This window comes from Chionomys nivalis, chromosome 6, assembly GCF_950005125.1.
Source record: "Chionomys nivalis chromosome 6, mChiNiv1.1, whole genome shotgun sequence".
In the NCBI taxonomy this organism is placed as follows: Eukaryota; Metazoa; Chordata; class Mammalia; order Rodentia; family Cricetidae; genus Chionomys; species Chionomys nivalis.
In genome coordinates this window covers 34189025-34476556 of record NC_080091.1, presented here as the reverse complement: position 1 = coordinate 34476556, position 287532 = coordinate 34189025, and the positions used below count along the sequence as shown (strand labels likewise).

The 287532-nt window shown below is 46.7% G+C and overlaps 4 protein-coding genes across 4 annotated transcripts; 2 read left to right on the top strand and 2 right to left on the bottom strand.

The window, feature by feature from the left end:
- Positions 1-91208: 91208 nt before the first annotated feature.
- Positions 91209-205365, top strand: Adcy1 (adenylate cyclase 1). Its single transcript, XM_057771389.1, has 20 exons — positions 91209-91862; positions 105908-106057; positions 122796-122914; positions 132242-132353; positions 150340-150467; positions 157740-157898; positions 158741-158882; positions 159970-160125; positions 166979-167173; positions 167308-167405; positions 168883-168967; positions 175769-175858; positions 176197-176450; positions 176915-177041; positions 186337-186453; positions 186939-187085; positions 187614-187712; positions 191546-191660; positions 194446-194570; positions 199376-205365. The coding sequence occupies exons 1-20, from the start codon at positions 91227-91229 to the stop codon at positions 199676-199678; spliced, it is 3357 nt and encodes a 1118-aa protein (XP_057627372.1). The 5' UTR covers positions 91209-91226; the 3' UTR covers positions 199679-205365.
- Positions 205366-212297: 6932 nt separating this feature from the next.
- On the bottom strand, positions 212298-217811 carry Ccdc201 (coiled-coil domain containing 201). Its single transcript, XM_057771390.1, has 4 exons — positions 217540-217811; positions 215089-215526; positions 213585-213797; positions 212298-212381 (listed from the first exon to the last, which is right to left on the bottom strand). The coding sequence occupies exons 1-3, from the start codon at positions 217558-217560 to the stop codon at positions 213621-213623; spliced, it is 636 nt and encodes a 211-aa protein (XP_057627373.1). The 5' UTR covers positions 217561-217811; the 3' UTR covers positions 212298-212381; positions 213585-213620.
- An 8715-nt stretch (positions 217812-226526) lies between these two features.
- On the top strand, positions 226527-231994 carry Igfbp1 (insulin like growth factor binding protein 1). Its single transcript, XM_057772687.1, has 4 exons — positions 226527-227794; positions 229094-229278; positions 230197-230325; positions 231396-231994. Exons 1-4 carry the CDS (start codon positions 227416-227418, stop codon positions 231525-231527), a joined length of 825 nt encoding a protein of 274 aa, XP_057628670.1. The 5' UTR covers positions 226527-227415; the 3' UTR covers positions 231528-231994.
- Positions 231995-234571: 2577 nt separating this feature from the next.
- Igfbp3 (insulin like growth factor binding protein 3) lies at positions 234572-242086 on the bottom strand. The gene is made up of 5 exons (XM_057772135.1): positions 241564-242086; positions 238311-238537; positions 237746-237865; positions 236713-236853; positions 234572-235935 (listed from the first exon to the last, which is right to left on the bottom strand). The coding sequence occupies exons 1-4, from the start codon at positions 241967-241969 to the stop codon at positions 236728-236730; spliced, it is 879 nt and encodes a 292-aa protein (XP_057628118.1). The 5' UTR covers positions 241970-242086; the 3' UTR covers positions 234572-235935; positions 236713-236727.
- Positions 242087-287532: the final 45446 nt, after the last annotated feature.

The window sequence follows — 287532 nt, the reverse complement described above, 5'->3', positions numbered from 1 at the left end:
GACTGCAGCATTTCACTGTGTTGCTCCTTGCAGGAAACACAGGAAAACAGTACAGCACAGAATCCAGAACCGAAGACTCGGGCTCATTAATTACTGTCTTCGTTGCTGTGAGAGAAGCTGAATGCAGTTGCTGAATGGTGAAGTTATAAATTCTTGCTTAGCTTCAGCAGACTCTTGACTTTCATAAATACCCTGGGAGGCATTCAGCCATCAATCCACTGAATACTTAGGACTTCCAGGGTGATGATGGGTCTTCTGACCCTGGGCTCCTGTAGACTCAGCTCTAGACTACTCGGGTTTCTTTGGACTTACTGGACCTCTTTCTGTCCAGTCTCAGCTATGGGGAGGGTGCATCACCTCACAGACAGAACATCTCAGTGGGAGAGGTTGCCTCTACCTGCACAGGAAGGAAGATGCTGTTGGGAAGTGGGAGTGGTGGTTTTCAGGGTTTATGGACTTGAGTAGAGATGAGGAGAGTTGAAAACACGTGGGAGTGGGATTCTAAATGGTGATGTAGAGGAGAATTAAGTTTTCCCTGTGGTCAGAATTTAGAAATTGGAGCATTTGGCTCACCATCCTGCCTTCAGTAGGAAAGGCTGGGCTGGCAGTGCCCTCCTAAAAGGTTGGGAGTCTTTCAGTTCTGCTTACTGTAATGGTTGGAGCAGTAGAAGCAGGAGGAGACTCCTTGACCCCAACCTGGGAGACAGAGAAGAGGACTGTCCCTCTATATTAGGAGTTGGCAGGATCCAACTTGCATGCTGCATCAGGGTCCACAAGCTATGCGAGAGTCTGCTGAGGGGAGTTGTGCAGAAACACTCGCAGTGCGAGCGATGCATCCCACCAGCTAAAGCTCCTGCTCTGGAGAGCCTGTGCTCGCAAGGTTCCATGAGGCTGGAGAATGAGGGGGAGATTCTGGCAGTGGGAAGCTTTAACGACTCATCATTGCAGTCCCCGCAGGATCTACAGTAGGGAAACCTCCTCTTAGCTGGAGCAGAGAATGAACTCAGCCATGTGACGGCTGAGCAGCTACACACCCCTGCTCGGCTCTCACTGTGACCTGCACCAGAGAAGACCCTTCCTACGATGGACAGTGTGCTGGTGACTTGTGGCTGATCTCTGTTATTTTTTTATGGTTGTGACAAAGCACCATGACCAAGGTGACTTGGAAAAGAAAGCATTTAGTCCAAGACCATCACGGGGAGCATGGTGGCAGCCGGGCAGCCGTGGTGCTAGGGCAGTCACTGAGAACTTACTTACATCTCATCCCCAAGCAGGAGGTTAGGAGACAGAGATAACTGGTAATAGTGTGGGCTTTTGAAACCTCAAAGCCCACCCCAATGCACACCTTCCCCAATAAGGTCACACTTCCTGACCCTTCCCAAGCAGTTCCACCACCTGAGCATCAAGCACTAAAACATAGGAGCCTATGGCGGCCATTCTCATTCAAACCACCACAGACTCTGTGTGTGTGTGTGTGTGTGTGTGTGTGTGTGTGTGTGTGTGTGAGAGAGAGAGAGAGAGAGAGAGAGAGAGAGAGAGAGAGAGAGAGATTTATGTTTAAGATGGAGCTGGAGTTTTGAGGGGTTGAGAGTCTTAAAAGTGTCTGCAAGCATATGCAATCAACATAAAGCTGTTTTAGGGTTAAATTCATCATCTTTGACCCACATGCACAGCGCTGGGAGAAGCAGCCAGAAGCAGGGGTGAGGGTAGACTTTAGTAAGCACAATGTAAGGTCTCGGGTTCTTTCCTGGCCCCAGCACTGTGGCTGTAACACAGCTATTAGATCACAGGTCTAGCTGCCACTTTTTCCCAGAAATCAGGCCAAGTCCCCTGTAGATCTCTGGGACAACACAAGAAAGTATCTGTGTTATGATCTCAGAACGCCTCCTCTTTGCAGCTACAAGTTAAGTTTATGGTCCTGCTGAGGGCCTGCCTCTAAGCCAGGAGGCATGTAGGCTGGGCTAGGAACTTATACAAATAGAAATCTCCTTGTTTTGGAAACTTTCCTTCAGGCTTCCTGTGTGAGAAATTTTTTTTTCAAAAGTAACTAAGCTTTTTTTCTTCATTTTTAATCAAAAATTGCTATCTAGGCAAGGATATACATTTCTTGAACCTTCCACTCTGCATTGTTTGGCCAATTGCATCAGATTATGAAGTTGCCATCCCACTAGTGGGAAGAGACACAGTCACAGATACACCAGAAACAAAAGATAGGCGCCAATTTGGACTTGGTGCGCTTGCTATCTTGGCTTGGGTTTGGGGGCACACTTTTACCAAACCAGTTGCCTTCTGTGGTGTCATTGGTTTGTGTGTTCCTTTGTGTGACACTGAGATTATTCTTTGCTTGTGTCTAGCACCTGTCAGGTTATACATGGAAGTTACCTCTCCTCATTCAGCTTTTTTCCTGGGATTTGAATGGAAGATGCTCTCTCTGTTTCTGTCTCTGTCTCTGTGTCTCTGTCTCTGTCTCTGTCTCTCTCTCTCTCTCTCATCTCATTATGTTGTCTCTGGGACTATGATTTTATATAACCTAATCACTCCCCTAATTGAAGGCCTGTCATGTCCCTCACCCATTTGTAAGATCGTTTTTTAATTTAGCTTATTCTGAAGGATCATTTCATGTCAGATTCCCCTGGAGTCTGCATTGCGCTGTAACACCTATCTATAGAGTTAGACTCCCTTAAATGGAAATTTCCTTAATTACAAGTAATACAAAAATATATTTCTTAAATTGGAGGGTTTTGTTCCCTCTGGTTAGACCTGGTCTCGGCATGAGGTCTACAGGAGCAATATTAAAAGTGCAGTCTGTGCCACACCAAACATCTTAGCTGAGGATCACAGTGCGCTTTTGTTTAATTCACAAACAGACTGCCAGCTAGATTTGGTTTTAGAACAGAAATAGGAACAGCTCCAGGGACTCAGTATGGTACAGTCCTTCTGGCATGTGAGCACATAGGTTGTACACTCCTGGACCTTGGCTAGACCAGCTCTCTGGCAGGCAGACAAGGAAGGACCGGCATCTTTGCTGGTCCCTAATGCCAAGTGTCAAGCTGTTCCTTTGCAGTTGCCAAGGTACCCGTAGCTAGGACATGCTCCCTGCCATGTGATGCCAGGAGGCCACTTTGCCAGCTTCTCCTCAGCTCTGATCCTGTTTAGGCCATCTTCCTCCCGTGCAGCCAATGTCTAATCCATGTGCAACTAGTTACCACCCCATCTGAAGCCATTCCCAGCACAGTTCAGTTACCTCCCCAGTTCCATCACTCCTACGTTTTTTTGTTTACCTAGTTACATAGAGCTGAGAGGTTGTGGACAGTGTGGGCTAGGGAGGCATATTCCTAGTTATTCTGGCATCTGGATCCCAATTTCCTCATCCCATTACTCGGTTTGAAGAGTATTGAGGATTTTTCCTGACTTTGACCTCCAATATCTGTTTTGGATAAACCTTTCTAATGATCTCTTTTTTATTCCCATGAGCAGGAATCCTTGTGGCTACATGTTCTGTGTCCCCAAAGGCCCAGCTCTGTCCTTAGAGTAGAAGGAAGCCACAGACTCCATAGACACGAATACATGACACTCACTGAAAGTTAAGCAGTAAGATCCTGCTTGCTCAGCTCTCACCAGGAAGATCTCTTTGGCATGCTCACTAATCCAGCGTCCTGGGGGCAGCTCTGTCTCCATGGATGGCATGCAACCAAACTCAGTGTGTCCCTTGTGAATGGCTATTTCCATGGCTCAGACAATATTATGGGATTCCTCCAGTTTTACATGCCATCCCTCACTTCCCTAGAGCAGTGTGGGACAGTTTCTGAGAGAGGTATGTCCTCAGGACAGGCTGTGCTCCACGGTGAGATGTCACATTGTGAACCTGCAAAGTTCTAGCGTCACCATCCTGACTCCACTTTGAAAGGCTATTTTCCCTCTGTAACGTACTAATTTTTGGAGGCAGGTTCCAACACATAGTCTAGGCTGTTCTGGAATGCACTGTGTAGCTCAGCTGGCCTTGGACTTTTGGAAGTTCTAAAGATTGCAGCTGTGAGGTGCTTTGGTCCCGCTTCCGACAAGACCTCTGGAAGCAAAAGAGGTAGTTATGTAGATTTTTCAGTCTTAAACTTAAAAATGTTATCATTATTGTGTATGTGTGTGTGTGTGTGTGTGTGGTGTATGTGCACTATGTATGCATATGGAGGGCAGAGGACAACTTTGTGGAGCTGTTTCTCTCTTTCCACCTGTATCTGGGTCCCAGAGATACCACTTGGGTCTTCAGGTCTTGAAGCAAGTGCTCCCTGTACCCTGGCTGGCTCAGTTTTACTTTGTTCATAGGCAGGGCTTCACTATGCAGCCTAGGCTGGCCTAGAACTCATAGCTCTCCTTTCCCAGCCTTACAGACCCACATCACCACGTCTCACATGGTAGGCTCTGCTAAACCATATAAGATGGAAAATGCAGATTTTTGTGTTTGTTTGTTTTCTTTCAAAATGCAAATTAATTTTCATTACACAATAATGCCAGCATGACCCATAGACAACAACAGGATCTGGGGAAGGCGTCCATATTATCCAATCATAATTTTCACTCACTGTCATAACAACTGTTTATTCATTCCATAAATGTTGATTAAACATCTACTTTGCAGCTGCCTAAATCTCTTCCAGGTACAATGCTGAAAAAGTGAGTAATTTACTAAAGACTCCATGGTGATTAGGATAGGCTCTGATATTGCTTGCATAATCAAATCAGTATTTAAAACTCTTTGTCTGTGACCTTGACTAAGACAAGATCTCCGTGCTTATTTCAACTTAAGCCCAGCCGTTTTTCCTTTTGCTTCTCAAGCTTGGTTCTGCCCTAGGCCACTTTCACTAGCTCTTCCCTACCCTGATATGTTCTTTCTGTAAACCTCACGGTTTTTTTTCTCAACCTTCAGATCTTGGGTCATAGAGTGACCCTACAAAGAAGTCTCCATCTCCAATACCCTGTAGGCCTCTCTCTAACTGCTATCATTTAATACTGATTTATATTTGCTCTAAAAGATTTAAATTAGAACTTATTTGAGTGAATATTTATTGCTTTTGAAACTGTTGATGATCTTCTTGATTTGATGACTGCAATAAACACAGGCATCCTGCCATATGGTTTAACTATAGGACCTTGCCTTATCTTTCTGGACTTACATGGTAGCTAGCATCCAGTGCTCTCCAGACTGTAGAGATTTTACATTTGACTGGTTTCTAGCATTAATATGTAAGCTATTGTAAATATTTCAGTTTATAGATATAGTACTTGAACCAATACACAGAATATAGTAGTTATTCAAAAATAAGTATTGGGCAAACTATTGAATTCACTAAATTCAAAGTTTGTACAAGGTTGGCCACCATCTTTCTGACTATTTCTCGTGACTAAGGGAGAAGAGACATGTTATTTTATTTTTAAATTAATCTATTTAGTTTACATCCTAGCCACAGACTCCCCCATCCTTCCCTCCAAGTCCCTCTTCCCCATCCCCCCCAACCCCCTCCTCTTCTAGGAAAGGGCCGATCTCCTATGGGCATCAACAAAACACAGCATATCAAGTTGCAGTAAGACTAAGCACCACCTCATATATTAAGGCTGGGAAAGGCAACCCAGTATGAGGAGTAGGGTCCCACAATTCAGTAAAAGAGTCAGTTACAGCCCCTGTTACCACAAGAGGACCAAGATAAACAACTGTGTAGTCGGAGGCTGCTTATTTGTTCCTGGCCATTCAAACCTGAAACTATATTATTTGCAATACTGTTTGGCCAACAGCTTAAGCATATTTTTATCTAGCTCTTATATCTTAAATTAACCCATTTTTATTATTTTATGTTTTACCATGAAACTCGTGGTTTACCAGCAACGTTTCAGAGTGCCTGTCTCCTGCAGCAGCTACATGGTGTCTCTTTGACTCTGCCTACTTTCTTCTCCTCTATTTCTTGGAATTCCCGTCTTTTCCTATTCTGCACTGCAATAGGCCCAAAGCATTTTTTTTTTATTAACCAACGGTATTCACAGCATACAGAGGAAAAACCCATATTACCTCCCATTTTTTTGTCTAAATGGAAAGGAAGGTTTTAACTTTAACAGCATAATTATATACAACAAAACAGTTATCAACCAAGAATAACAGTTAACAATATTTAGTCCATTTACATTTGGCAAACTAAAGAAAATAGTCTATTGTTTATTTTATCTTTGTGAGTCTAAAGTTTTATATCTAATATATTTTATTATAACTAAGGAAAACTATAACTATTTATTTTTTAACTCCATTAAAGACCCCAGAGAATATAATATTACCTAAGTGAACAGGAAATTTATTGTAAGCAACTTGCAAAACTCTAGAATTGACAGAGAAATTTCTCTACCTGGACAGTCACCCTAAGTTTTTTTTGTAATATTGGGGTACCCATCTTCAGTCTACAGGCCCATAGTATCTGGCAGACTTTTTCATAAAGCAGGAGATTTTTTTTAACCTGTGTCCAAACAATTTTTTATTGTATTTTTAATCCATTACAGTGTGCTGACTATCCATATTGTTTTTCTCATATATTCTTTTTTTTATTGATTTTATTGAGCTCTACATTTTTCTTGGCTTTCCTTCCTGCCTCTTCCCTCACCTTCAACCCTCTCCCATGGTCCCCATGCTCCCAATTTACTCAGGAGATGTTGTCTTTTTCTACTTCCCAGGTAGATTAGATCCAAGTATGTCTCTCTTAGGGTCCTCATTATTGTCTAGGTTCTCTGGGATTGTGATTTGTAGGCTGGTTTTCTTTGCTTTATGTTTAAAAAAACCAGTTATGAGTGAGTACATATGATAATTGTCTTTCTGGGTCTGGGTTGCCTCACTCAATATGATGTTTTCTAGCTCCATTCATGTGCCTGAAAGTTTCAAGATGTCATTATTTTTTTTCTTCTGTGTAGTACTCCATTGTGTAAATGTACCACATTTTCCTTATCCATTCTTCGATCAAGGGGCATTTAGGTTGTTTCCAGGTTCTGGTATGGCAAACAATGCTGCTATGAACATAGTTGAGCACATGTCCTTGTGGCATGGTTGAGTATCCTTTGGTTATATACCCAAAAGCGGTATTACTGGGTCTTGAGGAAGGTTGTTTCCTAATTTTCTGAGAAATTGCCACACTAACATCCAAAGGGGCTGTACCAGCTTGCACTCCCACCAGCAATGCACGAATGTTCCCTTTACCTCACAACCTCTCCAGCATAAGTTGTCATCAGCGTTTTGATTTTGGCCATTCTTACAGGTGTAAGATGGAATCTCAGAGTTGTTTTGATTTGCATTTCTCTGATGACTAAGGATGTTGAGCATTTCCTTAAGTGTCTTTCAGCCATTTTAGATTCCTCTGTCGAGAGTTCTCTGTCTAGGTCTGTACTCCATTTTCTTATTGGATTATTTGTTCTTTTGACAACCAATTTCTTGAGCTCTTTGTATATTTTGGAGATCTGTCCTCTGTCCAATGTGGGGTTGGTGAAGATTTTTCCCATTCTGTAGGCTGTCATTTTGTCTTGTTGACTGTGTCCTTTGCTTTACAAAAGCTTTTCAGTTTCAGGAGGTTCTATTTATTAATTGTTTCTCCCAGTGTCTGTGCTACTGGGGTTATATTTAGGAAGTGGTCTCTTATGCCAATGAGTTCAAGTGTACTTCCCACTTTCTCTTCTAAGAGGTTCAGTGTGGCTGGCTTTCTGATGAGGTCTTTGATCCATTTGGACTTGAGTTTTGTGCATGGTGATAGATATGGATCTATTTTCATTCTTCTACATGTTGATATTCAGTTATGCCAGCACCATTTGCTTAATAAAAGCAGGAAATTTTAGAGGCAGTTTCATCTATGTTGGCAGTTTGTCAGTAATTTTCGTCTGTGTCCTGTAGAATGTCTGGCAGACTCTTTTACGAAGCAGGAACTCTGAAGAACTGCCTCACCTTCTTTAAGCAACTTTGGGAGTCATTTTTCTGTGGGATCTTCATGTCTAGTTTATACAGTATACCATTAAGCAGTCTAGGTAATAGCAGTTTCTTGCCCAAATGGCTAGCAAACTCCATAAAGAGCCTTTTTGATGCCCATCCTCTTGAAATTATTGGTGTTGCCAGAAGCAGATATGTCTCACTGTCAAGAAAAGTCTGAGTTTTTAAAACATTTTATATGCCAAATTCTGTAGGTCTCTAAAGTGTTTAAGATTATCTATCTAATTGAAATAAATCTCTGTATATTTAGAAAAACTAATATGATTACAAGCTTGACTATTATAAGAGACTATTTATTAATCTATAATTTTTATATAATTACATTTTAAAATGAGTTGGGTAAACGTAGTACCTTAAGCAATAACAGAAATACATATACACAGTGTAACAAAATTGACCTTAAATCTGTATCAATACCAATGCAAAGTATTCATCTCTATATAATATCCCCCTTTAAACGAAAACGAACAGTTAAAAACAACCATTTTGGGAGTTTGGGTATTGTTTTCTCCAAACTGCTTCTTGCTCTTTGTTGGGCAAAGTATTTTTAGGGGTCATGGAGACTTTTCAGGGGCTCTTGTTCCATCAAACCATATTAGCCTGGAAGGAATCCACAGGTTCCCATCCTCTGTGGAAACAAAAACAGAAAACTCTTTTTTAAAGCAACATTTCCTTAGACTCAAATTTTAAAGTCATTATACATTTAATATATATTATATTAATTATATTGGTTTAACTTATTATTACCCAGAATCAAATCTCTCTGCAGTCAAAAAATAAAGAAAATACAATAGTATGTATAATCCAAAGTTTTGTGTATAGTTCATCTCTACATGGCTTTTTTTTTATTCTACTACTTTTTTTTACAAGTTTAATATTTATTTTATTTTCTTTACATTTTAATTTATGACTGTACTCTATCTCTTTAAAGGCTTTAATTTTTATATTTTTTTCTTTCTTAAACCTATGTACATTTTAAAAACACACTGTGACCCGTTTAGAGGTTTATTTTTGTCTGAATCCATATTTGTTGCATATCTGTAATTATTGTTTGACCAGGAGTGCTTTAAAATGGTAAGCAGTGTGGTTGCGGAAGCCCTGGAGGCTGGCTCCACTTCTCTCAGACTTTCAATATGGCGGTGGTACCTTACTGCCAGATTTGGGACCACTGGGTGGGAACTGTGCTCGCCACATCAACTCTGGTAAGCAGTCGGCCCATACTGCCACCAAGTCACTTGCAACGTGCTGCCCACAAACCCCACTCAAGTGCTCAGCCTCCTGAAAGAGCCAGAATTCATGCTGCCAGCATGAACCAGGTAGCCACCATTTCTTACACTGAGTCAGTAAGTCTACTCTTGAAGGAGCCCCTGCTCACCTCCAGCAAACAGAGCAAAAAAAGAAAAAAATTGCTGGGTATCAAGAAGCCGAACTTAACTCTGCTCTTTTGTGTCTAGAATTCCTTTCCAAGCTTTCTCAGGTTTTATGTGGATATAGTCAGCCCTGTGTTGGGTGCCTATCTGTGGTCAGAGGCTGCTTGTTCATACCCAGGTGCCCAGACCTGAAATAAATTGCACAGAAACTATATTATTTGCAATGCTGTTTGGCATTGTAGTTCATAGTTTTACTAATCCAAGTCCTGTGTCCTAAGCATGTACGTGGCATCTTCAGCAATAGGGGCTTACCTTCAACCTCTGAGAGCAACCCAGGCCAACAGCCATAGTCTATATTATATTGAGAGACTCTGATACTACCCTGAACATACATTCTAAAGGAGATTTTGCGTACCTGGTGTTAATATTATTGTTAGTCTATGGTTCTTGTGTTAACACCAGGTACAATATTTAACCTGAAAGCCTTATTCCTGTTGTCCAGCTTCATGGTACCAGAAAATACTATACAAACTTTTAAGAGCAGTATGCAATTAATAGCCTTACCCAACTGAAACACCTATGAACTCCAATAATGCCTAGCATAACAAGTTATCCTAAAGATAGAGTAAGAGGCACTCATATGTTGGTAGTAACAATCACTGTATAATTAGACTTGGGGTAGACCAACTGGAGGGAAACATGGTACCATGCCTGGTCCTAGAAACCTAGACAATGTCCAGCAGCTGGGAAGACCACAGGTCTTAGAAAAGAATCTACTATCACTACTTTGCTAGATTTGCATAATTCCTAACTACATTCCAAATCTCATCCTCATGCCCACAGACAAATGACATTACCACCCCCATCAACGAAGCCTCTGTTGATAACAAAAGGAGACCACCCCAGAAAATCAAACATGAACACAGTGCAGAGATAAGTGGATCATGAGGAGTCCGGCCTATGGCTCCGGGAATATCAAGGAAGATATATATATATATATCGTTACACACATAATATACATGTTATAATTATATGTACTTATACTGTATAATAAGTATATATGCATTTATATACTTATATAGTATATACTATACTTATATAATACACATTATATATTATATAAACTTATAAAACTTATAATATTATATATATATATATATATATATAATGAGATGTATATGGTTTTCAAATTATAAACGTAGAAAAGAGAAGGACAGAATCTGGGGCGTAAAATTTAATTCTCAGCAGGGTGCTTACCCAGAGACAAACATAATTGCCATTGTGTGTTTTCAGCGTTTTTTTTTTTTCTTTTTCCTTTTTTAAATTAATGTAATGGGGCTAGAGAGATGGTTTGGCAGTTAAGAGGACTTTCTGTTCTTATACAGCACCTGAGTTTGGTTCCCAGCACCCATATCTGACAACTTACAGACACCTGTAACTCCAGCTCCAGAGATCTGATGCCCTCTTTTGGACTTTAAGACCACCTGCACTAACACATGCACATGTGCACACGCGTGCGCACACACACACACCATAAAATGATTTAACGTAACAATATAAGAATCTCCACACATGGGACTTTGTCTCTGGCCCAGTCTTTGTGTGTGTCATGTGCCACCGTGGCTCTCAGTCAGTCTCCGTCGCTGGACACTTAAAATTATTCTGACTTTTGTCATTGTGTCTCACACAAGGGATACACACTTGTGAAAACCTTTTCCTGTGCTTTTACTATTTCCTCAGATGGATTCCTGAGAGAGGATTACTGGTTGAAGTCTATAATTGTGTTAAAGCTTTCTGTATGTGTCGTCAAATTGCTTTCCAAGAAGGAATCCCAGATGGTGTCTCCACACAGGCGTGGAGAGACCCATCAGCCAGGACTGTTGAATATGCCTGAGTGTTTAATTTTGGTAAAGAATGGTAGGGAGGAAAGGGAGAAGGCCTCAAGTCCTCCAGAGTCTGCTGAACGTATCATTATTTTTATAATATCCACATATCTAAAAATAACCTGTTCTTTCTCTCATCACCTTATCAAACCAAGATAATCGCTACAGCTATTAATGACAATGATATAATAGATTGGGACTGAGGCACTCAACACACAGCCCACGGTTCAGCTTCCTTGCTCTTGAGTGTTGATGGGAACAGCACTGGTTAGGATGCTTCAGGACTGTTCCTCATCCTCCAACCTCGGCTAGTGGGGGGATCAGGGCCACCCCTCCCTGACTTTCTTCCTTCAGTGGTTTGGTCAGGCATGGGCATTTAGAGATTTAGTCCCTATTTGGTGGCGATTTGGGAAGAATTAGGAGGAGCGGCTTGTTTGAGGAAGTGTGTCCATGGGGCTGAGTTTTCTGTGTCATGAGACTCATGCTGTCCCATCATCAGTGGGCCTGTCTGCCTCCTGCTTTCAGATTAAGATGTGAGCGCTCAACTGACCCGCCACCATGCATTTGCCCCCCCATCATGGGCTCTAACCCTCTGAAACCATCTGCCCAACTAAATGATTTTGTATGGTTTTATCCCAACAGTGGGAAAGTAACTGAGACACTACCTTTGGTACCTGAGTTAATGTGTGCATATCTTTTCTTTTTTGTTTTTGTTTCTTTGATACAGGGTTTCTGTGTAAAGCTCTGATTGTTCTGGAACTAGCTCTTTAAGGCCAGGCTGGCCTCAAACTCACAGAGTTCTGTCTGCCTCTGTCTCCCAAGCTGGAATTAAAGGCATTTGTCACCATTGCTTTGTACTTTAACTTTTTGTTTAAACAAAAAGAAAAAAACCCAAAATGAAACAGACTCAGATGCAGAAAACATAATATAGTGTCCACACCTCTCTGTGTTCAGGAAGATAATACCTCTCATATCAGCTACTGGGTTCTTGGCTTCCAGGGCTCCAGACCCGGCAGGCAGAGCTCTGGCTGGGGCTGATCTCCCTCTGAACTGTTTTGGAGGACTGAGCCAGACTCTCAGGGATTATGGGCAGGGGTTCAGCCATGACAGTGCCACCTGGGGAACCAAGCTGTTACCAGATCCATGGGCCTGAGTAGACAGACTATCTTGGAGGTCAGAGCTGTAAGATTCCAACTGGGCCTGGTGGAGATAGGAAAGGAAGAGAGGAGAGACAGAGACAGAGACAGAGAGAGAGAGAGAGAGAGCGCAAAAAGCCTGCACATCCAAAGGCCAGCAAAAATAGAGAGACCACTCCTCTTGCTGAGTAGATGGTAGCTGCTCTCTTCCCATAGGGGAAAGGAGAAACTGAGATGACTATGCTAAATCCATACATTACATAACAATAATCTATTATTCCACAAATCTTAGTGTGCTGTATACCTTAAACATATACCAAGATATTTACTGTAAACAAAAGCCAAGTGGCGTCCATCCACCTGACCCTTAGGAGCCCTTTCTCCACACTCTGGATCCCGGAAGGGGGTTGCTTCAGTCACTTCCACCCATTCACCCACACTTCTCTCTCTTTGCACTGGGGCTCTTGACTCATCTCTAGGCTTGGGGGACCCTCCCCCCTTTTCCTTCTTGCTGCTGTGAGTTTGTGCTCTTGTTTCTGCAGGAGCACAGAAATGTGTTTTAAGGCAGATCAAACCAAACACAATGCCAACTTTTATATTATTTCTAAAAGTATGAACGACAAAAGGCATCTCTTTATTTTACGTTCCCTTGCTTTCCTAGGGAAATTTACTTTTCTTCACATACACACTGCTGTGATTTTAAAATGTGGCACAAGAGAAAAATGCCAAGCAACAGAGCTCACGTAGAGGGGTCGTTTATTGAGGGAAAGGAACAGGGGAGAGACTGACCTCTGGAGACAGGAGTGGCAGAGAAAGAGAGAGAGGAGAGAGAGAAACAGAGAAGGAGAGAGAGAGGGAGAGAGAGAGAGAGAGAGAGAGAGAGAGAGAGAGAGAGAGAGAGAGAGAGAGGAGATAGGCAGGACCCTTTTAAAGGGGAACATAGTGAATGTGCACAAGAGGCGCTCTTAGTGGCTGCAGCTGAAGTTGTACCCTGTCAGGACCCCAAGGGCAGGCCAGTACAGATGCCTGAAATCTAATACTCCTCTCAGGACCCCAAGGGCAGGCCAGTACAGATGCCTGAAAACTAACAGACACTAGTCGTTTGTGTTTTCTTTGGGACTTGACTTTCCATGTAGACCCTGTGACAACTTAAATATATAGGTCTATTTTAGTTAGCAACTGGCATAAGATTTTTATAAAGTGAAAGTTGCCTGTCTTGGTCATAATGATAACTGCATTTTTTTCAATGTTTACTTCAGGCATTCTGGATTTGGGGCCTAGAGAGACAACTCAACGATTAAGGGCAACTTACTGTTCTTGCACAGGACTTGAATTGGATTCCTAGCATCTATGATAGGTAGCTTACAATCACCTGTAACTCCAGTTTAAGGGGAATCCAATGCCTCTGATCTGTAGGTAATCATGTTATCATGTACACACAAACAATATATATGTATATGTGTATATATATATATATATATATATATATATATATATATATATATATATATATATCTCACTAGATTTCTCCGAAGAAGAGCAAATCTGGGAACACAAACATGACTCAGATATTCATGGCCTTCTGTTCACTTTGACTAGTTCTATGGCATGAATGTTTGTGCAGTTGAGGGCCCATGCAGTCCCTTCCTCTTCTTTTGCTCCTCTGCCCTGTGAGGACACAAGGGCCATCTATGGGGAATCAGCCCTCACCCCTTCCTGAATCCACTCATGCCTGTCTTGGACTTCCTAAGCCTCTAGAATCAATGAGAAATTTCCACTAAATTTGTTATCCAATCCATGGTATTTTTGTTACAGCAGCCAGATGGATCAAGACAGCTGGACTCCCAAGGCTGCTCAGAGGCCCCCCGAATTCAGCACAGAGTGCTCCAGCATCTCACTGAAAGCCTCACTCCATCTCTTTCTGATTTGGCTGAGCAGTACAGAAACCAGATTAAACGTGGGTAGTCTGAGTCGCCCAGAGAGAATATCATGTGCTCCTTTTAATGACTTGTTACTTAACAACTCGATCTATTTATGTTTATAAGAATCAGGTGGTGCCAATCTGGTTCATGAAAAAGCCACTTGATGGAGTTCCATGTAATTGCACATGGCTAATTACATAAATCAGTTATTTGTGTTCCAAATTGACCTTTGAAAGCTGTGCTAACTCCTCCAATTGTTCCCCCATACGCAAATAGAATTAGACCCAGAGAATACAAACTGCCTGAAACAGTCAAGGGGCCACCACCTTGTTGTTAAAGCCTGGCTTTCTTCCAGAAGCGCCCATACCCAAGCCTGAACTATCTCACTCTTTAAAGATGGGGAATGGCTACCTCCCACTCAGAATCCTTGGTGAGTTCAATGTGAACCCACTTGCTGCTAAGACCACAGTAAATAGCCACAGACTGGGGGTTTAACCCACAGAAATGTTTTCTCGGTTGTGGAAGTTGGAGGCTCCTAGGTCAAGATGTGGGTGGGGGTTGTCCTTTCCCTGGTTTGTAGATAGCATTACTGCTCATGTCCTCCTGTGATTGTCTCCGTGAGAGTGTCTGCATCCTGGCCAGGTTGGATTAGGGCCTACCATAATGACCTCATTTTGACTTAGTTGTCTTTTAAGAGACTCTATCGTCACACACAGCCATTGCTGTGACCTGAATGTGAATGCCTCCCATAGGCTCATGTTGAATCCTGGACCAACCAGCAGCTGGCCGTGCTGTCTGGAGAGGCAACAAAAACTTTGGGAGGTGGGGCCTAGGTAAATGAATTAGGTCACTGAGAGTTTAACTTTGAAGGGCCTACCTGGTCGCAATCCCTTTTCTACCTCACTAGATATAAAGATGATTAGCAGATGTAGACTAAATGATGCATCTATAAAATAAACAGGGAGCATGGAATCGTAACCCACTGTCTCAGCCCCTCAGCTTGTGGCAGGCATGTGCATTTGGCCTTTGTTGTGAGAAATGCATGATGGGTAATCTTCAGTCAACTTGACTGCATTTAGAAACACCTAAAAGATGTAAGTCTAGACGTGTCTGTCAGAGAATTAATGGAGGAAAGAAGCTACATTCTGGAGTTGCCGCCCCATTCCATGGGTTTGGGGCCCAGACTCAAGACAGAAGTGGGAAAATGAGACAGTAAAACAAACTGGTGTTCCCCTTTCTCTGCTTCTTGGTTGGCACCAGGGACCTAGCTGTTCCTGTCACCAAGTCTTCCCCACCTGATGAAGTTCACTGTTCTCAATGGAGATGAGCTCTTTCCTCCCTTAGGATATTTTTAAATCAGTTATCTTGTTCCACAATGAGAAACATGACCAAGATGCATGTCAGATGGGCATCCACATGCCTGTGTGAAGTGTGGCTTCTGATCTTGAGTCTTCCTGCTAACTACCACCTGATCTGTGGGACTCTTCTTTCCCGGTGTGAACTGCGGGGCTCCTATCTGGAGGAAAGGGATGTTGGCCTTTTGGTTGGGAATCGTCCTCTTGAGAGAATGGGTCTTCTTTCAAATGTCCTGACCAACACTGACTTTCTTCTACTTCTACCCTTCGATCCCAGCAAGCACAAGTGGGCCAGGGCAGCAATAGTCCCAAGCTGGAAATGGGACCTGAGACCACCTTCCTCTTCAAGCTATTAGGAATAGGCAGCCCTTGTGGGGAAAGGGAAACTTGAACTCTTTGGGAATTCTGTTTGTGTAAATGCCTTAGCTTTCCTGGCTTTATTTAGTGGTAAGGAAATGCTTCTCTTGACTTTAGAGGAGTCACCCTTTCCAGCCCACACATGCGACATCCACATGTCTCTTATAAAAGTGACATATCTATTCTACTCTTGAAATCCTAAGCTTCAAGCTGATACGATCGTGATGGAGTTGAAGAGCCATGGCCCATGGTGTGGTTGAAGTAGTAGATTCTTGGAACAAACCCAGTGTGAAGTTCCATGATACGGAGGTCTAATGAACAAGTGTATGATAGGTTTCTCTGATCAGGAAAGAACCACGAAGGTCTCTGTGAACCACGTGGGTTCTTTCTGAAGTGTGACCTCAGCAGAAAAGACCTGCAATAACTAAGGTAGGGTGAAGCCACTGTCATTGCAGAGAGGAAGGTCATGTGTGGGCTTGGTGGTAGATTCTGCTAACACACAGCGTCTGACATTGCCGTAGTAGTTGCTGAGAGCCCCAACTGCAAGCAGCAGAAACCAACTCCAAGTTCCATGAATGACCCCACACCCTGGGATAACCAGCCATCTACCTGTTGGCAGCGTGTTGTGTCCGGCTGCTTCCATCATGGGAAAGGGAAGCATTTTGTTCTTACTGGAATAAACACCCAGGGCACGAGTTTGCCTTTCCTGCATGCAATGCTTCTGCCAAAACCACCATCTGTGGACTTGCAGAACGCCTTATGTGTGGCGATGGTGTTCTGTACAACAGCGATCTGATCAAGAAGTTCACCCCAGAGCAAAGAAGTGAAGCAGTGGGCTCATATTCATTAAATTCACTGATCTCACCATGCTCCCTAGGATCCTGAAGTAGTTGGCTTGGTAGAATGGGAGTGGCCTTAAAGGTACAGTAACAGTTAGGGGGTTAAACCTTGCAGTGCAGGGACAAAGTTCTCCAAGAAGCTGCATAAGCTCTCAGTCAGCATCCAGTACAGGATGTGTTTCCTCTCACAGACAGGATTTGTGGGCTCAGGAATTAAGGGGTAATCATATAATTAGTATCACCCATTATTACACCTAGTAATTCACTAACAAATTCCTGCCTCGGGCCTCCAAAACGTGATCTTTTGGCCCGGGGAACTTAGTTTTGGAGGAAAGAATGATTCCTCCAGGAGGTTCAAGAATGACTCCACTTAACTTGAAGTTAAGTCTGTTACCCACCTTCTTTGTGTTCTTCATGCCTCCGAATTAATAAGAAAGATGCCCCTGAGTTGGTGGAAGTGACTGATTCAGATTCCAAGGGGAAGCTGGATGATTACTCTGCAGGGGATGTGAGGAAGCCTAGGTTTAGAATAAGGAGATCACTTAGGGTATCTCTGAGTACTGCCGTGTCTTGTGAGTAACAATAGTGAAACTTGTTAGAGCCTAATTAAGGACTAGAAAAGACCCAAGATCTCTTTCTCTCTCTCTCTCTCTCTCGACTTTCTGGGGGTTTTATGAGACAGAATTTCTCTGTGTAGCCTTGACTGTCCAGGAACTCATTCTGTAGATCAGGCTGGTCTTGAGCTTGAACTCACAGAGATCAGCCCATCTCCATCTTCTGAGTGCTGGGATTAAAAGCATGTGCCACCACTGCCTGGCAGTTTTCTTATTATTCTTATTTGGAGCTTAGGTATGAGCTAAGATGTCTGTTGGTGCCAATTTTTATATGTAAACTCGGTGAGGCTATAATGCTTCATTGTTTGGTTCTATTAAATGTTGTTCTAATTGGTACCTTCAACTCATAAACTTTAAGTGAATTAAATCACTTTCTGCATTTTGTGGACAGGCCACATCTAATCAGTTGAAAATTTTATAAGCAAACATAGTGGCCTTCACAAGATGAGATTCTGCCATACGACTCTAATATTGACATCTGTGATGGTTAGCTCTAATTGTCAACTTGGCACAACTTAAATCACCTCAGAAGAGTCTCCCACAAGATTTTCTACCCTGGGCTGACCTGTGCCTGTGTCTGGGGGAGCTTATATTGATTAAGTTCAATAATGTAGGAAGGCTCATCCCACTCCGAGCAGTGCCATTCCCTAGGCCGAGGCTCTTGAATTGTCTAAGAGTGTAGAAATTGAGACGAGAACAGCAAACAACCAAATGAACATAAACACATTCGTTTATCTCTGCCCTTGTGGGTGTAATGTGACTCTTTGCAGTTCTTGGTTTGACTTTGTCACAGCGATGGACTCTGGCCTGGAATTGTGAGCAAAAATAGACCTTTTCTTCCCTATAAAAACTGGTACCAAGAAAGTGGGGTTACTGCTGTGATAAAAACTGACCATTTGTCTTTTAAGCCTCTGAACTACTTTTGTAGGAAGAATGTGTAAGTGTTTGGTAAATTGATCTAGAAAAGCCACTGAAGACTGGAAGCAGAGACTAAAGGACCATTTAACGGAAGCTTGGAAGATGAGACTGAAAGATATGTAGGCAGTTGAGGCCTGGCGTATGGGGTTTTAGAAAGAACTTAAGCCTCTGTTGGGAACAAGATAGGGGTTTTAGGTGATGGTTTGGCTCAGAATCTGTCTGCTGGTCGAGATCAGTGTCACTGAAGGGCTTCGCTGGGACAACAGGAAAATGTCTTCGCAAGTCATTCCCAAGGGGTTGGCTATGTCTTCACAATACGGACATCATCCATGTAGTACCAGTTTGGAAGGCACGGAAGATGTGAGACTGAGGAAGTTATGGAGGGCAGCTGAGGCCTGGCCCTGTATGGCAGGACTGGAGTTCACATTGTGTGAAGTTACAGATGAAGCTTCAGTCACAGCGGAGACCCCGGGACACTGGAGAGGACAGGACCTCGGTGCCCATCAAGGAGAGCTGCAGTTGTAGAGTGGAGCTTCAAGTCAAGGAAGACGCTGAGTGTACAGTAGGAGCAAGAGCCAGAGGGGCAGGGCTACCCAAGCCTTGGGGGCCCAGATCAACCCCAGACTCTGCACATCAATCTGTAGGATTATTTTCCCTGCTGGATCGTGGGTGGGTTGAGAAGCTGACTTATGTATGATCTAGGCCCCTGCATCTTTTTGGCCGCCAAGTAAACTTGTGCTGTTGGTACTCAGCTTCAGTTCTGAATTTGTCTTTGCTATTCTGAAGAGAAAAAAAAAAATACCATTCTGGAGGAGGTTCTCTGTCTCTTGAGAGAGGTGATTCATACACCTGCATCCTTCCGCACATTCTTTTCATCTGTATCCTCTGCAGTATTCTGTATAGCAAGTAGGGAGATAGGGAGGTGTCCCCGAGGTGTGTGAGTGGCTCCAATGAAGGGAATTAACTGAATCCAAGGAGGGTCTTGCAGGAATCTGGAGTGAGTAGTATCCATTTGTTCAGAAGCACAGGTGAGACAACTGATGGGGGACCTTGTGCTTGGCATCTGAAGTAGGAGGAGGAGCAGCTTTGGGACCAAACCCTCCCTCAGACCCTGTTGTCTGTGCTACTCCTTGGCAGAGCGCACAGGAACTGCCGTGTTGGAGGACACCAGCAGGAGCTGGGGGGCGGGGACAGCTATAGGACTGGTTGCTTGGTGGGCATGGAAGATCTTTCTATGCCTGGAGTCCGAAATCTGTTGTGAGAGTGTCGGAGGATTCTCTTCTATAGAGGATGGATTTCCTTATTCCATCACTGTTGTGAAATTGGCTGACTTTATTGGGCTGCCTGGGCCTGGCTTGAACCTGGAGCCCTGGAAAGGCTTCACACATGCCTTCTTGTTTCCCTCCATCTGCAGAGGGAAGAGGAGGGGTGCTCCTTGGTTGGTTCCAGCAGGGACTAATTGTTTTCCCATCTCACCTTGGAGAATTCCTACGAGGTCCTGGAGTTGTAGAAATGGAATGGGTTCTGGGTAACTATGGTGGTTGTTCTTTCCAGCGCTCTCATTTCCCTCCATAGGATTGAGCAAGGCCTCTTTTCTGGCACACAGAGGAAACTATGCTATAGCACTGGGGGTTTGCAGGAAAGGAAAAGCTTTAGTGTGTAGGAAACCGGCAGGGGGCCAGGGGCTGAAAGCAGGGCTAAATCTGTCTCCTTGGTGAGTTGGTGGTAGCAGCTAGTGGGCATTAGCGGGCATAGAGGGCATGGATCTCATAAGTAGATCTTTAAAACCAAAGACTGGAACTCCAATTGCTTGCCAGAAGAATGGGTCTTGCATCCTAGCTCAGGCACTGGGAGGAGACCTGATATCCCCCTCGCACAGAAGATCATTACTAGACAATTGTCTCAGTCCAGCTCCAGTAGCCCTGAGCTGCATAGGAGTTATCAGGAGGTTTTCAGATAAATTGATTCTAATGGGTCAGTCAGCCACTTGCACAGGACAAGGTCCCGGAGGAGAAACTGCTTGTTCAGGAGCTTTAGAAATAATATATGAATTGCCTAAAATGTGCATTGGCAATCAGTCCCTTCAGCCATTCTCACCCCTTGAGAGCTTGCTCTACTTTGCAATAAACTCTGTGTGACTGTGTGTCTGAATTCTTCCTACAGAGATCACAGAGATCAGGAGAGTGAGAGACGTTCAGCCAGAGATTACCAGGGAAATTCACAAGAAGAAAAAGAAGCCAAGCTTCTTGCTGGTTGGATGCTGAGAGTGTGGAGCTTAGGGTCCTCTGTGCAGAACACAGTGATCATCACACCTCATCACAGGTGGGTCTTGGAGTTTCTCTATGCTCAGTTAAACGGGTTCATCGTGGGGTGAGGGAGTGAGGAGTGAGGGATGGGGGATGGGGTGCTTAACACCTGACACCAGAAGATCATTGCTTCCTCTGCATTTGCCCATTCTTTTAAAAACATTCTAAGTGTTAGTACGTGGAATGGACAAGTGAATGAGACTCACTTAGACATTTCAGGTCATGTGAGTAGCATCCATGGTCTATACTCCATGTTTGAAGAGTCAGTTTCAAACTTGCATGTCTATACATGGATTCTGGAAAGTTTTGCTGAAAGACAAACTAAGAAGTTTGTTAACTTAAGGAGTTTATGACCCAATGTCTAGGCTTTAGCCTGTTTCATATCGATAAGTGAGCCAAGCCTGGAGAACTACCTTCAGTCCTTTCCTGACACTCAGTAGCTGTGCTGTTGGAAGATTTTTCAGAAGCAACTGCAAGATACCCTTATTGCAGATGAGTTCTCCTTCTCAGACTGCTAAGGAGTTATCTGGGATCATAGTTATTATCTACCCTATCTAACCAGCCCCTCCCCTTAAGCAGAGATTCCTTGTTCATTTCCCGGCTTCTCAGACCCAAAATAATTACACAAAACTATATTAATTGCAATATTGTTTGGCCAATAGCTTAAAGCATATTTCTAGATAGCTCTTCCATCTTAAATTAACCCATTTCTATTATTTTCTATTTTACCATGAGACTTGTGGTTTATTACTTTTTGCTTCTTGGGCAACTACATGGCATCTCTCTGACTCTGTCTACTTTCTCTCTACATCTCTGTTCTCTTTACTCTGTTAAGCCATTGGCTAAAAGCAACTTTTTTAAATTAACCAATGGCAATAAAACATATTCACAGCATACAGAAGGGAATCCCACATCACCTCCACTTTTCTGTCTAAAAAAAGGGAAGGTTTAACTTTAACATAGTAAAATTACATATAACAAAACAGGTATCAAGCAAGAATTACAGTTACAATATTTATATCTACTTTATCTTTTATCATAAATAAAGAAAACTATAATTATAGCTAACTATTCTTCAACTCTATCAAAGACCCCAGAAGGATATAATATTACCTATGTTAACAGAAGTACATGTAAGTAACTTCCAAAACTCTAGAATTGACAGAGACATCTTTCTACCTGGACAGTCACCCAAAGTTCTGTAACATTGGGGCATCCATCTTCAGCCTACAGACCCATAGTACCCAGCACACTCTTCCATAAAGCAGAAAAATTGAAGATCTATTCTACCTATATTGGAAGTTTGTCAGTAATTTTCTTCTGTCCTGAAGAATGTCTGGGCAGTTTCTTCTATGAAGCAGGAATCCTGAAGGATCATCCTGTCTTTTGGAATGTTCAGCAGTAATTTTTCTGTGAGTCCTGCACATCTAGTTCATACAGCATAGCATCAAGCAGTCCAGGCAAGAGCAGTTTCTTGTCCAAATGGCTAACGAACTCCACAAGGAGCCTCTTTGATGTCCATCTTCCTCTTGAAGTAGATTGGTGCTGCCAGGAACAGATATGACTCATTGTCATGAAAAGTCCTAAGTTTTAAAACATTTTAAATGCCATATTCTGTTAGTCTCTGAAAGGTTTGTAGAATACCTATCTATCTGAAATATATCTGTACATCTATAAAACCTAACTGACATGACTACAAGCTTGACTATTATAGATGACTATCTAGTAACCTGTATTTCTTAATTATACATTATATTTTTAAATGAGATGCACAAACACAATACCTTAATCAAGAACAGAAATATAGAAAAAAAATTGATTTTAAATTTCTATCAATAAGCCAAGATCCATACCAATGCAAAGTATGCATCTCTATAGCATATCCCCCTTTAAATGTAAATAAACATTTATAAACAATAAATTTGGGAATTTTGGCATAGTTCTCTCCAAACTGCTTCCTGCTTTTGTTGGGTGAAGCAATTTTGGAGTTTGTGGAGACCTTTCAGGGGGGGTCTTGGTCCATCAAACCATATTAGTTTGGGAGGAATCCACAGGTTCTCATCCTCTGTGGAAGCTAAAGCAAAATCTCTCTTCCAAAGCAACATATCCTTAAACCGAAATTTTCAAGTCAATATGCCTTTAAAGTGTATATACTGGTTTAGCTTAACAGCCCATACAATGAAATGTCTCTCTGTACTTAGTTCCTTCACAGTCAAAAAGTTCAAAGAAAACACAACAATATACATAATCCAGACCCTCTGTGTATTTTCCATCTTTGTTTATTTTTGTTACTCCTTTAATCTGTGACTGTCTGTACTCTGTCTCTTTAAAGAGTTTTTTTTTTTTTATTTTTTTCTATCGCTTCTCGGCCTTTAGGCTAAGATCAAGTGTATTTTTTTCTGTACTCTTTTTCTTCCCTCTCTTTAGCCTACATACATTTATCCAAAACTGTGACCCATTCAAAGGTCTTTTTTTTTTTTATCTGAATCTCTCTTTATTGTGTATCTTTAATTAGTTTTTGACCAGGAGCACTTTTTTTTTTTAAAAATGCTAAGCAGTTGTGGCTAGAATCAACTCCACATGTTGACAAAAGTTTTTCTGTCCCACCCAATTCCACAGTCTTTCAGTCTTAAAGAAACACACAGTGTTCTATATTAATTATAAACTGGTTGGCCTAGTAGCTCAGGCTTCTTATTAACTCTTATAACTTATATTAACCCATAAGTCTTGTCTGTGTTAGCCACATGGCTTGGTACCATTTTTGGCGAGACAGTCACACCTTGCTTCCGCTGTGTCTGAATGATGACTGCAGGCTGACATTTCCTCTTCCCACATTCCTCCTGTTCTACTTTCCCTGCCTCTACTTCCTGCCTGCTCGCCCCACCTATACTTCCTGCCTGGCTACTGGTCATTCAGCATTTTATTAAACAAGTACAAGAAACAAATCTTTACAGGGTAAAACCATTGTCCAACAGCACCCACTGTCCTGCCTGTTGGCTTCACCATGGAGGAGGCATGTTTGCTGCCTCTGAGAGTCATGCACACTGTCCCAGCTCCAGGGTTGCAGTGGGTCTGTGTCACCATTAAGTAATTTGTAACATACTGCTCACAGACCCCATTTAAGTACTTGGCCTCCTGACAGAGCCAGAGCTGTTCCTTCAACTAGCAAGAACCAGGTCTGTGGAATTGTTTTTCTCTTTTTTCTCTTTTCTTTCTTTCTTTCTTTCTTTCTTTCTTTCTTTCTTTCTTTCTTTCTTTCTTTCTCTTTCTTTATTTCTTTCTTTCTTTCTTTTTTTTTTCTGCTAATGCTGAGTTAGGAAGACCTCTCTTAAAGGAGTAGCGATGCTCCTGCTCACCACCAGCAGACAGAGTCCATCTGGAAAATAATCTGAAAAAAATGCCCACTACCAAGAAGCCATGCTTAACTCTGTTCTTTTGTGTCTATAATTCATTTCCAAGCTTTCTCAGGTTTTATGTGAATGTATTCAGCCCTACATTGGTGTGCCAATTTGTTGACAGAGGATGCTTATTTGTTCCCATCTTCCCAGACCCGAAATAATTACACAGAACCTATATTAATTGCAATATTATTTGGCCAATAGCTTAAGTGTATTTCTAGCTAGCTCTTACATCTTAAATTAACCCACTTCTACTATTTTATATTTTACCACGAGGCTCATGGTTTCTTACCTCTTACTTCTTTAGCAGCTATATGGTGTCTCTCTGACTCTGCCTTCTTTCTCTCTATATCTCTGTTCTGAGCTTCTGCCTGACTTTACTCTGTTAAGCCATTGGCCGAAAGCAGCTTCTTTATTAACCAATGACAATAAAGCATATTCACAGCATACTAAGGGTAATTACCTATCAATCCCCCATTCCTCCACTACCACACTGGTCACCTGCAAGCTCTTTTTCAATCTCAGGAGCCCAGGGCATGCCCAGGAACTGGAGTCTGCGAGGGAGCTGCAGCACCCATACGTGCTGAGAGCTTTCTAATAAGGAGCCATGTCGTGGTGAATGTGCTTCTGTGAGAAAAACAGGAATTACCAGGGGGGGAAGGGGGCAGGCCTCTTATAGCTGTAGGTACTGCTGAGTGTCAGCTTCCTGGCCTTAGGCTGATACCTGATCCTTCCTACCATCACTGACTCTTACAACAAAACACATCAGCATCTCATCACTGGAAGGGAGTTAGAGCCAGAAGCATGGCTGTCCTGCATGGCCCCGCACGGCCAGAGCCCACACAGCTAACCAACAAGGCTGGTGAGGACAAGAGAACAGGCAGAAAGTGTCTCTCCACACCTTCATAGAAAACTACCCAGAGCTGCTATGGAAGATAAACAGGATTCCTGTCAGCCTTAGGGCTCCATATCTGAGGTGTTACTACACACCACAGCCCACAACCTCATTGACTCAGACATTTGTGAAGAAATCACTCAGTCTCCAAATGCTTGGCACAGTAACACAGGACTCAAGGGCTCTTCCTCTACCGATGCCCAGGGTCTGCCTGCAGCATGTTCCGATTTCTGTTTTCATGCTTCTTCTTATTACAATGGTTATTAGTTCCTGACTCCTGGTGCAAGCTGGGAGGAGCGCCCCTAATTACAGATTGTAGAACAACATTTTCCCTCTTACAGCCTGAATGGGTCTCACAAAAAGAACTGGGAAGTTTGTTATTTTGCTTGATGTACCAAAATATGCCCATTAAAATCCAGCAGATTGATAGGCGAAAACACCCACACTGACCCAGGCAGTGAAGATAAACATCACAGTGTCTGTCCGCCAGAGCACAGCCTGAAGCACTGAACGCTTGCCTCTCCAGACCCAGCTACACAGCAGCCATGCAGCCTTTATTTATTTTTTATTTTTAGTGTCACATCAACTCAAGATTTTTAAACTGAACACAATGTGTTTTCAAAAATATTTGAAAACATTACTGCCAGTTCCATTCAAGACTAAGTATATGCTTTTTTAAAATTTGAAAGGTTGTAAGGCTGGAGACATGGCTCAGTGGTTAGGAACACTTACTGCTCTTGCAGAGGACCTGGGCTAGATTCCCAACACTCACGTCAGGCAGCTTATAACCACTCGAAAGTCTAGTTCCAGGAGATCCAACACCCTCTCTAGCCTCTATAGGCACCTTCACATATGTGCACATACATACATGCAGACACACATACACATAAAATAAATCTGGCATACGGATAAATATAGCTTGCTCTACCCCATTTAAAGAAACTTCTCTTTTTACAAGAAGAAAACTATTGCAGAAAGTCACACCCAACCCCAGTGAATATGTCCACAACGTAACTTCTGCACTTACAGCTCAGAGAACATCAAAGAGGAGAAGGCAGGAGGGGTGGAAGAGCCAGAGGGCCTGAAAATCTCCTATGAGATTGTATCTTTTAGGAATCCAAGGGAACTTGACCCATGATACCTCAACCACATGGCCGTTTAAACAAGACCTGAACAAGTGCACTGGCCACAGACATACTAGCGTAGAAGAGAAAATCTCACAGGGCCCACCACCAAACAAAGAACTGCATGCAGCTAGTGACTGCTGAGAAGAGGATTAGCTTTCCTTAGGATAAACTCCTTAGGTGGTTATCCCAATCCCAAGTGGTCAGTCCCCAAAGGGAGTGGCACTATTAGGAGGTGTGGCTTTGTTGGAGTAGGTGTGGCCTTGTTGGAAGAATTGTGTCACTGTAGAGGCGGGCTTTGAGGTCTCTTTTGCTCATGCTTCCTTCCTTGTGACACTCAGTCCATTTCCTGTAGCCTTCTGATCAAGTTGTAGCCAATACCATATCTGCCTATGTTCCACCACGCTCCCTGCCATAATGATAATGGACTACACCTCTGAAACTGTAAGCTGTCACCTCGATTAAATGTTTTCCTTTATAAGAGTTACCGTGTTCATAGTGTCTCTTTATAGCAATTGAAACCCTAAGACAATAAGCATAAATATTTAGAAGGCAGTTTGACAATATGTATATTTAGCAAGATAATAGTCATGGCTCCTCCCTAGGACCTATGACTTATCTACTATGTTGGACTTTTGCCCAGATTTACAGTACCAGGCATTGCATTTCCTCTTGTTATACAGGACTCCAATTGAACCCCAGAGTGTTTGGTTTCTTCTATAACCTTCACGTCATTGCACCATCGGGAGCGACTTGCCTGGTTGTTTGGAATTTTAGCAAGCAGTTTGCCGGATAATGTCATTGATGACTTTCCTCCCTCAGTGGTCTAAGTAGCAGCTTCCTGCGCCATGGAAGCCAGTCAACAGAGAGGGAGTTTTCAGGTCAGTTTCAGTCTGTGTCCTGCACACCAGGTGCTGTGTCTCCAGTTACTATCTAGCTGTGGAGGGCAGCTGAGAACAACGGCAGGAGCCCACGTCTCGTCAGCTTCTTCTTTTGCAAATTCATTTAGCAACTTCCCTGCAGATAAATCTCATTTTCCATTTCTTTGGTAAGGGGTCTTGGCAGTCCAACCGGCTTCTTTCATTTTGCTTTTGTCTGCTGACCATGTGCCGAGGAGAAAACACCCTCAACATCAGGGCTGCGAGCTGGCACACACGCACCAAGGTATCAAGCCTGAGAATCGGGTTTGATGGGTTGGGAAGTGGGATGCCAAGCTTCTATGAGAGATGCCAGCCTTCCACCCTGAGATTTCATTATATTTCTCATTTATGGACATTTTGTTGGCCACCACCAATAAAAAAAAATCACACTTGACTTTGACTCTCCTCGCTTTTACTACACGATTGCTCTGTTTGTTCATGGGTAGGAAAATATTTAGACAGTTTTGTGAAAGAAAATAATTCCTAAAGGGATGAAATGCATTCCAGAGATCGTCATGGCAAGCACTGTAATTAACCACTCGAGCCAGAATTTCCTTTGCTACTCATAATTAATGTTGCTCTTTTAAAGAACAGCTTTGACACTTAAAGGCATAAATATTTCTTCAATGGTGTCTTTAGTGAAGTCAGGCTCCTTTAAGCGCTGGATGCTTCACTGTCGCTGTGTACTCTCTTGCCGGGCTGCATAATCCTATTGCTATGGGGATATTGAAAACCCCAAATAAACAGGCTTCGGTCTGTAAATTATTTATGAAGTCAACAGGAAATCTGGGGACCTTTTTCTTCAAAACGAAAATATGTGCTTCCAATAAACCGAGGGTTCTCTCACTGGAATCTGTGAAAGAGGGGGGTACTGAACGTCTGTGAGTGAACTGACAGTGTTGCCCAGAGAGTCACCCAAGTCCTGGAGCAGAATAAATGTTGAAGAGGAGTATAGTTTCGTGTCAGTTTCTTTGATGTCAGTAGAAACAACAGCCAGATGCTGCCAGGGCGCTTTGTGGAGAAAAAGGGCAGGGCAGCCACCCTGTCCTCTGTCCTCGGAGCCATCCATTATCCCACTTTGAATAAACTCCGTCCTCCCACCTGACTCAGACGTCCACTAACAAAGCCATTGCGTCATCTCCATGAAAAAACGTGCATTGTTTTCATTAATTACTAAGTCCACCAGAGAGTCTCTGCCAGACGACTTCGCATTTTTAAAATTGATGTCTGCTCTAGAAGAGGTAGTGCTTGGGATAGCCTTGGAAGGAAGCCCCTTCCAGGAGAAAAGGACTACGCAAACACAGGGACGCTTTCTCTTCTGCACTGTGGTCACGTGCATTGTGCACTTGGTAGGGCAGGGAGAGCTCTGACTTCCTGTGACAGTGGATGAAGGGCTACATTATTTAATGGCAGGAGACTTAAACTTGACAGTACGCTGGCAGCGGCTGAACTGGAAAGCACTCTTGGCAGCGCCGGGTCAAGACAGTCATTTAAGCTGAAAGATTGAGGGTCATACACCATCTGGAGGGATTCACTTCTGCTGAGATTCTTTCAGCAGCCTCATAGGAATTCTTGTAAAGCAAAACCATTATTGCTTCCTTCAGTTTTGGTTAAGGAGTGCACGCATCCCTGGGGTTGGCTGCTAGCTGTTGCTGTTGTAGCAAGCATCACCATTTTGACATCAAATGAGCAATCACGACTTAGTCTGGGAGCTTTATTGTATTTTGTTGCTTTTTAGTGAATGACCACTGGTCAAAAAAAAAAATTCATCACAAGATTTACACTTATATTTTGGCATTCGGGGCTCTAATAAAAATAAAATATAGGTGACAAGGACCACAGAGCAAACAAAAAGAGATTGAACTTGATCTCACAGCTGCCCGGGCATATCTGTCCCTCAGAAGTCCGAACTGATAAGTGAAACAGGCAGGCGTCTGAACAGATGAAAAGATACAGGACTGACGAACGAGGTAAGTTCAAGTCAAAGTTAACTGCAAAGTCACGGGAGTTTTCTGTCTGCCTATCGGTCATAGCTGTGTTTCTAGGGCTCCTGTCACCCACCAAAGCAGTGATGACCAGCCTTTGGGAGTGTCCTGGGCTTAATGTAGGTGACTTTGAGAAGTAGGAGTCGTCTGCGTTCTCAGAGGCCTGGGGCATCGGTGCTCTGCTCCTTTTGCGGTATGTCCTCACCTGCTGTGGCCTGCTGTCAGCGCACATTAGCTGTAAGTACCATTAATAACTCAGTCATGACATAGGACTTTGGCCAGACATCAATCAGTCTTTGCCTTTCTGGGATTTGCAGAAGAAAATACCATTAATTTTCAGCCTTCTTCATCATTGCGCACCCGGCCCCTGAGGGTCAAGACACCACGGTTCTTGGACCTTATCTACAGAGGTCAGGGGCTATTGGTGGTACCATTTGCAACTCGGGGCCAACATTCAAGCTGCAAATTAGCCTGTCAAATTTTTGTAATTTATTAAAAAAAAAAAAAGAACTGAATCCAGGACATTCAGGGCATCGTAGCAAAGCAGGACAGATGCTGAGCCAGGATGCTGAATGCGGGCCACGCTCTGTGTCTGCGGAACGGAGGCCAGCAGAGCTGCTGAATACGGGCAGTGCCGACACTGCCACCCTGATTCGGGAACTGCAGACCGAAGTGGGTCACAGCTTTTCCCCTTCTTCTTGGGATCATTTGAAGATAAATGTGAGCTTAGCCACGGGAGAGGCTCTGCTATGGGCACTTAAGCTTGGTGCGAGACACGTGTGGTGGCTCGGGAGGCCAGACAGCACAAAGGACCTCCCTGAACAGGCTGCTGGAGCAGGAGCGTAGCCATGCTGCAGGGCTGGCTGTGGGTCCTCTTACATCCAGCTGCCCGTCTTTGACCTCAGCCACATTCTCGAGGCAGTGTTACTGTGACCCCCCTCCTCCAGCCTGACAAGGCGGCATCTCTCTTTCCTCCTGGGCTCAATTTGTTTTGCAGAGCCTCAGGTGGGTACCCTGCAGCTTTAATCAGAGGATTCCTTGGGAATGGGCAAGTGTTTCTTGGAGTTTCTACAAAAACAGACTGTGGAGAATGGAGAATATGTGAATTCTGGCAAACACATGAACCACACGGAATCCATTTTTCCAGAAACCCCTGTCAGAAAGACGTGGCCCACACGGCATCCATTTTCCCGGTTGCCCCTTTGAGGGAGACATTTAATAAGCTGTTCACTTGGGAAGGAAACAAAAAAAGAAAACAATGTGTGTAGAAATGGTACCAATGAGAGCCACGGTAGCAACACGGCACCCGTAGATATGCTGGGACGAACCAGAAACAGAGTAGAGGGATACGGGTCAGGGTCAGGGACAAGAGAATGATGATAGCGAATATTCCAATGTTCCCGAGTTCATCTGTGGGTGCAACGCAAACACAGCTCTTTAAAGGCGGTACAGGAAATAAGACATTTGAAGGAAAGATAATGGGAAGACGTGTGGGCAAGGTTACAGCGGACCCTGAAACAGAGCACGGTGGCGGGGCAAGCACTCCGGACTAGTGCTCTGTGCATCCAGATTGGCTCAGGCTCGGGCACGCTAGGACACAACGTTTTCAAATAACTGTGCTTAAGCCTTTTTTTTTTTTTTTCTTCAGGGAAAACTGCCAGGATCCATCTAAAGATATTTTGAAATCAGCTTTTCAAGAATGGATATGAGGGGCTAAAGAGATGGCTCTATGGTTAAGAGGACTTTTTGCTCTTGCAGAGGACCTAGGTATTGAAAATGACCCAGATTCAGTTCCAAGAATCCACACATCAGCTCACCGTCATCCATTAGCTCCAGTTCCAGGGGTGTCCACACCCTCTTCTGATCTTCACAGGAGTCAGGCACTAGCACTGCGCACAAACATACATGAATGCAAAAACACTGCTACACATGAACAAATATAAAAAATATTTGTAAAAGAACAGATGTTTAAGAAAGAAGCCAGTTTGACTTCTCAATAATCTTTTGATGCCTGAGCTAAAAAACTCAAAAACAAAAACAAAACAAAACAAAAGAAACACCCCAGTAGGCCTTCCTCCCCTGAAGAGGAGCTGCCCCAGGAGGCCTGATGACCGTCTACACTTGTGTAAACACTAAGACTCCCCTTGTAGCCATATGCCCAGCAAGTAGCTTCAGCCCTCTCTTTGACTACAGGTCTCCTTGTTACTGACCACTGGAAGAAGCAGCGCCAAGCTTTGACTTCTGTCTCTTGGTCATCTTCACAAGCTCTCTCTCTCTCTCTCTCTCTCTCTCTCTCTCTCTCTCTCTCTCTCTCTCTGTTGCTTTTATGCATGCTGGGCTGCCAGCCCTCGCTCAATAATGCATGAAAGAGTAAGAGGCAGAAGTCTGAAAACATGGAGGACTAGGAAAGAGTGGAGTCCCAGAGACAGCCGGAGCCTGCAGGAGTAAGTTTGTAAGAGATGAATGGAGGCAGGAATTATGCCGAGCATGTCCTTGGAATAACTGGGTTACGTTAGTGATAGGAGGATGTGTGGGACGTGGGCCCAGTGTGCAATGGCTGACGGTCATAGGCAGCATGGGAGAGTCACATGCAGGGGTGTTGTATGACCTATGGTCCCTGAGTGCCGTAAGCTTGGTGCCAGAGAGGGGCCGACAGTATTCTGATTCTCAGACTGTTTGGTGGTCAAATGAGATCAACAGTCTTGCCAATGTTATTGTAAGGACTTCAGTAGAGACTGCAGGCTCAGCCCAGAAGCCAACAGCCCTCCTGGAAATAGAGAAAACGAGATGAGGCAGGGGCGTGAGTGCCTGGGCATGCCGTTGGAACGATGGCAGGTGCAGTTCTAGATGCACTGACTGCAGATGGATTTGGTGACTCAGACTGTCCCTTGTCCACCAACAAAGGCCTGCCCGGGCAGATTGGGCAGCGTCAAGGCTTTTGCTTTGCCCTGGGTTAGTCCCTTTGTTCAGCTGAGCTAAAGGAGGAAATGCAACAAAATGTGAGCAGAAGAGATATTTCGGGGTTCTTTGCTAAAGAAGGGAGAAGAATTGCTGATCTTATGAGGAAACTTTGCTCTTTGAAGATTTTAATGCTAATTTTGCGAATTTGAAAATCTTAGTTGGCTAGGCAAAATTCTGACGGAAGTCCAAAGTTCTGGGACAGAACTAAATCCCAGCCAGCCATGCCTCAGGATCTCCCAGCCCAGCCTCTTGCAGGGCAGATCTCAGGTGCCTAGGAGGCTGCTGGTGAGGTGCTGTGTGCATCATAAACAAGTAACCAGAGACTTACAGGAACACGATGGCCTCTGAGGCTACAATAGTAGAAACTTGAGAGCTATTTTTGGAACCCACACCCCTGAAATACAGTGAATAACTAAACCAAAGAAACAAAACTCACCAACCAACCAATCAATGAACCCACCCACTAACCAACCAGCTAACCAAAAGCCCGGAGGAAGAAGCACGCGTATACACACACACACACACACACACAAACACACACGACACACGCACTCAGAGGGAACACATGTTGCTCGATCTTTTTGCTGAATGCCGCAAATGTGACTGGACCAAAGCTGAATCCGTCCTCTCTCTAGAGGCTGTATGTCTGAGCTATGAACGCAGAAGGACTTTGGAAGCTTGGTCCTCAGCTCTTTGGAGGAGGTAGACTCTAACAACTGCAGTGGTGTGAGTAGACAATGCTTCACAAAATTCAGCTTCTCCCTGTCAGGATGAGCGAGCAATTTGGATGCACAAATGGGGATTTTCAAATAAAGGCTAGTGTGAGTCTAACAGAAAAGACAGCAATGTAGTGTCCGTTTTCCTGGCAAGGACAAAGCCATGTGTGCTGTTCATAAGGAAAGTCAGGGACAAGAGAGCTAAACAGGGGTCAAAGTAAACACATAGAGATGACAACGAGGACAAAAAGTGCAAGAGGGACCATGAGGAAATGGATTATAAATAGCAGGCCGAAAGTTCATTGATGGAGTGAAGTGTACACACACACACACTCACACACACATTCACACACACTCACACACACACACATACACACACACATACATTCACACTACAGAGGAGAAAAACAGAGCCGCATAAATAAAGTCTGGGGGGCATTTCCGGATGCTGAACCCACAAGAAAGGATAAAGGGATGAAGCAGAGAGACTGAAATAACCCAAAGAACAAAACCTAAATACTCAGTATTTAAAGACAGCCAGGAAAACAGTCCTGTAACTCAAAATGCAAGGAGACACACAGCTGCTCTGGGAGTGGCCACAGGTGGCCTTGGGCTTCAAATCTGGGGCTTGGCTCCCTTCCACGTGGAGACAGATGACAGGCTGAGGAAGGAGGATGTTCAGTATCATTGATAGAGTTAGGAGGAATGAATGATGTAAGCCATGGATGGGGCAGCGCTGAGCCCGGGGTGCTACCAAGCAGGCAGGTTATTATCATTATCATTCTGTCTGCACCTCTGCCAGGTACTGTCCAGTGACTTGGAGAAGCCAGTTCTGTGAAAATCACATCCCTTTGACCCTTTGACCCGGACACTGCTGCCTAGTCCCCTTATGTCTAGCCCCATAAGGCCATGCATCACCCCTCTAGGGGCAGCAGCTGTGCTATCTTGGGGCAAGTATCAACTTATCTCTTATCTAAGCAGCCAAGCTCTGTAAAGACCATGTTTTTCTGTAAGGAAGGGAGAGACACTGGGTGAAGAGCAGTCGTAGTTATTATCCCCACCTTGTGACCATGTGGACACAGGTTACGCTCACGTTCGCTGGTGTAGACATTTCAGGGATGAATCTCCAGAATCATCTTCTTCTTCTTCTTCTTCTTCTTCTTCTTCTTCTTCTTCTTCTTCTTCTTCTTCTTCTTCTTCTTCTTCTTCTTCTTCTTCTTCTTCTTCTTCTTCTTCTTCTTCTTCTTCTTCTTCTCTCTTCCTCTTCCTCTTCCTCTTCCTCCCTTCCTCCTCCTCCTCCTCCTCCTCCTCCTCCTCCTTCTCCTTCTTCTGTCCTGGGATCCCTGGCCACTGTGGTCTCAGCGGCAGCCTCACTCAGGTACTGTAGACCAAGGAAGGAGCAGGCGGAAGGCCTCTTACCCAAGTTCTAAATGTGTAATGTACTGTTGAAGCTACAGCACTGTTAGGTGAAGTCAGCTTCTTCCTAATGACATTGGGAAATATGTAGAGGAACCTCAGAGATCTTGTTGTTCATCTCTTTCCACTGTTGATACTCTAGGCACAGGCCCGGACCACAGTGAGAGCAGCTGGCCATGTGGTTACTATGATTATAGCAGATTAGCCTCAGGTAGCTGAAGAAGTCTACTGACATAAGAATCCACCAAGCTTTTGGGAGAACAACTGGTTTTCATGTTAAAAATCAGTTTTCCAATGATTTCAGAAAACCTGTTAGATGCCACCTCTGGTTCTCAAACTTCTATCTATCATTTTGACATTTTGGCTCAATGCCAGATCTGAATGCTTGCTCTCCCTGGACACCTGTGTTAGGGCCAGCTTCAATGAAGCCAGTAGGGCAACCTGGTCACAGTGACCAGAATGAAAGCTGCAGGCACAACATGGTGTTCACAGTCTTGTTCCTTGGTGTGCTCCTCTCAGGAGGCTGAGAGGGGACTATATACATAGGGTACTTTGTTGGTAGCCCTTGTGCTGTGGAGTAATCCTCTTGCATGCTGTAAAGACTTGTCACTCAAATTAGTTTAATAAAATGCTCATTGGCCAGTAGCCAAGCCAGAGGTATAGGCGAGATGACCAAACTAAAGATGATGGGAAAAAGAAGGGTGAAGCCAGGAGTCACCCACAGATGCTGAGAGCAAGATAAACATGCTGTACTGAGAAAAGGTACCAAGTCACATGGAAAAGCATAATTTAAGTGTAAGAGTTAGCTAGTAACAAGCCTGAGCTATTGACTGAGAATTTATAAGTAATATTAAGTCTCTGTGTCAGTTATCTGGGAACTGGTGAAGGGACAGAAATTTCTGCCAACAACCTTGTCTGGTAGAGCAGTGACATTGGTTGGATTTAGGCCGTGGCTACTGAGCCTGAAGAGTCTTTTCTAGGGATGCAGTTCCTGAACCCAGTGAAAATGAACCTGGACTTGCTGCTCTCAAGACTGTGTCATTTCTGGAGCCTCATGGTTCTTGGGGGACTACTGGCCTAATACCTCCTTTTTATAGCCAGAAAGTAGAGGCAGCTACAGTGAGAGACTTGGAAAGATATTGAGACGCTGGCGAGAGAGGTGGTGTCAGCACACAGCCTTTGGTCTTCTGGAGATACATGTCCTATCTGAGGAAGCACTAGAGAGACAGAATGCTGTCCAGGGCCAGCAAAGACCTTGGGGTCAGGGTAGAAAGCAGATGACTTGATTAATCCTCACCAGAAAAGGTTCTAGTAAGAATGGAGGGAGAATTCCATCATCTTCTGCGTGGTGAGAAGCCAGATCCGGCGTTAGGGCCAGCTGGGCTCCCAGCACTCAGAGATGGGGAAATCTTGCTCAGCTGTCTACAGGGAAAGCAGCACCTTTGCATGTTGTTTCTGGCAGAGGTAGATAGACTCCAGGGTAGCCTAGGGAAAGTCTGCCTTAGGTAGCAGAGTGGAAACTTAAGGTTGAATGTACTCAGACCTCCCCCGTCTTCCACCCGTCCCCCACTGCCCCGGCAGAGCCGCTGAACCTCTGGCACCATTGCCTCGCTTCCAGCAGCTCCAACTTCTCTTATCTCTGCCAAGAGAGAAGGCATTCAAGGTAAGGGGCACAGAGATGGTCTGAGGGGTGCCATGGGAGAAGAACAAGGGTACCGGTAAGAAAACTGACCAGATGGAGGTGTGAGCTGAGGGTGGAGGAAAATCTGCAGCCCGGGATGCTTCGTGTTGTGCAGCCGACACAGGGTTCATGAAATAGTCTCTAACAAGAATGTGAGAGTTTTGCTTTTTCAGTGCTGGCTAGCTACCCTGTGCTGCCTGGCAACTGCGTAAACACATGAACCTTACTGTCTTCAGAGCTTGACGACTAGTGGTGCCTATTAAAACAAAGTGAAGAAAAATACACAGTCCATCCCTGGCTAAGAATGGTTTGGCTTGAAATATTCCATTTTGTGACTGTTCAAAGTAATATGCATTTGGTGGGAGCTGTACTTTAGGGTCTGACTTTGGGTCTGCTCCTGATCCTCCCTCATGATTCTGGATGAAGACAGCTTTGAGGCCATGGGGGAACACACGCATGCAACCCTTGACAGTCCTACGGCACTATGCTGTGATGTTGGAAGGTAAAGTGTGGTAGACGCATTTCCCAATTAACGGCATTTCAAATTAGAATGGGTTTCTTGGGGGCACAGCCTCAAGGTCAGTAAAGGAGAATCAGACATGTAAAGGAGGGAGGGTTATGGAAGTACCATCTTCGGAGGTGGAGAAGAAATGTCCTTCCCCCGTGGCTCTGGCTCTTTCTGGGCCAAGACCCAGGGTTTGCCAGTTCCCTCCGAGTCTGTTTTGCTCCAAGCTGAGTCTGTGTTTCCAAATGATAGAGGGACGCAAGAGAAATATACTTAGAACTCACCACTGTTCCGGACAGAGAAGGGCTGGCAGCCTACTTGGCCCAACCACGCTCTGCTTGCCACTATGTGAGGGCTAGTCCTTTCAACTTGACATGAACTGGGAAGTTCCTTGGGAGGAAGGAACCTCCATTGAGGAACTGCCTCCATTAGACTGGTCTGCGGAGGATTTCTGGTTATTGACTGATGTGGGAGTGTCCTTTCCACTGTATTTGGTGCAATCCCTGGGCAGGTGGGCCTGGATTATATAAGAAAAGTAGCTGATAAAAGCTAGGAGAAGCTAGCCAGTAAACCATGTCCTTCCATGGTTCTCTATTCCTGCTTCCTGCCCTGACTTCCCTCAGTGATGGGGTGTGACCTGGGATTTGTAAGATGACTTCAACCCTTTCCTCCCACAAGTTGGTTTTGCTTAATGTTTTATCCCAGCAACAGAGAAGCAAACTAACATACCCTACCCAAGAGAGACCTGGTGAATTTTCATCAAATTGGGTTAGGCCTGGCAGGGATTCTATTGAAACCCCAACAAACTTGTCTCTGAAAACTCATTGCCTCTCAGATCCTGGGAGACAACTATTTTTAGGGAGTGTTTTGTTTTCAAAGGCGCATTGCTGTTGTGAAGCCAGCTGGGGGCTCATCTAATCAAGACGCACTTGGGAGTGTTTATGCTAATCCCCGAAACCAGCCTCCTCTATTCGGAATTGACTCCCACTTTCTCCTCCCAGCCTTTTTGGCTGTGGGAGAAGCAGGTGCCTTGCACACAGGGCCACCATATTCACGGTTGTCTTCACTGTCTCATGCCTTTGGTGTCCTTAAGATGAGCCTGTCATAGGGCTTAGCAGTGAAAGTCTCCAAGAGAGGCTCACTCATACCAGCCACACATTTTACATGCTTTAACATGCGTGTGGAGTATTGAGTTTGATACTTAGACACACACACATACACAAAGAGAGAGAGAGAGATATCTTTCACATTATTCTATGCTTCTAATACCACATCCACCCAAGAAATCTTTACTGTGACAGACTTTGCTTAGCTGTATTTTAGATAGACTCCTCTGTCCCCTTTGCATTAAGCCTTGACCTTATCCCCCATCTACCAAGTCTAGTTTTAGCACATATATTTTTGTCAGCTTGACACAAGGCAGTCATCTGACAAGAGGAACCTCAGTTGAGAAAATGATTCCCATAAGATACACTTGTAGGAGACTATGGTACGTTTTCTCCATCAGTGATAGATGTGGGAGGGCCCAGACCACTGTGTGGTACCGCCCCTGGCAGGTCGTCCTGAGTTGTATAAGCAAGCAGGCTGAGCACATCACGGAGAGCAAGCCCATCAGTATACAGAACTCCTCCATTGCCTCTGCATCCGTTCTGCCTCCAGGCTCCTGCTTTGAGCTCTTTCCTTGGCTTCCCTTGATAACAGACAGTGAGCATGGACAAGCTTGATAAACCCTTTCCCCACTAAGCTGCTTTGGCCATGGCCTTTGTCACAGTCATAGAAAGCCAACTAGGACAGCTGCTTTTCTTGATGTTGTGACCAAGTCCCTGGCAAGAAGCAACCTAAAGGAGGAAAATTTCATTTTTGCTTAAAGGGGTTTAAGAAGAGACATTTGGCAGGGGGTGTGGCCGCAGAGGAAGAGGCTCCTGATGATGACACATGGGGAGCAAACAGGAAGTGGAGATTGCATATAAACCTCAAGACCCACCTCCAGTGACCCATGTCTTTGCGTAAGGCTCCACCTCCCTAAGGGTCCACAAGCCCCGAAGCTACCAGCTGGGGGCCAAGTGTCCATAGAAGATGGGTCACACTCGATCGCAGCAGCTTGAACCCTGCTCAGGCCATTTAGAGAGGCCCGTTCTCAAGATCTGAGCAGCTTTCTCATCCTCCAGAACTTCCCACATGATGTCCAACCACCCAGCCTCTAGTCTGCAGGACTCCTGCCAGGCCAGATTAACCAGTATCCCCTACCCTCATGTCTATGCTTGCTCATTTTCTTTCTGTCTGCTGGTTCCCACCCCTCACTTTGTTTTTCTAATTTTGTATGTTTGGAACTGAGCGGAGCTTTACGCTGAGGTCTCTTCCCCTAGTGCAATGGTTTCTGAATAAAATCCGTTTGTATCCCTTAAGCTACCATTTGATTCAGTTTCTCTTCAGCAACTGTGAGACAGACATTGTCTCCCCTGGGCAACTGCTATACCTTTGAGATTGAAACCACGTGATACCTGGGTATTCCAACACTGAGTCTTTGGGTGTCTTACAGCTCAATTAAAATCTGATCCAGCAACAGATTAAAGGGCAACATCCCAGCTTCAGATGCCGGTCACAAGTGAAGTCCCTACCTCCTTCCTGCTGCGTCTCAGGGTCACAAATTCACTAAAATTACTTACAGAGTCCAAGAGCACCCTGCATTATGATGGCCATACTCTTACAAAGAATGCAGAGGAGTGCCCAGTGGAAGGCCTTAGGGCTAAGTCTAGGAGGTCCTTAGCACAGGACCCTCAGAACTGGAGTGTTCTAGTCCCACTGACTTGATCACTGTAAGGCAAGCTGTAGAGGAGAGAGGAAAGGTTCCAGAGGTTTCTACCCACTGTGGCAGTATGGCCCAGCAGCGTCCCCTGCCATGAACAGGAAGCAGAGTGGAGAACAATCTCCCACTGACCTGCCTTCTCCACCTAGACCCTACCTCCCGCATTTCCACCACTTTCCAACAGTCTCTTTTGATTTTGATTCTGTCATTGGATGAACCCATTCTTTAGGCCATACAGGATCTAATTATCTCTGGAAATGCCTTCGCAGACGCATGGTAGGTGTGCTTTACTAATCTCCGAGGCATTGTCAGTCTGATCAAGTTAGCCAAGGTTAACCACCACGGTGAGCCACTGACTCCATCCAGAGCTACAAGGAGTCACATCAGTGACACACCAAGATCCTTATAGTCATCGCTGGGAAATTCTAGGGCACTTCAAGGTCTGTTTCAAGCATCAGGAACAAAGACCAGGTATCTTCTTTAATTTGACCATGGCTTGAGAAAGAGGCAAGGTGTACAGAAACTACTTATTTTCTGTCTTCCTTGATTTTTATTTTTTAAAAAATTTGAGTGGGTCTGTGTGTGTGATTGTGGAGTGGGGAGTGCATATATACACACAAGCCACAGGCCAGTGCTGGGTGTCTTCTTTTTTATGCCTACCGTATGTTTAAGGCAGGGTCTTTCACTGAGCCTGAAGCTCACTGATTTGCCCAGGCCATGGAAACTCCCAGGATCTCCTGTCTCCACTGCCCAATGCTGTGAAGACAGGTGCATGCTTGTCTTGTTTAATTCTATGTCAACTTGACACACACTAGGGTCATCTGGGAAGAGGGAACCTCAATCAAGGAAACACGTGCAGGGCTGGAGAGATGGCTCAGTGGTTAAGAGCATTGCCTGCTTTTCCAAAGGTCCTGAGTTCAATTCCTGGCAACCACATGGTGGCTCACAACCATCTGTAATGATGTCTGGTGCCCTCTTCTGGCCTGCAGACATACACACAGACAGAATATTGTATACAAAATAAATAAATAAATATTTTTAAAAAAAAGGAAACACGTGCATGGGATTGAGTTGTAGGCAGGCCTATAAAGTATATTTTTTAAATTAGCGATGGAAGAGGGAGGACCCAGAGAGCCCAGCACACTATGGGTGGGGCCATCCCTGGGCTCCTGGCCCTGGGTTCTATAAGAAAGCAGGCTGAGCCAGCCATGATGAGCAAGCCAGTAAGCCAGTAATCTGCTCCCCTCCATGGCCTCTGCATCAGTTCCTGCCTCCAGGTTCCTGCCTTGCTTGAGTTCCTGTCCTGATGTCCTTTGATGATGAACAGTGATTTGGAAGTGTAAGCCAAATAAACCCTTTCCATCCCAATTACGCTTTGGTCATGGTGTTTCATTGCGGCCATAGAAACACATAGAAGCACAATGCTGCTGTGCCTGGCTCTTGACCTGGGTGCTTGAGGCCCAAGCTCAGGTCCTCCAGCTTGAGGGCAAGCACTTCACTCAATAAGCCATCTTCCCAACCCCATCCATCTGTGTTTTATTTCTTTCCTCCTTTTCTTCTTTACTTTCTACTCAATACTTATTTTTTAAAAAATTAGTTGTCCCTGGCCTTGAGAGATAGTTCTGTGGTTAAGAAAACTGGCAGCTCTTGCAGAGGACCTGGGTTCAATTCCCAACACCGACATGGTAGCTCATGACCTTCAGGAATATCTGATGCTCTCTTCTGACCTCTGTGGGCACTAGGTACACACGTGATATACAACCATACATGCAGACAAATACTCAAAAATATCAAATAAAAGCAGTAAATGTTCTATTAAACTTAGCTGTCTCAGTTCTAGGGATGGGAAAGATGGCCTCACATTGACTCACTGAAGAAGATTTAGTGGGGCATTGGTTTATTTGTTACTACAAGAAATAGTTTGTAAAAATTTAAATTACTTTCCTAAAAGAAAAGGCTCTAAGAACTTGGGACCACAACCAAACCAAACCAAACCAAATCAAACAGCAGCAACAATAAAAACCTAGTCTGAAAAACAGTGGATCTATGGTAGAAAGGTCTTGCATTTGTGTTCAGGGTTCCAGAGGTAAAGGAAAAAGAGTGGCACCAAAGCTATATTTGAGGGTACAATGGCTGCAGATATATCATGTAACCCACAGATTTCTATAATATACCATCAGTAGTTGAACACACAGAAACCCAGCAGAGACATACATAGGGGTCCAGAGAAGGCTTGAGTGCAGATTTTAGAAGATGATGCAGCAGTAACAATGGAAAAAACAGATCAGATATTGTGGGTTGTCCTCAGAACATGGAGACCAGGAAGAAATATAAAAATATGGAAATTACTTTTTATTGAAAGAAAATTTTTATACAATATATTCTGACCACACTTACCCCAGCCTAGATCACACACACACACACACACACCATATCCTTTTTCTCATTCTAAAAAACAACTAACCAAACAAGCAACAATAAAAAAAACAAGAAACTCACATGCATACACAGCCCACAAATATGGAAACCAAAATATATAAGCAGAAAACCAATAAGGAAAAAATTGTCCAAAGAGAGCAGCCTGAGACAAGAATATCATTGAGTTTGTTTTGTGTTCTACTGTTGATCATGGGGCCTATCCCAAGTGTGATTAATATACCCAGTGAGGACCTACGGGAGATAACTCCTTTTTCCTTTGCATTGAGTGATTGCATATAGTTTTTTGGTTGGGGTGGGAATCTGTGTCTACTTCTCCTTCATTGCACTGGGACCCTATCTGACTTGTACCTGTGCAGCCCTGTGCATGCTGCCACAGTCTCTGGGAGTTCACATGCACCTCAGTCCCACTGTGTCTGGAAATCTCTGTGTGGAGTCAACTGTCTCCACTGGCTTTTTATAGTCTTTCCTCCTGTTCTTCTGCATAGATTCCTGCGCCCTGAGAGGAGGGTTTGATGAAGACATCCCATTTATGATTGAGTACTCCAAAATTTCTCACTCTTTGCATATATTTTTTTAAAAAACATAAAAACTGTCAATTCATGACTTTACACCCAGGGAGAAAACATCCTTAAGAAATGAAAGTAATGTAAAGATGTCTCAAATGGTGCGATGCTGAGATAACCGAACGTGAAGGTCTGCTCCACCGTGATGATGAGGAAAGTTACTTAGAGAGGAAAGAAGCATTATTGGAGGAATATGGTGTGTCCAGGATGGAGCGGCCACCAAAACCATCAGAATCTAGGGAAACAGATTCTTTTTTCTTTAACCCATTAAACTCCTTAACTATGATAGCATTGCCCACTAGGATGGCCAACATACATACATAGATGCGATTTATTATCCACTGTGTATGTACACATATGTGGAGGTCAGGGGACAGCCCCAAGTGTTCTTCCTTGGGTACCACTCATCCACCCATCTACTTGCCAACTGGTGTTTTTGTTTTGTTTTTCATTTTTGCTTTGAGACAGGTTCTCTCACAGGTCTGTTTCTTGCCAAACTGACTAAGCCGGCCTGGCCACCGAGTCCTGGGCATCTGCCATCTTTGCTTCCCGTAGTACTCAAGTTACAAGCATGGGGGCACAGTGCCTGACTTTTTTTTTTCTTAATTCAGGTCTTCATGCTTGCCATGGAAACTTTAAGCAGCTGAGCTGTCTTCGGAGCCTCATTACAAAACAACGGTACAGGCTGGGGAGGATAAGGACTCTCTGTGTTCACAGTCATTCTATAGTCCTGTTGAGGTGGTAAAACTTGGATTCTAAGTGAAATGTTAAGAATGCATCTTATGATCATGAAGCAATTGCTACAAAAATATAAAGAAATCCAAACAAAACCAAACGCATAAAGTGAGTGATCAAATGATATTAGTGCAAGGAGGGAAAACAGCAGAAAAGTAAAAATGGCATATTTAAACCCAAACCTAGTAATAATTATTTTACATATAAATGGCCTGAGCTACCTTCTTCATACTTACTATACATTCCTGTGACCTTCCTGTGTGTATGTGTGGTGTGGTCTGGCTGCAAGCACCTCCCTCCTATCCTGTAACAGGTCCCCTATCTCCTCCATCTCCATCCCCTCCTTCCTTCTGTCCCCCCCCCACACACATGAGAGAAAACATGTGGTGTTATTCTTTCTCAGTCTGGTTTATTTCATACCATGTGCTGACCTCCCTGCCATCGTTTTCCTGCAGAGAGAGGCTCTCTCACTCTTTATGGGGAGTAAAACTCAACGGTGAGCACGTGCCATGCTTTACCTGTTTATCCACTGATGGTCACCTCTGCTGATTCCACACGTGGTGTGCAGGTGTCTCTGCTGTATTGCTGACTTTGGGTTCTTCAGGCATGTGGTGTAGCTGGATTATTTGGTGGTTCTATTTACAGAAACTTCCCTTGCGTTTTCTATAATGTTTGTAGATGTTTATATTCCTGTAAGCAACATACAGGTGTTCTCATTAGGGTTTTCCAAAGGAACAGAGCTGGTGGAATGAGTGTGTGTGCGTGTGCACGCATGTGTGTATAATTTATTGGAATGGTTTACAGGCTGCAGTCCTGATGGAAAGGCACAGGATGAGGTAGTTGTTCCAGTCCACCAGGTTAGATGTTTCAACAGTCCCAGTCTGGTGCTAGAGTCCCAGGGATTCCTAGAGAGCTGCTGGTTTTCATTCTATGTTGGAATCCCAAAGAAGTGGATTCCAACACAGGTGAAGAAATGCCTCCACAACAGGGTAGACACCTTGACAACAACAGTGAGGACAAGCAAGCAAAAAGCAAAATCTTCTTTCTTCCATGTCCTTCTATATGGGCTGCCTCCACCAGTAGGTGTGAACCAGTCTTAGGGTGGCTCTTCCAACCTCAATGATTCTGTCAAGAAAATCCCTCACAGGTGTGCCCAGATGGATTGTGGTTGGAGTCAAGCTGACAACCGAGACTAACCATCACATCAGGGTCCCTTTTACTTAGCATCCTCACCAGCTGCCCTCCCTCCTTCCCTCCCTCCCTCCCTCCCTTCCTCCCTCCTTCCCTCTCTTCCTCCTTCCCTCCCTTCATTTTAGATAATAGCCATTCTGGCTGGGGTGAAGGACTCTTTCTTCCTTTTCTGTAGGGTTTCTCTATGTAGCTCAGGTTGCTATAGAACCATTATCCTTTTGTTTCTGCTTTCAAGGGTCAGGACCACAGGTGTGCACACCGTGACATCCAACTGAAGTATAATTTTAATGTGTGTTTCTCTGGTGGCTGCAGGTATTGAGGGTTTTTTCCCCCAGACACTTCCCAGCCATTTGTATAACTTCTTTTGAGAACTGTCTGCTCCCATCATTTGCCGTTGATTGACTGATTGGATTATCTGTCCTCTTGTTGATGGTCTATTTGGGGTTCTTTGTATAATTTGGAATTAATGATGAATAGTTGGAAAATCTTCTTTTCATTCTGCAGGCTCTCGCTCAACTCTGTTGACTGCTTCCTCTGCTGTGCAGAAGCTTTTAAATTTGATCCAGCTTGTTTGTCAATTCTAGCTTTTATTTCCTGAGTGATTGGAGTCCTATCCAGAAGTCATTGCCTGGTAAGCACACCAATTAAATGACAGAACTGTATTGATAGATTTTTTTTTTTTAAAAGAACTGGCTCAAATCTCCGCTATTTGGAAGGAACTTACTTCAAATGCCATGATGCAGCAAAGCTGAAAGTAGAAGGCCAGAAAATTCTATAGTGTGAGAACTGATTAGGAAATACAGAATTCTTCTATGATTATCAGGCAAAGTGGACTTCAGAGCAAGGAATATTGCTGTAATAAAGAGCCATACTACTTTAGTTAAAAAGGGTCAAGAGAACATGACCTGAGTGTGGACTCATTTAAAATTAAAGAAATTAAGACAGTGTGGGAACAAATTAAAACTAGACAACCCTAAAATCATAGATGGATATTTCAACACTTCTCTCAGTGACTTACAAAGCAGACAAAAAAGTCAGGGGAAGACAGAAAAATTAAACTCTACAACCAATCGCATCTAATTGGCTTAGAAAAGATCACAGCACAAAGCAGGAACAGTTTTTGCCAATAAACATTAACTATCCACTCTAATAGATACACTGAACCAAAATTAAATGCTAACATATTTGGGAAAATTGAAATTGTACAGAGCATTCTAGATATAATGGAATTGAAACAGAAATCAGATGCAGAGGAAAAGGAAGAAAGTCTCCAAACACTTGGAAATTAAACTACATCTTCTTAAGGCTCTGTAAGACCCAGGGAAAGTCTCAGGGGAACAGGGAAATAGTCTAAACTGAATAAGAAGAAAAATACTTAGACACATGTAGGATGCAGCTATCCTAGTAACTGGAGGAAATTTTATTCCATTAAATGCTTATATTAAAAAAGAAGATGAGGCTGGGGAGATGGATTAGTGGTTGAGAGCATTGGCTGCTCTTGTGGAGGACCTGGGTTGGGTTCTCAATGGTCCCTCACAACCTTCTGTAGCATCTGGTGCTCCTTTCTGGCCTCCATGTAGTGCACAAACATCCATGCAGACAAAACAGACATACGAAATAAATAAATCTTAAAAAAGGAAGAACTCAAGTTTATACTCAACCTTTCATATTAGGAAACCAGGAAAGGGTGAGAAAAAGCCAAGCATTTTCCAAATTGATATTTGCATCATCTGCAGCATTCTGGCCTTGCCACCCCTGTATAGATGTCTACACTCTTGCTACAGTGGTTCCAGGACAACCTCAGAATTTATTAATAAGTACAGGAAAAATGTAAACGGCATTAGCGATTGTAGTTGGACTTTTCTTAGGGCCACCAGCTCACAAGTAATGATATGGAGACTTCTTATTAATTATGAAAGCTTGGCTTTTAGCTTAGATTTGTCCCCATCTAGATCTTATAACTTAGTCTGTTTTTATTAATCTGTGATCTGCCACGTGGCTTGGCTCTCTCCCCTCTGTACTATATGTCCGACCTCTTTGATGTCTCCTTGGTGTCTCTTGAGCACCCAGATTCTAATCTCGAGTTCTTCTCTTTCCCTGGAAGTCCCACTCCGTCTCTCTTCCTTTGCAATTGGCCATTTAACTCTTTATTAAACCAATCACAGGCACCTTAGGCAGAGACACATCTTTATAGTGTATAAAAAGATTATCCCACAACAAGTGATTCTCATGTTACATTTTTACAGAGATGCCTGTTGTGGTGCCATAATGTGTTAGGAGGCATTTGGAATGGATGGCTCCTTTAAGTTAATCAGTGCTTTTTTTTCTAATTATTAGTTTAAGAAAAACTTCAAAAACTAAGATTGGCATCATATTTACAAATAGGATACAGTTAGCTGTGGGCTACAGGATAAGTCCAATCCTCTTCTTCGAAAGACAAAGATATAGAAGAGGAGAAAAAGGAGGATTGAGTAAATGGGCACAGAAAATCATGGCTATATTCACAGATGAAATGTTTCAAAAATGTTCTGATAAATTTTGTAGTTAGCAAGAGGACATAGAGAATAATTTTTAAAAGTCACATTTTCTTTAGAGAAATTTCAAAACCAAAGGAATAAAATATATAACAATCTGCCCAGAAACTAAAGTATCCTTTTACAAAAATAACCCCCATATCATCAACAATATCTACATAGTCCAGATATTTCAAAAGATAATAGTAGACATTATCTCAACTTATTTCTCTTTCGTCTATTTTTTTGTAGTAAATAAAGTCAGACATGTTTTCAAAACAACTCAAAAAAATCGTAAGAAATGAAAAACCTGGTGTCGGCAATGGCTGACAGTTTGTATGGACTCTGGTCATGGATCAGAAATGAGTCACATCCCTCTCAGCATACTGATGTCTGCAGCTCAGAGGTCCAGGGATACATGGGATGCTCCCTGCAGCAAGGAGAATCAAGCTGTCACAGCCAGAGTGTAGATGGACTGCATAGCTCCCCCTGAGCCTTCCAGAAAGATCCTCTGGGTGGCTCACACATTGACCTCTCTCAGGTCTCCAGAGCGAAAGTTCAATGCCAAGTTGGAGAAAGAGTGAACACACTTCCCGGCATGCACACTCACTTCTTGCTGTGTCTTCACATGAAGGAGAAGGAAATCTGTTCAGTGTTCTTGTCTTAAGAGGTCACTAACCTCATTGCGAGGAACCCATCCTTATGACTGCGTGTCCTCACTTACCTTGAGTGGGTATTGGAGCATCAATATATGGATGGATAGGAGAGGGGTGCGATGGCCATGGAACACAGACTCGGGCATTTTATGACAATTATTGATATGAAAGTTTATGCACTAGCTAGGGCTGCCATGCAAACTCACCACCAACCTGGGGCCACAAAGGAGTGGTTCATTCCTTCATAAATCCATAATCATTGTCTGGCTATAGATGATATTCTCTTACCCCATTCAATGTCTATGGTTCTGCAATGGCCATCTTATCATGGCTTTGCAGCCTGTGACTAGGGACAGCAGGCCACTCTGATGGAGAGAGTTACCTTGTGGTCAGTATGCAGGCTGAGGAAAGAATCTGTGAGCATTGAAGCAGCAGAGCTGGGGGGAGTTTTGCTCTTGGGTCCAGAAAGGGGATGGTGCTGTCTTGTCCAGTAAAAGGCTGCACTGAGTCTTGGAGCTCTAACTGCAATACCAGGAACACAACAGCTAGAAAGCAGGCCAAGCTGACACTCAAGGCTAGTTGTTGCAAGAGATTTGCTTTGCACAGACGGGAGTTTGAGGGGGTGAGCAGGACAAATAATGAGATAGCATGTGTCAGAAGGTGTGACCTGAGCATATATGCGGGGATTTGTAGGACGGGAGGGAAAGGGACGTGAAGACATGGGGTGGTGGAGGCCAGTAGGCAGGAGACAGTCTGGGCAGGAACCCAGGGAAGTTGTGGTATAGAATCCCAGGGAAGTTGATCTGCTTTCCCAGTCACTCACTGAGGCCTGGGAATGCTGGCCCTCATGGTTGTCTTTTTCTGCCAGCTCCAAACTTCTCATGACTGCCAGTGTGAATGTGAGAACCTGCCCCCCACCTTAGAGGAGACCTCTGGGGGGCATGGGTTTTAGTTGATGCTCAGATTTCCCCTGTGGGGTGGCATCAACCCCATGGCTGCATTGGTCCTTGGCCTCTTCCTACCTCCTTCTTCTCCCTGATGATTCCCCCACCCCCAGCAAGCTTCCTGCATTCCGGTCCCCACTGCAGGGGCAGAGATTACACCAGGAGTCACTCCACCAGCCCCAGAGTCTTTTAGGACAGTGCCTTTCCTGAACATTGTGAGGATGAATTCAGGATGGGTTCGTAGGATACACAATTGCCTGTTCAGGTGCCTACGGGTGGGCGCTTTAGTGTGGGCAGGTGACTATTCCGAGGGACTGGGAAACAAGGCGGACTGTCCAGGTGGACATACAGATGTCTCTTCAGTAGCCAAGGGAACACTGAGGGCCCATTGCTTCATATCCCAGGTGGCAAAGAACACAGAGCCGAGAGTTTCCTTTGTTCTCAGAAGGTTAGAGAGGTCAGGCGGGGCAGGCAGGCGACAGTGCTGGAGCATGCAGAGTGCAGGGGAGGCCAGAATTAGAATGCAGGTGGCCGCAGAACGGAGGCCGAACGCAACACGGGGACGTTAAAAAAGACACACTTAATTGCTACCGAAAGTGCTAGAGAATCGGAACTATATTTGGATTGGAACGGCTTATTGGCAAAATATTGCGGCAGATGCTGGAAGGACGCTTAATTGGAGGAGGCTGCCTGCTCAGAGCCCAGAGATTCTGCAATTGTCGGATGCAATCTCAGTTTTGCAAAATATAGCATCTTTTAAAAGGTTGAGGGCGACCATAGAAGCCATTTATAGTCACGAGAGGGACCTTTTTCTTCTCAAAATAATTTGTAATTCTCTTTAATGACCGAAAGGGAAAGCAATGGTTTCTTGCCGGGGGTGTGTGAAGGCAAAGCATTCTAAGCTATGTCATGCTCCATGCCATGATTTCCCATACCCTTCACAACCCTGGAAATTAAATAATTTTCCTCTCCCACTCAATATCAACTAGGCATCCCAGAGACCCAGCGAGGAGAATCGATTCCATCATTCCTAATGAGGATGCCATGCCGAACTTGAGTCTCAGCGTCTTCACAGCACGGCAGCTTGCCGCCATCTTGGACATTGCCGTCTGCCCACTCCTCTTCCCTGAGAGTCGCCTCATCACCCCCATGGACTGACTCCAGAGATTTTCTTCTGGACCACGGTCCCAGCTCCAGCTGGTCGGACAACTGGAAGGTCACCTGTTTGTAAGCTGCCTTCTGTCTTTTCCTGGGGATATAGACGGCGGAGACAGATGCCAGCGTCGTCTTGACAGAGCGGGACGAAAGCTGTGGGCTGAGTGGTCCTCTCCAGCCTTCCACGTATCCCGAGGAACACATTAAAATCCAGGCTGCCGAGAGGAAAAGCCTCGAAAACATGTACACAGCAGGAGCCAAGAAGCACAGAGGGCCATTCCTCTGGTTCATGTTGGCAGTTCTTGCCAGACACAATCCGTTCCTAGGACACCGCTGAATGTCTGCTCTGGGGTTCTTTGGAAAACAAAAACAAACACACGCACGCCTCACTTCTTTAAATAATTGCTCCTAAGTTTGTTTATGTTGTGTTCTGGAATTTTCCAAAGAAATTATTAACGAAGCCAGACCTCTCTCAGAAATGGGGTACAGTCAAAGACTTATGAAGAGGTGTCGAGATAAGCCACTCCACTTAGGAACCCCAAGCTGCCTTTCCTCAAAATGTGTTTGCTCCTGTAGCAGTCTTGGGGAAAATAAAACGGAGGATATAATTGCAAGATGGAGGGATAGGAGAGAACAGCAGGGCCTCCTCACGTCCAAATAAAAAATTATGCCCAATGAACCACCACGCCCAGACTTCCCGTGTGTCCCTGAAAGCGACCACACTGGATCCTGAGCTGTGGTCATAGATGCTGGCTGCCTCTGCCTGTTTGCAACCATAGTGGGGGTTCCCTCTCTACAGGAATATAACACAGCTTTTGAGTTAAGAGCAGCCAGAAAGATGATCAGTACAGGAGAGCCCGGGAGCAAGGCATCATTCCAGCAGAGGATGGTGTCAGCCGATCGCCTCTGCTCAGGCCTGGGAGAGGAGTTCCAGAAAGGGGCGTGGAAGAAAGGGGACTGTTCCTCATGAGATCTGAAGCCCACAAAGCAGGACCAGGCTTTCCTCCTAAGTGAATGAACGGAAACTTTTCCTAAAGTTGTTTGTTTCTGCCTACATACGCCTCTATAATGAAGTCCACAGGGAAAGCCGAAGCACTTTGGATTTATTACGACCGGCCCCTGTTTCTTCCTGCTTCAGCATCTCTCCTCTCCCCAACCAGGGAAGCCATAGGATGGTCTATGTTCCTACCCTGCAGTGGTGACGCCTCTCAAGGCAAACACCAGGGGTTCTTTATGTCCACCTGTTTTTGTGCCACATCGTCTCCCAAGCATCATCCACGCATCGCAGGTGACATGTTTTGAGGTGTGCTGTGCTGTTCTCTGGGGCTCGTTAAGGGTGGACAGTGCAGAGATCCATCCTGTACCATTCACTGTGACTTGTTAAAGGGATACATGTAGAGATCCGTCCTGCACTCTTGTGATGGTTTCTGTGACCGCCATGGACTTGTCTGTAGGAGGACATCAAAATCAGAAGGCTGACACTGTCCAGAGAGTGGAGTGTGCATTCAGTTCCGTGTTGTTCTATGAAGTGTGCAGGCTTGTGTAAACGTCACTGCAGTAAATGATAGAAATGGAGCTTCGTGCCAGCTCTCTCCACTGCAGTCCCATTCCAGCTGCGCTTGCATTGTCTGCTTCACCACCTGCCCCAAGTCTTGGTAACCACCAGTCGGCTTACATCAAGAAGTCTGTATGTGTACCTATAGATACAAGCACGTGGCATGTATATATTACGTACTATCATTATATAGTATGAAAATGCTGCAGCACAGAAGACCTGGACAGATGCAGTTTTCACTCAGTGAATCCCCCTGAGACTTCCTGGTGGTCACGTGTGCTGGTACTCTTCTTTCCTGAGTAGTCCCTACAGGGTGGATGAGTCATACTTTGTGTTCCAGTTCACATGATGAAGTACAGTTTGTTCTTTTTTTTGTTTGTTTTTGAATACTACCAGTGTGGTTAAGGTGTGTGTTTGTATGTGTATGTGCATATATGTGTGTGTGTGATGTGTGTGTGCATATATGTGTGTGTGATGTGTGTGTATGTGTGTGTGCATATGTCTGTGTGTGTTGGTGGATATTAAACCTAGGCTTCATGCATTCTAGGGAGGTACCCTTCCATGGAGTACACCCTAACTCAACATGGGCTATGTTTGAATGTAGCTGTGGCCCGTGCTGAATACAGGAGTAGGATGTGAGACTTGGGCTTACTTGTGGGGGTGGTGCTACCCAGGCAGTGCCCCTGAAAAGCACCGCCCTTTCTCCTCTGAATTCTTTTCAGTTGGCTGTACTCAAAAGTGTTCTGTTCTGCTCATCAATCTATGTGGGTTTTTTTTTTTTTTTTTTGCCAAGACCACATTTTCTTTTCTTCTGATTTTTTAAAATTTTATTTTATTTTATTTTATTGATTTTTTTTTATTGTGCTCTACATTTTTCTCTGCTCCCATCCCTGCCTCTCCACTCCTCTCCCAAAGTTCCTATGCTCTCAATTTACTCAGGAGATCTTGTCTTTTTCTACTTCCCAGGTAGATTAGATTTATGTATGTCTCTCTTAGGGTCCTCATTGTTGTCTAGGTTCTCTGGGATTGTGGTTTGTAGGCTGATTTTCTTTGCTTTGTGTTTAAAAACCAATTATAAATGAGTACATATGATAATTGTCTTTCTGGGTCTGGGTTACCTCACTCAATATGATGTTTTCTGGCTCCATCCATTTGCCTGCAATTCAAGATGTCATTTTTTTCTGCTGTGTAGTACTCCATTGTGTAAATGTACCACATTTTCCTTATCCGTTCTTTGGTCAAGGAGCATTTAGGTTGTTTCCAGATTCTGGCTATGACAAATAATGCTGCTATGAACACAGCTGAGCACATGTCCCTGTGGCATGATTGAGCATCCTTTGGATATATACCCAAAAGTGGTATTTCTATAGTCTTAAGAGTTGAAACTGGACTCTCTGAACATGGTGGACAATGAAGGCTGATGAGAAGCCAAGGACAATGGCACTAGGTTTCGATCCTAATACATGAACTGGCTTTGTGGGAGCTTAGCCTGTTTGGACGATCACCTTCCTGGACCTAGATAGAAGTGGGAGGACCTTGGTCTTCCCGCAGGGCAGGGAATTTGTACTGCTCTTCAGTATCGAGAGGGAGGGGGAATGGAATGGGGGGAGGAGAAGAGGAGTGGGGATAGGGAAAGGGGAGTTGGGGGAGGGGGCAATATTTGGGAGGAGGGGGAGGGAAATGGGAAACGGGGACAGGTGGAAATTTTAATTAAAAAAGAATAAAATTAAAATTAAAAAAAAAGAAACGTTCGTTCCTAATTTTCTGAGAAATCGCCACACTGACATCCAAAGGGGCTGTACCAGCTTGCATTCCCACCAGAAATGCAGAAGTGTTCCCTTTCCCCACAACCGCTCCAGCATAAGTTGTCATCAGTGGTTTTGATCTTGGCCATTCTTTCAGGTGTAAGATGGAATCTCAGAGTTGTTTTGATTTGCATTTCTCTGATGACTAAGGATATTGAGCATTTCCTTAAGTGTCTTTCAGCCATTTTAGATTCTTTTGTTGATAGTTCTCTGTTTAGGTCTGTACTTCATTTTTTTATTGGATTATTTGTTCTTTTGACAACCAATTTCTTGAACTCTTTGTATATTTTGGAGATCAGACCTCTGTCTGATGTGGGGTTAGTGAAAATCTTTTCCCATTCTGTAGCTGTTGTTTTGTCTTGTTGACTGTGTCCTTTGCTTTACAGAAGCTTTTCAGTTTCAGGAGGTCCCATTTATTAATTGTTTCTCTCTGTGTCTGTTTGACTACAGTTATATTTAGATAGTGGTCTCCTGTGCCAATGCATTCAAGTGTACTTTCCACTTTCTCTTCTATGAAGTTCAGTATGGCTGGCTTTATGTTGAAGTCTTTAATCCATTTGGACTTGAGTTTTGTGCATGGTGATAGATATGGATCTATTTGCATCCTTCTATATGTTGTGCCCGAGAAAGTCCTACCCTAAATATATGATTTATGATATAGATCTGTAAATCAAATGTTCACTGAAATCATCAGTAGGCTAAATATATTCATATATATATATATGAATAATAAAGAACAGATTATAAATCTGAGAGAGAGTGGGGGATGGGAGGAGTTGGAGGGAAGAGGAGGAGGGTGGGAATGATGAATATAGTACTTGTGTATCAAATTCTCAAGAACTAAAATTTAAGTTAAAAAATAAAAAAGAACAAAATTTTTAACCACAACCAAATGGAATAATACCAGAACAATACTTAGTAAAAGAACATTAAAGAACAGTATATATGGTGCAATTATATCCACATGCAGTGCCAGCCTTAAAGAACAGTGCATAGGATGTGGAAGTCAGAAATCAGTGTTAGGAGTCCTTCTTGAGATGCTGCCCACTTATCTTTTGAGAGCGAGTCTCTCAGTGGGACCTGCTGGATGATTATGCCAGGCTGGCTGGTGAGGGAGCTCCTGGGATGCCCACATCTCTGCCATCGCAAGTGCACACTACCGTCCCCTCCCCTTTTCCTCTTGTTCTATGACATGGGTTCTGAAGGTCAAATTTGGGTTCATGTGCTTCTATGTCAGACTCTTCACCAATGGAGCCGTCTCTGCAGCCCGTTTTCTTTTTAAATTTAGACATTCCTCAGGATTTTACGGAGACAATGTCATCTAGAAAGGTGATAACTCTTATCTATTCCTTTCAGTTCACTTGCCCTTGGACCCCATTTTGTATCTAGTTGCCGTGATAGAAATGCCAGTACCTTGTTGGATGTGAGTGGTGAGAGCAGACATGGACTGACATAACGGGGAAATTATTCACTGTCTCATCAGAAAGCATAACGTTAGGTGCAAGATTTAATAAACCCCTTCTATCACATCGAGGACCTTTCCCTCTCTTCACACACACATATGTGTGTGCTCAACTTTACTAGACTACATATTTGAGTGTTGTCAAATCCTGGACTGCATTCATTAACATGATACTGTGGTTCTTCTTCATTATCTTGTTACTATGACAGCTACATTGATTGACTTTTAAATATTGAATCATTCTTGAAAACTCGGATTAAATACCAGCTGGTTACAGAGAATTCATTTAAAAAATAGATCTGTAAATTCTGTTAGCTACTGCTTTGTTAAGGATGTTGGTGTTTATATGAAAGAGGGATATTACAGTATGGTTCGAGGTTTGTTTGTATGCTGGGAAGTGCTGAGGGTGACCTCCTAATACGAACTCTGGAAAATCTGCTCCTGTTCTCTTGAAGAGTTTTTAAAAAGATGATGTTAATTGCTTTTCAGACATTTTCCAGAATTCTTCCTCAAAACCATGAGGTCTGAAGAGAACCTATTGGATCAATTTTAAATGACAGTTCCTTCAGCAGTTACAGGCTGGTAAATGACCTGTTTCGTAATTGGATGAGTTGTCATAGTTCGCGAGGTTTTTCAAGAACTGGTTCGCTTCATCTCATTTGCAAACTTATACATAGAGAGACATTTTCCATATGCATTTATGCTAATGCTGAGGTCTGCAGACTGTGGTCAAATTCTGTCTAATTTTGAGAAGTTTTGGCTTCTTAGTCCAGGCCCCTTAACTCTGCTGGTTGTTCGAAGCTTCTTTTTGTGTCATTGGTTTTTCTTTCTGTTTTTTTAAACTCATGTTTATTTGTTTATTTTTGTATATGTGTGTGTATGTGTGTGTGTGTGTGTGTGTGCCCCTGCTTCATCATGCATGTGAAGACCAGAGGATAACTTGCCAGAATCAGTTCTCTCTTTCCACCATGTGGAACTGGGGTTGTCAAACTTGGTGGCAAGTGCTGTTACCTGATCTTGCTGGCTCTGGTATTTATTATTATTATTATTATTACTTGCTTGTTTTAAATTTCTTCAATTTCTCTCTCCTGTGATGTGGGATTTCATTGGTTAATAAAGAAACTGCCTTGGCCCATCTGATAGGGCAGAATTTAGATAGGTGGAGTAGACAGAACAGAATGCTGGGAGGAAGAGGAAGTGAGGCAATCGCCATGCTTCTCCTCTCCAGGGCAGACGATCCTGGGTCGTAGGCTAGAATCTTCCCGGTAAGCACATCTCGTGGTGCTACACAGATTACTAAATATGAGTTAAGCAAGATATGAGAGTTAGCCAAGAAGAGGCTAGATATAATGGGCCAAGCAGTGTTTAAATGAATACAATTTGTGAGTTGTTATTTCGGGTACAAAGCTAGCTGGTGGCTGGGAGCTGAGAGGTGGGAAGTGGCCCGCAGCTCCTTCTACACTCCTGGTATCTTGATTAGCTCTCTTTTTTCTGCTCTTCTTGGGCTCACTTACTTCTCCTTTCTTTACAGTGGGACTCAGGCTACCAGTGTGGCCGTCTCCTTCTGCTGTTGTGTGCACTGGACATCCCAGCAACACCCTCACTGGATGCCGGAGGTTTTGCTGAAGTTTGCAATCAGTTGCACGTGTTTTTCTTTCTCTATGAGATTTTCTTTTCTTTGACCCAAAGTTATTTAGAAGTACACAGTTTCATTTCCGTGTGTTTGGAACAATGCCTGCAGTCTTTCACATACTGATTTCCATTGCAGTCTGAGATCACTCTCCACTTTACAGATAAACAGTCAAGGGCTTAGAGAGGATATTGAGTGTCAGTGGCAACCCGTGGTCCACACAGTTGAACACAGAGTTCCAGCTACTCTGAGAGGAGACCTGGGTACCACTTTTCCAGGGGAGGGTCATCCAGGAAGGATGCTCGAGGTGGAAGAGGGTGAGCTGAGATATCAAGTACTGGAAAGTAGGAAGTTTGGATGAAAAAAGTCAGGCAGATTCAAGAATATGGCTCATTATTTTTACTTTTCAAAATCTGAACCGGTCACAGAATAATAGATGCGACAGGGTACCTGCCAAGCAGCCCAGAAAGGCTTTAGGAGAAGCTGAGAGAGAGCCTTGAAGATTAGTGCTTCAACCCAAGACTCAGCATCCCTCTCGGGGTAAAGGAAGAAGTGGGGATTTCAGATGAGTGGATTCCCAGAGGTTAGGAGAGAGGAGCAGGGGGATCTTGAGGGGACCACCTTCCCTTATCCCTCACATGGGCTAACTTCAGCCTGGGTCAAGAGCCAGCTGGACTACGATGGTACTGATAAAGGACGTTGAGCTAGAGTAACACCGTGTGAATAGCGAGAATGGTAGCAAAGATTGCTAATTTCGGGTGCGATAGCTTAGTGACAGAATCCCCCTATAGTCTGCATCCCACAGATGTGAGAGGCCCTGAGCAGTGTGATACACAAGAATGGTAAAGTCATTTTTTCTACTTTAGAAAATTTCCCTGATGACATCATGGTGTGCGAGAAGGGGCAGTCTGTGGCAGAATGAACAGCTGACCCTGGCTAAGGCAGTGATGGACCAGGAGGTCCCATAGTGTTTAGTTAGGTGTAGAATGGGTTTGGGAAAAGTGGAGCAGTTAGATAAGTTTGTATATATTTTCTTGTATGACTGTGTGGGTAGAGGATTTGATTCTTTGTTTCTGTATATCCAGCCATGAAGACCTCTAACATGGGAATGGACAGTCTGGAAAAGCAGGGGACATCATGCCCTGTATACAAGCCCTGCAACACAAGGGAGAGCACACACTGTCACATTCTTGAAATAGCCACATCATCCAGTCACTGGAAGTGTCCTCCAAGTGACTGGCACTAGCCATGAGACTGGAGCCTCAGGAACAGCCTGGAGTACACTGGGGGAGGGGTGGAAACAGGCGGCATTTGTCCCAGGGCCCTGTGGAAGTTCACTACCTTTTCTAGTAACTTGAATTAAATGAGGCGAAGTGAGATCCTTGAGAAGATCTCAGCGCCACAGGGACCTGAGGGGATTGGCTTGAAGCGGTTCACAGTTGGCTCCTCACAGAAGAAACTGGCAGAGATGGAAGTGAGTCTCATGCTTAAAAAAGACCGGGCTGTGGAATAGCAGGCCCCACCAAGATGGGCAGTTATGAACCCACACTGAGAGAAAGATGGATCGTGACGGGGACCTCCTTCAGCCAATGGCCCTTGAAAGGCTGGGCCAGGTTGGGTATGACTTTGGGTACTAAAAGGCCCGAGGGACTGCCTGCTTTCCCTCTTGCTCCTCCCTTGCCACACCTGGATGTTGCATTCCGTTCCTGTTTCCTTGTTGTGATCTGCAAGTTCTCTTTTAACAAAGAACCCCTCACTATACTACATTAGAGGCTAGCGTGGGATTCCTTTATTCGCGCTCCTCCCCATCTGATGCGTTCCGCTTGAGCATCCAAAAAAGCAAGTGTGTAAGGTAGTGTTGTTTGGGGGAAAAGAATTAACTCAAGGGGCACCTGACTTGGTGTTTATAGAACTTATGTGTAAACAGATTGTAATCCATACTCTGAAGTAGGTTTTACTGTATTTAAGTTGTTATAGGTTGAATTCTGCCCAACCCCCAAATTTCCACGTTGAAATTCTAATTCTCAGCACCTCATAATGTACTCTTATTTGCAAGTAGGGTTGCAAGTAATTTGTAATTAGAGGAGTTAGACTTCACTAGCTCTACTTAATAGGATGGACATCTAATTCCGTGTAATGGGAGGCCTATGTTAAGAGGGAAATTTGGACACATGCACACTTAATGGGAATTCCATGCAATGACTGGGGTGACATTGCCGCAAGCTGAGGAGCCACTAAAGACTGGGGGATGTTGGAATGGACTCTTGATATTGTCACTTTGCACTTCTTGGCCTCTAGCAGTGGGAAATGATGGCTGTCTGCTGTTGAAGCCACCCAGACCGCACTGTTCTGTTCTGTCAAAGCAAACTAATATATCCCTAGCAAAGAAATACCCAAGATGCACATGGCTTGGCCACATCTGTCTGGAAGCTAAAATAGTGTCCTCAGTTTAGCACAGTTAAACAAGGAGTTATTAATCCAACCAGAGGTGACTGAGCAGTGGTGGGCAGCCACTTGTGAATCCTTCCTTCCCAGCCCTTGGATTGTGCTTGGTGGATGTTCAGAGTGAAATTCTTCTTTTTGGAGGAATTTGTAACTTTGTTTATGGAATTTGGCTGCATTTCAAATCAGTCCTTGTTAAAAAGCTGAAGTAGAATGAAGTTAATATTTATGTAATCTCAGCATGGGTATTTCCAATGATATAAAAATTGGAAAGGAAGATGCATGTTTGTACTTAAAATGTAAAGATAAGTATTTTCTCCAAAAGAGAAATATATACATTCTTCTCAAATGCATAGGAACTGTTCTCCAGGTCATGGAACTGTTCTCCAGGTCATGGGTGAGGCCATTTAACAATACAAGAAGTGTCAAAGAATTGGAACCAAAGTCTATTCCCTGACTATGAAAAAAAGCCACAAATCAATCAGGGAAGAGAATTTGGGACTTTGCAAATGTGTATACATTTTTAAAGAAACTAAAAGTAGATAAACTTCCATAGACTAATGGGTCAAAGAGGGAAAAAAACACAAGAAATTAGAAAGTACATTGAGATGAAAGAAAAACGAGAACCTAACTTAATGGGATAGGATCAAACTAATGGGATGTAGTGAGAACGACGCCCGCCAGAATTTATACCTGTAGTTTTCTATGCTAAAATTGTCCTGATGCCCCTCTTCTGGCCTCTGTTGGCACCTGAAAGCACACACACACACACACACACACACACACAGTTTTAGAAAGAATTGAACTGTTTAATTAGGGTTCCTTGGCGAAAGAGAATCAAGAGAATTATTCATATATATATACATCATATACATCAATATGTATACTTAGAGAGAGAGAGAGAGAGAGAGAGAGAGAGAGCTTGTTCTAGTTAGTTTTTGTCAACTTGAGACAAACTAGAATCCCCTTGGGAAGAGAGAGCATCAACTGAGAAATTACCTGCGTGGTTTTTTTTTTTTGTTTTTTTTTGTTTTTTGTTTTTTTGATAATTGATGTGGGAGGGTCTAGATTACTGTGGTTGGCACCATTTTGGGTACCACTTCTGGGCAAGTGGTATTGGGATGTACACAATAGCAGGCTAAAAACCCTTAAAAGTGAGCCAGGAGGCAATGTTCCTTATGGTTTCTTGTTTCAGTTCCTTCTTGAGTTCCCATCTTTCCTTACAGTGATGGATTGTGATGCGGAAGTGTAAATCAAATAAACCCTTTCCTTTTGGTTGCGGTATTTGTCAGAGCAACATTAATCAAACTAGAACAGGTATGTACACACACACACACACACACACACACACACACGGAGAGAGAGTGCGCAGGCGCGACTGATTGACCCTAATTTTGTCACTAGGACTAAACCCAGGGCCTGGAACATGCGAGTCGTGTGCTCCCTCACCGAGCTATCTCCCCAGCTCTCTCTTTACTTTTTATTTGGAGAAATGTTTCCACCAAGTTGCCATGGTTGGCTTTAAGCTCACCGGGTAGTTCCGACCGATCTGTAATTTGCCGTTATCTTACCCCAGCCTTCAGAATACACCAGACACGGTGAGAAAAGGGAATTAGTTTGTGTAATTGTGGACAATTCTGAATGTCAGGACAGGCCAACAGGCCAAAGGGAAGGACTTATTTCCGGCTTGAGACCAGAAGCAGGCTGGAAGTAGTTGCCTGCCTTCCCCTAAGACTTCCAAACGGATGATTAATCCTGCCCACACCATGGAAGAAGTCCGTAGGATTAGATGCTTGTTTCAGTTAAGAATTATCTTCACAGTGTCACAATTTGACCAACTATCTGGGCACCATGCCTTGTCAAAATGACATGTAATATTAATCATCTCTCTATCCTTCTACCTTCAGAAAGAATAGAGCAAACGAAGCCGGCAGCAAGAAGAAGGATGGAAACAATGAATATTGGAATGAAACATTAAAAACAAGAGAGGACCCCCCTCCTTCATAGCTTGGTCTTTTGAAGAGATAAACAACATGGCAAACTTTTAACTAGACTAAGGAAAAGAAACGTTCCATTTCTGGGGATCAAAAACAAAAGAGGGTCAGCTCATGGTTGCACGTGCCTACACTCCATGCTGGGGGGCAGACGCAGGAGGACTGCACAAGGTCAAGACCAGCCTGGTTTATATAATGAGTTTCAAGAGTCCAAGATCATAGGGTGAGACTCTGTCTCACAAAAACAAAACACAACAGCATCACACAGAACCTTCAATACAAAATCAACACCACACACACACACACACACACACGAGGGGACGTCACTACTTACCAAATTTACAGAAATGAAATTGGCTTTAGAGTCTGAATAAGATGCTGGAGATAGCTCAGTGTCTAAAATGCTTGCTGCAGCAGCATGAGAATCTCCACAGCACCCTGTAGAAAGCTAGACATAGATTTCTGTGCTTGTTATCCCAGAGAAGAGGAGGCAGAGACATATGGGTCCCAGGACCTTATTGACCAGCCTCGCCTGATTGAGAAGCCCCAGAGCCCAGTGAGAGGCCCTGTCTCAGAGAATGAAGTGGACGGCACCTGAGGAACTATCCAACCTCTGAGACTGGCCTCCGCATACACGCACAGACACATGTACATGCATCCATCCATACATGTGCCCACACACCAGATCTCACACACACATAAATAAAAAGAATGTTAATAAAATATTGTGGTTAATTCTAGACCAATACATTTGATAATTGTGATGAAACAATTCCTAGAAACTCACAGATGGAGTCAAGAAAAAAGGAAAATCATGATAAATTTATGGTTAGTGAGGTCATTGGGTTAGTCATTTTTATTTTATTTTATTTATTTTTATTGTTTTTATTGACCTATATATTTTTCTCTGCTCCCCTCCCTTCCCCTCTCCTTTTACCCTCTCCCATGATCCCCATGCTCCCAATTTACTTAGGAGATCTTGTCTTTTTCTATTTTCCATGTAGATTAGATGCTTTAGTCATTTTTAAAAGCCTTCAATGAAGAAAATCCTGAAGCCAGATGGCTTCATTGGTGGATTCTATTCAGTTCTTAGGTGAAAGTCCACACAAGTGTGTAACAAACTTCCAAACATACAAGAGGGAATAATTTCCAACTTAGTCTATGAGGCCAGTGTCAGTCTGATACCAAAATCAGACAAGGAAAGGAAAACTGAAACCAACAACTCTTGTGAGTAAGATTTGAAATTCTCAGTCTAATGCCAAGAAACAGAACCCCATAACATATACGAAAGACTATACACAATGATCAAGTGGGGTTAGTTTAGGAATGGATAAATGCCTCAATGTATGAAAGAACAAACAACATAATATACCATATTTATAGGGAGCGGAGGAAGCCCAGAGTGAATGTGTGCTGTTGACGGGCACAACCTTGTTGAGGACAGCCTCAGATCCATGGGAATGCGGAGCCTTCCCGTATGAATCAGGCTCAGAATTAGTACAGCCTTCCTGTGCTCCAAGTTTGAATATGCAAGCACAAGTGTTTACGAATGATTGATTACTGTGTGCAAAAGCTAGTACTGCCTGAGACCGTTCACCCACAAACGCCTCCTACTGAGAATAGCTACATCCCCTCCTCATCCACCTACTCTTGTGTTGTACTTCATAAACACACTGAAGCTCCAGGTTGCTGTGCAGGTGATACCACTCCAACAGTGCACAGAGCGGGCACAGCCCACTTGACCCCAGCTTGTCTGTACATAGATCTGTTCTTTCTGCATTCCCCATTGCCCTAGTCAGGTTTCTGGGACCGAAACCACATGGGGGGAAGTATATATTAATAAGAGAAAGGAAGAATATACAAAATCCTATCAAAGACATTGAGGAAGCATTTGACCAAATTCAGGCCCTTTCACAGTAAAGATAGGTCAGAACTAGAAGGGTGCATCCTCAGCAGAAGCAAGGCTGTCCATGAGAAACTCCGCAATACCAGTGTACATGACATTGGAAACCAAATGTTTTTCTCTAAGCACAGAAACAAAACCAGAATGTGTATTCTTACTTCTGTCCAACATCGTAACTACCAGAGCGTCTAGTCAGGATAATTGGACAAAAAAAAAAAAAAAAAAAAAAAAAACAAGCAAGCAAGTAAAATGTGTTGCAAGGGAGCTATGGGCTGTGTTCCCACCGCCCGGCTCCCTGGCGTTTACACCCAAAATAATTACATGAAAACTGTGTTCATTTAAACACTGCCTGGCCCATTAGTTTTAGCTTCTTCTTGGCTAACTCTCACATCTTGCTTTAACCCATTTCTTGTAATCTGTGTATCACCACGAGGTCGTGGCTTACCCGGAAGATTCTAACCTACGTCCATCTTGGGCTGGAGCTTCATTGTGTCTGCCTGACTCTGCTTTCTTTCTCCCAGCATTCTGTTCGGTCTACTCTGCCTATCTAAGCTGCTGTCCTATCAAAAGGCCAAGGGAGTTTCTTTATTAACCAATAAACGTAACACATAGACAGAAGACACTCCTACATAAAAAAGAAGAATTTAAACTATCTTTAGTTTTAGACAACATGATCTTGTATGTGGACATTCCCAAGGAAGACCTATGAACACAGCAAAACAAAACAAAACAAAACAAAACAAAAGAACAAACTACCACAGCTAAAAGTAATTATGAAGTCAGTAGGATACAGTATACAAAACCCAGCTTAAGGAAGTGGGAAGCGCTCTCATGTTCAGGGATTAGAAGTCTTAATGGCGCTCAGATGGCAATTATTTCCAAACGCTCTGCAGACTCGATGTAGTCCCATCTGAAATTTCATATGGAAATGCAAGGACTCAAAATAGCTCCACAGAAGTCTGTGAAAAGAACAAGGCTGACACACATTTTCACACTTCAAAAGCTCACTAAAGCCAATGGCTCTCAGCACATCCAGACACCAGCAGGAAGGTCAATGGGGGTGGAACTGAGAACCTAAAGCCAGGGCCATGGCTCATGACTGACCAATTCTAGCAGGATATCAGGGCAGTTCTTTCAAGCTAACAGTCTTTTCAGGGACTGCTGCTGGGATAATTAGGGACCCACGGGTAATCTGGAGCTCTACCTCACACCATCTACAAAATTAAGTGCCAAAGAATGAACGAATTAATTACCTAAGCAAGAGCTTAAAACGAAGCTTTTTAGAAGAAAACACAAGTTGAAATCTTGTGACCTTGTATTAGGTAATAGTTTTTTTTTTCTTGTGTCATCTTAAATATGCAACCAAAGGAAAAACATATTATTTGAGTGAAATTTAAATTAAAATCTTTTGTGAAATCTAAGTCCATTCTTACGAGACTGAAAAGAGGAGGCTGGAGAGATTGTTTAACAGTTAAGGCTGCTCTTCCAGAGGGTCTGGATCCCAGTCTCAGCAACCAAATGGCAACTCACAGCCATTTCTCATGCTAGCTCCAGGGCATCTGAACTTCATCTGAGCTCCAGGGAATCAGGCATGCATGTGGTACACAGACTTATGCAGGCAAAATCCCATACACATAAAACAAAATTTTTAATGAAAAAAAGAAACTGGAAAGAAAATTCACAGAAGGACATAGTTTTCAGTCATATATCTGATACATGTTCAGCATCAGAATATATATAAAGCTTATATAATACATCAACTTAAAAAAAAAAAGAACAACAAGACCAAAAAGAAACTAGAGGTCACATAAAACCCAAATAACTGGGTTTTAGTAGACATTTCTACACTTATCTTATATAAATGGCCAATAGAAAACAGACTTATTGTCACTAGCCTTTGGGGGAGCAGCTTGTGATCCCACAGTCTCACAACTACTAGAACGCCTTCCTGCCCCAAGCACAACAGATAACAGCAGGTGTGGGCGAGGGTGTGGATAAGTGAAACCGTCATCTTTACCACTGGCAGAGTAGGACATGGTGTAGGTAGTTTCAAAATCACTCTGGGAGTACAGAAACACACTAAAGACAGGATTACAAGACGATCCAGCAATTCCAAGATGCATGCCCCAGAACAAGCTCACACAGAAAGCTGGATACAGATGTTCGTAGAGGGATTTTTTTACAGTCACCAAAATGCGTACAAAACTCAAACACTTGTGTACCAATGGGTGACTAAATGAAATGTTATGTCCTTATGATAGACCATTATTCTGATGTACAAAGAAATGACATAGTGATACATGAGACAGTCTGGATGAAATTTGAAAATCTTCATGAAAGAAGCCTGACACTAAAGATGTCAAAATAATTATTTAATTTCTAGGAAATGTCCTAAGAGACAAAAAGTTCATCAGTGGTCACTAGGGACAAATTATAAGCAAACAAACAACATAATTCCCAAATACATGATAGATTATATATATATATATGTATATATATGTAATAGCTAATACATATTTAATAACTAAGATCTCAGAGAATAGTCTGGAACTTATAAATAAATGCGTGGGAACTTTTGAATTTCTGATGCTTCTGGCAGACACTTAAGAGGAAGCTCCCTGCAATCATACAACAGAGGAGAAGAATCTAAGGCCTAGCTCATGATGTAGCTCACCAAGACCACGTGGCCAATCCCGGGAAATAACGTAAAAGCAGGTTCAACCAGGACCCCCAAATTCCTGTCTCAGAAAGCATCAGGACCCCAAACTCCTGCCTCAGGAAGCACCAGGACCCCTTCTCCAGACAGATTATTCCTGTTGACAGCAGCCATGCCCTGAATCCGTCCACTGCAGAAGCCCCCTGAGCCAAGGCCAGGCAGGTACAGAGGCTGCTAGGAGAAGGCTCAGGTGGAGCCTAAAGCTGGCTTCAGGGTGGGTGAAGACTCAGACAGCCACTGTGGTAGAAAGCCGAGTAGGCTCCATCGAGATCTGTGCTGATACATTCCTCACATGTGTCCTCTGGGAGGGTGGTAGGGGGTGGGAGAGTCTAGGATAGGGCTGAAACAACAGGCTTGGGCTCAGGGGACAGGGCCACCAGTTCCAACTAGGAGCAGAAAAACATGGTAACAGTAAGTAGTGTTTCAGTAGAGATGTGACATATGGGACCCTATCTGGGTGCAGGGAGGTTGGGAAGGAGTGGAGGCTAAATCTGTGAAGGGAGACACCTCAGGAAAGTATGTGGTTGCAATCTGGGGCTGAGTGTATGTGTGTGTGTGTGTGTGTGTGTGTGTGTGTGGAGAGAGAGAGAGAGAGACCATTTCGAGCCCATATGTGAGATGTGGGTGTAGGCTTTCCATATATCTTTTCCTGTGAAAGATCCTGTTATTGAGCCAAAGAGGTCAGGGGCTTTTCCTGACTCTAGGATCTGCCTCAAAGGCAGGTCTTTTCTAGCCAGAGGCAAAAATACAGACGGACAATGTGACCTTTCACCCTCCAGGCAATGGAGGGCTTCTTACACTTTACTTGCTTTTTAAAAATTCTCCTAAATTAGGAAAGGGCCAGTGCTCTACTTCAAGCTTGGCAAGCCGCTTGTAGTGCTATGTCTCTGTGTCCCCACCTGACTTCATGAACAAAACACACGCACTGCCCTGGGCTGGGCACCAGGGACCGCGGTTGATGTGTGTGTTCTGGGAACCGTGGACCCACGTAAAGGAAACGGTACCCTCTCTGTACACACATAGAGGAAACGGTACCCTTTCGAGTTCTACAATCTCGAAGTCCAGCTGGCCATGATTTTGATATTTGATTCTTTCACTTAACATCAGTTTGTAAAAGCCTGTTGGCACTATCGCTAGTTTTAAGGCTCTTGACTCTGAAAGCTGAGGTAAAATGTGCAGTGACTGGCTCTTTGCCCGGGAGATTCATGGGGCAGCTCTCGGGAGGAAACACTTGAACCGTCAACAGGGCTCTTTAAAGAGTTCCCTGAGCGCTTAGAGAACCTGGACAAGCCTCACTCTAGCTTTCAAGTTGGCTTTGTCGTAAACTCTGAGTTGTCTGGCTGTGTGAGGATGGGATCAAAATGGTGATCGCCTCATAGTTGCGGCCAGGTGGGCTTCTCTGAAAGGGAGTGCGCACATAGGTTACCTGGCGGCGTTAATCAGAAGAGAGATTCTGTTTCTATATTATAGCTTACAGAGAAAGGATCATGTCTGTCAACCAGCATTTTTGTTTGTTTGTTTCCAGCCAGGGTTTCTCTGTGTAGCCCTGGTTGTCTTGGAACTTTCTCTGTAGACCAGGCTGACCTTGAACTCACAAAGATCCAGCTGCCTCTGCTTCCCTAGTGCTGGGATTAAACGCATGCACCACCACTGCCCTGCTCAAACAGCATCGTTAACCCCTTTCTGTTGACCAAGAGGGAAATGCAAAGCTTGATGATTTAAACTTCCTTCCCTAATTTTTCAATTAGACTTGAGCATCTTTTCTTTTTATTTTTTAATTAAAAATTAATTTATTATTTTGTGTACTTGGATGTTTTGCCTGCACGGGCATCTGTGTGCCATATGCATGCAGTGTCCTCAGAAGCCAGCAGAGGGCATCAGAGTCTCTGGAACTGGGATTACAGGTGGTTGTCAGTTGCTAGGTGAGGTACTGGGAATTGAACAAAGGTTCTCTGAAAAAGTAGCCCATGCTCTAAACCACTGAGCCATAGTTCCAGTCCCATGATACCTTTAATTTATTAAAAGAGTGAGGATCTGGGTAAGACACAGGCCCTTTTCTTAGGAGGAGTGCTCACAGGTGGCCTTTCTAGCAGTACAGCAGGTGACCTTACAGTGGGGCCAAACTGAGTGGCAGCTGTGTCACGTGGGCTGTTACCTAACGCACACATTCTCTGGGCCCATGTAGATAAACAGAGGATCTGGAGATGGGGAACAGCAATTTTAGCTTTCCTAAGTTCTCAAGGAGATTGCAGTACAGTCATAACTTGGAGAATCCCTAATTTATAGCAAAAATGTACAAAATATTTCTACTTATACAAGCAACAAAACATCCACATACAACTACAGTATAACACACACTTACATACATGCATTCATGTACCCCTGTATACATATACACAAGGCTGCATATAAAAGAGTCATACTTAATTCATTAACACAAACACAAGTACACACAACATGTACATAAATGTGCACACACATAATAATACACGTTCTTAATTACTTGCAAACACATGAGGATACATAACGCATATACATGCATGTAAACATAGCAACACATATGTGCACACACAATAATACACATATTTAATTTTTCAAAAACAACAGATGAGGATGCATAACACATATCATACATAATATACTCAACACATACATGTATACACACATATATACAATATATACTTAACAATACATATACATACTTACAAGAAACATACATAACACACAGAGACACATAGTTTATGTATATATAGACAACATGCACAGATTTACATGCACAATATGCAATGTTTATAATACATAAGCAAAACAAAATGTCACATGCATATAATGAATACCAAAAATATTCAACCTAAATACAAACACACATACAAAAATAGTTTAAGGCTCTCTTATGACCTTCTCTTCTTATGACCGTTGCATAAAAACTTGGCAAGCGAGCCTCTGATACCTGATGATTTTGATGTATTTTCTATAAAGAAAGCAATATAGTATCTAATTTTTATATTGTAAATGTTTTATACTATATGAGGATCTCCAGTGATTCTGAATGTGAAAGAAGACTCCCTTGCCATATTCCTGATATTTTTTTAAAAAAAATATTTCTAAGGATTTATTATGAACTTTATCTATCCTTCCATTTATCCAGCCAGCAGCAATCTGTAGTTTTTGACATTGATAGTGTGTGACAATACCACAAAGTCCATTTGTCATGTTCTTGATCTCATTGACAAAGACTTTGAAAACAGAGAGAACTCCTGGACGACTTTAGTGGGATCTGAAGGAAAACAACAGAGTAGACCAGCAGGAGATCTCAGCAGCTGCACAGAAGGAGCCAGAAAAGGAAAAATGGATGGTTACACTGTCTGCGCCTGAAGCAAGAAGCCGGCTTAGCGGTGGGAGTCTGCCAGCCGCTGGGGTGAGGTGTCTGCGGAGAGTGGCAGTCAGGACAAGCATCTTGGGAGTTTGGGTGGTGTCCAGACAGGGATGTGGAAAGAGGGGAAAAGAGAAAAGTTTAGAACTCAGGAAGCAGGCAGCTTCAGGAGTGAGTCTGCAAGCCTCTGCCTGAGGAAGGGGCTTTGGAGGTGCTGGGTGCAGATGTTCTTAAGGGCACAGTCCCTCTTCCCATTTTCTTACTATGTCTTGGGGTTCCATATTTCTTGTCACCTTCTGGCTTCAGGCGGTCTTTAAGTTTCAAAACAGGATTGTTTCCTTACAGCAGGAGAGCTCAGGCCTTGGCTCAGCCAGGGAAGCCGCTGCTGTTCACAGCAGTAGGGCAGTACTAGCTACTGACCAAACTGGCCCCAAGGGGGCTACTTGCCATTGACCATATTGTTTGTGCCTAGGGATATCAGATGCTCTGTGTATGAGCCAAGGGACCCCAATAAGGGAGAGACTGCTGTGTACCTCAGAAAAGGTGCTGGGTACAGTTCATGCCATTTGAACCACAGAAAGCTCACTTATATAAGCCCTGGAAGGCACTGACTGCCAATGGCCTATTTCATCCCCATTCCTCCAGCATAGCATCCCTCAATATCACTGTAGCCCAGGCTGGCCTTTTAACTCATGATTCTTCTGTCTGGAGCCTCTTCAATGCTGGGACTCGAGGCATGTGCCACCACCACTGGCTCCCCAAAGGTCTGACGGATAGATGCTATCAGCTTACCAAGTTTTCTTCCATTTGCATTTAATTAGAAGAGTTATCACGAACGTGTCATCAAACAATTTTACCACATCATTTGAAATGCATATGTGACTTCCCCCTCATTAATCTGTTAAGTTGCAGAAAGATATTTACAGGTTTTTCTAATGCTACAAAGCAAACCAGCTCATAAAAAGCTGTGGAGAATTCCGTCTGTTTCCAATCTAAGAGAGAATTTGTGATGTGCACTGGGTAACTGCCGTTAGCAATGGCATTCTTTTAAGACAGGGTCTTACCATGGAGCTTGGACTGAGCTCAGACTCACAGCCATCCTCCTTCCTCAGTTTCTCAAGTACTGGGCTGGTGTAGGAAGTCCTTCTGTATATGTGTTGCTTTTATTGATTAATGAATAAAGAATCTGTCTTGGGCCTAGCAGGGCAGAATAGAGGTAGGAGGGGAAAACTAAACTGAATGCTGGGAAAAAGAATGTGGAGTCAGGAAGATGCCATGGAGCTGCCAGAGGAGAAAGATACAATCCACCAGCTGGAAACTTACTGGTAAGTCACAGCTTCATGGCAATACACAGATTAATAGAAATGGGTTAAATTAAGATGTAAGAGATAACCAATAAGAAGCTAGAGCTAATAAGCCAAGCAGTGATTTAAATAATATAGTTTCTGTGTGATTATTTCAGGAACAAAAAGCCAGGAACAAACGAGCAGCCTCTTACAACACTGGGCTTACAAGTGTGTACCACCATGTCTGGCAATAATGGTGTCTTACATACTTGCCATTAGCCAAGCAAGCAGATTCCAAGTGTTCCTGCCACACACTGTCTGAGATGGTGGGCATGCCACCAAGCTGGTGACCATCATTTCCTGACGTATCTGAATTTCAAGAGAGTTTTTTGTCATTTACTTTTCAGTGACGCTGGAGGAGGAGATTGTATATTTATAGAAGGATGGAATCCGGGATGGCACACACTTTACCACTGGACTGCCCAGCTGCTCCACCAGTTACACTGGCATCATTCTAACCCTCTGTTGTTGTTTGAAGCAGCCTTTGCTGTGAAGCCCAGGCTGGCCTTGTGACTCTGCTGCCTCCTCCTGAGATTGTATGCCTGGGCCAGCATGCCTAGACTTGCCTTTGCTAGCACAATACACGTGTGATAGTTGAGTCTATTTTACAGTTGGTTGGGTTCTTTGCTTGTAGTAGTGTGTGTGTCTCTCTCTCTTCTTTCTTTTTTTGTTTCTTTCTTTCTTTGTTTCTTTCGTCTTTCTTTTTTCTTCTTGTTCTTCCTCTTCATCCTTTTCCTCTTCTTCCTCCTCTTCCTCTTCCTCCTCTTCCTCTTCCTCCTTCTCTTCCTCCTCCTCTTCCATTTAAGAATTTACAGCCCTAACTTTCTGATTGCTGCCTTTGCATCTTGTAAATATGGATCTTCTGTATTTTCACTGTCTACTTTTAGGGATTTCAAATGTTGCTATGGTTTCATCTGGCGTCCTGCTATAGTTAGAAATGCATGTTTATTTGTTTGGTGGTACTAGAATTGGTCCACCAAGCCTTTATAGGGTAATCTTGGCTTATCTAGGCAAGTCCTCTACAATTGAGCTACACAGTCAACTCCTCAAATGCTTTTGAAGTAGTACATATGTGGAGAAAATCTTAGCATCTTTTTCAAAAGTTGCATGCATCTTAACTTTCTTGATGCCGGATAACCCGTCTGTATGAATTTGAGTCTTTTGAGAGTTCTAAAGTTTGCTTAGAGAAAAAGGGTGGTCTGATCTATTTTATCCCCTTAGTCTTTCTGTATGCTCTTTGGTTGGATGTTGGAACCAAATTAATACAAGGCTAAATAACAAATTAAAAGTATACAAGTTTTATTAATTTTACACATACGAGGGGACCATGAAAACTAAAATCTAAAAGATGCACCAAAATATGATATGCTGATGCTTCTTAGACAAAGAACAACTGATTTGTAAAGAGATGGCGGCCCCAGTGGGTCTCTAGAGTAAGACAGTAAAGGCCAGTTGTGTCACACAGAGGTGTGAGAATGGCGTTCTCTGAAAAGCCACACCTGCAAACAGCTAATTAGTTTTTCCCATTGTGGAGGGTTGGAATGACAGTCACACTTCTCTTGGCTTCCCTTCACTTCCCTTAATACCTATTTGCCAATCACATCTGAATCTGACCTAGCAGGCTTTGACTCTTTTGAAGGATTAACTTAGCAGACCACTAGCTTCTGCCAAGCCAAGAGCTGAGAATGCTACCAGACGGCACCTGAACCCCAGAGTAGAGATTTCCCTGCTTGCCGTGTGGGAAACGTAAAAGAAACACGCTCTTCTCTATCAAAAGGTAAAATTAGGTAAGAAAGCGCTATTACAGAAAGCTGTAAAATTACTATTTGGCAAACAATCCCTCCTGGGTCATCTTGTTTCTTAATTCATAGTATATGTGTATGACTGCATCCTCCTTATTAACTTCCCAGCTTTAAGTTAGTCCAGCCGTTAAGAATGTGAAACTGGGGGGCCGTGAAGATGTGAGTGGCCTGTGCTGACACCCAGGGCCATGGTGCTGCCTGGGCCAGGACTGCTGCCGTGGGCCATGTCTGGGTCTGTGGTCCTGCTGCAGCTGGGTCTGTGTTGATGTTACCACAGGGGGCCGTAGGAACCATGCACATGGAAATCCGAGGGCCTTGCTGAGCCTGCCCTGGCCCTCACCAGCCCTGGCATAGCTCGCTCTGCCCCTCTCTAGACACTGCCACAGGAAAACTGGCCCTCCCCTCACCATGGGAGTGGGGCAGCTGGCCCCAATGGCATGGACCTGGGAGAGCTGGTTCCACATCCTGCCTGAGGGGGACAGTCTCAGTGGCCCAGACTGATCATCTCAGCTACCACCAGGACACACATCCTGGGCCTTGGGTTGACCCACCCTAAACGTAACATCTGTTCCATCTGTGACCTGCTGGAGTGTGTGAAGGGCCTGGCCCTGCGGAACCTTAGCGACAGGCTCTCCATGACCTGGGACAACAGCAGTATGTCTAAGGGGAGTTTCGGTGAGGGCCCAGTCATAATGGTGTCCCAGAGGTCTTGACCCAGACCACTGACTCGCTGCAATGAACGTTTGAGGGTGGGCCTGATACGGTACACTGCGTGACACACCACAGTTCCCGGTGCCACTGGGAAGGAATGAAGAGGTGTTGGAGAGAAGAGAAAAATGGAGAAGTGAGGTGGTGTTTTGTTTGCTTTGTTTTGTTTTTAATTAATTTGGGGGGTTCCTTTTGGGAGAGGAAACTGCAGTGGTGAGGGGCAGATATGGAGGTGAGGGATTGGAGGAAGTGTGTGACTGTGAGAGTGGCCTTTGAGATCTCTTTTGTTCAAGATACGGCCCAGTGTTTCATACCACTTCCTGTTGCCTGTAAGATGGAGGACTCTCAGCTACTTCTCTGTGATAATGGACTGAACCTCTGAACTATAAATGAACCACCCCAACTCAATGTTTTCCTTTGGAAGAGCTGCCATGGTCATGGCGTCTCTGCACAGCAGTAGAAACCCTACCTAAAGCAGGTATTGCCGCACCAGACTTTTATATGGGGGTTGAGGATGTAAACTCGGGTTGGCATGCTTGCTCAGTAGAATCTTGTCAGCTGAAGCATCTCCTCAGGTGTATTTTGAGACCATATTTCCTCATCTCTTATCTAAGAGCTGCAAGAGGCAAGAGGGATTCCCTTTCATAGGTTCCAGAGAGAGGCAGGGAGGATCCCCTCCTCATGCTCCAGGGAGAACCTGGTCTTGCTGAAACCTTGAGTTTGAAGCTCTGGCTTCTAGACTATGTGTTTCTGTTGTAAAATAGCCACCAGTGGTGTCTTAGTTTGCCTTCTGTTGCTGAGATAAAGACTGTGACCAAAAGAAACTAGGGAATGAAGGGGTTTATCTGACTTAATGGTCCCAGTCACAGCCTATCACTGAGGTCAAACAAAGCAGGAGCTCAAGCAGGGAAGGAACCTGGAGGCAGGAGCTGAAGCAGAGGTTTGTTACTCTGGCTTATGTTTAGTTTCCTTTCTTGTACCACCCAGGACTTCCTGCCCAGGGAAGGCACTGCCCACTTGGCTGGGTCCTCTCACATTAAAGAAGAAAATACCCTATAGACAATCTAATGGAGTTAATCCCTCAATTAATATGCTCTCTTCTTCTTTTTTTTTTTTTTTTTTTTTTTTTTTTTTTTTTTTTTGGTTTTTCGAGACAGGGTTTCTCTGTGGTTTTGGAGCCTGTCCTGGAACTAGCTCTTGTAAACCAGGCTGGTCTCAAACTCACAGAGATCCGCCTGCCTCTGCCTCCCAAGTGCTGGGATTAAAGGCGTGCACCACCACTGCACGGCTTAATATGCTCTCTTCTTAAATGACTCTAATTTGTGTTAACAAAAAACAAACCAGAGGGAGAGAGAGAGAGAGAGAGAACCGCCATTCATGGTGACCATTGGGCTTCCACTATTGTGGCTCCTAGAGAACTCAGCTACCCAACACTCAGCCTGTGGTGCAGGAACTCAGGCAAGTGAATTGGATTAGAGAGGGTGGGTGTGTCCAACAAGGGCTCTCCCAGTGTTTCCAAGCAGAGATGGCCCCTAAGCACAAGAGAGCTACTTCCTCAAGCTTGTCTTCTCGTCTGTGAGACAGGAGGCACCAGAGTGTAGCCAAAGGTACCAAGGACAGCAGCAGTGGGAATGGTAAGGAGCCCAGCCATTTGGACGTGGAAGCTTCGGTTGTGAGAAATGCTGATAACTGTCCACTTCGACACATGCTCCTGTGACTTACAAATTCTCTAGACCTATTTATAGTCAGGGGGGAAAACGGAACCTAATATGGTAAGGTTTGAAATCTGCCACCTGGAAGGTTACTCTGCACACCTTACTCTGCACCGGAGTGAATGGTGGGGGCTATAAGAAGGGGCTGTGGTGGATGCGCAGGGTGAGGCGTCTATGTTAGAACTGTGAGCTGTTTCTTTTACAGGGCAGGGTGAATTATAAACCCACAGAGAAAAACAAGCCAGGTAATTTACTCAGCTCACAATCACTAAGTCCCCGCTGCTAGCCTGCTGGAGGAAGATGCAATTATTAATCGGCTGGGACGGGCAGTCAGATATTTCTGTAACCCAGGGCCTTCCGCTCCCACCCTAGTGGGTCTGACCATGCACATCTTATTTTGCTAGATGCTCCTTTAAGAAGAGAAAACGGGAATGTTTCAGAAAAGCTCTCCAGGAAACCTTTGTCTCTCGCCCCACCCCCACCCCACCAGCTAGCATCTGGAGCTTTACACAGGTGGGGAGCAAATGCTTAGTTATTGCTCGCTGATCAACATTCACGGGGTGAAACAGAGTGAAAATGCTCCTGAAGTCATCGTGGAAGAGAGGTTTAAAGCTCCGAGAGATGCTACTGTGTATCTAAGAGAGTATCTCAAATCAACCCACACCCTGATGTCTGCTGTCCTTAGCTCCAGACTCCCAAGCCCAGCCCACATCTGCTCTTCAGGCCTTGTGGTGCTTCCGTTACTTGGTGGCAATGGATGAAGGACGTTGGCTCAGCAATTTCCTCCCAGCTGAAACATTCCATTCTTGAGGGGGAAAGGCTGTTAAAGTGAAGGAAGTAAATGAACCAGAAATTTGCAAGTCTCCAGAAGTTGTTGAAACTAACAGGACTCCTAAGGCCATGCCCCCAAGGTTGTATGCCGGTCATAGTTGCTGGAGAAGAAAACTCTCCAGTCAGCGGAGTTGCCTTGTTGGAAGTGTTCCGGGTGAACAGTTTTGGTGACTCGTAACCCATGCTGGAGTGGGCCTTTTGGTGACACAGCTGCCTTTGTGTCCGCCATGCTCCTGTAAGTAGCCTCTCATCTGTAACGCTGCAAGTCACCCAGTAAACCCATGAGTTTGCTAAGTGAGCAGCGTAGTTTGTTGGGTCTGTTATGGGTGCTCTAACGGGGGTGAATAGACACGTGTTCATGTCTTTCCAGGAAAAGAATCACAACCCAACTGGCACCCGAACAAGGACTGATAGGATTAAAGATGAGCTGGGAGGGGTTGTTGCCTGGCTCCTGCAATGGGTGGATGTTGAGTTATATAACTGAAGTTGATCTGTGTGAGAATAGAATGCCCATGTAGGTGAATTCTGATATGGCTACTTTTCCCTGTGTGGTGTGGCATGATGTTGTGACTCCTTGATGTAGTGATGGCTGCATGCTTCCTAAGATGGGTTACAGGATCTGTAGCCAACGATGTGCTAAGCATGGAGCATCCTTGGGGAGAATTCTAGGGTGGCCATATTCTTCTATTTGGTATGGTGCAGTGTGCCTTCTTGATGGATTGCACCCATTCCATGAGCGTGGGCATGACCTGAACTACTGATGGCTAGAGGGTGTACTGCAGTTCCTGACAGTAGAACATTCGGATTGTGATTGTAAGCAGTCTATGACAGCTTTTACATGGCCTTGGTTGTTGCTAATAAGGCATCTGTCAGCTTTCTGTCTCCAAAGAATGTGCTTGTGCATTACTCCTTGTAAATATAATGGGAGAAGTACATATGGATGCCATAGCCTACATCAGCCAATGGTTTGGAAAGAAAGGTAAGAAAGTAGGAGAAGGGGATGGAGATGTTGGCTTGCAATTATTTACACCAGACAGAACATAAGATAAAGAGTGAAGGTTACATCTGTGCTGGAGCCTTTCCCGTGATCCAGAAACTCAGAACCCATGGGAAGAACCAGACAGCAAGGAGGAAGAGAACTTGGTAGAAGAGTTTAGACAGTCATGGTTGTCCTGAAACTTGCACTGTAGACCACCAGGCTGGCCTTGAACTCACAGAAATCCACCTGCCTCAACCTCCCTAGTGCTGGGATTAAAGGGATGCACCGTCACACCTGGCTAGACTTAACCTTTGTACTAGTTATTTTTCTGCTTCTGAGATGAAATACCACGACCCAAAGCAATTTTTGTCAGAAAGAGTTTATATTCACTCCTAGATCCAGACGGGTAAGATATTATGTTGGGGAGGCAAGGCAGGCAGCAGACATGAGTACCTGAGCGGGAAGCTGAGAGTTCACATCTTAAATCACACCCACAAAGCAGAGAAAGAATGGAAGCAGAGAGAAACTATAAGCACTCAAAACTCACCCTCATCCCCAGTGATCTTCTCCCTCCAGGAAGACTCCGCCCCTCAAAGGTTTCACAACCTCCCGAAACAGTGTCGCCAACCGGGGAACACATGTCCAAGTAGATGAACCTCTCAGGGACACCCTTAGCTAAAACATCATACCCTTTAAGAGAGAAGGGAAAATCCAGCATTCAGATAGAGGGCCCACCATGCTGGGGAGAGATGCCCTCCATTCCCCCATCCCTGCCCCTCACTGCCTGTGGCAGGTAGGAGAGCTGGCCCTGAAGTCATAAGAGTGGGAGAGCTGTCCCTGCCCCCCCTTACCAGCTGTGACATTGGGGAGAGTAGCCCCTGCACCTCACCTGGGCAACACGATAGAGCTGACCCTGATGGTCTAGGTGAGGGAAAGCCCACCCTGAGGACATGAAAACAGGAGTACCGCCTGCCCATCGCTCTTTGCTGCAAGGGGGTGAACTAGCAGTACAATGCTGGAGAGTGCACCCTGGTGTTGAGGACAAGGGAGAGCTAGTGGGCTAACCAACCCTACAACCACCCAGACCCAGAACCAGGGTTCTGAGTTGGCCCACCCCAACACCCACCCTGTCCACAATCTGTGAGAGCACATGAAGAGGCCAGTCCTGCAGACCCAAGGCTGCAAGACCTCCGTGACACAGGACAATGAAAGGATATTCATAAGGAGTCCCAATGAGGGCCCAGTATTGATAGTGTAGCTGAAACCGGTGGCCTTGAACCGGTGGTTCTTTGCAATGAACGCTTGCAAGTAAAATATATGAATGAAAGGGTTCGCTGTATGACTCACTGAGATTCCATGACAAGATGTTTTTCCTTTTCCTTTTTTCTCTTAAATTTTACTTATTTATTTATGGAGGGCATGTTGCAAAGGCAGAGGGTGGATACAAAAAGACAGGCAAATGAATGGGACTGGGGTGCATGATGTGAAAGACATAAATAATAAATAAAAAGGAAATTTAAAATCAAAATAATGGCCCCACATAGGAAACTATTATAGTCAGGAAGTGTTCTGTATCTAAACTACTTGAGTTGAGAAGAACTTTAAAGCAAGATGTGAAAGATCTTCTCCCAGTCTGGCTCACGAGGCTGTCTGTGGAAATGGCAGATGGGGTGGGAACTGGCTGAGTGCTGTGGAAGCCGAGAAACTGATGAATAAAACCCCCATCCCTTCTTGAGGCAAAGGCTGAACAACCTGAGGCAACATGAGAGGAAGCAGTCCCTTGTGGACTGGCTTTAAAAGCCATTAGGGCCACTTGGTTATTGCTGACCAATGTACCTGTGACTATCGGGGACCAGAAGACGGCAGACGCAGGAGGGGCATTTCTAAGGGGATTGGCCATAAGAGAGGCAATGTTTGGTGCCCAGTTCCCTGGGACAGGTAGGACTGATTTCACAGGAGATCTAAAGCAGAGGTTGATTCAGCAGGAACCTCAGCATCTTTATGAGGCAGGAGAAATTCTAGTCAATCTGAATGACTGGTATGTATACAAACCAGGGCCGTAAAGTGCAAAAGCAATCAAAAGAGGATGAAAACCAACAAAGAAGACACAGATGCTGTTTGGGCTACTCAAAGATAAATGTGACAAGGATTAGATCTAGTTGGAATACCCAGGGAAGACCTGGTGAGAAGCCAAGTGCTGTACTAGTGGACTCCTGGAAGACTTTCAAATTTGAGCAGTAGTTCACAGTATTATTATCATACATAATAAACAGATTAGGCTTGGCCAGAGATGGGTGTGATATGAAATATTCTAGATTGTTCTGCCATCCCAGAGCTCTGTCAGAAGCCCTCCAGCGACAGTTAACCAGCTCAGAGTCTCTAGTAACAGACACTGAAAGACGTGAGCTAGGCACCAATCAGTCCCACTGAGACCACCAAGGTGTGAGATGCACAGTGGCCCTGTGGCAGCATCGCTACCCCAGCACGAGGAGGCCAGTGGTTATGGACAATGTCTGTGGAAAAAAATAAGATGGTGGTCCTCATATATGCTGAGATTCTGATGAAAGAATTGCTCACAGTTATGAGATCTTTTCACAGTATATTGGACCTTAATAACAGGTTGGGTTTTTTAATTTGTTTTTTTGTTGCTGTATTTTAACCATCCAAGACCAAGCTGGCACTTGGGCTGGGTTGGCAGTGAGCATTCAGAGATCCTACCTACCATCTGTTAAAAGGTATTGTTATATAATGCTAACTCTTGAGTGCCTTGCAGACATGGAGAAGCATTTGGAAGAACAATGAAGGTAACAGGTAAGTTGTCTGAATAAAGACACCCATCACGAGCAGGAAAAGTTGTTGGAAGCAGGAGCCGTATAGTTGTTGAGGGAAAAATTCCAGGACCAGGGTATGTTCATTCCTTACGAGTTATTGGCCAGGAAGGCCCCTAAGCCCCTCAAATCATGAAAGCCATTGCCACTGCTGTCAGTGAATGTCAAAACTAGACAGTGTGTCCCTACTTTTGAAGGCGTTGAATGCATTGATTACAGGACATGGGGGAACTAGGCTGGGACTGAACTGGAAATTCCTCTCCCTGTGGGCTATTTTACACAGTGCTGGAAGGTATAACATGGGCTTCTAGGAGGGGGTTGTCACTAACAGTCCTGTCCAGGCATAGAACCTAGAGTACCTACATGCCAGGTAAAATGTGCCCGTGTTTGCAATCATGGTATGACTGTTATAGATACAACCTGTGCTGCCACAGGTAGAACCTTACATTGGTACTGTAAGCCAATGAGGTTTCAGAAAGAACTGAAGAAACGGATGGTTGTTTTATGTAGCTATTCCTTCCAAACTGGAATGTCCCATAATGGAAAGAGCTTTGCCAATATTTGGGAAATAAAAAACCTCACAAGGCTCTGGAAGTTCTTGAAACTAGCAGGATTCATAAGGCTCCTTCCCCGGGTGATGTAGTAGAAATGAGGTCTGAGAAGAGGCTTTCCGGCTGTCAGAGCTGCTGGCCCAGGTTCCACATCTGGAAAAATTGACTTCGTTCACGTCTCCGAAGAATAAGTCATATGATACGGTGGCAGTGTTCACTTTGCAAACTTCCGCCAAGCTCAGTACCTTGCTGGACACATTCTTTGGGTTTTTTGTTTGTTTTTTTGTTTGCCCTTGGCCTGTCTTCGCTCCAGCTGTGTAGGTGTGATCTCCTGCGGGGGTGCCAGTCCACATTTTCATCTGTATAGAAGAGACGACTAAAAAAAATGGAGGGATTGCCTTTCAAAAGGTGCTGAGAGATTTCTCTGCTGGAAAATGAGCCAGGTTGGAGAGAAGAAGATGGTCTGCCCTAGAGGATATGTCTTTAGGCCAAAAGCCAGTCTTCCACTCTGATGGCCCAGAGACGCAGTAACTAGACTGGTCACCTAGGATGGATGTGGGCAACCTGGTGGACTAGTTGGTTCTAGTGCACTCAGACTCTTTGAGTGATTATGTTTGTAAAAAAAAAAAAGGTTTGTTTTTTTTTTTACAAACCAAAAGCAGGAGGGCTATTCTAGAATAAAAAAAAATACTGATTGGTTGCAACATGTGAACCTTGTTTAGAACAAATACCCAAAAGTGTGTGTGGGGGCAATGAAGAGAATGTAAAGTAGTTGGGGCTGTCATGGTAGGAAGAAAATAACTGATTGGCCAGCTGGCTTGATTTTCTTAAGAGCTATAACACAAAAAAAAAAAAACCTAGGAAATGGATGAAGTTCTATAGTGTCTGTAACTTGTAACTGTCCTTCAACTGAATCAAAGACAATTTCTATTCCTCTTTATACTTGAAAGTTTTAATATCAAAGTTAGGAAAATAAGAAAGAAGGAAAAAGAAAATACCCACCTGGGATTCTAAGCAGAGATCTTCTGGGCTCCCCAAAGCTCTCCGTTTCTCTGCTTGCGATGCATAGCACACACAGCTTGTCTTGTAGGTGCAGGTCTTGGCCTCACAGCTGCTGCTTGTCCTTGGCAATTATCCCATTGTACTGGCTCTTCCAGTAAACTGGTATCTCGGCTGCACCTTGACTGTGTCTTCACCAATATCCTCCCCTGGTATCTCTTCGGGGAGTCTAACTCTGCTACGTGGTGCCAACCCTCGACTTCTCTCTATGACCCCTTCAATCCTGGGGTTTCTACTGCATCTGAGGCCGTACCTTCACTAACGGTTTCTTCTGTCCTTTCCCAGTGCCCAGCTGCAGCCGCTCTCCATGACCCCTTTATGCTTTCAAAGCAAGTTCTGGGAAACTCTTCCACATTACACGTTCAGCTACCAGCACACACTGCATCCTTGGGCCCTCCACCACCGCTTCTCTGTGCTGACCCTGAGGAAATACTTCCCAGAGGATGTCGCCTCACTGATGCTGATCCCTTTTAGCCACAGCTTACTCTTCAGCCCTAGTTGACCAGCATTGGCTGTCTCAGAAAACCAAATGTTTCACTTTAGTGGTGTGTAATTCAAAGTATGATATATATGGCCTTGATATAATTTTTGAGAGACTCTTAAACTTCCCTCTGAAACATTATAAGCCAGGCCATCATCATTGGCATTGCTTTGAGCCTTTTCGTGTAAGTTCCCATTGCAGCCCCTTGAGCTTCAAGCCTCAGCGGCTTCTTCCAACCAAAGTTCCCGTCACATCCATAATCTTCCTCCAGACAACATGGTCAGGTCTGTCACAGCAAAACCTCCAGCAACAAATTCGGTCTTGGGTTTTTGTTGCTGTGGTGAGATACTACAACTAATAGCAACTTGGTGGGGACTGGAGAGAAAGGATTTATGTAAACTTATACTTCCAGGTAACAGTCCATCACTGAGGGAAGACAGGGCAGGGGCTGAAGTGGAGGCCATGGAGGAACACAGCTTACTGGCTTACTCATTCTGGCTTGCTCAACCTGCTTTCTTATACCATTTAGAACCAGGAATGGAACTGCCACCCTTCAGGACCCCCACCCTCACCCCTGCCAATGAGCTGGGCTTTCTCACATCAATCATTAATCACCAAATGCCCTCACAGACTTGCCTACAGTCAAATCTGATGGAAGCATTTTCTCAACTGCGAGTCCCTCATCCCAAATGACCCAGCGTTTTTTCAAGTTGAAGAAAAACTAGTGCAAGGAACAAGGCTGAAGGGAGGGGAAAGGCAGAGGGTCTGTCTGGGCAGTGAGGGACCTTGAGGCTGTAGAGGCTGTTGGGTTGTTTCTCAGTTGCTGGGTACAGGCCCTGGTTTACTGTAGCGGCATCTTGGTCTTCCCCAACCAACATGCTTTATTGGACTGGAGTTCCTATCTCTTCCTTACCAGAGGGAGGACATTGAACCTCCCCGCTGCATAGTGCTACTCCCATGGAAGGCATGTGGCCAGAGCAGGGCCAGGGAGACCCTTGCAGATTAGAACCACGTGCAGGAAGAGATTTTCTCCTTTTCAATACTGGGAATGAAGATGAGGCTGTGGACTTGCAGGTTGTTTCCTGCCTGGTGGGCAGAACAAGATGGAATGGTAAAGAGAAGTGTTCTCTGCCCGCAATCCATAGCAAACAGTCCCTAAAAATCTCAGAGTCTCCAAAGTGAAGCATCTGCGTACATCGGGGAGCTGACTGATTGCTATTGTGAGTGCCCAGCTTCAGGATGGGGGAATCAACTTTGAGGTGGCTAGGGTTGAAATTTTCAGCCCTATCTGTGGACATTTGGAGAGGAAGAATGAGACGATGTTTTAATTGGTCACCAATAATCAACGATTTGAATACCTCAGAGGGTAGAATTTAGGCTTATATAATAGTAAACAACACATTCAGCTGCTGGGTTGGTAGTGCACCCTAAAACTTCAGAAGGCTGGAAGTATTGGTGCTTTGGGGCCTTACTAAATCTCTGTGTATCTCTTTTTGTGGCTGTTCAACTGTGTCCTTTAATGTCCTTTGTAATGAACTGCTAACCCACCAAGGCAACTTCCTGGAGGTTTCTGAGGTGTTTTTAACAATGGTAGAAATTTAGACCAGGGTTACAAGAACGTCTGATCTGCTGCTATGTCTAGCAGCAGTTGTGGGTGACCTGGGGACTTCCTGCAGCTGGCATCTGACGCAGAGACGGTCTTTGGTGGCAGTGCCAGGACTGAGCGGCACTGTTGGACACCCAGTGCTGCCAGTTCCGGCTAGGGTGGGAAATCCCTCTCCTTTGGGTGACTGAAAATTTCCTCTGTGAAGTGTGAAGACAGTTGATTGGCCTTCTTCTTACTCTCCACAAGAAGGAACCAAGATTGGGGTAAGGTCTAAAAGGATGGGGCAAGCTACAGAAGTAGAGCACGGGAACAGGTGAAGACTCCCTGGGAGCCACGGAGGGGCCTTGCAGCAAGCTGTGTTTGGAGGACGGGAACTGGAGCTAGAGGAGCCCCAGGGCCAGAGCGCTGTCCTTGGGGAGCCTTGGGTTTTCTCTGGTGAGCAACTGGAGATTCCACCTTCAGTAAGGATGTACCTGCCTGACTCATCACCTCGGAGTGGGTTCAAAGACGACAGGTTTTCCTTTTTTAATTTTTAAATTTGATTTACTGTTTTAGCTCTTCCCTCGGGACGTGGCACTGTGAAAGCACACTGGACAGGATATTTTGAGGCCCTAGGAAGCTGCTGAGTTTTTCGGAGCCAGAAAGGGATAGGATCCCCTTCCCATTGCAGAGAAGACACTGCTGGGCTCTGAGCAGGTGCACGTGGGGGCTGCAGGAAGAGAACAGAGGGAGGTGGCTCTAGGAGTCCTGGCAGCAGTCTCCGAGGACCAGAATTCAAGCAGTGACAGGTCTGGTGTGGAGATGTACAGGAGGGAGCTATTTTGGGGACAGGATCCCTAGGACTTGGTGACAGATTGGCTGTGGGGAGGAGAGGGAGGTGAGGAGCGTGCTGCTGGGTTTCTGGCTGGGGTTAGGTGGTGCGTGGAGATAGGGAGATTCCAGGAGGGTGGGGCCTGGCACATAGACACCGTACGCTGACAGTGTTAGCATGTATGTGTGTCAAGTGTGATCAGAGCCCCTGCTCCACTCCTGGCTCTCGAGCATGGCCATTTAACAGCAAGCACTCCAGCGGTGGCTAGCGGGGATGGCTCTGGGCTCAGGTCCAGGGCTGCAGGGTGGCTCTGAGGGAGCCTCTGGCCCTGTCTGTGACTCCTGAGAGATCATCTCAGGACCTTCCAGACAGAGGTTGTGTTTAGGCAGCCCACTGAGACCCCTCCTCCCCCGGCTCTTAAAGGAGAAACACAATTTATTTTTAAATCTTTCTGGAGTTTTGGGTTTCCTTTTAGTCCCAAATGGCCTTTTAAGCTTCTGGCTCCTATATTTAACCTATTTAATGAGATTTCTTTTCCAGTAATTCCTGAAACTGGTAATCTCTAATTGGGTCAAATTCTCTACCCACAAGCCAGCGATGCTATTTTTAGCACAAATCCTCAGGCTGAAGCTCCTTGGGCCTTTCAAGCGCAGCTGTCAGTGCCGCCGACTCTCACCACACTCCGCTCTCTGGAGCCAGACCTGATTTTCCATATTTTCCCTATTCACTTCAGGACCAGCCTGCCCACCCAGCCCTCTACCCTCCTCCCCATCTGCAGCTCCGGGGTGGTTTACACAAATCCATTTAGCACTCATCAGCTTAGGTCTCCAGGGTCACTATAAATAAATCGGGTCCCTCCTGGTGGCTTTGGGGAAGTACCTAGGCTCTAGTGAAGACGAATCACCTGGGTGCAGGCAGGCAGGGGCACGTACTGACCCCAACAGGCACTAGGGGGATTTAGAGAATCCCTTCCTGTTGTCCTCATTCAGCCAGGGGACGTGGCTGGTCTTAGGATGTTCCTGCCTGCCCTCCACTCTCCTAGATCCTCCTGGTGGAAGAGGCCCTTCTTTCGTCTTTTGATCCATGAGGGTGTGGTAACCTCAGAGGTTTCCTGTCTCCTGCCCTCCTGTCCCCAGGTCAAGTGCAGGATGTGATCTCCTGGGAGCAGGGTGGGGCTCTCTACTTTTGTAACCCCAGAAAACACACAGGATGCCTCAGGGAAATACGAGGACATTTCTTACAGGGGCTTCTGCTGAGAAGATCTTGACCCTCCCATTGTTTGAAGAATACACATCTCATTTCATCTGGGGGAAGAGATAAGTCACTGCCCGCAGGTATAGCCAGTGTGCTGTGGACGCCCAGCTTCTGGAGTCTCCCTGCCCTTTGCAATCCCATGGCAATTTGTAACTAGCAAATACTAGTTCCCTTTCCTTCAAAGCAAGGATGTTGACAGAGGAGGGCAAAGTGGGACCTCCTGGGGTTTGATGCTTCCTGTCCAGGTTCTTTGTCTAAAGTCTCCATCTTTACAGGGCAAAATGTACCTTTCCCACAACGAGATTCTACTCTAGAAGGGTCTGTTTTTCTTCTTGTGCTTGCAGAACACCTAAAAGAAAGAAACCTGATCCAGCATCAAAATGTGCCTTCCAAGTTTTGAGTCCTGAGTTCCAGTTTGCCCACTTACAGAACATGTGGTCTGCTACTGATTCCCACAAATAACACACCCTATCCTTTCCTTACCGGTCACCTGGGCCAACCTCTCTGGGAGGGTGATTTCATGTGTCATCTTGGCTGGACCACAGTGCCTAGAAAGGGAACCTGATATTATTCTGACTCTACATCTACAAGGGTGATTTAGGGGTGGAATTTACATTCACACCAGCGGCTTCTGAGTCAAACAGATCATTCTCTGTAATGTGACTAGTCCTCATTCAATTTGTTAAGCCTCTTCAATCAGCTAAGCCTGGATAGAAAAGGCAAAAAAGACTGGCCTCCATCCAGGAATAAAGACCTCTTTAGCCTTCAGACTTGTACTAGAGTATAAGCTCTTCTCTGGGTCTCTAGCGGCCCATCAGTTCTGCAGATTCTGAACTTAACAGCCTTCATTCATTGTTGCATGAGCGAAGCATGCCTTTCTTCATGAACGTACTACCTTTCTCTCTCTCTCTCTCTCTCTCTCTCTCTCTCTCTCTCTCTCTCTCTCTCTCCCTCTCTCTCTCTCTTCCCCCCGCCCCTCTTTCTAGGCAATACACATATCCTGTTGCTTCTGTTTCTCTGGAAAGTTCCTGACTCATACTCCTCCTTCCAGTGAACTTCAGATACTGCCACATACTGGCTTTCTTAAGAGGGTTGGCAGGGATGGAAGGAAGCAGGGCAGATGCAGTGTGGATGCAAATGTTCAGGTCTGCATTCATCAGGGGAGGAGCCTGGAGACAGCTGCTTCTGGTCTCCAAGTTCTACAGTCTAGGACCTTCCTGTACTGCCGATTTACCAAAAGCACACCTCATGAAGACACGCTGAAAAAACTAGTCACCTTTTGTGAAGTTGGCAGTCACCTTCAAAGTAATCAGGATCAAGGACAGAAGGTCATGACCCCTGAGGATAAGCTGCCGGGAGCACATCAGGACAGACCTGGACAACAGTAGCCAGCAAAACCTCTGGGAGAGTAATACCCATCACCCCTAGGATATGCCAAAGAGCTAAGGAGGGATTAGCAAAGACGGAGCATGTACTATCCACCATGCCTACCGCACAGGAGCTGGTGTTTACTGTTAGGAAAGAGGGGAGTGACGATCTAAGGTTCCGAGTACACTTCGATGACTCTAACTGCCTTTGAATTCGGCTGAAGTAGATTGAAATAAAAATGCAGGGTTTGGATGCACTGCTAGCTTTGGGACTTATGGGGTGTATGGTGTACATTCAGAAAGACGGCTCTTCCTTAGGAAAATCTGAGTTAGCATGTGTAGGTGTCTGGAGTGACTCACTGTCTCTATCTGAGAGCATGGGCAGAATGGGACAGACAGGCCACAATACTGTGTACGGATAAGAAGGGAGGCTGAAGTTTGTACTGCATGGCTGAGAAGCTAGGTAATCAGCTGGTGTGAAGAGAAGATGGAAGAGTCACAGAACAGCGTGTGGGAGATTTCACAGTGGGGCCTGGGGAGTCGCGACAAGTGAAGTCTAGGGCACTGCAGAGGAGATGGAGACTTTTTCGTCCCCTTCAGTTTTCTCTTGGGCTCCTGGATTGTTTTTAAGAACAATGAAAATCATGTCCATTTGAGGTTTCCATGGACATAGGGACAATCACTAGACTGAAATCTAAGGAAACGCTCCAGATATGGTGATTTCAAACTTTTAAGCAGAGAATGATAAGTCTTGAAGGAATGGCGGGAACAGTGGATCCTAGGCTAGCGTGGAGCTCTGTCCTCTGAGCAGAACGACCCTCGGATGACCTACAAGAGACCCTTCTACACTGCCCTTCTACCTGCATGAGGTTCTGGCCTAGCTGTACTTATCCGGTGCTTGAGTATAGGGGGACGAGAGGTTAGCTAAAGCGGGGACTTCATCCACCACAGCCACGGGAAAGTCATCATTCATGCTGGGGGAGACTGCAGTGGCGGAGTGTGGGGTCACCCATGCTCCTGTAAGCAAGCCCAATAAATTCACTGGTTTACCAACCGGAGTTTGTGTGGGATTGTTGTCTCTTTCGTCTGAAATTGGTGCCCTATCACAGTGAATAGGTGCTTATTGGTGTCTCCCGTGGAAGGGTCACGAAATAGATAGCAAGTTCTAGGGAAACACTGAAGACAACACATAAGCCTGAATGTCCAACAGCCGCTTTTCCCTCTTTCCGTGCCACAGGGAACCCCACAAGACACCGGTGCTTGAAGTGGCCGAATCAATGAGCCCAGATCTTGCCTGCTGAGCTCCGTGACGTCTGCTGCTTGTTACCCACACCTACTTGAGCAGCTGCAGCCCTGCCTGGAGTGCTGGAACACTTTATTTTAAGTTCCAGCTATATGGGCACTGTCCCCAGGCCCAGGAGCAAAGAAAGAAGAGCCCAGACCTCCCACCTGCTCATGTGACCACGTCCAAGCCTGGCAGGTGACAGTGGGAGCCCCGTCTGTAGCATTTCTAGGCTCTGGAGTTCCAAAATGAACACAGTTGTGGCCAGCCCAGATCTTCAGTCACAAGAGCTTATGACAGCCTGAGGCTTTTTGTCCTTTTGAAAGGAAGAGTCCTGAACAGATGCATGAGACGGTTTCTGATGGTCGTCAAGTGAAGCAGAAATCCCTTTCCTATGCCCGGATGCTCCAAGGAAGCACACGGAAAAGACTGAAAGTGGCAGAGACACGGTGTGTGCAGCGTCTGAAGCTGGGGGTAACGGGGCGGCGGCAGCAAGCCAGGACCTGTCCTAGTTCATTTTCTGCTGCTGTACCAAAGTGCCCAAGGATGGGGACTTTCTAAAGAAAAAGGAATAATTTGACTCACAGTTCTGAAAGCTGAGAATCTAAGAACACAATGTCAGACTCTGCTTGGCTTCTGGAGGCCTCGTACAGAATTACACATGGGCATAAAGTGGAAGAGGGGATGGGCCAGGGGTGCACGGGGACTGGGAAAGGGGACAGAACTGCTAACTGTCCCTGCAGTCCACTTACAAGGACTTCACCTCCTTGACCCATACATCTCCCACTAGAACCCACCTCTGAATGCTGACACATGGACTAATTAAGCCCTAACATGAATTTTGGTGAAGACAAAACCGTATTGGACCCACAGCAGGGATCAGCTTGCTCAAGCACATCAAAAGCTTTGATTGCTCCACATTATGAGACCTTCATATGTGCATTTTATCACTTAAAAATGAGCACAGAAATATTAACTCTACTGAGCATCCTATATAGTCACAGAGCTGGCAGTGGCCCAAAGGCTATTAAAGTAGACACTGATCTCCCTACAGGTTCACAGGGAAACGTGGTCTCCAAATATGGAGTGGGAATAGACTATGGTATACGGTCTTCTAAATGCTGATCCCTGACTGCAATCCACAGAAATAAGTGAGCTAAAGCAGGACCATGTGAGTTCTCTGACTACCAGGGCCACTGTCTAGACGGCTGAATCAAGAGTTTGAGTGATCCACTTGTGTGTATATAGAGCACCGAATTAGTAAAGCAAAATCATGTTTATTTTATACATAGGAAGGATAGTCGGTGTGACTGTGGCTCCTTCTTCCCACATTTTGCTAGGGAAATTAAATCCACAATTCACAGTCAGAACACAGACAGGATGAATAGCTTGCTGAAAGTCACACATCTGGCACGGGCGTCCCTGAGATGTTAGCTCAGGCATTTACATTCTTTTAGCCGTGATGTCTCACGACCTGCTAGGGTAGACATAAACTAGGACTGGACCAGACGGGCTGAGGCTTCAGACCAGACCCACTCTGCATCATCTGAATGATTCTCTCCTATGCAGTCTTGAGGCATCGATACAAAAAACACATGGGAAGGCTCTGTAATAGCGACCAGCAGACAATGGCCAGTGACATTCTTCCATATGCATAGAAGAGGAGACTGTGCCTGAAATCCACCCATTGGACAAAAGTGCTCAAAATGCACCATGAGTTTTTTAAATTAAATTTAGTTATTTATTAGAGAGAGACTGGGGTGGGTGATGAAGAGGAGAGATGCTGTAGGGACTGGGAAGTGACCAAGATTCTGGCTTCTCGGACATATATACGTATCTACATATCCACGGCTAGCTATGCTGCCTCCCTGGTTGTTGACATCTTTTGGAGTGGTAGATACTCCATAGGAGATTAGAGTTTCTATTTGTGACCCTGCTAGGGAAGATTTGTTCTAGGCCTTTCTCTGGACTTTCTAGTAGATCCTTGGCTTCTGACAGTGTCATTCATGGTACTCTGCCTGTGTGTGAAACTGCCCAGACTTCCTCCTTTGATAAGGACAGCAGTCATATGGGAGGTACACACCACCCCTGCTCCCGCTGTATTATATATAACTTCCCTCTTTGTCTGTGGCTGTAGACTATCCATTGAAGCCCTTCTTCCAGCCTGGCACACGACGTGAGAGCATTAGCACAGTAGTGTACCAGCCCATACTGACAATAGCAATTATGGCCTCTTGTGCCATCTAAGGGTTTTCGACAGGGCTCGAAGGAACCCCGTGCTCCCTCTAGACTGTGAGATTGAGCCAGCAACTGAGCATCTCTGGAGTCTGGTTCTTCACCAACAAAACAAAGGTGACAAAGGCTGTTTTCCAAGATGCTAAGTAAGGTATGTCAGACAGATATAAGAAGAAGCGTAGCTGTGGCAGTGAGCAAAAGGGTCATGCTATGACCCATCTTCTTTCCAAACCTGAATATAGGTTCCTCCAGGGTCTCTTGAAAGCAGTTGCTGCTGACTCAAAAAAAAAAAAAAAAAAAAAAAAAAAAAAAAAAAAAAAAAGAGTGAAGAAGGAATTGCAAGTCGACACAGAAGCAAGCAGGTGCAGCTTACTTATGAACTTTGCATTTAAATGACTTCACCATATGTCTTTCATTTTTTATGTAGTAGGAACACTTCTGGATACTGCTCAGGTTTGCTTTAATAAAACTACTAGGATATGAAACCATGCAACACTAAGTAACAAGAGATTCTACCTGATGCAGATGCTTGAGAAACCTTGCACACTTATTAGTAAAGACAACCAGGAATCAGGTGGTCACAGTGGTGCTTTTCAATGCAGTGACCTAAGGATAGAGCCGGACCATCTTTTCGGCATCAGCTGATGCTCTCCTTGGGTTTCAGCCAAAAGAACAGACAGAGAAAAATGACCAGAGAATGAGGCTGAAGAGCACTAGGTGTGAACCTTCATGGAAGGGGCAGGACTGGGGTGAAAACAGCCTGGGTGCAGGCTGGTGCCAGGCAGGCTTTGCACTGGGAGTGTCTTCCTATGGAGTCTGCTCCAAGCAGAGGGATTAGCAGGGTATCAAGTGATTCCAGAAGACCTTGGTTGTGAACTATCAGAAAGGTTGAGTGGAACATGTAAAAACCACAGTTTCATGTGGCTCAAACTAATACTCATTCTAAATGAAAACCGGAACACCTCAAATTCTAATCCTTGCACCTATAGAATAGGAGGGCGGTTGTTCTTACCCTGAGAATCTCTGGGGTCCTCTAAAACAGAGTAGAGTTTGAGCAGGATAGATTGAAACTGATCATTTGGAAATAGGGTCTCCTGTAGTAGGAATAATGTCTGTGTTGCAAAATTTCGTGACGGACATAGCTCTGTGCACCCATGGGATCCAGAGGTGGCAAGGGCTCCTCTCATCCTTTCTACTGTCTGGGTCCTCTGGGACCCTCTCTAAAGGGGAACAGAGGCAGCGACCTCAGGGGTCCATCCTGAGCACCAGATGAAATTCTGTAAGGTCCCTTCTGTTAGTGAATGGATGTCATGGATGTCACGAGGGTGCAAACTAGGCATCAGCGGTGGATCTGTCCCTGCCACTTGTTCCGCAGGAAGAAAACGTCTTGCCATCATTTGCATGGCTAGCTCCTATTTAGGGAGTCAGCGGAGCTGTTTTATCTCTCCTTCCTGCCCTCACCCATCCCTGCACCTATACCTCACAGCTTCCCTGGACATTGCAGCGCTCTATTCTTGTTTAGGTCAACAGACAGAGCTCCCACCACTCACCCAGGCGGTGGGCAAACCAGACACTTAGAGCTCCCTGCATATGTGACCAGGGATCCACGGGGCTTCTCGGTGGGCAGTGACTGAGTCTAAAGCGGACTAAGGGCTCCTCTCCGATGACCTGGTTCTGTTTGGGGAGGGGACATACACCTGGCAGGGCTCTTCCTCTCTACTGGGAATTTCGGCTTTTTTTTTTTTTTTTTTTTTTTTTTTAAAAAAAAACGCCTCAAGAGACTCCTGAGGGTGGGGATGGGTGGGCTCCGCTGTGCATAGGTGGGAAAATCGAGGCTCGGAAAGGCAAGAGCGGTACCCAAGGTCACGTGGCCCCTCGGGCGAGTGAGACCTGGGGCGCAGAGTTGGGCGCGGACTCTGCCCGCCCAGGACCAGGGCTCGTGGGGCTCGCTTGTCGCAGCGCGGTCGCCGCGGAGGACCACTGCTGGGGCGCGGGCGGGCGCCAGTGCGCAGGCGCGGCGGGCGGGAGGGGACGCGCTCGGGGCGCGCGCGCTGGGCAGCCGGCGCCCCAACTCCGCCCGCCCCGCGCCCCGGCGCCTCGCCGCCCGCCCGCCCTGGCGCCGCCGCCCGCGCCCCGGCGCCCCGGGCCGGCGAGGGGCGCGCCCGTGGCCGCGGCCCCTGCATGGCGCTGAGATGGCGGGGGCGCCGCGCGGCCAAGGCGGCGGCGGAGGCGCGGGCGAGCCCGGGGGTGCAGAGCGGGCGGCCGGGCCGGGCGGCCGGCGCGGGCTCCGGGCGTGTGGCGAGGAGTTCGCGTGCCCCGAGCTGGAGGCGCTGTTCCGCGGCTACACGCTGCGGCTGGAGCAGGCGGCCACGCTGAAGGCGCTGGCGGTGCTTAGCCTGCTGGCGGGCTCCCTGGCGCTAGCTGAACTGCTGGGCGCGCCAGGTCCCGCGCCTGGCCTCGCCAAGGGGTCTCACCCCGTGCACTGCATCCTCTTTCTGGCGCTGTTCGTGGTCACCAATGTCCGATCCCTGCAGGTGTCCCAGCTGCAGCAGGTCGGTCAGCTGGCGCTGTTCTTCAGCCTCACCTTCGCGCTACTCTGCTGCCCCTTCGCGCTGGGTGGCCCGGCGAGGGGTTCTGCAGGAGGCGCAGTGGGAGCCGCGGTTGCTGAGCAGGGGGTTTGGCAACTCCTTTTGATCACCTTCGTGTCCTATGCCTTGCTGCCCGTGCGTAGCCTACTGGTCATCGGCTTCGGGCTTGTGGTGGCTGCCTCTCACTTACTGGTCACAGCCGCCTTGGTCCCTGCCAAGCGCCCACGTCTCTGGAGGACGGTAAGTGCCATCACGCGCCCTCCATTGGGTTGGAGACACACCTGCCAGCGGGACTGGTGGTGCCAGGAGTTTAACATTCTTCTTTCTATGGGGAGGGTAGGGAAACTGAGGTTCTGAAGAGAGGTGTGAGTGTTCAAGGTCACTCAGCAAGCTGGGAATGCAGTCAGGGTTAGCACTTGGGGTTTCTTCCGAGACAAGAGTCCACAGTGTCTTTAGGGTGGAGACGCGAGACCGTGTGTGTGTATGTGTGTGTGTGTGTGTGTGTGTGTTAGTAACGCCCAAGGTCAGGCAATATTTGTGTGCCCAAGCGGGAGCCTAAGCCTGACCCACTGGTTTGGGTTGCACCCATCTCCGTTGAGGGATGATAAGTGGGAGGATGCGCGGATGCGCGGTCTCGAGGCCAGGCTTCTAGTCTGGCGGAGCGCTCAGTCCCTGGGCTCCTCTCCAGTTCACCTAGAGCCGCGGTGTCTGGGGCTTGCTTCTCAATTCCGCGAACCCTAGGGAGCAGTCAGTGGGAGGGAATGGACTTTGAACCCCTCCTATATCTCTAACCATCCTAACTCCTGCCCCAAAGGAGAGGAGTTTGCCAAGGTCACTCACAATCTGATCTTCACCGTCTCTGCTCCTAGAAGCCTTGACCCTTGTTCCACAGAGCCTGGAACTTTGTCTCTTTCAACTTGGGCGGGTGAGGTGGCTGCTGGGACAAGGGCATAGGATTCCTCTTGAGGCTCCTCCTGGACTCCGGAGGTCCCTGTTCTCCCAGACCACTGTACCCAGACACGTGGGGGTGGTGATGGTGAACTGGGAGACAGTTCCCAGGAGTTTGGTACCTTCCCCTGCACTGGTCCTGCCTAGGATTGGCAGCTGAGGGAGGGTTGTGTTTCTAGGTCTAGCTACAGAACAGCAGGAGGGAGATGAGAGGCAGATAGGTGGGGGAGCCCATATAAGGAAAGAAGGTAGCCTTGGGAGCACATGGGAAGTTGTGGGGGGTTGGGCTACGCCAGGATCCAAATTGGGGGAGGATAGCTGGTGTGTGTTTGTGTGAGAGAGAGGGGGGGGTGTTAGTTGGGTGTACCTGGCGACTATAGGATACACACCCCATCCTGATGTCAGGGAGCAGTACACGGTCCCAGAGGCCATGATGGCAGGTCTCATGCTCAGCATACATTGTAGGGCTAGTGAGAGACACAGGCTCAGGTCCATGGTGGGTTCTCTAGGTGCCTTAAAAGGCTGTGTTGTTACCTTTTTAAACTGGTAATTTTCTCCCCTACACAGCCCCTAGGCATTCCTTTTAGAGCAAAGATGTAAAAGGCAAGAGGGAGGAGTCTGCGAAGGTGCCAGTGCCCCTCCCTCTGGGATAGAGGAGCCCTTGTTACTCCAGTGCGGGAAGGAAGCTCACGTGAAAACAAGGATTCTTAGGTAGCTGGTACCCAGGTTTCCCAGTGACTGACCTCCAATTTGATGTAAATCCACCCCCCCCCACTGAACTCAGCCATGCCCCTGCCCACAGGGGAAGATGCTGCTTCCACAGAGGCAGTGTGAAGGTAAAATGTCCATAAGGAAAGCATGTGTTGAAAATCTTCTACCATTTCGAAAGCATTTTATTCTCTATAGTATTTGTATTCAAGTCTCATATTGACGCCTAAATGGGGATCAAGGTAGGGAAACCTGCAGTGAAGGGAAGCCGGTAGGTAGTCCTCAGGGGTTTCCTCAAATGTCTTCCTCTTACAGAATTCCAAGCACCCTGCAGTCTGTCAGTGAACTCTGCCCCTCAGCGTTTGAGATGCCCAAAGAAGGTGGCACTTGCTTTAGGAAGTGCTGATGTACTTCACCGCCTTTCTGCCACCCCCTTCAGCCCGTTACCTCTGCTGTGCAGCCTTCTGCTGATGGCACTGCCTCCTCGCCTCCTAACTCTAGGCAGGCGGTAATGGGGAAGAAGGCTTGGAGCAGCTATGCAGAAGAATCTGAGAGAATGAGTCACGGTGGAAACCCTGTAGGGTGGCCCTTGCTGCACACACAGGGGATGCTGCTTTTGGGGTGTTAGTTCTGCACGGGAGTCCTTTGGAGCTGAGCCTTGGAAAGCTCCAGAGTCAGGTGTGCACCCCCACTTCAGACCTTCCAGTCAAGGGTAGAGACTCCGAGCAGACCTGCATTTTGCAGAGAGGTTTGGGCTCCAGATCCTGTCTTGTGCAGGGAAGCAGGTCCCTTCCAGAACCGCTGCCCATCTCCAGGGAGGTTCTGAGAGCCGTGGGGAAGTACGGCAGAAGAGCAGAAGGCCACTGCCTCAGAGAGCTACTGGGGGGAGGAGGTTCTTGGGAAAAGTGGGCCTGGGCTGGTCTAGCCAGTGGCTCAAGGCCTCCATCCACAGCGGTCTCCTGCCATCCCTTTCTGAGCCTGGGATAGACGACACAGACAGGCTTGTGCCCACTGGCTCTGAGCTTTATCTAGTGTTCTTCATAGACCCCGTGTGCTTGCTTTTTGCCCCAGATGAGTCCGTATTACTGTTATTATCTTTTTTCTCTTTGAAGTAGCCCAGGTCTATTGAACTTGCGTACACTGTGTGTTTTCAGCTAGGCTGCCTATCAGGGTAGAGGAAATGGACTTCAGTTTCTGTTGGATGCCTGTGATGGAGATCAGGGTTGTTAAGGAATATGTCTGCTCTTGTTTCTGTCTATCATCCAAGCTGTGGGCAGCGCCCTCTGGGGTTCCGATGGCTTCCGATGTACTCTCTTTCCTTTAACATCCTTGCCGTGTCTGGGGTAAGGGCTGAGCTCCTTGGGTGCACGGGTGACTGTGTGCACAGAGAAGGGTGGCTCAGGTGCTGACTTATATAGGTGCAGGTGGTTTGTGAGTGAGGGGTCTCCAAGAATTTCAGGGGTGCTTGTAAAATCCTGTAAGCTGGGGTGCGGGAGGATCTCTGTGCCTCGGTTTCCCCCACTGTCAATGGGAGCAGTGTCATAGGACAGCTGCGTTTTCTGGGTACCATGTGTGGACCGTGTCTGGCAGGCATTCCCTGTCCTGTCAGCCTTCTGAAATCAGTGACGTGGATGCTGCCACATTAGACAGATGTGTGAAGTCAGTGATCTGCTAGTTTCTCTCTGGCTGTGCAAGCTGCACTTTGGAGCGAGGTGCTTTCAATGTGTTGAGATCGTCCATGGAAAAGGGACTCCTAGGATGTGATGACAGGACACTCTGCCTGGCCTTTTCCTACTGCAATGGCCCAAGCTGAGTGTGGCCAGAAGGGCCCCGTGGCTGTGGTGGGTGGTGTCCCTGCGACCCGGGACCTTGTGCCTTCCCCTTGCTTGGCAGGCCCTGTGGAGCCAGGACTGGCAGCCTAGGAGGTTGCAGGAGTGGGACCCAAGCCTCAGTACGGACAGGACTAGCAGAGGGGTGGGGCAGGGAGACTGCTCTCATAGCTGTGGGCTCTTGTCCTCATCTCAGGATGAATGAGGCAAGGAAAGAACCTCTGCTCTATAGGACACTGATTTACTGTGTCTGGGGACATGAGTCATACCTGCCCCTCCTCTGTTCACCCTCACGTGCAAGCACACATGCCCGCTCAGAAGCACACTCACCCACTCCCATGCAGGCACCTACACAAATGCTTCACGTGCATCCTGCCATATTCTCCCACTTGCTCACTTGTGTTTGTATGTAGACACACCCATGACCCTGTATGCCCTCCCACACATCCACACAAATACACCTCCACGCATACTCAAGCTCACTGTCGCCTTTGCATCTGTGCAGATGCACATGGAAACACAAACACAAATCAGTACACACTCGCACACTCAAGACCCCTGATGGACATTCACATCCGCCTGTATATACTCTTACACCCATTTTCATGCTTGTGCACCTATGCCCACATACCAGTACATACATGTTCACCTACTCTTAGAACCTCATGTCTTCTTGTGCACACACAAAGCATACACACATTTAGGAATGGATATACTCTTACACACACATGTGACACTCGTTTGTGTAAGCTCATGGACACATAGGCCACAGGGATGTTCCACTGTATTTTCTTTGGGGTAGATGCATCAGTAGGGGGAAAGATGTAGTCTCAAGGACAGTAGCTTGGACAGAGTCCCAGCTGTACCTGAACAGTGTCCTGCACCCCTGCTTCCATGACCTTGGGTCACTTCTTCTTGGGTCACTTCATGGTCTTGACTGTAGAATGAGGAGTCCAAGCTCAGACCTTGTCTGGATCGGCGAGATTATGTGTGTCTGAGTGGGGCCAACATGCCACAAGGACAGTAACTAGGTCTGGGATTTTCGAGCACTCGGTGAGAGGAGTGGACCTCACACCACTCAACCCAGGCCAGTATGGGCTTGTGTCCTATGTTCCCCACTTCCCTTCCCTGGGACTTGTCCTTTGATCTTTTCCCCCCCTTTTTTTTTCTGTGACAGGGTTTCGCTGTGTAGCTTTGGCACCTTAGCTCTTGTAGACCAGGTTGGCCTTGAACTCACAGATCCTCCTGTCTCTGCCTCCCCAGTGCCGGGATTAAAGGTGTGTGCCACCACCACTCAGCTGTCCTCTGATCTTTTTAACCATCTCCACTCCCCTGCCCTCTTCTCCGTTGTGCTGGGACCTACTGAGTTCTTACACTAAGGTGCCCTCTTACCACGTGCTGTGCTGAGACACCAGCCTCAGGGGGAGGGTGGCAGTCCAGGCCAGGACTGAAGGCAGCATAGACCCTGAATGATTGGCTCTTGAATTGGAGAAAGGCAGGGCCTGATTCGATGTCCAAGTTGGGTGTTTGCTCTGCCTTTAGTCGGGAATAAGAAGAAAGCTTGGAGTCATGCTGCTTGAATCCCAGGGTTCAGAATGGAGGAAACCCTGGATGCCGCACTATGGGGGTCAACCCCAATGTGGCCACCTTCGTGTGTGTGCACACTCAGGTGTGTATTCATGTCTGTGTGTACATAGGTCACACACAGGTGCACACTCGTGTCTGTGCATGTATCCGTGCTTGGGTGTGTATGTGTGTTCAGAGAAGCTGGCAGCATCCGGAAGGTGAGTTAGGAGACCAGGAAACCACCTGTAGTGTGACAGGGCCCTGTGGTGTCCCTGTTCCAGCCTCTGAGCTACAGATGCTCTGAGCAGCATGTTGTAGATCTGAATACAGAGCTTACCTTTACTCAGAGAGCACAGGACAGCTCACAGGCCTAGCACAGTGTTTCTGAAAGAGGTGCTCAGGCCTTCGGGAGTGGCCGTGCTCATACACAGTGCAGGGCTGGCCTGGCTCCCCAGTGCTTGCACCGCTCGAGTGTCCTCTTCTCAGCATCGTGCCTCATCTGATTGCCCTCATGGCACATGCTGTGTGGCGCTCGTTCTCCTGCTGTTTTGTTCTCTGCTTTCCTGGAGCACTGATGATGCTTCTGATGGACAGGAGGGATGTTTTTGCACACACAGTAGTCTCCAAGTGAGGAAGTGTGGCGTGTGCATCTTGCACGGGGAACATGGCCAGTTCAGAGCACCGCACCTGGTCACCTCCTGCTGTCTGAACATTATTATGGTCCTGGGTCAGCACCAGATCATCAGTCCCCACGGTCCACTGGACCTCTTAACCCTGCATAGAGTCCTTGTAGTGCTGTCCCCCAGCAACAGACCTGAGTGCTCTTCATAAACCTATATATTTTTTAATTCTTTGGAAGGTGTCTCCCCTCCCCTACTCATCAGCATGATACAGAGCTAAATCTAGAGCTCTTAGCCTGTGGCTGGCAGCCAGCTCTTCCATGAGAATTATTACTGTGAGATACCCTGTCCTCCTGCCTGTGCAGCCCAGGGTCATCTGTGGGATCCTTCCAATGACTGTGCCACCCTAGAAGAAGCTTTCTTTTGCTGGCTGTGCATTTGGTGGAGTCTCCTCAAGAGGGTATGGGCAAGTTAGAGACTCTGGAAAGTGGCAGGTGGAGAGAACCAGATGCAGGGGTTGTCTACTCCAGAACGTTCTACCCCTGCAGGGGAAAATTATGTTATCTGCCTTCCGATTGGTCATGTTGGAGGTGTGCTGGGCACCTGTGAACATGAGGATGGTGCGTTGAGGTCACATGTGTTGTGTCTTCAGCCATGCCCTTCTCACATGTCTGTTTGGGAGGATGGTTGGTTGCTGTCTGAAGCAATGCAGCCCCCAAAGGGCTGGAAAACGCAACCCTTGAACCGTGGCAGCTGTTTTCTCCAGCATTATATTCCCTGTGGTATGAAGGGTTAATTGAGTGATCGTGTCTTAGGAATCATTGGTTGAGCCTAAAAAAAATACTTCACTGGTGTATTCTTCAGAATGTTTCCCGAGAACTGTAGAGATAGTGCCAGGCAGGGTCTCATCCAAAGATCAAGACTGGGCACTCAGTCAGCCGTATTCTCTCTGAACGACTTCTGTTGATGTTCAGGTGTCTGAAGAGGCCCAAGATGCAGAGACATTCCAGGTACTAGGGGTGGGGAATGGGCAAGCCTGAAGTGGGGCTGTCTGGGGATTCACTGGGTGAACTTGAGCCTCCCCTCTGGAAGGCTTAGATGGCCATTGTGGTGTTGCTCCCTGATTCTCTAGGCAGGATGTCTGGAGCTGGGTGCTGTCTATGGTGAGAGCTGTCACCGAGGTGCCATGTCAGCTAGGGCCTCACATCTGGTTCCTTGCCTCCTACCTTTCACTCACAGCTTTCTTGTTGGTGTTCCTGTGTTAGTCTTTCTTGCCTCCCTTATTGTCACATGGTATGTGGTCTGGGAGGAGAGGCCCCACTTGCTTGGAGATGGGGACTGTGAGGGTGGCTAAGTGCAGCTTCTATGTGGGTCCCTAAAACCCCTGAGAGCCTTTTGGCATTGAGAGACAAGGAGTTAAACAGGAAACACCAAGGATCATGCTTCTGAGGTCCCAGCAAGAGCCATTTCCTAGCCTGGTGATGACAGCTTCGTTAGTTGAAACTAGGTGAACGGAGCTTGTGAGGAGTCACCATATCCTTGTTTTTAAACTTGTTTTTTTTTTAATCATGGAAAATTCAGACCTGCCCAGAAGTAGAGACTGGTACCATAATCCCTAGATTGCCGTGACTGCCTCCAGCTGAGATCAGCATTCTGCTGGTTCCCTTTCAAATGATGCTAATTCCGAAGCGTTTACTAATTCAGAACCAGAGAGCGAACAAGCAATTACATTAATTTAAAAACACACTTGTGTGTGGTGTTGAAAAAGCAACCACGGTTGGAAGAAAGTGACATGCAATCCCCACCCAGGCCCTGTGGACACCCATAGGCAGGGACGGAACAGTGTCTAACTAAGGAGCCCCAGAAGGCAGGTGCCTAGAGGCTGACCAGCCCCCGCAGTCTGACCTGTGGGGATGCTGTACAAGGTGATGGCTGCCTATGGATTTGCCACTAACTGTGCCTTGGGCTGTGTGGGATTCAGTTTCTTCTCTGGAACAGCAAAGATGCTGTAAACTAAAGTGAGGGAAAACGCAGAGCCGGCTCACACTTACACGTCCTTGTGGCCCACGCTGCCTGCAGGACTCTTTTGCCCTGACAGTTTGAATGATGCCTGGGCTTGGTACTTGCTGCAGGGCAGCCCGGAACACCACGGGTTGACAGCTGGGGCAAATTCAATGGACAGGTTTGCATACTAAATAGGGATGCGGATAAATATGGGGACTACAGGATGACAGGGGGTCACTCAACCCCATCTAGGGGTCAGAAAGGCCTCCAGGTCATGGCTGCAGCTAGGGGAGCAGTCCTGAGAATGTGAGCTGCCTATAGCTGTATGCTGCCCACGTGCCAGGACATGCATTGTGTCTTTGGTGCTCCCTGTAAGAGGGCAGGACACTGGGAGGTAGTCCCCGGGCCAGGTCAGCCTCCAGCATGATGGCGTGATGGCGTTTTAAGGCTCTTTCCAGAGCGTAAGATGTCGGGAGGGTTTTTTGAGAGAGTGGTTCCAATTAGCATAGGATGTACTGGTGGTGAGGGTGGATAGAGATGGAAGGCCCAGAGCCCTGAGGGACAGAAATTGCTGAGATGAGGGGCAAGAGGGGATTCACAGCCTCTGGCCTTGACAGGGCCGCCTGTGGCACAGGGAGAGAGGCAAGTGCCTGGAAATGTGGGATAAAGATGTCAGGTTGGGATAGGTCCTTTCTTCATGATGGTGGGATGAGGGGGTGGCCAAGGCCAGGGCTTCCCAGGTGTGCCTATAGTGACTTCCTGGCATCTATCCTGTGCCCATCCAGCTCTGATGATTTTTCCCATCTCTTTGGAGTACTGGGTTTTCAGGAGCAAGTGCTTCACCTCTGGGGAGGGGGCGTGGCTTGTCACTGCTGAGCTGCTGTTACTGTCTTGCTGAGAGATGTTGCTGAGTGCCCTCCTCAGTCTCCCCATCAAGTTACACTTTTCTGTATTTGTCCTTGTACTCTTGGGGTGGGGTGCTTCCTCCCTTATCTGGGGAGCGGGGAATTTACCAAAGGTAAATTACCTTCCAAAGGTAGCCGAGAGTGGCTGGGAATGTTGCTGTCCTTCATCTTGTTTTACGTAGCTATTGATTTCCTGGCAACTCAGTACGACTTGGTTTTGATGCTCAGGTGGTCCTGGCATGGCTTCTTGCAGCCTTTTCACATGCTTTTGTGCGCTCTGATGTAGCCCCACCCCTCTGACCCTTAACACACTCTTCCTTACTCTGTGACATGTAGGATGCTCCAGACTCATTAATATATATTCTGTTCCAGTCTGAGAACAGCCTTTTCATCCAGGGGTCCTTTCTTTTTCTTTCTTTTATTTTTGGTTTTTTTTTTGTTTTTTTTTTTTTTGTTTTTTTGAGACAGGGTTTCTCTGTGGTTTTGAAGCCTGTCCTGGAACTAGCTCTTGTAGACCAGGCTGGTCTCGAACTCACAGAGATCCTCCTGCCTCTGCCTCCTGAGTGCTGGGATTAAAGGCGTGCGCCACCACCGCCCGGCTCAGGGGTCCTTTCTTGTTGTTTGACATCCGGTCTCACTATAGCCCAGATTGGCCTTGAATTACCATCCTCCTGCCTCAGTCTCCTGCATGCTGGGATCACAGGTGTATCCCACCACACCTGGCTAAGGCCTAGTTTTTCTTGGAGGTTCTCATTAGAAACCACCATCTGGACTCTGGGTACCCTTGTTGTTCCTGGGACCCCGCTGCTTCTGTCAGCAGTGCCAATAGATTCACAAGTGTGCACATTTCTGTAAATATTGTGTTTGAGCCCATCTGCTTCTGAATTAAACTGAACACAAGTTCATCCCGATACCTCTGACTAGTGTGTCACCCATGGACAGCCCCAACTCTTTTGCTGAGACATAACCCCACCCTGTACTGAGAGCTGGCTCTGGTGATGTTTTGAGCAGGCCGGGCAAGCATATGTTGATGTTGCTCCTGGTCTCTTTCTTGGAACCTGCTGCATGTGTGGAATGTTCCAGGGATCCTGGGTCCCTGGGAGATCCTTCTGCTTTGGGTTCCGCCTGGCCAATCAGGGACCATAGAGAGGCCATGAACTGATTTGCAGCTGGTCCTCTGGGTTTGATGCCAGTCTCCCCTGCATCTTGATGGGGAGGTGAGTGATTCCTTGCTGCTAGTTTGCTTCTGATTTCTGTGAGGTGGACATGGTTTGGATGCAGGGTCTGCCCCCACCACTGGGGCGTCGTTCAGGCAGGGGCCACTGCAGGGGATTGTGCAAGTGTTGTCGTCCCTGGGAAGCCCTGTTTTCTTCCTTGCCCTTATTGTCTCCGACTGAAGAACGGGGTCAGTGGCACAGAGTGAGCTGGAGATGCAAGGACAACGTGGAGCAGTTATCGGTGCTGGCCCTGTTCCCACAGACCCGGTTAGCCCTGCTGTGCCATGCACGAATGTCTGCCTGACAGGGTGGGGTGCATGAGGAATATCGACGATATTCTGTGAGATTAACATGATCATTGTGTGTGGGGTGGAGTGTGCATGTGTGTATGGCGAGATTGGTGCTTTTGGAAGCACGAGACTAGTTGTGAGGCCTTGAGCACTGCACCTACCCTTGCCACACCCACTCCTGAAAGAGCTGTGGAGCCCAGTGTCAAGACTCAGAATCTTAAAGGAAATCAGAAGGGAAACAGTTACAGCTGAATAGGAGGGATAATTTAAAAGGGCACACATACTGGGAGGAAGGCCAGAGAGAACACATGAAGACCAGGAAGGAGCCTGGGCTATACACTGCCTCAATGCCGCTGTGGTCAGTGGCGGCCGTAGGTCAGGATGCCGTCGGGAGTATGGAAGTAGAATGGGAGCTGGGCCTCTCCCCTGTGGAGATCCGGTAGCCTGTGGCTCCTTGGTCTCTGGTCAGTTCACGATGACCTTAAACCACCTTCCTCTTAAAATTATGAGCAGGCACTCAGCCACATCATCAGCTTCATGTACTGGAGAATGTATTCCCTCTTTGGCCAGAAGTTGAGAGAGCTTCAAGGGGAGAACTGAGAATCACTACCCATGGATAACATGGGTGGTGGGTTTGCATTATTGAATGCTTTTGTAGCAGGAGTTCAAGGGTTAGCTAGGTGGGGCAGACATGGGCAGGTGAGAGGCATTTATTGGATGTCCCTTACACTTTCTGAGGGGCCATTCCCCCCCAAACCCTTCTCCACAGTGCTGTCTGTGGGGGACAGGCTGGTTTGATCCACTGACCTCTTTCCCTTGGAGGGACTCGCAGGAGGACGGCATCTTGTAGAATTTCGACTTCACTGAGGACACAGCCTTTTAGATGTCCTCAGGGTGGCTGGATATACTTTTCTTCTGGAGCGAGCAGACTTTTGGCTAGTGGACATGGAGAGGGGAGCTTCTCACTTTTGACCAGGGATACTGAGAAGCCGGGGGGCTCCCAGGGCTATCCCTGTACTACGTGGAGATGGGCAGCCAGCCTGTCTAACAGCCCCCACAGCTTCCCACTCCATATACAAGGGCTCGTGTGTGCGTGGGAAGGAAGGGCTGGTTTATGAGGCCTAGCACACTGACAGGTGAGTGCACCGGTTCTTACCTCTTCCCTCCACTCCCAATAACACCTGCAATCTGGGCCCACACAGTTCTCAGGAGGAAAGAAGATCTGATGTGGGCAGATCTCAGCAGGGAGGCTTTCACTGTAGTTTCTACTTTAAGGGGTGTGTCTGCCTGACTTTAACTTCCTTTAAAAGGTGGAAGTAGCCTCTTGTTGAGGCCCTTCTCTGGGGCTCACCAGCTCAGCTGTTAGTCTGGCTCATTCCTCTGGCCTTGGTCTACTGGAGACCACCATACTGTTCAGGGACTGGTCAGATCTTCCATTAGTGCCCAGCGTGCTATGTTGTCCTGAAAGATGCCCACCTGCCTGGTCTCTCAACCCTTCAGGCTTGGCTTTTGTTCTGTGTTGAGGGCAAGGGGAGGGAGAGGCTGTACCATTGATATCTCCATGTGGCCCTGAGCATCTCATACAGGGTCACCTTTGTAATGGCTGTGATGTCCAACCCAGTATGTGCTGAGGGTCCAGATGTCCTGTCTGCCCAGTGTTCAGATTTAGAGATGCGACTGTAGCCCTGAGTTCTAGTTTTGCTTTTGGGACCCAGCGTCTGGTGGCTTTAGAAGGTTTGATAGATGGCGACAAGCCTTGCTCAGGGTTCTGCAAGCCCTACAAACAGCAGGCCTGGATCTTAGACTGAAGTAACCATGAGCCCTATACCATTGGTTCCTCCACTATGTGTTTTCCAGAGAACTCTACTGCCCTCTCTGGGAGGTGCTGGCGTTAGTTGTCCTTGCTGTTTGTGTCATGTGACTTCACATGCTTTGCACATATTCTGCTCTTTGGCTATGGTCTCTGTCTTCCAACCCCCGGAGCACCACCTGCTTGAGCAATCGCCCGGTGAACTTAACGACAGTGAAACGACTGGAATAGCCTGTAGCGCTGAGCACGTGGTCCAGTCAGTGGGTCCAGTTATACCAAGAGGAAGTAACACACAGCGGGGTGAGGGTCGCGGTTAGCGACTGAAGACAAAGAGGGACTCGCTCGTTCTCATCCTTAGCAAGTTCCATGATGTCCGGGTCACAGTGAGACCCTTTGGGGTCACGTGGTAAAGTCAGGGTCACAGGGAGTGCTCTCTTTGATGTGTTCCTAGGGTACAGGTTACCACTACTGGTGTAAATGACTTTGAAATGCATAATTTTATTTATGACAGATGGAATTCATGAATTTGGAGGTGGGTACCAAACCAGAAGGGATCTAGTGTTCAATGACAAACCCTGGAGTGTCAATAGTCACAGGATGATGGCAAAAGCAAATCAGAGAACGTGCCTGGCCACACTCCCACCATCACCTTCATAGATGTGACCCCGAGAAGGCTCCTGCAGCAAACCTCTGAATGAACAGTTGCTTCCATTGCTTGAGCTTTGGCTCGAGTCTCTATCAGTAAAGGCTTTTGCAGGAAACAGCTCGGCTTCAGGCTTCCTGTGCTTGAACATCAAGTCAAGGTTAAGGCCACTCGTGAGACCTGGGTGCTTTGTTAAGGGAGTTCCCAGGTCTGGTCCTTGTTCCAATTTACTTTAAAAGATGTCATCTCACACAGCCTGAGTTTGAAGATGCCCAGATTCCTGTCTGATGCCCAGATCTGTCCCTTATGGTTTCCCAGGCTGCATCTCCCCCTTATTCCCAGTCAGCATTCGGGAGTGCCAGGGCCTGGCAGATCTTGTCCCAAGGCTGTCTCAGGCCCACTCCTAGTTAAGTTAGGACATCTTCCCAGTCTCTCCTTGCAGCTGTCAGGAGATGCTTGGTCCAGCTTTTGCTGTGCTTACTGACCTTGCTTTCTGTGTGTAGAGTGTGGCACAGCCACGTCCCGACTCCTTGGGGATAATCTCTTGAGGAGCAGGAACATTTCAAGTCTGCATACTCCTCCTCCCTCATGTAGAAGTGGGAATGCCTCGTTTAATCAGATAGAAATTCCACACCTTGGCTGCCGACAGACCCACATTTCCATGGGTTAGATGAGTGTCCCCTGTTCTGGGGGCGGGGGTCTGCCATGATGTGACTCATGACAAACTCTGGTCCTGTGGTCCGCTAGGCAGTGGGTAGAGACTGTCAGGAGGAGGTATTCACAGCTGATGTCTGGGATCTGAGCTGAGTTCTTTGGCCATGGCCAACCTCCGTGAAGTCTTCTGTTCCTGTGGGGTCTTGACTAGAACCGGGTCAGGGCCACAAGCTGAGTTCCCGCGATTCTATCTAACCAAACAGGTAGCGTCCTTCTGACCTTCAGAAAAGGCCTAAGAGTCTGGGCTCCCCGCAGAACCCTCCTCAGCCTGGCAGGCGTGGTGAAAGGGATTGTTTACAGAGCGGGGCTACTCTGCTTGTGCTACAGTTTACTCTGTGCCTGAAATCAATGACTCGAGTTTTATTTTTGTCTCCTTATCTCCTCTGAATCTTTCTAGGGTGTTCCATGTTTTGTTGAAAGCAGCCATTTCATATTCTTATGTTGTAGGTGTGTTGTTTGTACGGGACTGTCATAACAGAGTGCCACAGAGTGGGGGATGATGGTTTATATAACAGAAATGTCTTTTCTCGTGGTGCTGGAGGCTGGGATCTTCAACTGGGTGGGGGCAGGGCTGGCTCCTCGGGGTCTCTTACAGTCCTGCATCCTGGTCTCTTCTTATTGGCCAGGCCGGATCGGAGTTCACCCTAATGATCTCATTTTACTTTAATTACCTCTTTTAATAACCTGTTTCTAAATACAACTACATCCTGAGGTCTTCCAGCCTCAATGTTTTGACATACAAAATTGGGAGGAAATAAAATTCAGCCCAGGGTATAGATGCAGCTCTCCCTCAATCCCATGACCTGCTGTGGCATCGCTGTCTGTTGGGAGGGCAGAGGTGTGTTTCTGCCATGTGTGGCTCCCATGGTGTTTCACTGAGGGTCTGGGCAGTGCTTGAATATCCCTGGGTGGCTATGGGTCTGGAGCTGGCTGAGGGGTTGACAGTCCCTTGGTGGCGTCCGTGGTGACCTGGGCCCTCCTGCCTTTGACTAGTCTGAACTCAACACTGTGCCACTGTTCTCTCCCTACAGCTCGGTGCCAATGCCCTGCTCTTCGTGGGCGTGAACATGTATGGCGTCTTCGTGCGCATCTTGACGGAGCGCTCACAGAGGAAGGCCTTTCTGCAGGCTCGAAGCTGCATCGAGGACCGACTGCGGCTGGAGGATGAGAACGAGAAGCAGGTCAGTGTGTCCAGTGTGAGGTGGTCCTTGAGTCACCTCTGTCTCTCTCCCAGCTGTGCTGCATTTTGACATTATCTGACGAAGGGCAGTTGTGGCTGTAGGGTGCCTACCTCTACTCCCCGTGAGCCTCAGTCTACCCTGTAAGGGCAAGGCTGTAATGCTCAGTGTTTTGTGGTGGTGTCTGGGGAAGAGAGGATGTGATGGGCAGACAGCCGGGGCTTGCTTCTCTGAAGTAGCTGAACCACTTGTAAGCCGTGGATGGCCATGGGGTGGCGTGTGGGCGTCTCTTATCTTTCTGATGTGTCTGTAGTGTGCTGAGCCAGGCTTGCGGGGGTGAGGTGGGTCCTGGGCACACCTCAGCTGAGTATGAATGTGCAGCTGGCCCTGACCCTCCGCTCTCAGGCATTCAGCGTCCTTCCTGTGAGACAGTGTAACTGTCACCCTATTCTGCAGATGAAGTAGGCTAGGAGGGCACCCCACATCAGCCCCTTTGTCTCCTGTGGCTTGTCACCTGTGTGTCCTTGTCTGGTGGAGGGAGGAAACTGAGCCCATTGGGTGAGTAAGAGTGACTCAAGGAAGCCTAGGAGTGAGACTTGGTTCACCACTGGTGCCTTTGCTAGAAGAAGCCAGAATCTTATCTAGGCTTGGGGCTCACAGGCACTCTGTGTACCTCTTGCTAAAGTCTCATAGTGGATGTTCAGGCTATGGACAGAGTGCTCATTTCTCAACCGGTTTTTCCTTCCTTATCAATAAAAGATATTATTACACCTACTGTTAATTTTAAAACATTTCTTCGAATGTCTAGACACTGTAATGCAATGTAGTATTTATAGTATAGCAAAGTTTGGATCTAATTGAAGAATAAATCACATAAGTATTTTTAGACCGTGTGTGCTAATGAGTGCACGGACACATGGATGGGCATGTGGAGGGTGGTATGTGTTTGTGTGCATGGGTGTGTCCATACCCATAAAAATGCATAGGTGGATTTCTGTGCATTTGTATTTGTACACATGGGTACATATGGAGCTCTGGGAATGTCTGTATGTGTATATGTGTTTGTGTGTATACCCATGTGTAAGCGTTTGTGCATGCATGTGTGCATGTCCATGTGCACACGGATATTGTTGTATACCATATGTATGAATATGTGTGTGGATCAGACATCTTCACAGGCTTTTTCCTTGGTTTCTAGAGTCATCATCCTGGTATTGAGAGTTCCATGGTACTTTGTTAGAATTTCTTGAATGTGGCTTTTTTCCCTCGGATACAGGATCTCGCTATGTAGCCCAAGCTAGCCTTGAGTTCTTCATCTCCCAGCTTCGGCCTCCCAGATGCTGGAAGTGTAGTTGTGCACCACCGTGCCCAGCTTGCCCTTGGCTTTATTAGCTTCACAAGGTCGAGAAGTGAATCCTCAGGAAATCTTCTTGTCTCAGAGCTAACAGTATCCTGCAGGGCTGGAGCAGCAGGCTTCAGTGTGGGCTGTGCTCGTGTGTGCTTGTGAAGAAGCCCGTGGCTGCCTCTCGTTTTCATCTTCTGCTCAGTGTTTTCCTACGTCCTTGGCTTTTGTCTGATTTCATTTCTCTCTTATCTTCCCTGCATTTTCTATTGCTCTCCTTGCTTACAGCCTTTTTCCTTTCCTAGCTTTTCTTTAAGGCTATGGAGGTAATTTTATTTTTACTTATCTGTAATTTAATTTTATTTTGATTAGTATGTGTTAATCAGGTATGCTGATTTAGAGGTGCATTGTGATATTTCAGCATGCACATGCAGTTTGCACCAATCAACTCAGGACAATTAACATTTCCTTCCTGGCCATTTTTTATCCCATAGCCCCTTGCACTCTTTTCTGCTAGTTTTTCCTAAAATGCACAGTAGGTTTTGATAAAGCCATTCCACCCTGCTGGGAACACCAGAATATACTCCTTGCTGTGCTTCGGCACCTATTACCCAACTTTCATCTGTAACCCCGCTCCCACACTCTGGCTGTTGCTATTCTACACTGTGTTGGCTTGTTTTAGCTTCTGTGTATGAGCGCGAACATACAGTATATAGTCTTCTGGTATCTGGCACGGGTCTATTTAACTCAGCCTCATGTCCTCTGGTCCCATTCATTTTGCAGATGGCATGATTGTGTCCTACTCCATGGCCGAATAATATTCATATTCCTTATCCCTCCAGCCACTGGCAGTCACTGAGGCTGCTTTCCTGTCTTAGCTCTTGTGACTAAGTGTCATTGCTTGAGTGTGTCACTTCTCTTGGTTTTGTAGCAGCCTCAGGATCAAGGCCGTTTGCAGCCTTATGGGTGAGGAAGGCAGACGAGGGGACCTCCAGTCCCCATGGACTGGATGGTGGTGGTAGGTGGTTTTGCATCATCTGTAGGGAATGGTAGAAGATCGTTCAGAGGGTCTGAGCTGGTGGAACCTCACAGGAGAAGCATAGGCAAACAGCAGTGGATCACCACAGTGTGTACGGCTTATGAAGACCTCCTGTGTTCTCAGCTCAGAGTAGATCAGGAGGCTGAACTGTTCGTGCATGGCTGCTGGGGGAGGGTCTTGACCCACGGCAAGCATGAGAACCAGAAAGCCAAGGTCCCTGGCACAAGTAGGAGACATGGGTTGGGTAAGGGGAGAGCGGTGTCCAGGCATGTTCTGGATGCAGTAGGGTGAGCTACTAGGGGTTTGAAGATCTCGGTTTCTCTCTTCCCTGGGAAAGAGGCTTTAACTGAGGGTGCCAGGCAAAGGGGAGACTAAACTCAGTTCTCGGAGAAGGAGCTGCACTCAGGAGACCCAGGCATGTGGCTGCCAGATGTACTGTGTGTCTGTGGTCCACCCTGGCCCTCTGGGTCTGTAAAGGGCAGAGCAGTGGGCGGTGCTGATCTAAGACACGAACCTCTACATGACTCTCTCCCATCACCAGGGACTCCTGGAGCAGACAGAAATCACAGAGACAGTAGGACCACGCCCCAGCAGAATGCTCAGGGCTGTGGTGCCTCATTCCATTTCCACTGTTTACAGTTTGGTGGCCTTGACCCTGTTGCCGTAGCTGTTCTTGTCCAAGTTCAGTTCTCTGCTGTTCTGGCAGCGTGTGCGGCCCCTGCATCTTTCAAAAGTCTCTGAATGTCCTGGGTATTGGTACCGTGTGAGAATTTGCCATTTAAGACCACTGAGGTATTCGGTACCTTTTACAATGTGTGTTGGTCCCAACCTCGTGAAGTAGGACTGTTAAATACAACCACTGGAAACCTATGCCTATTGTGACAGGGCTGTACTGGCATCCGGTTATTCTTCTGCCAATGCTTCAAACTTGACTCCTCACGTTATTTTAGACTATGAGGCCTCCTTCACCTGAATCAGCAGAACTTACTTCATTCTTGCTTTAAAGGGAGTAAGAATATAGTCTTATTTTGGGGCAAAGATGAGTGACCAAGGTCAAGATGGCATTCGCTATGGAATGATCTGCTCCATCATGAGAGAGAATACATGCACTGATATTGCCAATGGGCAACTGAGAGCCATACACCAGTGATTCAGCAAATCATTTGTGGACTTTCAGGTAGGTGGGCAACAGGCAATGGGGAAGGAAGTCTTTCTAGCGGTCTCAGACATTTGTAGAGTATGCTTAGCGTTCGGGTTGATGGAAGCTAAGCTGTTAAACATAGCAATACCGTCTGAGAGGTTTGCCTAACAATCATGAGTGTTAAAGGTGAGTTGCCATTTATCTAAAGAACCTGATAGTTCAGAGTAATTTGGCTTTCATTCTTCAACATTCCAGTTCCCCATCACAATGCTCTGTAATCTGTAACAGAGAAGCAGCGGCTTTTGAAAGCTTCAGCCCCACATGGAAGAATGTGCTAAGAGCTATTCCTGCCTTCTCTGCCCAGTGTGTGTGTGTGTGCACGCGTGCACATGCATGTGCATATATACATATGTGGGGGAAGAGAAAACATGTGTGTGAGAGTGTGTATGTGTGACTGTGTGCGTGCACATGTGTGAGAGCATGTGTGTGTGTGGCTGCATGCGTGTGTGTGCGTGTGTGAGAGATAGAGAGCCTGTGTACATGTAAGAGTGTGTATGTTGAGTGTGTGTATGTGTGTGAGAGCATGTGTGTGAGAGAGAGTGTATGTATGAACGTGTGTGTGTGAGAGAGAACGTGGGTGTGAGTGTGTACGTATGAGTGTGTGTGAAAGATAGATAGAGAGCATTGTGTGAGAGTGTGTATGTATGAGTGTGTACGTGTGTGAGAGCATGTGTGTGTGTGCATGAACATATGTATGAGAACTGTGTGAGCGTGTACGTATGAGTATGTATGAGAGATAGAGAGTGTGTATGAGTGTGTGTGTGTATGAGTGTGTGTGTGTGTGTAGTATGCCTGAAGTTTATTCTTTGGGGAGGATTTCAGATGTAGTAAATGACCCATCTTCCTTAAAAAACAAACTGGGACCAAAACAAGAGGAAGTCTTGTCCTGTGGGATCTGCGAGGAATAGGAAGCCTGCTGCCCGTGCTCATCCTGTAGAGCAGACAGGAGTTAAATCCATTTAGAATTCAGAGCTGTCTGCAGAGTGGCCTCAACCACATCAGCCTGCGTTGCTGCTTCTGTTCGATCAACCTGAGACTTGGGTCTCAGAGATTTTAAACAGCTCGGGGATGAGGGCAGAACCCTGGCCAACAGAGCATCTCTTAACCGAGGGGGCCGTGGCCACTCCCTTCTTCATGTCACTTTTGGCTTGCTCACGCGTTCACAGAAGTGCATGTTCACAGAGGACCGAGTTGAATTGCTCCGAGGCTAGAACAGAGGCGTCAAAGTTTATTCTTTGAAGTAGAAAAATCTGAGAGAGATGGAGCAAGAAGAAAGATGCCCGTGAGGCCCGTGAGGCCTGGAAAGGTGGTTACAGACAAAACAGCCAACCAAAATAGAAACCTGGGGCACACAGGGATCGTTTGATGCCTGTGAGAACTTGAAAACTTCAGTAGATAAAACAGGCCAATTCCTAGAAAAGCACCAGTAACCAGAGGTGATCCTAGAGAGAGAGCTGACACCCATACAGTTGTGAAAAATACCCATCAGGGCTGTATTTATTTATTGTTATGTTGTCATATTGTGGTTTTTTTTTTTTTTTTTACCTTGCAAGGCTGGGGATTGAACCCAGGACTGCACATGGCAGGGGAGTACTCTCCCACTGAGCTGTGCCTTAATCCCCAAGTAAGTGCAGAGGTTTGCAGATGAGTTCTCTGTATCAGCCGGGAAGCTAACAGCTGAACCTGGCCCTGGCAAGAGTGTGTTCTTTGGAATTAGCCCTTCCTGTTGATTACACTGGGCCAAGCTAGGAGGCTCAGCTAGGACAGGTGGATTAGGGGTGACTGTGGAAGCCTGTTTCCCTGTCTAGTTTTCATTAGCGATTCTTTAGGAGCCTTTGTGATTCTGGTTCCTTAGTAGACTGGGAAGGCGTTTATTGGCTGCTTGTCCTTTTGTTAATACATGGGGTTGTAGGCAGGAGGCCAGTATGTTTATTGTTGGAGCGACCTGACTCTTAAGAGTAGTTTGTTTAACAGTAGCCAGGCCACCTGGCAAATGAAACAGAGACCCGGGTGGTTGGCCTGGCTTGGGTCAGCTTCAATTCCTCCTGTCTTATGGTCAGATGCTGGGCTGGGGAAGTGATCATTTCTATCCCTCCCTCCCTCCCTCCCTCCCTCCCTCCCTCCCTCCCTCCCTCCCTCCCTCCCTCCCTCCCTCCCTCCCTCCCTCCCTCCCTCCCCAGACTTGGATAGTCAGCAGGGGTGTGGTGGATACCTGCTCTTGTCTGGATGCTTCCTGTTTGTGTACACTGTGACAGGCATGTTATAGGGGGCTCTGCCAGACTCCTAGCTCTGTGATCAAGTCCACCCATGCAGTGTGCGCCCACGTGCTCCAGCATTTGGGCAGCAGAAGCCACAGGGTCCAGTGTCTCCTGTTTGTTTTTCTGTGGTGGTTCTCAGCATTGGCAGGAAGGATTCAGTGCTAGTTAGATCCTCTCCCTGGGCAGGAAGCTTCACAGCATAGCCCAGGGACTGCAAGAGGTTTATGTGGTTAATCCCAACACTCGGGAGGCAGAGGCAGAGGCAGGCGGATCTCTGTGAGTTCGAGACCAGCCTGGTCTACAAGAGCTAGTTCCAGGACAGGCTCCAAAACCACAGAGAAATCCTGTCTCGAAAAAGAAAAAAAAAAAGGTTTATGTGGACCTTAGGTTCCTGACTTAGCTGTTTTGTTCCTCATCTGCCTTAAGTCTGCATGAGAGTTGGTGATTTGGGCCAATGTGCTGTCCCTGGACAAGCTAGTCCCCTTGGCTCTCCAGATGATAGTATCTATGCATGGGAGCCACTGATAGCAATATTGTAGAACTCTCAGGTGTGTCTGGTGAGGAAGGGACTCTGGATCCCATTGGGGGAGAAATTGGGTCTGTTGTTTTGAGAGTACCTGGTGATCTGGAGGGAGTTGTCAGGTCTGTGGCTGCAAGCCTAGGGTCTGCTGCATGACTTGCAGAGACTGGACTACCAGCCCCGCTTTGTTCAGTAGTTATGTGAAGTAACTCGTGGAAGGGGCATGGGGTTGAGAGACTATGGGCAGGTAAGGAGTAGGTAACACAGCTTTTGGGCATGGCTGCAATTTCACCAGGATTAGGAAAGAGCTGGAGAAATAGGAATAGGAATTAGGAACAGGGCTCTCTCCAGGCCTGGGGACAGCCACCTTCTAGCTGTGTCTTACTGTGGCTGTCATCTGTGCATGCACCTCTGGTGTCTTATGTTCTCAAATCTCTTCTAAGGACACCAGTCAGAGTAAAGTAGGCACCCACCCCAGTGACTTTGTTTTAACTTAATCACTCCTTTTTTTTTTTCAAAAAAAAAATAGAGCTTTTTATTTTTTCACTTTTATTAGCATTTATTAAAAAATAATAGATTTCATTATGACATCTCATACATGTATATGTTTTGATCATCTTTCGCCCCTATTATCAGCATCCCTTTCTAGGGCCCCCGAGCTTCCCTTCCTGTCTCCAAGCCCTCCTTCCACATTCATGTATCATCTTGTTTCTTTTCCTTTAGTCATTATTGTTACATATATACATATGTATAAATATGGAAACACAACCTTCTGAATCCATTGAGTGTTGTTCATATGTGTATGTGTCCAGGATTGACCACTTGGTGTTGGGAATTCAGTTAGGGAGCTCATCCCTGGAAATACTAGTTCTCTCTCTCTCTCTCTCTCTCTCTCTCTCTCTCTCTCTCTCTCTCGGCAGTCATTAACTGTCTGTAGCCCTTCATCTAGGAGTAGGGTCTTGTGACATGCCCCCCTTCCACGTTGGCGTGCTAACTGGTGTTTTGTTCAGGTCTTGCTTAGGTTGCCCTAATGTTGAGATTTCGTTGGTGCAGCTTCCCGATCCTATATAGAAGATAGAGGTTCTCAGCTTTGTAGAGCCTGATCTTCAAGTAAAGTCCCATTAGGGGTTGGGATTTTACCTATGCATGTTGTGGGGGACACAGTTCCATCCGTACTCGGCACCAAGAACAAGTCAAGTGCGTGATCCCAGAATGGGGAAAGGGTGAATGAGAGCCTGGGTGGGTATATATTGGGTGGAGGGTACCCATCTTTCCCTCTCCAGAAAGCCAGGCACAAGGAGAAGAAGCAAGCCTAGGCTCCCATGGAGCTGGTGGAGAAGCAGCCTGGACTGCAAATTGGCCTCTCCCTGCTGGTTTTTGCCTGCCCTTTTGGTTCTGATCAGTGTTGCATAGCAGCCTGGGAGCAGAGCCCAAGCAGGCTCTCCACCCACTCTGGCTCGTCGTGGCTGCAGGTAGTTCATTAGCTGTCTCTGACTTGGGATGCACCAGATCTGGGAATAATTGCAGGTCGGGTGTAGTGGGTCCTCCTCTCAGCCATCACTGGTCATTCTAAGGGTGATCCATACCCACCAGGGATACTGGTCTTTCTCAGCACTCTCATGACTACAGAAAAGATGAGTCTTTGGTGTTTCTTAGTATGGATTCTACTCCCCCCACATAATGACCGGCAGAGTTGGCATCTCTGGTCCTCACTAAGAAATGGGCTGTAAACAGATATGATGAGGAGGAAGAGAGTTCTTCGTCTAGTCTCCTTTGTCTCCTTTGTCCTCTCTGCTTTTAGATTCCAGGTGCAAGCTGATGACCTCAGCAGTGAACCTGAGATGCTCAGGGTGAGGACAGTGGGAGACAGACCTTGAATTGTAGACAGGGGAGTCTGACTTGGGGTTAATGCAACGAGAAGGGATGGGCGTGGTTTCAGCTAGTGGGGTGAGTGGGGCATAACTGCCGAGGGTGCTCTCCAGGCCTGGGCAGTCTTGAGGGCACTGGCTGGTTGCTACAGCTAAGATGCTTCCACAAAGGACCAGCTGTAGAGCTCAGGGAGGCTCTAACTCCATCAGGGAGGAGAAAAGTCAATCCTGTTTGTAGGATGTGTATGGTGTGTGGGCAGTCCTTGAGCACATAGGTGGCCAGTTGGCTCAAAGGACTCCTACATTGTAGTGGACAGAGGGCCAAGTGTCCAGCCCATGAGATGACTGGAAGGGAAGACAGGCCGTGTTGTACTGCCGACCTGTGGTGACAGGGAAGCTGTGTCCGGAGCCCATGTCCCTTATTTCTCTGCATCTGGTTCTTGCCTCTCGCATCACCTTCCTTTCAGCTTCAAGGCAGCTTTGATCTTACAGCCTTGCCCTGGACCACAACCTTGGAGTTTCTACCAGTCATAGCTGGAGAACACAGGACAAGAGGCATCTGAAGGTCACTATCATCTCCTGGGTCTTCTTCCTGGTGCCCGCACAATCCACCCAGGAAGGCACTCTCGAGCCCAGCTTCCCTTCTGAGATGTAGCCCCTGGTTCCCAAGGGCCCTTCTTGCTCCTCAGATGCCACCACTCAATCAGAACCCTCCAGAAACGTGTAGCTATTTAAAGCGTATTCAATTTGTTATCTTAACAAGGTAAATGGAACAATCGAGTTCGTGGTGTGTGGGAAAATTTATCAAGAAAAAGGATACTTTAGCCGGGCGGTGGTGGTCCACGCCTTTAATCCCAGCACTCGGGAGGCAAAGGCAGGCGGATCTCTGTGAGTTTGAGGCCAGCCTGGACTACAAGAGCTAGTGCCAGGACAGGAACCAAAAGCTACGGAGAAACCCTGTCTCGAAAAATCCAAAAAAAAAAAAAGAAAGAAAAAGGATACTTTCTTTTAAATAATATAGTCTGGAATTTAGTTTAATTTAATCAATTTCTGTTTATTGAGATGGGGTCTCATGCATGATAGGCTCACCTTAAACTTGCTACGTGGTTGAGGATAACCTTGAACTTGTGATCCTCCTGCCTCTAATTCCTGAGAGCTGGGATCACAGGACTCTTTGTGACTACTAGACAAGCCCTTTGCTCACTGAGCAGCATCCCCAGGCCTCAGAGAGAGTTTTAAATAGACTGATTTAGTCTCACTGCACTTCTCAAACCACTGCAGTTGTTATTTGGTGAACTATGAAGATTAGCTGAAAGTTGAAAACAATTAAATGGTTTCTTCAGTATTCATACAATTATTTTTGTTACATGGAATTATGTATTAATGTCGTAGGTTAATGTTATTTAATATGTTTATTATAACCTTAACCTTACATATTAACTTTACTTGACATATGTATTAAGTATGAATTAAATTAGCCTCAATAGTATAGAATTATTATACAAGTTAATTTTGGAAATTTTTTCTTCTCAAAATACCTTTCTGCCCATTATCAGTCACACCTGTTCCAGTCCACCTGTCCCTCCACCAGATGTATATACATTATGAATCTACTTTCTGTCTTTATGGATTTAACTATTCTGGGCATTTTGTACAAATAAAGCCGTACAGAATATGACCCTTTGTCAGGGATCAGCCCGGACCTAAACCTTTTCTCTTACCGGAGTGGAGGGGTGGAAATAAATGAGACACAGTTTTCAGCTCCTCTGCAAGAGCCACGCGAGCTCTTTGCCACTGAGCCATCTCTCCCGTCCTGTTTTAGTTTAGTGCTTTGTTTTGCTTTGTTGTTCTTTTAAAGCTGCTTTTAGATTCATGTGTAATCAAGACAGAAGACAGAGATCTTATGTGTTTTTTCCCCTTGTTTCCCAATGGTACTGTTTTACTGACCTAGTACAGTGTTACAGTGAAAATGTACCTTCAGACACCGGCTCAAGGACCCCTCTCGTCGCCCCTGCAGAACCGCTCCGCCCACACTCTGAAGCTGGTGCCAGGAACCTGTTCTCTATTTCTATAAATTTGTAATATCATAAAAAAGGAAGCATCTGGTTTATGTATTCTTTTATACCGAACATAATTCTCTGGAGATTGTTGATTATATCAGTAGTTTGTTCAGGTTTATCGCTAAGTGGTATTCCATAGTGTGGCTGTTATCACAGTGTGTTTAACCATTCTGTCTGTGAAGGACATCCTGGTAGCATCCAGTTTATGATGATTATAAATAAAGCTGTTTTGAACACCATGTATAAGTTTCATATGAGCATAAATATTAATTTCTCCAGCCTGGATGCCTAGAAATAGTGCTGAGGGATGTGGTATTTGCAAAAAATATTGAAATATATCAAAAACTGTTTTCCAAAGTGGTTGAACCATAGAACTGGAAGGATTTCAAACTGGTGGACTCTGAGGTAACTCTAAATGGGCTGCATACTGGTCCTTCACTAGATGCGTGACTTGCAAATATTTTCTCTCAGACTGTGGCTTGTCTTCTCATCATCTCAAGAGATTTTTGTTTTGTTTTGCTAGTGAGCAAACATTTTACCTTTTGATAAGATTCAATTTATCATTTTTTTCCTGTTTTCTGGCCCATTCAAGTTCTTGACTCGATCAAAGTTTCTTTTCTTTTATTGCTCTAAGTCAAGTCTAAGAACGCTGAGCTTAGCCATGATTCCTGAAGGCTGTCTCTGTTTTTCCAACAGATTTTCAGTTTTAGAATTAATAGATAAACCTGTGACATGTATTTCAAGGTGATATTTAAACAAGGTATGAGGGCGCTTTCTTGGTTATGGGATGGCTGCTTTGCAGTTTATTGAAAACATTATCTTTTGGATTTTTGCATAAAGAATCTTAGTATATTTGTGAAGGTTCACTTCTGGGTCTTGGACTTTATTACATCATCGTCAGTATTCATCCTTTCCTGGACTTTATCTTGAGTATTGTTTCTTTGTAGTAAGTCTTGGGATTGGCTAGACTAACTGATTCCATCTCTTAGTCTTTTTTCAAATGTTAGCAGTTACTTTCCTTTTGTCATCCCTACCAGTTTTGGGATGATCTCGCCTTTGTCTCCTGTAAATGTCGCTTGGCTTTCGACAGCATTGGTCCTGTCATCTAGAGAGAATTTGCATCCTTACAGGGTTGAGTCTTCCCTCCAGGAGGGAAGATTGTGACTCCCCTTACTTAGCTCTTCTTTGATTCTTTACTCAGAGCCTTGGTTTTCAGAATACAAACTTTACACCTTTAAAATTAGCTTTACATCGTGGGATTTTCCTTTTGAGCATTTGTAAATGGTGTGTGTGCACGTGTTCATTGCTACCGTGTGGAAATGTGTGTGGGGGGGGTTCTTGAAGGGCGGTTTGCCCATGTGACTCTTGGACATTGGTTATTTGTCCTCGGCAGGTTGGTTCTGTTTTTATAGACGAGACCACCATATACTTGGTGCTCCTTCTTCTACCCTGTAGCTCTTTTCTTACCTCCCCACGCTGACTAGCTTGCCAGGTGTGACATCAGATGCAAGTAGTGAGAGTCACTGCCCCATTCCTTGTTTTGGTGAAAGCATTTGAAGTTCTCCCATTAAATGTGGTGTGAACTGTCAGCTTCCTGGGGCTTCCCTTTGTCAATATGAGGAAGTTCCTGGCTTCTCCCTTATAAAGATTTTCACTGTAGGTAAGAGCTACATTTCATTGTTCCCTTTATCAGTACTAATTGCTGCTATTTTCTTCCTTATCCCAGTATAGCATTGATATTTCAGTACTGAGCTAGCATCGCATTCTCGGATTAGATTTCATTTGGTAGGAAATGCAGTTCATTTATGTGTTGGGAATTGCTTGCATCTTGGTAAGGATTCTTGCCATCTCTTTTCATTTTTATCGTGTCCTTATGGCATGTGTATGTGTGTGCGTGTGTACTGCACACACCTGTATGTGTGCATGTGGAGGCCAGAGATCAATGTGTCTTTCTGTATTGCTTTCCAACTTTGATTTTTATGTTTAAAAAAAGTAAATTATTAATTTCATTATTTTATCTTCAATTCCTCCTCTAACCCCCTCACCAGTATTTCCTTTTTTTTTTATTTGTATTTGTTTTTGTTTTAAATGCGCTGAGTCCGGTGCAGCTGGCATGTGTATGGGGGTGGGGCTGTCTTCTGAAACATGGGTAGTCTTCAGTCCACATCCCTGAAGAAAACTGACTCTTGTTCCTCAGCAGCCATCAAGTGCCAGTTGTCTTTCAGCTAAGGGTGGGACTTCATAGGCCCCTCTTCCGTCCATGCTGGATTTGGTTGGCTTGATCTGTGTAGGTCTTGTGTATGCAGTCATAGCCCCTGTGAGTCCGTGTGTGTAATGCCCTATGTTCAGAAAACACGATTTCTCTGCAGTCTTCCACTCCTCTGGTTCTGCTGTCTTTCTGCCTCCTCTTGATGATCGCCCCCAACTTGAGAGGAAGGGGGTGATGTAGATGTCTCATTTAGGGCTGAGAATTTTGCAGTCTCTTAGTCTTGCATGCTGACCAGTTATGAATCTCTGTAATAATAACCATATGCTGGAAAGATAGGCTTCTGTGATGAAGGCTGAGAGATGCACTAATCTATGAGTATGAACATAAGTACTTAGGGGGGCAGTTTAATTCTATTTTCATTTAGCAAATAGCAGTAAGTTCCACCCTAGAGATTATGATCTACTAGTCACAGATTCTTAGCCTACTTAATGGTACCAGATATGAGTTTTGTCTTGTGAAGCAGGACTTCATACCCATCAAAAAATAGTTGGTTACTCCCAGGACATTCATGCCACTGTTGAACCAGTGGGCGTATCTTGCCAGGCCAGTCATTATTGTATCTTTCAGGGTTCAAAGCCGGGTAAGATTGCCTTTCTCCCCTGGCAGCATGGAGGATGAAGCTTTCATTTCAGAAATGTATTGATTTCTCCATGTTCTGTGACTCAAGTGTGTGCGATCTTCAACAATGGGGTGTCACCATCAAGTTCTGGAGGTTAACCAAACACAACAGCTTTAGCCTATAGTGTTTGGGGGCATCTATGGAAACTCTTTGTCCCCAAAAAGAGGTATTTTAGAGCTGGCACTGGGCTTTTTATTTGACAGCCTATGATGTATTTTCTCCCTGTTATGGGGAACTCCCTTTAAACTATTTTTATATGTGTGTATATTTTAGGAAACTCCTACAGAGTACGGTTCCCTGTGGCTTTTTCAAAGGGCTTTCCTGTTATACCTCCGCAGACTCCCTGTCTCCTGACCCTCCCCCACCCTTTAATCCTTCCTGCTCCATTATTCTCCTTCCTCCCTTTTGCCACCTGAGTTCTCTCCCCTCGCCCTTGAAACCTACCACCATGGGCCCCTACCATTTTTATTTTTACTTCTGCAGATATTTCAGTTTAAATGCACATATCTGAAGATTTGCAGCTAGCATCTCCATAGGAGAGAGAACATATGGCATTTGCCTTTCTGAGTCTCTGTTCCTTCGCTCTGAGTGGTTATTTCCAGCTCCATAGATTTGTCTGAGAATTTCGTAATTTCGTTTTTCTGTATAGCTGAATAGCATTCCATTGTGTATCTGTGCGGCGTTTTCATCATTCATTCACTAGTTCATGGGAATCTGGGCTTTCCATTTCCTGTCTCTTGGGAATACAGCAACAGTGAGCAAGGGTGGGCAATTGTCTTTGTAGTAGGAGAAGAGACCAGGGAGTTGTCTAACTAGATCGTATGATAGATCAGTTTTTAACATTTTGAGGAACATCCACACTGATCCCTACAGCGGCTGCATCAGTCTGTGCTCCATCAGTTTGCGTTCTAAAGTTTGTATTCTGAGTCAGAATTATATCTTCTTGTCCACAGCTAGCTGCTTGGGAGGTTGGAAAACCCTGGCAGCCAAAAATCCTGATGAAAATAATGCTAGCAACGGAGCAGGTGTAACGGGCCAGTCACATGACCACTGACTGCCAAAACTGCTTCTTGCAGCCACCATGCCGTGGCTCAGCTTCCCACGTGAAGGGTTTCATGATTCCATGCTAGAGGCTGTGTGCTGGTTCCAGCAGTTTTTCTCTCTTCCTTCCCTCTTGGTTAGCACCTGTGGCCCTAGTCCACCCAGTTCCCTGGAGGGCGGTATCCCCCTGTCTGACTGCTCCAGTCCTTTGGGCTGCAACTCTGCTTGTACTGATGGACACTGCAGGCAGTGTAGCAATGGTCTAAGGCCCCCTGTGGGTTTGTGGTGAGAGTGTTCATGGGGATGTGGGAGAGGGTTAGCTGTGAAAGAAGGAGTAAATGTGAGCCAGCAGCCTACCTCTGCGTCATCAGCTCAAGGAGCCCCCCGTTTCCTCCATGCTTCTGGGGTGCCCTTTTTGGTAGCCTTTCCCGTGGCCTTCTGAGTGTTCCGGTATCTTTGTGTTCCCACTTGGCCTGTGCTTTTGGATCTCATGGCCGTAATGTTCTTCGGAAGCTCAAGGTTGGTGCATTGTTAATTTCTGACATATCAATGAATACGGCCCCCAGAATTCCTTTCAGCCCAGCCCAGCTGGTTATTGGCCCACCTTTGGGGGCCTCATCTTTGGCCGCATCCCTAGAGGGCTGTAGTGTAGGAAGGGATTTGACGACTCTTCCTCATGCTCTGCCTTCTGTTCCCTAAGCAAGACGCCTTTCTGTCCCTGAGAGTGGCCTGGGAGTGTCCATGTCCTCTTTCTTTGTGACCCAACTTGTAAACAGGCGATCCTGTCTTCTCCAGCCTACCTGTCTATGTCTGGGTCCATCAGCAAGGAGATGCGTGGGAACTGGTGTGGGCTGGTGTGGGGCTGGTGTGGGGCTGGTATGGGGCTGGTGTGGGCTGGTGTGGGGCTGGTGTGGGGTTGGTGTGGGCTGGTGTGGGCTGGTGTGGGCTGGTGTGGGGCTGGTGTGGGCTGGTGTGGGGCTGGTGTGGGCTGGTGTGGGGCTGGTGTGGGGCTGGTGTGGGCTGGTGTGGGGCTGGTGTGGGGCTGTTGTGGGGCTGGTGTGGGCTGGTGTGGGCTGGTGTGGGCTGGTGTGGGGCTGGTGCAGGTAGGTTTCTAGACAACACTAGACCGTGCGTATACATGTGACATTGGGGCAGGACCCTGGTGGCTTCCCTCAGATGCACAGATTTGCCCTCATCATCCTCCAGTGATGCACCTGGTTTTCTTCCTTTCGCCTAACATAAGCTTGCTTGTATCAGCAGCTTTCCGGGGTTTTCCCAGTGTTCCCATTGTGCTCTGTATTCATAGGATGAGCTTGCAAATTCAATACTGTCCATTGTGTGCAACAGAAGGGCGGGACTCTTACATTACTTCCTGGAATCTTTAGGCTCTCAGGGACTGTGGCTGCCTCTTAGCTATTGCCCTGATAGTCTCTGTGGACACAGAGGCTTAGGTCCTTGAGAAAGTCATCACGGTTGCAGTTGCCTATAGTCAGAGACGTGGTCTCTCATAGTCACCGTAGCCGTGGTCCAGGACAGACTCAGAGATTGGCAGGGAAGGAATGCACCCCATGGCATGACTGCTACAGCTCCCCAGAGGGAGGATGGCCAGGACACTGGGCCAGACAGGAAGAGTCCAGCAGAGTGGGTGGGTGGGGGTCTGTGGAAAAGCCTGCAGCCAGTCAGAGCAGGGATTTAGCCTCCCCCCTCAACCTTGTCCTCCACAGTCAAGAAGAAGATTGTTCTTCCCCATTCTTGTGATTTAAAGACCATTTTTTTTTGGTCTTCCTTTGCAAGGCAACACGGGATAGGGCATGAGAGGCCTGAGGGAAAAGGGGGCCCTTACACTTCAGATCCAGCACATAGCAGCAGCACAGGCCGGGCAAGTCTGAACAAGCTGGGGTTGAGATCAGGGAAGGTCACATCTGGAAGGTGAGAGACAGAGGCCAGCTCGCAGACAGGAACCCAAAGCCAGGGAGGATGCCGGTGGGTTCGCCAGGGTGCTTCGTCCCTTCGAAACAAACCATACGCTTATTCTTTCCTCTTGGGGAGAGAAAGAAAATGCTTACCCTACACAGATCAGGGAGGCCAAGAGAAGGGGTCAGCTTGTCCCTGAGGCTGTTTCTTCCTGTAACAAGGGGTCAGACTTTCTATAGACCAGTCTTAAGGACTATTTCTGGATCCTGTTGGACTGGTAGAGGGAAGGGAAGGGAACCTAGTGGGGCCTTGATAGGAGACAGTGCTCAGGGTATAGGCTGGAGGAGGGCTGGAAACATGTCTGTGGGGTAAGGCCCATCTGTGCTGCGTTAGGTTTCTGGAGTCAATTGCTTACTCCGTGGAAGTCCATGTTTGAGTATTGGTCCATTGGGCTCCAGGGTCTGGGCAGTGCCTGCAGGCCTGGGCGTGTGCTGGCTTGCCTGAGCAGGGTCTGTGAACCCCCGTGCCCCCACTTAGCAGTGTCTCTCCTGGAGGGAGCAGGAATGGAGGATGTCCTTGCTGTCTAACAAATGATGTTTCTCCTACTCAGGAGCGGCTGCTCATGAGCCTCTTGCCCCGGAATGTCGCCATGGAGATGAAGGAAGACTTCCTGAAGCCCCCTGAGAGGATTTTCCACAAGATTTACATTCAGAGGCATGACAACGTGAGGTAGGGATGGCACGTTCAGCAGCTTACTGGCAGGGTGATAAGGTGTGTTTGGGCGGGGGGGCATAGAGGAGCTGGGAAGTGGATGAAGAGGTGGGGAGGGAGAGGGGTAGGAGGACAGAGGAACTAGAATATCTCTGTAGTTTAGGGGGAGAGAAGCAATATGGTTGAGAAGTGATGGGTGGGTGTCCAACAAAGAAGCTGGTCCCATGTAGAGGAGGCTGTGACTTCTTAGGTGACACATGCCAGTTCTCTTTCACGTTTCTTCCGCCAGTACTCACACTTCCTACATTGACAGGGAGACAGAACTTGGTCCAAAGAGTGTTGTGGTTTTTTTTTTTTTCCGTGGACTGGGGATTCTCCATTTCTGAATCATGGCGGAGTGTTTCTCGAGATGGGGGTCTTACCCTTCCCTTTCTCCCTTCCCATCACCTCTGGGAGGTCGGAGGTGGTGTTTGTATTTTACAGGAAAGGAACCTGAGCCTTCCATGTGAACCAATGTGTGATACGTTGGCTGAAGTTTGCTTACCTGCTTAGAGAGATTCTGTTGAAACCATCTGTCTGTCTTAGCGGGTTGTACCGTCTTTTCAACATATTTTGGATGACAGTTTAATGCACTTAGAGTGGCTGAGCTGTCACCTGTGTAGGAGTGCCACCGTGTGTGTGGCACTCAAAAGATGGAGTGGACACAGAGCACTTTTCTCTTCGGTTCTTCTGTGCTCTTCTGGGTTTTGGTGTCCGTGAAGACACAAAACCATGATGAAAAGCTCTCTTAGGTTGGGGAGCACAGGCTGGCTCATCCCAGATTAGTTAAGGCTTGTGAAGGTATCAAGGTACAGAGCACCTGTGGCTAACAGCTTACAGCTCTTACTCTGTGCATACCTGTGAATTCTTTCACTCCCTGTTGTAGGGCGCACGGTTTCCCAGGGACGAGCACCTTCCTCCCTCCGCAGAGGAGGGTGCTGAAGTGTGAAGTGGTGTGGGATGGGGCCCAGCTGTTTGGAGAGTAGCCACAGAGCCAGCACGTGAACTCTGATGGCCCCAGAATTAGGGCTGAGACGCTCCTTGCTCAGTTCCTGGCTGTTTGCTATCCTCTCCCTCCCGTGAGCAGCTGGCATCGCTGCCTGCCTTGTGGGAATCAGGAAATTGAGATTCAGCCATGTGAAACGAATGTGCAGGATGCCCTGGGCAGGGGGTTCAGGGCTGGATGCAGGATTAGCTGCCATTCACATTTGATGTACTTCCCTTATCGCACCTGCTGCTCCTTGTCAGCGGGAAGAGAAATAATTCAGTACCCCAGCGGCTTGCCCTGGAGGCGCGCCGGCCACCAGAATGTTTCAGCGAGAACCTGGAGGGCGTACTGTAGGAGGGTGTCACAGTTGAGAGGCTTCGGTAACTTGAGGGAGGAGGCAGCATTAGCCTTCTGCTTGCTCAACAGAGCAGAGAGATAAACAAACACACAAACTAGTTCCGCAGCCTCCCTGTGTCTTAGTTAAGTTTCTGTCACGGTAAACACCATGCCCGAAAGCTAGTTGTGAAGGACGGGGTTTGTTTGGCTTACACCTCCACATTGTAATCCATCACTGAAGGAAGTCAGGGCAGGGAGCTGATGCCGAGGCCGTGGGGGGCGCTGCTTACTGGCCTGCTCTCCATGACTTGCTCAACCTGCTTTCTTATAGAACCCAAGACCACAGCCCAGGGTCTTGGGCTTTAAGCCCACTTTAATCACTAATTAAGAAAATGCCCTACAGGCATGCCTATAGCCCCATCTTATTGGGAGCATTTTCTTAGTTGAGGTTCTCTCCTCTCAGATGGCATTAGCTTGGGTCAAGTTGACAAAAAACTATCTTTTTTGTTTTTGTTTTATTTAGAAACATACCAATCCCAGTTCCCAATCCCTCTCCTCCTCCCATTCCCTCTCCCTTTCCCCCACCACACCCCCATATACTCCTCGGAGAGGGTAAGGCACATTGCTTTAAGGAAGGACCAAGGCCCTCCCTACTATATCTAGGTTGAGCAAGGTGTCCATCCAAAGAGAATGAGTTCCAAAAAGCCAGTACATGCAGTAGGGATTAATCCTGGTCCTACTGCCAGTGGCCTCTCAGTCTGCCCCAGCCATACAACTGTCACCCACATTCAGAGGGACTAGTTTGGTTTTCTGTTGGTTCCTTCCCTGTCAGGCCAGAGTTGGTACGCTCCCATTAGCTTAGGTAAGCTGTTTCACTGGGTGTCCCCATCATGGTCTTGACCTCTTTGCTCATATCCTCACTCCTCCCACTCTTCAACTGGACTTTGGGAGCTCAGCCCAGTGCTTCACTGTGGGTCTCTGTCTCTGCTTCCACCAGCTTCTGGATGAAGGTTCTATGGTGACATGTAAGATAGTCATCAATCTGACTACAGGGCAAAGCCAGTTCAGGCACCCTCTCCACTATTGCTTAGGGTCTTAGCTGGGGTCATTGTGGATTCCTGGGAATTTCTCTAGTGCCAGGTTTCTTGCTAGTCCCATAATGGCTCTCTCAATCAAGATAGCTCTTTCCTTGCTCTCCGTCTCTGTCCTTCCCCCATCTCCACCATGCTGTTCCCTCAAGTTCTCCTCCATCCTCCCCTTCTCCTGTCCACACGCTGGGAGGGAGAGACTTCATCAGTGTGACCAGTTCCCCAGCTGCTCTGGGGGTGCCGAAACAACTGGCACCTGCACTTCAGTCCTGAATTTCCGAAAGGTCTAACTAACATAGTCTTGGTTTGCTGGGAAAACAGAGGTGGAGTTTGAGCTGGAAAATGCCGCAGCTCTCACGCATGTGTCCCCTGCTCAGGGCAGAGTGGACCGATGGGACCCACAGCTGCCTACTGGGGACACAGAGAGCGTCTTGACTAGAATAAGTGATGTGGTTGCTCTCTTCCGTGAGACTGCTCTCTAAAGGTTGGGAAAGAAGAGCCACGCAAAGGCATCCCAAACAAAGGAGGAAGGTAGATCTGCAGACACAGATCTGAGAAAATGCACTTACATGGATCGCTTCACAAGAGAATAAAAATAGTTCTCATGAAGACAGAAAAGAATTGTGCACGAGGAAAATAAGAATCTCAGCAGGGAAATAGAAGCACCAAGGAGTACAAAGTCAGAAAGCTTAAGACCGTAGCGACCAAATATAAAATTCCCTAGAGGAGAATAGGGACTCAGGCAGGAAAAAAAAAAAAAAAAGATTGGTGAACTGGAAGACAGGTCCCTGGGAAGTCCCAGGCAGAGGGTCAGAAAGAGAAAAGAGAATGGGAAGGAATGGAGGAAGGTTAAGGGGACTTGAGACGCCAGCATTGGGCACATCATAGGGACTGCTGAAGGAGAAAAGTGGGAGAGGGGACCAAAGCTTTTGTGTTTGTTCTTTTTCTTTCTCCCCCCTTTTTAAAAGATGGTTTCTCTGTGTAGCCCTGGTTTTCCTTGAAATCAGATTAAAGGTTTGTGCCCACCACCTTCCAGACCATAAAGTTTTTAGAAATGCTTTTCAGACAGACATGTGGAGACAGAAATGGGCTTCCAGAACTAGGAAACATATATGACACCGAATAAGATGAACTTAAAGAAATTTGCAGGATAAAATTCTGTACAGTTGAGACAAAGTGAGAATTTTGAAAGCAGAAGCAGAAAGTGCCTTCCTGTAAATAACAGAATCCCCATCAGATTGTCCGTGGATCTTTAGGCAGAAACCGTGCAGGGCAGAGCTTGTAAGTGACATATTCCAAATATTTAAAGCACACGACAGAAACTCCATAGACCAGAGGTGCTGAGCCTGACACATTCTTCTGCAGGCCCCCAGGAACATGGGGTAGACAGGTAAACATGTGGCACAACAGGTAAACAAATGTGAAAAAGTTAAAAATCAAAGGTTTTTAAGTAACTTAATGGGAAAATAATATACGACACAAGTACATGTAAACTGTGGTGAGCAGATTATGGAAGAGGTATTAAATTGGACATTTTCTTCTGTGTGACGGAACAGCAGTATGATATCAAGAAGTTAACCGAAACAAAAAAGAGAAAATAATCACAGCATTCCAGTCCAGAAAACCAACAAACAGCAGCTGAACACATAAGAGAATGCAAACAAAAGAGCCACAGGCCCAAGAGGCAGTGTGAGCTATAAAGGCAGTGTGAGCCCTTCTCCATCAATACTCTACGTGTAGCTGGGGTAAAATCCCCCATCACTCAAAAGACAGAATGGCTGATGGGAACATCGGCCAAACAGATACAAGTCAAACCAGTGACCAAGCAGTCTCACCATACCTCGTGTGCAGGAAGCTTGTTTCATGAGGACGCACCTCCAGCTGGAGGGGAAGAGGTGGAGAAGAGCGTCTGTGTGAACGACAACCAGGGAAGAGCAAAGGTGGCCTTGCCCTCATCAGCTCAAGTACACTCATGCCAACATGGTCAGAAGAGATGGCATTTCATCATGGTTGAGGAGCCAGTTTACAATAACAGTCATAAAAGCCCACACCCAACACAAAACATTGAAATATGAAAAGCAAGCATCTGTAGACCTGAAAGGGGAGTTGTCCATCAAATCAATAGTAATCCACTTTCTCTGATGGTGAGCAGAGCGTTCAGACAGAAGGGTAAAGAGAGAGAGGAAGACGATGATAACACTGTAGATTTGGTGCCAGTAGATGGAACAGACTGGACCATCCCACTCAGCAGTAGAATCTACATTCTTCTCAAGTACCTGTGACTCTTTCTCTATCACAGAACACACAAGGTCACCTAAAAAATCTCAACAAATTAGAGAGAAGTAAATCATACTATATTTCTGACCTAAAAGCACTGGATTTCTTGACTACAAATTATACTGCAAAGCTGTCATGATTAAAACAGTATGGCATGAAAACAGAAACTTAGGATGAAATAGAATAAGGAACCCAGAATACATGTACCCAACCTGCTCTCAAGAGTGGCAAACGTGAAATAAGGGAAGGATTATCTTCAGAAGACAGTGCTCGAAAAGCCAAACATCCACGTATGGAACAATGAAATTGGACCTTCATCTGATACCATATATACAATCAACTGAAATTGATTATAACCTGAAATGTATAAAATCCTAGAAAGAAAAATGGGCTGAGTTCTATGACATTGTTTTTGGCAATGATTTCATAGCAGCAAGGGCAGGAGTAACTGGAATTAGATCCAGCTTGGTGATTCATCAAACTCCGGCAATCACCCAGGAGTGTGTCCTCTGGAGAAACTGCTGGACATCAAGACTGGAACTCTGTGGCTTCAGCACCCGTCCCCTGCTCTTTCTCCTTAGCTCCACAGCCTCTGGAGGCTGAGAATGTGCTCCTTCAAAGCTCTGCATTCAGAATTGTCAGGGTTTGCTGAACTGGGGATTCCCCGGGAAGCCCCCTCATTGGCCTTTGCCAGCAGCCCTGACTCAGCCCCGCCTCAGCCACTGAGCGCCTTTGTTGGAAATAGCCCAGGGTGATCCTTCAGCATTGCAGCTGCTTCCAGCAGCGGTGACAGTTGAGGCAGGCAGCAAGGTGACTGGAAATAATGAAAGGGACAGCTGGGCACTGAATGAACATGGGGGTCCTGTGCAAAGGTCTAGGCACAGATGGAATTTCAGAAGACCAAGCCTATGCAGAATTAGTTTGCAAAGAACGTCCAAACCTGTCGTGACCGGAACCCTCAGATGGGGATGGGCAAGACTCATTTCTAGAGTTGCTGTCTTGTGCTCTGAAATATATTGGATATGCTGCAAAAAGTATGCATGGCTCATACATGAGCAAAACAAGCAGTCAGCAGAAACTGTCCCCAAGGAAGCCTAGACATTGGGATTCTTAGACGAACATTTGAAGTCAGCGATTTTAAATGTGTTCAAACTGTCTGTGCAATTAAAGGAAGCCATGGTGATGTTTCCTCACCAAACAGAGGATACCAACAGTGCAGACTTTTTAAAAATAACCAAATCAAATAGAACTTCTAAATTTAAGACATACAAGTGAGGTGAAAATTTTCTGGAGGGGTTCAGTTGCTGACTTGAGCAGGCAGCGGGAGAATAAGAGAACTTAATGGCAGAGCCAGGAGCGTTGCCATGCAGCAGGAGGATGGGGAAAATGGAGAAACAGGAAGGGTTTCAGAACGCTGTGAGGTGCTATCAAGCTTATCAACACACACGTGTTGAGATTCCCTAGACAAGGGAAGATGACAGGACCTTTGAAAAAACAATAAAAATATTCCTTAAAACAACACCCCCTGCCATATTAATCTATTTATCCCAGAAGCTTGATGTGTTTTAAAGTGAATAAACTTAGAGACCCACACACCAAGGCATATCCTAGTCAAAGTGATGACAGCCAGAGATGCAGGCAGAATCTGAAAGCAACAGGAGAGAGAAGTGATCTTGAGTGAGATGATGCCCGGTTTATGGAGATGAGGGCCAGAAGCCAGCAGGAAGGTACATTCGAAGGCTGGAGTAAAAAGGGAGGAATTCTGCGTCCTCCAGGACACGGGAGCAGCAGCACTGGCCCCTCCGCAGGAGCCCCATTCGCTCCGTGGCTCCTTAGCGCCCTGTGCGCTTCTTGCCAGGCAAAGCTGGTCCGCTCATAGCTGGAAGTCTAGGCCCCTCAACCGTCCCCTTGTCTCTTTCCATCACAGATAAATGAAATGCCTTGACAGATTTCAAATGTCCCCTTCCCCTGGGGACAGAAAGAATACTGAGGGCAGAGATATTTATTGGAATCTCCTGTTTATGGTCCAACCCAAGCACCTGTCCAGCATAGCTAGCCCTTAGTGAGCAGCCGGCAAGGAAATAACACTTCAGCTGAGTGTGAATGGGTGATCAGGAGGAAACAGCTGTTTGAACTCCGACTGTGACACCACAGAAAGACCTGCACAGCCTCAAGCCACACAAAATCCCAGCAGGGGGAGGGGAAGTGCACATAAACTCTGAAAGATGCTGGAAGAGGGAAGATCAGTGGAGCACCCAGCCTCATGCTCGGAAGTAGTTGGCCAACACAAAATAGACGCCATGTTTTGTTTTGTTTTGTTTTTTGGTTTGGTTTCTCTCTCTATGTGTGTATGCATTCATGCTTGAATTTTATTTTTTTAAATTTGGTTTGGTTTTATTTTTGGTTTTTGCGTTTTTTTGTTTTTTAAAGAGAGAGAAGGGACATGAAGTTAGGTAGATGGGTTGGGGGAGGAACTTGGAGAGGGGAAAGAAAGCGATTAAAATACACTGTATGAAAAAATTTAAAAGCAGAAGTGATAAAAATATTGTACACGGTTATGGACATGCACATGCTCATTTCCACATCGCAGATGAGAAGTGGGCACGAGGAAGGGCAGATAGTCTCCTTGTTGTAGCTGGTGGAGTGGGGCCGTTCTGCCAGAGCTCGGCGCTAACCCCTGCTCCCCTCCGGTACTGTCCAGCCTGGCTTATCTTTGGCGACACCCTCTGTTGTCCACAAGAGCGCTTATTTCTTTTTGCCTGACATTTGTAGCTCCCACAGAGGGGTTGGAGCATCTCACTTCCTGAAATTACGGGAAAGCTCTGAATATTTGAGCAGCATATTTAAAGACAGAACTTAAAGCTAAACAATGTTTAAAGACAAACAGTATATGATTTTTCATCTCTCATATGTTTGCAGAATATGTTTTTGTTTTGAAAGAGAAAATAATAGGAAATGCCTTTTAGAATCTTATCTTCTGTAGAAAGTTCGAGCAGGCGCCATGTTCTAGAGACTGACCCCAGTTCTGCAATTAATAGACACCTAATACTTGGGGGGGTGTCATGTGCGGCTATGAACCTTCAACACCAGTGGTTCTCAACTTTCCAAATGCCTTAATATTTATCCTTTCTCATGTATGGTGACCCCCGACCATAAAGTTATTTTCTTTGCTACTGTTATGAATCGTAATGTAAACATCCATATTTCTGATGGTCTTAGGTGAGCCCTGTGAAAGGGTTATTTGAAACCCCCCTCCACACACAAAGGAGTCACAACTCACAGGTTAAGAACCGCTGCTCTACACAATGATTTAGGGCTTTGGTTCTGACACTCTGATGGGCACATGCATCCACGTAGCAGAAGGAGAAGAAGATTGTTGGTGGGAATGGACCATTCCTTTCTTAAAAGCTAGACACTCTACTTCCTTCTCCTGGCCCCAGTGTAGATGCCCATGGTGAGCTCTCTGGGAAGGGAGCTGGTCTATTGGGAAGCTAGTAAGAGCTCCCTATGTGGGGTGAGGGGTCAGCATGAGGGATGGCAAGCTCAAGTGGCCCAGCAGCTAATCCCTCTGTGACCAAGAGGTGTGCCTTGCAGCTGTCCTAAGCCTAGGTCCTCTTGCCTATAAGAGAAAGAAGTGCTGTGGGATAATGCTCTTGTACACTATAAAGGTTTGTCATTCATATTGGTTTAATAAAACATTGATTGGCCAGTAACCAGTCAGGAAGTATAGGGGGGCAGCCAGACTAGAATTCTGGGAAGAGGAAAGACACAGTTGGCAGCCAGACAAAGAGGAAGCAAGATGAGAATGCCTTACTTACAAAAGGTACCAAGCCACATGGCTGAACATAGATAAGAATTATGGGTTGATTTAAGTTGTAAGAGCTAGTTAGAAATAAGCCTGAGCAATAGGCTAAACAGTTTATGGCTAATTTAAGCCTCTGTCTGTTTATTTGGGACTGTTGGAGGCTGTGTCACTCCAACACAGATAATTCTTTTCCCTAACTGGACTGGAACGGAGTCGCAAGGAATAATCAGACACAGCTTACACGGTCATCATGGAAGGGCATCTCAAGGTCTTGTCTCCTGACGATCTCCCAAAGATGTCCTTCGTTTATTCTCCAAACAGCTTATATATCATCACATAAATTGAGCGGGAGAATACATTAGGCTGTCTCCCAGGTAACCAGGCCTTTAGTCACGTCTGCATTCTACCTGTATGATAGCTGTCTCGTAGGCCTGAATTAACATCTCTATTAGATATCCTCCAAATTACAAAGAAAGGAAGCACCAAGCTTCCTGACCCTTAAGTCACCAGCTTCAGCCAACACCTCTCCTCAGGAGATCTACATTTATAATAAAAGAGAAAGAGCAGCACATCCTGGCTATTGCTAGGCAGAGACAGCTTGTCTGCAGAGCTACATGACCACCTCAGATCGGGCCTATGGCTTTTGTGCCCTACAGAAATATGGGCCTACATGGGGCCTGGCAGGATAAAGACTTCCATGTACAAGGAAGTCTGCAAGTCAGCTTTGAGGAGTAAGCAAGGGTATGCAACTTTTAGCTCATGATTTCCTAAGTGACCAAGAAGAGGTGACCTGGATCCCCTTCCTCTTGTAGCATCCTGTTTGCGGACATCGTGGGGTTCACAGGTCTGGCATCCCAGTGCACGGCCCAGGAGCTGGTGAAACTGCTCAACGAACTCTTCGGCAAGTTCGACGAGTTAGCCACGGTAAGCACAATGTTTGCTTTTGTTCTCTTGATTAAGCCAGAGTGCTTCTGGAGTGGTGCTCTGCCCCGCCAGCCTCCGTGTCTGCAGTATAGGGGCCTCACTGATCAATGGTTCCACATTAGGCCTAAGTTTGGCACCTGCACTTCACAAGTTCCACTGGCTCCTTCCAAGGGGCCTTCAGATGGAACCGTGTCCTGCAGGCTGCACTTGGCCCAGGCCAGCCTGGCACTGTGCACCTGGGAATCACAGCCCCCTCTCTACCTGTGCCTCTTCTGGGGCTGGCCTTGCTCTGGGGTTGCCCTCCTTCTGAGCTGGAAAATGCCTGCTACCTCTTCCCCCAGTCCCTGCTGAAACCCCTGCTCCTAGTGATTCTACTGCAGACTCCCCCTCCCCAGCCCCCGCGGATGCTAGGAATGTTGGGGATGCTCACCTGGCTTCCTTGCTGGAATTCTTAACATTTGGCACTTGTGGTAGGTGAGCCTTGCTGAAGGGTGGCACTCTGTCCTTAGGCTCCACGTCTCTGTGTGAGAGCCTAGTGTATGGTCTTAGGAGTTCTTTGCACTTGTGGAACTTTACCACGTAGGCTGAAATCCCCGTAGCTCACCTGTCTTGTAGATCTACACTGATTCTGGCTCCCAGCCTGTGTAGGCGGGGGCAACTTCCACAGCTCACCAGCTGTACCTGAGGAAGAGTGGGAACCACTGACAGTGGGAGGGAGGGAGGGAGCAGAAGGCAGAGGTGGGAACACTTGAGCATGTAATTTATTGGGGTGCTACTGCCTGTCTTACATCCTAACTATCTTTACCCTTCAAGGTGGTACAGGGGTTTGTGGTGTGGAGTCACAGCTCTTTTTCCCAGCCTTGGCCCGGGTGGGGCATGGGTGCTGGGAAACCGAGGGGCATGGGCAGCCATTTCCTCGGTGAAGGCGGCAAGGAAGGGTTTCTTAGTGAAGTGAGTTGGGCAGCTAGGGCTGGTGAGACTTGACAGAGTTGGGTGCAGTGCAGGCTGGGTAAGGAGACTCAATGGGCACGGGTTAGGTCATTGGCAGACATCAGACAGCAAGTTTAATGTTTGACTGCAGGTGGGAGTAGCCCTAAGCTGGGCAGCGAGGAGATTAAGGTGGGAAGGGTGGCAGCAAGGATTTTAGACAGTACTCCCTTCTCTTAGTTATGGACGCCATTGTTGTAGTGAACACCAGAACCTAAAGCAAGCTGGGGAAGTCAGGGCAGGAACTCAAGCAAGTCAGGAACCTAGAGGCAGGAATTGATGCTGAGGACATGGAGGGGTGCTTCTTACTGACTTGCCCCTATGCCTTGCTCAGTCTGCTTTCTTTTAGAACACTGAACTACCAGTCCAGGGATGGCCCCATCACAGTGGGCTGGGCCCTCCCCCATTAATCACTAATTAAAAAAATGTCCTACAGACTTGCCTATAGCCCCATCTTATGGAGGCATTTTCTCAACTGAGCATCCCTCCTCTCAGATGACTTTAGCTTGTGTCAAGCTGACATAAAACTATCCCCATTCCCCCTTGATGAGGTCCCATGGAATGTTGCTGGGGTGAACATCTCAGAACTGGATGGTGAAGTTGCTGTCTATCTAAACATCTTCTGGGAAAGCCCCTCCAGGGGTACCATAGGATGTCCTAGTCAGGGTGCTGTAGGACCCCTAACTGGGAAAGGCTTGTCCTCCGCCTGCTGTTTTTGTTGGACACTGGGCTGCCTGTCTGTGAGGTCTCTGCAGCCTTGTCTTGTCCCCGGGTCTTGTCCCTCTGAGTGAGGCTCTGCCTGTCCTTGTGTGAGCTTCTCTGACACTCTGAGGTGAGTCCCTGGATCTTGCTGTGGTGTAAAGGATTTCTGGCCCCACATGATGGAGGGCTGTTGTGGGGAGAGGAGAGCAGGTGGCATGGACAGCGACAGCATGCAGCTCACTGAGGCTAGGGCAGGTCTGAAGCCCTTCTGCGTCTGGGTCAGAAAGCACGTTTTGACAAGGCGTGGGGTCGCTCTGAGGAGACTGCAGCCCGGAGCTGTCACAGACGTAGCCAGCGATGTTCCTAGGTCTGTCCCTGACTTCTGTTCTTTATTAGGGAGCTCATTCTTTGGAGGCTTCTGATCAGAGGATCAAAGTTGACCCTACCAGGGCCCCCTTTTCTTCCTTTCTTGTGCCCTGAGCTTGGGTCGCCTAAAAGTTGGTGTGTGGGGGGAGGGATGGGTCCCCCATGCCCATTATGCAGTTCATCCAGGAAGTCCTGAGGCCAGCATCATCCCCCAGAGAACCCACTTTCAGTCAGCTCCAGATGTCTGTTCCCTCACTTAGGGACTTCCCAGAACTTGTGTGGTCTCCTACAAGGACTCACAGTGGTAGGCAGAGACCAGATGTATCACCTTGGATACAGATGCTCAAAATCAAGGTAGAACTTTAAGAGCATGGACTTTGGATTTGGTTGCTCTTGACAATGTGAGTAGGAAATGGTGGCCCAGTTATACCCTGTGACAGGCGGGGCGGGTAACTATTCTGTGTTAAGAAGATGCTTATGATGAAGCCAGTTCCCCGCGAGGCCTTGTGGTTTCAAAGCCCGTTTCCTAGGACAGAATTGGTACCCAAAGCTTCAAAGCTCCAAAGGCGGTTCCTGTGAGTGAGGGCTTGCTTACTTGGCCTCTGACCTTTGAGCTATCTGTGGAGTAGAGGTATAGATGGCCACCAGTTCATCCTGTTGCTTTGTGTGGCTGTTTTCCTCTAAGATGGGTTATCTATAGGCAAGCCACACTCGTTTCCAAATCAGCTCTGAGGTCCCGGTTATGACCAAGGAGTCTGGCACACAGCAGAGGCCACATGAATTTATCAAGTGAGACAATGCCACACCAAGATGTCTGCTTCAGTGGCCTCTGGACTCACTTGGCCTGGCCTCTGAGAGCGGTAGACCTCTGAGGGTGCCTGTTTATGAGGAGAGTCAGAAAAACCTGGGTTATTATCCACGGCTGCAGTAGCCTCCTCTAGAGCTGCTGAGCAAGCAGGGAGCAGACCAGCACTGATGAGAACCAGCATGCCTGCGTTTGCGTTTACTGAGGGCTCTGCTTCCCAGTTGTGACAGCCACTAAGAGCTGTTTACCCCTTCTTTCCACTATGACTGTGAGATCTTGGGAACTTGGCCTGGTGAGCACCTGGAGAGAAAGTCAGTGGCAATGTGGCTCACAGATGTGTCTGGGAAGAAGCGCACCTCTGACTGGCCTTTGTGGGCGACATGGATGTCATGTGGATGGGGGTATGCTCCCAACCTCAGGTAGCCCTTCTGCAATTGCTCAGTCTTGCCAGAGGGTGTGGTAGTCCTTGGAAGGAAAGCTCTAGTCATTTCTGTCAATTCTCCTCCCAAGAGGGGTTTGTAGCTTCCAGGTCCTGATCCAGAACCGGTCATGAGCACCCCAAATACCTGGAAATCTTCATTTTACAAACTGGATTTTGTGGCCAGCATCTGAGTGAACGACTTGCTAAAGGACATGCTTACATGCAGAATGCTGGGCCTGGGGGTGTTCTCCTACCCCCTACCTTGACCCCCTGAATCTTCCTCCTACCCAGTTGAGACTCACCTTGACTGCCCCAAGACTCTGGTTTCGTGCGCCCCTCCTGGTCCCACAGTCTCAGGGGCCCAGCACAGTTTCTGGTCTTGCTGCCCATCTTGCATGCTCATGGGATAGCCCTGCCACGCCCTACTGGGACACGAAGGTATGAGAGCCCCTCCCACAGCCCCCCAAGGAAGGCATAGTACCTTGTGAGCTGAATTTGGGTATTTTGGAGGAAGATGTTTGTTGAGAAAAGTCTGTCTCTTGTTGAAGTCTTTGTGAACAAAGGAAAGGTTTAAACAATGCGTATCTTCCTCTGCCTGACTCTCTGAACAAACAGGGACCAAAGTGTGGCTCTGGCTCCTAAGTGCCTGCCCATGACTGATGTCACAATAAAGAGTGCCAGGTGTCAGGCTGTGTTTGCTTCTGGGTGCTGGCTACACTCCACACCTTCCTGCAGCAGCTTTCTCTTGGCTGTGCCTTCTCCAGAACAAGGCTTGCTCTGTTCTGTTCTCAGCTTCTCGTTTCTCGCTCTTCTAGTGGCATGGAGGGCCCTTCAGAGAAAATACTCCTAATCCTTCTCATTGCCTAGAAGCATCCCATTGTCCGGCTGAATCAAAGCTTGTTGTCTCTTCACAGCCCGACAGGCATCTGGGTTATTTCTGGGCTAGCTTATTCCAAATAAAGCTGCCGAGAGCATTTGTGTCTAAGACTTCGTGCCGGTGAGTGCTTGCCGTTTTCTTGTGTAGGAGTGGGCAGATGACAGAATTTGCTGAATTTACATTTAATGTTTTAAGAAATGAACCCAGTACTTTCCAGATTGCCTGTTGCCGTCTCGTGTCCCCAACCATAGTGTGTGGTACCAGTTTCTCTGCATCTTTCTCTTCTGCGGTGGCTGGGCTTTTAAATGGTTGTGTGGTCTCCCTAGTAACAAGCCATGCACACCTTTTAATGGCTTGTTGGACATCCATGTGCCATCTTTGGAGAAGTATCCATTTTTTTTGACCATTCTTCTTTATAAATTGGGTTGATCTCAAAACTGTGGTTTTGAGACTACATCTATTTTATTTTTAATTGTTTTGGTTGGGGTTGCACTGTATTGTCTGAGCTGGCCTTAAACTCACATCACCCCCTCTTAACCCTGAGCGCTGAGATCACAGGTACATGCCATTGTGCCCCGCCTAAGAGTTCATAATGGTCCACAAACAGGCCCTTCTTCAGACGCATGCCTTTCAGGTTTTTCCCCTTGTATATTTTGCTCCTTCGAATAGTATTCTTTTAAGAACAGAACATTTTAAGTAGTCTTAAATCAGCTTGTGTCTTTTATGGGATTGCATTGTTGTGTTGCATCTGCACTGTCCTTGCCCAATGTCTGTCATCGTGCTGGCTTCTTAAGGCCATGCTGGCAACGTCCCGTGAATTTCTGGAAGCTTGAAACAACAGGAATTTGTTCTTACATGTTTGGAGCCTGCAGTCAGAATCAGTACTGTTGGCAGAGCTGTTCTTCCTGCAGGCACTCCAGAGAGGCTATCCTCTGCCTCACACACCCTCTGCTGGCTCCTGCCAGGTCTCCCAAGTCTCCTTCTGCCTCAAGTGGCCTTTCCTTCTCCTCCCCCCTCCTCCGCTCCCTCGTGTACCACTCCGCAGTGGACGGGTTTCTTATTTCAGATCTTTAACTAAATCATATCTATGGAGATTCATCTTTTTATTGTCTAATTAAGGTGATATCATTGATATTTCTGAGGGATATACATATATATATGTATAGGTATACACACAGATACATATACATAGCTCACTACACACTGAACTCGCTCTGAGTTTTGGTCTTTTGCTGAAAGAAATGAGGCTAGCTCTGACTATTCCAAGGGATTACTGTAGCAAAAAAACTCCATAACAAAACTCCGGTAATATAAACTCTAAAACCTCTAGGCTGGTGCCTAGCCCAGGGTTGCCATGCAGTGAAGATCATAATAATAATCACCACCCTGGCCAGGGAACCCTGCACAAGCGAGGCCATCTGTCAGAGCGGCACAAATATATGGATGTTCAGTGTGAAAAAAATTAGGGTGTTCTCTCCCCAGATACTAGCTCATCTTTCTTTAATCCCATCAACTTCTTTAATTCATAACCAGATAATGCTGGCTGCAGAACATGCCCATTCGCTAGCTGGGTCTGTTTTAGAGAACTGTCAATTAGTTGCTATCTCACGGCCACGATGATTAAATCAGGCTGCACTCTGCAGAGGCTCACCCAGTGTGCTCCTCACCAGCTGTGATTGCCCCCCCTCCCCTCCGCCGAGGTGAGCACGTGTTCCTAACACTTGCTTCCTAAGGCTCGGACTGCGGCACAGAGAGCAACGTATATATTCTTTATTTTCTGAGGCCTGTGTCAACACTTGAAAACAACCACCCTCAGGAGCCCAGCAAATCCATTGTGTTCTCACACATTCTTCATGTGCATACGTTTTTAGTAACTTTACGAAGATGTTGTTTTTGGAGAAACACGTGACAGAGAAGGGCAGCTAATCTTATCCCTTGCTTTGCTTGCCAGCTGCCTAAGCCAAGCCTGCACTGTCCAGTAGGGAAGCAAATCTAATAAAACTGTTTGCCTCAGTGAGGGCCTACAGATACCCTGATAATGTTTACAATACATTTTGAGTTAATTTTTATATATGAGGAGAGGTACAGATCAAAGCCTTTTATTTTGCCTGCAGGCCCTCAACATTTACCATATCAAATTTTTAGGGACTGCACTTTCCATATAGAGCTGGGCAGGGGTCTTTCTGGACATTCTGTTCTGTTCCACTGCTCCGTGTGTCTGCCTTGACACCTGGACTGCCCGTTGGTTCTATAGCTTCATGGTGGTCTGTGCTCAGGTGCTGTGGTCTAACAAACTGGGAAGTTCTTTCTCACGTGACGCAGGTGACTTTAGGCGCTGTACTTTCTAATATACACTGAGAATCATTTCTCTGGTTTTACCACAAAGGCTGCCTGTTACAAGTATACTTTGAATCCGGTGAGAACCAACACCTACAGATGTAGAAACTTCTGATTCATGAACATAGTTCATCTCTGCATTGATAGAACGTGTTTAATTTTCCTTTAGAAATGTGTGATTTTTTTTCACAACATACAAATGTTTTAAATCTTTTTCCTTTTTGTGTGTTTCATTTGTTTCCTCAGATATGTCTCTAAGTAGATCCTACTTTTGATAGCGTAATTCATGTTGATTTTTAAGTATTAGCTTACAGTTGTTTTTTATGAACAGCAGAATGTAAATTAAGTTTTTATATTGGTTTATTGTTCTGAAAGTGGAATTTCCACTGGACTTCTCACATCAGTGGTCACGTTTGTACATGAATGCATCTTAGCTTTGTTTGTTTTCCATCAGGAGACCTTTGATTTTTTATTTTCCTGCTTCATTTGACTGGCTAGAACCTCTGGTGTAATGTCAGAAGAAAGTGCAAGAGCAACGTTCTTGGCTTCTTCTCGATTTCCAGGGCGGCACTCTGCATTCTTCCGTCATTAAGGTCTACAAGAGCTAGTTCCAGGCCAGGCTCCGTAGCTACAGAGAAACCCTGTCTCGAAAAACCAAAAAAAAAAAAAAAAAAAATCATATTAGCAGTGGGGTTTCTGTGGAGTTGAACTGAACAGTTTCCCTTTATTCCAAGTTTTCTCTGATTTATTTTTTTTAAATCTGAAATGCCAGTTGTGTTTTGTCGGTTTTTCCCTTTATGCAGCTGTAGGGATGGTCCTGGTTTCCTGTGTCCGTCACTGCATGAGGAATGCATGCCTTATGTTAGCCTGTAAAAACACCTGTGTGGGAGCTGGAGAGATGACTCAGTGGTTAAGAGCACAGGCTGCTTTTCCAGAGGTCCTGAGTTCAATTCCCAGCAACCACATGGTGGCTCACAACCATCTGTAATGAGATCTGGCGCCCTCCTCTGGCATGCAGACATACATGGAGGCAGAATGTTGTATACACAATAAATAAATAAATCTAAAGGAAAAGAAAACCTGTGTATTTCTGGGGCCTCCGTACACTTGTGATATTCTCTTCCTTGTGTGGTTTTGGCTTTGATTTGCCGACATCTCTCTAGAACTTTCCCCATCTGTGTTAAGATCTTCATCTGTGATGTTTCTTCTTCCATCTCTCCATGCTATCAAGTGTGATCTCAAGGCTGAGTTTGTTAATGCTTCCTCCTGTCCAGCTCTCGAGATGACTGTGTAAAGTTGGTGCCTTTCTTTCTCAATATGTAGTAGGATAGGAAATTTGCAAATTCAGAAGGGTCGATTAGGGTATGTTTCTCAAATGACTTTAATGATTTGTATTTATTTTAAGGAATCATTCCAGGTGTTAACAGTTGCTGAGTAAGGTTTTTGTCACACTTCCACATCCTTCCCCAGTGGCCACCTTTGCAGCCCCCACCACTTTTATTCCTGATTTTGGTAAATTGTATATTTCCCTCCCTCCCTCCCTCCCTCCCTCCCTCCCTCCCTCCCTCCCTCATCCCTTCCTCTCACTCTCCTGTTCCCTTCCCACCTTTCCCCCAACCCCCTCCTTCCTAATCATTCTGGTTGAACAATTTTGTTGATTTTCTTAAAGGGTGTGCTTTCAATTTTATTGATCTCTTATTTTCATTAATTTTCTTCTAGGCGTAACTATCGTGTTTCTTCTTATTTTGGGTAGAATTTACTTCTTGTGACATTTTAAGGTGTAATTTGGACCATTATTTTGTAACTTTGGGGACTTTAGTATCAACTTTCATACTATAAATTGCCTCTGGAACGCTATTTTAGCATCATCCCAAATACTCTGGTATTTTGTTTGTTTGTTTATTGGGCCAGGGTCTCTCTATGTAGTCCTAGAGCTCAGACTCACAGAGACCCTCCACACTCTACCTCCTGAGTACTGGGATTAAAAGTGTATGCCACCATGCCTGGCCTGTTGTGTATTTATTTTTATTCAGTTCAAAATACTTTTAAATTTCCATTTTTTTGTGTGTGTGAACTGTTCCTTTACACTGTGTGAATATATGTTGCTGTGATTGATTTAATAAAGAAGTTGACTGGCCGATAGCTGGACAGGATAAACACAGGCAGGAGAGCCGAACTGAGAATGCTGGGAGGAGGAAGGGGAGTCTGAGGGAGATTTCAGCAGGGGAAGCAGGATGTGTAAAATCTGAGGTGACAAGCCATGAGCCACGTGGCAGAGGGTAGATGAGAAATATGAGTTAATTTAAAAGTAAGAGTTAGCTAATAATAGGCTTGAGCTATTGGCGGGCATCGGTAATTTATATAAACCTCAGTGTGTTTATTTGGAAGCTGCTGGTGGGAAAGAAACTTTCACCTACACCTTTGGCTCTTTTTAGACTATTTTTTAAATTTGGTTTAACTTTTTTTTTTGTCTGAGTAGTAATCCCTGCTTGAGCTGGATGTCCAGGCTGCACTCTCACTGGGTTTGCGCCAAAGGTTGGCCCTCGCTGCTTCCGTTTCCCTCGTTTGTACTTTGTTCCCCGTTTCCCGACCTTATTACAAGTGGACTGAATATGTTTGATGACTCCATTTTACTGTGTTTGTTTTAGCCACTTTTTTCATCATTACTTTAGGGCTTAATTAGAATATTTACTTGGTTAACAGCTTCCCATCACGTGACTTGTGATTTACAGGCTGTCGGGCTGAGGATGGCACAGTTATGGGGTGCCCTACAGTCCTCATGAAATTGTTGCCGTGAATGTGGCATGAAAAGCAAAATTCATGGCAACAATTGCATGTATGTATATACATATATACATGCATACATACATACATGCATACATACATACTTTAGCTTGTATAGAATCAGCTCCATTTTATGTTGTTAATATTTTATCTGTGCACTGAATTCTCTTCACGAGTTGTAAATACCACCAAGTCGTGCTGTTTACTCACATAGTTATCATTTCTGTGGCTGTGTGCTCGTGTGGTCAACATTTCTCTGTGTTGTGTTTTCCTGCCTATGGGCTCTCCTTTAGCATGTTAGTGGGCTGCTGGGGCTATGTCCCTCAGTTCCTGTGTTTCTGAAGAGCTCTTTTTCTGGGTGATGTATTTCTCCTTGGTGTAGAATCTTTGGCTTTAACAGTTACACCGAATTTAGAGACGATGAAGTAGTCAGGTCACCGATTTCAAATACTCTTCCTCTGTGGCTTCAGTTCTACCCAATGAGGTTCTCGGAAGGTGATCCTGCAGTCAGTGATGGTTTCTCTAAAACAATCGTGATGCTTTTTCTGTTGCTACTTCATTTTTAATGGCGTTTGCTTTTTTCTGCAGTGTCTGGCATATTATTCCCACTCAGTGTAGTTTCTCTCTTATGTTGTAGGTTTTGGCTAACAAGTTCAATTTTGATCCTTTCCCCCGTTGAAGTAGCTGCTGGAAAGCTCAAGTTGAAATGGCCTCCCTGCTGTACAAATTGTCCCTCCCTGTCCGTTCCCTGTGAGTGCCCTGTGATCTTAAGGGGATGGTTGCTCTGATCCTGTGTGAGCTCTTTTGGAGAAGCCAGTGGGCTTTCTCACAGGCGCTTACCTTGATTCTGAGTCCCTGACACTGCGACGCAGGGTGGCCTCTGTGCGGTGCAGGCTTGGAAAATTGCCCACACCTGCAGCCCCAACACCTTCCTTCTCTTTCTGAAGGTCCCTGCTGGAAGTTACACAAACATGGTGCATGTTTGCCTTCATCTCCATGTTAGCTGATGGTTTATTAGTCACAGCTGATGCTCCCAGAGGAGAGCAATTGTTTTTTTCCCTTTCCCCCAGTTACTGAATACTGCTGGATGTGCACTGGTCCTTTCCGTAAGGACCTGGCCACATCTCTTTGACATGATGGAAAAATGTGTCTTGCTGTCCACTGTTCCTCTATACCCGCCGTGGACAGGCTAGGACTCTTCTCTGAGTGTTAGTTTTCCTAACGGGAACAAGAGCTAGTTGGATGTGCACACCACGCCTTTGACTGGAACCTGTAGGTTAGGGTGTGGCACGGTGAGATCACAGTCTACCATCTGCAGAGAGAACCAAGCTAAGCATGGCCTCTTATCACCTGGGCCGCCTGCTGCTCATTTTGAGCCCATTGGTACAGTTCAGTCTGAATCCTTCCAGGAGCCCTTTGTCCCCAGGAGGAGCCTATCACGGTGTGGTAGGTTGCCAGCTACCCGCACTGGCTAGAAGATGGATTCAGAGTTGAGGTAGTGGCTGCATTGATAGATACCGACTGGCTCATACCATCGTTAGTTGCACAGCATAGCGAGGTTATACATCTCCCAGGACCCCACCTCCCAGGTCTGAGCCGTGCTTGGGGGCTGCTGGGTCTGCTGACGGCTTGTTGTAGTCAGAGTTATCCCCAAACATAGATGTGCTTGGAAACTTTCTAATCCACAGGGATTCCAGAGAAATATTTAGACAATACTTTAATAAATGCTCTTACGGATCCAATATGAACTGTTCTTCTAAAGCAGTGGTTCTCACCCTTCCTAATGCTGTAATCTCTTAATGCAGTTCCTCATCTTGTGGCGACGCCCAGTCATACTCTTTTTCTATTGCTACATCTTAACTATAATTTTGTCACTGTTATGAATTGTAATGTAAACATCCGTGTTTTCTGGTGGCCTTAGGTGACCCCCGTGAATGGTTCCACCCTTATAGGGTTCATGACCCACAGGTTGAGAACTGCTGTTCTAAAGGCTCGTGCATGGAAGGCTTGACTTCCAACTGTCAGTGCTGTTTTGGCAGTTTGCTGGGAAGTTATCTCCGAGAAGTAGGCCACTGTGAACCTGCCCTTAAAGACTTGATCATGTCTTGGGTCCCTTTCGGGGTCTTTTCCTGCTTTTTGGCATGACAAGTGGCCAATGTGGCACTCCCTGCCTTCTCTACCATGATACTTTGCTTCACTGGTTCACAAACAGCAGAGCTGGTACACACTGGACCTTTGAGTCAAAATGAATATCCCTTCCCTTCTTCTGAGAGTTTTGTGCCAGAGGTGAGTGTGTTGATTGATACCAGAGTTTGAGTTAGGGCCACTTACATTCATTTACTTTGCTTTAGGGCAAAATAAGACACTTGTACCAAGTTGAGGAATCTTCTTGCAGGTGGCAAAGGTTCATGGCTCTGGTATACGATATGGCCATTTTGTTTAACTTTTAGTTGCTATGAGTTGATGTTACTATAGTCTGTGCTATTGAAGTTACTCTTTTCCATTTTTGTGCCTACTCTGGGTATTTCCAGAAGGACTCATGCAGCCTAGACTAACCAGAATTATGTCTCTTAGGGTCAAGGGACATCAGGAGTCTGCTCACTGCTGTCCATTGTCCTGTGCCCTTCCTGGCCTTTCACTCCATGCGACCTTTCAGAAGCTTCAGCTCAGAGGCAGGCCTCACCATATGGCCACAGGCATTCGGTCCGATCACCTTCACTTGTCATGCCTCAGTTTCCCTTCTTATAAAATGTGAAGGGGGCAGCAGAAGGAGCTTCACATTCCTTCCTACTCCTACATGCTGGTTCTGTGAGCCATTTAAAGCCTGAGTATACCACGGAGGGCCAAACTAAAAGAGATGGCTAGAGCCATCACTCCAGTTGTGTTCTTAGAGAAAACTGGCATGGTCCATGTATTGTTGAGTACAGACAGGGCTGTGGTAGAGAGACAAAGTGAAGAGGACCAAGTGCTGGTCCTTACAGCTCAGGGAAGAAATTCTGAGTCTTCTGTGCAAGGCTGGCATTTGTGGAATAAGGTGGCTGCAGGGTATGATTGGTGTGTAGATGAAGCCTCCAAGTGCCGCCTGGAAGGAGAGTGTGGGCATTAGGAGACTGGACATCACGGAGAGATTGCTGAGCTGTGATTTGAGTTCGGGAGCTGACTGGGAAGTGGGTGCCAATGACAGTGAGAAGTAAAGGAATCAGTGGGGAAGGTATGGCTGCCATGCCCAGGTGGAGAGGTTTTCACCCCTCAGTCCATCAGTGGGGACGTGGGGAAGCAAAGGTTTCTAATCTAACAATGTGTTCTTCAGAAAATGACTGCCGAATCCCAACTATGGGCTGCACATTTTTTTTCTAGATTACAGGATGCTGTACGAATGGGCATGGCGTCATACCTCAGGATCCTAACGTTTGAAACCTTGTGGAGACATTGACATGTGCTTCAGGCTAGAGGGAACGGTGTGAGCCCCGCGCACCCATAGTGTAGGGCTGACCGTGGCCATCTTGTTTGCTCTCTAGATGTTACGCAGCTTCACAGACAGTGCACAGCTTGGCCACTTGAGCCTGTCCAACCAGGGCCAACATCATTCCATTATCTAACCCAGCCAGACTGGTGACGGCCATGTCGTTCCCAGCACCGTGTCTGGGTTGGGCTATTTCGCATCTGGTTTGTTCAAATCAGCATGTCAGTGAGGTGGACACAGATCTTGATTGTCCTCCTGGATTTTAACCTAAGAGTGACTGAGTGCAAACACATGGAAGATAGTGCCATTGAAGGGTGACACACAGCCCCCAAGATAAGAGAGCTAATGTGCCGTTCTCTGCAGCGCCATGTTTTTGTCTGGGGGGGGGTGGAGAAGGGGAGCTATATTAATATTTCTAATTCATTTTATCCTCCTCTCTTCATTTATATATTTGTGAATATTCTAATGAGTTTGAACATATCCCCAAGGTTCATATGTTGGGAACTCAATGTCTTATTCATCAAAAGAGGAAGCTGGGCCTTTATGTGATTAGACCACAAAGGCTTAGTGCTGTTTTGTGCTGGTTCTCACAGGAGCAGGTTATTACAAAGCAAATTTGGTCCCCTCTTGCCTTCTGTGTCCCACGTACTCTCTTGTCCTACTTTCCACCCTGGGAGCATGCAGACCCTTGTGGAACATGGGTCTCTCAGCTGGTTGAAGACCTGTAAGAAATAAATTTCAGTTCTTTGTAAACTACTCAGTCTTTAGTATGTCATTGCAACAGCATGAATTGAATGAAGAGAGGCAGTAATTCTGTTTGTTTCTTTCTTCTCTGTGTAGCAGGTTCAGAACATCATTGTCAATTGTCAAGAACAAGACCACTGAGTTCCCCTTATCACTTCCTAGTGCTTAGTTTTGTTTTTGGCCAAGGTTACCAGCTAGATAGTGAAGTAGTATTTTCACGTGCTTTGAAATGATTTGTTCCTGGGTGACCATCTTTCTCATATAGTAACAGTTAGGTTATTTCATTGTGGCTTGGATTTTTAGACATCACTAGTTCATTGTCCCATTTTTTTCTATATATACAAAATACTTGCAAAGTCCAGTTCCACAGTGAAAACCCTTCAGATGCGTTGCAAGAGGCTCCTGCCCCCTCCTCCTACAGAAGTGGTTAGGTGTCTGTTCTTGGTTTGCCCTCGCTCCTCCTGAGTGGACACGTGCACTTGTCCCCCACAACCCATGACTCTTAACTGCTGAGTCATCTTTCCAGCCCCCATTTTGGACTTGAAATGCAACAGTTTGGGTTAAAAAAAAACTAGATTAAACCTGTTTTGCCTTCCCCATACCAGGAGTTGGTGGCACTGGGCTTGCCTGTCTCTCTGAGTTGGACCACTTTGGTAGGTTGTTTTTAAGATCGGCTCTAGCGGAGGTTGGGCCCCTTAGGGCTCTGAACTCAGCAGCAGCATCTGCTTCCCAACTCCTGGTTTCTTCCTGGACCTGCAAATTGGTTGGTCTTAATTTGGTAGTTTCTGCATGGAACCAGAGCTTTGCTGTGACCTCAGGACTTCTCCTATGCTTTGATGGGACCTCGCGGGATCAGAGCCACTGTCAGGGGTATGGGCGGGGGAGGGGCTGACATCCTAGATTCTGTCTTATGCTATCCACCCAGGCAAGGCCATAGTTGGTTAAGACTATCTGGAGCCGTCCAGGCCTTGGAAAGCCATGCATGAGGCTTCTCATTCCTCCTGGCAGGCTTGTGCCTTCCCACTTTGGGAAGGAGGCGATATCACGTGTCCCTGGTTCTTAGTCCCAGGAACTGAATGTGTCTTCAAGTCCCTCCCATTCTCTCCTCCTACCACCTCGCTTTGCTTCTCCTTTTTTACCAGTCAGATTGCAGAGCCTGAGCGCTTTCATAGATGCTCCTCGCTTGGGGTTTCTTGCAATGATTCCATACAGAGACTTTCCATATGTATAGAGAAGCTTCTAGAGATCTAAATCATGGATAACAACTAAAACATCTTTTTGAGCCCTTAAGATGGCTGGCAAGGCCTAGGACTTTTTTTTTTTTTTCCGAGACAGGGTTTCTCTGTGGTTTTGGAGCCTGTCCTGGAACTAGCTCTTGTAGACCAGGCTGGCCTCAAACTCACAGAGATCCGCCTGCCTCTGCCTCCCGAGTGCTGGGATTAAAGGCGTGCGCCACCACCGCCCGGCCAGGCCTAGGACCTTTGATGTTAAAAATAAAGCACTGTACCCAGTGAATGGGTATCTGCTATAGGCTGTGTCTGCCAGCATGGTGGGAGCCAGGTGGGAACGGACAGGGAAGAGCAAGGGAGGTGGGAGGGAGAAACGCTCCAGAGCGATACCTGATGAACTGGGATTATACACTGACCTGTGCGCATGTTTATCAGATTCCAGGTGGCACCGGCCATTCTAAAATGAATATTCTCCCATTTTCCCCAGTGAACACAAGGCTCTCATACATGACGTGTGGATGCATGCATATCTGTGGTGCTCACATGATGTGGATGTGTGCATGTCTGTGGTGCTCACATGATGTGGATGTGTGCATGTCTGTGGTGCTCACATGATGTGGATGTGTGCATGTCTGTGGTGCTCACGTGATGTGGATGAGTGCATGTCTGTGGTGCTCACATGACATGATGCGTGCATATCTGTGGTGCTCACATGACGTGATGCATGCATGTCTGTGGTGCTCACATGAAGTGGATGCGTGCATGTCTGGTGCTCAGTACTCAAGGACTTGGTCCCTGAGGCAGTCTCACCGTATGTATCTTGGTGGCACCACGAGGTGACGGTCACACTCAGCATCCCTTTGTTCTGCACAGTGTAGTATGTTTGGTCTTCTCCATGTAACACTTGCGTTGGCTGGGAGCAGATTCCGTACTAGCCAGTCCTCTTGGAGATGTTCCATTTCTTTTGAAGCCTCACGGGTGGAGGGAGGCACAGAGACAGAAGGAGCAGGCGTGGAACCATTTGCATGATGGAGGGCACTCTTTTCTCAGATTGTCATTGGTGGCTAGAGAGACCTCTTGAAGGCTTTGCAGCTCAGGCCTGGCATTTTTGAGCAGCAGTGGGAGTTAGCTGTCCCTTTAGCTCTGGTAGCATCTTTCCATGGAGAGGCCTCGGGACCCCTCACTATCCGGGTGCAATGGTGGTCGCCTGCTTAGCCTGACGTTTGTTGACTTACAGTATTTGAGGAAGTTGCAGGGAACAGTCGGTTGGTAAATTCAAGCATAAAATTGGGTCTAAATGGTGGAGTGTTTTCAGAGTGGACACTATGGAGCTGTGGGACACAGTGAAAGTGTCTCATGGCCTGTGAAGTCCGTCCTCATTTGAGTGGCCTGCAGGAGGCGAGGCCATTGTCTTCCTGGATGTCCTAGCATGATGACGACATGGACCAAATCTTCTGTCTGCTCTGAAAATTGGTATCAGAGAGCCCCAGAAGTGGTCACCAGAGGCAAGATTCTCGCTTGAGTTTAGCTTGCATTGCAGATGGTTTATTTTGCAACTATTATCTTAAAAGACATTTGTTTCGAATTTCTCAGTGTGAGTGCTTCTGGGCAAATGTCAACAGCTGTAACCAACATGTGCAAAGGTTTTTTGAGATGGCTTTGATTATTTCCAGATGTTAAGGGGACCTGAAATGGATCTGTTTGAGAACTGAAGTATTTTCAAAAGTTTTTAAAATTTTTTTGAAAATTTTATTTATACGATGGATATTGATCATGTCCACCCACCACTACCTCCCTCCATCTCTCCCTAGATCCCCAATCCATTTCCACCCCAATTTCATGTCCTCTTTCTCATTGCTATTGATATCTCCAAATCTAATTAGTGCTGCCCATATGTGCCTGAGTGTGAGGCCATCAACAACAGTATGGCCAACCTATCAGCAGCCATGACCCAAAGGAGAGGGAGTCTCCCTCAATACCCATTAACTGCCTATATCTCTTCCACTAGGGGCACATCCTCTGGGACCCTGGCCCATCACGCTGGGATTTCGACCAACTTGATCTTAACAGTAGCTGTTGTTCATTGATCTGGATGGGACATGACTCTTGAATACATGGTTTCTCTGTTGCTTTGGAGCCTGTCCTGGAACTAGCTCTTGTAGACCAGGCTGGCCTCAAACTCACAGAGATCCACCTGCCTCTGCCTCCCAAGTACTGGCATTAAAGGTGTGCACCACCACCACCCGGCTTAATTGAATTAGTTTTTGAACTTTTGTTTTGCATGAGTATGGGAAGGGTGCCATGGTGTGTGTGTGTGTGTATGGTTCGAGGCCACTTGCAGGATTCAATTCTCTCCTTACACCCTGAGTCCCAGTGTTCAAACTCAAGTGGTCAGGTTTGGTGGCAAGTGCCTTTACCCACTGAGTCATTTCCTTCCCTGGCTCTAGAATTGCAGAGTCTAGTGATTTCCTTGAGATAAAAAAAAAAAACCAGTCACAATGATATATGGATCTGTCAGCATGTGTCAGGTTTCAGAATAGTGTGTGATTGACTGACTTGGTCCTTACTGAAACCCACCCATGCTTCCTGGGTGGCAGTGTCTCTTATCTTCCTAAGGGGCTGTCCAGGCCACCTGCATGGATGTTCAAGGGACACTGTGAATGATTTCCCTCAGAGGGGCCATCACAGCGTGAGCAGTCTTAACCTGAATATCCAAACTGTGAAATGCTTCCAAAGCTAAGACTTTGAGCATCATGTGACACTCAAAAACTAGGGATGTGATGATTTTAGATGGGGCATGCTTGGCCGGCAAAGGCTATGCCAGTCTTTCTAAAGCCGTCAGTAGAGAAAAAGATCTGAAGTGCTTCTGTGCCTCTGGCTTTTAGCATTTCTGATGCGGGAGACTCAGCATACATTATTCATGTCTTAATATAAATGAGAAAGTGTGCTCCAGGGTGGGAGGTTCAGAGCTGCAGGGACATCTCCGTGACTATGGCTTGGACTTCTTCTGGATTGCGTAGCTTCCAGGAGGGCTGCACCATGGTTGGGGTGGAGCTTGCTGTGTAAGTTAAGTGGATGGGGGTATGTATCTAACAGGTGGCTAAACGGAGAAGGTAGGAAAGATAAATGATCTCAGTGGCAAGAGATGAGGGTACTGGGAGTTGTGAGGGGAGCACCCTTGTGAACCTGAACCTGGCCATTGAAGGCCACACGCACACATGCACACCGGCAGCAACTCTGTCAATGATCTTATGCTGTGCTTTGCCCCAAGGAAAACCACTGTCGCCGCATCAAGATCCTAGGGGACTGCTACTACTGCGTGTCGGGCCTCACCCAGCCCAAGACTGACCACGCCCATTGCTGTGTGGAGATGGGACTTGACATGATCGATACCATCACGTAAGTGTTGCACTGTTAGCACGTCTGTCTCAGGCTGCAGAGCTGAGGCAACAGTAGGAGGGGGCTGGGTCAGAGTGACTCACCTGCATTGGGAGGTGATACATTTGGGGTGATGCATTGGGGTGTGTTGCATTGGGGGTGATGCATTGGGAGGTGATGCATTGGGGGTTGATGCATTGATGAGCCATCTTCTCAGTCTATGATGCATTTCTCTTTCCAGAGAAACCCTTTGCGTGTCTAGTGTGCCCCGAAGGGACCATTGTAACTGAGCTTAGTGAGGCACCGAGGAAGGCTGAGGGCAGAAACCCATTCAAAGCCAGCCAGTGTTCTTCCGGACAGTCAGTTGCCTCTGGTGCTCTGTGGGGAGAAGGTGCTGAGTGTGTGAGTCTGGGTGTGTGAGTTCCTGTGGAGTGGGTTCTCCTGTGAGACCCAGCCTACCTTTTCTTGGTCCGCCTCGGCTGCCCTTGTCAGAGGTGGAGATGGGTCCCAGGTGTGGGACCTATGGATGGAGGTAGATCCAGATCCAGACAGCTCAGCTGGAGTGGCAGGTCGTCTCCATGAGATGTTTTCAGGATTGGTGTGAAGGCCATGTTTAGAGTGGCAAGACCGACATAAACATTATTCAAGGAAGATGCCAAGTGGCTGCTGCATGCAAGAATGCACACAGACTGTCCGCACAGTTGGGGCTTTGGGGCAGGTGTAAGGAAGGAGCCAGCGTTGGGGTTGCCCTGAGCACCGAAGTTGGCTCTGTGGGGTCTAGCTCTCCAGGACTCCTCTTGCCAAGGCCCTTGGGAGCTAATCTGAGCTCCTCTCTATGACTGTGAGTGGAAAAGTGCCCTGGTGTCTACCGTGCACCCCCAGATGCTGAGCCACTGCCCTGGGAAAAAGCAGCTGGAAGAAGCGTTCTGCTGAAAGGGGGTAAGGGGAAGATGCCTGGTGATGACTGACTTTTCTTCCTGGATGGATGTTATGTCATGTGTCACAGGTCACATCATCAGACCACTAATAGGGTTTGGAGAGATGGCTCAGTGGGTTAGGAGGACTGACTGCTTTTCCAGAGGACCTGAGTTTGATTCCCAGCACCCACGTGGTGGCTCACAATGCTCAGAAACTCCAATTCCAAGGGCTCTGACACCTGCTCCCTTCTGGCCTCCATGGGCACTGCATGCATGCAGCCCACAGACATACATGCAGGCAAAGCACCCATACACATATAATAAAAATAAAATTAAAAATAACTATTGTTATGGTATATCATATGTGGCAACACACAACATATCTTCTACCATGTTCCCTATCCTGTCACAGTGTCACCACCCCTCATCTGCATCACATCCTCTACCATCTAACTATATTTTACATAATATCATGTATCATATTTTATCATGTGCACATCAGTGTATGGGGTTGTATATCATATCTGGTATCACGTATGCTGCATATCCAATGACACCATACTCTTACTGACTCCAAGGATGGTAATTTGGTGTTCACCACGAGCCCAGTGAGTCCAGGACAGATTGTCAAGAAAAGAACAATATGTATTCTTAAAGTCAGCAAAACCAAGATGAGGGAGTGTCATCTCGTCTTCAGGCTCCTCTTCTCTTTAGTGTTTAAATTAGGAAAACAATTGATGAATGAAAGTATTCTATCTACCCATGTGTGAAATTGTCATAGTGGAACCGTTGTTTCTACATTCATATCCACTAATGACCAAAGGGGAAAAGGAGGAGTGACTGGCGAAACCTGGTGGCTGGGGAGCTGCGGATTTGACATGGGTGACTCCATCTCATGCCATTAGTTAGGGCCTCGTGATTGATGAGCTGTGTCCTCAGAGGGGGTGTCCCTGTAACTGTAGGAGACAGGCTCAGCGTAGCAGGAGGCTTGTGCTACCTTCCGAAGCCCAGCCTGGCTACGGTCCACTGCTCTGCACCGCCCTTCACAGTATTCATCATCTATAGACAGAGCGCATATTTTACCAGGTCTGACGTGTGACCTGATTTGGATCTAATGAGGCTTTGTAGGAGGAAGCTCTGAGACAGAGGGTGTACTGCACAGACCCAGGTAAAGTTAGGAGGGTGCTCCAGCTGACTCGCAGTGACTTGGTGCCCTGTGAGCGGAATGTCCTTCCTGCCTGTGCTCTCTGGCAGCTTTATTTCCCATGTGGTCTCTCCGTGGTCAGGAGCCTGGTTTCTCAGATGGGTCTCAGGCCTTCCCTTCCTTCTAGTCTCTCTTGAAAAGTTGGCGTGGGCTTCGATTTTAAGCCTTTTCTGTGGAATGCCACGTCTGCTCGCTGAGCCGGTATCTTGCCACCCTGCCCAGTGTGCTCTGTTTTGTTGTCTCCTCTCTATTGCTCCAGTATTTCAGCTGGGACTCTCTGGCTCTGTCATGAGAGACTGGTGAGCCCGAGGCTGGGCAGTCTTGTCCTAGCCTTCCTAGACTGCTTTCCACTCCATCTGAAAATCCTACAGCCTCGAGATCCCCTGAGCCTAGAGTCTTTCTGTGACCTGAATTTCTGGCTCTGGACTGGAAGGAACACACAGTTGAGTTCATTCAAGAGACTCCTAACAGCCCTTCTTCCTGTGGGAATTGCAGAGCTAGGGATGGCCCATGTGCACTCGGCATTGGCTGGCCTCTAGATCTCCCAGGAAGTTTCCATATGGCAACTGGCACCTTCCCTGCTGGCCATACCAGCCTGCGTGTGCCCGTGTGAGAGGGGTGAAACACACAAGACATAGCATGTTTCTCAAGAGGACCAGCAAGCCTAGGCAAAGCAGGGTATTCATGTGGTTTTGTTCCTTGACCTTGTAGTGGAGCATCTGGGAGCTTTCGGGGAACACTGTGGTTCTTGGAGAACTCTGGAGGACCAGGGAAATGCTGGATCTTGTGCATGTGCAGAGTGCCATGCTGGGCCTTGCACCACATGCCCCAATGTGGGGGCAGTGCCTGTGCCCTTAGCTGCATCTTCCTTCTGTCTGGAGCCATCTGAACCAGGAATAACTCCCAGTAGAGGAAGCTAGCAGGCTTCAGCGGTGTGGATTCTTTGATACTGAAATGACATCCTTTCCCAAAGATCCCTGAGTGATGGACAGTGTGCCCCAGTGACCAGTAAATAGCTGAGCCTGTGGGCCAGAAGCGCCCATTTTCAGGGGCCACAGTTCTTCTGTAGGTTTGAGAGTTCTGACTGGGAAGAGCTTTCTGAGACTCAAAGACCAGTGTTGGGCAGTGGTGGCACTCCCAGCACTAGGGAGGCAGAAGCAGGTGGATCTCTGAGTTCGAGGCCAGCTGGACTACAGAGCTAGTTCCAGGACAGGCTCCAAAGCCACAGAAAAACCCTGTCTTGAAACATCCTCGCCCCCACCCTCAAAGAAAACCCCAACAACAACAACAAAGACCAGCATGGTTATTGGAAGATTACGCACATCTCTTAGATGCATGGTGTAATGATGAAGGGGGGTAGGGAGGCCACTATCCCCTGACCCAGCTGGGTTGGGGCTCTATGATCAGCTGTTAAGTACAAAGGAGGCTTTGCTGGCAGCACTTGTGCTGGAACTGCTGGCTGGTGTAAGCATGGCAATCCATTTAGACACTTACGCATGTAGGGTGGGCTTACGTAGGGCAGGAACATGGACTAGAGGAGGAAGGCCCACAGTCATGGCAGGCACTATTCCTGTGCGAATGAAGATAGACTCTTGCTACACTGGTCCTGATTTCTCCCCAGAATAGAGGAGTCAGGGCCCTTCCCTTGTTCACGGCTGTGTAACAGTCCGGTGGTTAGTTTGCTTTCTAGACTGTTCGTTCCTATGGGGAAAAGAGACACACACATTCACTTTATTTTTCTTTTGTAACCTTTAAACTCAGGCTATCCGTGCCTGTGTTCTTGCCACTGGTTGGTTCAGAGGCCAAGGGTATTGTTTGTCTGTGGCCTGCCATCACAGACAGCTCTGAAGTGATCCCAGAATGGGGCAGTAAGGGCGCCTAAAGTGTAGAGAGAGAGCATTTGCTCTCCTGATCTTTCCGTCTCTGCGATGCACTACCCAAGAAGAAAGGGCTTTAGGGTCCTCTCCTCAGCTGCTGTACCAGGGCTGGTAGAGCCGGCTCCTACTGGATCCAATGAGTGAGTCTACCCTCACCCTACCCTCTGCTGGGTGTCTCAAGGATTTATCTGCTGATCTGGCCTCAGAATAGCCCCTCCGAAGATCTCTTCCCAGAAGCCCCTGAGAACTGGCTTTTGGGACAGAGGTCACTGGAACTCTTCTCCTGGTGATGATGTAGCTGAGTATTATTCCTCCTCCCCACATCCAGCGTGGTCTGTGCCTCCTCCCCGTTCTGATTATACCCCTTCCCTCCCACAATGGACCCAACCTCCACTTTTCCTGAGTGACCCTAGGACCTCTGGTTGTTGAGGATGTGGAGGAGCCTGTGAGTTCCTGGTTCCCAACCTGGGTGATGCTTTGTTTTCCTTGAATACTTCTTCCTCTGGTGGTGAATGGAGAAATGGTGCCCGTGAGGAGTGAGCGCGTAGCTGAGTGGGAGGATTTCGGCAGGGGATGACTCACCAGTACCCAGACAGAGGGAGCCAACCCGAGAAGAGGGAGGCCCTCTGCGGCAGGGTTTCCCCAGGATTCCCTGCACCATGCTGCCCGTGGTCCTGTACTAGTCTGTCCACGTCACAGGGAAGCCCCTGCTGGCACAAGTGAGATGGGAACAGTGACCTAATTATTCTTCCCCGCGCCTTTCAAGTGCACAATGTTCTTTTTTTCTAAATAGATGTTATCTAGCCTTGGCCTTGCTCTTGAGCTGTGTATCTTTCATCTGCTATGCTGAATTGGGAAATACACGGGTGCCCCCCCTTCAGTGACCCAGTGAGGGGAAAGCTTGTGGCATTAATAAATCATTGGTGGATGCCTGTGGTCTCTAGGCTAAAGTTCTCATACCCAGGCCTTTCTTTCTTGGGCTGTTTGTGAGCCACAGCACGTGACACGGTTTCTCAGTGCAGACTGACCTTGAGAACTGCTTAGTCTAATTACTGGGTTCTGGTTTTTAGAGTCTGGCCTATGGGTGTGTTTAAGAAGGAGTTTTCTCTGGGGTGGAGGATGCTGTATATGTTTCCAAATTTCCACTCATGACAAAAATTCTGTCGTATTGTTTTGGGGACCTGGGGATTCTGAGTCTGTATGTTATAACCAATGATTGCATTTTTATAGATGGCAAAGCCGAGGCCCCAGAGGGGAACTTAGGAGCCCATGTGTTAATGGCACAAGTTTGATCACATTGGGTGGAAGGGGTTGCTGTATTCTTCTAGCATGCTAGGATGGAGGCTGGGGGCTGCCTCAAGCAACTGTGTTATCACTGCGTCTGGGAAATTCCGCCTAGAGGACAGCAGATCACCTTTTAGAGAGCCTTTCATTTTGTCTGTTGTGTGCACAGCTGTAGCCATCGTGCCTGGAAGAATGGCCAAGAGCAGTGAACTCAGTAAGTTCTCCTTGAACAGAACTCAGGTTCGTCCTTTCATCTTTGCTCCAGGATCTGTGTATCCTGAAAGGGAGGAGGGGGCCTGTGCCTCAGGGTGGGCTGCTTCCTATTGGGATCCAGCACCAAAGAGGGTCAGGACCACATTCTTCATAGAAAGTACTTGTGATAAATAAGTCACTCTGAGACCATAAATAAGAAATATAGGGCGAATAAAGAAGACGAGGTTTAGAAATCCTGATGTCCTGGAAATGAAGTGAAAGCTTTGTTGGATCTGGGCAAAACATGCCTGGGTCTTAGGGAGTCAAGAGGAGCCCCAGCAGAACAGCTGGCTGTGCCGTTTCCTTAGAAAATGCTCTCCTGGGTGCTATGGATTCAGCGCTGCCAGCTTTGACGTGCCAGATGCCAGGAAAGACCGACTGAGTGTTGGCAGGTGTTGAGTGCCAGACACGCGGGGCCTTGGGGCGTCGGCGGATCCCAGCTCACAGGGATCCAGAACGGCTGACTTGGAAGGCTCAAGGGAACTGTGGACATTTGTGGACACGGGCAAGTGCCTGTCCCAGCAGTTCCTATGCTGTATTACCTTCTGTGGCTGCAGAAATGGAAGTGCTGAATGTGCTCCAGAAGGAAGGGCAGGTGTCTCTCTGAAGGAACGTTGCTTATGTGGGTTTGAAAATGCCAACTTTCTCTTTAGGGTTTTGTCTCAGTGTCTCTTATTGAAGATTGTCAGACCACTGGGAATGAAGTTAAAATTTTAAAAGTTTCATTCAAAATGTAAAAAACAAAGGGGGGTCTTAAAGACTTAGTGTTACTCCAACTTCCACATGCACTTTTAGGGTCGCTGAAACTGATTGTGATTGTGTACTAGGAATTCAGGGCCTGGCCCTTGGTCTGCAGCTGGCTCTGGCATCTTGCCTACCCAAGAAGACTGCTCAGGAGCACCTGTGAGGCCTAAGTGGAGGCCAGAGGGTGTGGGGATGTGCTGTGCAGGTGTTTCAGGTGGGAGCAGGATGGCAGTTTGTAAACAGAAGTCAGGGTGAAGGCCGGCCAGACGCATGCTATTTTATTACCGAAAACGTGACCTGCAGTGTTGTCCTAGGAGGCCCTGCAGAGCTGAGGGTGGAGCAGGCAGAGGCTCACTGAAGGCTGCTGCACCGTTTACCATGTGATCGTACGCCTGCAGTGACAGGGGACCGTGTTCTTCCCAGAGTCCTTCATGGATCAGCCCATGGTGTTCTCTATTAGCACAATAGAAAAAGCTGGCAAGGGATGGCTTACGTCTCCCGCAATGAGATCCACCAGGACAGCTCTGAAGCAAAAGTCCAGAGATTGGCAGAGCTAATGCTGGCAGAGCCAGACTCACACACCAGGACACTTGGGTCTCCGTGACCAAGAGCAGTGTGTCCTCAGTTGGTCACATCAACTGGTTCCCTGGTCCTTAATTCTCTTGGCCCACGATCTGCCTTTATCCACCTCCCCAGAGCTGTTTCCTTGGAGAGAAGATCCACATGGAAGTTCTTGGCTCGTTTCCTTCTGAGGACTTCCCTGGGTGGGGAGGGGCAGGAGGATGCTATGTTGGGAGCTCACAGGACTCGTTGTACACTGATGTGGCTGGCATTTACCTCACAAGCGGGCAGAGATGTACTGCTGTCCTCTGATCGGACCTCCACACACCTGTCACACTCCAGACGCACGCAGCGTGTTCCCCAGTGCTCATGGCCTCGTAGTGCGGCCATGACAGCCCACTAGGGTAGCTGCCCGGCAGCCTTCAGCCCTGTGCCCTCTGTCCCTGTGTTCCAGATCCGTGGCTGAGGCTACTGAAGTAGACCTGAACATGCGTGTGGGGCTGCACACCGGCAGGGTGCTCTGTGGTGTCCTGGGCCTACGCAAGTGGCAGTATGATGTATGGTCCAATGACGTGACCCTGGCCAATGTCATGGAGGCTGCTGGCTTACCTGGGTAAGTTGTAGTTGGGGTGGAAGGTGGCTGAGTGAGTACCTTTGTTAGAGTCCTCATCTCGGGCTTTGGTCCTGAGAGGACTTGGGTAAGTTCTGCTTTGACCCTCCGGGGGACCCAGCTGAGATCCAGTACACATCTGCAGAAAACCAACGTGGATCAGGCCAGATGTACATGGGGACTTTATCCTGGCACATGGGGTATTCTCATGTCTTATTATTCTGTGTTTTATTTTCTCACACCTGTGTGTGGACTTTAAAGGCTCCCTCGTGGCTGTCAGTCAGGCTCTGCCCGCTTGCCCCATCTTTCATTCAGCTGCAGAGTTCGACCATGAACTCAAGGCTTTCTCCTACAGGGGATTCAGAAAGTCTAGAAAGAGCTGGCTTGGAAAGGTGGCTGGAATGCTGTGTGGCAGAGAAGCAAGGCAGGTGGGGGTTCCCATATCATTTCCCACTGCCCTCTGTTCTGGCTACCAGTGTCCAGGACCTGCAGCTCCTCACTAGGCTGGCGATGGAGGGCTCCCCTTTCTTTTTTCACTCTGCCTGTTTGGTTCTCATCTTCTGTATTAGAATCTTCTGACTATTTCTTTCTCTCCTTTGGGTCTCTTCCTGATCCTTCACCGACCCTATTCTGCCTTCCTGGGTGTGTGCCCATTGCTTGGCTTGCCTGGGCCATCCCGTCCTTGCTTTCCAGGTTACCCATGCACTGGAACATGAGTGTGTATACCTCAGGAGTCTTGGCCCGAGCAGAATAACCTCTGCTGTGACCCCAGTGAGTGCCTCACCCAGGTCTCTGCATAGCCACATGTGTGAATTCACACTCAGCTGTGTCTTCTTCTCTCACAGGAAGGTTCACATCACAAAGACGACCCTCGCATGCCTGAATGGGGACTATGAGGTAGAGCCAGGTCATGGCCACGAGAGGAACACCTTCCTGAGAACTCACAACATCGAGACCTTCTTTATTGTGCCGTCCCATCGGAGAAAGGTGGGTAGCCAGTCCCCTCATCCAGTTATTAAACAGCCTGGCTTTACAGAGCGGAGATTTAAAGAAACACTTGTTCTCACCTGTTGCTCTCCCGACTGCTCCTCCGGATGTGGGCCCAGAGATGTTGGCTGCAGGGCTTTGGCTCATGTATATAGGAGGGGAGAAGAGACAGGAGTTGGTAGGAGTCTGGAGTCAGAAATTTGGGGATGCCTGACTGTACCACTTTGGGCTCTTTTTCCTGTCTTTGGCCCTTCAGACCTTTGTATAGTGGCCTTGAACTTCCTGCAAGAGGCTGGGGTACAAATCTTTGTGAACTTACAGACGGTCTGCTGGAGGGAACTCTGACCATTCTGTGCTGGATGCTTCAGGTCACACTGCCAGGAGAAAGATGATGTGGTTAGGATTGAGGGTGGCAGAGATGCTTCCAGGGCCGAGGTGACCGTTCAAGTTGTTTGGATGGCGTGGACTGAGATTATGGTACTGACTCAGATGAGGGGTGGGCTCAGAGGAGGGTGTGAACTCAGGTGAGAAAAGTGGTTCAGGTAATGGTTCAGGTAACTGTACTTGTTGAGGTAGGGGTGCTGGTTCAGTGAGGACGGTGTGTCAGTGAGGGTGTGAACTCAGGTGAGAGTGTGGGCTGAGGTGAGGGTGTGTGCTCAGGTGAAGGTGTGAACTCAGGTGAGGGTGTGCGTTCGGCTGAGGGTGTGGGCTGAGGTGAGGGTGTGGACTCGGGTGAGGATGTGGGTTCAGGTGAGGGTGCGGGCTGAGGTGAGGGTGTGGACTCAGATGTAGGTAGGTCTTCACATGATGATTTAGGTGGGTGATGGTTCTCTTGAAGACTAAAGTTCTGGTTTAGGTGATGGGTTAGGCGAATGTGCCTGTTCACATGAAGCTATGTGTTTAGTTGAGGGTGCAGGCGCGTGTGACAGCGAGTGTGTAGTTTCTTGGATACCTGGCGTGCAGGAGGTACCAAGCAACCTAATCTCAGGGCCCACTAGTTCCTATCACTGTTAAGGTCATGTTTCCAGCCCTAGAGTCAAGATCTGCTTTATTGACAGTGTATTCCCCTTCCCTTCTGTTTGGATAGATATTTCCAGGCTTGATTCTCTCCGATATAAAACCAGCCAAGAGGATGAAGTTCAAGACCGTCTGCTACCTGCTGGTGCAGCTCATGCATTGCCGGAAAATGTTCAAAGCAGAGATCCCCTTCTCCAACGTAATGACCTGTGAGGATGATGACAAGGTAGGAGTGGCTGAGGGTCCTGGGGCCCTGCTCTCTCTCCTCCCGCCTGGTGCAGCTTGGCTAGGACACTCCTCACCGGTGATACCTGTCTGATCATGTGACGCAGCACAAGTCTGTATGTTAATTCATATTTTGTATGTATCCAAGTCTAAGCTTACATTTCCCACGTGCTGATCAAGGAGCTCTGGTTAGTCCTTCAGGTCTGCTGTCTTAGCCTTCTAATCTTCAGTGTGCTCCTCCTGAGCCTCTGTCTTCCTGTCACCATGGGCTTCTGTGGTCCCATGCACCTTACCTCTCACATTACATGTGGAATATGAAGAGGATACAGGGAGTGATGGGGGATGGGATTCACATGTGTAAAAGGTTCAGCTGGCAGGACGCAGCCTTGATTTCTACCTCGGTATGTTAGCCAGCCCAGGCTGCCGCCACAAAAGCGCCCAGTCTGAGAGGTGTAAACCACAAGCACTCACTCACTGGAAGCCTGGTGTCCAAAGTCGGGATACCTGCAGGCCTAGTCTCTCCTTGGCTTGCAGGAACAGTCTTCTTGCTGTGTCCTTATGGTAGTAGGCACGGACTTTGGAGTCACCTCCTCTCCTTATAAGGGCATAATCCCATCAGGATCCCCTCTAAAGAAACTCACCTCCCAAGTCTCCTCCTGTTCTGTTGTCTTTGTGGGAGTTAGATTTTCAGCACATGGATTTGTGGGGAGGGGATGAAGTAAGGGTTCAGCCATTGTGGTTGGCAGTGCCTTCTTTCTTTCCCAGCGTGCTTCACTGGGTCCTGCCTTCCAGGGCTGCTGTTAATTCAGAGCCCTTCCAGTTCCGTGTGATATGGTACCTGTGTGCCCTCATCCATCCTTGGTGCCCCATCTTGTGTTCTGGCCACACAGCACACTTTCACTTAGGTTGCTTTGAAACTGGTACCCAGTGTCCCCAGAGGACCTGTCTGGATGTGAATTATGTTGCCGTTTCTTTTCCTCCACTTTCTTCTATTATTTTTTCTGGAAGGCTTATTATTTGGGTGTTGGAGCTCTTGAACTGACTGAACTCCTCCCTCCCCTGAGCTCTTTCCTTCTATTTTCTGGAAAGTTATTTTTTCCCCAACTTTATCGTCTGTCTTTGTTAGGGTTTCTATTGCTACAACGAAACACCCTGACCAAAAGGCAAGTTAGGGAGGAGAGGGTTTATTAGGCTCACACTTCAGCATCGCTGTTCATCACTGAAGGAAGTCAGGACAGGAACTGAAGCAGGGCAGGATCCTGGAGGCAGGAACTGATGCAGAGGCCACAGAGGGGAGCTGCTTACTGGCTTGTTTCCCTTTGTTTGCTTAGCCTGCTTTCTTACAGAACTCAGGACCACCAGCCCAGGGATGGCACCACCCACATGGGCTGGGCCCTCCCTCTTCAATCACTAACTGAGAAAATGCCTTATAGCTGAATCTCATGGAGGCATTTCCTCAGCTGAGGCTCCTTCCTCTCTGATGACTCCAGCTTGTTGGAAGGAGGGAGCCCGCTTGTTGGTCCTGGCAGCCCAGCTAGCTTAGACCCAAAATAAACACACAGAAACTGTATTAATTAAATCACTGCTTGGCCCATTGGCTCTAGTTTCTTACTGGCTAACTCTTACATATTAATTTAACCCCTTTCTATTGATCTGTGTATAACCACGAGGCCGGAGCGCTACCAGCAAAGTCTCAGCACATCCATCTCTGGTAGAGGTTCCATAATGTCTCCCTGACTCTGCCCTTCTCTCAGCATTCAATTCAGTCCTCCCCGCCTACCTAAGTTCTGCCCTGTCAACAGGCCAAGGCAGTTTCTTTATTCATTAATGGTAATCACAGCACACAGAGGGGAGGGGACTCCCACATCAGCTTGTGTCAAGCTGGCACACAAAACCGGCTAGTACATCATCCAATGCTTCTGTTGAGCTTTTCAATTCTTAAAAATTCTGGGTACTCTTTATTTTATGAGTAATTCCCTAATGAAATTGTATGTCAGAGACCCCAGGCTGACGTGGAAACTTGCTATGTAGCTAAGGATGCCCTTGAACTTCTGCCTCTCCTGCCTCTACCTCCCAACACTGGGATTACAGATGTGTGCCGTTACATCTGGTTTTAATACAGGGGATCAATCCCAGAGCTTCATAGGTATGCCAGGCAAGCACTATAACCCCAGCTTCCATCACTTGCTGAGATTAATTTAATTTTTATAATATTTGTGGGTGGGTGTGCATCTACATGCCTGTGTACTATGGGATTCATGTGGACGCCTGTAGCAGTTGGCTTTCTACTTCCAAACTCAGCCATCAGACCTGGTGACAGATGCCTTTCCCTGCTGAGCTATCTCACTGTCTCAGGATTTTTATTATATATTTTTTTTAAATGTGTGTGTGGTATGCCTGCCTGTTGTGGGTGCATCTATGTGTATTGAGGGGAGTGCACTTGTGAACATGTGCTTTTGAGACCGAAGGTTAATGTTGGGCACCTTCCTCGATTGATCTTCTCCTTATTCTTTGAGGCAGGGTCTCCCCCTGGAATCCATTGCTCACTCAGGTGCCACTCTAGCTAGGTAGCTGACTCAAAGAATCCCCTGACCCTGCCTGCCCAGCTCTGAATGACAGTGGGCTGCCGCATCCACCCGGCTCTGACTTGGGTTTTGGGAGCTGCTTTCCAGTCCTTACTCTTGTACTCGCACGGCAGGCACTTTAGCCACTGGCCCTTCTCCTCAGCCCCCTCATGGAGGTTTTAAAGAGAGAATTGCTGGTCCTGGAAACATCTGTTTTCTCCGAGCAGCTGTTTTTATGTTTCCCTTTAGCATGTCCGTCGTCATTTGAAATCCCACAGGCACCGGAGCCTTTTCCGCTTTGTTCTTGAGGGAGAGGACAGCAAAGCTGGCTGCAAGTGCTGAGCTAGGGATGGCGCTCCAGTGCCTTCTGTGGACGCCAGGGTTCTCTGTCTCGGCTGATCAGCCATCACTTGTGGGTCTTCAGATCTTCTGGGCATGTGGTGGTGGTTATGATGGTGTCTCAGGCTTCACTTCAACCACACAGATGGGGAAGACCGCGCATTGTTTCACCAAAGAGCGTGGGGTGCACTTTAGGGCTCTAGTGCCCCCTTGTGGATGGCTCTTGACCAGAGCCACTGTATACAGGAATGCTTGAGCCTGAAGGTGCCTGGCCCCGCGTTGCCCACCCTGTCTAGCCCTCTGAAATTACACTGACTTTACCTGGCGTCTGTTTGCTCCACCCTGTTGCTGCCTCTCCCACCATTGTTTTCTCTGCTGTTACTGGTTTTACACCTTTTAAAGAAAGAGACTTCCTGGTGCAGTTCGAGGCTTTTCGGGACTCTTGTTTATAGTGGTTCCTTGCCACAAGGACTTGTGTATGTTAGTTCCTCTGTGCTGGAACTTTTTCCGAGAATATTCTAAGAACTTCATTCATGGTGGATCACATCAGAGAGGATGATTAGCTTTTATGTGTGCCCAGGTAACTGGAAGCTTGCATTATACTAAATGCTTGGCTTTTGTCACAGATAGTGGGAATTTTAGCCCCAATGACACAGCAGTCAGACAGACAGACAGACAGACACACACACGTCTGGTAGGTTCCTCATCCCATCCATCCCCTGTCCTGGAGATGCATGATCAGCCAGAGCGATCTTCAGCAGGGATTCTGGTCACTTTAGCCAGCATGCTCTGACCTCCGATGTCTACTGAGTAGTTTTCTGTCCACAGAGCCTCTTTTCTTCTTGACCATACGTTCCCAGTTGCTGTGCTGCATTCAGAGTTGAATCCAGGAGCCTGCCACCATGGCCTCTGTACCTTCTGCAAGGTCTTGTTTGTGTAGAGTCTGCCCCACTGTGTTCTAGCAAGTGTCATGGAAATGATTTCCTTTTAATAACACCGAGCCCCGGTGTGATGTCTCTTCCACCATGCTTGTGGTTGCTCTCCCTTGCTACTGTTGTTGTTAGCACACCAGGGATGGATCCTGATAGTATACCCCAGCCCCCAAACACATTTGCACCCGTTCCATTTATCCTTAAGACCCTTTCCTGCCCATGAAGGTATTTATCATGGATGACATTCTTCAAATACAAAAATGCACAGGAAATACAAAAATGCAAATGAAAAACGTTTGTCATCCACCACCCCAAGATGAGACCTGGCACTCTGGCTCCATCAGGGTCCTAACTGTGGGACCTGGAGTTCCTTTAAGGGACTTCATTATGTCTCAGAGGCGGTTCGGCTGCTTGTTCTCCTCTTGTCTGGGTGTATCATACAGTTGGTCTACATCATTAGCTGCCCCTCAGTCTTCAGTCTTTGACTGAGGTTTTAAAACCCAAGGAGTTTATGTGGCATTGATATTTGGGACTTTCTGTTTTTACTAATGAAGGCAGGTCATGGTACTTTTATTCGTGGAAGTACAGTTTCATCCCTGGGCATTCTGTAAACTGTGCCTGGCAAGTGTGGGCTCTGTGTATGTCATTGATCAGAGATTATGGCGCCATCACCAGCAATGACACTGAGGGGCACAGCCAGCATGGAGTCAGTAACCAGCAGTGACAATGGGGGTACAGTCAGCATGGAGTCACCAGCAGTGACTGTTGAGGGGCACAGCCAGCATAGGATAAGGGCCTTCTTTATTCCTGTTTTCTGATTTTTTTGAAACGTATTTGTTCCTCTGTTCTACACTCAGAAACCTCCCCATATTCATTTATTCATTCTCTCTCTCCTTCCCTCCCTTCTTTCCCTTCCCTCTTATGTATACAGCTTTAAATATAAGCGTATCAATTTAAAGCGATATGAAAGCCACTTGTGTGGGCGACACAGAAGTCAAGTGCTCTGGATTGCTCCTGTTTCTCTGTTCCCTTCTGGAAATCAGCTTGTGTATGAAGTGGGTGGTAACCGGGCGAACTGAGCCTTTTCCACCCCAGAAACGCCTCGGGCATTTGGATGCCCACACATATCCCAGCCTTTTCTTTGTGGCTGAATGGCCTCCAGGTATAGGCACAGGCCTGACTCCCCTGGGGGCCTCATTGGTCAACAGGGACTTCATTTCTCTGTATCACGTTTCTGGGTGTTGGGCACATTTGATTCCATGAACATCTTAGTGAGCAGTGCCAGATAGCCTTGGCTTGGGGAGACTCCCAGGCTAATGGAAGACTCTTCTAATCTTGGACTGCTGCTACCAACCTGGGCTCTCTCTAGCATCTTATTCTGTCCATGGTGTGTGCAAACCCTGGCTTCTCCAGCATCTTATTCTGTCCATGGTGTGTGCAAACCCTGGCTTCTCCAGCCGCTCCAGTGTGGCAACTTAGCAAGGCTTGGAGCATTGCCAGTGTGCTGGACACAGTGTGTTTTCTTCCCTGTTTCCACATCTCCTGAACCTTTTGTTTAAAAACGATGAGGAATGATTATTATCCACATGAATTTACTAAAGAAAATGCTCAGCTTGTATGGTCCACGCTAATTGAAACCAATTGCAGTGACTTTTTAAATAATCTTGAGTTTTCTTGGTCAGTAATAATATCTACTTTAAACAGGGCTCTTGTTCTTCATTCCCATGTAATAATTAAGCTAGATAATAGTAATAAGGGTGGGCATTCTTTCTCATTCTGACTCTTAATGAAGATGCATAGGATTTTTACCAATCCTTGTGGGTGCTTTTACTTAGGAATGCTAGCCTCGGGGTGGTCTCTGTAAGTTAGTGTTTACATTTTTTTGGGGGGGGGGATGATAACTGGATGTTGTATTTTAGGAAAACTTTCAAGTGTGGATCAAGGCCGATCTGCCAAGGGACTTTTGCCTCTGCTGACTTGGGTAACTCAGGGTCTCTGTCCTTACAGTGCCGTGGGTTCCATTTCCTTATGTAGGTTGAAACTGTAGGCAAAGTTTGGTGTAACCGGGAAGTTGGGGATTCTTGGCAAATAGACTTTCTCATGGTCTTTAGCTGCCGTTGTGTGGTTATTTTGCTTTTCTGGTTTCCCACTCTTGATCGTTATACCAAGAGACAATAGCTTTCTCGTGGCCCCTGCTGGTTTTACCTGCACCCGTTGACATTTCCGATTGTGGCTTCTCTAGCTCCTGGCCTGGGATAGATGTGGCAGAAGATGCCCCCGGGACCCTTGTCACACACAGTTCCTCTTTGAGTCCCAGAGTTCTGAAAGCCTGCTCTCCATTGCCACCTCCCATAACGCCTTTGTTTATTGTCTGTGTGTTGTTGGAACACGGAAGGGTCTCTTTATTCCGTCCTTTCTGCGGCTGCGCTGTAGTGTATCCTAATAGTCCATCCTCTGCTGGGGCATGGGAAGCATCAGAGTCCCTGCTATGAATCCTTGGCTGTGAGACCACAGCAGGTGCCTTCAGATGACACTGTTTTCCTTTCCACAACCCGGGCCCTTCCTGCACCTGTCATGTGATGTACAGAAGAGGACTCACGCCCTGGTCCTTTCATGAATTTACAGAAGCTGCCTTTGTAGCAAACTTCTAGACACCCCTTCCTCCGAATGTGGACTTGTGAGTGAAGGTGGTTACCCCATCCAAGTCTCCTTCCTGCGTCTTTGAGCTAGTGGGTGTAGGTGGCTACTTGTCCTGGGCATGTTTGTCATTGAATCCACTGATTCCAAACAGACATTCTGTGATTTGCAATACAGACCTGGGAACTTGAACACTGAGTGTTAGGGCACCGCCCTTTCCAACTCTAGCCAGCAGGGGGCAGCACCACGACAGCATCTCACAGTTCTGAACCTACCCAGACTGCAGCAGATAAGGATGGTTGACAACCAAGTGCACATGGGTGCTTTTGCTCAACGGGTGGAACATTTGATGCCTTTTTCTCTATTTCCGTGGTGACTGCAGCGGAGGGCGTTGAGGACAGCCTCGGAGAAGCTTAGAAACCGTTCATCTTTCTCTACCAATGTGGTCTACACCACTCCGGGCACACGTGTCAACAGGTACATTAGCCGTCTTCTTGAAGCCCGCCAGACAGAGCTGGAGATGGCAGATCTGAACTTCTTCACCCTGAAGTACAAACACGCTGAACGAGAGCAAAAAGTGAGTGACTTGGCGCTTCTGTCCGTCCGTCCGTGCCCCTGAGGAGTTTGTGTCTTCCAGCTGGGTTGATCACTCTCTTGCTCTCCCTCCTTGACCCATGCTCCTTCTCTCATCTGCCTCCCCCTCCCTCACAGTACCACCAGCTTCAGGATGAGTACTTCACCAGCGCCGTTGTCCTCGCCCTCATCCTGGCCGCCTTATTTGGGCTTGTCTACCTTCTGATAATTCCACAGTAAGTGTTACTCCCGTGCTGATCAGTGATGTGGGAAGGTGACCAAGAGTTCCGGGTCTCTGCGGGTACTGGTTATGTTTCTTGTTTGTGTGACTGAGGAGAAGCAATTGAAGGGAAGAAGGGCTGATTTGGGCTCACAGTTGGGAGGTACGGTCTACCGTGGCAGGGAAAATGTGACATCAGGGGAGACCTTCAGCTTGGGTGGTAGGCCATTTGCTCACGTGAGGACGGATCTCGAAGTGGAGCGTGTGTGACCTGGGGCTCATGCTCCGTGACTCCCTTCCTCCTATCGTGCACCTAAAGGTTTGACAACCTACCCAGATAGTGCCACTGTCCAGGGACCAACTGTTCAAACCCATTTCACTCTGAAACCAAACACTGGGGTTGGACCTGGGGGTCTTTGTGTGCTCCAGATCCACTTCCCAGTTACTCTTCTGTTGTGCCTGGCATTTGAGGAGGGCATTGGCTACCTGCCTTTCTTCTTCATGCACTCAGGTTGGTACTTTGACAAGCCTGTTGGCATACAACATCCTTACCATTTATAGTTTTGAAATTACTGAACGCTAAGACTTTGTGTGTGTGTGTGTATGTGTGTGTGTGTGTGTTGCTTCCTCATTGAAATGGCATGCACCATTGTCCTTAGAGGGCCTTCTGAGGAGAACACATGGCCTTTCTGCCTCCTGGGTTCACATCATTTTAAAAGACATTAAAATAAGAAGTAGACTGTGAAAAGGAAGAAAATAGAGCCATTTAAATGACATTTAACCATCCTGTGAGTCAGTGTAAGCTTGGAGCTTTTGTTTGAAGGAAGACACCAGGAAGTTTCCGGTTGTTTCTTCAGGCATTTGTTTCCCAGGAGGACCTACCTTGAGGGCATAATGTCTCTTAAGAGTTTCCAGAAGGCACATAGAAGTTCTCTATACCTGTGAAGGACAGGACACTTCAGCTGTGGCCTGCACAGATAACTGTGAAGTCTCCTGGATGGTTTTGCTAGGGGTTATGTTTTTTTCTAGAAACATCTTTCCCAGACAAGTATCAATAGTACAGCTCCCTGAAGTCAAGTACTTCCTCCAGTAGGAGGAAAGGTCTTCCAGAAAGCCATGTGACCTAAAGCCAAGCATTAACTTTGGGGTGAGGTAGTAAGGATGATGATGGTCTTGGAACCCTCATCCAGAAGCCCCAAGTGTCTTCACTAGGAGGGAACCAGGCAAAGTCAGTCCCCAGGGACATGTGTCAAATGGATAATGGCAATGCTTTCTCCTGAGATTCTGGACATTGGGGGCCAGGAAGAGAGGCCCAGTTCTGAGGCATTTATCTGATACATTGTACCTGGCCCAGTTCTGCGGTATCTATCTGATATACATTGTACCTGGCCCGGTTCTGATACACATTGTACCTGGCCCGGTTCTGAGGTATCTATCGGATATACATTGTACCTAGCTCCCACCGACCAGTGACCTGTGTCCTCTATCTCCAGGAGTGTGGCTGTCCTGCTGCTGCTGGTGTTTTCTATCTGCTTCTTGGTGGCCTGTATCCTGTACCTGCACATCACGCGGGTCCAGGTATGTTTGTGTGTCTTCTACATGTGTCCAGGTATGTGAGCCTATGTCCAAGACCATGTACCTGAGTATTCTGTGTGTAGTCTCATGGCAGAGCGGTTCTATCCTTCATTCTCGGTGGCAAGTAAAAGACATCTGTCCACGTGGCAGGCGCTGGTTGAGTCCAGTGTACTGCGCTTTGTGTCATGTTTTGGGGGCTGCCTTCTTGGCCCAGTCAGTGGGTGGTAAATACTGTTGAAAACGGACCTTGAAGTCCCTTTGCAACTTGGTTGGAGTGCCCAGGGAAGTTCGTTTCTTAAATACCCATGCAACTGGTCTAAGGTGGGTATGGTCCAGGTGGGTTATCTGTGCTGTCATGATCTGATGCTCAAGTGTAATTTGGACTTTTGGAGCAAAGGCTGAGTATCATACCCTTGCCTCCTCACTTCCCCTTAGAGGTCTGTTTCTCTTGGTCCTGTGCTCTTTTCTCATAGGCTCACCCTATTTCCCAGTGCCCCATCTCTAACACACCCCTATTGGGGATGTTAGACCTGGGCTTACTTTTGTATAATTGTAGAAGATTGCAACCTCTTGAGAGGATTTAGTCTGATTTCACTCTCTTAACTCCATCATTATTCCCAGATACATCTTGGCTTTTTTTTTTTTCTAATTTAAAAGATACTCTATATTAAGACCACATTTACAGCTTGTTGGCTTCCATAGGTTGAGTGACGTTTAGTTGGAAATTTCTGGCTTCAGGTAATATTGCCTTTGTCGTAGAGTTTCAACGAAAGCATGACATCGGGATGGTAATTTTTAAAGCTGTCATTTTGTCTGCATTGATGGGAGCCAGTGTGTCAGCCTGGTGGCATGCAAATAGCACAATACATGCAAAAAGTGTGTTGGGGGTTGGACATAGTAGCTCACAGCATAGCTAAGGAACACAGAGACTCTGGATCCCCATCCAGCAACTCATCAGGGGACCCCAGTTTGCAGAGTCACACCATTCTTCATAACCTAGCATCTTATTGGGGGACCTCAGTTCCCCTCGGTAGAGTTACTGACCTAAGTCTAAACACCACCTGGCTCTGTAGAATGCATGTTCTGTGAGATCAGATTGTAATGGCCTCCCTGAAGCCACCCCCTGTGAAAACACAGCTGCCCTCCTGGGCGGGGACTCAGGCCAGAATAACTCCTGGATCAGCTGGCCCCCGCTGCTCACCCCAGCCTCATCGAAGAGCAGGATGGAAGATTTCCTAAACTGGTGTTTTTGAAGCAGCAGCTCCCATAGCTTCAGGGGCTGGCTTTCTCTGGTGCCTGGATTCATGCTGGCCAACACCTGGGAAGCAGAGAGGAACCTGCACACAGCTGGAACAGAGGCAGGTGGGACTCAGCTCCCAGGAGGATGCACCAGGTCAGGGTTGATGAAGTAAGGCAGCACATGGTGACTGGTATCCACCAGGATGTGTTGAACTCTGTCCTTCAGTTTGGGGCTGAGTAGGCTTGGTGGAGGCTGTGGGAATAGATGGTGGGGTAGGAGCTTGGGGGTGGAACAGCAGGTAGGTCAGCAGACGGGAAGTCAGGCCAAGCAGGAGAGAATCCAGCATGGGCCAGCCACACAGGTGGGACTATGGACAGCTGCCGGACGGTATCTCCAAGGAGACTATGGAATTGCTAGTGTAGCTATGCTTTCCTCCAGGGTGTCCATGGGGACAGTTGCATTGGTCCCCGTTCCTAAAGACGACTCCCCTCATACTTATTTCATCGAGAACATTCAGAGAATTAACACTGAGCATGAGCCAGAAAGAACTGGAGGGAGGACTCAGGGTTGCCGCAAGCCAGGTGACTATTTCATTTTGCATTCTCTCTGCCGCTTGGTGCTAGTATTGGTCCAATGCTGGCCTCTCTTGGGGTGACCAAAATATGACAGCAGTTTCATCTTTATCTCTACCAGATAGGAGCATGCATCTAGAACAGGGGACTCTGCCCTCCACGTCATTCAAAAGATCCATTCGCCTCCTGCTTGGGGTGTCAGCCTCGACTGGGTGCACTCAGAGGGGCGGAATGTGGGAGGCGTGGATATCCGTCAGCACAGGGAGTGTCTTTGTAGGAACCTGACTGTGATGGGCTGCTGTCAGCCTCTGGAGTTTAAAGTTTGCAGACCCAGGAGAGAGAAAGCAAGGACATCTCTTCTGGTCTGCTCCTTGAAAAATTTCCTGTTTGTTCCTCCTGCTGAAGTCCTTTCCAAAGAAAGGAAATCAGCGAGAAGAGGCAGCCAGACTCCAGTGTTTGCTGACACACCATTGACAATAGCCAAGCGTCCCTGATTGAGGAACAGCAGGTCAAAACCATCTGAGTTTCCTGTTGCTTCCTGACATAGCCGCAGCCATCAGACACACAAAATCTCATCTGTTTGTGAGCTCCCGGCTCTAGAAAGTGTAGTCCATGCATGTCTTTTGATATCTAAGATAGCAAGCTGTGGCTTCTCAAAAGGCCATGGGGAATGACTGACTCCTGGTCCATTATGGTTGGTAGAATTCAGTTCTGGGCAATTGTGGGACTCACCATTTCCTTACAGGTTGCTACTGCACCATCCTTCTCCAGACTCTCAGTGGCACAGGGAACCTCACTGTCACCCCTCTTCATTTTCCCTCTTTCCACCGTCTAAGGAAAAAAATGCTCCAGCAAAAAGCTCTGCTTTTCTTTTTCCCATTACGTTTTTTTTTATTTTTAATTAAAAAATGGTAATCAAATGTATGTATTGGATGCAATATGATGTTATACATTATGTTGCAGACTGATCGTCGCACCACGCACCGTGGCTTGTTTGTTTTTATAGTAAGATCATTTAAAGTCAACTCCTAGCAGTTTTGAAGCATGAACCATGTTGCCATTTACTGTAGCCCTCCACTGTGCAGTCTTTCTCACAGCCTCGCTCTTCCCAGCTCACTGAAATTTTGCAGCATTTTCTCATGAGCTCCTTACCCGATCTTCTGGCATCTACCGTTCTTCACTCCCCTTCTGTGAATTTGAGTCTTAGATTCCATGCCTCAGTGAGGCCATACGGTGTATTTCTGCACCAGATTTACTTTATTTAACGTAACTCCCTCCAGGGTTATCAAGGTTTGGTACAGACTGAAGGGTTTACTTCTTTTCTGAGGCTGATAGTATTCTGTTCTTTGTTCATTGGTCAGCAGAGTACCTTCAGTTAAGTTGGCTCCATCTTGACTACTGTTAGCAGGGCGGAAGTGACCATGGGACAGGGGAGCACAGCTGTCTCTTCACTTTTTTCTCGTATCCCGGAGAGATCTCACACTCGCTATGCAGTCAGGGAAATTCTGAACCTCCTCCTTCTACCCTCCTGAGTGCTGGGATTACAGGGGCATGCCCTGCTCCTTGTCATATGCAGTTCTTAAGGTGGAGCTCAGGAGTTTATGTCTCCTAGGCAAACACCCTCCTAGCTACATGGCCTGTCTTCTCTTCTTCATATTGATTTCTTTCTTTTGGATGTATAGCTAGTAGGAGGATTACTGGATCACGTGGAAATTCTGTTCTTAGTTTGATGACAGACCTCCATTCTGTTTTCCATAATGGTTGTGCTAATGTACATCCGTCCCCTACAATTATCAGTTGTTGGATAAGTCACTCCAGCCGGGCCATGGGCATCTCATTTTGGTTTTAGTTTGCATGTCTCCAGCGGTTTGTGACAAATGTTGCCCATGTATCAGTATCGGACTTTTCTGTATTGACTTGCGAAGTATATATTAAATCGTTTAGCTGCTTAAAAAGTGGATTTTTCATTTGTTTGCTATTGAATTGCCTGTATTCCATATATATATATTGAATATTTATCCCCTCATCACCTGTCTGTTTTGCAAATAATGTTTCTCAATCTGTGAGTTATTTATTAATTATCATAGATGCCAAAGCTCTGTGGCATTGGTCCAGCTTGTTTCTTTGGATGTGGCTCCAGAAGCATGGGGCTGGGGAGAAAGGGCAATGGGGTTGCCGCCAGCTAAAGAGCTTTGGAGTGGCAAAAAATGTCACGTGATCAGATTAGATGCATGAGTTACTCTCATCTGAATGACTTGTTACAAACCTAGAATCCCTTCTGCAGGGCTGTGATGTCATGTGATTCCAGCCATAGGCACTCGGTCTTGAGTACAAGAACTGGTGTGAGAAACCTCAGGGGCTGTTAAGAACCATTGTCTATACCAAGTATGCGAAATAAATGCCCATTTAGTTAGATTTTTATTTTTCTGTAGTTCGTAACCTGAATAGAAGTTTTGACAGTCTAACAAACATTTCTAAGGGTTATGGGAGACTCCTAGTCTTTTTTTTTGTTTTTCTTTTTCTTTCTTTCTTTTTTTTTTCGAGGCAGGGTTTCTCTGTAGCTTTGGTGCCTGTCCCAGAACTAGCTCTTGTAGAGCAGGCTGGCCTCAAACTCCCAGAGATCCGCCTGCCTCTGCCTCCCGAGTGCTGGGATTAAAGGCGTGTGCCACTACCGCCCAGAGAGACTCCTAGTCTTGCCTGTTAATTACTGAAGTTACTCTGTATGATTTCTGCGTATGTGGCCATCCTTCTGGCTCTGGACTAGCATGACCAGATACACTACTTGTATGAGTTGCTAGTTTTGAGTATTTAGAGAGTTCTGGAAAACCTGTACCCCTGCTTACAAGATACTGTCACCTCCCTGGCACTGTGAGCAAGGTTCCAGAAGATCGTTAAACTGTTCCGTGGAGCCTGCTGCATTCTGAAGCTCCTGTAAGACTCATGAATGATGCCCATTGTTATGCCTAAGCTGTGCAGAGGCTGGAGCCAGGCTGGCCCTGGTGAATGGAAGTCTGTGTTGCTGAGTCTTGAGTTCAGTGTTGTTGAGTACACCATGTCCATTTGGTGACGAGGTGCTGTCGTGTGCAGCCACTTCTGCCAGAAAACTCCCAGTTCATGATAGGCAGCTCAGGACTTGTGGTAGTCAGAAAATTCATTTCTACCAAGTCCCGGTGATACCATTGCCAGGGGCTGGGGCAGATGTTTCCAAGTCCTAGGCTTACCCAAAGAATTGAAAGTAAGAGTTTGCACAGGTTTGCAAAGGAACCAAGATAATTTTATTGGAGCAAGTCCATAGTTTAAATTAAAAAGGGATACACTTTCCGGTGGGCCACATGAGTGAGTTCTCAATGCTTCCTTACATGGGGTTCAAGAGAAGGAGGGATTTGGGTACTAAGGATGTAAAGTGGGCAGTTCTCTGTTTTGATTGATAGATTAGCTCATATATCTACTTTTTCTACTGAGAATATCCCTTCCCACAATACATCTGATTTTAATCATATGCATGCCCAATTATGCATAGGCATACGATGGTAAATAGGTGATTTTCCCGGGAAGCTTACTGGAGGACATAGTTTGCCTTACACATGCAGGATAATAAGATCTCCTCTGCTGGCTTGCCTTCATTGCAGCAGGCAAAGAGTTCTTCTTAGGAGTCATTACCTGTAGAGCATGCCAGGACGTTGCTCCAAGGTCTTGCTCCTGGGACCGTGTGGACCACAGACTGTGATCTGTCCGTCCCTTTGCATGAATTCCCAACCATACCATAAGCTGTGGCAGGAGCTGGGGATCATTCTCTGAGGATTAGGGACTTGCAGCTGTGCCTTCCCCAGTGGCAGAGATCAGATCAAGAGGGAAATAGAGAGAGAGGCAAGATCAGAAGAGCCCTTAGGCTTCATATCAAATGGTGCCTCTTCTGTCTGAGGTCAGCTAGACCGACCAGGGTTCTTATGAAACACTGTAGGGTCTAGCCTTGGAAACCCAAACCAAAGATCTGTCAGCTACATATGCTACCCATACCACACTGTCCTGACCCTAGAATCTATGGTCCTGGGCTTGTTTTATTGGTGGCCATTGCCTCCAAGTTTTTAAACAAGAAAAGTCACACTCCCAGCCTCATGGGAAAGATGACAGAAACAGCTATGTGTTGCCATGGAGTCCCGCAGACCCAGGCTCTGTCTGCATATGCTACTTTCCATAAGGGGCAGTGGGTGTCCATTGTAATCTATACTCTTGTTTTTAGGACTGTGAGAATAAAGAACCTCCTGCTTCATCCTTGATAGCATCTGTTAATTATTTCACACCGTATTCAAAGTAACTAAATAGATTAAAAATAAAAATTCTAGTAACTGAAGAATTATTTTAAACCCGTCTGTGGTGATAAACTTTGAGAACATGAGAGAGAGAGAGACAGACAGAGACTGAGAGACAGAGACAGAGATGAAGAGAGAGAGAAATAGATAGTAGAGAGAGGGAGGGAAGGGTGTATGGAACTCCTGAGGAGCATGCATTGTAATAAAAATACCCAGTGCTTCTACTCAGTTAACTTTGGTGCCAGTCAGTGTGCCTGGGAGAGGGAGATGGCTGTTTCTCCTTTAAATGCTTTGGGCATATGTGTCGGTGTGTGTCTGTGTTATGAATTATTTTTGGCAAGTTCTTCACATGGGAGATAATAAATAGATAAAAGTAATCAGGACCGTTGCATAGCGGATGGAGGTCCAGTAAGTAATCAAGACCGTTGCGTAGCGGATGGAGGTTTAGTAAGCCCTTGGAGCCGGCAGAGGGCTCCACACCCGGCCTCCTGCGGAGGACTCACTGTGAACACCAAGTACCTTCACACTCACAGCATACTTTTAAAGCTCTCCCTCTTTCCTTCTCCCCCCCCACACCCCTTGTGGGTCACTGGGGTTACCCCCCAGAGCTTTGCACATGGGAGGCAACACTCTACCGCTGAGCTGCCGCATCCCTAACCTAAAGTGAGGTTTTCTTCTTCAGTGTTTTCCAGGGTGCCTGACGATCCAGATCCGCACTGTTTTGTGTGTATTCATCGTGGTCTTAATCTACTCAGTAGCCCTAGGATGTGTGGTGAGTATCACTAACTTTGGCGTGCGCAGGGGCAGGAGCAACAAGTTGGAGAAGCTGAGCCAGGACCTAGGAGTCATAGCGGGGGCGGTAGGAGTAGAGAGAGCGGCAACACAGGATAGAGTTATTTGGCTTGGAGACCCGGCAGGGGCTGGTACTATCTGGTCCACCTTGCTCGCCCCCAGCCTTTTCTATAGACACTGGGAGGCTGCAGCAGCGGAGGCAGCTTGAGGCCTGGCTGTGGAAGCAGAGGTTGGGAGAGGCTACTGCAGAAGCCTGGGTGGGGGATTGGTGAGGCCAGACACTGGGCCTTCCTAAGCCTTCGTGCCCTTGCTCCCCAGGTGGGCTGCCTGCCCTGGGCCTGGAGCTCCCAGTCCAACAGCTCCCTAGTGGTCCTTGCAGCTGGCGGCCGGCGCACTGTGCTGCCTGCCCTGCCCTGTGAGTCTGCGCACCATGCCCTGCTCTGCTGCCTGGTGGGCACCCTCCCACTAGCCATATTCCTGCGGGTGTCCTCCTTGCCAAAGATGATCCTGCTGTCCGGGCTGACAACATCCTACATCCTTGTTCTGGAGCTCAGTGGATACACCAAGGTTGGGTGAGTGTGGCGCCCCGAGGGAAAACTCTAGACAGGGTGATGTTAGTTATCATTCTCCTCTGATAATAATTTGCATGAATCACTATTATTCTTAATCATTGCCTCAATTACTAACTCTATAGTCATAGTACTCTCTCCCTCTCTATCACACACACACACACACACACACACACATACACACACACACACACACGCTTGTGCATGTGCACCAATTAGCAAAACAATGTGAACCAAATATATACAACTTTTTTTTTTTTAGGTTAGTGGCCTTTTTATTTCTCTTCTTTGGTCTAGACTCTAGCAAAGCATCTAACTTTTGGCTGAAATGAGAATCAGGCCTAGGGTCAGGCCCACGAGCCTTAGGCCTCGCTATCCATAGATGGCTCTCTGCCCAGACCTAGGCTTTGATGGCCATATACTGCCTGGAAACCGACACTAATGGGGTTTCTTCTCCACCTTCCCAGGGGTGGTGCTCTCTCCGGGCGTAGCTATGAGCCCATCATGGCTATCTTGCTATTCTCATGCACACTGGCCCTGCATGCCAGGCAAGTGGATGTCAGGCTGCGGCTGGACTACCTCTGGGCAGCACAGGTAAGTTGAGCCCTCTGTCTCCTGGGGCATGAGATGGCCATGGGGAAAGTAGCAGAGACACTCACTGGCCATGTGGCCCGCCAGAGATCTCGCCCGGCAGTGCAGAAGAGCTGTTCAGGGACTTACTCAGGTCTGTCCTGGAGGCTTGAGTTCTAGGATCGGCGCCTATGGGATGACTAAAGAGATGGCTGCAGGATGCGTGGGCTGGGGACAGAAGTCAGAGTGACTGTTATCTTAGGGCCTGGATATGGCCAGGACCCCATCAGGGTCCCTTTGAAAAATAAACATGCCAAACCTTGCTCCACTCACCCTGGACTTAGTAATTCTCAGGGTGTTTCTGACGGGAGAGGCAGGAGTTCCTCTTTTGCGGAGGCATCAGCGAGTAGCCATGTGAGCTGGTCTCGGACCCTGACGCTCTGGGCGCCAGGCAGCTTGCCATGTTTCCGGTACTGAGCTTTCCATCCAAGTGTGAGAAAAGTGTTAGCTGAGGGTGCTTATTCGAACCCAGGTTCACAAAACCGCTCTGGGGCATGGTGAGGTTTACCAGCGTCCAGGGCAGGGCAGAGTGGGGCTGCCTGGTGCTGGGGTGCGTGCACATCTGCACATCTCCCCGTCCCCCGCTGTCTGTGCATTCTCCAGGCACTCGAGAATTGGGTAGTTGAGCAGCTTGCCCAGGCTTGGCTCCCATCTACAGAACTTACAGTGGTCTCCCCAGCCGCAAATTGCTTCGTGAGCCTTCCTTACCTGAAAAGGAGGGGTGAAGGCTAGTGAACCTGAGCCTCGGCAACAGCTACTCTTCTGATTCAGATGCACGCGGACAGCCCTTGTCGTTAGAGTGGTTGAGTTTCCTGAGTTATAAGAGCAGCCCTGCCCAGGAAATAAAATGTCGCGTGAGCAAACAGGTCCACAGAGGGACCTGCGGGTGTAGGACAGTGGCCAGGCTGGGGTAAGCGGTGGAGCCAGGCTATCGCTGAAGTCTGTATGATAATCTGGTCAGGCTCCGAGCCCTTGTGGGCAGTGCATGAGGCCAAGCAGGAATGTCTTCAGCCCAAGGCCTCGACTGTGCAGCCGGGACAGCAGGGTCCCAGCTCGGAACTGGGACTCAGATGCCAGATAGTTGAGGACAGTTGGGAGGAGCCAGTGACTGTGGTACAGAGGGCTCCTGTGGACACAGGAGTCTTGAGGAAGGACTGGTGTCCGTGGTTGTGAGACCAGCTCTGACACACTTCGTGGAATGGGAAATCCTGTTGATTTGAGCCTTTTTGGGGGGCTGAGTTGAGCAGCAGCCTGGACGGTGGAAGGACAGAGATGGGGCAGAAGCAGCAGGAATGGCAAGGGCTGGGCGTGGCATCAAGAAGTCCCAGTTACAGTTCCCAGCAGCTTCATGTAGTGCCAGTGCGGCCAGATTCTCCTCCTGCCAGCAGTAAGGCGGGGTGAGCGCCCATAAAATGGAGTGCCGTTCCCCTTCTTGGCACCCTGTCCCCAGGTCTGGCATGATGAAGCCTGCCGTGTTCTCTTAGCTTGGTTGTGCAGATGGCTCTGTCCCTGGGCTGTGGGTCACGGATCCTGTTGGGTGGCCAGTTTTTGCGGCCCTTACCATTGACTCGCCTCACGCGGAAGCAGGAACTAAGGAGCCTATTGGTTCATAGCGTCCAGGCGGGGTGCCCCTGATGACAGCATTCGCAAGCTCCTGGCAAGGAACCCTGGTCAGTTCCATTTTGCCCGAGTCACACCAGGTAATGGGAAGAGCCTCTATGGCAGCTGGTATCGATCGTGGTCTCTGTTGAACTCAACTGTCTGTCCGGCGTAACCCAGCTGGCTGCCCGCTCTGGCCTGCTCTGGTCCACTGACCCTGCCTGCCATCAGCCAGATGCTTGTGTTTCAGATCTCATAGTGAATATTTACTAGAGAAAAATGCACGCAGGATGAGATTGGAAGGCCAGGACACTTGGCACAACGAGGTGGGGGTCTATAAGGCTGTTTACTAGGGAGGACATCCAGTTGTTCTGCAGTCTAAGCAAGGGGAAATGGGGCCTGGCTGTGAATTCCTTCTCAGGGGGTGATCACATCACCCCTTAGGTGGACATTTTTGTTTCTTGTATGGATTGACATGTCTTTTTCTTGGCTTTCATTATTAAACCACCATATTTGTTATTAAATGTAGTATTTAAATGTTATTAAATTATGTGGTTCTCCATCTAGCCACACCTTCTACCCTCACCCATTCTGTATAGGTTTTCAGGAAGTGTGGGGCACAGATGTGTTCCCTTGAATGTGTTCCTCATGCATGCGTGTCATGATGGCAGGGCTGTTAAATGGAACATACCGACACATTTTTTTTTTCCATAGACAGGTAACAAGAAACATCCCTTTGCTTTCCCGTAAACCCAGCAAAACATGGAACTTTCGGGACTTTGTCTGTTTGCCCTCTGGATATTTAGTCAGGTTGTAGAGACGTGAGAGGACCTCAAACTCTTGCCTCATTGTCCGGACAAACACTAGCTGGGTTAATTATTTTTAGATACCATGTTGGCCATACAACCCTACATAAATAAACAGGCTTCTCTTTGCCCTTGGGGAAATTCTTTGGCTCTTCATCTTTAACTATTGGCATAATTCCATTTCAACATTATTTTCTTCTTTGGTTTTTTGAGACAGGGTTTCTCTGTGTAGCCCTGGCTGTCCTGGAACTCGCTCTGTAGACCAGACTGGCCTCGAACTCAGAGACCTGCCTGCCTCTGCCTCCTGAGTGGCGGGATTAACATTGTGCTTCATCATGCCCAGCAACTAGTATTATTTTCATTGAATTAGTAGACATAATCCTTTTGGCAAACACAATTCTAATGTTTATGTTCATTTGTATGGATGCTTTTAGCTTGCTTACCAGTAAATGGTTAATCTCGGGTGAATCCCCATCCTGTTGAAGCCATCACCAACTCTGAGGAGGGTTGCCTGTGGACTGCATTCCCATCAGTAGAACTAGATCAGACCCTGTTGCCTTTCTTCCTTCACCCCACAGGTTCTTGACCGTGCTTTCTTTTCTGCACATATATGGCAGTCGCAGGGACTTTATATGTATGCAACTTAGGGTTCTTTTCCTGGGACTCTGAATTGCTATAGGACGTAGCTTCCTTTTCCTCTGGTTGGCACACACTGACTTCAAGGCTGTGTGAGTGGGCACATGGAGCCAGACGATTCCCAATTATCTCACACTAGGCTCCACCTCTTCAAACTTTCTCACTCGTATTCCTGTGCCGTAAATGATGTATGTGCTTGGGAGCAGTGAGCATGCCACAGCACGCACATACATGGAGGCCAGGGCACAGCTTTGGGAAGTTGATTCTCTCCTTCCATCTTTTCGCTGGCTCTTCTGCCAGCCATCTACAGCAAGAACCTTCCTGCTGAACCATCCCACCAGGCCCATCCTTCACTCCTGATTGGTCCTACCACCTCTCGACACCACCACACCAAGGACTGAGTTGTCGTGGTTTTCTGGGAGACCTCGGTAGAATTAGAGTTGTTTCTTCCATAAATGTTAGGAGGAATGAAATGAAGCCTCTGAACTGGATGGTTTATCTGCTGCCAAATGAGGAGATGTTAAAGTAAAATCCAAGTTCCCCCAAACCATGAGGCCTCCTAGGCCTCCCATTCCCATTGCTTGCCGCAGTGGCTTTGGGAATTCAATCCTTCCCTGACATCTGCTCTTTGTTGACTTAGAATTGGCCACAGCAGCCCTTGCTGTTCCTTTCATATTTGTGGAGCCTGATTGTATTATTTAACTTCTTGTGATTAATCACAACTGAATTTATTGTTGTCTTAGTGCCATTTAGCGGTGACTTGAGAGGGGCTTGTCCTTTCTGGAGTAAGCGCTCTGCTTGCTAGGTGTTGTAGACCCCGAGCATGGTTTTAATGGTTCTGGGAGTGCTGGCGTGTGGGTGACTTCATCTTCTTTTGCTCCAGAGTATTCTCGGATTTTCCTCTTCATTTCTCCACCTAAAGAGGAGGAGTGTGTACTTTGATCTGGAAGATTCTACAAAGATCTTATATTTAGTAACTTCAAAATTAATTTTCCTGTAGTCGGAGGACTCTCATGACTTGAAGCCTGTTAACTTCCTTGAGGTTTGCTAAACTGCCCATGGTCTGTGTGTTCCTAAATAGCACGTATTTCCTGTAGCTGTTCAATGATGTTTTGTAAGACTTTTCATGGAAACCGCTTCAGAACATGATCTAATCCTACATTTCAGAACCCTGTTCTCAGAGGGAAAAAAAGGAAACAGAAACCCACCAGTTTACACCAGAACCGATCTGATCCTACATTTCAGAACCCTATTCTCAGAAAAAAAAAGTAAAACAAAACAGAAACCCTCCAGTTTATATAGAATAGCTAGAAAGAGTATGATCATGGTTATTACTGATCAAATTCTTTGAACCCAGTATTTGGCTAGTCAGGGCAGACTGTGCTGCAGTAGCTACCATGCCCAGCGTGTCAGTAGCATTGACTAGCCGAGCTTCATTCTTCTTCCTGCTACATACATGTTTATGCAGGTTAGCTGTGGGTTACACCACCTCAGTCCTCCAGACAACAGGCTGGACGCACCAGCCAAGAGTACACCTTGATCTCCCTTGTTTTTAAGGGAGGCACGTCCACCTGCCACTGGTGACTGGAAATCGGTGGAGAATATTAAGAACATCTACCTCAGAATGTTCAGAGAGGATGGAGAATCTTGGAGTCTGTTGTGGGCAGGAGGGCTCACATTGCTCCCAGGCTCCTCTGTATTACACACAAGGGAGAGTTATAGGCTTAGCTATTCCAGCCCAGTCTGCTTGGCCTGAGCCACCCTGGTCTAAGAGGTAGTGGCACCATGGAGTGTTGGAGGCCCTGTCTGAGCATCATTATACCGTTGTGCAGAAGGTGTGTTTTACAGTGTGCCCTAGTGTACATGGCAGTTACCAAACAAAGGATTGTTCCTATGATCTTTTAGATGAGGTCCAGGGGTGGTACCACCCACCATATGTTGGGCCCTTCCCATCAATCACCAATTAAGAAAATGCCCTATAGCTGAATCTTACGGAGGTGTTTTCTAATTGAGGCTCCCTCCTTTCAGATGACTTCAGCCTGTATCAAGTTTACATAAAACTAGCCTGCACACTGTACATGTATAGTTCATTTCCCTCTCTGGGCTTGCTCAGAGCTAGGGGTGTCTCCAATGAAACAGACTAGATGATTCAAGAAAGAGGACATCCGAAAGCCCCTTTGCGCGACGATATGAAAATCAAGTAATGTGCTGTCCTGATATGAAAGAATGAAATGAGCCGGGCGGTGGTGGCACACGCCTTTGGTTCTAGCACTCGGGAGGCAGAGCTAGGCAGATCTCTGTGAGTTCAAGGCCAGCCTGGTCTACAAGAGCTAGTTTCTAGGACAGACTCCAAAGTTACAGAGAAACCCTGTCTTGAAACAAACAAGCAAACAAACAAACAAAAAAGAATGAAGTGGTGGCCATGCTCGGATGGGTGTCTGTGACCCTGGCAGGAATCACACTGGAGGGTGGGGCAGTCGTGCAGGCTCTTGGTTGTGAGGAACACACTGTTTATTTCAGGCACTACGCTGGAGGTTGCTGGTGTTCTCTGACTGAGAATGTTCTGTCAGGGTGATGGGTGAGAGTCACCCGTACACACGTCAGCGTCCCAGGGAGTGCCAGGTCAGGACGTTAGTTGTTTCGCTTTGTACTTTATCTAAAATTACAAGCACACCAGCTCTGACCTTGGAAATGCTTCGTCACGGTTGGTAGATGTGCCAGGCCAATCAGTTCTAAAATGTAGCACACATGAGAAAGGGAACGCCTTTTGAAGAAGTGCTGAGAGCACATTTTGGAAACAGTTCAGTGTGTTTCTCATGCGACCTTGCTGACAAGAATAATGTGTGTCACTCAGTAAGCTATTCCTTAAAAAAAAAAAATCTGAGTTTTCTGACTGTGTAGAAAATCTTCAGAGAATTTCAGTGGATTTTCATCTCGTTAAAAATATAACAATTCTGTTTGATTTCTTAAAATTACTGCTTCGGGTAGGATGGACATTTGTCAGTCAGAATTCAACAACAGAAACCTTTTGACCTGTGCACAGAGTAAGACACATGCGAACATAGGAAGAACAAAGACCCTAGCGTTCCCTAAATCCAAATGCTGCTAGAAGCAGAACCCAGAATAAAACCTTTCAGTACAGTGTGCTGAGCCAGGGATAGTTTTCATTTTAGTGCTTTTTTTTTTTTATTCTTTTTTATTCTTTGGAAATTTCATGTACATGCATAAAGTATATTAATCATAACCATAAAAGGAAATTTAGACTTCCTTTTAAGAACATATATAACACTTTTGTGTGGGGCTGGGTGTAGAGGCGTACACCTTTAATCCCAGCACTTGGGAGGCAGTGGCAGGAGGATCTGAGTTCAAGGCCATCCTGGTCTACTTTGTGAGCTTCAGGTCAGTCAGGATCATATAGAGAGACTCTGTCTCACAAACGAAACAGCTAATACAAGTCGTCTTTCCCATTTCCCATCTACACTTAAACTTTTACTCTTTACTGTTTCCCCGTCTCCTATCATGTTCTGCGCTCACGTCTAATTGAACCTTTCCCTCGGGTTGCAGGACTGTAGTTTCTGTGTAACTCATTCACTCACCGTTTCTTTTGGCTACACCTCTGTCAACATTTCATTTCCCTATCTCTTCCCCACCTACATGCTTGACTCTTTCCAACTCCTCTCTGTTTTGATTTTATCTGTCTTTTACTGTCCCCTCTCCCTTAAGGCATATGCTCCAGAAGTCAGGGATTATTACAGCACATTATTTTTAAGCAAAGAATATTCAATTATTTTGTTTTTTAATGAAAATATTACTGATAGTAACAATAATTATTTTAGAGAAGATAAATATTGTTGTGCCATTAATACAACCAAGCTATTATTTTTAAAATATATTTTTCCATCTTAATTCTACCCTTTAAAATCTTTTGTTTGGGGGCCACTGGTGTGCAGCAAGTTAAATATAATTAGTAATACATTTCCTATGGAGAAGAGGGTGTTTGCAATGTTCTGTTGACAGGAACGGGGGATGAAAAGACAGAGGCCGGAAGTCAGAGGCCACTGACCTTTGAGAGAGACCCAGAATAAGTCACAGAGTCACTCATGGGACACTCGCTGCCACAGAGCCCCCCCACAATGGGTCAGGACAAAAGCATGCCCAGTCCCCTCATGTTGTTTTTCTTTCCAGCAGAGGTCATGGACTCTGAGCCCCCTTCAGAATCGCCAGTTACTATGTCCCTCTGTTTGCAGAGTGGGCTCCAGCCTGTCTGGGTGGCAGTGGCCAGGGTCACCTCTGGTTTGACCTGGAGTCTGGGGCCCAGGGCTGTCTTTCGTGTGTTTCCATGCACTGCAGTCTGCCCCTTTCTGTTGGGTTATGCTAACTCATTGATCTTGTGTAAAAACAAAAAACAAAACCAATACATACGCCTTAGGCCCCCCTGCACTAGGCTTGGACTTTCACCCTGTGGTCTCTGTGTCCCCATCACAACTCCTTGACTCAAACCTTCCCCTCCTTACTCCTTGAAATAATTAGTTCCTGGCTTGACTGGTAACTAGATCTCGACAGGAGACCTAGCAGCGTTGTAGCTGGTAAAATCATCTCTAGGGAGAGTAGAGTAGCCCTCCCCAACGCCTTTGGCAAATGCGGCCCTAGGAACCATGGTTTAAAGGTGGATGAAAAGGTGCTGTTGCATGGAGATAGATGTGCCTGTCCTGCCCTGTTTATCACTGCCTACCACATGGGATTGGCCCATGGATGGCTTCCATGGCAGGCCCCGAGCGTCAAGGCACTGTGGTGGCATTTCTACCGTACCAGGCGTTTGATGTTCATGAATGGCATAACACACATATTTAGACCATTTCTCAAACTAAATCCTGTGGAGGGCCAAGTTTTATAGCAAAGATATACAACTTCTATCTCTGAGAACTGCGGCATACCACAGGCCACTGGCCCCCACTGGTAGCCCCCTTGATCCTCATGGTGGCCCATGCATGGGACCATCCCTGACATTGTGTCTTAGCACTATGGAGCCATAGCTCGCGGTAAGCAGGCTCTGACTGGCTAGCAGTCCTTAGTGTCTCCTTCCCTGCTTCTGGTTCAGAGACTGCACTCACTTGGATGAGCTGGATCCTCGGCAGACCAGATCTCATAGCGTTCTTGTCATAGTGCTGGCAGGATGTGAGCTCTCATGGAGGCAACAGAAGTTCTGGGTGAGGGTAATATGGCGTCCTGGAGAGATGCCAGCCACTTGGTGCTGTGTTTTCTGGTGAAGGCAGACTAGAGACCTGCCTGGGGCTGGTGTGGTCTAGAGTGGGCACATAGGCTCCCAAGAGTTGCTCGAGAGACAGGAATGGGATCTGGGGAACAGACCCTGACAATGGGAGTGCCGTTATCAACCACTGAAAGTTACAGTGCCGGGTGGAGAATCCTTCAACCCTGCATTAAGGCTCTGGTCCCTGTGTCTGGTATGAAAGATGAAGAGTGGTCATGTGGACCACGTGTGCATATAGATTCCTGCATGGGTGATCAGTGAGGTTGGAGCACCAGTCTACCCTCTAGCCTCTCAGGGAACAAGGGGAAAGTCCTGTAATAGCGTGCATCCTTTCTGGCTAATGCACAGAGAAACCAGCCATGAACAGAAACTCTTAACATAACGTTTATATAGACCGTAGGCTTCAACACTCCACAGATACACTTTGATCAACTAAACAGAGAGAAGGCTTCCAGTCTGGACAATTAGGACACGTTGGACATTTTACACAATGATGTTGTCACGGTTACTTCTAATGTAGACCAGCATTGTTCTTTCCCAGTAGTTGTTATCTGGGTCATCCTGTCTGGTAGAATTATGCTAGATCTAACTAAGATCTAGGCATGGTTCTCTGGTATGGACATAGGGTCTAATTGGCGGCAATCCTGGTGAACAAATCTTAGCAGGCACATATTCCCAGCAAGTGTGAAGTTCAATTATGTTAGACGTACACATATCTCCTCCGGTCCCTAACAAGCCTGTTCAGCATGCTGTTTATCTTCCGGGAAACTAGCGGCAACACTCCTTCAGCTGAAGTCCACTTTGTGTAACTTACTATTCCCCATGCAAGCTTATTAATCAATCCTTCATCGCATCATCTTAGCCTCCCCAGTATTTCTGGTGTCGAGGCGTCACGGTGGGAGGGTGAGGGCAGCAGGCATGGCTGGCATTCATGACCTGTGACCTCCAGGCGGAAGAGGAGCGCGATGACATGGAGAGAGTGAAGCTGGACAACAAGAGGATCCTCTTCAACCTCCTGCCGGCCCACGTGGCACAGCACTTCCTCATGTCCAATCCCCGGAATATGGTAAGTGGGAGGGCCTCGCGGGGCCTGCTGGGTGAGATTTTCTTGCCCTCCTCTGCGTGGACTGTGGTCAGAGCTCCTCACAGCCTTGCCTGCTATAGTGACTGCAGCCACCTGCACAGCACAAAGGAGATGCTGACAAAAGCCACATTCAAAAGGAAAGAAATCGGGGCTGGCGTTTGAAAGGTTCTAAGGATAGGAGCAGCCTGGAGGTTCAGCCTTAATCTGCCCTGCCGGAACCAGCAGCTGGTGTCCTGTGTAGTCAGCCGAGCTTTAGAGCCATGGTCCCCCTTACCTGCTATGCTCTCGCCTCGCTAGGCTCAAGTCCAAAGCCGGCCACTCAGGATTTGCCCGTTCAGTACACGGCACAACCTGGAGCCCCCAGTGTTTCTCCTTATGGCCTGGCTTGTCCCCCTTTCAAGTGCTGTTCCTGCTGGTTGGCCATACGTGGCATAGCATTGCAGGGCTGACCCCTTCTGTCTCTGCAGGACCTCTATTACCAGTCCTACTCCCAGGTGGGCGTCATGTTCGCCTCCATCCCCAACTTCAATGACTTCTACATCGAGCTGGACGGCAACAATATGGGGGTCGAGTGCCTGCGGCTCCTCAACGAGATCATTGCCGACTTTGATGAGGTGAGACCTTGCAACGTCATCGGCTTGCAGGGCATCAAGGATGATTCTTCGTGGACACAGATCCTTCTTGTGTCTGTTGTGAGTCCATTAGGGTCCAGGGCAGCTGTGATGGTTAAGACAGAGCCTATTGACTCTAAGATAGGGACTAGGGCAGGGCAGCTTCCACTCTGGGTGTGCAGGTGGAACTCTCTAGCCCCTTCCCCCACCGGGCACTGTGCTTGCTCCACTGGAGATCCTTTTCCCCCAAGTGACCGTGAGTTTGGAGGCAGAGACATGGATGTATCCTATGCTATACCTTCTTGGTGTCCCTTTCATATACCAGAGGAGCTAGCTGCTGTGCCCTATTTGAAGGCCACCTCCTCTGTTGCCCCCTAGTGGATGATGGCTGTATGACACCTCTCTAGTGTTTTTTGTTTTTGTTTTTTTTTTTAAATAATTTAAGATTTATAGTGGTTTTCAGAATAGTTATAGGTCTTTATAAAATTGAACAGAAGTTTGGCGTTTAACCGGTTTCTGTTTTAAACAAAGCTCATGGACAAGGACTTTTACAAGGACCTGGAGAAGATCAAGACCATTGGGAGCACCTATATGGCTGCCGTGGGGCTGGCGCCCACAGCAGGAACCAGAGTAAGTAATTCCCTTACCACTTGCTTGGGCCTGGGCCTAGTTCGTTGTAGATGTTTCTGGCACCCTGGACAGGTTCCCATACTGGGCTTGGTTTCTCTGTGCTAGGTTAGGGGAGAAGAGCTTAGGCTATCTTGCCATTGCCTGGTTTCCTCGAGATACCTAACCTTAGGAAAGCCTTCAGCCTTGAGACCCGCTCCTCACGACCTCCCTGTGCTCCCAGCCGTGGAAGGCTGAACACTGTAACCCCCACAGTGGAACTGTGAAAATGAAGTGGTTCTGCAGCTCCCTGGGAGATTGATTCATAATTAACGGTCCCCTGGAGCAGGAGTCTCCCCACAGCTAAGGCATGAAGGAAGCTCGTCACCCGTAGCCTCTTAGGGAAGGCTTCCTGACCCCTCCCGGGTGACCCCTTCATACCAGAGCTAGGCAACGACACCACAAGAAAGGAAGACCACAGATCAGTGTTTATTTCTCTCAAATGTAAATGCGTAAATTCCTCATCAAACATTAGCAAACGGAATTAAATTATAAGTCAAACGATTTCTACATGAGGGCTGTGGTTCTATTCCAGGTATACAAGAATGGTTTAACATTCCAAAATGAATTTCTGAAATTTGCCCTATCAACATATGATCCTAAAAAAAATTGATGCAGCAAAGTCCATTTGCTTCAACACCTGTTCCTGAATAAAAATTGTTAAACTCAGAAAAAAGGACAAAGACCATACATAAAAGCCCTACAGTTTAATATTATATCTAAGGTAGAAAAACTCCCCAACCCAAGATCAGGAGCATTGCAAGGATATCCCTTCTCTCCAGCATCGATATTAGTGTTATCATTAATTATTAAAGTAAGGATTTTGATAACTATTCTGGCTGGAATTTGTACCACTATGTAGCCCGAGTTGGCAAAGAATCCCAGTCCTCCTTCCTCCAGCTCCCGACTTCTGGGATCGTGTACATCACCGTACTCCACTCTCCCACCACTAATAGTTAGCAGTGTTCTGGGAAATCTAGCTAAGGCCATAAGATAAGAAAAGAAGATAAAGCACATATGGACTTTGAAGGAAGAAAGAAAACTGTCTTTGTGTGCATATCACATTATTACACACACACACACACACACACACACACATAGAACCAATGATGGGTGGGTTGGGGGATGGACAGTGCACTCTTTATACTCTTATAACTAATGAACTAATTAATGAACCTGGGAAGGCTGCAGGCTACAGGGTTCATATGTAAAAGTCAGTCCTGTGTAGTAGCAAATGACCCTTTATATTTGAAATTACAAACATGACACTGTTAATATTAGTGCTAAAATATAATGCTGGATATAAATATAACATGGAATATACAAGATCTTTATAAGGAAAACTATTCTGTGCCCCTGCACAGAAAGGATGATGACTGTCAGAATATCAGTGCTTACAAATTTGGTTAATGAAATTAATCCAGTCTCAATCAAAATAGTATCAGGACAGCTCATAACATGACAAACTGAATTTAAATTTATAGTGACAAGCAGAGGACCCAGAAGAGCCCAGACAGCGCTGGAGAAGGAACTAGAAAGCTATAGCAACCATGACAATGTAGTGTCCTGGGGATGTTTCAGATTGGTCAGTGAAACAGGGCAGAGTGCCCAGAAAGAGACACACGTAGCTGTGCTCAGTTGATCTCTATTTTAATATAATAATTGCCTATTAATATGAAAAAATACAACTAAGATAAAGATATTCTGCTTTTCATAAGACTAACTTGAGTCAAGTGATTAACCCAAATGTAATTTTTTTTTTTTAAAAAAAAAAACCTATAAAATTTCTGGATAGTAGCATAGGAGAAAATCTAGATGATCTTGAGTTTGAGGTGGTTCTTTTTAGATGTAGCTCCCACAGCATGACCCCTGAAGGAAAAGATTAGAAAAGCCCCTCATCTGTAAGCAGGATTGTTGAGAATGAGCAGTCACTCTGCAGGCTGGGAGAAGATTTGCAAACCACCTATCTGATAAAGGACTTACATTTAAAATTTAAAAAAGTACCCCAAGATTAAGAAATAAAAAAATGCCAACCTAGTTAAAAAGTGGGCAGTCTGGATAGGTGCCTCATCAGTGAAGCCCCACAGAGACAGGAAGCACATGAGAAGACGCCCATAGCCTGTGTTAGAGGGGCGTGAGAAGATGCCCATAGCCTGAGTTAGAGGGGCGTGAGAAGACGCCCATAGCCTGAGTTAGAGGGGCGTGAGAAGATGCCCATAGCCTGAGTTCTTAGGGAGGAGATTAAGCATTGGCCTAGAACTGCACTGACTATTGGAACAGCCAAAATCCAGAACACTGGTACCACCAAGCGCTAAGAAGGATGACGGACAACAGGAACTCTCGCTCCTTACTGGTGGAAATGCAAAATGTTCTAGCCACTGTGGAGACAATTTGGCAGCTCTTTCCAAAGCCAATTAGACTGTTACCACTGCCCATACACCCCGACAGTTGCAGTCCTTGGAATTTACCAAAATGAGATGCAAACCCACATCCACATGACACCTGTACATAATTAGTCATAACCACTAAAAAACTGGAAGCAAACAAAATTCCCTTCATTAGGCGAATAGATAAGGAATTTCTGACATGTCCATAAAGTGAAATAATACTGTCATAAAATAGAAGTGTGCAGGTGGCAAAGAGACACAGCGTGACCTTTAGGTACTTGTAGTCCTGCCGGAAAGAGACAAAACTACAGAGACAGAATTCGTGGCTTCTGGGTATGGGGTAGAAGGAGGACTGGCTCAGCAGAGCACAGGGGATGTAGAGGACAGCTATTGTGTGACACCGGTGGCTGCATGACGTTATCCTTTCCTCAAACCTGCATTGTATACAGTATCAAGGGTGAGCTCTGACATTAACTGTAGCGGTAAGACGGTGGGAATAGGCCAGTAGTGGTTCGCTGACTGTAACAGAGGTGCTGCTGGCTGCTGGGATGCAGGTATTTAGCAACAGCCAGTTGTATGCAGAGGAGATCACTACAGGGAGACTCCGTCATCTGCTCAGTTGCATATACACTAAAGTTCTTCAAAAAATAAAGCATGTTCAATGTTGTTTTAAGAACGTTAGTTCCGCCGGGCAGTGGTGGCGCACGCCTTTAATCCCAGCACTTAGGAGGCAGAGGCAGGTGGATCTCTGTGAGTTTGAGGCCAGCCTGGTCTACAAGAGCTAGTTCCAAGACGACAGGCACCAAAGCTACAGAGAAACCCTGTATTTAAAAAAAAATCAAAATAAAAAACAAAACAATAAGAGAACGTTAGTTCCCTGAGGTTGAGGACAATAAGTCTCCTGGAGAAATACAAATTAAAAACCTTCCTGGCCATCACTGTCTTACAAATGAAGAAACTTTGTTCAACAGTCACATTCACACTGACAGGTGCAGCTTCGATCTCTAGGAAGGGAACCGGTGCCCCTCCCTGACCGACGTGTGCCTCTGGTCTTTGTTTAGTTTATCTGCAATATGTATTGATAGTACTGCCCAAGTAGGCATCTGGGTACCTGATATCCTGGTCCCAGGAGCTGTTTCCCATACCTCAAGAGGGGCATGATTAGGACGAGTATGACTTTGGGTGGTTTCTGCCTGTGTTCATCAGAAGCCATAGTTTGAGCAATATCCTGAGCTTTCTACCCGTAGAATAAGAGGATCAATGTGTCCCTAGCCAGATAACAAGAGTACCTGCTATTTCCAGGAGTGCTGTTTTTTAGGAATTAAATCCCAGTCCCAGGACCTATCCAGGCAGTCCCTGACCCCTCCTCTCTTGGCACTCCGCACACTACTGTTCTCTTTTCACACCTAGGCTAAGAAGTCCATCTCTTCCCACCTGAGCACACTGGCAGACTTTGCCATCGATATGTTTGATGTCCTGGATGAAATCAACTACCAGTCCTACAACGACTTCGTTCTCCGAGTTGGTAGGTGACTCTGGGCTCATCCCTGTCAGTGATGGAAGATGCTGGGAGCAGAGTCAGCCTGTGGGATCCCAAGTGATGGGTCTTGCTGGTCAGGGGCACATGGGGACAGCATCGTTTCTGAAGGTGACTTGGGGCAGTGCAGTGCTGCAGAAAGGAGTTTAGGAGTAAGGATTCATTGTGCAGCCCAAGGGACACAGTAAGCCCCTTCATTCACTGCTGCAGCCATTCAGAGGCACCTCTGTATCCTTGGTCACCTGGGGACAGGCTGTCACCACCCTGGTCGCTGGCTAAGGCTGGCTAAGAGGTTTTGGAGAAAGGCCAGCAGCAGGGCTGGGCAGCTGGTCCTTATTTGTTACCCAGGATCTTTTCTCATGTTTACAAAACCCTATTAGAAATTCCGCTTTGGGGGCAGGAGAGATGGCTCAGTAGGTAAGAGCACTGACTACTTTTCCAGAGGTCCTAGGTTCAATTCCCAGCAGCCACATGGTGGCTCACTGCCCCTCTATACTGGGATCTGATGCCCTCTTCTGGCATAAAGTCATACATACAGACAGAACACATAATATACATAAAATACATAAATCTTAAAATAGATTTTATGACTGTTTCATTGTTTATAATAAATTGTTTCAAATTTAAGATTCAAATAAAACATAAAAATGTGAAAAAATAGATTTTAAAAAAGAAAAAGAAAATAGAAAATCAGCTTTTACCTAAATGTAGACTGTCAGATCAATTCTTACTCATCTAGAGTCCAGCTGAGTTAGAGGGAGATAATTTCTGTTCTTCCCTTTCTGTCTCTTTGTATCCCATACCCCCCTTATTCCTGTCTTGTTTGGGATACAGTTAACTGGAGGTTTATGACCACTCCACAATGTAAACGTCCAGTAGCCTTAAACATGGCTTTCTAAGGCATCTGGTTTGTGCTTGGGTGCAAGGGTGATGGGAGGTGAATGGTTTCACAGCAGGTGTTGTGTCGGTGCCCTTAGAAGCAAGCTGTTTCAACATGGTGTCCCCTGAGGACAGGGGCACAGCAGCCCTGGCCTCTTTCCTAGTGGCCAGTCACCTCCTGGGCCCCAGACTCTGATCAGTGCCAGTGCTAATGTAACAAGGCACAGACTGGATCTGTTGGAGATCCCTCTGCCCCTGCCCCTGGTGCCTGGATTGTTTCCTCAACGAGATTGGATGCTAGTCCCTTATGGCTCTACTGCCCACCTGGCTAGTCCCTGCCCTGGTTCTCCTGCCTGGCTATGGGTGGCTGAGATTCACAAAGGTGGCTCCTAGAATCCTATCAGCCATTTGCCAAGTGGCCCTCAGGTGTCTTCCCTGGGTCACCCATGTCTATGACTTCAGAAGAAGTTCAGGAACATTGATTGCTTCACATGCCCAGATAGACAGGCAGGAAGTGGCATCTACGCAGACCCCATTTGCAGGGGCAGCGACCTGTAGGCTGTCATGAGAGTGTGCCATATGTCCCACTAAGGGTGGACCAGGACAGGATGGCACAGGGCATTTACAGGGAAAGAAACACACGCAGAGAAGGTGAACACTTTGTCAAAGTTCTCACAAATGGTAACCCAGACTTAGTGTACCTGGACCAGAGAGGATGCTGCAGAGCTGTCCAGGTCCCTGAGGCCAGCTGGACCCCGACCTGTGGAAGGAAACGGGGTTCATGCCCTCCTCCCTGGTGCTAGGACCCCCATTCTGAGCAATATCCTAGGAATCTACGGCTACTTTCGGGGGCAGAGGAGATGTGCCTGGAGGCAAGGAACACTGTGATCATCAAGGCTATCGAGCCAGAGTTCCTGGTAGCAGCAGAGCAGGACTTTACACAAGGGACAAAGTGACAGTGACGCAGAAATATGTCCTAGCGTCCACACACTCAGGAAAACTAAGATCTTTACTGATAACGTGTCCAGCTCTGGCAAATGTCCAAAGAGCAGCCGGTGATGAACCGAAGACTTTTTTCCTAAGCTATAGAGACCTTGGGCTCGTCATTGTGTGTGTGCTGCCATCCCCAGTCTCTTCCAGATCCCGGGCCCCAGTTACACTGAGACAGGAGATTGTAAGTCTGGCCACTCGGGCAGATGGGAGATTTACACAGCAAAGATACTGCTGGAATTCTTTCTTTGTTCTTTTCAAATAATTACCCTGGCTCATCTTGCCCACTTGGGGCAGAACTAGGCTTTTCCTGATGAGAGCACAGGGGATTTAAAAGCAGTCCAGGGCTTAACCAGGGCTGTGACTCTGCACCCTTGAGCTGCCCTAAATGCTGTTTGATGTGGAATGGTTGTAGGTCGTGCTGGTCCCCCTTTGTTATGGAAATGGAGCCTAATTAGAGGTCAGTCTTGGTGAACAACAGTGAACAGCAACTTTCTCAGCAACCCTAAGCTTCAGCTGAGGCACCAACACTTCCGTTCTAAGGAGTCAGTTCACACAGTACTCACCTTTTAAGTAAGTTTATTAGTAAAGCCTTTTTAGCACTGACCTTACCTCTTCGGGTTTCTCCTGCATCCAGGCCAGTGCTGCTGCAGGTATGGTCACTAAAGCTGAGTGGGCTGCCCGCTGGCCTACCTGGGGAGCCCTGGGCTGGTTTGGATGGTTGATTTGTATTGCTTCCACCTGTGTTAGGCTGGAGGCTCCTTTAGAGAGGGACCTGGCTCTATGTGGCCCTCACACCGAGACTGAAGGGCACATGCCTTCTCTCCAGGAACAGCGTCAGCACACAGGCTCTCCAGCCACACTTTTCCAGCTGCCCACGGGCCCTTCTGTGACTGTTTTCCAGGCATCAACGTTGGCCCTGTGGTGGCTGGAGTGATCGGCGCTCGCAGGCCCCAGTACGACATCTGGGGAAACACAGTCAATGTGGCCAGTCGGATGGACAGCACTGGGGTCCAGGGCAGAATCCAGGTAAATCACCCAGAAATCCCAAAGATACAGGGATCCGTTCAGCAAGTGAGGAAATTGAGGCATTAGGGATCCAAGGATCTTGGGTCTGTGACCAGTAAGTGGCAGGGCAGACTGAGCTGAGTGTCTTGGTGTCTTCTGGGAGCCTGGACAACACTGTTAAGGTTGACAGATTGCTTTTGCTGTTTGATTTTTCCACGCTTCCTTTGGGCCACTCTTGAGTGAGCAAATCACAGTGAATCAGGGGTCAGCCTGGCTTCTCAGTGCTCTTCCTTGTTCAAAACCCGTGGTCACACCTGGACTTGGTGACACACACCTTTAATTCCAGCACTCGGGAGGCAAAGAAAGGTGGATCTCTGTGAATTTGAGGCCAGCCTGGTCTACAAAGTGAGTTCCTGGACAGCCAGAGCTTTATAGTGAGATGCTGTCTCAAAAGCAAAAAACAAATAAGCAGAAATACCAGGGTCACTATTCAGCTGTTGTAGGAGCATAGTGGGGGAGAGGTGTCTCTCGTGTTTGGAGAGCAGGATGGTGAACATGCCCACGGCTCCTGAGGAGCTTTTCCCAGATAGGACAAGACTTAGCGGCTCTGTTTTCTAGGAGCCACTGAAAGGTGGGCATCCGGTCCTCACCGGTGTGGGGGATGGTCCAGCTTTTGGTATTTGCCCCTAGAATAACATAAGAGCTGTCATTTAGATGTAGTCCTGTGGGTTGCATGGGACCTATAAAGGGTGCTCTGGCCTCCTGCCGTCTACCAGAGAACTGCAGCCTTCTGGGGTTATTATTCTGGTGCATTTCCCCTGGGTTCAGGACCTGTAGGAACAGGGCATGAACACAGGACAGCTGAGAGATAGTCAGGTTCCCTACTGTGGCTAGACCTCTGTCACAGCAGGGTTTTCTGACTCTGTGGTTATTATGGTGTAGTGTCCGACTGGGCGTTGATCCTCCATCATCCCACAGCACTGTGGGGTACAAGTGTGCCCCAGTTTCTAGTTCCAGCACCAAATTCCAGTGCCCCTTAGTGGCTCTGCATTTTTGCATTGATGACATTTCTTTAATTTTTTTCAGATTTCTTTTATTGTGGTAAAATATACACAAAATGCACTGTCTTCACCATTGACGTGCATAACTTTGTGCGCCAAGCATCCTTATAGTGGTGCAGCTACCCCTGCTGTCCTGTCTAGGACATGTGGTCTGTGGTTACCGGGGAGAGTATGCTTACACCCCGCATTGACTTCCCCAGACCAGCCATTCCCAAAGGAGGCTTTCCGCCTTTTGTTACTGTGTAAAATGTCCTGGTGAGAGCAACTCAGTGGAGAAAGGGTTTATCTTAGCTCAGAGTTGTTCTAATACAGTCTGTCATGACAGAAGTCAGGCCGACAGGAACTTGATGGCATTACGTACTGCAGTCAAAAGAGCGACAATGCACGCATGCCAGTGCTCAGATAGCTTAGCCCGGGCTCCACCCACAATTGAGACAGGTCTTCCAATATCAAAACAGCCCCCTTCCAGGCAATTCCCAGAGACCCTCCTCCCAAGGGGTTCTAGACTCTGTCCAGTTGACAACGCCAACTAAACACCCCACTACCTTTGTCAACTTGAGGCTCACACACAAAACCCTTTTAAGTCATAAACTTCCACTCCTTGGTCCCATAGGCTCAAGACAATCTTAAAGTCTATTCAAGCCAAAATAAAGATCCTCCATAGTTGTTAGTAACAACAACAACAACACTGTAAAAGTCCAAATATCAAATTTAAAAAGTTACATTCTTCCAGCATATACGGACACTTCTAAACATGCCTCTTCTAACATGGAAGAGCCAGGGCATAGCTAGAAATGGTTGTACCAAAGCAGAACCAAACTCCAGCAGGACAAACGCTAAATCTTGTATTGAGTATTTTATTTTTGGCTCATAATGTAATCATCTGGGTTCCAAACCTCCTTGCCTACAGTCCTCCGTGCCCACAATCCTCCTTGCCCACAGCCCTCCTTGCCCACAGTCCTCCTTGCCCACAGCCCTCCTTGCTTGAATGTCCCAGCCTGGCTTCTCTGATATCCTGGGTCTCCATTGCAATTGAGGTTTCACCTTAACAGCCTCCAATGCACATAGCAGCCTCTTGGGACCTCTGTTCTCTGGTCCTGCCTCCTATTGCCTGGCTTTGGCTGTACTCCTGACCCCCTCAGTCTTGCATCCTCTATGCCTCCAAAACCAGCACCAACCACACAGATGCCACGGCCAAGCTCTCTCTGCCACTCTCTCAGGATGGAGCCCAGACTCCTTGGACCATAGCTCTACCTGTTTTCTCCTGACCCTAGAGAAACACTCTTTTAGGCAGTTGTGTTCAAGGAACAGAGAATGCCATTAGCTCAGGCTTTCTTTCCCTTTAAATAAATTGGGATTTTTCCAAGATAGCGGTGTGGTGTTACCCCCAGGCCATCCCTCTCACTGCAGTGTGCTGTAGAGGCTTCTCTTCGGTCCTGCTGAGCTCTTTAATAGTAACAGCTGCCTTCTCAACACCAGGCTGATTGCCTTTATCTCCTTACATTTCCCCTGCCCATCAGATCGGTCCATTAGCTTTAAATTCTGTTCCGCTCAACTTCTCAGGGCACAGCAGAATGAAGGCAGATTGTTGGCTGAAATACCACACAGATGGTGGTTAGCCCAGTGCCTGATGGAGTCCTTGGTACCCCCTGAAATGTCAGGAGCTGGGATGCCATGGTCTACGTTTCTCTCAGCGTTCCTGATTTCCAGGTTCCAACGAAATGGCCCATTAAGCTCCGCTGCCAACATCCAGTGGCTTTTTCTAGCCCAGTTTCTTCCACGTTCCAGCTGTGGGTAATATCCCAACAGCTTAAGACCCGCACTGTCAGGTATATCGCAGCCATAGCCTGAATACGTGCTTCTGTCTTAGCTTCTTCCTGTTGCTGGGGTAAAATATCCGGATAAAAGCCACTTGTTAGTCAAGATTCTCCTGAGGAACAGAACTGGTAGGATGAATACATACTACAGGGGATTTCAGTAGATTTTTTTATATACTATATGGATCTAGGGAGTCTAATAATGTCTGCCTTCACATTGGAGAAGCTGAGAGCCTGGCAGCTGCTTAGTCTGTGATGCTGGATTTCTCAGTAACCCCAGTCTGCTACTGACGGCCTGGAAGTTTCCTGGAGAGCTAACTAGTCTTCTTTCCACATTGGAAGGTCAAAGAAGCAGTGTTCTAATGCCAGCAAATGGCGGCAGCCGTGATAGGGCAGATGGTCTCACAGCAAGATGCAGTCAGGGTAGATGACCCTTTTGGTGACGTGGAGAGCAACACCAAAGCAAGCAGCAAAAGCAGAGCACTTCCCCTCAGGCCACCTTTTATCTGTCTGCCACCGGATGATGTCACCCACATGGAGGGTGGGTCTTCCGCCTTCATGTAACCTAGTCAAGGAAACGAAATCCCGTATAGGGGTTCCCACTAACTCGCCTCTTAGTTGATTTGGGTTGACAACATCACAGTTGACAGCCAATATCCACCATCACAGAGACCGTCTCCTATGCCGCTGGGCTGTTGCTTGAGGCCAACATTGCATCTGTTTCTGCTCTGAGCTTGACAGTGACCCGGCTTCTCTGCCCCAGGCGTGGCTTCTCAAATGGCCTTCCCTATAGGTCTCCCTGCTACACCCAACGCCTCTGCCTTCCTTCCTTTTTCTAGGCATCCTAGAGTCAGACGTAAGGTCAGGGGTGCAAAGAAAGAGACCACCACTCCAACTGAAGTGTCCGGGCAAGGCAAATTTAACTCTTGATCAAAAGGGCAAACACCAGAGACAGGACGTACATTTGGATTTTATTCTAACTCAGGTAGTGATGGTGTCTTTGGCTAGAGTCTAACCTCACAGTTTGATTTGATCAGTTAGTCTGAAAAGAAAAAAAAAAAGGGAAAATAAAGGAGGAAGGGAAAGGGTTTACTACTCCAGGCCATCAAGTGCTTGGAGACAGCAGTGTTTGTGTAGACAGACAGTGTGCAGGGTTTGAGGACTGAAGCAGTTGCGTAAAACTCTGATGGGGTGGAAGAGACAAAAAGATTTGAATTCTTTGCCCTGAACACACGATTTCTAGTATCTGATAAAAAAGGCTCCTGTTTGATATCTCTTACACTGGTGCTCAGTTTGATGTGAGGGCCACCTTCCCCAGCTCTGCCAGAGTGTGGAAGGTAGGTTGAGACAATTCCATTGTTTGAACATAAAATAGGAGGAGACAAGGAGGTAGAGAGGCCTCCTCTGCTGGTTTAGCGTGATGCCAAGGATCGGGTAGATCTCATCCTTTATCTTTTTGCTGGTTTTGTGAGGCAGGGATTCTTGGAGCCAGGACACTGGTTTGAAGCCTGAGAAAAGAGGAATTAAGGGACGGCCATTTTTCTCCTAGCTTTCTTTGCCCTCTGTGTGCCATTTAGTAGCTGCACCCCAACCCCAACAACTAAGTAGTGGGGTAAAAGCACCAGACTACTTTGCTGAGGTATCTGGAGGCCCCAGCCAGAGAACCTGCCCCGGCTCCTCTATCCATAACATTGAGGCTAGTCCCTCATAGCCCCGACTGCTGCACAAAACGGCCGCAATGGCTCACCCAAGCCCTGCTGGATCCCTAGCCCCCATTGCCTGCACCTGCCTACATACAGAGGAGCTTTGGCCAAGTCCTGCCAGAGTTGGGCAGCCGGGATGGAGAGTGAGATGCAGGGTAGACGTCACCCTGGGGGAGCTCCTGGCCTCCAGAGGACCCCCTCATAGGGCATGATCAAGAATATTGTTGGCTTCTTTCCATTGGCAGGTGACTGAGGAGGTCCACCGTTTGCTGAAGAGGTGCTCATACCAGTTTGTGTGCAGAGGCAAAGTCAGCGTCAAGGGCAAGGGAGAGATGCTCACGTACTTTCTAGAAGGCAGGACTGAAGGAAACAGTTCCCATGGCAGGACCTTTCGCCTGGAGCGGAGATTGTGTCCTTATGGGAGAGGTGGAGGCCAGCCCAGACGGCCCCCACTGTGTCCTGCAGCTGGACCCCCGATCAGACCGGGGCTTCCCCCAGCCCCCACTAGCCAGCACCTGCCATCCACAGCAGCAGGGAAGGAAGCCTAGTGGAGCCCATGGGCCACTGGAGATGCATGCAACACAAGAGTGCTCCAGGGTGACACAAGCCACCGTGGCTCCAACCAAGACCAGCCAGAGGAGCAGTTGCCAAGCGACTTGGCTGGAGAAGAAGCATCGTCTAGGTGTGGCCTGAGGCCAATGGGAGATGTGCCCAAGCCACCCACTTGGGGCATACGGAGCCCTGTCTCTTCCTAGTGACCTGGTGATGCCTGGCTAGTGTTGGCATGTTGGGACCCTGGGAATATCTTCCACGGTCATAGCAAAAACTATAAAGGTCCAGCTGGCAGAGGAGCCCACCATGACCAAGTCTCAAGTCAACCTGGTTTATGGGTAGCTCCAACCCTGGTAGGCCCTGGTTTATGGGTGCCTCCAGCCCTGGTAAGCCCTGGTTTATGGGTGGCTCCAGCCCTCGTAGGCCCTGTCTTATGGGTGGCTCCAGCCCTGGGTAGTAGTTTCGAGTGCCAGACTGGGAAGTTGGCCCCGCTGGGCAGGGCCATGACAGTTGGGCTATTCATACCACAGGCACAGCTTAGAGCTGGTCAGGTCTTGGACAGGACAGTATAGGAAGAATTGAAAAGCCACCTCTTACTGCATGAAGAGTAACGTTGCTGGCTTTCCTCAAGAGTAGGCTTTTGCTAACAGCCAGAGGCAGGTCTTCTGGAATCCTCCGGGTCCCTACAGCCCCACTTCTAGCCTCCTGGCCTGTGCATTCTCTTCCAACCCCACCTGCCTGCTGGATTCTGACTCCCGTGACAGTGGGCCCTCCTCTTCCTGTGCCATCACTATGCATTCAGAGAAGAGGGGCGTATGCTGACTTGCCTTCTCTGTGGTGTCTTGGACACTGTGAGTGTAACAAGAATCAAGCCTTCGTTTATGCTAAGAGTGGTTGACCACGCTACCCACAAGCACTTTCCTTGCTGGAAGATATCGTTTCTCTGGTATAACCACTCCTCTTCTTGGGGGCTTCAGAGTTGGCAGAGTGTGTGTTCCTGAGTCTTGGGTGCGGTGTCCCTGCTTCAGAGTGAAAGGAAAGAGTGTCCCTGTTGACACGGGGTGGGGTGGGGGGGTCTCCCATCTATGCTTCCCTATGTCTGCAGCTGAGGTGAAAACCGAAAGTGTGGGGGACAGGAGCCTGGAAGAGCTGCTGGCAAGTGATGGGCCAGAAATAGCTGGATGAAATCTGGAGATACGCAACCTCACAAGAAGGGAGGCAGCCTGCAAACAGCAGGTGGGCATAGGCTCTGCCTGCCCATGGCTGTGGAGGCCCATCTTCTCATGCTCCCCAAGGGCTTTCCCCCTTCCTAGGGTCCTGTCTTCTTAGACTGAGGCAGAGCAAAGCCCAACCTTCAACGGCAGGGCACATATGTGGGGTCCCTGGCCCTCAACTCGGCGCTGGCTCAAGTGTGTGGCCCTGCTGGGGCCTGGGTAGGTCAGCAAGCTATCCCTGAGAGACTCAGGTCGCGTGTTGGTAGGAAGAAAGTGTCAAGCAAGAGAGAGCTGGAGGCTCCTGCGGAGTATCCAAGCATCTGAGACTGTAGACTGCACTATAGGTGCCCTCGGGTGGGAGTGGGGCAGCTGTAAAGACTGCTCATTCTCTCCGCGCTGGAGCTTGTGGTTGATGCTAAAGGGAGCCTCTGGCACTGTCTGCAGAGGAGCTCTGACCTGTGCCCACCCTGCTTTGTTAACCTTCTGATGATGCCAGGCAATGTGGCCATCCTTTGCTGCCTTTCTGACACCCTACTCTGGGTAGACCCCAGAGCGGGGCCCAGACCCACCTCAGCACCCCACTGCAGCCTTCAGGGCTGGAGAGCAGCTTGCTTCACCCTCTTCCGGTGGTTATGTCTGGTTCCAGGGACTTGGGATTTGGGTATAGCATTGCTGGGTGATGCTGACTCCAGTAGAGCAGAGGGCAGGGGAGAGTCTTTGCATTTCTCCCGTGGTCCAGAATTCCATCAGAGATTGTATTTATAGGAAAGTTTCAGACTGTTGGAGGGTGGGGCACTGAGGACAGATTTCATCTGAGCCAGAACCTGGCTAGGGCAGGCAACTCTCTGTAGCTCCCGCCTCCTGTTTGCTCTCTTGTTTGCCTAACCTTGGTACAAATAGTTTTTTCCTCATGGGCTTTATTTTCACTAGGACTTTCTTACCTGTCTGTCTGTCTTAACCAGATTTGAAGCAGTCAGCTTAGACAGGAACACTCAGAGCAAGTGAGTACATTGTGACCCTGGTTCTGCAGGCTGTGATGCTGTCCCTGGCCTTCTAGGTCATTAAGGATGGCAGAAACCCTCGAGCATGGCCTGGGTTTCCTCAGAGTGGCTTCTGGGCCTCCAGAACTGTTGTCTTTCTGGGATGTCCAGGTAATGGACAGAGGGGTGGTTCTCAAAGATGCTCACGTGATAGCCCCAGGACCTGTGTGTTTGTTCTGTCAGTCAAGAAGCTTCACAAGAGGTCTTAGGGTAGCTGCTGAAGGATGAGAAAGGATCATAGACTACACCAGTGGGGTTGGTGCGGACACATGGACTCTCAGAAGTCGACAGAAGGATGGACAGGCTGAGAGAGGCATGGAGCACACACTGAGGAGACCCATGAGGACAGCACAGCTCCAGCCAAGCAAGAAGCCAGGATGTCACTCCCACAACCACAGGGGACTGAATCTGGCCCTGAGTAAGCAGCAGGCAGAGCATCAGAGCCATCAGGGAGGAGCCCAGTGATGACACCTGGATCTGACCTCTAAGACTCTGAGCAGAGACAGCCAAGGGCAGTAGCACTGCACTCACACGGAATGTGCAAAACGGAGGTTACACGGGTGCTTGGGCAAAGCTACCCACGGCGTGATCAGAGCAAGAGAAAGCAACCGTAGAGGGTGACATTGCCTTCTCTGGGCACAGAACCGTTCTGAAGTAGACCACACAGGAGCCTTGGCTGGGTCTCTTCTTCAGGGGCGACATCTCCATCATCAGCAGTTCCAACCCCGCCTACTTCTTGTGAGGTCAGGATCCATACCTGCAGCCATAACGTTCCTCGGGGTTTGGTGATAAACGACTTTTTATTTGTGATAAAAATGTATTATATTGCCTTATTTATTTTTAATCTTGTACAATATTCATGTACAAATGTTAGAGCCATTTGGGTAGGATTCTCTCCAAATTATTTATTTTAAGATGCTCTGTAAATAGTGCACCAGTTAGAGGTGCTTCCTGTTCACTTGTACCAAAAATGAGGAAAAGCCTGGCACCCGTGTCAGCCCCTGCTTGTGATGCTTTGGCCCTTGGGAAATGACCCCTTTGTGTTCCCTTCTCAGCCCCAGCATGCCTCCCGTGCCTGACATCGTAGAATAGAACACAGCCCCAGAATGCTTCCAAATGCTTCCACGGGCTGTGCCAACCTGGGACGGTCTACACCTTCAGGTGTGTGTCCCCACACATCCAGCAACCCAGTTGTTTCTCAGACTCCAAAGCCACCAGGGCTTCTGGACCCCGTTCTGTCATAGAAGCAATAACCATAACTATACCGCAGAAACAAGTTTGGCCCAAGCAGATTGATACTTCGGAATCTACCCGTGCATGTGAGTTTGCTATAAAGGATTGGCATTCCAGGTCCCCACCCCTCCCAGAAGGCCCAGCTCTAGCTTCTTGGTTCCTAGAGCCAGGATTGGTACCCCAGATAGCTGAGCAGACTGAGCCAACCAACAGTCCTGGGACCCACACTATTATTCACTAAGGGATAAAGCTTAGGGCAGCCACATTGTCCTGGATCTGTACCTGTCCTCAAATCATGATGCTTTGCATGACTGAGCGTAATGGTTTGTTTCAGCTGTGTGAGCATCAAATCAAAATGGTTTGTTTCAGCAGTGTGAGCATCAAAAGGTGACATTTCCAGGCACTTGCGGAATGCCATTTAAAGAAAACGGTGCCATATTCAAGGCTGCACTTCTCACCCTTATCAGTGCCATCCTGGTGGGAGAAGAGGTCTGTGTTGGAGTGGGCCATCCCTGAGCGTATAAGAGGAAAGGGCTAGGAAGGGAGCCCTGACTAGAATCGAGGATTCAGGCTGTGGGCTCAGCTGGCAGATCTGATTAGCCTCCAGAGACTTCACATTTTATTTATGTGCAATCTGAAGGACACTTGTGCCATAACAAGCACTGACAGCAACCTGCAGAGGCTGTGTGAATGGCTAGCTTCAGTGGCCTGGGTACGAGGCGAGCAGTTTGGATTGCGGAATTAGGGAAGGTTTCATTTCGGTCTCCCAGCCATCACCCTTTTCAACAAGGTAAGTTCTAGGGCTCTCCGCGTCCCAGGCATTTTGTTCACAGCACGTACAGAGCTTTAGTCAGTGAGCGTTGGGGGGTGGAAGTAACACAGCAAGTGTGTGCCTTTCACAGCAAGCAAGCAGTGGCAGGGAAAGAACGTTCCTACATATCCTGCTCTCACATCAGCACCACGAGAGGCTGCAGAAGCGATGCTGATGTATTACTTTCTTAAATGGCTATACATACGTGACCCCCAGAAACGGACTTGCTCATACTTTTCAGAGGCTCCACTTTTAGAGTGCCCTCCCATGCACACATGTATGTGCGTGTGCACACACATGCACATATAAACAAAGCAAAAACCAAACCCTCCTCCTCCCAGGTGTTTGGCTTGGTAAAACTAATAAGGAACAAATCTGGCAACTTGAATGTTATATGGGCCCTCAAGCATCTTGCTTCTCCGACTGTCACTGGCTTTGAATGTTTCCATTTTTGGATTTGAACCAATAGTTCCTCATTTTCATTTACAACTGCAGGCTTGGACATAGGTTGATGAGTAAAAATATGTGGGAGTCAATGTGTGTGTGCTTGCTTTGGGATGTTCACAGCTGGCAGGATGAATATGGTAGAAATGGATGTGCTTTGGCACTAAGCAACTCCTGGTGCCTATTTGGTCAGCTGGTACCACATGAGACCAGTGTGGATCCAGTGTCACAAGGCCTAGAATCCAGGAACCTTCCTAGGTGCCTGGGAAGGCAGAGGGTGTGAGGCCTGGTCAGAGGATCTCCGCCTGGAGGGTAGGGAGAGGACAGAACTGAAAGGCATGTTCAGGAAGGCTTCTGCAGCTCTCTGGAAGGAGAATTCTGGAGAGTTTGATTTCTATATCTGGATGATCTGTGGTGGCCTAGTCCTGCTGCTGGCTGACATCAGCTGCACAGGGTTCTCCTCCTGCCTGGAGCCCATCTGGGATACTCTATGGACTGAGGTAGGAGGATGTCAGAGGCTCTTGTAGCTGTTTCCTCCTGCAGAGTCAAGTACACAGTGAACACATCCTCACAGACACACTGGGTCAGGCAAGGCAGGTGTCCGCACCCTCCAGGTTCTGCCTCACCTCCAAGAATTCAGAGAGCACTTTGGGATATATCTGGGGTCTCTGGCCTTGCCCTGTGTGTTCACTCCTCGTAAAGGCAGGTCCAGTAATAAGGTATGAGATTTGTCACCCTGTGATCCATTTCATAAACACTTGAGATCCAACTTCAAGGGCCACATTCTATCACTAAACAAATTATCTAATCAACAGGTCATTATGTAATAACTCAGATGTGTGATTTTTTTTAAGTTTTATTAACTGTTTTAAGCCATTCTGTTCCGCATATACTAGATATGTCCAGTAGCTTGAAAAACAACAATAACAACAACAAAAACACTTGGGGCCACACTTAGTTCAAATCAATGTGTGCTCCTGTGTGCATGTGTAAACATATGTGTGCATGTCTTCTACAGCATAAAATTACTTCTCCTAGGATCAAGTGATTAACAGAAGGACAAAAACTAAATTTAAATAGTTAGCTGACCATCCTTTCTGACAGTTAGAATCCCACAAACCACGGCAGCACCTGCCAACCCCCCTCCTTGGGGGAGATATAGGATGGGCATGTGTCCCTGAACTAGTGCAATAAGGACCGCTCACTCTCTTCTGTAATAGCAGCTTCAGGCCCGAGTGCATTGAGGCAATCTGTTGCTCCCATTTCTTTTGTCTTGCTGGTTTGAGGGTTAGGGCCCATGCGGGATACTGTGCCGAGAGATGCCAGGGGGAGTGTCCATCAGAACTCTGAGGGAGGAACAAAGTGGTACATGAGTCCTTCCCTCAAGTTATAGGAGCTGACATGGGGGCCACGTCCACCACCTGTTGTGCCAGCTGCTGCCTGTCTGGCTTGTACAGTGGGAAGAACAAGACTCAGGAGGCTATCTTGGGCTGTTGTTCAGAAGTGGCTGGAAAAAAAAATGTCTTAAAACTCAGAAAATTGACCAGAGTTGTGCCACATCCTGTCCTGACAAGGGTTGGGTCCTTTAAAATCTAACGAATGTACTGTGCTTTCTTCAGCATGTTAGTAGACCTGCGAAGTCCACGGTCAACCACAGGGAGGGTGATCATCCTTGCATCGTCTTTCCATTAGTTACCATCTTTGTGGGGGGGGAGCTTTCATCTGACGCTCGAACACTCATTACTAGTACTCCTGTCTAGTTTGGCAATTCCTGGACACCTTCTGTGGGCTTTTCATTCATGAACGGCCTGTGGAAAGAGCTAGTAGGGTAATCCCCAATGCCTGTTGTTCTGAGGCTGCGTGCAGAGAGGGAGGGGCCACGCCTCAATTCCTCATCTGTTCTGGCCAGCCTGTGTGTTTCCTCTTACAGTTAGGGTTTCTGCTAAGCAAACTGAAATCTGTAAGAACTGGGTTGCTGTTGATTTGACTGACCGTACCACAATGCTTACCGGGGTGCAGGGCACCTCGTGGAGGCTGGTCCCTTGTGGCCGAATGCTGTTTGGTTCTGTAGTCCCCGGCTTCTTGTTGCTAAATTAGAGCCATTCCGTTCCTTTCACATCGGTTGCATTCCTCCAAGGTTACAGACACCCAGTAAGAAGTTAGATGCCTTGCTTGAGCGAACCTTGTTTTGTAGCCCTTGAAATTCTAAAACTTTCTGAAACACAAACTGTCTTCTCGGAACACTCTTTCCTGCAGAGCCCAAGCCCCACTCCTGTGTTGCTCCTCCACACAGCCAGCCCGGCTCCAGTTACACCTCTTACCTTCAACGCTCCACAGCCATTTCTGTCCCATGCTGCCGGCAGGCACGGCTATGAGGATGCTTGCCTAGGGATTAAAGGGACGCTGAGAGAGGGTTTCCCAGGCTTGTAAAGAAAGTGGTGAAGGGACTATGATGGATGGCAAGAGGTATGTCAGTCCCTCAAGTACCGAAGCCCCACATGCCTTCTAAGTGTGACCTGCCCATGCCAGGTTACTTCAGATACATCAGTTTCCAAACACATCCAGCCGCATTCTGAGAATGAGCGTTTCGGTGGAGATGCTCTCTGAGACTGGCTCCAGAAATCTCTTAGGCAAGGACAGTTGCAGGCCATTCCATCTGCCTGTGGGTGATGCCGCCGTCCCCTGTGGCACTGCAGTGGGAAGTGGGCCTGACAGCAGCCAGAACTTGTCTCTTACCTCCCACCAGCAGCCTCCACCCGGCCCCAGGTCCCAGGCCCCTGAAGCACAAGTCTCAGGAGACTGTTCCCATCCTGTGGGGACCCCAAGGAAGCCCCCGGCATCTCTTGCACACACCACTGGCAGTGTGGGCACAACTGGCCACCAGGAGCACACGCCTGGGGAGGAGGGGCTTGTTCTGTTGCCTTCACCTCTGTTAAAATTGAGTATATGAAAGCCACTTGCACTTTGGAATTGCATGCCATGAAATTCCTAATTGTATGCACCTTAGTTTCAATTTGACATTATGTCGCATGCCCGAAAGAATGGATGGCTTGGGCTTGTCTTCAGGTCATCTCTACTGCTTGTTGGGAGCACACAGTGTTCCCCTCTGCCAGTCAGTTCCACAACCCATGTGACTCCGGCATTTACTGTCCACCCTCTCCCATCAGCCCATGCTCCCTTTCCCACCATCCTCTCACTTAAGCTGATTGCTCACCAGTTTGCACAAATGGGCATGTCATTATGATCATATCTTAGCAGTAATTACATCTTGATTTCAAGTATAAGCCCAAAAATCCACTTCTGTATGTCCTTACTTAAAAAAAAAAAGGCATGTAAGCACCTGTGTCCTGTGTTTATCAAGAAAGCTTCGAGTCCCTTAGTGGGATGGAGGGTGCATGGACAAAGGGGGCATTTTCTCCCACACAAACTCACCAGATGCGTCCGTAGCTGAGAGAACGCGATGATTATAGTCACAATAACTCAATATCACTGGGTAACCTCTCACAATAGATTTGTATAATCAATACGGGTCTATTTTTATGTCAACTCTGTAGAGCACCTTCCAGTCTTTTTCAAGATTGTTAAACGGAGACAAGTAATTGAATAATTTGTCCTATTTTTATTTAAAACGTGAATGAACTGAAATGTTAATGTGAATGTACATTTCTTAATCGCAACTTTTCTACTGAGTGTTTGCACTATACTCTCTGGAGTCTTATTTAACAAAAATAAAAGAGAAAATTTGCTTGACTAAACTCTGGCCCGTCTCACTGAAAGACAAATGTTTTGGAGCCATTCCTGACTCCTTTCATGTTCATTCGTGGGCATGGGGCATTAGTATTCAAAATGTTACATAAAGTCATGTTTGTTTTTACACCACCACCCCTTCACTTTTCTTGCCTGGATGTTAGTCATAGACCTCTGTGAACCTCAGATAGTTCTCTGATAATATTTAAATGTTAATATGGATTCTCCAGGCTTAGTCTGTCAGTAACATTACATCTTGAATTTTTCAGAACTTCCTCTAGCAAAGGACTCAGTATTTTTTTTTTCCGTTTTTTTCTCTGCAATGTCTCCATCATCTCTGTACATGTTAGGCAAGTATTCTGTCCCTGACTACTACTATATATCTGCTGCTTTCATTGTCCCTTCTTAGAAGATAAAAAATAATAAAAAAAAAATCAACCAAGGGGCGGTGGTGGCGCACGCCTTTAATCCCAGCACTTGGGAGGCAGAGGCAGGCGGATCTCTGTGAGTTCGAGACCAGCCTGGTCTACAAGAGCTAGTTCCAGGACAGGCTCCAAAAAACCACAGAGAAACCCTGTCTCGAAAAACCAAAAAAAAAAAAAAAAAAAAAAAAAAAAAAAAAAAAAAAAAAAAAATCAACTAAGCAAGCAAGCAAACAAAAACCAATAACCTGAGCACAGCACTAAAGTGGTGATAGGTTTCTTTCAAGAGTGAGAAATGAACCCATCGCGGGTTACGTGTCCACAGGCACATGGTCACGGAGGCGTTTCTTTCAAGTTGTGTTTCCTTTGTATGCTGTTTTAAAGTTCTCTGGAGTGGTCGAGGAACAAAGAGGGAGGGCAGGAGGGTGTGAGTGTGCACTTTGGTGTCAAGGAGAGCATAAACAACAGCTTAAGGAACTGGCTCACATGACTTGAGGGGCGGGGGCTGGCATGTCTGAAGCCTGCCAGGAGACTGAGGAGGAGCTTAGTTTCCAGCTTGCACCTGAAGGCAAGAGGCCACCCTCGGCATGGTAGGTCACCTGCTTTTCTCTAAGTCTTTTACAAATGGCAGTCCCATGTTAAAGTACCTTCATGTCAACAACTCCATGGAGTCTGGACAGACAGCCAGAGGGTGGCTTAATCAAAATGACCCAGAATTAACTATCAATATATATGATGTACAGTTTTTCTCTGTTAAAGACTGCCTCTTTAAGGTAAAAAAAAAAATCATGTTTTAGTAAAAGGGTTTTTTTTTAAGTTATGGATGACTATTCCAATAGATTTTAAAAAGTCATATATGGAATTGTGGAAAGTCTGAAATTAAGAAATACACCCTAGCAGAAACATGGTCATTGGTTGAATTACTAACTAAAGGAACACAAATTGAAAGCAATATCATGCCATATCCACCCTTACCAGGATGTTTTTGGAAAGATAACCAATGCATCATTAGTAAATATGCAATGAGATCACACTACATTCTGCACAGAGAGTCTTCACTCCGTAAAATGTCACAGGGACCACAGGGTGTTGATTCTTTTGGTATGGTAAAACCAATCCAGGATTTTAGCAATGACTAACTATCCTCCCAATCCTAGTGGTTCCCCAACCCCTTCCAGCCCTTCACTGTGCTGTTGATGATGGTGCACAGCTGGGAAATTCTAAGATGTCCCTCCACCAAGATCTTATTGTCATCACTTGTAATGGTATGATGTATCACTCCTCATTGTGCCAAGGGTTTTATGATCTGATACACGGGCATCCCATGTTTCCTGAGAGCAGAAAACTGTCTGGTTGGTAGCAGAAGCTGAAGGGATCTGAAGGATGACAGTCATTCATGACTTAAAGCAGCGGTTCTCAACCTGAGGGCCATGACCACTTTGACAAGGCCCTAACTCCAAAAATATTTACATTACTATTCACAACAGCAGAATTACTGTTATGAAACAGTAACGGAAATCATTTCATTGTTGGGGGGCAGGTCATCACAACACGAGGAACTGCGTGAAGGAGTCGCAGCATTAGGAAGGTTGAGAACCACTGACTCAGAAGAGTAGCTAGCTGCATGACTAGGAAGAGGAAGACGGTCAGCATCTTGGAGCAGAGCATCTCTCTTTTGATGCTCCCAACAAGGGAACAAAACCTCAGACCTGTGACTACAGGGGAGCAGATTGGAAGGCCTTGCCCTCCCTTATCAAGGGCTAAGTTGGCCTTCAGTACTGCGGAACGGTTACATCACTCTCAATGTTCATGTAGGTGGTTTTGAAAATAGGACATCTTTTAAATTTTAGATTCTCTTGGATAGACTTTGAGGACCTAATTCTAAATTGTTACTCTGCCCTGATATCCCAGCTGTTTGAAAATGGGATTATCAGCCCCAGAGAGCAAGACTGTCTTCACTCCACCACCCACAGAGCTCAGAAAGTTATGCTTGTTCCTGTCAAGTCCTGCTGGAAAGCTGTCAGACTAGTGGGCACTCCTGCGGCTGCCACTGCCGGCCAATGCTGATGACAACAGCCATAGCAATAAGCCTATAACCCCAGGGCATGAAAAATGGCCGAAAAATGGCCTATGACTTCTAGAGCCTGGAGCAATAGTCCCTGTTTTGGAGCTGCCCATAACAAAGGCACTTTCCTTTGTCTACCCACAATTCTGAGTACAACAGAAAGACCCCAGCCAGTTATTGGTAATTCATGGGAACGGAATCAGCCAATTTGAACAAACTTTGGGGTAGATTTCTGTCCAGTCATTGCAGGTAAGAAGTGACCTCAGTCTCAGTCTGGGACCCCAGAGCAGGGCCATGGTAAAGGGGCGTGCTTGTGAGTCTCTGGCTCCAGGTCACTCATCCTGCAGCCGTGGGAAATGGCAATGCAGCAGGAAGCCCTATGCCGACCCATGATTTCTAGTCAGAACAAAGATGTCCTTTCATGAGGGAACTCAAACCCAAGACAGGCATGTCATAGGATTGGAAATTTGTTCCTTAACCGTACTCCATGAGAAATGGGTGCCAGTGTTGAGGCACCGTGTGCAGACAAGTATAACTGCAAGTGATTAGCTAGAGGGAAAACCCTCTCAGAGACTGAGGACTTTGCAAATTGGAGCTGCCAGGGAGCAGACTATTTCTTTTTCTTGTAAGTTTTAGGACTGCTGTTTTGCAAAACATGGTCCTGCATACTCAAATTATCCATGCTTATCTCTAAGCAACCATTGTTGATCACATCACCAAGGACCACAACTCATCAGTTATCACGGGATTGTTGACTGGGGAATCCTGTTGTTTGAACAGCCTGCTCTAGGGGCACCTTGCTACTGCAGTCTGGGAGTGGCCTGTCTCTGGTCTATTTCTCTCAAGCCAAGGCCTCCTTGCGACCCAGAAAGTATCAGAGTCCAAAAGGGACCTTGCATTATCTGAATTGCCCATCAGTATCTTGCTGCAGATGAGTGTGGACGACTTAAACTGCCCGGTTGGTGAAGCGTCCTCCCAAATGGCAAGTTTTAAATATTTTTTTTACATTTTGTTTTGTTTATATGTGAGAACACGAGCGGGTGTTTTAGGTCAGAGGACAGTGTGTAAGAGTCAGTTCTCTCCTACTGTGTGGACTCCAGGGACCAAACTCAGGCTGGCAGACGTGGCAGCAAGCACCCTTACCTCACCGAGCCATCTTGCCAGCCCCAAGAATGACATTCTAATGCCTTCAGCTGAGTGTCTGTTAAGTGTAAAGTATACTCTAAACCAGGCAAATACACAGTAATCCAGAAAACCAACATAAATGTCCAGAAATTATCTAAGTCCTTCCTCCAAGGCCTGCAATTCTTTCTTTTAAGAACACATTGCCCCAAGCTGCTTCCCTGAACTCATTCTGTGTTTGAATTTCAGTCTTTGAGAAGTGAGGTTGAAATAGAATTCTCTTGGCTACACATAGGAATTAATTTGCATTCAAGCACATTGGAAGGACTTTTCTCTGATGCGTTCATCTCCATCTCTATGTTACACAGTTCTCATCAGGTCTAAAAAGAGTATTCTGTCCTATTTGAAAACATTAATATAGCCCTGACACCCTCAAGACTGATTTTCATAACCAGATAATTACACAAACGAAAATAGAGAATTATTTTAATAGGAAGTGGCTCGAAAATATGCAGATGTTTAAATATAAAATAAATTACAACTCAGAGAACATCACATGGAATCTGAAGTTCCTGCCACAGCTGCAGCGACTGGCCTCCTCCTGAAAGCAGACAATGCAACCTGTTACTTGTGGCTGCAAGCGGAAGGCCCTGGACTCCACAGACACCTTGACCCTACTTTTGTACCATCGCTTTCTCCTTTTAAAAGATTTCACTATCGTGTTAACTGTTTATCTGCAGCCACTGTGGACAAGACAGGAGGGAAGCAGAGCAGACTGCACTAGGACTAGAAACACGCCTGTTTTTAGCAAGGAAACAGCAAACATCCAAGAGTAAAATTGATCTCTACGTTTAAGTGGCCACAGCATGCCTTCATGAAGAGGCCGACCTGAGAGTACTTGGAGGCAGTCTGGTGTTAACTGGAGCTCCAGGGGCGGCCATCTAATGTCTCCTCCTTACATCATCTGGAAGTGCACCCATCAGCTAGGACATGGGGAGAAACTGGGCAAGGGAAGCAACTACCCAGGCTACCACAGGGATGGCTCTATTCCCCTGGCCCCGCCCACAGCATGGCCTTGAGTGGCAGCTGCAGCTCTCCAGGTGTCTAGAAATTGAACCTTTCTAACCATGCTCCCCCGAAGACCAGTGGGAAATCAATCCCATCCATTTCTGAGGAAACTAAAACCCAAATCCTAAACTGTACTCTTTCCCTGTTTCTTCCATCCTCAGGGGACACACACAAACCCCCTTTCTCTATTGGCACATCCCTGATCCCACCCACAAGATGACCTTGCCCTCTGTCTTCCTGTCTTCTCTACCATTGGGCTTAGCTGAATTCCCAGGGCAAGGTCAGAACTTGAGGCCAACCACACTTACACTTGGCCTAGTATTTCAGAATTCCATGGCCCATTTCCTTCTGGTCCCGCCTCACTGAAGCCTGAGTGAACTCAGCCCAGAGTATCAGGAAGTCCCCAGTGCACAGGGCTCTCCCAGGGCAGAGGGAGCCAGGCCAGCCGCAGCTGAGTCCATATGCTTTGTATTGCACCTGATAACGTTTTTGTCAGTTTTCAGATAAGGAAAACAAGGGTCAGAGGAGCAGAGCAATTGTCCCTGAGGTCACAGCCAGGCACTAGAGGGCACAGGGTTCAATCAAGCCCAGTGATCTTTTCAAGAACATGAAGAAGCTCATTCTCTTTCAAACTACCAACTCTGTCCCTTGATATGCCCTTCAACTTCCCCCAGGCCTAGGCAATTCTTCCCCACCTTACAATTTGGGTAACAAGGTCTGTTCCCACCTTACCCACCTGGGCCAGCTGTAGCGTGTGGTATAAATGATCAAATTATTCCAAGGTATCAGGGTCCTGGGCTTCTACACTGACTGTGCCAAAACTAAGTGGTCTCTGGCTTTGGTCAGGGAACTCCGTGCTAAGGATCCCCTCTTGGATGGTAAGTTCATGATGGACCGCCTCTTCAATTTCCAGAAGCATCTGAGCCTCCCATTGCTGCAAGCGTTGCATCTGTGTAGAAGAAAGACAACAATCTGCTGTCATTGTTGGTAACCAACATGCACAATGCACTTGAGAAAAAAAGTACCAGCAGGCCTGGGACCCTTGCCCAGGTCTAAGACAGCAGCCAAACCCACAGGGCTCTCCCTCCCTGTCTTCTGTGTGTTCCCCCAAGTAGAGATCCCAGACCTAGGCTTTCAGTCTCAGAGGAGGTCTGCACCTGAAGTTTATCAGAGTGATAGTCTAAAATCTGCAGATGGTGGGTAGAAGGCAGAGGCCCTTGAAAGTGGCTGGCTATAGTGATATTGCTACTCTAGAGGTTAGCATGCTTAGGTGGGATACAGGGGAGAAATGAGTTGGAAGAAAATTCCTCCAGAGCTTCCCTATACAGCCCTCTCATAATACTGCAGGCTTCCAGTGGTCAGTTCATAGATGTGAGAGTTTAGAAGTGGGATCTGTGGACAGGAGCTGGAAACTGGCAGATAGCATGTGTTTGCTGAGATGGTCTCCCTGATGTAGCCTCGGCTGGCCTCCTCCCTCTGACTTGAACTGTTGTGGTTACAGCTTCCCCCACACCTGGCCTAAAGATACATGTTCTTAATGCTCTGTCTGCTTTGGCCTCTACTCTTGCCAGGATGCTTTCTGGTGGTCACTTAATCACCAGGGCTCTGGTAAAGACTGGCCCTGGCATCCAGAGAGGCAGCAGCACCTCAGAGCAGGGGTCAGGTGTGGCTTGTGCTCCTGCTATGTGAGACTGAGCCATCTCTGTCCCAGTACTGTGGCAAGGGAAGGGATTGAGGCAGCTCAGCCAGGCCCAGAGAACTCAGGACCCTCCCAGGCAGTACCAGCATCCTGCTGTGTTCTAGGCACAGATCAAAGTGCAGTAAAGAGCCTAGATGGACAGTTCCTGTCAACAGCTTCTCTACTGCACCCTCAGTACTGGAGACAGACACTCATAGCACCTAGATGCTCTTGAGTTAGAGACCTGGGACAAAGAACAGCCAGAGCCTGCTCTGGGGACTAGGTTTGCAGAGACCAGCACTGGGAAGTCATGGTGTCCTCAGGCAAAGCCTCCCTTCTGAACAAAAAGCTGTCTTGAGATATCTGAGCATCAGGTGTCAGAAAGCTGGAAGGCCGTGTGACCTCATGTGCAGAGGTGGGTACACTGTGCACAGCCCCATGCTTGGGGCCAGAGGAACCTGAGTGATGGAGGATAAATGCCCCGCTCCATACCAGAGCTGGGAAGCACACAGGGATCTAGAGTCCCTAGCGACAGGGATGGGGTGAGAGGCAGGAGACCTACTGCAGCTGCCCGCTTCTTTGGGTCTCGTCTTCTCTGCCAGAGGCTGTGTGGAATTCCAGGCATCCTCGGGTTCCTCGGCCAGCTCATGTCCTGCAGGTCCTCTGTCTTCTGACACTGCTCCTTGTTCAACCAGGCTGACATGCATGGTTCTTCCTCTGCAGCTAACGGGTCCGGATGGGGCTCTGCCTGCTCACTGGAATTCTCCAGGTCCTCGACAGTTGAAAGCCTCTTTTTTCTGAAGGTGGCTATGGGACTGGACCCTGCCAGTTGGGACCCAGGATCCTCGTCAGAGTCTTCAGATGTCAAGGACCAGTGGTGTTGGAAGTTCCTCCCTGGGGGCCTTGGGCTCCAGCCCATAGGCATCTGAGGAGTGTTGTGCATGACAGGGTTCTTCCAGCCTGGCCTGTTTGTTGCTAGATAGGAGCTTAACTCCGGAGCCTAGAGACAAAGAACACAATATGGGTCCTAGACAGTTGCAGCATGCTTCGTGAAGACATAGTACACTCTTATCCAAGCACAACCGCCCAGAGACACCTATCCGGAGGCCACAGAGAAGGAAACATTAAACACCAAGGGTCTGTGCCCGTGGCTGGAGATCAAACCGCATGCGTGATGGGACATTTCCACTCCCCTGTCCCTGTCCATGGATAGTTAATGAGAGCGCAGTGAGCCGCAGCTGGAGATGGGCTCTCAAGGACAGGACTGAAGCACAGAGAATGTCCCAGGAAACTGCCTTCCCGTGGGGAAAACAGCTAAATGTCACCAGTGAAACATGTCACAGACTCGGGGCACAGGAAGAATTAAAAAGACAGTATGTTTTGGCAAACGATGAAGCCAGCTGGGCAGGTGGCTCTAGTTCAGAGGTTCTCCATAATTTTGAATCAAATGACCCTTTCACAGCAGCCCAAGACTCAGGAAACACATGCTTAGAGTATGATCCATAACCATAGCAAAATTACTGTTAGAACGTAGCAACAGAAATAATTGTCTGGTTGGGGGGGTCACCACAACATGAGGAACTGTGTTGAAGGGTCACAGCATTAGGAAGACCAAGATCCACTGCTGTAGCTGATGGAACATCTTTTTTTTTTTTTTTTTGGTTTTTCGAGACAGGGTTTCTCTGTAGCTTTGGTGCCTGTCCTGGAACTAGCTCTTGTAGACCAGGCTGGCCTCGAACTCCCATCCGCCGGCCTCTGCCTCCCAAGTGCTGGGATTAAAGGCATGTGCCACCACTGCCCGGCTTGATGGGACATCTTGATGACATTTCTCCTCCAAGATAAAGCCTAGATTAAACCAACAATGCTCCTGCATGCATACTCCTTGTCTTAGAGACCAATGATGGGAGCAAAAAGCTTTCATATCGCAGGCCCTGCATCAGTGGATTTAACTGAGCACAGGTGGAAAATGCTCAAGAAAAAAAAAGTCTGATTTTGGCAATTTTCAAAGTAGCAGCAGCATGCATGAGAACATACGGGGTTTTGCTCATGGTTATTCCAAACACAACACAGCCCAGCCGTAAATTCCACACTGAATCGTGCTATGTTATGAGAAAGCAAGGTGTGCCTAGGTTCTGCACAGACACTGTCGTGTTTGATGTGAGGAACCTGAACGTCAGTGGATGCTGGAATCTGAGGAGGGTCGTGGAATTGATCACCTGGAATTAAACACATCTGTGTTCACCCACCACTGAGCGAGCTTCCTTCCCGTGCCAACCTCGTGAAATCACCGGGCAGCAACTCGTGCTCTATTGGTTTGTGTTTTCTATATTTCTTAGGGCTTTAGACAAATTCAAGTAGGCAGCACAACCATGCACCGACTGAGGTCACTTTGAGAGTTGTGCCCGTTGTCCTTCTTGCTTTTTGAAGCAAGGAGGGTAGCAATGTCCACTGCAGGTCAGCCCCAAACTGTTAAGGAAGCCATTGCTATTTCGGGGTAGGGGTACTGAAATATTCCAAAAGTAAATGTTATAATTTTATTTTGTTTTTCATATATATATATATATATATATATATATATATATATATATATATATATATATATATATATTAGAAAATAACTTTGACACTCCTTGAGGCGGAGCAATGCTATATAATTTAGGAACCCAGATTCTCTACTACATAGAGGTCAGGGATGTTCCTGAGTTTTCGGCATCAGGCTGGGAAAACTCTGGTCTGACCCTAGCTAGGAAGAACTAGCAAGAAGTCCAGAGCTGCCTAAGGTGTGTGGTACCTGGGCGCCAGGCCACTGAGCCATGACCCATCTAACACACAGCACATCCAGGGTCTACGACAGTTTCTCACAGGCTAGGAACTCCTTGGGTCCTAACCGGCAGGCAGCCTAAGCAAACTGCAGGACTACTTTCTGCCAGAATTCTACATTCTGCCAGAATTCTCCCCCACACACCACGCACTACTCCTTCCTACTCCCAGATACACCCCTCTCTATACCTACCTGTGCTGTGTCCAACTCCATCCCGTCTTCCCTCTGAAAAGGGTGTCCTCGGGCAGTTACAGCGCCTGGCCCTCAGAACAACAGTGCTTGGAAATACTCCCGGCTACAGGTCCCCCTCAGGCATGGACAGGTGCAAGCGAGCGCAACTGATGAGCACGTGAGCACGTGGCAGGGTTGGGGGCGGGGCGTGCTCATCACCTGAGGGTGTTCACCTGGATGGTTTCTCCCCACACGCAGTTTAGAATGCGTTGTATTCTCGCAACACAAAGGACTGTCCAGTCACCTAATCAAAGGTACTTCTGCATTCAGACACACTGAGCACCACTGCCACTGTTTTTTTTCTTCCTTCCTTCCTTCCTTCCTTCCTTCCTTCCTTCCTTCCTTCCTTCCTTCCTTTCTTCCTTTTTCTTTTCTTTCTTTCTTTCTTTCTTTCTTTCTTTCTTTCTTTCTTTCTTTTTTTTGGTTTTTCGAAACAGGGTTTCTTTGTAGCTTTGGAGCCTGTCCTAGACCAAGTTGGCCTCGCTCTCACAGAGAGTCCACCTGCCTCTTCCTCCCGAGTGCTAGGATTAAAGGCGAGTGCCACTACCTGCCACTGGGTCCTGGAAAGCACTAGAATCTTAAGCAGGTCTGTGGCACAGGATTCCTTCCTTCAGTGGCTCTCAGATTTGAGTTGCTAGAGCCCAGAGCACTGGGCCAGCCAAATCCCTGGTTAAATTGATGATCAGCCTGGCTGTCATAAACAGGTTTCTAAAGACACTGGGTGGAGCCAGGATGGCAACTGAGTCAGTCCCAGCCTGCACCCGCACTGAGCTTCCAAAGGGATTATAACATCCTGGAGAGGGACTTTGCATGAAAGTAAGATGCGCGGGTCTTCAAAATGGGCAGGAATGCTAGTAAGTCTCAGCACGGTGGAGCCAGAGGGGGACAGAAATAGAAGGTGGTTTTAATGTTTCCCAGACTCGCCTTGAACCCCTAAGATCAACTCACCCTTTAGTCTCTAAGAAGCTAAGACAACAGGTGTGTGTCCCTGGGCCTAACCAACTCTTTTTAGTTTACCTCCTGCCTCCCAGTACCCTAGATATTACTCTTTTGATTAAGCTATCTTTTTTATTGTTTAGGTTTTTTGTTTATTTGTTTTTTAAACAGTGTCTCACTATGTAGCCTTGGCTAACCTGGAACTCCCTGGTGCTGAGATCTGGGCTTGAATCTCTTTTAGAATATGTGATTAGATATCTACTTTTTATATGGTAGCACATTATATGTCTGTTCTACAACTTTTCTCAATTGACATATAAGGATCCTGTCTATAGTGTACAGTTTATCTACATGTGCGTATGTACAGGAACAAATATGTACCTGCCCGCACATTCACACACAAATTACTACAAAGTATTCCTTCTTTAGATGTATCCTAATTTTCTCCGTCTGTGTTTTTTCCAGCTGTGCATGCCATCTAGTTGGGCACTTAAAAATAACACACCACAGAGCTAAGAGGCAGCTCTATCCATGGCACATTCCAGCAAGTAGGATTGCTGGTTCCAAGTCAGGCATACTTTGAGACTTACAGCACATTAATGATAACTTATACCCCTAGAGGGCTACACCTCCAGAGCCCCACCAGCAAGATAGCGCTCTCCAGCACCACGCAGAGCTGACACCTGTGGCAGATTAGCCCAGCTGTGTTCTATACAGAGCAGGTGAGCCCCCTAGTCTCTACCATCTCCCATCTTACCGTCTTGCTCTCTGAAGTCCTAGGAAGACCTGTCTTGAGGGATCTTGGTCTCTCTTGTCATAGATGCCGTCCCCAAGTGAGCCTGGATGGTGGGTGTGTGTACCACAGCCTCAGCTCTGTCCCTACCCACGGGCCAGGTGCTGAGTCCATGTGATGCCCCACAGCTGTCTGCATCCATAAGGGTTTCAAGGCTGAAAAAGCTCTCATGGGCCCCCTTGTTTCCCTGAGGGAGGAGATAGCCACAGAAACACTCTATGTCTTAGTGACAAAGCTCAGAGAAGCAGTGATGGCCCAGCACACACCCAGAATCGCGAGGGTGGAAAGCACATGCCAGCTTCAGATACCCCAGGGTCTTAACTTGGTGCTGAGTTCCCTATCGTTTCAGCAGCATACCCCACTCTCTGACCCTGCCCTCATTAAGACGCAGACGAACTGCTTTGCTCTGGAGAGTTTGGGTTGGGAGACAGATTGTATATAAGAACAAACCAGCATGGGTAAATCCCCTGGATGGTCACTAGCCTCCGTTGTCACAAACACATCTGGTCTTTATGTAAACAATGTTTTGAAATTGCCTAAAGGTGCTCTTCTGGGTTGTCCCCATAAAGGGGTTTTTAACTTTCTGACTGCTCTCTTTAGGAGCAGTGGGAAAAGCATAGTAGAACCACCCTTCTGAGAGGAAAAAAAGAAGGGAGGGAAGGAGGAAGAAAGGAATGGAAGGAAGGAGGGAGAGAGGAAGGAAGGGAAGAAAGGAGGGAAGGAAGGGAGGGAGAGAGGGAGGGAGGTAGGGAGGGAGGGAGGGAGAGAGGGAGGGAGGAAGGGAAAGAAGGAGGGAGGGAAAAAGGAAGAGAAGAAAGGAGAGAGGGAGGGAGGGGAGGGGAGGGAGGGAGGAAGGGAAAGAGGGGCTAAAGGAGGAAAAAGGAATGAAAGTTACACCACTTAGTTCTATTTCACATTTCCCCGAGAGATCATGTAACGAGCACACACTAATTTAAACTGTACAGCTCCCTCTAGTAAACCGGGTCTGGCTTTTCTGTCCCCCTGGCTCTGCTACCTAACGTGACCGAGTGCTGTGTCTCCGGATGTGTCCTTGAGCTGCTGACAGCACATGAGTTTCCGACAAAGCCACTGTGTCCACCACAGGTTAACAGTCCAAGGCAAGGACTGGTCAGACCATATGACAAGGGTTTGTCACAAGTATGACTCGTGGCCCCAGAACTGGCTTTTAGAGATAGCTGTGTCTTGGTCCCTCCAGCTAAAATCTGCGTGCAGAGGGACTTTTCATGGAAGTAGAAGTGTCTTCAAAACAGGCAAGATATTAGTAAGTCTTGGCATGGTAGAGCCTGGGGTGCTGGAGAGAGCAGAAGACAGAAGACAGGGAGAAGGGGCAGGCGGCCCATCTGCACAGGTCTCCCAGGGTGGGGCCTGCAGTCTCACGGGGGATGAGAAAATGTGATGACATTCCCTAAGACTCATTTAGAACAGAGTCCAGTCTGAGAAAGAAAATAGTGACCCAACTACCTACCTACCACAGCCACCCTTGTTTTCTGGAAGGAGAACATGACCTTTTAGGGTTTAATCACTTTCTACCCTGCTATATATTCTTATGTAGCAGGTATTGGTCAATTTGCCAAAGGAGAAATTGAAGAAAATAAATGTCAGAAAATTTGTTCAAGGTCATAGGGATGTTAAGAGACAGCCTAACCCACCTCAGAGTCCCTGGTCAAGCACAGGCTTAAGACATCAGGCCACTCAAGGACTTCTACAGTGTCTCAACCTTCTGGCTCCATGGTATCTTTCCTTAAAAATGCAATTTTTTATTAATATATTAAATAACATAATAGAATGATTTGATATGATTTCAGCAGAATTGAAAGAAACCCACTTTTTAAAAGTGGTCAATATGACATGTACTCAGTGGCTAGTCATCCGTTATTCCTACTGCACTAATGGCTAATGGGCCTGAAAGGATGCCTGCCTTTCACACTCACTGCCTGGAACGGATAACACAGAGCAGTCGGGGAAACATAGTAAAACCACCCTTGGTTCTCGTTATTTCAATACCCAGAGAGTTGAGTTCACATATCTCCCTCCAAGAGAGAAAAATTTATGAGAGATTTGAAACCAGGAAAAATTGGCTTTGTATCCTTTCCCACGAGCTGCGAGACCTTCTCCTGCCTACAGAAGGTCCTTCTCATCACCGTGCTCCTCTAGACTGTTCTAGAATTTGTTTTCACTCTCATTTACATACAGATGTGACTACACTATAGGCTAGGATCCTCATGCAGGGAGGACACCCTGTTTGTCTCCATCCCCTCCCAGCACCCAACCTTTAGCCCCTGTTGGGAGTTGGGGGATGTTCCTTACCAAACATGTCCCTTATCCCTGGAAACTCCACTCCTCCCCCCCTAAAGGGGTGGCTTTAAGGGAGAAGGGGATGAGGGGCTTTGTGAGCTGCTGGCTCCACATGAGTGTGCATCAGAACCCTAGACACTTGTTAACAGAGTGACAGGCACTACCCTGGAAATCGGGCTTCAGGGGCTGGCCTCGCTATCCAGCTTCTGGTAGCTTTATACTGACTAGACCATGAAATATTACGTGTGTGCCTGGCACATAATATCTGCCCTTGTGCCTGGCACATAATATCTGCCCTCTCAAACTAACCTCAACACAGTCCTCAAATACACTGGGGAAGGGGTACCAATGATGAGATTGAAGTTGACGTCTTTTAACAAGGTCTCTGAACACCTGTAGGAAGCCTGTTTCTCTGATTCTGTGTTAGAGCCTGGGCTGTTCACATCCTTAGGGAGTGTAGGGGTGAGCTATTCCCCACCCCCAACCTTGCTTCCAGATGGCGGCTCCACGGTACCTTTCATCTGCTCGGGAGATGGGGGCAGCAGGCCAGGCCTTTGCATGGGTTTACATCATCCCAATGTTGATCATGGACTGTGGGCAGAACATCTTTTTGTGTTTTCCCTCAGGTTCAAAACAACCTCTCTTTTTTTTTGTGGTTTCCCCTGGATTGCAGCACTTTCCCCTTTGAAAGTTTCCCCTTTGCCCTTGACTCTTGGATCATTTTTCCAGAGCCCAGATTGCCTAACTTTGTAGCTGCCTGTGGGTGAGCGGTGCCCTGCATGAAGGCGGGACTGGGAACAGCGTGTGATGGAAGAGCCTCCCATGCTTTCATCATTCCCAGACCCCACAGCTTCCCCCCAGGGAGCCCCCCACCCGGCAGCTCAGTTAGCAGCCCCTCTGCCAAGGGTCCCTTCAGCTCCTCCCTACAGCCTTGGCTGTGTGACACACTGGGGTGAGGAAACCCGAGGTGAAAATGCAGCTTTTCCTTGCATATGACCCCCTCTTCTGGTGCTAATAAAACTGTCAGAGCTGAGGCTTTTCGCATGTGATATTCAGCAACATCGCGGAAGTTGTCAAAACAAAAAGGCAGAGGTGTGAAGAATCCTTGAGGGAGATGCTGAGTGCGGCTGGGATTGCCCTGCAAATGTCTCTGCCGACTTTGCTTAATACCTTTCCTCTGTAGCGCACCGAGCTTACTGAAACAGAGCAGGAGGAGTGTCTGTGTGTACAGGAAATACACAGGCTTTGATTTGGATAAAGTAGGAGCATCACCCTAGCTGCTCACACTGAGACCTGCTAGCGCCTAGGCACCCCTCTTGGCACCAGCTGTCCGTGGTCAGCACCCACAAGGCCCTGGACGGGCAGGGTGACACATGCTAGGAATCACAGTTCTTGGGAGTTGGTGACAGGAGGATCAGGAGCTTCCGGTCAGCAATGGCTATACAGTAAGTTCAAGGACAGCCTGAACCCTGTGAGACCCTGGCCCAAGGAAACAAAACAAGGAAAACAGCAGCAACAACACTAAAACCCAAATAACAAAACAAAAACATTGTTCTCCTGTTCTGATAGCCCTGCTTACTCCCAGCCTGTCATTCAAGAATCTTAGCTCTTGGGAGGCACAATTGCTTATAGGATACCCTTCACATCCCTGGTGATTACTCCAAATTTAAGTTTTTTAGCCCTACTTAAGGCTTTCCCATGGTCAGCATGCGGGACACTTAGTATTCTGTGCTATTGTCAGGGCACACAGAGCTTGGTGGCTTCCCTCACCTTCTGCTATCTCTCTCTGCCATGTCACTCCTACCTTTGCTGCTTGGAGAATCTCATTTTCCCTCTAAGGCCCACCATGGCGTCTGCATGGTGTCCATACATTCTGAATGCTCTCTTCCTTCCTGCCATGGGCAGCACAGGATGAACTTAGGAGCCCTCCAGAGACTGCCAGCTTGCTGGGCTGTGAGCATGCTAGATTGTGACTCTGCTTGGGACATCCTATCATTCTATGCCCAGCTCTGTCCCCCTCACCCAGAAGACAGTTCTCTCTGCTCCACTGTGGGGTGAGGGAAGGCATGCAGACAGAAGCTTAGGGAGCAAATGTCTAAGAAGCTGGGAGGAAGGGTCATCTGCCCTGTGAAGCTACGGGAGTCCCGAAAGACAGCTTCTGGGGGAGACAAAGCACCATGGACAAAGATATAAGGTTAAAGGGACAACGGGAATTTCAGTGTGAAAATGCGGAGCCCGAGAGAGGAGGTGAAACTGAGGCGTTGGCAGCGGATAAGCAAGGCAGCATCTCACTGGAAAATGAGCGGGTTTCCCAGGTTCAGGACGAGAACTAGGCACAACAGGAGGCTGAGTCAGGCTGTGACTCAGGAGAAGGGCCAGTCACCCCACCCCACACAGCACAGGCCAATGAAAGGGGCCTGAGGTGGGATGGGGGGCTGGCTTCATGTGTGTTGACAGAGTTGGGAATCAATGTGGAGTCTGTGTGCCTCTGAGGTAATCAATGGAAACATTGGGGAAATTGATTCTTGGACAGAGAGCAGAGCCACTATGTGCAGGAGCAGGGGACGGACAACTGGATGTGTACTGGGCAAGTGTGCAGCAGAGTAAACTGACCAGCATCCCGGCTTCCTGCCTGGCACAGAGTCCCAAATATTTGTCAGAGTGTCACCTTCCCTGTGTGTCATCAAATCAACATTTCAAGTGTGGACAGTGATTACAAGTTGAGGAAGTCAAAGGGAAACTTTGGTGTACAAATTCCACTTCCAAAAATAAAATTATTTAAGGACTTATATCTAAGCTATTCATTTAAAACAGTTTACAGTGAGATGCTAGGGACTGGAGAGATATGGTGGACTGTTCTTGTAGGGGACCTGAACTCAGTTCCTAGCACCCATGTTGGGTGGCTCACAACCACCTGGAAGGCCAGGAGGATCCAACACCCTCTTCCACGCTCCAAAGGCACCTGCATCATGTGGACACAAACCCTAATGCCATAGACAGAATCAGACATAAACTCTTTACAAAAGGAATGCTTATTTAAAATAAAAATGTTTTAAAATGGGAATTATTTGTTCAACTCCTTAAGAAGGTACTGAACTTAGGCATCTTCATCAGAAAAAAAAAAAGGCATAGCTGGGCATGGTAGCACACTAGTGTGACCCTAGTATCCAGGAAGCTGAGGCAGGAGGATTGCTATATGTTTGAGCCCAGTCCAGCCTGTATAGTGAGACCCTGTTTCAATTAAATCAACAAATCAACAAAAATAACGGGAGACACACTCATGAAATTCTGAGTGTCTGGGAGCAGGTTTGTCGCCTGACCTTACTCCAGTGACTGTGGCAGATGTTGAGCCAGCTGCGTTTCTTTGAGACTGTCCAAGTTGAACAAAAGCCAGCTTTGCAAACTTCAGTCACTTTGCAAAGTTCAGCCAGGGATTGGTATCAGGGTAATTGCATATACGTTTTTTCAGGCCTGGGGAATTGAACCCAGGGCCTTGTGCATGTCAGGAAAGCCTTTTATCCCTCACCTATATCTGCAGTCCAGTGTAATAATTTCTTTATATAGCATAAGCACATGGCACAGATCCAGAAAGGGGATAGGAAAAACCAGTGTGTCCTCAGGCTCCTAAATCTCGCCCTACCCCAGTAGTCATCCTGACCCTGGTTCTGCATTCTTCTAAAGACATTCACTACATTTAGACTCACAGCTGCTTTCGTGCACTGATGGCAGCAGATCTCGTACCCTCCCAATGTGTCTTAGGATGGAGGTTTTCCTTAATTGGAGAATGTCTTATCGTAAAGGCTTTCTACCAGGAAACGCAGAATTAGCTGTCTGGTTGTGGTCATTTAGGCTGTGTGGGGGACAGCTTTAGAGTGAGCTCTCACGCCCATTTCATCATCTGTAGCCACAGACTTGCACAGACATCTGGTGTCTCGGCTTCGGCATCCCTTTCTCTTCCCAGCCAGCTCCTTCAGTGATGTCCACGGGCAGTCCCTCTCCGGTGAATCAAGAAGAGTGCTTCTGTGGTTGGATGTGAACGACCAGCCTGCACCTGTTGCCTATTGCTGTGTAGTGGAGTTGAGTTCCTAAATTCTCTACTCCTTCCAGAAATTTCCCCCAGCCCTTTACCTAGTGTAATCCTCCCCATTCCTCAATGCCCTTCCACCCCCCATGAGTCCTCTCTCCTGGTGACTGACTGTTCTGCTGCTCACTGTGTCCATCACTCTGGTCCTGGACATAGCATTCCTTATCTGTCAGGGCTTTGGCTGTACCCCAAATTCAGGAACTGTCAGTCACCACTGACACCTCCCCCATTCCTGCGCAGTAGCAGGGCACCTAGGCTGGTTCCTTTGCATGTAAGAATGACTGTTAGCAGGTGATACGTCAGTGTGCATGTGTTTAGAGTACTTTAGCCAAGCCACCCAGAAAGCCATTTGTCCAAGGCTCCAAGACAAGCAGTACTGAACTGCTTTGTAACAGGGATGTGAGTTTTTGTACAGGATGTTCCATGGCAGTCTCCACGACCTTGACCTGAAATCTCCAGCAACCTTTGTCTTCAATGTCCTCCTCTTGAGCCAGGAGCTAACGTTGAGATTTCCAAAGCCCCAGGTCTGAAGTACCACTCTTAAAGACCTTGAGGGGCTGGACTGGTATATGAACGCAGGTAGAACACTTGGGTGGTTTGTAGGGTTCCACGCTGCTCCAAACCAGTACCACGAAGGGCAGACGAGAGGTCTAAGCTGTTACTAGAGGTTGGTTGCTCTGAGTTAGCACCTGGGTCAGGAAGCAGAGGTGAAGATGGTTGGGAGGTAAAATCTAGACCTGGGGGGACACAGAAGCTACTTAGGGGCAATGGGGGTGCTGGTCAGTTTACTCTGGGAGGTTTGGGGGAGCTTCTGGGGTGTGTCCCATTTCCAATTGTCCTTAAAGATGTCTGAATTTCCCTTATAATTTAAAAGGATGAAACATAGCGAAGAAGAGAAAGCTGCCATACTTGATCACTGACAAGCATCTCATCCAAGCTACAATGTCAGACTGTTAGAGATAGCGTGGGTCTGACTCCACAGCCACACAGAACAGGTTGCTAAGGCCCTGGATCTTTTTCCTCGTTGGAGGGCCGTTGTACTTTTGCAGCCATGATAGCGTCCTGAGGTGAACTAAGGATTTCTTTCCTTGCTGGCTTGGGGCTTCCCTGGGAGGCAGGAGAAACAATTGTGGGCTTTGTCACAGAGAACTCCATTTCTGTCCCTCCCTTTGAGGCCTGAAGCCCTCTTGGCCTAACCTGTCGTTCCTCAGTCTTTTAGGCTTTCATTGGGTCCCCTTGAAGAGCCTGTCGGCTAGGTCTTTGATGCCCCTTGAGCAAAAACAAGTGCCCTCCCCCATCCGGCAACCCGTTTGCTGTCAGAATTGGACTTTAGCTACGGTCCTAGGTCATCACAACAGGACAAACATAGTAAGAAACCTGATCCCTTTGCCCCCCTTCCACCCACAGTTTGCGCAGAGCTCACAGCCAAACAAACTTATTTTGAACACTGGGATCCTAGCACGCTGCCCTGATAATCATTAACGTGTGCCCTCGAGCCAGCCCTTCATAAGGCTCTGGGTACAACCAGCCAGCATCGTCCACTGCCCGCCACCACACACTCAGCGAGCACTGAACACCGCGTACGGCCATCTGCCCAGAGAGCTGTGACCACCGGCTGTTACTACCACTTACCCAGAGAGTTGTGAGCACCGGCGCCACTGCTGTCTACCTAGAGGCTCTCATCCACTGCCTGCTGCACTGGGCTGCGATGCCTGAGTTCCTAGCTGTTGCTTCTTGGCGGTTCCTGATCCTTCTAGCCTTCCAGGCTGGCGTGACCACCGGAGTCCCCCAGCCGTGGCGTTGTGCGCCCTGCACTGCTGAGAAGCTGGGCCTCTGTCCACCCGTGCCTGCTTCGTGCCCTGAGATTTCCAGGCCTGCAGGCTGTGGCTGCTGCCCGACATGTGCCTTGCCACTGGGCGCCGCTTGCGGTGTGGCCACTGCACGCTGTGCCCAGGGACTCAGCTGCCGTGCACTGCCGGGGGAGCCTCGTCCCCTGCATGCCCTCACCCGTGGCCAGGGAGCCTGTGTACCAGAGCCCGCTGTACCCTCCACAAGAACCTTGTCCAGCACTGAGCGCAAAGACAAAGGTACTACAGCCCCATTCTGCCCTTAGATTTCTTAGCTGGGACACACATACTGCCTAGGCCAGCAGAGGCCTATCCAGAGCCTATGGTAGGTGGGACAAAGACACTCTTGGGGGCGGGGATATGTGAAGAAAGGGTGGTCCAAGCGCGGGGTGCTTAGCTGGGAAGAACATTCACAGACTACTAGTAGTACTTGGTCTCACGCTGGGGTGGAGGAGCGATGGAGCTGCCAGGTAGGTGGGGTGCTGGCCCAAGCACCTAGCGCCTCCTCCAGTGGGTCCTGCCGTTGGCAGTTCCAGTGACTGGAGGATCCAGGAAGGTTTAGGATGGGAGCCCTCCCGCTGCCCCCAGGAGGTTTGCAGTGCTCTTTGTAGCATATATCCTGCTACACAGTATGTGCTTCCCAGATGTTTACAGAACATAATGTGAAAATTTGGGCCCAAACCTTCACTTCCATTCATTGCTATAGACAAACAGCGTTTGATGTGTATGTTGCCTGCTAGGAGTCTGACAATCAGGCGCTTTCCTGAATTTAAGCACTGGTTTGTTTGTAGTAGGAAGCTTGGGAAATGCCTCTTCCTCTGCTCCAGCCCCTATCTCCCCATCTGGGCTGCGTGCACGTCCTGTGTGGGTGTGGAGGGGCCTCGTGGTTCCATACTCTGATGGGAAGTTGTACTGCAAGCATGTGACCTTTCGAGTAAACGAAATTAGAGTGATCCCAATGGTCCTCTGAAATGGACTTCCCCTGGGTGGGGCTGGGCTCCTTCATTGTTCCTCCCCTTGAGCCTTCATGGCCTCTGTCTGCAAAGTGTCTAATGCTGTCCTCCTCTGTGAGGGGGTGCACAGAGGTGAGGGTGTGTGGGAAAGCAAGGTCCCCAGGAGAGAGGAGGGTGGTGGTTTGGGTAAGGAAGGCTACATTCTAGACCTTGCTTCTCCCTGAACTACACCTGTTCCTGGGGGTCTTAGTAGACTCTTGTGGAGTGGAAAGGAGAGCCAAGGGGCTCAGTCTCACCACTAATGGACTCAGGCATTGACACCAGTCCTTGGCTTCTTCAGGGTTATATTCCTGCCCTTCTCCTACCCAATTGTGCATGAGGCTCCCTCTGCCATGGGGCTCCCCTGCCTCACCATGACATATACTATTTTCTCAGGAAAGAATTAGTATTGCTGTCATTCCCAAACACTGCTGGTGAAAAATCCGAATTTGCCAGGCCATTCTAGATTGGTTCTAAGGAGAAGAAGTGACCGGGCACAGGAGCAAGGCTTCCAGGGTCTCACGGGTCTGTGGTGCTTGCTTTTCAGAAGCAAAGACTGCTGTGGCCCCTGAGGATGAGGTTCCCGAGAGCCCAGAGATGACCGAGGAGCAGCTGTTGGAAAGCTTCCACTTGATGGCCCCCTCCAGTGAGGACCGGCCCATCCTGTGGAATGCCATCAGCACCTACAACAGCATACGGGCCCGACAGATCGCCGACCTCAAGAAATGGAAGGTGAGACCCTGCACATGGACCCTCAGGTTTATCTCTAAGTGGAGGTGTTAGTCTAGACAATGTCTAAAAGGCACTGAGCCTGCTGAAGCTGAGCACAGGGGCCACAGCTGCCCCCGTCCCTGCTGTATTTTTGCCTCCTTAAAAAATATGGCAAAATACACAGAGCATAAAATTGGTCATTTTCAGTCTAGGTTTCTTTGTCACTAAGTACATTCAGCCGTTGTCCCCACCAGCCAGCTCTCTTCCTCCTGCTCCAATTCTCAACCCAGCAAGAACTTCTCTAGTTCAATGGCTGGCTTTACGTGACCACTTGGGGGCGACAGAGAACTGAAGTTAGAGATTAAATTGCTACGAGGCCTTAAAAAAGTACACTCAGGGAAGTAAGAGAATGACCATTTTTAGGGACACTTTAGAATTTTATCAGGAAATTATGGTAGGTGTAAGAAATCTCATTCTGATCTTAAGCCATCCAGATGAGTGCCTTGCTCCACAGTAAACATGGCATATGTCAATCACAAGGACAGTTGTTTGAAAATCTACATATTTCTGATGCTAAATTCCATAGACAGAGATTGAGCTCACTGTTATTCCTGACAGAGTGCAGGTGCCCAAATTACTCTGCAGATGGCAGGGGTCGGGAAGCATCTGATACCATTGGCCAGGCTTGCCAGGATGTCACTAAGCAGGTCTATAGAAAATACCACCTGGTGAGGGTGTGGCTGGCTTTCCCACTCTATCTACACAGCTCAAGCCTGAGAACAACCTGTCCTGCTCACAGTGGGAAACAAGGCCGGGGGATAGCATATGTTTCACCCACAACCCTAGAATACCATAGCTGTTCCTGCTCTGTCTCCGTCATTGTCTCAAATGACAAATCTCTTTTCTTGTATTCATGCTAATATAAAATTATTCTTTTAGGAGCCCTGCCAACGAGAGCTCTATAAAGTGCTGGAGAGATTAGCTGCAGCTCAACAGAAAGCAGGAGATGAAATCTACAAATTTTATCTGCCAAACTGCAACAAGAATGGATTTTATCACAGCAAACAGGTAGGTGGCTTTGCTACTGTGTGGTCTCACATGCTCTGCTCCCCCACATCCCCGTTAGGGCCTCAAAATACACAACGTGGGTGACTTTCTTACGTGAGGCCCATCGCTGCGCGGTTGGGAGAAGCTTGACCTTAGAAAGGTAGTGTGATGGGCAAGGAGCACTTCAGCCAGTAGGGAGGACTAAGCATCAGTGTGATGGGTGAGGAGCACTTCAGCCAGTAGGGAGGACTAAGCATCAGTGTGATGGGCGAGGAGCATTTCAGTCAGTAGGGAGGACTAAGCATCAGTGTGATGGGTGAGGAGCACTTCAGTCAGTATGGAGGACTAAGCGTTGGTGTGATGAGCGAGGAGCATTTCAGCCAGTAGGGAGGACTGCCTTTACTCAGATCAGCAGCGTGAAGTCAGTAGGAAGGTGCACCGTCACTCAGATCAATGCAACTAGAAGAAAGAAACACAGTCACCTTGGGAGACAGAAGTCCCACTTTCTCTCTTCCCACAAATAACAAACTCTGTAGTAAAGTATAGTAGGCGGTGTGCTATGCCCAGTAATAAATGAGATACAACAAGCCAAGGCTTAATTTTGAGGAGCCGTTAGGACTCAGAGAACTGAAAGTTCTGTGATTTCATTGAGAAAACCTGAGATCTAGGCCCAGCTGAGTGATAGAGGTGGTTAATCAATGAGACCCATTGCTGGACACCTTTGTCAGCAGGGCCACGAAGAGATAATTGTCAAAACATTGCACCATTGGACAAATGTGTGAGATCATTATCACATGTGCCACAGAGTGTCTCCATTTTGTCATGGCATCCCGAAGAGCACTGAGTCTTAGCTAGTAGGTAGCTGTGCAGTGCTCAGCTTCAGTCAGGGATGGGGTGGCCAGAGCCTCCACTGCCTCACTCAGGGATGGGGTGGCCAGAGCCCCCACCGTCTCACTCAGGGACGGGGTGGCCAGAGCCCTCACCGTCTCACTCAGGGATGGGGTGGCCAGAGCCCCCACCGCCTCACTCAGGGATGGGGTGGCCAGAGCCCCCACCACCTGCTGCTCTTGACCTTGGTCCTGTCTTTACAGTGTGAGACATCACTGGATGGAGAAGTGGGTCTCTGCTGGTGTGTCTATCCGTGGAGTGGGAAGAAGATCCCTGGGTCTCTGGAGATCAGAGGGGACCCCAACTGCCACCAGTATTTCAATGTACATAACTGAAGACTTCCACACACGCTCTCTCACACAAGATATTTAAGTATATAGTATATTTATAGTCCGGAGCACACCATTTTATATATGTGTATATGTATATAACCAGGAACTACTTTTTATACTCCACATACTGCTTGATATATAAAGTTGGTTCATATTTATTCACTGTAACTTTATGTTTTTCTACACAGTTACTTGTGCTATATTAATTTATATACCATGAAGCGCTTCTCATCACCGTATATGTAAATATTGTGTCTCAGCTCTTCCACAGTCCATTCTTCTGTTTTGAAAGGGCAGCGTGCTACTGCCTAGAACATGCACAAGTCAGTCTGAGGTAGGGCCTTCTCCAGTGGTCTTAAGGAGGGGAGTCCGCCAGCGATCTGCTCTCTGCAGCCACGGATCTGGGTCTGATGCCCGTTTGTCGGGGCAAGTTGAGATGTTGACTATGTAATCAAAGCTAAGTGTGGAAACCTGCGGCAGGTGCATTTTAGACTGCACATCTGGAATAAATACTCTACCTGGAAATACTGTTGTTCCTGTGGTGTCTCAGTGTCATCTTTGTTCCTGTGATCTCTTTATCTTTCGCCCCCACCGGCCTCTGAGTCTATGCTTTGGGGACAGACAGTGTGATAGTTGGTGCTGTGATCTTGTGGCCCCATTTCCAAGCCGCAGCAGGTGTCTGGGCCGCACTAGAGATCCCCCTCCCCTTAGCCTATTGCAGAAAGACGCTTAAAAGAAATCCCACACTAGCTCAGAATTGAGAATAACAGAGGGTTATTTATTTAGGGGTAGACTCACAAGTCACAATCCTCTGCTGGACTGGAAAACAGCAACGGAAGCCTGCAGCCTGCAGGAAGCGAGGTTTACATCGGTCTAAATAGTATAAGAGGCTCCGCCCAAGTGGGCGGTAGCTTAAAGGCTCCTGGCTGCAGGTTAGACTTTCCCTGCTGTCTTCTCTACTCCCTCCATTGCCTGGTTCTTGAAACTGACCCAGAGGTCTTGTCCTGCCTTGCTCCCCCTGCTGACTGTTACTGGCCTCTCCCTCCCCTCCCCATCTTTCCATAGCTTATCCCAGGTTATTTCCCTCAGGCTGCAGCCTCCAGCCCTGACTGCTTGGTGTCCGAAAGGGAAGCTGAGACCTTTCTACCGCCTCTTCTGCAGGGAACCAGGCATCTCCCATTTCCCTGTGTGTGTGAGGTTGCTGGGCATGGTAACCTTTAGGATTGGTGATGGCTAACCCCTAAGAGAGTGGAGAAGGCAGAGAGTGGGAGGAGCTTCTAGCTGGCAGGCTAGGAGAAGAGGCAGGTGAACAGAGATCAAGAGGAACAGCAGGTGGGCATGAGTCCCTGAAGGGCGTGGGAGAACATTTAAAGAGGACTCGCTCAAGGGTATTATTATTAGCTGCACAGAGCCGGAGCCAGTAGGTTACACACCTCTGTCTATGACCTATCTTCAGTTGGTATTTAACTACCTGCCATTTTTCTCTCTCTCATATGGCAAATGAATTCAGGGCCTCATACTTGCAAGGCAAGTGTCCTGTCACCAAGCCATCTCCTTAGCTCTACCGATTTATCTCTTATCAACCATCTCTCTCTATAGTACCTAGCGCACTTGCTCTTCAATGATCTGTTTGTCTGACTTGCAATTCCATGTCAATCATTCCACCCGTTACCTATCCACTCACCTACCTTTCAATGGAAATTTGTTGTGAAGAATTGGTCCATGTGCCAGGGAGGCTGGGAAGTCCCCACGTCTACCACAGGGAAGCTGGCAGTGTGACCAGCCTGAGGCTAAAGACCTGAACACAGGGGACTTAATGACGTAATTTCCACTTCAAGGGCCAGAGAAGAGAAAATGTCCCATGTAGGAAGAATGGCTTGACTCCCTCACCCCCCCCCCATTTTGTTTTATTCAGATTCTGACCAGAATGCACAGCTTGCAGCTAGTGTGGGGGTGGGGTTGGAGGTGTTGGGGAGTCAGTCTGTGCATCTCACCTGGAGGCACTCACAGCCATCCCTGAGATGATGCTAACTTCCTATGCATAGTGGCCTGGCCGAGTGGATATGAGGAACTGATCATGGCAGGCATGTAGGGGAAAGGTCAGAGGTGAAAGGCTGAGGTCAAGGAAGGGTGTGTGAATTGGTAGCTTCAGGGCGGTTAGTCCATTGGGTTTATGAAGAAGCATTGCCCTGTGACCCATGCCTCGGCAGTGGCACCAAAAGGCCTCCCAAGTTTCTGTCCTGGATGTACTCTGGATCCGGCTTCAGGGCACTTGGTGGCCCGTGTATGCTGTCCCTCCATCCCCAGTGAGTTTAATGTGCTTTCTTCATTGGTGCCAGCACCGCACTCCAAGGGTGCTGACCTCTGACCTTGGTTCCCACCCTGTGGTCCTACTGTACACCCCCAGATCTCCGAATACATGGAATCAATTTGCCGTTTGCTGCCCAACTCTGAGATTCTGCAGTCACTTTGGCTGTCTGTTGGGTGACTTTACACATGACTCTAAACAGGCAAGTACTGTATGCGGTTTGATGTCATGGTCCCGGGATGTACCTGAAATTAGTTTGGCAAGGGAGACAAGTTGTGCCAAAGCCATAGAGAGGGACTGAGGTACCAGAAGCTCTCCCAGCATCCTTTGGGGTTGTCCTCCTCTTCTGGATTCAATTCACTTCCCTTCTCCAAGCACCCAGTAGAAGAAAGATTAGTAACTTAAAGGATGTGCCCATCTTATGTACATCATCTCTCTCAAGATTGGGGAAGCATGGACCAGACTCTGATGGAGACCATCTACTTTCCCTGTTTAGATCATAACAACCATCAACCCAACCTACTGGACCTAGATATTTCCCTACATATGGCCCGGTGCTGCATGGATGCCAAAGGCTGCAGTGACCGTGCCGCTGAGATTCTTTAGTGAGAGATGGACGCAGCTCTGATGTTTAGCCATGTTCATGACATCTTCTGCTATGTCTAGAAGGTTCTACCCTCTCAGAGTGATCTCGTCAGCGACTCAAGACCCAGAAGCAAACAAAAGTAGGGAGTTTTTTAAATGATAAAAACTTTATTTACTATTTATAAATACATTGCAAGACAAACTTTTCAAAAATACATTTTTTCCCCCAAAAAAACTTAATTAAAAAAATAAAGAAAAGCTGATAGGCAGGCAGAACATCTTGAGATTCCCTTGTACTCTCAAGACAAGCTCTGTACAGCACACGTTCACCCCGTGGGATGCAGTGCAGATTCCTCGCACCCTCTGTTGCCAGACCTCCTTGGCCTTGGGGAGAGCAGCCCAGCCTCCAGACGCGGGCTCCTTTCCCTGGGCGTGCCTGTGGTTACATCACCTAGCGTCACTAACATTTTACCTAGGATTATCTAGTACAGATTCTATTATATTCGGGCTATGCCGTATACACTGTTAACAATTACGAAGGTATTCTGTCTGCGTATATGCGTGAATTATAAAGAAAGTCTGAGAAGGACCCCAAGATCAACAAACGGGTGATTCTCTTGGTCTTGCCAGGCTCTCCAACAAGCCATTCCTCTTTTCTGTTCAGATAGGAAGGAGAGGAAGATGAAAACGACCCTTCAAACCCCCTTTTCTTTCTTTAAAAAAAAGCTTCCCCCCACCCCACAATAAACTTTATTTTGAGAAGTTGGACAAGAAAACACTGTTGTTGGTTTTTTTCAAAGTCATCTGAAGAATTAACTGTACCATTATTTGTGACATCTCTGAACTTGGAGGCTGACACTCACTGCTCCTTCCACCTGGGGCCAGGTCATCAGGAAGCTGCCTGACAGAGGAAGGTCCTCGTCCTTGTTTCTATGGGCTCCCAGAGGGCCTTAGAACATTCTTGGTGATTCTTAATAAGAGAGACTCCACCTATTCTCTCTCACAGTTCCCAGGAAGATCAGGTCACCTGCGCTGGTTCAGATGATACCACAAGGGCCACAAGTCTTGGGTGTGTGCATCCAGATGTTCTGGTGGCTTGGTTAGGGCTTCCCCACTCTCCACACTGCCTGCATTCATTACAGGGAATGGAAAGAGGGTTTTTCTCTATCGGCAACAGAACCTCTGACGTCAAGCAGGCTGAGGGCCAGCAGCACTGCAGCCCGTACTGGGTGGGTTAGGGGAAGAGGGCGTCCGTGGCCTGGAGCAGGACTGTTTTCACAGGAAGCAACAGGAAAATTCAAACTGCTGTTTGTTGACTACCGGAGAGTAGAAAGACGATCAAGTTTACAATTTAAACAACCAGAGGCATTTCAAAAAAATCTGTCTAAACTTTGGTTTTTTTTTTTTTAATCAGTTCACCACAAAAAAAAGAAATAGAAATCAAGGCTGTAGCCAGCTGCTGATCATGTTGTTGGCAGTCTTTTGTGCAAAATAAGGCGTATTTGTTCTCCACGTCAACTAAGAGGGGAGAAAAGAAGAGTAAGACATATGTTAAAATAACCACCCCTAAAATCCAAAGGGCTCAGCCTTTCACTGAGCCCCCAAGCACTCAGTGTGGCATTGCAAGAAGGGGGCGGGGCCTCAGTTTACCCTTCCTCAACAAATCAAAGAATGCTCTAAGATACTTTCATTGTATCATTGTTAAAAAGTGTTACCCTAAATTAGAATTATTTTTCCAAAGTATAAGAAAAAAATTTAACTTCAAATGAAATTTTTTTCTACCTATTAAAAAAAAATCTTCACAGTGTTTGCATGTGAAGAGTGTGGGCCTGCGGGTGGCCCACGCCTTTAAACCTAGCACTGGGGAGGCAGAGGCAGGCGGATCTCTGTGAGCTTGAGGCCAGCCTGGTCTACAGACTGAGTTCCACGACAGCCAGAGCTACACAAGAGCTACAAACAAAATCATTTAGAATAGAGCATCTTTGAAGTCACACTGATGCTGGCCTTGAGTCTGTGGTTGGGCAGGGGACCTCCTTCTCCCTCCCTTTGTCCTCCTCTCTTTGGGCCAGGCTGCAGTTCCTGGGTCAATGAACTCAGGATGAGGGGTGGATATCTGGTGACTCAGTACTCCTGGTGGCCACAGCTGCCCCTGGCAATTCTCCTGGTGGCCACAGCTGCCCCTAGCAATACTCCTGGTGGCCACAGCTGCCCCTGGCAATTCTCCTGGTGGCCACAGCTGCCCCAAGCCACCCCCTGACCCTCTCCCTCCTTCAGGAGGCCCAGCCCTCGGCTTACGTGGCTCAGCGGCATCTACTGGCTCTGCACACTGAGGCAGTGCACGTCATCTTTCCCCTTGGTGTCGTAGCCAGGCAAGGGCTGTCCGTACTTGTCCACACACCAGCAGAAGCCCCGCTTTCTGCCTTTGGATGGGCGGCACTGAGGGAGGAAGAGGCAAGACCAGGGCATGAATATCACGTGTACCGGCTAGTTTTACATCAACTTGACACAGGCTAAAGTCATTCGGGAAGAGGAAACCTCAGCTGAGAAAACGTCCCCACCAGATTGACAAATGGATGAGCCTACGGTGCGTTTTCTTGATTGATGGTCTATGTGGGAGGGCCTAGCTCTGTGGACAGGGTCCCCTTGGCAGGTAGTCCTGGGTGCTAAAAGAGGGCAGGCTGAGCAACCCACGGGGAGCAAGCCAGCAAACAGCTCTCCTCCTGCTGCGACTTTCCTCAGGGATGAACCGTGATTTGATACAGAAAGCCTAACCCAGACACTGGGTGTAAGCTGGTAACCAGGGTCTGAAGTGGTTACCCGATGCTGTTCAACTGGGCTGAGGTAAAATTATGACGGTCCTGACTCCTAAAGGGTCACCCATGTGAGGGTGGTAGTGTACACCCACCCACGCACACTCGTGTGGACAGAATGCTGAGCTTTCTTTGCCTTGTGGCCATCAGGGTGGATCCCAGACCTCGGGTCCAGCCTTGTCTCTTCTCTCTCCTTAGTAGAAGTGTGCTGAGCTAGTCAGTGGCTGGTGCGGAGGCTCAGGCTCCCTGAGGAAGACTACAGTATAAAACATTGGAATGTGGACATGCTGTCGTGAGCATTGTTTGCTTCGGTTTCCCAGACTCATGTTGTGAACTACCCAATTAGAAAGCCACCTAAAATATCATCACTAGGTGAAGTATACATGTATCAGAAGAGGGGACAAAAAGTTAGCAGAGTGCCATGCCAGTTGAGCTTCCTGGAGATTAATGGTGAGGCCAATTCCCCACTGAGCCCCTGGAGAAAGGAGGGCAAAAACCATCCTGGGGACCCCACTCACCTGCTTCTTCTTATAGAACCCCTTCTTGTCACAGTTTGGGATGTGGACACCTCTGGGACTCAACACATTGAGGAACTTCAGATGATTCAGTGTGTCTTCCATTTCTCTGCGGCAGGGACCCTGAGGACACAGTTATTGTTCTGACAATCTCCCAATGGCTACAGGACCATCCCAGGAGGAACCTGTGACATGCCTCTCTAGGACATTCTGCTTGGGTCAGCGAGAAGGTCTCCGGAGGATGCTAACCATCACTCCTTGTCTCTTCTGCTTTCTCAAGAGGAAGACATAGACTCTGGAATGTGATCTAAGGATAGGCCAGTAGACTTCAGAAAGTCCACCGAATAAAATACAGCTTCTCGTTAGGAAGTCTGTTTCTTTATCTGCAGGGCCTACCACACAGTACAGTTCAGCTTGAATTTCCCAAGAGTCTCTGACATAGGAGGTGGGGCTTCACATAGGAAGGGAGAAGCTGCCCACTTATCAGCTAGGACCCCTGGGACTTGCTGCATGAAGACTGTATTGGGATGCACCCCCCCCCCAAAAAAAAAAGAGAAAAAGTTCTCACGTATTCTGTCTCCCGCTTAGACTCAGAGGAGAAGTTCTGGGTGTCTGTGCTCTGTGACTCATAGTCAACTTTGTAACGTTGGCTGTCCCTGGCATGGCCTTTTTTGATGACATCTATCTTTGCATGGAGGGGATGGAACTTGGATTCAGTCACTCGGTGTGTGCTGGGCACAGCCTGGCTTTCCACACTCCCGGCACCGTGGTCCTCCTCAGACTCGCTGACGTTTCCTGAAAAAGGACATGGGGATAAGGAAATGGTCATTATTGATATTGGAATAATAATCTTTGCAGATTATTTAGGTCACACCTAGAAGTCAACACCACTCAAGAATTAAGAAGAAAAAGGTAATCGGATAAGGTATTCTAGAATACTGCCTGCTGGACTCTGGCTGCTTTTCTTCAGGAAGCCGTCTGTTTGGAAGTTACTCCATCAACTGTTTTTGGTATACAGTTACAAGCAAAGGCTGTGGATGCTTTATCAAGCCCGCCAACAGCTGAGAATGCGGCCAGTTCCCCTTCCACCGGCAGGGGGCAGTTGTGCACCGTGGAATGCTATTGTGGAGCGGACCAGAAAACTCACAAGAGATTTCAAATCTCTTAGTCCTGGGCACAGCTGTTGAGGGTGGGATAGAGTGGGGGAAAAAAAAAAAACTCCGCCCAGTGACAGCATCACACTGGTCTGGAGATTCTGGCATTCGCTCGGGTCTCAGGTGAAGTAGTTCACTGCAGAGACCCACAGAACTATGTGGGCGTGTCAGAGACACCTAGTTCTGAGGTGCCCGTACAGCCCGTACATCTTCCATTTCAGGGCCCACAGAGACTTTGTGTATTGGGTGGGAGGGGCACCTTCTTGGGGGAAATCTCTCCCATCCCCCTCAGCAGTGAGCATACAGAATAGCACCAACATACTTCCCATAGCTTAGACGCTAGGTGCCAAGATGCATTCATTTTACCTTGGAGATGGGGAGGGGAGGGGAAAAGAAAGCTCCCTTTGGCAGGGGCCTCTTTCACAATCCAAGGCGCAAAAGAGAGGGCCCCAACTGAGGAGATGCTGGAAGGTTAATAGATTAATTGAGATCTTATGTATGTGACTAGATTTGTGGCTTTCTGGGAAACCAATGCCAGATGATCAGCCCCCAGTGCCCAGCTCTGAACTCCAAAGCTTCAGGTCATGGCCACAGAATTCCTTTGCTTCCATGAAAGGGACATTAATAGCCTCCCTAGCAGGAAGGTCCAGTTGACTATGCATCTGGTTCTGAATTTATTATGTCTGGATGCAAGGTGCAGGCCTCCAGCTGGCCTTTTCTTTCTTTCTTTTTTTTTTTCCTCTTAGGAAATGCCAGGCTGGGGCATCCAGCCCATGGGGACGACATGGGTCTCTGGTTGCAGGCCAAGAGAAGCAAATGCTTCACTCCCTGGGAACTACCAGAGGGCTGCAGAATCTGATGTCTTTGAGAGCAATTGACCTCCAGGGACGCTGCCCTCTTGCCTCAATTTCTCACCTACTGAACAGTCCAGCTGCAAAACCCTCAATGATTTCTGTGCCTTCTTAAGCACAAATTCCCAGGGTCTAGACTAGCACCTGGCAAAGGCAAAGGAGGTCCATAATTAAATTGATGGACTTGGTTTCAATTTGCTTTAATCTTAGTGGTTTTATCTTTTGGAAGTACAGGGATAGAGGGAATGCTAATACGTAAATAAAAATATTTGCATTTGTCTTCCGAGAAGCTGAAGTAATTTCTTAAACTTCCTTTGCTTGTTTGTTACTCTTACACTAATCTGAGGAGAATATGGCTCAATTAAAAATGTAATTGTGAATTGTGTCATCGAAGTATCATTTCCCCCTCCCTCCACCCAATGAATAGTAGAAGCCACTGAACTCTGTTATAACTAAAGCTCACATCAGTTTATACTATAGAGCTTCAATGGTTGTTACTAATAATGGCCATTAAATCCTAACTCAAAATGGCATGTTGGTATTTCTTAGGATCGCTTCTGGACATCACGGAATACATTATAAGTCAAAGACACACAAGGCAAACAGCCTAATTTTGCTTTTGACTGAGTCAGCGAAAACAACGGGAATCTTGCTTTGCCAAGAATCCGGTGCTTCTCGGGGATGTCTAAACCTGTACCCAGGAGTGTAGCGCTGTAGCCACAGAAATCATAAAGGACAGTTGGCCCAGCGCACCCTGGTCCCAGGGTCTTGATCTGCACCTTCTGCCTGCCTGATGTGGGGAAACTGGAGAATTCTAGCCTTCATTTGTGCAGGGCAAGAACTTGACTCACATAACTAAGCAGGAGACTGGCTAGGAATGCTGGACATTTTGAGCAACAGCTGCCAAATCCATTTAAATCTTTTCCTTTTTTTTTTCTTCCTAAGGGAACAATACAATGCCCTTAGAATGCCCCCCTGCTTGATAGGATTGGCCCCAGGATGGGTAAACTGCCAAGGGTTTGCGATTTTCCTCTTAGGGGCTGTTTCCGCTGCACCCCACTCCTTTTGCATAGGATTAGGAAGGAGGAACATTCCTGTGTAGCATTTCTAGACTGCTTCAGCAGGGAAACCGCCTGGATCTGTGCTGCCTGCACCTGGGACGTGGTCCCCAGCCCCCAGGCGCCGCAGGGCGTGGGATGGTGACTACAGGGGCAAACGGGGCTCAAACCCAATTGCAGCTCCCGGTTCTTACTTTTTGAACTTTGGGTTACACAACCTCAAAGACATCAGTACTCTAATTCCATCTCGTTAGTTTTTGGATACACGGGGACACAATACTACTTTGCCAATCGGCCTGTGCAAATGTTAGCATTTTTCAAGACAGGTGCCTGCCAGCAAACCTTCCTGGTCCTGATCCGATCCCGGAATCCCATGCTTAAGCTTCCCTGGGACAGACACGCGCCTTCCCAATTGTGGAGAATGGAAACCTAGGTCCACAACTGGGCTACACCGCCCAAACCCAGGCATCCATGCTCAACATGACTCTCCAGCGACCGGGATCCGTCCACTGGCAGTCTACTCGTCCTGCGTGGAAATCTACCTATTTTCACGGAAAGCGTTTTGAAACTTACAAGAAAGCTGCACTTTTAGAACCAGGCAAGTGGATCGATGGCTGCGGGGTCCCCTTCGCCTCCCCGGGTCCATCTAGCTACTAACACCTGGATGAGCCACACCAAGCCTCTGAGGACACAGGCTCCCCGCCACCCACGCCGGGTCCCAGGGAGCGCGCTCGGCGCACGTGGTGCGAGCCCCTTACCTGGAGCGGGTTGGGAGGGCAGGTAGGCGCTCAGGCTGCCAGCGGCGCTGGCGTTGGCGCAGAACCCGCGGCCATTGAGCAGCGCCTTCAGCGGGTACTGCTCCGCGGGCCGCGGCTGGCAGCGGAGGCCGGTGCCGCAGCGCTCGGTGTAGACGCCGCAAGCATCCCCTTCGCGCAGCGCGCAAGTCAAGCAGCAGCCACAGCCGGGTTCTCGCACCAGCTCCGTGCACGCGGGCGCGGTGGGCGGAGGCGCGCACTGGGCCAGCGCACGCGCGTCGCACGGTTCGCAGCGCACCACGGGGCCCGCGCCCACCGCGCCCGCGCTGGCCCGCGCCACCGGCGGCCCGCGGAGCAGAGTGAGTGCGGTGAGCGCAGCCGCCCAGAGCGCGGGGCGCGCGGGATGCATGGCGCCTGGCGGGCGGAGGGCTTGCGGATCGGCGGAGGGGAGCGGAGTGGAGCACGCAGGACGAGGCTGCGGGATGTAGGGAAGCGAGCAGCAGGTCTTCAGCGTCCAGCAACCGCGCTAGCTCGCATCTGGGCAGCCTGGGAGAGCAGGCAGATATATAGAAGCCGGGGTGTGGAAGGACACGCCCCGGAACGGCGCGGGTGGGGGTGGGGTGGGGTGGGCTGGCGCAGGCTCGGCTCCGGGGCCCGCGCCTCGCCGGGAAGCGGGACGAAGGACGGGGGCGCGCTGCGCGCGTCTCCACTGGGCACCTGCTCCGTGTGCGCACGCCCTGTACTCGAGCCACCCCTTCGTCCCCGGGAACCGTGGGCACTCCCGGCCACCTTGCTGTCCCTTGAGCCCTAGTCACTTCAGGGCCTCTTGATTCCCCCCAATGAAATGACTCTCAGCCAACTTGGCGCCCCGACGCTGCAGCTCCTCCTCCCCCGGATGCCGGGTTTAGGTGCCCTCCTGAGCTGATTTATGTTTGAGAAGCTGGCATGGGCCCATTCAACTCCTGTGTACTTTGCAAAGTTTCTGTAATTGAATGCCTCTTGTAGAGCATGTTGCATTTCCCAGCGAGAACGCTCGGATCATATTTAAATCTGCACCGTTGGCCACTTGAGCCTCCAGAGTCTCGCACTGAACAATCGAACGTGATTTGCTTTTCAAAGCGGTTGTGACTCAAATCTCTTACTTCGCCGCACTTCTCCAGTTAGCCGAATGGGCAGCGAGTGCGTCCTTACGGGAAGGTGGTTTTTAAAGATGTTAAGTTCCACAAGTTCTTACTTGGAGTTTCTTTTTAGTTAAGCAGATACATCTGCGATGAAGTAACTACGGAGACACTGAAGCGGGTGCCATTGAAACATGATTAATAACCAAAGAGTCCCTAAGACTTTTAATTTTCACAACCATTTTTGAAGTCATCGCTGCATCCCTGTACTAAATTCTCTGCGATACGCTCCAGTGCAGCCGAATCCGCGCATCCTGAGCACCGCGAAGAGTTGAAATCCTGACGCAATAGTGCTCTTGAGTTGGCTCTCTCAGCCATCCAACTTTCTCTTGTCTAGGTCTCTTGAAAGTTTACACGCGCTTTCCATAGGCGACCAACAGAGGACGCTAGTGGTCCAGAATTGAACTGACAAACTTATCGGCCTTTTATTATTATTTTTTTCTTTTCCCTTTTTCTTTTTTAATCGTTTGCGGATGAGCGGCAGGAACTTGTGGGAGCAATTGGAAGAAGATTTCCCTGGATGCCCTGAAATGAGTGTTTACAGTAGGGACTGGAGAGGTTGTTTGGGGGGGGGGACGGGACCTATGCAGTTTTATGTAGAAAGCAAACCAAGACGACTTCCCCACATATCCCTCCGTTATCCACCATGCAGTTTTTGGTGAAACTGATTCATCCACCATGTGTCTTGATGTCTGCCTGAATCTGTGGCTCACTTTCCATCTATTTATATTTGTTTTAATTTTAGTTAAAATAATTTATTTTAAATTTAGTTCTTCTTTATTATTAAATGATAATGCTAGGCATTATTAAAGAAAAAATTCGAAGATCAGAAACGTGAAGGCATGAGCTCCGTGGTAGCCAGCCAAAGCCCAGCACCCCAATTTTCACACATTTCTTCCTCATAGTGCTCAGGTTGCGGCTAGACTTATCATCATCTACCAAAAACTGCCCTGATTGTCCCTCCTTTTCTCCCGTGTATCAACGCCCAAGAATAGGGCTTCTGATTTCACTGGGAAATTGAAAGAAAAAAAAACACTCAGTGTTACACTTGTTCTTTAAATAACCGCAGAGACCTTGACTCCAAAATTAGAACAAGGTTCAGTATCAAAAATGATTATAGATGTGGCAGGCTTCCCCTCTGTTAGGTACAATGTTACACACCAAACCAGTCTGGTCGGTGGTCAGTGTAGCATTTTTACCCGGCTTTATCATCCCGCTAGGAGGCAGGGGACGCCTAGAAGGAATGGCTTGGAAAAGATAAAAAGTCTTTAGAGTGGCTCTCTTCACAAAGAAAGAGCCCTTGCAGTTTGAGAAGCGAACGCTTGTTCCAAGCGGGACTCCTAGAGGGCGCCAAAGCTCCAGGTCTCCTCCTGAATTGACTGGCGTCTCAAGAGTTTTCAGAGGCTTGGTTCCTCTGTTTTATGCTGACCTTCATCAGCTTTCTCGTGGAATCGTGCACCAACCAAGTACATCAGTGGCAATTGGACGACGAGAATTTTGCTTTAATATTTAGCTGTTTTTTTTTTTTGACAAAAACTTTAGGGCACCCCTCCCCTGAAAATAATTATTCCTGGAAGGATTTAGATGGGAGAAAATGTAATTTTATGACATGTTAGTTAATTATGTCAAACTTTAAAACTGGTGTTTGTGGCTATGAATGTAACGTGGGCAGGGGTGAAGATGAATTCTTCCCTTCAGAAGGGACTTGGTGTTCAATTGTGAATAATGACATTGGGCTGGGGGCTCACTGTTTCCGAACAGAGTCCTGCCCACTGACCTAACTATGATTAGAGATTCCAACTGCCAGCTGCTTATCTTACCCAACTGATACAAACTCCTCACTGTCTGGAGCCCATTGTCTTTAGTTGGATTCCTTTATGCATAATATTGGTCTTTCTTCTTCTGCTCAGGGCTGGCCAAGTGTCTCAGGGTTTCTATTGCTGTGAAGAGACACCATGACCATGTCAACTCTTATAAGGAAAACATTTAATTTAGGGGGCTTGCTTACAGTTTCAGAGGTTTAGTTCATTATTATCATGATGGGGAGCATGGTGGTACGCAGGCAGACGTGGTGAGGGAGGCATAGCTGAGAGTCCATCTTGCAGGCAACAGGAAGTCAACTGAGACATTGGGTGGTATCCTGAGCATAGGAAACCTCAAAGCCCTCCCCCACAGTGACACACTTCCTCCGACAAGGCTACACCCACTCCAACAAAGCCACACCTCCTAATAGTGTCATTCTCTATGAGATTATGGGACCAAATACATTCAGATCACACCAAGCAAGCAGAGAACCTCAAGTTCTTAGCATTGTAGGCAACAGGCACTGGCTCCAGATGTCCCAGGAATGCGGCTGTCATCTTTACTGATCTCTTCTAGTCTCTTGGTGGAAGGGCCAGACTCCTAAGGGCAGGGAATGTTGGAGACCTAATTTCTAGGACTCAGTGTTACTCTGCCTAAAACTTGAGAATTCCCCACAGGGTAAGTGGGTGGGGACAAAGAGCCTATTTTTCCCTCCCTCAGGTCAGCTTCTGGGTGAGTCTCCCAGAGTTACATCTTCCAGACTTTTAAGGGACCATTAAGTACCCCAAATCATTGCCATTAATAGTGTTGCGGGTGACTTACCCAAAGAGCTCCACTGAAGCTTGTACCAGCCACAAAGATTCACAGGCAGTCCAGGGGAAATCAGCAGAGACCAAAGGCTCATGGATAGCATGACCACAGAGAGCAGAGGGCCCTCACAAGTGTAATATCCCAATAGTTGAAGGACAGACCCGTTAAGGTGGCCAGGACAAGCTTCAGAGTGGTGGTGGCATTTGAGCCTCACAGAACTGCAAGGCCAGCAGAGGGAGAATAGGAAGTGTTTTCCCAGAACAGTAGTGGCTGTCAACTGTGGATCTCGACCCCTTTGGAAGCCAAACCATCCTTTTACAGGGGTCGTCTCAGACCACTGGAAAATACAGATATTTACATTATGATTCACAACAGTAGCAAAATTACAGTTATGAAGTAGCAACAAAAATAATTTTCTGGTTGGGGGTCACCACACATGAGGAATCATATAAAGGGGTCTCAGCATTAGGAAGGTTGAGAAGCTCACAGAGTTGCTCTGTCCAGAAAAGATGGGATGGGTTGAGAAGAGACAGTACTGGTCTTGGCGAGTGTACTTTGGAGTAGGTGAATTCTGAAGCGTGGGAGCGAAGGTGGCTGGATCGAGTGGGATGGAGAAGATGGCATTGGAATGCTGATCCCAGAGGCTGGGGTTGCTCAGAGGCAGTGCTGTCTGGTATGACAATTTGGAGGTAGATGCCCGGCTGCTGGAGAGAAGGCTGAGCCATGTTCTGCAGAAAACACAGCACTTCTGGGAACTCCCTCTCTGGCAGGATGCTTCTGTTTAGTAGAGTAATGTCCTGGATGTGGTGTTTTCTCCCCGACCAGTGCAGCTTCTACTCAGACACCCACACAGTGCCCACTATCCTATCCAGGACAGCTCTCTCCCTCCATTAGGTAAAGGCAGTTCCCGTTGGCTTCATGTCTCACTGTTAACCAAGCTCACAAGGTCAGGAATAGTAAGAAGGGCTGGGGAATGGTGCAGAATACACACGAAGGTACCGCTGGCTCATTCTTCCCTTGCTGACTCTGACATGAAGCAGACTGCAAACCTTGAGTATAGGGTGAAGTAGATTCGTGGTGTAGATGGAAGGAATGACTCTTACATCCCTGTGGATGGGAAGTCAGAATTCATTTCTGTGTTTGCCTAGTCACCTGAGCAAATCTTAAATGTGAAGTTTTGTCCTCCAGTGGGTGTCAGCTTGCAGCCCAGATGCCTTGTCTCCTTGTTCCAAATGATAGCCTGCTGCACTTGATGTTTCCAGCCTGCTGGCATGATGCATGTGGTCTTCACATTGACCTGAATATAACAGGTTCCTTCCTTGGCCAATGAATCTAGAAGAAAAGACAACTGGAGAGTGCTTTTCATCCAGTTGGTTGCCCCTAGCACCAATTCCTTCTCGAGAGCTTCAGGGGCCTGTGTTTTCTCTGTCTCCCTTCTCTCTCACCTATCTCGCTCTCATTTCTTCTCTCCCTCTCCCTTTCTTTTTGCTGGGCTTCCTAGAACACACATCTCAAATTCCATAGCCCACCCTTCATCTCATTGGTTAGTAGATAAATAGATTTTTTTTCTTCTAAAAGATAACCAATGTAGATGACAGGATCCAAGTGTGCAGTTTGACACGCTTTGACTTGTGTGACGTTCACGTGGAATTTCTGAAGTTCCCCTTGCTGGTGATTTCTACCTTTATTCCACTGTGACCTAATGGTCTCTCTCTCTCTCTCTCTCTCTCTCTCTCTCTCTCTCTCTCTCTCTCTCTCTCTCTCTCTCTCTCTTTTTAAGGCTTTTAATGTGGCCTATAATGGGGTTAGCTTTGGAGAAGATTTCATACACTGTTGAGAAGAATGTATATCCCCTGTTTGTCATATAAAATCTCCTGTAAATCTAGTTGATTTGTGATATAAATTAGCTCTGAAGTTTTTCTGCCAATTTTAGATTTGGAAGAACTATCCAAATATGAGCAGAACATTGACATTTTCCACTTTAATTGTGTCAGGAACTGTGTGATCTTTCATGCCTTGTAGTACATGTTTTATGAAGCCAGGAGCTTTGATACTCTGCATAAATATTTATATAATTGTTATACTTTTTATCCAATCGCTCCATTATTAATATGTAGTGGTCTTCTTTATCTCTTCTGATTTGCTCTAGTTTGACGTCTACTTTATCCGCCACAAGAAGAGCTATGCCTACTTGTTTACAGCTTCCATTTGCTTACCGATTCAATTTCCATTTTTAGACACCCAGTTTTTGGGCATCTTTCCTTGCTAAGTTGTTTCTTAGAGACAACAGGGAGTTGGTTCTTGTTTCTTTGAAAAGCCCTGTTTTCTATTTATTTCTCTAGTGTGTGCCCGGATGCTGTGATATAGGTGTGTAGGTCAGAGGTCAGCTTGCCCTAGTCTGTTCTTTCCTTGCATCCTGTGGCATCTGGGGCTTGAGCTCAGGCCATAAGGTTTGGGGTAGGCACCTTTGCCTGCTCAGCCATCTGCCCAACACACTTCTTGTTTCTTAGTTCTGCTGGCTAGTCTGCATTGTTTTAGTGATCAGTTGAACAGAGTTACATTCAAGGGTATTATTAGAAAGAACTTCCTAGGACCCACCTCCTGTCCCCAGTGATCCTGCCTAGAACCAGGCCTACCCATACCATCTCCATGCTAGCTCCTGATGCAAACCTCGTCCATGTTGGCTTTTCCTAGTGAGTCCCCGCAAAACAAATCCTGTCTATACCATCTTCATGTTCCCAGGCCTACCTCTTGGTGTGAAGCTTCTTGCCTGGTGTCTAAGCAAAAGGTGGGATAGCGTTTTACCTCAGACACACAAACAAAGAACAAAGTCTACATGCCCAAGTCACATTGTAAAAACACAAACAGTATTAAAGACCAAACAGCATGCACCTCCCTAAACCCATTAGTCTGTTTTCTGATGAGAATTACCTAGATGAACCGCAGGACACAGAATTTATAAGAACAATCATAAACTTGATTAAAGAATTAATGAAATCCTAAGAAGACACAAACAGACCCGATGGGGATACAATAAATGCCTGAATTATGTCCAAGAAAAGACAAATATAAAAAGTAAATGAAATGATGAGAACAATCCAGGATTTGAAAACAAAATATAATAAAGAGATAGAAATATTGGTGAGAACTCAAGTTGTCATAAAGATGGAATTAAAAAACTCAAAAACTCATTTAGAAGACTCAGGGCAAAGCCTTACAAGTAGAATGGACCAAGTAGAAGACAGAACGTTAGAACTTGAAGATAAAGTAGAGGAATCAGACAACCCACGCAAAGAATATTTAAAAAATGAAAAGCATATGAAAGGGCCATGTAGGAACTATTGGACTATTAAAAAAATAACAAAGCATCAGATTATAGGCATAGAAGAGGAATCCCAGATCACAGGCATAAAAACCAGATCTTCAACTCCCTAATTTTATAAAACACAACAGAAAAAAACAGACTGTTCTGTTGAACATAGGTCCAAAAATCCTCGATAAAATAGCTGCAAGCCAAACTCAGGCATGTACCAAAAAGAGCACGTTGGCTTTGTCCTGCAGATGCAGGGGTGGTTCAGCACACATAAGTCTATAAATGTGACAGGTCATATAAAGGGACTCAGAGATAAGAATCATATGATCATTTCAGTAGATGCGTAGAAAGCCATTGACAAATCTGACACACCACCATGATACAAGTCCTGGAGAGAATAAGACGAGAAGGTCATAGATATCCTCTTAGGCTTACAATCCCCCTTGCATGCGTGGAAACACAGTGATGCCTACATGGAAGCCCAGATGGGTCACTGATGTTTACGAAGCATTGTGGTTAGACATTGTGGTAGCTAATTCTGGCTGTCAATTTGACTGCACATGGATGGGTATGTTCATGGGGGATTTTCTTACTCAGGTTATTTGAAGCAGGAAGACAACCTAATCTGTGCTTCGGCTTCTGGTGGGAGCCCCCATCAAAGGACATGGAAGGAGGAGATGCTCCTTTCGCCTATTTTCCCTCATTCTCACTGTCCACCTGTTTTCTTACTGAGGCATTCCTTTGCTGGCTTTAGAACCAACTTCTTTGAGATTCCAGCCTAGACTAAAGATAAGGAGCTTTGCAAGAGTCATCTGGAATCCAGCACCAGACCGGACTCCAGAGACATCCAGCCTCCTGAATGGAACCGAGCCAGCTTCTCAGCCTCTCAAGTCTGAGACGGCCATTAAGGGATAACTGGGACTACATCCTGAAAGCTGGTCTAGAAAATCCCTTTTAAATACATGTTCATTCTATCAGCCCCTTCAGAGCCTTCTCTAAGGCAGACAGAGAACTTTCAGTCTCCTTTTCTGTTACCATCTTGGCACAAAAGGGGCTGTTTATGCTGAGGTCACCTCTAGGGGCATTTTTACCCACAAATTCAAAGGCACACATAAAATTCTACTTGTCTGCTAATTGATGTTAGCCATTTTAATTTACTATGGTGGTTTGAATGGCAATGGCTCCCATAGGTTCATATATTTCAATACCTGGTCTCTAGTTGGTGGAACTGTTTGGAAAAGATTAAGAGGTGTGACAGCTGGGGCAGAGTTTGAGGTTTCAAAAGTCTGTACCATTCTCAGTTATCTCTCTCTGCCTCGTGCTTGTGGATGAAGATGTGAGCTTCCAGCCACTGCTTCAGTACCACGTCTGCTTGCCTGCTGCCATGCTCCCTGCTGTTATGCTCATGGATTCTGGCCCTCTGAAACTGTAAGCCCCTAATAATTTCTTTTATCACAGCAATGGGAAAGTAACTAATACATTCACATACTAAAAAATCCACCATTCCTAGTGTATAATTCAATGGTTTGAGTTGTTTTCTGTGTGTCTATTAGAGATAGCATATGAAGTCAGTTGTGCTTATGACTGCATCTGCTAAGATGATCACTGAGCTCCACTTTAGTTTGTTAGTGCTGAGACTATGTCCTGTTCTGTAGGTTAATCAATACCATGGCCTAGATAGTCATCCAATTCAGGTCTCATTGCATTTTTTTTAAAACATTATTTTAAGGACTGGAGAGATGGCTCAGAGGTTAGCAGCCCTTCCAGAAGAACAATCCAATTCTGGGACCTCCAATGTCCTCTTCTGGCTTCTGTCAGCACCGTGAACACATATGGTATGCAGACACACATGCAGGCGAAGTACCCATACGGTGTGGGAGAATTGTCTGTATTCTGTCAATCATGTTTTAAATAAATGCTGATTGGCCAGGCAGGAAGTATAGGTGGGTCAACTAGACAGGAAGTAGAGGCAGAGCGATGATAACAGGGGAATTCCAGGAAGGAGGAAGCCCATCCCCCCCCCTCGCAGTCCTCCCCAGACACCCAAGAAGCAAGAAGCAGGATGTGACCACTGAAAAAGGTACTGAGCCATGTGGCTGACATAGATAAGAATAATGGGTTAATATAAGTTACAAGAGTTGACAAGAAGCCTGAGCTAATGGGCCAATCAGTTTATATCTAATGTAGACACTCTGTGTGATTCTTTGGGGCTTAACGGCTATGGGAACTGGGCAGGACAGAAATCCCCACAAGCAGGCCCTCATGTAACAGAAGGTGTTACACCCATACACACAAAAATTATTTTAAAATTTTCTGTGTAGAGTGTCTTGCTTATATGTATGGATGTGCACCATGTTCATGCCTGGTGCCAAAAGAGGGTGTCTTAATTCCAAGAATTGGAGTTTGTGGGGCTGGGAATTGAACCAGGTCCTCGGAAAGAACAGCCAGGGCTTGTAGCTGCTGAGCTGTCTGTCCAACCCCAACTGTTTATCCTACTCTTTCTCATTATTTTTGTGCCCCCCCCACTTCTAGTTATATGCCTTCTTTCTCCTTAACCTTTGCATGCAGCTGAGTTCAGTTTGCTAGTGTTTAAGGTTTTGTGTCCGTGGACTTACCTTCCGGTTGCTTTATTTTCATTCTGAGTCAAGGTTTCTCCATGTGCCCAGCTAATCTGGAGCTGTGCCGACAAATGGCCTTGCATTCCTAGAGCTCCACTGGTGTGTGCTATCACACCTGGGTCACCATTTTACAAAGAAAAACTTTTAGTGTTGAAATGACGCCATTCAGATTTGACCAGATTTTCCAGAACACCTAGACCCTATTGGGTCACAGTTTCTATGCTGTATTTAGCTCTGTGTCTCCTATTTACCCATCTGTGCTGTTTTTCTTTGCTTAGGACTCTTTATTTTTTTGACTTTTTTTTTTTTCTTTTTGCTTTCTTGGAGCTTACTCTGAAGACCAGGCTGGTCTTGAACTCACAGAGGTATCCCTGCCTCTGCTGGGACTAAAAGATATGCGTCTCCAAGCCTGGCTTGTGTGTTTAATGGTCAAGTGTTTTGAAGAGCCTTTTTCAGTGTATGTGTGTGATGTTTCTTATGGTAGAGTGAGCTAAAGGATTCTTTTTGTTGCTTCTGATTTGAGTATCAATATCTCATCACAAATAATATCACGATGCCAACATAGCTTACTGCCATGGCAGTGGGCAGGGGTTTGCCTGGCTGGGCTTCATTACAGTTGCCCCAGATCCGTCAAATATGTTAGTGAATGCATCATCTTTTTATTTTTTATTTACTCTTCAAGAGTTAGTGTAAGGCTAGAGTCATTTGAGCATTTCCTAAATCATTGGGGAACTTGGAGATTGATTCAGAATTTTCTTTGTTAAAACATTTTAAGTTAGTATTTGACTTTTTGAAAAGTTTTATGACCCAGTTTCATGGTCATTGACATAACTCTTATTTATGACATTTTCTTATCATCTTCCTTGGACAAGATTTGTAAGTGGGACCTCATTTTCTTTTGTGACATTCATTATTTTGCTTGCCTCTTCTTGCTTGTGGTTTGTAAGTTCTGTCATTAGTTTTTCCAAGACCAACTCTTTTCTTTTAGGGGTGGAGTTGGCTATTGTTCTGTGATTGTTTGCTATTTCATTAGTTTCTGCTCTCGTTTTTATTATTTCCTTTTTTGGGGGGAGGAAACTTGTTTTGCCGTTCTTTTAAGCTTTGGAGACAGATGAACAGAATGTTAATTTTTATTTATCTTTTTTATTTTAAGAAAACATACTTTATTTTTTATGTATAGCAATATAGTTTACACATTAAATAATGCCATAATGAAATGATCTGTTATAGACTTAAGCAGAAGACTAAAGGGAAAGGAATTATTAATTTTAGTTGTTCTTTTTGACATTCACATGAGATACATTTCCTCCTAAGAGTTGTTTTAGATTGTAGTCAAGTTTTGATATATAGCACCACTTTCTTTGCAATATAGTTCAAAATATTTCCCTATCTTTTCTTCTTTGACCCATAATATATTTAGAAACATATTTAAGAATGTAATGCCTATGAAGCATGGCTAAGTAGCATTTTGTTTTATTTCTAACTTAAGTATATTGTAGTCAGAGGATATGCTCTGAATGGTCCTACTGTGCCTCAGCTGAGTAGTTCCACTGATCAGTTAGGATTTTTATTTTCAGTAATGTAAAGTTTGTTTTATGTTACCTTAACATTACAGTACTCAGTGATATATCTATGTGTTGTGTATCAAAAAGCAGGCTTTGGCATTGTTAGATTTCTTCTCATGCCTCTGATGGGTTTTTGTTTGATTATATTTAGGTCCTGTATTTAAATACATAAATATTTAGTGTCTTTCTGGCTCATCAAATTGTTGGTCTTTCTAAAGCAGCAATATTTATCTCTAGTTCTTCTTTGACTGTAGCATCTACTCTCTATGATAGTAAATCCAACTACATTGACTTCTCTTGGCTAGTCGTATGTTATATGTGCATAGTTCATTATTTCAGTGTATACTTGCACACTTGATATGTCTTTTGTTGTAGAACATTGTGAGGTTTTCTTAAATAATTGCCTGAGTCACTGTTCTAGTACTGTGAAGAGAACCATGACCAAGGCAACTCTTATCAAAGAAAGCATTTAATTGGGGCTTGCTAATATTTTCAGAGATATAGTCCATTATCATCATGGCAGGAAGCATGACATCAGGCATTGCAGGCACGGTATTGCAGGCATGGTACTCAAGAAGTAACTGAGAGTTACATCCTGATTTTCAGAGAGAGAGAGAGAGAGAGAGAGAGAGAGAGAGAGAGAGAGAGAGAGAGAGAACAACTCTGGGCCTGGCTTGGACTTTTGACATCTCAAAGCCCACCCCCAGTTACAAACTTGCTTCAACAGGCCAAACCTCCTGATCCTTCTAATCCTTTCAAATAGTGCCACTATCTGATGACCAAGCATTTTCTGATGAGCTTATGGAGGCCATTTTTATCCAAGCCATCACAACAATATTTTTGTTAATTCTTTGAGTATTTTATAGACTATATTTTGAATGTATTCAATTCCCCCAAATCCTCACATACCTTCCCTTTCTACTGTTTTCTCTCTTCCCACACAACTTAGAGTTTTCTTCTCCCTACCCACAGTGAGTCCAGTTTGTGTTGTCCAACTAGTCTTGGGAGCAGCTTCACCTACCAGGGGTCATATCCTTAAAGAAAACTAACTCTCCCTTTCCCAGGGGCTATCAATTTCCAATAGTCCCTCAGCTAGTTAGGGGTTTCTTCCTATCTTCCTTAGTCTATGTTGGGAGTTTGTTTGGCATAAGCTTGTGCAGGTCTTGAGTATGTTGCCACAATTGCTGTGAATTCACACATGCAACTCTAATGTCCTGAAAATGATTTCTTTGATGTTATCTATCACCTCTGGCTCTTAACTTCTTCCTGCCCCCTCCCCCATGAAAATCCATGAGACTTTCAGGGGTGGGTGTGATATGTATGTTCAATTTAGGACTGAGAACAAGTCTCTTATTCTCTGCAATTGGCCATTTGAGGGTCAATAACTGTGTAAATTGCTATTTTATGCAATGAAAAGTTCTTTGATGAGGATTGAGAGGTGCTCCAATCTATAGGTATAAATGTAAATCATCAGGTGTCATTTTAGTACTATGTCCATTCAGCAGAATAGCAGTATTAGGTTCTCCTATATAGTCTATGACCAATATCATCATATATTCTTAGCCTGGTATGTGTTCCATCTTATGCAGTGGGCCCTAGGTCCAAACAGAAAGTGGTTGGTTGCTTCTATAACATTCATGCCACTGTTGCACAGTGGGCATATATAGTGTCAGATCAATTTTTGCAGTCTGCATGGTTCATAGTTGGGTGAGAATATTGATTACTTTTTCCTCCCATAGTGTGCATAGCACATCCCAACACCATGAAAGTTAGCCAATAGGTGTGAAGCTTCCAGGTAAGTACTATCTTGATTTTTTTCATGTTCTGTGACTCAAGTATGTGTTGTCTTCAGCAAGAGGGCTTACTGTCAAGCTCTGAAAGATGACAAAGAGTACTGGAGATACCTTGCAATTCTTGGGAGTCTATGGGACCCTAGTGCCCCACAGCTCAAGGGCAACCCTTTTGTACAGTGAGGTTTTATTTGCTAGCAAGCAGTGTGTATCTAGATAGGGTATTATCTCCTTTTGAGAGGTAACTTGATTGTCTCTCTATTGTCTACCTACCTACCTATCTGTCTATTAACATGCACATTCACACATTTTAGGACATTTCTGTAGTAGTCATTTCCTTTTTGTCCTTTTTTCTTTTATTAAAATAGATTTTTATACACTACTATATAATATTATATAATATATAATCAGAATATATTACATAATATTATATGTGGTTTCCCCCTTCCTCTACTCCTTCCAGTACCTTCTCATATATATCCCTTCCTATCCAGACTCACACCCTTTCTGTTTCTCATTAGAAAACAAACAAGCACCTAAGGAATAATAGTAGGATAAACTAAAATAAATAAAAAAACAAACAAATTGGAATAGGAACAAACAATCAAACAAGAAAAGGATACAAAGAAAAACCCCAAGAAATGCATATAGATGCAGAGACACACAAATTTGTATACTCAGAAATCCTATAAAATCTCCAAGCCAGAAGCCATTATACATACACACACATGCATGCACACATATATGTGCACACACACAGTTGAAAAACAAAACAAAACAAAAACAAAAGAAATGTAAACAAAGCAAAAATGTTCTAACAACATTATAAGAGAAAAGGCTTCCAAAGATGCTGTTGAGTTTGTTTTGTGTTGGCCATCTACTGCTGAGCATGGGGTTACCCTGAAGAGTGGTTTGATTTTTTTGGTGAGATGCCATTGTAGAAAACTTTTTTTTTATTTGCAACTGGGTATCAGTTGGATATAGCTTCTGGATTATGGGTGGGTGGGTGTGTCCACTTCTCTTTTCAGCCCTAGGACCTCATCTGATGCAGATCCATGCAGGCCCTATGCATGCTGCCACAGTCTCTGTGAGTTTATGTGTGTCCCATTCCTGTTGTGTGTAGAAGGCCTCATTTTTAAAAATAGAGACAGGATTTATCTGTGTTAACAGTCCTGGATGCCCTTGAACTTGCTTTGTAGAACAGTCTGGTCTCAAACTCACAGAGATCACCCTGCCTGTGCCTCCCGAGTGCTGGGAATAAAGGCATGCACCATCATGCCTTGCTAAGGCCTTGATTCTTTAGTATTCTCCACCCACCCCTGGCTCTTACACTCTTTCTGCCTCTTCTTCCTCAGAGTTCCCTTATGCCTGGGGAGAGGGATTTGATGGAGACATCCCTTTTTGGGCTGAGCATCTAAGGTCTCCTGCTCTCTGTGTCTTTTATGACTGTGGGTCTCTGTGTTCCCATCTTGTGCAGGAATCATTTATTGCCATGTTCCTTTAGCATAACAGTAGTATTTGGTTTTCTACTAAGTTTTTGGCCTATTTAGTCTCAGGTTCTTGATCATCCAAGCAGCATTAGGTATGTGTTCCATCTCATGGAATGGACCTTAAGTCAAATCTGATATTGGTTGGTTATGTCCTCATTGTTGTACCACTATTGCACTAGTGCGTCTTACAGGTGGATCACCATTATAGATTAAAGTGTTTGTAACTGGGTTGATGTTTACTTTTCCCCTTTGATAGGGTGTACAGTACCGTCCCATAACATAAACACCAGTCAGCAGTGGTGAAGGCTCTAGATAGGCATCAGAGCAACTTCTGTGTGTTCTGTGAGTTGTGTAGGTGTTGTCTTCAGCAACATGGCCTTACTGTCAGTTTGTGGAGAGCAGCCAATAAGCTTGGCAATAGCCTGGGTTGTTTGGAGGTTATCATGGGACTCCCTTGGCCAAGATGTAACCAATTGCTGGTACTGGAAGCTTTGTTTGGTAACTAGAGATGTCCAGTTGGGACTCTATCTCCCCCATTTTTTAGTGATCTCATTTAGATTGTCTATATATGTATACAACTTAGGCAGCTTCTACTGCATTAGGCTTTCATACAATTCTTCAAATGGCCCTAGTTTTAGCTGCCCCTTTATATATTACACCTCTGTTCCCCTTCTGCCCTCTCTGTTCCATTTCTTCCTGATATACCTATAACTATCTATTCTATTTTTCCTTCCTACAGAAAGTCATCCCTTCCCTGCTAGCCCCTTACCCTATATTCTGGTTTATCTCACTCAGGATGATTTTTCCTAGTTCCATCCATTTGCCTGCAAATTTCATGATGTCATTTTTTAAAGATCTAAGTAATATTCCATTGTGTAAATATACTGCATTTTATTTATCTGTTCTTTGGTTGAGGGGCATCTAGGTTGATTCTAGTTTTTGACTACTATGAATAAAGCTGCAGTGAACATGGTTGAACAAGTGCCCTTGTAGTAGGATGGAGCATCCTTTGGGTATATGCCTAAGAGTGGTATAGCTGAGTATTGAAGAAGATCTATTCCCCATTTTCTGAGGAACAGTCCCAATTTCCATAGTGACTGTACAAGTTTGCACTCCCACCAGCAATGGAGAATGTTCTCTAGCTCCATATCCTTGCCAGCATTAACTGTCATTTGTGGTTTTGATCTTAGCCATTCTGACAGGTGAAAGATGGAATCTCAGAGTTGTTTTGATTGGCATTTCCCTGAGGCTAAGGATGTTGAGTATTTCTTTAGATGCTTCTCAGCCATTTGAGATTCCTCTGTTGAGAATTCTGTTTAGATCTGTACCCCATTTTAAAATTGGGTTATTTGGTTTGTTGATGTCTAGTTTCTTATGTTCTTTATGTATTTTGGAAATTAGGCCTATGTCAAATGTGGAGTTGGTGAAATTTCCTTCCCATTCTGTAGGCTGCTGTTTTGTCTTAGTGATGTTGTCCTTGATTTACAGAAGCTGTTCAGTTTCGTGAGGTCCCATATAGTAATTGTTGATCCTTGTGTCTGAGATGTTGGTGTTCTGTTCAGGAATTTGTCTCCTGTGCCAGTGCATTCAAAGCTATTCCTTGATTTCTCTTTTATTGGGTTCAATGTATCTAATTTTATGTTGAGGCCTCTGATCTACTTGAACTTGAGTTTTTTGTAGGTGATAAATAAGGGTATATTTGCTTTTTGTACATTCAGGCATTCAATTAGACAAGCACCATTTGTAGAAGATGATTTTTTCCCATCTATTTATGGCTTCTTTATATAAAAATCAGGTGTCCATTAGTATGTGAACTTATGTCTTCAATTTAATTTTGTTGATCAACAGGTCTGTTTTTATGCTAATTTGCTTTGATTTTAGTTTTTTAAAGTTTATATTAGTATAGCTTTGTAATATAACTTGAAATAGAGAATAGTTATATATCCAGCAGTTCTTTTATTGTTTAGGAGTTTTTCTTAGATGTTTTGTGTTTGTTTGTTTCTATATGAAGCTGAGTATTATTCTTTCAAGGTCTGTAAAGAATTTTGTTAAAATTTTGATGTAGATTGATTTCAGTAAGTTGGCCATTTTACTATGTTAATCCTGCCAATCCAATAGCTTGGGAGATATTTTTATCTTCTCCAATTTCTTTCTTCTAAGACTTAACATTTTTGTCATACAGGTCTTTCATGTGCTTGGTTGGGGTTACCCCATGGTAGTTAATATTATTTAAAGCTATTGTGAAGGATGCTGTTTTTCTGATTTCTTTCTCAGCCCTTTTGTCATTTGTGTCTAGGTTTTTTATTATTTATTTATTTATTTATTTATTTATTTATTTATTTATTTTTTGAGTTAATCTTGCATGCAGCCAGCTCAATGATGGTGCTTTTCTACTGTGAGCATTCCTGGGTAGAACTTTTGGAATCACTTATTTATACTATCATATCATTTGCAGATAACACTACTTTGACTTCGCCTTTCCAATTTGTATCCCCTTAGTTTCTGTCAGTTGTCTTACTGCTCTAGCTAGAACTTTAAGTACTCTATTGAGTAGATATGAAGAGAGTAGACAGTCTTGTTTTGTTCTTGATTTTAGTGGAATTGCTTTGAGTTTCTCTCCAGTTAATTTGTTATTGGCTATATGCTTGCTATAAATTTGTATGTCTTTTGTATTCCTGATTTCTCCCAGAATTTTATGATGAAGAAATGTTGAATTTTTCAAAGGTTATTTTCAGCATCTATAAGATGATCATATGTTTTTTCTTTCAGTTTATTCATATGCTGTTTTACATCGGCTGGTTATAATATGTTGAACTATCCCTGTATCTATGATATGAAGCCTATTTATTCGTGATGAATGATTTTTTGGTGTGTTCTTGGGTTCTGTTAGCAAGTATTTTATTAGGTATTTTTGCATGAGGGAAATTGTTTAATTACTTTCTTTGTTAATTCTTTGCGAAGTTTGGGTATAAGTGATGACTGTAACCTCATAATATGAATTTGGCAATATTCGTTCTGATTCTATTTTCTAGAATAATTTGAGGAGTATTGGTATTAACTCTTCTTTGAAAGACTGGTAGAATTCTGCTCTGAAAGCATCTGACCCTGGGTTGTTTTTTTTTTTTTGGAGGGGGGAAACTTTTAATGACTTTTTCTATTTCCTAAAGGGTTATAGGCCTCTCTAAATTGTTTATCTATTCTTGATTTAACTTTGGTAAGTGGAATATATCAAAAGAATTGTCAATTTATTTTAGAGGCTTTAATTTTCTGGAGTACAGGTTTTTAAAGTATGGCCTAATGATTCTTTGGATTTCCTCAGTGTCTGATGCTAAGTATTCCCCTTTTCATTTCTGATTTTGTTAATTTGGATAGTCTCTCTTTGCCTGTTAGTTAGTTTCAATAAGGTTTGCATATCTCATTGATTTTCTCAAACAACCAGATCTTTGTTTCATTGATTCTTTGTGTTGTTCTCTTTTTTATTATTGATTTCAAACTTAGTTTGATTATTTTCTGCTGTCTGCTCCTCTTGGATGAGCTTCTTCTTTTTGTTCTAGCACTTTCAGGTGAGCTGTTAGGTTGCTAGTAAGGGATCTCTGCAATTTCTTTATGAAGGCACCTAGTGCTATGGCCTTTCCTCTTAGCACTTCTTTCATTGTGTCTCATAAGTTTGGGTATGTTGTGCATTCATTTTTTTTTCATTTTTTTTATTCTTTTTTAATTAAAATTTCCAACTGCTCCCCATTTCCCATTTCCCTCCCCCTCCTCCCACATATTGCCCCCTCCCCCCGCTCCCCTCCCCCTATACCCACTCCTCTTCTCCTCCCCCCAGTCCATTCCCCCTCCCTCTTGATACTGAAGAGCAGTCCAAATTCCCTGCCCTACAGGAAGACCAAGGTCCTCCCACTTCTATCTAGGTCCAGGAAGGTGATCATCCAAACAGGCTAAGCTCCCACAAAGCCAGTTCATGTATTAGGATCGAAACCTAGTGCCATTGTCCTTGGCTTCTCATCAGCCTTCATTGTCCGCCATGATCAGAGAGTCCAGTTTCAACCCATGCTTATTCAGTCCCTGTCCAGCTGGCCTTGGAGAGCTCCCAATAGATCAGTTCCACTGTCACAGTGGGTGGGTGCACGCCTCGTGGTCCTGATTTCCTTGTTCATGTTCTCCCTCCTTCTGCTCCTCATCGCCATAGAACCTTCATCTAGCGATGGATGGAGATAGAGACAGAGACCCACACTGGAGCACCGGACTGAGCTCCCAAGGTTATAATGAGGAGCAGAAGGAGAGAGAACATGAACAAGGAAGTCAGGACCACGAGGGGTGCACCCAACCACTGAGACAGTGGGGCCGATCTATTGGGAGCTCACCAAGGCCAGCTGGACTGCTACTGAAAAAACATGGGATAAAACCGGACTCTCTGAATGTGGCGGACAATGAGAGCTGACGAGAGGCCAAGGAGAATGGCACGGGAACTTTAATCTGGCGATGGATCGAGAGAGAGACAGAGACCCAATTTGGAGCAAAGGTCTGAGCTCTTAAGGTCCAAATGTGCATTCATTTTTATTGAATTCTAGGACATCTTTAATTTCTTTATTCCTGCCTTGATCCAGTACTCACTCAGTAGAGAGTTGTTCAGTTTCCAGGAGTTTGTAGGCATTCTGTTGTTATAGAAATTCACCTTTAATACACGGTGGTCTGATAGGTCTCATAGGATGTTATTTTAATTTCTTGTACCTGTTGAGACTTGATTTATGACTGAGTATGTGGTCAGTTTTGGAGAAAGTTCTGTGAGGTGCTAAGAAGAAGGCATATTCTTTTGTGTTTGGCTGAAATGTTCTGTAGTTAGGTTCATTTGGTTCATAATGTCTCTTAGCTCCAATATTTCTCTGTTTAGTTTTTGTCCATTGGTGAGAGTGAGTATTAAAATCCCCCACTATTAATGTGTGAGGGTTGATGTGTGACTTAAGCTTTAGAAATGTTTCTTTTTACAAATGTGGGTGCCCTTGCAGTTGGGGCATACATGTAAAGAATTGAATCTTCAGTTTGTTTGATTTTTCCTTTGATGAGCATGAAGTGCTCTTCTCTGTCTCTTTTGGTTAGTTTGTTTTGAAGTCTGTTTTGCTAGATATTAGAATGACTATGCCAGCTTGTTTCTTAGGTCCATTTTCTTGGGAAATCTTCTTCCAACCCTTTATTCTGAGGTAATTTCTATCTTTCATGCAGAATGTATGCAGCAGAAGGATGCATCCTTCTTTTGGTTTGTTAATTTTTTGTAATATTTTTTATTAAATTTTTTTTAATTAAAAATTTCTGCCTTCTCCCTGCCTCCCTTTTCCCTCCCCTTCCCCCCACTCCCCATGCCCTACTCCCCTCCCCTTCCCTCTCCAGTCCAAAGAGCAGTCAGGGTTCCCTGCCCTGTGGGCAGTCCGAGGTCCTCCTCCCTCTATCCAGGTCTAGGAAGGTGAGCATCCAAAATGGGAGCCATTTTAGGGTTGGCAAGAGCCTTGACTCTAGAGGGATTTCCAGGGGTTCAGAGAGATGTACCCAACTAGGTCCTTGGGCAGTTGAGGAGAGAGAGCCTGAAATGGCCCGATCCTATAGCCATACTAACGAATATCTTGCATATCACCATAGAACCTTCATCTGGCGATGGATGGAGATAGAGACAGAGACCCACACTGGAGCAATGGACTGAGCTCCCAAGGTCCAAATGAGGAACAGAAGGAGGGAGAACATGAGCAAGGAAGTCAAGACCGCAAGGGGGGCATCCACCCACTGAGACGGTGGGGCTGATCTATTAGGAGATCACCAAGGCCAGCTGGACTGGAACTGAAAATGCATGGGATAAAACTGGACTCACTGAATATGGTGGACAATGAGGGCTGCTGAGAAGCCAAGGACAATGGCGCTGAGTTTTGACCCTACTGCATGAACTGGCTTTGTGGTTTGTGAATTTTTGGGGGGAATTGAGTCCACTGATATTGAGAGATATTAATAACCAATGATTGTTAATTCCTGTTACTTGGTTGTTGTTGTTGGCATTTTCTTTATTGCTTCTATTTCCATTTTCAGGTCTTGAATATTTTCATTTGTTTACCTCAGCTGTTTGTCCTTTCTTGGCTTTCTTTAAGGGATTTATTCATTTCCTCTTTAAGAACCTGTATCATCTTCATAAATTGGTTTTAAGGTCTTTTTCTTGTGTCTCAGCTGTGTTGGAATTTTCAGAACTTGTTGTAGTAGGATAGCTGGGTTCCAGTAGGAACATATTTCCCTGGCTTGTTGTTGATCGTGTTCTTACTCTGGTGTCTAGGTATCTGGGTTTGAAGTGATTATAGGTCTAGGTGCCGATTTCTGGGTTTGTCTTTGTTGGATGGGTGTTTTGTTCCTTGATTTCTGTTTCCTCTTTAGTCTTCTGGTCTTTGTGGCCTGGATTTCTGGCAGCTGGTATGGTCTTTGGTCAAGTAGGAGCTCTCATGCCTGAGTTGGGGGTCTGTTTTCCTGGTGTTCTGGTCTGTTCTGACTGGTATGGCCTGCACCTGTTCTTTTGATTGGCATGGCTAGCACTGAGAATGTGGGAGAGTTCTGTGGGGAGGTGGGTAGCTTATATGTTCTTATGGTTGGCACGACCGTCACCTGTTCTTCTGACTGCTGTGGCTTGCACATCATTTATTGCGTCCTTATGATGGCATCTAGGCATCTGGGTAATGGGTGATTGACAGGTCTAGGTGTTGATTTCTGGGTTTGTCTTTGTCGGGTGGGTTTTGTTCCTTGGTTTCTGTTTCCTCTCTAGATTTTCAGAGAATTTGATGACTGTGTTGCCTGTTTTCCTGACCTGCTCAGCTGGTGTGTTCACAGGGAGTGCTGCTGGTGTTGGTGGGATACAGTGATGAGCGGGGAGAGAGAGAGGTTAGGAGGGGATGGTCTGTGGGATCCACAAAGATGTGGGCGTGGGGAAGGGTGGCTGCAGGTAGTGATATGCTGCAGGGTTAGGGACAAGGTTTAGGGATTGGATCTAGGGAGAGAGAGAGAGAGAAAGAGAGAGAGAGAGAGAGAGAGAGAGAGAGAGAGAGAGAGAGAGAGAGAGAGAGATGAGGAGAAAGTCTTTGACAGTCTACCTGTTTTTTTTTTTTTGGTTTTGGCCTGTGGTTGAGCAGGATGTGCCTGCTGGAGTTGGGAGTTGGGATACAGTTGGGAGAGGGAGGTTTGGAGGGGATGGACTGTGGGATCCACCAGAATGTGGGCACAGGGAAGGGAGGCTGCAGCTGATGATTTGTTGTAGTGCCAGTGACAAGACCGAAGGATTGTGTCTGGGGAACAGACAGAGAGAAGAAGGTCTGTGGGCAGGCTACCTGATTTCTGACTGCATGAGATTCTCAGGATACAGTATAGACAATTATTCTATAGAGAGGCCTCTGGGGCTCCACTGGGTTCTACACAGCTCACAGCAATTTTCAGATGTCCCGTAGAAAGGCTGCTGATGCTTCAAAGTCTCAGAGTGGCAGTGCTGAGTGACTTGATTGCGTGAGACCAGAGTCTGCTGAAGGCTTTAGCCCGGAAATGGTCATGATGCAAGTCTTTACCTCTGAACTTCACTGTGCCTAGACATTCACATTGTCTGTGTGTCTGGAGCCCCTGGCTTCCAAGTTCCAAGGGAGCATTCAGAAGTCCACTATCTAGTAAGCAGAATAACCTTAAAGTTCTGCTTTCCCCATTAGTGGCAGGTCAAAGGTCAAAAGGTCTCAAGTGATGCATGCAGACATTGGGATCTGACCACTAGGAAACATCTCTAATCTGTGGTTGTCTTTCTAATCTGCCTCTGCTCCCCTGTGTCTCCGGAAATTCTCAGACACTCGCAGCTGTGTTCCATTTTAAGTAATGCATTATTCCCACCTCCCAGCTCTTCAGTTTTTTCTTTTGTTTTCTACAGCTTTATTAAGAAATCTTTGGGTTTTATTTGGCTTTATCCTATTTAATCCCCCTTAATGCTTCCCTGCTTCTTTTTATTGATTGAATTCACTCTTTGACATATACGTATATAATACATTCTGTTTACTGTCACCCACACCTCCTTTATTCCTCCCCCTATCATCTCCTTACTCCAAGTCCCTTTCCCACATTTGTGCCCTTTTGTTTTGTGACTCCCTGAGTTTAACCAGGGCCCTTTGTTCCACCAGGGGTTTGAAAGTATCCATTGAAGCCTGGTGGGCTCACCAGTGGATACATGCCATAAGACAATGGCTGTCTCTCTCAAGTATCCATCTGCAGTCAATAATTAATCAGGGAGGAGCAGGGCCCTGCGAGCCCATGCTCCATCTGTGGTTGGCTGTTAATGGATCCTGTCTTGTGCAGCCTTGTCCAAGCAGCCATTGACTGCTGTGATTTCTGACGGCTGTGGCTGTGTTATGCCTGGAAGATGGCATTTCACAACCCCTTTCCCTACCTTCCCTCTCTTAGACGTTTTCCATCCCCTCCTCTGCTACATTCCTTGGGTTTTAGGGATTCCTGTAATTGCCCTCGTTAGGGCTAAGCACTCAGCAGTCACTCTCAGCACCTTTGGCAGCCATGAGGTTGACCAGATGTCTCCTTCAGTTGTGCTCTGCTTTATATTTTGAGATAGTATATCTTGCTGGAGCTGAAGTCCACCAGTTTGCCAGGACTGGCTCACCAACAGGCCCAGTGTCCTCTTGTTCCTGTCTCCCCAGAGAGGCAAGGATTACAGATGTGCACTTCCGAGCCCAGCTGCTTATTTGTTCTTGTTCGGGGAGTGCTGGAAACTGAACTCAGGTTCTCATATTGTGCAGGAAGCACATCACCTACTGAGCTGTTTCCCCCTTACCTTAGTACATTTTTCATACACTATGTCAGACATGGCTTTTAAAAATTCCTTGTTATTTGCAACCCTGTTCTGTCTCAAGCTTATAGATGAATTTGATATTTTTAACACTTTATTTATCTTTTTATTATTACAGGTAATTTGTGCTTATGCGAAACACTGAAGATAGTCAGAGGAAGGATGAATAGGAAACTTTTAGAATCTGTTGTATAGCAGAGGTTCTGTCTCCTTTATGGTTTTGGTTTATGGGAGGCAGCCTTGAACTCTTTCAAGTGACAATTGTCTCTATTATTCTGAGAGAATATTAGCATTTGCATTAATACCTTAGCTCATGGACAGCCCCCACGTCTGCTTCAGGATGGGGATCTGGTCATGTCAGAAAGTCTAACAAAGAGAATGAGGAATTAGGGCTTTGGGCTATGTGACATCATTCCAACTTCTAGGGAGGCAAGGGCAGTGGAAATCAAGTTCACTCTCACCTCCACTGACACCATCAGTCATGACTGGGAAGTGACATGGTAGCCAAGGTAGTCTTCTCTTCTGATGGTACATGTTAATTGTTTCTCTCAGTGTCTGTGCTACTGGGGTTATAGTTAGGAAGTGGTTCCCTGTGCCAATGTGTTCAAGTTTACTTCACACTTTCTCTTCTATGAGGTTCAGTGTGGCTGGCTTTATGCTGAGGTCTTTGATCCATTTGGACTTGAGTTTTGTGCATGGTGATAGATATGGATTTATTTTCATTCTTCTACATGTTGATATCCAGTTATGCTGGTATTGTATCAGAATGGGTCCCTTGTTTGTCCCGGCTGCCCGACTAGCTTATACCCGAAATAATCACACAGAAATTGTATTAATTAAATCTCTGCCTAGCCCATTATGTCTAGCCTCTTATTGGCTAACTCTCACATCTTGATTTAACCCATTTCTAATAATCTGTATATCACCACGAGGTTGTGGCTTACCGAGAAAGATTCAGCATGTCTGACCTGGTGGCTCCATGGCGGCTCTCTTCTTCTGCTTTTTTCCTCCCAGAATTCAGTTCTGTCTTCCTGCCTACCTAAGTTTTGCCCTATCACCAGGCCCAAAGCAGTTTCTTTATTAACCAATGAAAGCATCACAAATACAGAAGGACCTCCTACACCATGCTGGCACCATTTGTTGAATATATTTTCTTTTTTCCATTTGATAGTTTTTGCTTCTTTGTCAAAAATCAGGTGTTCATAAGTATATGGATTAATATCTGGGTCTTCGATTTGGTTCCATTGGTCTTCCTGCCTGTTTTTATGCCAATACCAGGCTGTTTTCTGCACTGTAGCTCTGCAGTAGAGTTTGAAGTCAGGGATTGTGATGCCTTCAGAAGTTCCTTTATTGTGCAGGATTGTTTTGGCTATCCTGGAATTTTTTTTTTTTTTTTTTTTGCTTTTCCATATGAAGTTGAGTACTGTTCTTTTGAGGTCTGTGGTGAATTGAATGCATTGAATCTGTAGATTGCTTTTGGTAAGGTAAGGTTGCAAATAATCCAATAAAAAATGGGGTACAGAACTAAACAGAGAACTCTCAACAGAGGATTCTAAATTAGCTGAAAGATACTTAAGGAAATACTCAACAAGGGTGGCCTTGAATTCACAGGGATCCATCTGCTCTGTCTCCCAAATCCTGGGATTAAAGGCATGTGATTCCACTGCCTGGCCTCTAATGGATTATTTTTACCTTCTGGTCTTCAGGCAGACTTTATTTACAAAACATAAATAAAATATCACTATTCCCCCTTTTTTTCTGTAAAATAATAAAAAAGGTTTTAACTATATATATATACACACACACACACACACACACATAAATCTACACTTTTTAGACTATGAATTAGCATAATAAGTTTAAAATGTCAGAGGACTGTGAGAACTCTTGTAGTTAAAGTGAAGACTTTGGGGACTATGAGCTTGTGACTGGCATCTGACCTGAGGGCAGTCTATGAAGTCTGACTAAACTCCAGCTCTGCAGGGTCAGAAGTGCACTGCCAGTTGTCACCCTTCAAGCGCCCTGTTTCTTTTGAGAAATTTTACTCTGGTCTTTATGGACTTTTCTTCTTTATCACTGAGATCATCCCGCCTACATACAATTTTGTTGCCATGGTTTGTGGTCAGTTGAAGCATTCCATGTAATGGAAGTGCAGGCCTAGTGCATTTCATTGTTTCCTTTTAATGTGCAGTTTCTGTAGAGTAAATGTTTAGTAAACTGTGCCCGGAGCCAGTTCATCACCATTTCCAGCTTTATGTGCTAACTTCCTGTCTGTTACATTTTGGTGACTTATTTACAATTTCTTTATTATTGTTATATTTGTGATAACAACCTTTAATGTGCCTATTGTGCTTGTCCTGGAGTTCAACACTGGACTGTTTAAGATGACGAACTTAACAAGGGCTGTGTATGTTCTCACACACCTCTGACCAGCTGTTCCCCTTCTCACTCCTCCCTCTTCCCTATGTACAGAAATACTGAAATAGGGTCAGTGAGAAACTTCTAATGCTTTCTAAGCATTCAACTGAAGGAAGGGTCACTCATTTTAAACACTAGAAATGACCACGCTTAGTCAGGAAGACACATCTGGTCTTACGCGAGACAGTCATGTCATAAAAGCAAAGGCAAAGCTTTTTTTTTTTTTTTAAACATAATTCTTTATTGGTTCTTTTGAAATTTCACATCATGCACCCTAATCCCACTCATCTCCCAATATCTGCCTCTCACCCCTGTAGTATGCCCATCAAGAAAAAATTAATTAAAAACAAAGAAAAAAACAAGCAAGCAAGCAAGCAAGCAATCTACCACCATTCTCCATCTTTCCTAGTGGCATTGGAAGCTGCCGTGTGTCACGCAGTGTACCCTTTTGTCCAATCAGCCCTACCTGCAAACTGTTCACTGCAGTGAGACATTGGTCTGGTTCAAGGCCTCTGGCACACCATCATCACAGGATCCCCATGACACTCCTCTTGGACATCAGTCTGAGGTTATTGTTCTGAATGACCAGTCTCTGAGAATTCCAGCAGGTCATCGATGGGGCAGATGTTAGGGTGGGCCAACCGAAGGCCCATGATGTGGGTCTACATGGTAGCTCAGTTGGTTGGTCTGGGCCACTGGTACCACCACCTTAGGCAAGGGGCAGAGCCAACTCTCCTAGGTCCATGCCATCAGTCCAACGCTTCCACACTTGTGGTGAGGGGTGGGGCCATCTCTCCTGTTGCAGTGTCCAACATGGGGTAGGGTTAGCTATCCTGGGGCCAATGAGGGACAGGGCTGGCTCATCATGACCCTCGGATTTTAACGTGCGTTGTTCTTATGATCCCCGGTGGTAACATGAGCCATGGACATCAGCCTAGACCCTGGCTACTGTTGGGCCATGGATGCATCCTGACCTGGCCCTGTTTGACTGTGCAGGCCACTTGGATTTGCATAGCCACTCTGGCAGCAAGGCGCTTGGATACCAACATGGCCCCAGGTGGTGGCTCAGACCCCTGGTATTGGCATTGCCTTTGATGGTATCATGAGCCATGGACTTCAACACAGACCTTGTGGTAGGGCCCAGACATGGCCCTCAGCAGCAGCCCTGGCCCAGATGACTCTATGGTCTTAGTGGCAGCATAGTCCTCAGATACTAACATGGCCACAGGATGTGGCCTAGACTCTGAGCATTTGTGTGTCCTTTGGTGCCACCATGGGCCACAGACATCAGAGATCCCAACTGCGATAGGACCACAGACCTAGGCATGGTCCCTGGCAGCAGCCCAGGCTTGGTTGTCACCATAGCCCCACGGACAGCACAGGACACTCAGATTGGCGTGGAAAGGCAAAGAAAGCAGAAAATTCTAGTACTTCTATGAATACATAAATGAGATGATAAGAAGTGATCTTATGGGAGGGCTTCAGTGGTATAGACAGAAGATCGAACCAGCTGTAACATTTCCTTAGACAAAGTTTAATCCAGAGCAAGGCCCCAACACTCTTTATTTATGAAGGTGGAGAGAGGAGAAGACCCTGCAGTAGGGAAGCCTATAGAGAATAGAGTTTGGTAATGAGGATTAAGGAAAACCACCATTTCTACAGCGTCCAAGTGCAAGGTAGAACAGCCAGAGTTGATGTAGAAGCTGTTGACATAGAAGCTGCAGTCAGTTATCCAGAGGATCTATCTTAGCAAACTGGTGAAGGCAGAAGCACTGCAGAAATCTTCCAAAGGTTCTTCCAAAAGCCCTTTATTCTTCAATGCCACCCAGGGCTTTCACAGCTACAGGGGAAGAGCCGATGCCTGGAGTCAGTGCTTCACAGTGTGGCCTCTCTTCCAGGGATAAATGCAGTTATAACTTAGGAGACGCAAATGCTCATTCACCACCCAGAAACCCAGGAGCCCTCAAGGCTGAAATGAAACCTACTTAGTCTCTGCTCAGGAGATTAGCAATGAAGCCCAGCTGGGAGCGTGTGGCTAAGCATGTGTTCTGTTGAACGTGATAATCTCACTGTTGAGACCCAGAGTTCAGAAGAGAGAGAGAGAGAGAGAGAGAGAGAGAGAGAGAGAGAGAGAGAGAGAGAGAGAGAGAGAGAGAATCCCTCCAAACACCACTTCTCATTCATGTGCCTATCACCCAAAGCTCTGGTGGAGATGCCCCATGAGATGGATGGTTTAGTGGCTACTCGTACACCCGCTCTCAGCCCATGGATCAAAGAGGGACTCCAAGGTGTAAGTCTCATTATAGAAAAGCAGTTTGTGGAGTTATAGCTCCCACACACAGAGGTTCCTCTGATGACTCTGGCGAATGTTATGTGAGAATCTCTGGGAAGGATTTACCATTCTAGATGCCATTAAGAAACTTGGGATTCCTGGGAAGAGGTCAGAGTTTCAACATCCACAGGGATTTAGAAGATGATCCTAACCCTTATGATTGAATGAGGGATTCAAGACATCAGTGGAAGACTGGTGGAAATAACAAAAGAACTAGGAAACAAATTGCTTGTGAAGGAAACTGTTCTGATGGAGATTCTGTAGCCGCTGTTGGGATGACACCAGAGGTTCAGAATGCCACGTCAGTTTAGCTGAGAAAGTGATGAGAGGGCTGGAGAGGATGGGCTCCACCTCCGAGGCAGCGCCACTGTGGGGAAGGCACTCTCTCACGGACCAGCTGCCACAGAGAAACCTTCTGTGAAAGGAACTCAATGTGGCAAAATTCACTGTTGCCTTATTTTTAGATTTTTTTATTTTGTATTGAGATTATAATTACAACTTTTCTCCCTTCCCTTTCCTTCCTCCAAAGCTTTGATATACTCCTCCCCACTCTTCTCCAAATTCATAGTCTCTTTTTTCACTAATTGTTCCTGTATGCATATATGTGTGTACATATATAATCCTAAATATAATCCGTCCAGTCCATAAAGTTACTTGTAATTGTGATTTCATGGCTGACCACTTGGCACAATTGGTGTGCTCTTTCCTGAGGAAGAACACCTTTCCGTCTCCCGACTTTCCCTCACCTTATTCTAAGAAATTGCTGAGCCTGCCCAATCTTTAGCAATCACCTCTTGAACAGTAAGTGACCTCAACCCTCAGGGGAGACACTCTACAAAGAGTTCATGATTCACAGAAGGTTCAGATGACTGTCTGTGCATTGTTGTTAGACATTAAAGTATTTCAACTTAAGCTGTGTACCTTGTTTTTATATATAATGAAACTTTATAATAGATCACACTGTAAATTCATTATAACTTCCATATGCTTTGGGAAACCAAAGACTCATGTGACCCTCTTTATTGTAAGACTTTCCTGCAGTCTGGAGCTGAGCCTGGAGCATCTTGAAGGTATGCCTATGGTGTACAATATGTCCTCTCTGCTAACAGCACATTATAGAGAACATTTGCAGATGAGGACTGTGAAGGTGTTATTCAGAGAGTGTCAGAGTTTGTATCCTGTTACCATGGTGAATGTGAGGACCAAAAGCAACTTAGTGAGGAAAGGATTTATTTCATCTTACGGCTAGCAGTCCATCATTGAGGGAAGTCAGGGCCAGAGCTCAAGGCAGGAACCCAGAGGCAGAAATTGAAGTCAAGACCTAGGAGAATGGTCCTCACTGGTTTGGTTCTCACAGCTTGCTCAGTCTATTTTCTTATACACCCCAGGATCACCTGCCTAGAGATGGCATCGCCCACAGTGGGCTGGGCTCTCCCACATCAATTATCAATTAAGAAAATGACCAGAAGGTTTGCCCACAGACCAATCTACAGGAGGGAATTTCTCAGCTGAATCTCCCTCTTTCCAGATACATCCAGCTTATGACAATCAAATTGACAAAAACAAACCGAACTGAACCAACCAATCAGACAAACAAAAAATCTAGCACAATGGACCCCCTGTCAATTTGACACACAAAAGTATCACTATTAAACCACAGTTTTCACTTTCTTGTTTATCCCTAGGATCTCACATTACTATCAAAACATAAAAACATTGTATAACTTTAAAAGTCCCACAGTCTTTAAAAATTTCAACCCTTGGGGATATATAAAAAAATCCAGTACTTTGAAAGGTCAAAGTCTCTTTAAAGATCCAATGTCTCTCAGCTATGGGTTCTTACAAAATGAAAAATAAGCTACATACATCATATTCCAAGAGAAAAAAGGCACAACTATAATCAAATCTGACTGAAACCAAAATCCAACAGTGTAAAAATCCAAGTGTCTGACATCTCAGACTCACTCATGAACTTCTGGGATCCAAAGGGCTTGGAAAGTTACTCCTTTGGCTCTGCCACCTGCAACACACAGCTTGTCTGGTGCACTCACTCGGACTTCACTTCTTATCTGCCACTACCCTTGGTGTCTGTCCCATGGGTTTAGACATCTCCAATATGCTGGGCTTCTACTGTACCTCAGGCTGTGGCTTCACCAGGAGTTATCCCTGGGCTTTCTGCAGGGACTCTGACCCTGACTATAGTGCCAGCCTTCCTTTCCCTCCACAATACCTTCAAATTCTGGGGCCTCCACTGCAAGTGAAGCTGGGCCTTCACTGATGTGGGATGTCTTTCTGTATATGTGTTTCTTTTATTGGTTAATGAATAATGCTATTTTAGGGAGTGCCTTAGCAGAGTAAAGGCAGGCTGGATATCTGAACAGAGATTTAGAAAGAGAGTTATATGGAGTCAAGGAGATGCCATATAACTGCTGTTGCCAGCCGCAAGCCAGAACCTTACCGGTAGGTCACAGCCTTGTGGTGTTACACAGATGAATAGAAATGGGTTATTTAAGACGTAAGAGTTAGCTAGAAATATACATAAGCTATTGGCCAAATAGTGTTGTAATTAATATAGTTTCTGTGTGATTATTTGTGTCCAGGCAGCCGAAAAATGAACGAGCAGTCTCAGCCTACACTTAACCAATGGCCACTCCTGGCCTCTGACAGTGTAGGCTTCAGCTTTTCCCCATGACTCCTCTATGTTTTCAAAGAGTACCACGAGAGAGACTCTTCCTCATTACCAAGTTCATCAGACAGCATGCTTTACTTCAGAGCCTTGTCCCACTTTGGATCATAGCCTTGAGGAAATACTCCCCACAAGGTTCCGTCTCAATGGTACTGGTCTTGTTTAAATCACAGTTTAGTTTTTAGCTCTAGCCAATTGGCATTGATTGTTCCAGAAAGCAAAGGTTTCACTTCAGTGGTGCTGGCCATCACTGGTGATTCCTCAACCCCAGCTGATGAGAACCACAGATTCTTAGTCCAAATAAATCCCATAAACTTTCCAAATATAGTCCTTGAGAGGCTTTCACATCCTGGGACTTTATCATCTACAGTTTCCTCACCCTTGTGATATTCCAAGACCCCATAAACCAGCTGTTGTACTCTGGTTTCTCCAGCCCCAAATGCCAAAAGCTGCCATAGTCCTCCCCAGGAGCAACATGGTCAGGTCTATCCCAGTAATATCTCAAATTCCTTGCACCAATTTCTGCCCTAATTTTCTTTATATGGTTGTGAATAAACACTACGGCCAAAATCAATTTGGGGAGGACAAAGTTTATTTCACTGTAGAACTTAAAGATAACCAGTGTGGGGAAGTCAGGGTAGGAACTCAAGGCAGGAACTGAAGCCAAGACCAGGGAGGAATACTGTTTACTGGCTTGCTTCCCATAGCTTGTTCAGTTCGCTTTCTTATACACCTCAGGACCACCTGCCCAGGGGTGGCACCACCCAGCTGACTGAGCCCTCTTATATCAATCATTAATCAATAAAATGCCCCATAGACTTGCTTACAGGCCAATCTGATGGAGACAATTCTTCAACTGAGGCTCCCTCTTCTCAGATAACTCCAACTTGTATCAAGTTGGGAAAATGGGCAAGACCCACACCAGAGAGCCTATGATCCCTGCCCTTGGAGGACAGGCCCTTCTCTATCATATGATCATGTCTTCACTGGGTACCATTCAAGTACCTACTTTTTAGCTCAAGAATTTATTGTTTTTAAATAAGTAGATATATAAATTGTGCCCTTGCTTTCTGGGTTTGAGACCTTGGATCAGAAAAGGGAGGCTATTATTCAAGGGAGTCCTGTATTCAAGCTCAGGGACAGACAGAAAACCTGGGAAGATTAGGGGAAGGAAGGGGATGGCCCAGGCAAATATGCTAACCCAGTGGCTTAAACGAAGTGAAGCTCCTGGCATAGTGTGGGCACACCACCAGCTCCTTCTGGAGAGCTGGGTGGAATTTTATTAATGGATAAAACTCCATTTCCTAGTGACGCAAAGGGAAAGAATTCTGATCTGATATTTGATTCCTATGACATTTAAACAACCTCTTCCAAAGAACACAGGTAGGCGGGCAGACAGACACAGAGAGAGAGTCAATGCACACCTGCAAACACACAGTAGAAGCAGAGTTTGTCTGTCACCCCAGTGTGAATTTGGTGTGAATGGGTTTGAAGGAGATAGAAACCCATGATTTTATCATTTTACCTTTTACTTTAAAATCTGAGCAGAGTATTAGCTGAAGTGATAATTGCCAATAATTGAGGAAGTGATAATTACCAAGACTAGCATAGATGCACCAGTTCAAATTCAAAACCATTTCAATGGCCAAAGATAGATTGTATTTTGTTGAAATGCAGAAAAAAGCTTTGGCGACGACCTCTGCTCATTTCTTCTTTATGGAAGGCAGGCACTGGATGAGTACGAGCTGCGTACGATGTGGTCGCTGTTAGAGCATCACTCCAGAGGCTTCTGAAGAGGCAAAGAAAAACACTATAACATGTAAAATTATTCATGAGTAAGAACAAGTAACTTTTCTAACAAGCTGCAAACAAACTGGGAGATTCCCAGTCTCCCAGGGGTAGGCCAGTTGCAGGGAGCCCCTCACTCCCACAATCTCTGCTGGGTATGATGTGTAATGTATTCATTTCCAGAAGAAAGTCACAGGGCTGAAAGCCCTCCTACTATTGCCTAATTTGATGATATTTTTAGACTCTGGTTAGTTTGATGAGGGAGGAAAAGATACTAGGCAGATCCCCCCAGCCCCCAACACACACTGGGCTCTGTTCAGTTCCTGGCTCTGCCTCCCTGCTAACAGAGAGCTGGGCTGATGCTGTTATCCAGCCCAGAGTGAATTAACAATGTATAGTTTTGGGACCTAACCAGGGAGCTCAGTGTGCACACTTCCTTCTAGTGGAGACCAGCCATGGAAATAAATGATCCTGAGACAAAGAGAATAAGGCAGAGATAGTTTGTGCTCATAAGTGGCCTATAGAGTATTATAGGGGGGTGTCGATGAGCCTTCATTACAGTAAACGCTAGCAGGGAGACCTTCCATAGGTGTCTCCTCTAGCTGATGTCTGGCTAGAGCTGGAGATGCAGTGTCTACATGCAAAGCAACCACACCCGTGGTCTCCTTTGAGCTTTCTCCTGGTATCTAGTGAAAACCAAAACCAAAGCCACAAACTAGCTTGCATAGAGCATTTAGTCATACGGCGTCCTGCTTAAACTTATGTTGAGAGAAAGGGTTTGCCTACTGACTCAGGGTCTTTTTACAGAAGGTTTTGCACCCATTGCTTCGAATTCTGAAGTACTGTCTCGGCCTGCATTGCAGCAGCATTTGGGCTTTCCCCACTCCAGTTTCTGAGTGTGTAGCATGGGAGAGGGCATCTCTTTCTGATCTGTGAGAGTTAGTCACAGAGAAGATGCTTCAGGCTATGTGGGCAGTGCATGGTGACAGACCTCCTGTCCCAGCACAGGGCCAGTGCTGTGGCTTTTGTTCTTTGGTCACCGATGGAATTCGTTAAAATGCCTTTTCTATTAGAAGTGTGTGCAACTCTACCACCCAAAGATTGCTCTGCTCCAGACTTGGCGGAGCTCAGATGCCAAAGCCCAAATTGCAGAGTAAGAGAAAACACACAGGCATGCCTGGTGAAGCAGGCCTATGATCCTAGATACTCCAGACCCCCAGGGAGGACTGAAAGTTTCAGGCTAGCTTAGGGAGCTTAGAATAAACAGCAGATAAGTGAGGGGCTCAGAATAAATAGCAATAAGTGAAAGTTGAGGGCAGCTTGAGGGCAGAGTGCCTACCTAGCATGGGCGGAGCCCTTGGCTTAATCCCCACTGCTATAAAATCCAAACAAGTAAAAGAGACGAAGTACACTTGCTACCCTCATCAGAGCTCAGCCTGAAGATGCTCAAGTCTAAATGTTACAATTTATTAACCTCTCTGCCAAGACTCTGGGGACAGTGTGGACGAGAAGGCAGAAAGGATGGAAGTGCTGGAGGATGCCGAGGAGTGCTGGGAAGGAAATGCCGTGGCTATTATTAGCTCATAAATCCCAACAGCTGTGGTTACCTGTACAAGACTTCCACAAAGTAAGTCAGCCAAAATTACAGCACAGATTGGGTGGAATTTGAGAGGCCCCATTCCTAACTAAGGAGTTCTTAGGAGCTGGCAGTTGCTGGGGGAGGGAGAATCATGATTTGGGCATGTGGACACCGCATTCATGTTACCCCTGATGCTCCTCCAATCTATGGGCTTTGGCCTGGTTGTTACTTTGTAATTACTCTCTGCCTCTCTTATGTGACTGGACTCTGAGATCTGGCACAGGTTTTTCTCCTTTGGCCAGTCAGAGATGCTGCCAGGGAAGATAGTGACAGCTCAGAGATGGGATGAATGGAATGACCTGCATACTGAGCAGGTCCCCTGGATGGACTATGTGGCTGGATATGATAGTGTCAGGAATGCCAAAGTCAATGAAAAATGTATACAGCCCCACTCCTTCTGAAAGCTTGCGTATTTGTTTAGATAGTGTCTTAGAATTGCAGTATCAACAGGGCAGCCCAGACTTGGTCCCTTCCTGTTCCCAACCTCCTGCCTCAACAGGAGATGGAAACGCACACTCAACCATCCTGTTGTGTAAGGCTCAGACACTCTGAGACAGACCATTGGAAGGTGGCTGTGCCTCTTGAGATAAGGGCATTGGTAGAGCCTTCAGTTGCTCCAAACTCACTAGCTGTTTCGATTTTTGTCACGGATGTTACTATAGCAACGGCAGTCTGCTGTCTCTGCCTTAGGCACCCTCAGCCTAAGCATGCTCACCAGCATCCCTTCTGGTCCCTGGGAAGTATCTGTAAAGCTTCCCAAACAAAGAGCCAGGAGCTGATATTCAGAACTCAGAGTCCCCGTGTCCATCCTGCCACCTGTCCTGAACAGATCAGTGGGTTTGCATCGGTGTTTGCCACCACTGTACCCATTGATGTCTGATCTCGGAACTATGGGGTTAGGTGAACGAGCCTTAAAGCTGGGTCAGGTGACACCCAGTACATGAGCTGTGCATTTGCAGAAGTCTGTGGTGCTGAAGTAGGGCTGTACCCACTCCTCAAGGAAGGGTAGTAGCGCTGTTTGCTGAGCCCTCGCCTGGCCAGGCATCATCATTCCAGGAGCTTCCCATATGCTGGACTTCAGAGATGGAAGGGATTTCTAGGCCTGGCTCACCTGTGCCTGAAGGCATCTTCATTCCCAGTTACTTATTTTCACTGAGAGATGGGGAGGGCCCTGGGCCCAAGAAAACAGTTGTGATAAAGAATGTAGAGAGGTAGCTCTCACGGGGATGGATGCTCTTGGTTGTTGGTTGCCTAGGAGACTAACTGGAAGCATGAGCACTACTCTCTGGCTTGTAGTGAGGTTGATGGGTGTCACTGATACCTCTGCTTCCTGTGAGGGCCCTGAGACTCTGGGAGCAATTCAAAGCAGAGCTCACTGAGGTCATATGAGTGGAGCCTGTGGCTTGCAGCCCTCCCAGGCTCTGGGTGTCTTCCTTTCTCTCTGTCAGGGCACTCCTCTACAGTACTCTCTCAGAGTTGGGCTTTGGAGAAAGAACAGGGAGAAGGAAACTCTTGGTGGTAATGGGAACTGCAGAAGTAGGGCCCTCTGAGATTTGTGGGTTTCTAGGAGGCGTGGAGTGAGATTAGATCGTGTGGCTAGGGACTGCCAGTATGGAGTAGGACATTTACTAATGCCTGTAGAACTCAGCCATGTGGCCCTTGGGATTGATGCGTGAGGGGACAACCAGCCCCAAATGGAAAACTTGGTGACCTTCTTTACCTCCAAAAGAACGGTTCCTTCAGTTTTTCAGTTCCACAGGCCACTTAACTGTCACCTCTAGCCATGGTGGCTTCTTCAAGCAGTGGGAGATGGGGACCAGATAGCCGCACAGTGGTGTCTTGGCTCCATGTCTGAATACTGCTTGTCAATGGTGACTTGTCTCAGCTCCTCATTCCTTTACTCTCTCCACGGTCTGACCCTGAGGGTGGGCCTGCTTAATTGCCCCATGTACTAAGTGCAGTCAACACCTTCTAGCTGATCTGCTAAAGGCCAAAGTGAGCATTGCAGGTAAAGAATTGGCAGGACTACATGAGTGGAACACCATCTCTAGAACAATAACGTATAGGAGATGTGTTCACAGGCATTTTCTCCTTTTGTTAAAGAGACACCTTTTATTGGGTAAAGAATCCTGCATTTTAATCCAGCATAAACTAATGTTTAGAATGTTTTTGGTCTGTCACTGATTTTGAGAAAGCATGTCCCCCCCCCCCCAATGATATGTGGTCTGCGGGGATCCCTGTTTAATCGCCTTGGTAGGACATCTTCAAGATCTGTAGAGGTTGCCACAATGGTGATGGGAGGTTTGTCTACAGGAACGATTCCCTCAGACATTGCCGTGACCCAGCACCATCAGGCCCCTAGGGATCACTGTAGACAAGATCAGGAGTGTCTTGGGCGTGGCCGTTGGTTTGCAACTCTCACTTCTTAGTGGTGCTGCTTTCTGGCTCCCAAATCTCCGTCAGGACCTGCCGTGAAGTGGCTAGCTAGTTCTGGGATGGCATCGCAGGGTTAACACAGGTCTGTGCCCCAGCTAACGAAGGCAGCATGAGTCACCGCCCGGGCATCTCTCCTCCGTCCTCCTGCGCCTTAGCAGTTTCTGATATTCAGTTTCCTCACTTTGTTTCAGAGACAGAGAATGTTGATTTACCGTGCGGTAGAACACGTCTACCGCGTCAGTGTCTGAATGGCCTGTGACACCGCGGTTGTCTTGGCAGCGGCAGTGGCCACCCACATAAACATCTGGAAGGCGATGTGAGACTCACCCAAACGAGGAGGCTTTGGCTGGGATTGCGAGCAGGTCACCAGGAGTGCAATCGAGGGAGCACACGTAGGCGTGGGTACGTGGTCAGACTCAGGGAGCAACTTGATTGTGGGAAAGTTCCGAGCAGTCCCAGGCTCAGGGGAAGCAGAGACAGCAGTCTGCTCCATCCAGGCCTTACACCTGAGTTCCTTAAGATGCAAAGCGTTCACATCCTTCTCCTGCAGCAGTCTACAAGGTAGAAAGTAGTTCTTGGGTGCCCCTAGTCTGCCCTCAACATTCTTCCGACAGTCCAGGTGACGGCTTCTGTGATGATGTTAGTCTTGGCAATAGGACTGGCGTCCTAGAAGGAGTCAGTACTTTGGGTAATTGCATTTCCCAAAAGCACTTGGATTCCTTGGAGGTTGTGATCTGCTGTTAGGAGAGAGGGGGAGAGGGGGAAACAGGACTGCTCGCGTGGAGGTCATCATTTGGGGAGGCTGTTTCTGCTCTGCATGCCCCCTCAAGGTTCTGGAAATAGTGCAGTGGTATTGGGATTCGGGGACTGGATGTGGCCACTTCACTCCAACTCTGTCTTCTGTGCTAGCCTTTGTTACCTGAGTACAGTCCTGGAAGTTCTACAGGAGCATGCGCCTAGCTGCCTGTCTGTGGAAGTGTTGCCACCCCGCCCCCCAGTCCGATCTGGAGCTCTCTGCTAACTGCTTGAAGACCCAAGCAGATATCACAGAGTCCAGGTCTGGTGGGCCTGGGGGATTAAGGGGCTGTTACAGAATGCCCAGGACCCAACTCCAGGCTGACAGATGTGAAACCAGTCCCCCACGGTGGTTGGTTCAAAAGATGCCATGCCTACGCTGCTCTGTTTACAGCCTGGCAGCTCTTGTCTATGGCACCATGATGGGTTGTCCTTGCTCTCCTTGCTGCCTCTGGTTGCTGTGGTCCTCCCTACGTGAGCTCACTTTTGCAGCTGCTGGCTTTCTCCATACTGTTTCTCTAGGAAGAAGCTAAAATCGAGGGGTGTTGAACAGCCGAGGCGTTTGGCAGCGCATGTGGGATGAGAACCTATGACCTCCGTCTTGAGTTTTCCTATCTGTGGCTTGGGCAGGGTCATGCTTCCAGGTATGAGGTAAAGGCTGTGGGACAATCCATGCTCCTGGGGGGCGGTGGTAGTCTGACTAGTGATGGGTGTCACTGACTTGTAATAGGGAAACTGAGGCTAAGTCCATTAGAATCCATGCAGCAATTCGATGGGGTAACTCCTATCTGGTGAACCTCTCAGGAGCCAGACTTTGCATTCTGTGTCCTGCTTTCATTTTTCTTTTCTATAAATAGATTATTTTATATCACAAAACCAAAATAGTTCCAAATGAATTGGAAATTAAAACACACATGGAAGTCTCTTCAGTACGAGGGGTCTGAGAGGCAGTAGGATTACCCAGAGAACATAACAGATGCAACCACACACAGCAGTGATCCGCTGTAGGTGAAGAGCTGACTGGGGACAGAGGGCAGGCACCGTTACAGGCCATAAAGAAAGTGCAGGGAGTGTAAGGTGATGAATAGATGGGTACCATAGATGCTGGCATCCCTGGAGGGTCCCCCGAAGTGGACCAGTGCTTTCTGGGGCTCCGGATGAAAGGGGCCCTGAGTAGGAGGTCCTTCGATCTGCTTCAGCTGACTGCACAGACATTCTCTGTGTGCTTAAACACAGTCTCCTGTTCCTCGGGGGCCTTCGTGTGAGTTGGGCAGAGCCCGCACAGGTCAGTGTGCCTGACCACACAGATCCTGAGTGAGGCTATTAATTGCTCAGCCTGTCTGCCTTTGTTCATCACATCCTGGTAGGTAAGAGGGACTCTGTGTCTTCACACATAACCCCACACTGAAGGGACCGTGGGACTCAGAGGGAACACTTCCCTTTCCTGCGTCTTTTCTGTCCATTTGTAAGTTGGAAGCTGATGACAGACATGACCTCTAAAGTCCCTTTCTGGCCTATCACTGAGAAGTCTGCAGGTGACCCTGGTTGTTGCTTTTTGTCCCCTTCATGATGTTTTTGTGCCTTTCTCTGGGCTTGGGTGCCTAGGTCTGCCCACCGGTTGGCATTTCTTCCTATCTACACCCATGTCTGAATGTTTGAACACACCCACCCCTAATCTCACTTGCCTCCAGCAAACATGCATGGTCTCCAGCACATCCCTTGGCCAGCCTGGCAGTGTTCCAGTGTTTCTATTGCATCTACTGTAGCTATATTGCAAAGGAAGAGATTCCTGCCCATGCTATCTCTCCCACCTGAACTTATGGACTCTTACTCTATGAACTATGAACCCTAACCCTAACTGGCTGGATCAAGCCAAATTATTCCTCAGGTATGGAGAAAACTAAGCGCCCATTACTATGCCAGCCAATGCTGTGCTTCTGCCCAGAGTCCAGGGCCTTCCATGTGGGAGGACCACAGATTGGACAGGTATGTGCCAGATTTTCAGCGGGACAACTTCCAAGGTACTCTCTCTAAAGACTTAAAAGTTCTCAGCAGAGAACTACTCTTTTTCAAACAGAGCTTTATCCCATAATCCAGTGTATAAAATTTGTGCAAACAAGTATTTTATTAATGTCCCATCTTAGTTTTAAACTGATGGTGTTTTTGTTTGTGATTAAGAAAACCAGGCGACAGAAGCTTTTAGGATAAACTGGGCTAGAGTTTCCCAACCTGTATTTTATTCTCTCCAGGAGTCTCCTAATCTAATTTATGAGATAATAATACAATAACATTAAAGATTTTTTTGAGGAATAAATTCAGTATCGACTGTAAAGAAGACAAAAACCAAAGGAAAACAAAGTAACAACAACAACATTTTTAAAATGTTTGTCCAAAAGAATTTGAAATATACTTGGGTAGGAGAAATAGAAGAAGTATTTTATAATTGAGATCAAATTAATATACAATCAAAGAAACCCTTTGGGCCACTGTGCAAAGTATAGTTAGGTGGGTATTAGAGAAACCATTAATGGTTAATTGGGGGCATTTCACCATTCCAAAGACCCTCCTAACTATGCACTGTCTCTCAAAAGTCTTGATGTAGTTAAAAAGATGCTTGAATGAAATGAAACAAGCTGGCAAAACAGAGATGATTCTGGGCCATGACCTCTGCTGAGGTTGGGGGGGGGGAGCAAATGTAGACAACTACAAGGAGACAGACAGACGTAAGACTCGAGTAATGTTGCATTGACTGTGAAAAAACCAGTGCAGGAGATGAGAGTAGAAAAGCGGTCAGATGCAAAGGCCCTGACGGAGGTGGCGAATTTAGCTCATTCTAAAGAAACTAGACCCATGTGCTTAAGAGGTAGTTTATCCAAGGAGGAGCCGGGAGGGCTGGGTGGGCTGCTGGAGCCCGAGGCGCCATTTAGAATCAGCTGGTCAGCATGTCTAGACTCAGTTCCACTAGTGGTCATGGTTAGGCTCTACAGAGAATGCCACAAGAAGTAAGGGCACACATACGTGATGTATGTGGAATCATGTATGTAAGAGGAATGACACTCACAAAGTCATGTGATGAACTTATGTGTCATTGTACCCTTCTCCTGTCTGGTCCACAGGAAGTATGTTCAGGGTCTCAGTGGATGACTAAATATCAGGATGGCACCCCCTCCCCCCCAGGCCTTGCATAAAGTTTAACTAGCAAATCAAAAGCAGTAAAAGTTCACAAAATTCAATGACGACAAGCTATAATCAAAGTATGTGAATTTGCTCTCTTTCTGTCGAAATCTGTCATTATATATGATGGCTATTTTTGGTTGTCAACTTGACTACATCTGGAATGAACTAAAACCCGAGTGGCTGAGTATACCCATGAGGTTTTGTTTTTTGTTTTTTTTTCTTAATTAAATCATTTGAAGTATGGAGACCCACTTTTAGTCCAGATCTTTTGAGGTGAGAAGATCCACCCTTAATCTGGGCCACCCCTTCAGCTGGAAGCCTCTATAAAGGATATGGAAGAGGGACTATTACTCTTTGCCTGCTTGCTTTTGTCCTTGGTAGTAAATTCATTCCTTCATTGGTATTAGAACCTACTTTTTTGAGATTCCAGTATATACTGAAGACCAGCAGAGATATCCAGCCTCTGGGCCTGGACAACTACTGGATCTTTGAAGCTCCCATTGGTAGACAGTCATTGTTGTACTGGCTGGACCTTTATAGTAAATGTCATTTGCATATATATGTATATATAATAAAAATATAAAATATATATTCACTCTATAAGTTCTGTTCATCTAAAGAACCCTGACTAATACATTATGTTTCCATTCTTTGGCTCCTCTGTCAGACCTGGATTGCTAGCATCGGTGATCTCCCACTGTGACTATGAGTCACCACTGAATGAAATAAGGGTCACCTGAACACAAGTACTGTGACACCTCAACCATCAGTCCCATAACCAACACTGCTACTAAGTGTCTAGCAGGCAAGTCGTGTATACAGCGTGGTTATGTTGAGCAGTGGGATGATTGCCATGCTGGTGGGTAAAGTAACAAGGTTTGGGATTGCATCACGCTGCTCAGAGCACTACATAGTTCAAAGTTACAAGCCATTTATTTCTGGAATGTCCTGTGTCATGCTCTTAGGACATGATTGACTGTAAATAAAACCCCAAACTGTAGATAAGGGATGAGTTGCTGAAGTGGATCATGAGATGAACCCACTGGAAACCCCAGAGGTTCATTTTCTGTGAAAGAACTTACAGCTTTTAACATGGTCTTCCTAACTATGATCCTTGATCCTAAGATTTTGGTTTCATCAAACTGAATTTTCTGGAAAATAAAGTTAAGTTGGTTGAAATGTCATGGTGAGCCATTAGCAGTTTGTTTTTTAAATCTTAGTATCTCCTTGCTAACCACTGTATCTGCTATACGATTTTGTGAAATTTCTTTTATTGAAAATCAGTAACAGTGATCTGTATGGCAAGTGGCTGATGAGGGAGATATTGGTCGCAAACCACCCAGATGTGGCCTTTTCCCTGGTGTCCAGTGTCTGTCCCTATCTCTGCTACTATTTCCGAGATGTTTGTGCGGCCTACATTGGTTCTTCTTGACTAGTTAGAAGATCTTGAGTTAGGTGATCTGTGGGTGAAGGACCTGCAGTCCTACCTGACTCCTTCAGACCTAATATCTATGAGAGGAACCCAGTTTAGCTGGGCTGTCTGCCAGTGGATCAGGAGGTACTTGAAAATGAACCTAAACGAGACTCGAGCAGTCTAGATACCACCAGCCCAAAGTGATTTCATGGCATCCCTTAGAAAACAAAACAAAACAAAAAAATATGACTGTGGAGCTTTGACATGCCTGTGGCTTTCTATCATACCTCGGGCGCAGTGAAGATCAATACGGGAGGCACAAAGGACAAGGGCCAGACAGTGTCCTGACTCAGAGTAGCCACGGCTTACATGCCATATACTCAGAAGAGATTCAGGCTACCCCCAGCCTTTGGGACCTTCTGGGATAACATACTGCTTTGAACCTCAGTTTCCTTTTCTGGAAAAGGGACCTTCATCTAATTGAATTTCAACTGCATATATTTGATGCGCTGGCGATTTGTCTGGGGATCTCAGGTAGAAGCAACCTTGGTCATGCCCACACCTGGGGATCCTCACAGTGGTTGCCTGGCTCTCTCTGTGGACCTCGCTGGCCAGGCAGCTGTCCCTCTGTGCCTCTGATGGGCCGAGCACGCTCACTGTGGCCGTATGCCCCTGACAGGCCTGCTATATCATGCTTCCTGCTCTTGGCTGAGGAGCAGAAATCGCACAGGAGGCTCTAAGAACAGGGGAGTTTTTCCTGAGATTCACACCAGCGAGTCTTCTTCACAACCAACCTTCTTCGCAAGAGCAAACAAATACTAAGTGACATTGACCACTTCTCTCTTGCCAAGGTTAATGTCTAATAGCTTTCCAATCCTTTCTTCTGTAGGAAGCACCCTCTCTTTTCAGAACACTTGTTGAAAACTCACATGTCATTAATGAACTACATTAAACTCCAGAGAAACAGGAAGTCCAACGGTGTCTGAGAAAAATCATAACTCAGTAAGAAAAATCTTCAAAAAATGTTTTTATTAGCTTCTTGAAGAATGAAAATTGTTCAGGATGTTAGACAGAGCCAAATGTGAAATCTGTTCTTGTTTAGTCTTAGTTAACAACCAAAAAAAATTTAAAAATATAAGTTATCCTTTTTAAGAGGTGACTTAGATATTCACTTTCCTTAGAGATCTTCCTATTTTTCAGAAAACTAAGTCAAATCTAGCTAGAATGAACTCTATTAGGTGATTGTTTTTCTTAATCTCCATTGGGGGTGTGATGGGACTGGAGAGATGGCTCAGAAGTTACAAGTGTCTCATGTTCTTGCAGAAGCAGAGGACCTGGGTTTGGTTCCCAGCACCCACATGATGGCTCACAACCATCTGGAACTGTTGCTTTCTTCAGGGTATCTGATGTCCTTTTCTGGACTCTGTGGTACCACTCGTGATAGACAGATGTGTGGGCAAAATCCTCATACACACAAAAATAAAATTCATTGACTATACTCTATGTCCTTCAGTAAACAAACATATCTAACTCATTCATATGCAAATTTGTTTAATTTTTTAATATAGTAAAATGCATGTATACCAAATAATTATTTCAAATTAAATTCTTTATGACATTTTACTCATAAGTAAATATATGAATCTTTAAAGAATCTTTGGAGGGCTCCAGTTCCTCTTTTGTGGGAATCCTAGCTTATAAATAGGCTTCTTACCTTTCAGTCTTGGTATTTATGGCTCCTACTTACCACCACCCATTCCTAAGGTTTCTATCCCTAAGGTAGGTGAGGGACTGGACTGCTTCTTCTGTGGGATGTTGGCAACCTTGTGTAAATCTACCTAGGCTGTATGGCAAGGAGCAGACTGAAATTTTTGCAAGCTATCTTGTGATCTTCCCAGACCATGGGCTTGGTCATAGCTGCTTATGGCAGACACATTTTCTCAGTTGTCTTCCTGGTAGCAAGGATGCTGAGCTCTGTCCTGATTTCTGATGGGGTACAATTTCCCATCTGGGGGATGCTGTGTGGAAGGGTACCCTCTTCCTCTTGCCTGCCTGTTGTTGTGCCACTGCACAAGGATGTTGAGATTAGTCCCATTGGGTACTCCCCTGGTTCTGCTGTGTACAGATGACCTGACTCATCACAAGGAGGGCCATTCTGTAGCTGAGTTCATCCCACCAAGCTCTGCCTTGTTATCCATCGCGACTCCCTGGCTCCCACCCTAAGATTCAAGTCTTTCCTTGCTCCAGGGCACCTTTGTCAGATGTCATCGGCACCATTACAATGAATAATTCTGCAGACTCGCCTTTCTGTAGTGTCCCTGCTGTGCTCCTTAGCCTGGTATCCCAGGGAAGCATTTGACATGATACACCAGTCTAGTGAGTCATCCGTGAAAGTGGGGTACCCACCCCAACTCCAGTAGCCACAGGAAGCATAAGCTGAGGTAGAACAGCAGTCTGGTCTGCTGGGTCTGAGTGGTGGAGCTCTTTCTAGGGGAGATTCAGAGCAGGAGGACGAAGGTAGGGCATGTGACCAGGAGCCTCCTTTGATTCAAGTGTCAAAGATGCAGATAATGCTGCTTGTCTGTGTGGTACCTCACCACGACCAATTCCACAGTAACCTCGATTACAAAATACCAATCATGTCGTTTCTCTTCTACCTGCTGAGGGAGTCCTAGGGAAGGACCTAGGACACTCAGCCACTCCAACCACACATTCTTCGGGGGTGCTGTGTTGTGGATCAGGAATCTGGGCCTCATTCTAACTTCATGCTTGACCAGCCAGGTTTAAAAACTTGGGTTTGTTCTGTTTTACCAAGACAGTGGTGGTTGTTAACATGGAAAGATGTTGTGATTATGAGGAAAGTTATCGATGGAAGTTCCCAGGAGGGTGACCCTGTATCTCGGCTTTCCAGATCCTTTGCTCTGTTGTGGTTTGCCAGGCCAACCATGGATTCAGGGACAGGCCTGACTGGGTGGTGAGGGAATGGAGAAAAGATAAACACAGAGATGCACAGAAAAGCTGGGATCAGATGGATCGGGTTCTCTGATGGAGAACCACGGCACCCCAGAAGCTCAATGTGTTTCTGAGAGATGGTTGAACAGAGATGTGGCATTATTACACATAGATAAACAAGGAGGCGGGGTGGTTGCACACAACTGACTGGCAGGCAGGTTTAGCTAATCTTGGTAGGAGCAGTGTCTACGGGGGAACACTCTGTAGGCTGTAAATATCCCATAAGAGAAAGCTATGGTGGACATTTTCTGTATAACTATTAACATCCACACAGAGCAAAGGAAGGCTTTGACCTCACCCTGTGCCTAAGCCTGGGCAGGCAAGGCTTTGCCCATTTCCCCATGGATCTGAGAGTATGGTCCTCGAGATGTCAACAGTATGCACTTACTCAGGATTTTACTCCCTTGGGGCTTTGCACAGTGGTGGGTATGACCTATGTTGCTGTCACTGCCAGCACTTGCACAAGCTTTTACGGTGCTTTCTCTATCACCACCTTGCATTTTTCCTTAGCCCAGCAGGTAGACAAGATTATCACACCGAGAGCAAGTCAGTGGAGCATCTGACTAGTCCTGCCAGCTGGCCCTGAAGAAGGCATTTCAGACAGAGGGACAGCACTATAGTCATAGGAACCTGGGTTGGGACTACACATTCAGGCAAACCCAGGGCCTGAAACGCTCAGGATTGTTATCCTTGTTACAAGGGATAAGAGTTAAAAGCGGGACCAAGAATGTTGTTGGGATGGGCCTGTACAAGGAAGATCAGTCTGAGCTTGAGATGTAGAGTGGTTAGGGAAGAGGGCTCAGCTCTGTGGGTAGTGACATCCCTGGGCAAAGGTCTTGGGTGATATAAGAAAGCAG

What these genes read in the sequence shown, in the direction of transcription:
- Igfbp1 (XM_057772687.1), top strand. Translation starts at nt 227,416, where the DNA reads ATGCCTGAGTTCCTAGCTGTTGCTTCTTGGCGGTTCCTGATCCTTCTA. An exon ending in CACTGAGCGCAAAGACAAAG is followed by an intron (nt 227,795 to 229,093) that starts GTACTACAGCCC and finishes CTTGCTTTTCAG; the next exon opens with AAGCAAAGACTGCTGTGGCC. An exon ending in CCGACCTCAAGAAATGGAAG is followed by an intron (nt 229,279 to 230,196) that starts GTGAGACCCTGC and finishes TTATTCTTTTAG; the next exon opens with GAGCCCTGCCAACGAGAGCT.
- Igfbp3 (XM_057772135.1), bottom strand. Translation starts at nt 241,969, where the DNA reads ATGCATCCCGCGCGCCCCGCGCTCTGGGCGGCTGCGCTCACCGCACTC. An exon ending in GCCCTCCCAACCCGCTCCAG is followed by an intron (nt 238,538 to 241,563) that starts GTAAGGGGCTCG and finishes GTCCTTTTTCAG; the next exon opens with GAAACGTCAGCGAGTCTGAG. An exon ending in CTAAGCGGGAGACAGAATAC is followed by an intron (nt 237,866 to 238,310) that starts GTGAGAACTTTT and finishes CTGTGTCCTCAG; the next exon opens with GGTCCCTGCCGCAGAGAAAT.
- Adcy1 (XM_057771389.1), top strand. Translation starts at nt 91,227, where the DNA reads ATGGCGGGGGCGCCGCGCGGCCAAGGCGGCGGCGGAGGCGCGGGCGAG. An exon ending in CAGAGGCATGACAACGTGAG is followed by an intron (nt 122,915 to 132,241) that starts GTAGGGATGGCA and finishes TTCCTCTTGTAG; the next exon opens with CATCCTGTTTGCGGACATCG. An exon ending in CAGTAGCCCTAGGATGTGTG is followed by an intron (nt 175,859 to 176,196) that starts GTGAGTATCACT and finishes CTTGCTCCCCAG; the next exon opens with GTGGGCTGCCTGCCCTGGGC.
- Ccdc201 (XM_057771390.1), bottom strand. Translation starts at nt 217,560, where the DNA reads ATGGAGTTGGACACAGCACAG. An exon ending in TGGAGTTGGACACAGCACAG is followed by an intron (nt 215,527 to 217,539) that starts GTAGGTATAGAG and finishes CTTTGTCTCTAG; the next exon opens with GCTCCGGAGTTAAGCTCCTA. An exon ending in CAAAGAAGCGGGCAGCTGCA is followed by an intron (nt 213,798 to 215,088) that starts GTAGGTCTCCTG and finishes TCTTCTACACAG; the next exon opens with ATGCAACGCTTGCAGCAATG.